Genomic DNA, 223,206 nt, shown 5'->3' with positions numbered 1-223,206 from the left:
ACAGTTGTACCCCTTTAACTACAGCAGCAGAGCAGAAGGGAAACAGCCGCCCCAGCTCTGTCAGAGGAGCAGGAGTCACCTTTCTACTAGCTGAACTGCATCCTGAGTGAGGCTTTTTGACCAGTGTAACTTTCTTTTAAGAGAAAACCACCTTCTGAACCGAAATTGTTATACCTGTAGTGCTTTTAAACGTGGGCCAAGCCTTCGTTAAACATTCACTATGGTTTAAGGAACTGCCTGAGTGGTTATCCAGCCAGTTCCTGGTCCTTTCAACTAACTCCCGTTGTAAATTGTGAGGGAAAGGGCACTGTAACTACACATTAATAGTAAATGCAGCACTGCGGTAAGCCTGCGGTTGGACTTTCACCAGACAGCCAACAGAGGGTAGCTACAACAGACTGTTACCCCACTGATGACATACATTGTAAAATATAAGCCAGTGCCAGTCAGTTAAGGAAATAATTACATGTTAAATGGAAAACAAACAGGATGAAACACTGATAAACTGTGAGTAACTGAGCATAGGAAAATGAGTTGCGGCGAGCATTCAAATTATTTGATGGATAGAAACAAAATCACAGCACGCCCAACTATGCTATCAAGTCAGTGGCTGGGTAATGTGAAAGTTCCACATACTTGTAGGGAGGCATTTCTGCATGGCTTAAAGTGCAAAACCTAAAACATGGAGAGAATGAATACAGCCCGTGCTCTAATTTTACACTATGAGGCTCTGGGGAGACAGAAACATTCTTGTGCCACTGAGTTCAATTTAACTGACCACTACCAGCGGGTACAGTTAAATCCGATTACAGGATTTAATTTGAAAAAGGAGGTTGATGTGAAGATTTTTGATGACACTTATGTAGTCAGCAGAAATATTTCAGAGTGTGAAACAGTCTTTCCTTTTCCTCACAGATGAGCTACACTAAGTTATATGTACATCAGTGTTCTTCATGCAGGATCCTACAGTGCTTTAGACACGTTGCATACTCAATATTTAGTATCCTAAGGAAATGCCCACGGTGGAGCAGTTCACAACACATCTAGAACACAGTATAGGATAAGACAAGAAGAAAAAGATTATAACTAAAACCAGCGGAATCCAAATCCCAAAGCCAGATATGAAGAATAGGTTTGGATCTTTCTCTGGTGGTGCTTACAATGAACTGTCGTGCTTAAAGTGACATTTCACTGAAGACTTATTCCCTACCACTAAAAAGATTTCATACCCCACCCCCACTGCAACCACTTCTGGTGAGCAGAGGGACTACTGTTTAACAGCACACAGCACCTTTACATAAGTTGAAGGCAGGAAATGAAGATACAAGGGTGAATGCTTTTAACTCTTGCAGGAAGGGCCTTAGGATGTGTAGTGGCCACTAGTAGTCAAGATACTGGTTTTACCTCACACCTAAAACACAGCACCAACTGGTATCATACTAGGATTTATGTGTTACATCCTGCAGGAAGAGCACCACCTATGGAAACACTAGCATCATGTCTTACAGCAAAATGATTTTCCCACTGACACCCGCATCCAAGCACTAACCTAGACGCAACTCTGTGTAGTTGGTGAGATCGGAGGAGTTCACAGCTTGCATTGTCACTGATACTGAAGAGAATTAATCAAACAATTGTGACTAAATTGAATTGAACATAAAATAAGTCCAACGTTTAACACAGCAGGAGTGAAATTCTACAGTTTATCCTGCTGTGAGCAGAAACAGTCTTTTACCATTGTGTCAGTTCAGGTGGTTTTTGAAACTCATGGTAAATACATATACACATCATGGCAGCATTAATACCTTCCTGCCTAACAGCTGCATCACACCGGTGAACATTTAATTACCTTTGCCAGCAGAGCAAGTGCACCTGCTGAGAAAGTAAGAACTCCGCTGTCCTAACAGCGCCATTTCAGGCTGAGCCAACGAATTACAAAGAAAACTATCGGGGCTGATCTTTAATGTTGCCAGTCACACACAAAAGCAGGCAAGGAACAGAAGTACCGAAACCACACAGGAATGCAGATATTGTTTGCTGGCTGATACTTCCTCAAAGGGTTGAGCGCTGGAGCACAAAGGTATTTGGCAGAGATTTACATGACATTTGTGTCTATACTTGGATACGGGAAATGGAATGACAATTTAGATGTGGAGAGGTGAGAGAATTGCCCAGAGAAAAGTTTAAATCGTGGTGCTTTTGGCACAAAGGGAAAAGGAGAGAAGGGGTGAGAATGTCCCTGTGCAATGGGAGGATGCAGAAGTCAGTCTGGGAGGAGACAGAATAAAAAATGACAGTGTAAAGTGTGTCTCATGTCCACTGTTGGTGTAAACTGGCCCTATATTATATTTGTGTATATATATATATATATATTCAGCCCTCTATTCATAATATAGAAAGAAAGGCCATTATAAGCAGCTGAACATTTCACCTGGGCAGCTGTACCTCCATCAGAATAGCCAACAGAACTCGCTTCACATTAGTGCCTCTCCAAGAAAACTCTGTCCTCTCCCTTTCTTGGCTGTGTTCTGCAGGACAGCAAGTGCCCTTCTCCAGCACCTGTCATACAGGCTGCTTTATGTTCTATTGACCTCCCCCACCCCATTGCCTCAGGGCTTGGTCCTGTTAGACTTGCAGCAGCAACTGGGCCATCCTTGCTCCTTCACTGTGCATTTAATACAAAAAAACCCAAAGCAGCACTCTGTGCACATTCTCTTTCCCTGGGTACTTGGTCAGGTTTAATTGTGGCCTCTGCTTCTCTCTGGCCCATTCACGTGTCTCGCTCTAGCAACAGAGCACAGACAGCCCAGGGAGAGGCATCCTAACCCCTCCCCATGCTCTTTTCTCTACCGCCCACTCCTTGGCAAGAGGCCCATGAAAGCTGTGCACACAGCTGACTCCAGTGACTGAGTCCTGAGCTTGCTGCTGTTGATTGAGTCCTATATACAGAACCTGGCCTGTGGACTACAATTAAAGGTGGAATTCAGCCCTTTCCACAGAACGAGCATAACATCCTTATGGTACAGGCTGGTTTGATGAACATATTACAGGAGTTGATAGGTGAAGGGGCCTGAAGAGCTCATTCTCATAAGGAAAGCAAGCTTGAGCATAGCAGTGTGAGTAACCTTGCTAGAACACTGCTAGAACTTCCACATTTTGTCATACCAAGCTTAGTTGGGGGTCTAGCAAGCTATTGTTGATATCCGGTTATGACTACAGAGAAGTAGCTTCATAGTGGGGAATAAATCACTGTCAATTCTTCTATACCTATTTATAGCAAACCCATAACTGATGTAACTGAGCACCTTACAGAACAAATAATCCAGGGGAAGGGTATATACGGCAACAATTAAATCTTGTAATTCCTTCTTTCCAGAAAGACAGAATTACTTCTCCTATCTTCCTTATTTTGAGCACAGACAGAATAGTGTCTGTGGTGTTGGCATGAGAGGCATAGGAAAACAAATCAAAGCAGAGTCTTGCATTTTGTCACAGGCAGTCAGGGTCATTCTTTTCAGTTCTGGCCGGGAGCAGTGACGGACTAGGAGGTGCTTATCACTTGCATTAGGCTTACCATCCCCTATGAAGGTCTCATTTTCCACAAGGATAGCCACTGCCTTGAGAAATCATGCATGCATAAGTAAAAACATTTTTTCTTGCTCTGCAATCTCTTGTTAGAATAGAAAAGCCAACTACTCAGACATTAGTCCTATACTTTAATTCCCTGTACATTAGCCTTCTAGAAGTCCACTCAGTTATGTAGCCTATCATGTGAAACAAAAACTGAGGAAACAAAGGAACAGCAACTTTAACCCCCCCCATTTCAGATTTTAATCCTATTACTGTTATTTATAACCTGAACTACTGCAAATGAGATTAGAGAACAGCTCAATACTTAATTTACAGCTTAGTTCTCCCCTTTTCAAAAAACGTTTAGAGATAGAATAAAAATCCCAGACATCTGAAGGGGGATTCCAGAACCCACAAAACAATGGGAACTTTTGCACTCCCCTCCCCCATTGGCTAGATTTCTATTTGATTGGATGCCTGTGGTATGCAAGCACACAAAAACCCCTAGCACCTCACTGAGCATCATACATTTGTCTTGGTCTTAGTTATTTGCCCATAATGCCCTGTAAAGATTTATTTCAGCATCAGAAATTCAAGTCTCTTAAAATGGGTTTCTACAATTAAGGCCCATGTTTGGATGTGGAGAAAATGAAATATTAAAAAACTGAAAGCTTAAAAATATTTATTTGCTTACCAAAGTAATAGCTATTCTCAGTATAAAGAAAATTTAAAGTGAACAAATATAAGTTTGAGTATCCATTAATAGATCCCAGGAACAAGTCATATGTATTGAAACCACTTAGTTCTGTCAATTATAACAAATATTAAATATGAAATTAGTAGTAAAAGTACAGCATGGATGGGGAAACTGTGGCCTGCATACCAGATGATCAACATTGAAGGCAAGCAGGTTTTTCCAGGGTCTTTCTTATTTCAGACACAGAAGACAAAGGTGTTCAGCTGAGAAGTCCTTGGTAAAAATTTCTTGGGATAGTCATCACGATTAGCTTGCAGAGTTCTTCTGCCATCTTGAGGTCTTAAGGATTTTCTCTTGTTTCTAGGCTCTCATCTACAAAGCCCATATTGTCTCATTTACAAGATAGCTCATCTCAACTTAAAAATGGAAGTGCAGTGCAGAGGCAGATACTAAAGGCTAGTCACCTTTGTATTCAGGGGCAGGCCAACTCCAGAGCACATTAGTTTTCCTTCCTTGCACAATAAACAGATGCCTTGTCAATAAAAGAGAAGCCATGGTCCCATCTATGTTGTTGCAAAGGCATTGGCAGAGCTTTCTACACTCCTGCCATCATCTATTCTACTGGGGTATCAGGAGTTTAAAGTAAAGAGAAATTGTAACATTTAATATTAAAAGTGGCAGTTAACAAAACCTTTTATAACCTTTAAGTAATTTGTTCCAAATTCCAAGAGAAGAGTATTTAGCAGTTTGTTAGTGTAATTACCACTGTATTTTACAAAGATCGAGGTATTACCTCCAACTGATATTCAACAGTTTTCAAAATTTGCCCCACCCTTTCCCCAACACATTGCCTCAGACACCAGCGAGTGCACACACTGCCTCAGAACACATCCCTCCCTGATATGAGTCACAAGGCAATGGCGCTGCTTTACCTGCATTCATGGGGACAGCATTGAGCTCGTCAAGTGTTCCAGTAGCATAAAGCTTAGCTGGAACATTTTCAATAGCACAACTGGTTTGTAGACCAGACACCAGGCTATGGATTTGACCAATCCTCTTCAAGAAGGGTCCCCCAATTTTTTTTGTCAAGTTATGGAAAGCTCACTGAGATAAGATATAAGGTTCTTTTTCATCCCAAAGGAACTCTGTAGATTTTGTGTGTGTAATCAGAGGTTGGGGAATAGAGACTATAAAGCCCTTTACCTGACCTTATGGTTAGTTTTTCAGTCCTTGAAAAGTAATCCATGCTACTTCTAACCTCAGCTCCATACCCCCCAAAGCCAACATCCCCGGACATGATGTCATTTTAAAGCCATTAAAAGCGTCTTAAATAAGGTGCTTTCAGCTTGCCAGTGTCACAGAACTTTTGCTTCCTGCTACATAATGGTAAGTGGTCCATTTAAAGCGTACCTGAAAGAATAAGAATACCATGTTAACTGGTTTCCTGATCACCTGTCCAATAGTTGAGAAATGTGGATTGCATTTCTGGCCATAGAAGTAACTTTCAGTCTATAGTACTAGCATGACCAGGGAACACTGCACAGTAAGAACTCAGAAGCCACAATAGGCAAAATCCTTCATTATTTTTCTATTGACCTCAGTGGAGTGATGACCTTTACATCAGCTAAAGATTGCCCCTGCAACCCCCCCCCCCCCCCCGCCAAAAGCTTTGGAATTCCTTTCAGTATATTATCTTGGTTTGTAGAGGAAAAACAAAAGGTTCTCTATCACCTGTTCTGATGCTTCTTGCCTCTCTGCTGGTTATGAGACCTAGGCACTACAAATTCCATCCAGTCAAGGTTTTAGCAGCCTAGACTTCACTGGACATAAGCCAGAAACTGCACTAAAACCTGGGACAGAGCTGGGCTCTCTTGCTTGAAATGTGGAGCGTGGGAATCACAGCCCATCCTTGGTCAAGTTCAGTTCTAAACTTCTGCCTAGTGAGTATTCAGTTTTGTAGCATGAACCTTGAGTAGGTTTGAGACTAGCCTTTGATGCTCAGTTTGACTTACAGTTGCTGGCTGACTCTGGATTCACCTTTCCTCATGGGTGAAATACACTCTTGCACCGAATTGGTAGTCGGTTATAGCAGCAGCTCTGCCATGCTCCTGTTCTCCTGGATAGCCAAGATCTCGCTAGTGTAGAACAAGGTTAACATTAGACCATTGCCTCAGTCATGATGGAAAAACAGATTCTGATGTGTGTAGTATAAACTTTTCTTTTGATAGGTTATCAAGAGCGTCAACCAGGATCTCCTATTTATCCTTTCATAATAGGAGAGTAAGGGGACATTCAATGAATTGAAAGCAACACACATTTATAACAGGAAGATTTCAACGTGTTAAGATCAATGCAGCCAGGACTGAGCTCTGAGCCAGCTGCTAAATGGAAGAATAATGTTTTGTAGATCTATTGAAAGAGAAAAGGAAAAAGACTCACTTCCACAAAACATTGGGACTTCTGGCCATTTTAAATATTTAAAGCAAGATGTGCTGGGTAATACTCCAGAGATTCCCATGTAACTTTGGTGGCAAACAGATCTTCCTTTGGTTCTGACAGAGCAGTAGTTCTGATCAACGTATAATGGTAGAACAAATCTGAACAGTGGTGGAGTAACCGGTCTACCTGACAAAGAAAAACATGCAACAACTGAAAACTTGAGCTGTATGCCTAGGTATAAAAATTCACTTCCTCACTCTAGTTTGCCAGAACCCATATTTGTTGACCTTCAAGAAAAGGCGCAAGACTCACCTATTGCCCATGAGCCATCTCTGTGAAATGAAGAACGGTGGGAAGTGATGATGGAGGGTGTCTTTTGGAATTGAGATGGTTTATATGGTTTGCTTATGTCCTTTTTCGGATGTTGCTCAGGTACCACACTAATGGATGTAGTATTGAAACCTAAATAGAATAGAATTGACTAAGAAGGTGGTATGTTTAATCTCTGCCAAGTTGATAGGAACAACTGGAAACACATCTGAAATAAGATGGTTTGTAATCGAAGTAGACAGACAACTACCACTGAACCCCACTTGCCTTTTGTTTATTCTTTTTCAACTATCAGAGCATCTTTGAGGGGTCAGATACAGAGTATAGGATTTTACAGTTGATTTAGAAATATAGTGGCATTTCTGCAGCATGTGCAAGCTATCAGCTCAATAGGCTTCAGTGAAGCTATGATAATTTATACCAGTTAAGAATCTGTCCCAAAGCAAATTCCTTCTTTTAAACTGTTCTAACCTCTATCGGTGCACTTCGATCTTTAAGGGGTTCAGAACAGTAATCAGTATATTACTTACCTCAGATAGCCCCTGAGGAATTCTTCCTGTATTCTTCACCCTTCATCTTATGTTCACAAAGCCATAAAGGTAGTCCATTGCCAGAAAAAAATACAACTAACATGTTTCGGAGTAAGAGGCAGATCATGTTCTCTCAAGATTTTAGGGCAGTGTTACCACTAATATTTACAAAAATTATACTTGTTAGATCATAGAAATGAATGAAAGTTTGGTATACAATGTGACACTGCAGAAGCTACATCTTAAAACAATCCAGTTTTTCCAACTCACCTGTTGAAGTACCACTTCTTTCTTCTCCTTTTAATTGGACTCTACTTGTCTCTATAGGAAGAGAAAAAAATCATTTGAAGTGTCACATTGTTTTACAAAAGCCCCTCAGTGATATGCGCTGATATTTAGGAAACCGAAGAAACATTGAGTGTCTTTTTAAAAGTTAGCCATGCAACTCAGATTGGAGCTATTTTGTGCCTAGCAATCAATAGTTTCACCTGGTGCAAAAAAGTAGCAGAGGAAGACATCAAACACTGCATTTAGGAGGAAGTCCACTCCAAATACCACTTGTTTAATCTTTTGTTGTACAATTAATGGAAGTAGCTCTAATAAGCTGGAAACCATGGTCACATCTGTAAGTTACTGTTGAGTTATAAGCAAAGTATTCTACACCCCTGGCATTGTGTGTCCCATTGGCAATGTAAGGAGGCAGAGAGCAAGTAATCACTGTAGGAAAATAGAAAGTCATGAATATTATGTTTGCAGTGTTGTAGTTGTATTAGTCCCAGGATGTGAGGGGGACAATGTGGGTGAGATAATGAGAGCTCTGTGTAGCTTGAAAATTCATCTTTCATCAACAGAAATTGGTCCAATAAAAGATTACTTCACCCACCTGGTCTCATTTTAATGAGAGTTTCAGTTAAGAGTGCAAATATTTACTGAATAAAAAGTTTATTTATTTAAGATCCCAGAAGAGGAAAAATATTTAGCCATTTGAAAACGTACTTAGCACTGTATTTTAGCCAAACTTGAGACAGTTTCCTCCTACAGATTCTGAAGCCGCCCTTCTTTGCAGCTTTACTCCACCCTCTTTCAAATGTCATTATGCAAACTGGGTCTGGCCCCCATTAAACAGGACCCTGGCAAGCTATTCCCAAATGACTCAAGAAATGACTTCATGACTTTGGGAAACAGTGCCTAGGTCCTGAAGTATTCCAGAAATAGGAAACTTACATCAGAACATTTCTCATAGCAGCAGCATGGCTAACAGACCTTCTTAAGTGTCCAAAACAAGAGGGGCAAATGAACTATTGAGAGGTTTTAGATCGTGTTCCACTCCAAAGAAACCTCAGGTTTAAGTGTATAGCCAAGGTTGGATTAGTCTTACTTCGGCAAGTTGGAAGTTCACTCCATTCAACTTCATCCCCTTTCAGCCGACATCGGATGGAAGGCTGCCCAATTAATTCGTACCTAAATAAAAAACAAGAAAACTAGAAGAGTATCAAGTTTCCTACCTAGTTCTTTGATTACATGTGTAAGTCTGGAAATTTGGAATATGGATTCTTTCAGCTTATAACTGGTGACTTATGACCTGGGTGAAGATGTGTTCTGGGTTGAGTTAAAACCTCTGATATTGATGGGTTTGAATGTGTTCTTCAATTCATGTAATTGTGAGAAATCAATGGCTATCCCTCCCACCATCAATTTCTACTCCCAGTTGGATCACCACCAGGGCCCTGAACCTTGATTATCCATGTGGTCAAAAAGGGGCAGACATTTAGTAAGATCATTCCTGCTGTGAAAGTACCAGCACAACCACCAGGACCAAGGAATACGGAGTAGTAAAAGGCAATTTAAGCAAGCAAATGGGTGGGGACAACTTGCTATCTGCCAGTTTAACAGGTCTGTACTAAATCAGACACTTGGGAACTGTCCCTAATCCTCCACAAACCAAAACAACGGATTCTCTCTTCTCTAACTCACTCATTTTAGTGATCTTTTACTTCTTCCATTGCTAGAGAGAAGCAAGTCCCTAAACCCATCCCAGTTACTCCATGTCATGAACCCTCCTCCCCTCCCCCCCGTTAGGCTGGTCAGAGCACTTCCACATGCTACCAGTCTAGGTCCACTCTTGCCGTTCCATCCAGGGGAAGAGTTCTGAAGTGAGGACCTGGCCTTCCATCGCATTGATACTCCGTTTATTTGGTGTAGTCAAGTATTGAAAATACTCACCACTCTGCACACACACTTCAGCCATTCTCAAACTCAATGCTTCAGCCTAAGCATCTTTAGCTACTGCCAAGGCCACCAAAAAGGGGAAGAGAGGGAGGCAAAAGGGGCAGGTTCCACATTGAAGAGGGCCCCAAACCAGGCTGCCATGCCACTCGCTAAAATGTGGCCCCATAGTCCCTCCATTTTGACAGAGCCTTATGTGCCTTCCACCTGGGTCTCTAGGCAGTGGCTCCCTTCTGCAGCCAATGGGATGGAGGATCAGTGCTCTCCTCCCTCTGGCTCCAGCCGGGATCCAAGCGCCTATGGACCCAAGCAGAGCACTTTGCCCTTCTCCCTGCTACAGCCAGGGGGAGGGGAGCGCTGATCTCCTGTCCCCTCGGCTGCAGCAAGGAGCCTGCACTGGTCTTTTAGCCCTGTGGGAACACACTCTACACCTAGGTCCTTAGATAGTGGCTCCCTTCGGCAGCCAGCGGGAGGGGAGCCAAGGGCCACTTTTGGCCCCTGGGCCACAGGTTGGGAACCACTTGCTCTAAAAGCTAAGGCCATGTCTACACTGCAGGGACGGTAGTAGCATAACTACAAAATGACACTGATGCCTGCATAACCCCATAGTGTAGATGCAGCCTACTGACAGATTTTTTCCCCAATCTCCGTAGGGACACCACCTCCTAGAGTGGGACAGCCCCAGGTTGACTGAAACCTACCTCTGTGGAGTAGCTGCATTTACACTGGGGCTTATGTCAGTCTAGCTATAATGCACAGGGGTGTGTATTTTTCACACCCAAGTGCTATACCCATGTCAACTTATATTAAGCATAGACCAGGCCAAACCATGTGTTTGGGAAGGTGGGGGAGTTAAAGCTTTTAATAAGAAAGAAGATGACACCAAAGAACAGTTTTCAGTACAGAGTTGCTTTTCTTTTTGCATTTTTACTGTAGTAACTTGTTCACAGACATTAGAACACCTACATCTTCTATGCAATACTTTTTAAAAAACAGGAATGCTTACAGACATTTTATGCTGACATTTGTTGAGACACCTACTGCAATTTGGCTTACTTTCTATTATTTGTAAAAGCGTAATTTGTGCCAATTTTAGTTTGTTATAAAAGTGATACTTCAGACTGAGGGCCCACAATACAAAACTGAGGGCATCCCACAAATATTTCAACCGGGAAGTGTTCTTCCCACCAGAAACCAGGCCAGTGAAGATCTCTTTCACCACCCACTGGCATTTGCATCCCCCACATTTGCATGGCCTGTTGACTATTTTAAGTTGAAGCCCAACTGCATGTAAACTGGAACATACTGGGCCTGAGTTTATACTTGTTACAGGCTCTGGGACACTACCCAACCCATCTAAATAGGATCTGAGTTCACTGAACACCACTGAGTAAGTAGTACAGGCACCAGAGCAAACCCCTATTCTCCCCCTCCCTGCAGCTGGACCTTCTTCCCATTTCAATTTCATCCTTCAAGTGGAGAGGCTGGAATCAGAATCCACACTATCCAACTGTCTGAAGGTTCTACTTCCAACTGAGCACCCACCCAAAGGCTGCAGATTCATAGCACTAGCCCCAATTAGGTTTTTGAAGCTAGACCATGCATAGTTTTGCAGTTGTGCATTCAAGTTCTGTGAATGAGTTACCAAAGGCACTTTGACACTCACCCATCTTCACATAGGAAGTCTACTTTTCCACCAAACAGAAAATCGGTTACAGTAACAGCTCTGCCATGGAGTAGTTCTCCTGGATGACCACATGATTTCCCTAATAGAGACCAAGGCTAACATTAATATGTCATCAGGCTGGAAAAGGAGCTAACATACTTAGAAGGCTAAGTCTGCACACCAACTCATACAACTTTAGTAAAAAGCATCATCGACAAGACCAGGAGGTCCTGTAGTCCAGTACCTTGTCCCACAGTGGCCATGATCAAAGCTTTGGATGCAGGTGTAAAACCCACACAGGGCTCAATTGTATGAATGGCAACTGAAGGTGCTCAACCCCTTGCAGACAGCACCATGAACAAGTGCCCAGATCAAAATGGGAATTGTGCAGTAAAATGCCCATTTAAACCAAGGGTAGAGAGTGGGAAGGACAGTTTTATGGTAACCCCACACAGTTAATGGTTGACTTATTTCCCCAGAGGGCCTATACCCCTTACCCATTTGTATATGCTTATGCATATTAAATGTGACCTTTTTATGAATCCTACAGAATTCTTTGACTCAGTATTTAGTGGCAGTGAATTATACATGTTACCAAGCATTATGAAAAGATACTTCATCCATGTCCATTTTAAAGAGAGATACTAAAGAAATACCCAAGAAACTTCCTATATAGTCCTCAGTGAAGCTCAATAGCAGAAATTCCTTCTTTCCCCTACAAGTCATTTACAATGATTATTCTAGTTGAATGCTCTGCATCAGAATCAGAAGATTAGGAATGGAAGGGATCTCAGGAGATCCTCTAGTCCAACCCTCTGCTCAATTAAGAATAACAAAGTCACAGCAGACATGCTATATTCACACAAGCTGTGCTATCCTGGTATTTTACCTTCACAGGTCAGTTTTAAGACAAGCTTAATATTCCATAGAAATACAGCTATTGAAATTTAGCACAAGAAAAAACCTGGCTTAACAGCCCTTCAGACTAAGTATTAATTAAATTAGGCAGCTGGCTCCCAGTTTGCTAATGGTCCTAATTGTGAAGCAGTCTGCAAATCAACTCAGACAAAAGTAACAGAAAAATACTCACTTCTGCAAAACTGAGGGACTTCCGACCATGTTATGTTTTCAAGACAAGTACTAACACCCGGCACTTCAGTGATGTTCTCATAACCTGGGCGACAAGTATATCTCACAGTGATCCCAACAGGATAGTAACTCTTCATCTCATCTTCCTGATTTAAGGCCGCAACCTTTAACCTCGCCGGGACATCACAACTACCTGGCAGTGAACACAGACATCAGGTCTTAAAGGTTTGGCTAGAAAGACAAGTATAAAACAGTCTGTTGTAACAGACTAATGCTCTCTCTAGAAAACAGAAGTTACTCCCTTAGCAGTACTTTAGGAAAGTTGGTAACCATCATACTTGGATGCCTTTTGTTAAAAATAGACCCTATGCTGGATGGGCCCACAATACAAAACCGCAGAATGCATATGAAGATACACTTAGTTTTCTTACTGGTTATATTCCCCAGGAGAAAATTAGGTTGATTTAATGTTGAGAACACAGAACAGTAATTCAGAATAAATTCCATTATAAAGATGTAATTAGCCTCAAACAAGTCCTATAAACCCAGGAAATTACAAGTTAAGGTTACTCTTCCCACCTCACCAAAAGCATATTCAGGTATGGAAATGCACAGTGAGGCCACCCAAACAATCCTAACATTGTCTGTAGTGACGCCAAGGAATAGCCATAGAATTAGGATTCTTGCCCTTGACTGTTTATAGATTAAAGACCTGAAATTTAAACTTAATTTCAATTTTTTCCTTCGCTCAGGGTATCCTTACAGGGCAGAGCGGATTTTGACTAGACCTACTGGAAAGGGAAAGTCTTACCTCTGCATAAGGGAAAGGCAGACCGAGGAACTTGGTTCCAGAGAAAATAAAACACTTACGGCCACAAAACTCTTCCAGGGGTGACCACTCCGAGTTTGAAAGGCAGACCACAGTGTCGATCTTCCCCGGGATTTTAGTAAAGCCACCAAGGCACCTGTAGGTCACTTCTGTGCCGACAGGGAAGCCCTCGATGCTATTCCTGTCGGGGGGGACGGCGCCGCTCAGCTCGGGCAGGCTCCCACAGTCACCTGCGGACAAGACAAAACCGCTCGTTGTAGCGGAAGGCGTGTATCCCGGCAGCGTCACACCCCGGCTTGCACCCCGCAGGACCCGGCCGCGCATCCCGCTGGGACAGACCTGCGGCGACAGCCCAGGGGAGCCCACCAGGCAGGCTGCCCGGAGATCCCAGCCCCAGCCACCTCCCCCGGGGTAAAACTGGGGGCTGGCGGTGCATGGGCCGGGCCCCCCTCCAGCGACAGCCCCGGCAGGGGCCCACGGCAGGAATTACTGGTCAGGGCCGGGCCAGGCTTCCACTGCCCCCCGCCCAGAACACGGGGCAGCCCGGGCACCCCACGGGGCAGCGGCTCGGGGCACCCAGCGCAGGCGGAGAGACCCCCCCTTGGCATGGAGGGGACCCCCAAGGTCCCCGGGACGGCCGGGGCCCACGCGCAGCCCCCGGGGAGCGGCTCCCCGCGCAGGGTCCGGCCGAGGGGAGCCCCAGGCATCTCCTAGCGCCTGTCCTGGGAGCCCCGGGCTGGGACCCCTCCGCAGCCCCGGGGAGCCCCGCCGCGCCCCGCCTCCCCCCGGCCCCCGCTCACTGCGAGTCCCGGGCAGCAGCAGCAGCGCCAGGAGCCCCAAGGCCAGCGCGGGGCGGGCGAGCCCCAGGGCCATGGCGAGGGGCGGGCAGGGGCCGGCGAGCCGCAGCGCTCATGGTCCGGGGCCGGCGGAGTGAGAAAGGGGGTGGGGGAGGGTCCGCAGCGTTAGGCGCGGGGGCGGGGCCTGAGTGGTTGGAGGCGGGGTCAGGGTAGAAGGGGCGGGGCTTGCCCAGGCTCTGACATCACTGGGGGGTGCAGCGAACGGTCCCTCTCGGGGAGTAGCCTGTCTGCGCGGGCCCTGGGGCAGCCGCTCCATTGCCCCAGCCTCGGGGAGACAAGGCGGGCGGGCGACTCCCAGCCGGGGCCAGGGACGAAGCGGAGGCAAACCTGAGGCTCGGAGCAGCAGAGCGGCTCGTGGGCAGGTCCAGGTCCAGGTCCAGGTCCGGGGCCAAGCCAGGAGGCAAAGTCCAAAGCGAGGCAGGGCCAAGCCAGGCCAGGCAGGCGAGAGGCAGCCACGAAAACGCCCCAGCGGTACCTGGAAGGGCGTGGGAACCACCCCGTAGGTTTATATAGGGTAGGGAGCCAATCAGGAGCCACGGAGCTGCTGTCTGTCCGCCCCTTGAGGCGGAGCTGCCCATGGGCTCTGTAGACGCGGCGTGTCATGGGCAGAATTAAAGCCCCCAGCAGCTATAGGTACCGCTGGCTGGAAGGGTAAGGCGCCCGGCTACGTGCCAAGCCTGGGTTCTCAGCCGCTGCGGGCCTTGAGTTGAAAGGAATATTATATTTTATTTTATTGGACCAGCTGCTGTTGCTGCAAGAGGCAAACATTGCAGCTGCATGGAGCTCTTCTTCAGGTCACCTGTCTCTTTCCCAACAGAAGTCGGTCCAATAAAAGCAGTTACCGCCCCCAGCCTGTCTTTTCTGTGGAGAACATCACTATGTAACTGCAAACATAGCATCTCCCTGCAGCGTTTGCAGGTCAACCCCTCCATCTGAGCAAGGGCAGCAGGGTAACAGCGCAGAGTTCTGGGGTTCGTGGGAAAAGGAACCCCCATGTTCCTTTTCTGAAGCCCTGAAGTGTCCCTAGCCTCTGTTTGCCAGAAGCTGGGAAAGAGGAACAGGGGATGATCACTTGATGGTTATCTGTTCTGTTCATTCGCTCTGAAGCACCTGGCATTGGCCACTGTCAGAGACAGGATACTTGGCTAGATAGACCATTGATCTGACCCATCTGGCCATGCTTATGGTCTAATGTACTACAAAAAATGCATAGGCTGAATCCAGTCAGTTACAGAGAATGCAGGGAGGCGGTTGGTCCTTAATGTCACTGTTAACATAAGCAGCAAAGGAACTGATATACCAAAACACACAGCCTTGGGCTTTATTTTCAAAACTGCTCAGCACAATGAAATTCTTTGTGAAGACTTGAACATCTGTCCTCATGCGTCAGACACTTTTCTTTCCGTTTTGGAGCATGCAATCATTTGGCAGAGATGTGGAAAAAGAAAACTTTATATGACGGGTTTGTTATGTGCTCAGAAACAGGATTATCTAATGGAGCTGGGACTGGGATAGGCAACAAGCTTCCACCCTTTGACGCTATGTTTCCCTTGGCAAAAGTGCAAATTGGCGAAAGAAACTGAGCTCGCTGCAGTCTGCATCCGTGGACACAGAACTGCAGGCTTGGGTGGGGCTGAACTAAAATGACAGCTCAATACGTCTCTTTACAACAGGGGAAGCAGTTGTAGGCTAGGCCACCTCAGATGGGGGTAAGTGGGCAAAACTCAGTTGGAGCATTCGACTCAAAGTGGTGATAGCATGGCAAGCTCCTGGGCTGTCTTTTAGGTGAGGGAAACTCATTTAGCAGTGGCTGCCAGAGCTTACTATTGCCTCCCCCTTTTTTTCATTTGCAGACTCCTAAAAAGTTTCAAAGGGAGGTGTGGACGCCTTTGGAAATCTAGTGTCAGGATATATAATTTAATTCTGATCAGTCCATTTTCAGTCTGTCTATTGCAGACCTTCTAGACATAGTCTGGACCCCCCCGCCCCAAGGGGTCCACGAACCACTGGTTGAAAATCATTGACCTAGAAGCAGCATGCTCCATAAGCACGAGGGGCCTAATTCATTTTTGTGCTTTATAGAACTTTTGTGCCTCGCCTACTCTGGGTTTGGCTGCCCATGGGTCAATCCCAGCATGGGTCAGAGCAGCCTTCTGGCTTGTCTGCCTGCCTATAGATGCAAGAAACAGTTTCAGCAACCGGGAATATGCGCTTAGTGCAGTAGAACTTTAGCCACACAACCATATCCATGGAAATATTCCTAGTGTACATTCTGTGCTGGAAGTTCCTGCTGGCATGGTAGTGGGGGCAGTAGAGCTGTCAGATCCTGGGAATATATGGCTGAGAAGCACAGGGATGAATTGAGGCTATCGATTCCGGTATCTCTTGTGTGTTTCCACCAGCAGTACAGTTCACCATACAGCAAGATGTTTACACAAACAAAACCCACATCGGGCAATCCTAGCAGTGGCCAGGAGGACTGGCAGGGCTATGGAGATGGAATTCCCTGTCACTCCTAAAGATAATCCCTACAGATCAGGTCTGTGACACATTAGCAGAGAGCAGCATGGGGGAAGCTTGCAGTGCTGCTACCCAGGTTGTATTGGTGCTGAGGATAAATGAAGAGCTGCACTCTCCACTGTTGTCTATGTAACGTTTCAATAGCAAGGAACAGATCACCTGACTTTACTCCCTTCTCCACCTCTGCTGTTGGAGCCTGCTTCCTAACCTTGACCCACTGGCTAGATACCACAGTGATGATGAGTGAGTACCCGAGGACAGCTACCTAGGAATCTCTTTTTACATATTGCTCCATGTGGGATGCGCTCTAAAAAATCCACATGGCTGGCATTCAGGGTCCTGCGTTTGGCTAGTGATGTTAACGCTACTAATAAATATTCAACCCAATTGACATAAGCATACACACACATACTTTTAACTTCAGAGCATACACTATGTTACAGTCAACAGAGATGACTTTTAATCCTCCCTTTTCTGACTGATGGTTCCCTGCTGAGGGCAAGCTGCACAATTTTTCGCAGGAGTAAACCCAACTAATCAAACTCAGCTGTGCTACAGGGTAGCGTTTGAATCCCTCTGTTTAACTCATTTACTTTTTAACTTAAAAAGTCTGGAAAATTAGCACAGGGAGGTGCTCCTAGTGTAAGCTATTACTCAGCTTGCGAAATGGTGACTAGCATAGTTCAGACTGATTTCGTACATGGCCACCCAAATGGATTGCTACTGAATGGCCTCTGGTGCACAGAAAAGATCATGGTGCCTTGTATTATGATCTCAGCAAAGATAGGTAATGGAGATAGAGCGGCACTAGACTAATTCAAATTACATTCAGTCCCTTTCCATGAGGACAGTGAGACTGCCCGGCGGGGGGGGGAGGTAGTGCTTCTCCAGACTACAGTGGGGAGATCAGCAGCTACTGTCACCCCAAAAGTTGGTTAGGCAGCCACAGTTACACTGATTCAGCACACCCAAGATACAGCTTCTAAGGTGAACTTCTGTGGAGGCCCTAGAGCAGATTTCAACTGCTTTCTGGCCCTGGCCCCCACCTCACTCTTCCTGGAAATAACTTGCGTTACTCCATGAGGGGAACATGCCCCCTTAAAGCTCAGTAGCCCTCACTGGCCCCAACAGCTACAATGTTAAGGTGAAGGGAACTGCTAGGCCTATGTGTTACATCTCTGCTGCTCTTCTGGATTTACATAGCAAAGCATTCACACTGGAAGGGCATGTAGCATCTGTTTGTCTGGCTTGGGGAGAATTCTGATAGGGAAGCGCTATCCGTTCCTGCTCACCACAGGGTTGGCTTCTAACACACAAGAGGGAGTTACCGAAGGATCCTTTCTACTTTTCCTCTGGGTCAAATTCATTGGTTGTTATTTTGGGGATCTGACTCAGCTATGTCTCTAGCTCCATAAACAGGAGTAAAGATACCACCCTCACAGTGCTGGAGACTGATATTCCCCTGATAGGCCACAGAACAAGTACTGTCAGCAGCAGGAGAAGCTCTCTCCTATGCTACTGCACCAGTATGCTTCAACCCTGATGTCCAGCTGTGAGAGGAAAAGCCAGTCTTCATGGCTCACTCAGTCCTTGCAGTCCCTGCTGAGACTGCTCATGCAGCTGTGAGACATTTTAGTTTTTCCACTCCTCCTAGCGGGAAAAGGAGTCTTTAAACACACTGGGGATCTCTGTGTCATACAGCAAATGGGACAAAGTTATAAAAAACAAATGAACCATCACCAGTTATTATAACTGCATTTTATTGTAGTCCTGGAATGCAGGAATAATGGCTTGATCACACAAGTACAGATCAGTTTATTGAGCAATTGGAAAATGGCTGAGCAGGCTGTTTCTCTATAGTTAAATTTCTAGCATCTACTCTGAAGTGTGATTAGATATAAAAATGCCTCATGTGATATCAACACTGTTATCAAAAGCAACTAAATCAGGTCAGTTTCGGAAGAAAGCCTGCTGTGCTGATTTTACATCGAGAGGACAGGGATGACTGCTCTGCTAACTCTTACAATTTCACAGTGGTGCACGGGGATGTATAAACATCACTGCCTTTAAGGTTAATGTAAGTCTGACTATTCTACTGTCTTTCACACACTTTGAATATAGGAGTTATAATGCGTTAAAGCTAAATGTAAGCAGCAATTATGGGATGTCTGCAAAGCCGCAGGTTGTTGGTGAAAGTTTCCAGCTGCATAGGGTCTGAAGCTTGTCTGAAAATAAGCCTTCAGTTGATACAGTTCATTCTAGTTTCTCACCACTTGCTATCACTTTCCTAACTGAAACAAATAACCTCAATTCAACCCTTTTACTACAACCCCTAAAAGTAGTAAGAGGTCTGAAATCCCTAGTTTATCAAGTGTGGATTCAATCTTGAGAGATTCAAGAGAAGGAGTAAAAAATCCTTAGCCACTGATACCCAGCGTAAGAAAATCTGATTGCTAATTCAATAGATACTCTCTCCCTGGATCACTAAACATACTACCAACTTCCTTATAAACAGTAAAAATCATCATATATACAGTGGAATTATATGAACAGCATCCAAAGAGACAGTTTGTTACAATAATGATCACAAGTTTCAGCTATTCATTGTAATTTTTTAATCTCCTTCTTCAATTTCTGAATCTCTAGAAACAGTTTCTTCAGTTCCAGCAGGGTTTTAAGTTCCGTCAGAGGCACATCACAAAGGAGAATATCTTTACTCTCCCGTACTCCTGCACACACTTCAGAATTGCTTTGCTTTTTCTATGGAACAGAAAAAGAGGTAATGTGATTATGTTGCAGAAGATAAGGACTTGCCCTCTCAAATCTGCTTGCTCCTTTTTGGGTTTGAACCCACATTCAGCCTGTTACCTGTCTGTCTCTCTCAGTTTTTTTCTGACATAGGCCTGGTACTGAAAAAGCCTTCACACCTGCAATTCTTATCAACTTGGACAGGAGCTGGTAGTGCTAAGCAACTCTGAGGAGGTTCTGAACAACTTGCAGCATCAGGCACTTGGACTGTTAAACCCTTGAGCAGGAACCATGCCTCCTTTTACATTTAGACACTGCTGAGTACATGGGCAACTGATCACTAAAATAGTCATATTTGCCTTATACTGTGCCCCAGACCAACAGAAGATATGCAATGTACCAACCTTAGACCGCTTTAGAAGTCTCTCTATATTTTATAATATGGCCAAGTTTTCATCCTGTTACGATTTTTACCCACCACATTTAACTTTTGTTTTTTGCATGGAATAGCTCGTACAAAGGGAGAAAATCTCCTACTTTATTCCTTTACTTTCAGATCAATATATTTCCCCCTCCCCTTATGTTGAATCAATGGCACATCTCCCAGTTGGTCACATAGTCCTCATTGTTTTAATGAAGCAAAGACTTAAGAAATTTGAACATTGTTACCATTTTTTTTTTAAAACACTAGAAATTGGGCAGAGGACATCAAGAAATCCAACTGGATTGTCATACTTACACATTTGGGTACTGCTGTCCAGTTGCCGTTGGCTGAACAAGTGACACTAAAATTTTCCATTGTAGGCAGGTACCAATGGTCTGAAAACTGGTACCCTGGAGAACATTTGAAAGTAATGCTTTCATTGATGTCATACCACATTTTCTCATTTAATGCACTGACCAGTCTTCCATTTTGTACGTCTGGCTTTGGACACTGAACTGAAAATAAAATGCAAAAGAGAAGGCAGTTCAGTGAGAGGAGGAGATGCACTTCGAGTGCTGCTTATTGCCCGTAATGGAAAGAAGCAGCTATGTTTAAGACCCCATGCCCTTTGTTTTCCTCACTGCAGCTGTTTTGGTTTAGCAGAGAAATAAAGGGCTTGTAACACCAAACCCAAACTCACTCACTCTCTCTCTCTCTCTCTGGAGAAACAAACAGTATGAGTTCCACATGAAGAAGGTGCAAGTGAAATCCCATCCAGTACTTTGTATGATGGGCATTTCATGGAGGCATCGCCAGCTGAAAGTCCACACTTGGGCAGCAGAGCACAGGGGCTTTGTGGGTTCATTTAAGAAGGTCTTATTGGCAGCTACAGGACAATTGGGAACGTTCAGTTCATTCCCTTGCACACTTGTGGCCTTTTTCTGAATAACCTCTTTGGTCTATTGCAGAATTAGCCCCCTCTGCAATGAGTGACAAGTGCAAATCGATGGAGTTGCCTTGTGTTTACACTGGTGGAACCAAGAGCAGAACTTCGTCTGTAACAGTGGCTTATGCTTCTATAGTGACTTATCCTGCAGGATGCCAAAGGCTTCGATTAGATACAACGATGACTGGCACTGTAGAAACACCCTAGACCAACAGTTAATTGTACAGGAACCCCTTCCCCAGTGAACAGCCACCTCTGGGGTCAGGGGCAGTAAGCACGAGGGGCTATTTGAGGACTGTCCACAGAAAGCAGACTGGAATGGAGACCCCGCTTCTCAGTTACACTAGGGCCTCTGACAGTAAAGAGGGGTTTAATGTAAATGAGCATCAGTCCCTGAGTCTTTAAAGTCTCATCTGGAAATCAGCCCCTTCCACTCATTCGCCTCATACCTACTCCCCACCGAGCAACCTCTACAGAGCTGGATGTGTCTACTTCAGAAAGATGAAAGTCCAGCTGCCTTGGTGAGCTTCAAACCTGTAACTGTGTGGAGCCAGCCAGGACAAACCCGAGGGTTAGCACACTCATGCATTCCTACCAGGGAAAGGCCTGTCAATATCAAATGATCTAAGGCCAGATGGGCTTGCCTGCAGGCTGGGAAGTCATTGATGCAGCTAAGGAGTATATGACACCACTTTGCAGATTTTGGTACATGCTGCCTGGGGCCCTGGATAAGCACTTCCTATAAACCGGAAAAATCAATGACTAAAGCTGGTCCACTCCCAAAGAAAGCTATTCTGACCTAAATGCTGGTCCTTATCCTATTAAATATATATATTTTTGATAAATATGGGCCTCTTTGAGTTCCCTTCCCTTCCACAGTATAGCTGGGGGAGTTTTAGCAATGCGTGATTAGTCGTAATTAGCATCTCTCTTTGAAGTACTTCCCTAATTAATCCTCATAACACCTCTCCAAGGTTGCTTTGACTCACTATCTCCATTTTACAGAGGGGAAGTGGAGGCGGAGAGATGAAGTACCTTGCACAAGTCACGCAGACTGGGGCAGGGAGAGGGTTAGAGCTCAAGGGTCCTTGGTTTCCAGTGCAGTGGTCAGACCATCCCTCTCTCCCTATAGTGCTGCTTCTAGAGCTCAGCATGCCCGTGCCAGACCCATCGCCATCCCTCGGTTCATCATTTATACTTACTCAGCCGACAACTTGGCACAGGAGGATTCCATGTGTTATCAGCCTGGCACTGACTCTCGTTACTGCCATGGAGCAGGTAGCCTGCCTTACAAGAAAACCCCACAGCGACGCCATGTGTAAATGCTCGTATTTGAGTTGTCATTCTTCCATTTGTAATCTCTGGCTTTGGACAGCGGACCACTGGAGGAAAAACAGAACAGTGAGCGTTACGTCTGAGACAGGGAACAAGCAAAGCCGATACACTTACATAACGGCTGATCTATTTTCCCTGCAACTCTGACACAGGGGAAAATACAGCCACACAAAAACGACATTTTGACCTTTTTGCAGACCTCTGTGTGTAAAGAGAGTTTTTATCTCCATGGGCCAAAGCAGCAAATGATTTCTCCCTGCAGCGGATTGACAAGGACATTGAAACTATCTGCGGAGGGAAATCATTATAGGGCAGGTTGGTATGTGGGTGAATGCTTCAATGCGGTTTCCTGTTCCCTGCCTGCCTATTGCTCAGTCAAGTCACCAGGGTTATTCCCACTTTTGGTGTCAGGCTGTTCCCCGAAATGCTCTCTGGCGTCGCCTCCAGAGGGGACCCATACCTCAAGGGACAATCCCAGGACAGGTGGGTTTGGAACCAGATCCAGGAGATGGGAGTGTAAGTCACGGGGAGTGAGGCTCAAGCATCAACTGGGACACAGGCCCAACGGCTGGTGACACTGAGCAGTGAGGACATTGGCATGGGGTGGGGAGGGGGTAGTTTCTCATGGACATTCTTTCACGTTTGTGGTGGAGAAGGTTCAATGATGGCTCCAGGCCAACATTCTAGGTGGGGCACCCTAACCCTCAGCTGCTTTCCTCCTGCACCTGGGATTAGCATCTCAGAGCCATCCTCAAGTCCCCTGAGGCACCTGCCAGGCTGTGCCTGTAAAGCATCTCCCGAAGGCAGGGGAACCCTGCTGGTGCTAGTGCGCTCACGACGCCGGGTGGCTGTGGAACAGCTGCTCCTGCTTGGATCCTTCATGCGGAAGTTGGAAGATCTGCATTGTTATTTTACCAGCTCTGGGACCCGTTCACCTCCTGCGATTTGCAGCTCCTGCAGCAATGGGGCCCTCTGCACTCCAGGGTGGTGTTTGCCACCAGACCAGAGGCAGAATGCCCCACCCGAAGCTTTCGTTTCCACCCAGCGATACACAGGGATACCTTGGATCTGTGCAGCCTATGAGTGCCATAGCCACCTCCCCTCTTGGCTTTGCACCGCCCACTTCGGATGCTGTCCTGCAGTTCAGAGATGATTATGGGCGGGATTAGGAGCTGCAGACAGCTCTGCTCACTTTCAGCCCCACTTACATAAAGTATTAGGACATTACACCTGGGTCTCTGCAAAGTACCCGTTGGAATTTAGAGTAGTGCAGAAATTACCTTTGCACTGCGGGGCTGGCGTGCTCCAGGTCAGATTAACCCCGTCCGATGTACAATAAATGGAGGACTCTCCAATCAGTGATAAACCCTCTCCGCAGGTATACGTCACTTGTGAGCCATAGGAGAAATATTCCTTCAGCCCACCATTGTGCTTCCCACTGATGATATTTGGAGGCCGGCCACAGGCTACAAATGGATAGAAACAACGTAAGGCCTGATCATCCTCTCACTGGCTCAGGCGACAACCAGGGAATCCTTAATCCTTCCAGAATCACCTCGGCAAACATCCCAACCCTTCTGCAACCTACCAGCCATCCCTGAGGGTCCCAACAAGCCCCTCAGTCCCACTACTCACTGCAAAACCTTCCCACATCTCCCTCGCTGTGTAATCACTATCCCACCACTGCTGCCCAGCCACACCTAATGAAGGGGAGTGATTGTAGAGGGTGTTACAAGGGGGCTGAGCCAGGACTAATGGGAGGAAATTAAGAAAAAGACATTTTAGGCTGAACATAAGGGAAAACGTCCTGAGAATGAGATCTAAGACTCTTGAATAGTCTCCTAAGGGAAGGGGTGGGAGTCCCTTCGGCTACCATATTTAATCTTCATTCAAAAAAAGTACTGGAGATTTGACTGTAGGGAGTACTTAGATATCGATCTCCCTCTCCCGAAACTGGAAGAGGTCATTGGATAGACGACAGATGGAAAAGCCCTTGGACTATTTATTAGTGACCGGTGGGGATCCTTCTCATACAGCTCCTAGACGTCAAGAGGTAGGGTATGCAGCCTTCCCGCTGCCGTTTCTAAGCCTTGTGGTAGTATATTTCTTCTTAATGGTAGGTGTTCTTCTTGTTTATACTTACTCTTATCACAAAATGGTACTGGAGGAAGCCATCCCCCGTCAGTCCGGCACACACTCGCCTCACTGCCTTTGAGGATGTAGCCAGGATCACATTGAAACACAACACGGTTTGCATACGTATATATAGTTTTACTTGCAGAGATCTGTTTTCCATTTTCAATCACTGGGGTTGGACAACGAATCTCTGAGCAATGCCAACAAACAAAGAGTCAGATATTTTTGTTCAGAGTGAGATAAAGAAAAAAGTCTTAGTAGAGACATTTCTATGATGGAGACATTTTACCGGGAGTGTCTGAACCCTTTTAAAGAATCTGAACAGTGACACATTGATGTTTCTATCTTCTTAGCACTTTTTTTTAAATAAAAAAGATCCTAGTTTCTAAAGGAAGTTTTGTTTCATGGGCTGTCACAATACAAGGAAGATGGTTTCTAAGAGTGTGTTCTCCAAAAGGTCTGTATAAAATATATGCTGGAGGAACCCTGCGTGATGATGTAGTATGACAACAAGGTTTTACTGGTCTGAGTTTGGGGTGGTTGTGACACTCATGAGCGGCACAGCCACAAGTGGCTTACACAGGCCATATTCAATGCTAATAGAGCCTTTAAATTCTGGATATGCCACGTGTGTTACTGTTCACATTTAACTGGCGCTATGTTTAACTATCCTCCAGCCGTAAAGCCAGCATCTAGGTTATGTCTACACTGCGGTAGAAGACCATTGGTAGGGCTATGTCTGGCCTGCGTCAGCTGACTCGAGCTTACGGGACACAGGCTGTGGGGCTACAAACTGCAGTGCAGATGTTTGGGCGTGGACTGAAGCCTGGGCTCTCAGAGCCTGTGAGGAAGGAGGGTCTCTGAGCTTGGGCTCCGAGCCGGAACATCTACCCTGCAGTTTTTAATCCCACAGCTCGAGCCCCACGAGTCAGACGACCCAGGCTGAGACTTGGTGCTGTGGCTTTGGTTTTAAAAATAAAATCAGTATAGACATATTCTGTTGCTGAATATCTGGCCCATGATACTAACGGTAAGTAACCTCTCAAAATGATCTAAAATAGCTATTCTGTACATGATGTAACTACATAGATACGTCAGATATCTCAGGACCTACCAGGTCCTAACAGCAAGTGTTGTATTCATCCCACTAGAAAGGGGGACTCTTGGATTTTTAACAGTAGATAGCACCCACCCCTTTCTAGCCCTGGATAGCTTACCGGCCATCCCACTTCAATCCTCTCTATGGTGCAGAACTGAATATTGCCCGTCCTGAGCCTCAAGTCAGTGTAAGGGCAGGAGAGGCTTGGAAATGCCAGATTTGGGGTGGGAAAGGAACATTTGCCACAGTATTTTAAATGATATATGTAATATGCGTGTGTGATTTTTATTTATGTATATATATAAAATCAGCTGTTTGGGGCTGCTCCGAAGATTGGGGGGCTGGAAGTAATCCCACTGGATTAGGGCTATTGGGCAGCGGACAGCTGAGCAGGTGAAAAGTTGTACAATAAATGCAGTTTATTACATCACATCCTGTCACCATGTCTATAGTGCAGAGAGATTCACACAGCCAATCGCTCAACGTGTCCTGGGCCAGATTTGCAGAGGTGCTGAGCACCCACCACTCCAGCTGCGGTCAATGCGATCTGCTAGTACTCAGCACTGCGGGGCCAGCCAGGCCCCAAAGGACCCTCTCTGCCTTAAATAAGCTGTTCAATTGTTCTTAAATTTGTACAGCAACTAAAGCAAAGAAAATGCAGCCAAAAATTGAATGACTTACTCTGACATAACACTGGGATTTTAGACCATGTGAAGTTTTTGAGACAAGTCACGCTGGGAGATACTCCAGGGATGAGAGTGTAACCTGGTCTGCAGGAGTAGGTCACTCTGGTACCAACCAGAAACTCTCTTGGATTGCTTCTCTCAGCATACTCAAGTGTTGGTGGGTAGGAACAGCTCCCTGACAATCCAGAACAAGACAGGGATCAATAAGAGACATTTAACCCTGAAACCTATGGTGAATGAACCGTCCTTATAAACATGTGGCATGTGAGACCCAGCTATGGCAATCAGTGGCCTACATTCTGCTCACCAGTGCCCCGAGTGCAGAATTTGGTTCAGTCACTGCAAAGATATAAAACACAACTAGGGCTGAATTGTGGGCTGGGGTCTGCGACAGTGCTCAGTTATAAGGGGACATAAACTGCCCCTTTATGCCCCTGCAGTGACTACCTGCTTCCTAGGTGGCAGCAATAGTAAGCAAGTAAAAACATGAATAGTAGTAACCCGGAGTGAAGTTGTGTGATGCTAGACCTTGCTGAGCATTAAAAGAATTGCTACATTGTTCAATTAATCACCTTGCTTGAAAACAGTAAGTTTTCCCTTTATGAAGAGATGGAATAAAAAATTAGTCTCTTATAGCAAGTTTCCATTTGTATAGCACCTTTTTCTCTGAGGACCCCAATTGCTTCATAAACAGTGAGTGAATTCTCACAACACCCTTCTAAAGGTAGGGGGCAGCAATGTTACCACCATTTTACAGATGGAAAAACTGAGGGAGAGAGAGATTAAAGCCAAAAACTTCAAATGTGACAGCTAATTGAGGGTAGACAACTTGGGACCCCTAGGGATCATGCTGTAGTCACTCTGTGTCTCCTGTGAAGACGGGGAATTGATATCACCACATCAGTTAACCTCCCAGTTTAGTGCCAGCAGATGATGCTTAACTACTCCAGTAATTGAATTACTCCCTAACGCCAGAGCTGTTTTTATCTGGTGCTGACTGGCCTCAGACTCTGCTTTCCTCAACAAGCCTAACCTGGCCTTTCAATGTTAAACCTGAGCAATTGTTAAAGTATTAAACACAGGCAGCCTCAACAATTGCTTTTCCCGAGTGTGTGAACTTTTTGGTGCTCATTTGATTCCCAAAAGAAAGTGAGAAAGGAACTTCAAGAGAAAAATGCTGCAGCCTAGATAGACAAAGTGGAAGAAAGGAAGCTGGGGGGAGAAAAAGAGCCAGACACTCTCTTATACTCCGTTCATCGCACATTCACTCAGTCATACCACATGCAGCATAATGAGTTTTGTAGACTATAGGAACTTCTCCCGTATAGACACCCCACATCGCATCACCCTACTGTCATTTACTTACCTAGGTCACAAACTGGGAGCTGAGGATACCACTTGCCATCATCTTGGCAGTGAATCGTATCACGGCCCCTGAGGATGTAACCAGGATCACATTCAAACATTACACTGCTTCCCGTTGTATATTTCTGTGGAAGTGGAGATTTCAGGCTTCCGTTTGAAATATCTGGGACCGGACACTGAATTTCTGTAAAACACCGAACAAGGTTTTCCAGATCCTTTTATTACTTCCTACATCTTAGTACATCCTCCCCACACCTCTGCAAGGCAAATAAGGAAGGAACTATTTTACAAACAGAGAAACTGAGGCAGAGAAGCAAGGAGACTTGCCCAAGGCCTGAGAGGAAGACAATGACAGAACCAGGATTAGAACTCAGAGGTCTCCACTGCCCAGTGATGTGCTTGTACCGTACTGCACCACCTCCCCCTAGGTTGTAATTACTCAGGTTCTGAGCAGATGTGCCAGAGAACTGGTCATAGAACAGTCCGTCATTTCTATACATCCCACTCACAGAATTCCATGTACTGTCACCCAGGCGCTGGCTTTCTTTGCTGCCATTGACTACACAGATTTTGTTACAAGAAAACTTAAGAGTGACACTATGTATAAATACAAATATTTCTGTAGTCATCCTTCCATTTTCAACCACTGGCCTCAGACAGGAAACTACTGAGAGAAAACAACAAAGAGGTTGGTGCTAAGTCTAAGACAGGGAACAATGAAAGCCAAGACACTTCGGTTGCTGCTGGATCTGTCTTCCAAGCCATCTGAACTCCCTGAAAACACATGGCCATTTTCTTAATCTTTCGGCCGACCTTTGTGTTTAATGAAAGGTCTTATTTCCATGGGCAGTTGCAACAGATCATTTCTTATCGCACTGGATTTGTGATAAAATATGACTATTGGGAAATTATGGGACAATGCAGGATGTATCAATGTATCAACACTTTCCATGCTGCCAGCTCCATCTTGTGGCTTCCCACTGGTGTGTCAAGCCACCAGAGTTATTCCAATTTTTTGGATTCAGATTGTTCCTGCAAACTTACTGCTATTACACACAGGGAGGATTATAGGCTTAAGGGGGTGCTGCCAGGACAGCAGTAGTGGGAACTAGTAGCCAGAATAAGGGTGAGGTACAGGTGGTGGAGAAATCAGTGGAACAAGCATTAGCTGGGATGCGGGCAAACGGCAGATCACATATAGGTGCTGGGGGGAGAGGAAACCGGCTGTATGCATCTCAGGGAGAAGGTTGTTGGGAACATTTAAGGTGCTGGAAAGGAGTGATGAACAATGAGATGGCAGAGAGTGGATGGGTTAAGAGACCACCAGATCATTCAAAAAAATCTTTTCTACCCTTCTCTAATACCTGTCATTTTAGTGTAATGCAGAACATGTTACCTTCGCACTGAGGGGTAGGCTCACTCCAGGTTGGCATGTCCTCATCACCAGATACACAGTTAATGGAGGCCTTTCCAATAAGTGCGAAGCCTCGCTCACATCTGTAAGTGATTGATGATCCAATAACAAAATCTGTCTTGCTCCAGCCATTGAGCTGGCCATGGGAGATGTTCGGGGGTTGAGCACACACTATAATTGAAGAGAGAAGAATACATGATTTATACAGTAGGTCAAAATCGCTAAAAAAGAAAAGGAAATGACCAATTCCTGGCGTTTCCTGATTTCATCATGACAAAAAAGGAATCTTTCCATAACACATGGAAGAACACCTGAGGGATATCCAATAAGGTGCTAGCTCTTCGTGTTCCTTTCTGGCTGTGCATGGCATCAGGTCAGCCACATGAATGATTAAAAGATTTTTTAAAAGCATCTGTATAGCCCGTAGGCCACTGTAACAGTCATTCACCTGCTCAGTGAACAGCATTGAAAAGCTGACCATGAGACGGAGAGATGCTGAACACCTGCAGCTTCCATTGACTCAGTAAATTGGCCCCGTTACACTTCCTCCTCCTACAAATCCAGAGCTGAACCTCTTCTAACCGCTCAAAATCTCCCTCCCCCGCCCACACCTATCCATCTCCCTCCAAGCTACCAGGCCCTCTGAATCCCTCAACAAATACTCCAGTCCCACACCCACAACTGAACCTTCCCTGTTGATCTAGAGAGCCAGTCTTCGCCCCTTCGCTAGTTTGGCAGGGATGGACAGCTGGGGATATTATTTAGGGTGACACCAGGGGAGAGCAGTAGGTCTAAGGGGTAACAGAGGTTTTGCTAAGGGGTTGGTTTTAGTCATTAGAAGTCACCCATGGATTTCAAACATATTTTCATCGCGTGATGGTAAACTGGTGCCAGGGCTGCTCTGAAAATGCCTTTGAGTGACTAAAATCCTCACAAGGCCTTCTGAAAATAATTGGATGCCTAAAACTCTCTTTTCAGGTGCTAAGCATTTTGAGACCTGATTTATCCCCCTTCCTCCCCCACAGGTGCAACTTGCATTTGCACCACTGTCCTCCCTCAAGAGTTGTATAGGGGGATGGCAGCTTTAATCTGTGCCAGAAGCTCCATACAGCCCCCAGTAACAAAGACTGTTACCAGATGCACTGAATCTATGTATTATCTGAGGGTCCCAGCTTGTAAGGGGCTGGGGCACAGGCAGGCTGGCCTAGCAGTCACAGCTGAGCTTCAGACTGCCTTCCAGAGTTGGAGTACTCACTGTCCTGTAAACAAGAGTCAGAGACCAGAGATCAAAGATTACATTAGGATCCAGGGGCAGGAATCAGGGTCGAAGTCAGAGATCAGGAAACAAGGTGAAGTCTGCCACTGCAACAAACCAAAGTCTGTGAACTTACTCAGAAAACTTCCTGGGCCAAACCCTGGGCTTAAGTAGGGGTGATTGGCCAATCAGAGGGCTGCAAGGTACCATCATTCTGGCAGTCTTGGACCATATTTCCTGCAGAGTGTGCTTTCCATAGTGCTCCTTGGCTGTCTCTATCTTTGCATAGCATCCTAGTAGCCATGCAGGACTATAGCTGCTCTTAGCTCTGCAGATCTGAGTTCTAGTCCTTGAGTGCTTATGTAACCATCCTCTGTCCCAGCCAGCCTCATCCACATTCAGAGCAGTGCTGTGGGTGGAAGGAGAGTCCAGACTGCTTGTCCCAGCTTAGCCTTTTTCCCCTGGGGCAGTCTTTGTAGAAGCCTGGGTAACTCACGCTGATTCTGGCCCTTAAGGCACAGAGCATATTTATGTTCAAGAAATCTGAACTGCAAAAGGCAATGATTTTAATGGACAGGCGTATTCACGGCTCTGACACCACAAGCAGCCCACTCTCTCGTTTAAGGGCTGCCTAACAAAGATAAATTGGAAAGTATCATTAAAGACCAAACATGTCTCGTACAAGCTAAAATCTTATGTGGCATTTCATGTATTGCACTGGGGATTTTAAGAAATAAAACAAACAAAACCAGTCCCCATGTTTACTTTGGAACGAGATGGTTGCTTCTTGCATCACTGTCTTTTCCAAATAAATTCTTCACCAGTGATAATCAGATAATAAAATATTTGGTTTTGCCTAGGAAGCAAATAAACAAAGAGGACTGTGAATGCTGGTAGTACGTAGCTAAGGGGAAACCTGTCCTTCCTCCCTGCTCAGAAATAATTCCTGAGGTGAGAAATCAAACTTAACTTCCCAGAAACTTCAGAAGTATGGATGGCACCTCTCACATCACAGCAACTGCTAATAACACACCTCTATCTTAGCCCCCTTTAGTTGTCTCCTTTCCAAACTCAACAGCCCTAGTCTTTTTAGTCTCTCTTCATATGGAAATCATTCTATACCCGTAACTATCTTTGCTGCCTCCCTGCACCTTTTCTAGATCCACTATATCCTTTTTGAGGTGGGGAAACCAGAACGGGAGCCATTATTAACTATATGGATGAATATAGTGGCATTATATTTCTATCCGCTTCCTAATAGTTCTTAATGTATTGTTAGGGTTTCTGATTGCTGCTGCACACTGAGTGGAAGTTTTCAGAGAACTCTGCAGGGTGACTCCAAGAGCTCTTTCTTTGGTGGTAAGAGCTAATTTAGAATCCATCATTGTGTGTGTGTGTGTGTGTGTGTGTATGCGCTTAACAGTCATGCTGTTTTGTGGCTTTTTTCTTTTATTGTTTTTGTTAAATGTTGAGTTCTATGCATAACTTTTTTACCCAGAAAACAAGGAAGAGGTTTTTAGATTCTTTGAGGCAGGGACCCTCTCTTTGTATGGGTTTGTACAGCACAATGGGCCCCTCAGTCCCAATCAGGGCCTCTATGTGTTACCACAATATAAATATCAGTGTATGCAACAATTACACAGGGTGGGTGTGTCTGAACCTTTAAAATCAGGGATTAAAAGGTCACCAACCATATCACAGTTCTCCACCGTTTATACTGACCTGGTTCACAGACTGGTACAGCAGGATCCCATGTGCCATCAGGTTTGCAGCGAATCTGAACATTGCCATCGACGCTGCCTTTGATACCATACCCGAGATCACATTCAATTGTAACACGGTCCCCAAATGCATAGGTCTCCTCTCCGGAGCTAAGCGCAGGGATCTGCGTTCCATTGCTAACGTCTGGATCTGGGCAACGAACTTCTGAGAAACACCACCAAGAACAACAGTGTTAAATCACAGCACAGACAATTGGGTGGCAGCAGATTCATTTACTTTGCAAGCTCTAGAAAGTCAGTATTTCCTTGGCAGTGCTGAAGAGGCTTGGATTTAGAAGAAGTTTTCTCTCTTGGGCAGTAACAGCATGTGGGTCAAGGGCTAATCATTCTTACAATTCTTATCAGCAGCTGCTCTGGTTGCAACTGGCGGGGTATTTTTGGTCTTCATCACAGGCTCAGCGAGTGGCACCTGCGGTGTTACGACCATAATGTGTGTAAAAATGCAGGTGATATTGTGTAATCTAGCTTGATTGCTGTCTACTTTAGGTGAATCTGGAGATGGCGGCTGGGGGCAACAGATCTGTCCATAAAGCACAGAAATGTAAAGGTGGCAGATTTTAAGAGGCACAGCATGGAATTCACAGCCCAGGGGCAGACACGGCCTTTAAGCTACCATTGCACCTTCGCAGTACTGCACTGCTCCATGGCCTAACATAGACAGCTCTGGGGTCCTGTGCCCAGCTTCCTATAGACTTGGCGTCAGCTTGCCCAGAACCTCGGCTGTGCTATGTGTGTGGCCCATGCCCAACACACCCCTCCCACCTTCAACCCTGTCACTGGCACACCACTTACCCAAGGCTTGCGAGAGGGTCCTGGGAAGACCGTCCTATATCTGTCTTCTACGGTTCCTGCACCAGTGGAGTCCTCTCCTGGCTGGATCCAGGGCATTTAAAGACCTATTTTCCTCACTCTGGACCTTTTACTTGAAGTAAAGGAGCCGGAATAGGCAGGAGGATCGCACCTCCAGTTGCTAACCGTAACCTTGGTATTAACTTAAGCAGGCAAAGAAGACACGGACTATCCCTCATCCTCTCTCAGCCCCCATCCCCACACTTGGAACCACAAAGCAGCTGCCTAAAAGCACAGCCTCCACACCGGTGTTAAATGTGCTTGATTAAAACAAAGATAATTAAGCCAAAGATTAATATACTTACTCTGACAAAAGTTTGGAACAAAAGCCCATGTAAAATTTTGAAGACAAGTAGCACGCCCTTGGGTTAGTCCAGGGATCAACTCATAACCTACCCAGCAACCATATATAACCGCCATTCCAGCTGGAATCACCGCGCCAACCTTGCTCTTTTGAACAGCATTAGGAATGTCAGGTGGCTTGCCACAACTACCTAAGGGTAAAAAGGAAAAGTATAAAGACATACTTAGCCAGGAAAACCTACGGGGGTGAAATCTCCTCTACAAGAATGTGACATCAGAGACATAGTTGGGGAAAGTCAGAGGTCCATATCTGACTTTGCTCTCAGATCCATGCAATCCCACTCCCCACTAGCTAGCTCAGTCATTGCACTGAAATTGCATAGAAAATACAACAGAAACAAATGGGAGCACTTCGGAGGGGAGGGGCAATAACGATACAATTCTAGCCTGAGTTTGGAATTAGAGAGGGCAATACAAGGCTAAACTAAACTTGCTGGCGTTTCGGTTCGTTGTCTGTAACATGCAATGTTGTTGTAGGCATCGTGACCCCAGGCTGTTAGAGAGAACAAGGTGGGTGAGGTAGTAGCTTTTATTGGATCAACTTCTGTTGACGAGGAAGACAAGCTTTTGAGTTTACACAGAGCTCTTCTTCATATTCTAAACACCACAAGCAATCAATTCCAAAATTGCTGGGAGTGTGCTAGGCATCAATAAGCAGCCTCCTATTGGTTCTGGTGAAATTTGGACACTTGGAAGAGAGATGGGGAACAAAGGTAACTTCTTGCATCTGGTAATTGTCAATAGCTCAAAGAACTGGTTGATTGCAGCCATTAACCCCTTCGCGCACAAAACCTGCCATCTCAACTCCGGCTGTTCTACCAGTACCATTTAAAATGCTGACACCTTGAATGACTCATCTCCCAGACAGAAAGAAAAGAAGAAAGAATGGCTGCTAGTTTGGAGTGGAGAGAAAATTGGGACCCCCGCAGAGCTGCAGCATGAGGGAGGAGACTGCAAGGAGTCTGTGAAACAGAGGGGACAGGAGGGTGGCTCCCTGGGGGTTTGCAGGGGAGAATGGAGAAATGAAAGCAGCCCAGTGGGGTGTGCAATGAGCTCAGCCTACAGAAGTAACAAAATGTCCAAACTGCTAGTTAATGACAAACTATAGAATGGTTTAAACCAGAAGCCCTGTTTTCAGCAGACAAGTAATTTAAGGGCAGCATCATGGGGCTGTATCAGCGTAGTGAGATTCAGGCTGGTACTGCAGTGACTATTTCCTCTCTTTTTTAAACAAAACAAAATATCAAACTGGTTGCACAACTGCAGTCTTCAGTTCAGTGCACCTCCACATTGACAAGCCAGAAGCACTCCCATTTTCTGAGCCATCTTTAGTATCTAGCATCAGTCAGGCAGGGCAGACCACGCCTTGCAAATTCTGCATGGATCTTTTCTCAGTAACTGCACAAAGCGAGTTACGCTAAGCGGCAGTTATATTAGCCGTGGTCCTACTCCGGCTGGATTTACGCTGATCAGGCGCCCTTGAAGGGCTGGTCTCTATTAGAAGTTGTGGCAGAAGCAAAAAAAATACAAGACTAGGATCCTTTATATCTTGGGGATGAAATCCTGCCCTATGGAAGTCAATGACTAAACTCTCATTGAATTTAGTAAAGCCAGGATTTTTCTGCAGGTCCACTCCCTGTCTCCTGCTGAAGTCAATGGCAAAACCCTAGCTAACTTCAAAGGGGCAGGGTCTCAGCTGGGGTAAATTGGAGTGGCTCCAGTGATGTCATACACTAGAAAGACACCTGGAAAACAACCACTTGCTGGTATATCATTGGTTAAAAATGGCAAGGTACTCGCATCACACTCACCCAAGGATAAAAGATGAACCCTATTAATAGTGGATATTATCATATAAATACCAATGGGAAAAAAATGGTCATTCTTGTGTGTTAGCTAATGGATTACATTTGTCAGTAACAGTGAAAACTAATATACTTCAAGTCTAGATTTCAAATAAAGATCCTCTGCCAGGGTAAACAGGTAGTGCAGTACAAATTATTTCCCCTCAGTTTTCTTAATCAGGTGTTTGTTTTTAAATACGTAATTTCTAGCTGAACAATTTCTCCTTAAAAATAAAGATGACGATATGTGAGATTCAGTGCATGCGGCTCATTTAAAGAACTAACAACATTCAGAGAAGAGTGGACCTCAAGAAAAAGTGTTTGTGTGAGAAATTCGAGCTGGCCAATCGCTGTGGAGGGTTTTGCTGTCATGGGGTGATACCCCCCCAACCCACTTTTTGAAACAGCCTGGTCAGAGGGTCACAAAGCCAATCCGGCCCTAAAGACAGGCATCTTGTCTGCTATGTGTTTACAGAGTGCTGTGTATGCTTAACACAACGCAAGCAAAGGGACCTGTCATGGTCACTCGTACATCCACTTTCCCTGCTGATCTCTTCAGCGAAAACTCAGCATCCCTACTGCAGACCCAGCCTTCACCAGGTACCTTTTTTCCAAAGAGTGTCTGACACTCTGCTGGGCAAGTCCCATGGCTGCTTTACATGGTAAGATCTGGAATGTATCAAAGTCTTATGAAAAACCACTAGTAAACTCATGCACTAGCATTCACCAACTTTATTCCTTCTGTACAGCTCACAAAGTACTATGAAGCCTTTTGATCTGAGCTACTAACTCTAAATATGGGGTCCTGCAGGGTGGTCTATTTGCAAAGGGAAACTGGTGATGGAGTCGCGTATTTCTTCGACGCAATTCAGTTTATTTACAAAGCATGTATAAAGGTCCTTCACCCCTGAACGCAGGCGAACGCAAACAACAGACAACGATCTCCTTGCTCACAGCCTCCGACCTCTTTCAACAAGCGACCAACTCAAAAGCTTTCTTTCAGGGCCATACTCTGTGCTTGTCCAGGCTGTATCTGCCGCTTCTTACCCAGTCTGTGTTCCCATGTGTGCCTATTCCACCCCTTCCCCCCCCCCCAAACCACCTATTCAAACAACACCTGCCAAAGACTTGTTGTCCACATTGTTCAAATTTGTGAATGACCATTGACGTGCCTTTGTTTTGGGCGGAGACAGCTATTATTTCATAAAGGAGCTTAATTGTTTCTACGGTCTGCCATGAAGGACACGGTTACAGCCACCAGCTTCCAAATGGTTTAACCCAACCTACAGCAGTACATCGAATCCCCCACTCTGTGTCCTGACCTTATGACGGAAGAATTGTGGGGAAAGAGACCAAAAAGGCGATCTGTGAAGTGCCTCTATGCCCGTAGTATTTAGCTGGCCTGTTAATCATGGTAATGATCCTTCACTTTGATAATACTATTATGGTGGACGTTGAATAAGCCTTGTTGAAGCTGGTGGGCATGACGACAGCTGCCTTCCATTCAGGATGGATATAAGACATAGCTAAGCTCCTTTCTTATGTAAGAGGGATGAAATTATAGGAGCCGCTGCCCAAACACAGGCTACATGCAAGGCTGGTCAATTTTGTTTGTGCAGCAGCCAAAAGAAGCCAGAAGCAGACAAAGGAGAAGCAGAAAAGCCAAGAAAAGCACTGATAATGTGGTCTGAGAGAAAGCAGAGAGAGCGAGTTTTTGAACAGTGTGCTGGCAGGAGAGAGGCTTGAAATTGTGTGTAAAAAACAAACAAACCCCGTCTCCTGTTTGATTCCTACTGTTTCAGGGAATCAAAACTTCTGTCTATCTTCTTTGTAAACAAACAGGATTGCATCCAAGGAATACCGAGCATTATCGTCAATTTCTCCTCCTAACAGAAACAGCCTGCAAGACACTGCATATTGGCTAATTGCTCAGGACAAAAGCGATAATAGAGCTTTTCGACCTGTTGTGTCCAAGCACTTACAGGGTGAGCTCACACTAAAACACGGGGGATAGCCCCATGGAAGTCAACACTACCTGTGCGCTTAAAGTTAAGCACATGCTCAAAAACTTTGCAGGATGGGGCCTTAAGAAGAGAAAACCACCACATCCATTTGGAACTGCAGGAGAAATGTAGCTAGGGCGAGTTGGAGTTTGGCCAGGAAACCAGGATCAGGCCTGTAAGAATGGCACAGGATCTTCAGGGACCACAAGCATCCAGGACTTCGCAAGAGGGAGGTGAAGGGAGAGTCAAGAGGGTGAGGGTGAAAGGCAGAGCCTGGAGAAGGGAGAAGGTGGGGATGGGACTGAGGGGAGATGCTCATCCTCCTACTTACTGAGAGCTCCCCCAGGCAGCAGCATGAGTACCAGGGTCCCCAGGAGCTGCAGGGTCCAGCCAGAGGGAAGTGACATCCTGGTGGCAGGTGAGTTCCTGGAGAATGATGGTGACCGTGCAGTTCGGGCAGGGTTGCAGCCGCTCTTTACCCTGCGCTCTGTGAAACACAGACCCCAGCTGTGGCTACCCATAGGTTGAGGGCTGGGCGCACACAGAAAGGGGAAGTGGGAGCCCAGGTTCTGCAGCTGCGGTGGCCCAGGAAGGGGATGGGCAGAGAGACTCAGTGTGCACCTGCTGCCCAGCCCCTCTGCAGTGCTGTGCTCGCAGTGGCATGCAGTGAAGGGGTAGCGCTGGAGACAGCTGTAGTTACTGCCATCACAGAGGCAGGCTGCGGTCACCCTCTCAGCAAAGGAAACATCTGGGGTTGACAGCATTTCCTCCCCCTGCCCCCTTCCAAGGACGGGCTGCCAGCAGAAGAATGAGACACAGAGGGCTATTCTTGTCTAGCACCCACTGCAGGCCACACACACTTGTTTTTGATTTACAGAAGGCGCTGCTGGCTGGAATAAAGTGCAGCTAAGGTTTCTCAGCAGAAGGGAATGCAGCATTGTTATTTTTCTGGCCCGGGGACAATGACAAATAAAGTTATTCTGATATAACAGCTCCATGCTACCCTGTCCTGATCAGCACCCCTCAGACAATGATTTCTGGAACACAAGAGGCAGTTACCAAAGGATCCTTTCTACCTGTTCTGGGGGTCAAATTCATTCCTGCTGTTTCTCCATCCACCTCCGCTCATGTCATCCCACCGGGGATGTATTTGACTCAAAGCTCCCCTGTGAGCTAACCTAACTTTGCTGGAGACTGACATTCCCCTTGCTATTCCACAGAACAGTACAGCGTTGGCAGCAGCAGGGCAAGCTTCCCCCCTCGGCTACCTGGCCAAACTTCAAATCTGACCACCTCTAGGTGGGAAAGGAGGGTTGTGCCATGCCCCTTGCAGTCCTTGCTGTGACTGCTCACTGGGCAGTGAGAGGCATTAGTGCTTCACTCACCAGGAAAAGAAGCCTTTACACACGCTTGGCATCTCCCTGTCTCACAGTCCCAGGGACAAAGATACAAACACGAAGACAATCGGCAGTTTTTACAGTTGCACTTTATTGTAATTGCTTGATCACAAAGGTGTAGGTAGGTCAGAGAAGATGCCTGTCATTTATTGGGCAATGGGAAAATTCCTCAGCTGGTTGCTTCTCTACAGTTACTTTTTCACCATCTATTCTTGGGAGTGTGTGAGGATATAGAAATGCCACAGATGATATCAACACTTCTGTCAATCAAAAATAGATTTGTGCAATTTGGGAAGAAAAACTTTTTGAAGAAGAGGATAAGGCAGAAAATAGGCCTTTTTAAGCCTTACATTTTTCAGTGGTGCAGAGGGATTTGTGAACACAGTTGCCCTTAAGGTTCATGGAAATCAGGCAGTTAAACAGCCATTCACTACTTTAAATATGTATGGGTTATAATGCATTAAGGTTAAATATATGCAACAGTTGGGTGATTTCTGAAAGCTCCAGGTTTTTGGTGTAGGTTTCCCTATGCATAGGGTCTGAAGCTTGCATCAACTGAAGATTTACTTACATACATTTCAATCTAGTTTCTCTCGACTTGCTTTCACTTTCCTAATTGAAATAATCTGTATTTAATCTTTTTACTACAGCCCCACAAACATATAAGAGGATCTGAAATCCCTAGTTTATCAGGTAGGGACTCACATTTGTGAGATTGAAAGGAAAGGGGAGGGGAAAACCCTTCACCATTGGCACCCAGCATGAGAAAATCTGATTCCTGATGTATTGACTAATCTCTTCTTGGATCACTAGACATACTAGCAAGTTCTCTGCAAATATTAACAATCATCATTGTACAAAGTAATGATCTAAACTGCATCCAAAGGAGACACAGTTTGTCCCAGATTTCAGCTATTCATTGTATTTTTTTTAGATCCCGTTTCAGTTTCTGAATCTCCAGGTACAGTTTCTGCACTTCCAGCAGCGTTCTCAGTTCCTCTGGAGGCACACCACAGCGGAGAAACTTTCTACTCTCCCGAACCATCTTGCACACAGGAGCATTGCTCTGCTTTTTCTGTGAAACAAAACAGAGGGAATGTGATTATGCTGAAGAAGGAAAGGACCTATCCTCTCAAGTATACTTGCTGCTTTTTGAGTCTGGATCATTACCCAGGATGTTACGTGGGTCTGTCTCAGACAGCCTATGTCTGGCACATTATATGACCCTGAAGGGTGTTGCACACTCTCCATTAGAGCAGGCCAGATAATGAAAATATCATGTGAAAATATATTGTGATTTTCAAAACAGTTTCATCCTCAACCAGAACAAAACAAAAACAAAACAAAAAAAATGTGGGAATGTTACATGGGAAGGGACTTCAAGAAAAATTCCACTTCAGGAAACCCAAAATAGAAATGTTTTGGCTTCCCGGCTGATCACACTAGCCAAGGTGTCAGAGAAACAGAGAGCCTGGCTGCGCAGACTGCATTCCAAGATCTGGCAGCTAAAGCGGCTGGCCACTCAGACTCCTCTGGGCTCCAGGGGCTAGGGAGGCAGAGCAACTGGGCTCTCTGCCGCTGGAGACAGCAGGAGTGGGTGGCAATGGCTGAGAAGCAGAGAAACAGGGCGCTCAGCTTTGGCAGCCATCTGGGAAGGCTTTTGTCATTTGCAATTTCTGCAAATACACACCTAGTCTATTACATGTGTCAGTCTCACACAGTCTGTGCTGGACTTGGGGTCTGATCCTCATAAATGCTGCCCTCCCTCAATTCTTCTAAGGAACTCTGAGAAAGTTCTGAGGAACTTGCAGAATCAGGCACTGGACTGTGAACTCCTGGGACAGGAACCAGACCTCCATTTACACTTGTACTGTGCTGAACACACTGACAATTGCTCACTAAACTCGTCAGTCATAATATTTGCTTTATACTGTGCCCCAGACCAGCAGAAGATGTATCACATATCACACCATCAACTGCTTCGAAAACATCTCTCCCGCTCTCATATTTTATAATAGGGCATAACATTTTCTTCCTGTTGTGATTTCTACCCACCACATTCTCCCTATTTTATTTTTGGCATGGAGCAGCCACTGCAAAGGAAGAAAACATTCTCCTTTAAAATACAAAAAAAGGATAGGGTGGGGAAGTGATGTGATTTCTTTGCTTTCAGGTCAATTTATTTTTCCCCCTTACACTGTATCAATGTCGCATCTATCTACCTTGTCACACAGGCCTCATTATTTTAATGAAGCAAAGACACGTTCAGTGTTATTTTTTACACTAGAAATTGGGCTGGGTGCATCAAGACACCCAAATAGACTGTGATGCTTACACACTTGGGTAACATTGTCCAGGTGCCACCAGCTGAACATGTAATATTCAAGTTGTCTGTTGCAGACAGATACCAATGCTCTGAAAGTTGATACCCTGGAGAGCATATGAAAGTAAGGCTTTCACTAATGTTGTACCACATTTTTTCATCTGATGCATTGACCATTATTCCATTTTGCACGACTGGCTTTGGACATCGAACTGAAAGGAAAATGCAGAAGAGAAGACAGGTCAGAGAGAGGGGGAGATGCACTGTGCATGCTGCTTATTGCCTGTAAACCATGCTCTTGGTTTACTTCACTGCAGCTGTTTTGGTTTATCAGAGAAATAAACGGCTTGTAACATCAAACCCACAGTGAATCTCTCTCTCTGGAGAAACAAACAGTATGAGTTCCACATGAAGAAGGAGCGAGTGAAATCCCATCCAGTACTTTGTATGATGGGCATTTCATGGAGGCATCGCCAGCTGAAAGTCCACCCTTGGCACAGCAGAGCACAGGGGCTTTGTTGGTTCATTTAAGAAGGTCTTATTGGCAGCTACAGGACAATTGTGAATGTGCAGTTCACTCCCTTGCACACTTTTCCAAAATAGCCTCTTTGGACTATTGCAGAATTAGCCCCCTCTGCAGTGAGGGAGAAGCACACGGAAGTCAGTGGAGTTGCCTTGGATTTACACTGGCGGAACCAAGAGCAGAACTTGGTCTGTAAACAGTGGCTTATGCTTCTATAGTGACTTATCCTGCAGGATGCCAAAGGCTTTGATTAAATACTACAGCGACTGGCACTGTACAAACACCTTAGACCGACAAATGTGAGGCCTGACTGCCCTCTCTCTTACTCCACTGAACCAGGAGCAGCTTCAGGGAAGCCAGTGAAGTTACAGGAGAATCCAGCACTTGGCATTTAAAGTGTAGGTAAATTCTCTTTCAGGGGAGCTGCTGATGGGCATACACGTCAGTATATTGGCCATATCACCCACCAATAGTGCTTAATCCTTCCAGAATCACCTCAAACATCCCAACCCTCCTGTGACCTACCAGCCATCCCTGAGCGCCTCAACAAGCCGCTCAGTCCCACTACTCACTGCCCAACCTTTCCACATCTCCCTCGCTGTGTAATCACTATCCCACCACTGCTGCCCAGCCACACCTAATGAAGACGGGGGGAGAATGGTCGAGGATGTTACAAGGGGCAGAGGCAGGACTAACGGGAGAAACTTAAGAACAGGAAATTTTACGCTGAACACTACGAAGAAGCCTCCGGAGAATGAGATCTAAGAAACTCTTGACTAGTCTCCTAAGAGAACGGATGTGAAGCCCCATTGGTTGGCATATTTAAGCCTTGATTAGAAAAAGCACTGGAGATTAGTCTATAGGGAACAGATCCACCTCCCCAGAGATGGACAAGGTCATTTGATAGAAGACAGAGACAGAAAAGGCCTTTGAATGTGAATCAATGCCCTGTGGGGGTGCTTTTAACACCCTCCACCTAGAAACAGACACGATGACTTTGCAGCCTTTCTGATACAGTTTCTAGGTTTTATAGGAGTACATTTTTTCCTCAGCAAGGTGTTTTAGTTTTGTTTATATTTACCCTTTATACAAGATGGTACTGGAGGATTCCATTTCCCATTTTCCTCGCAATTAATTGATGCATTGCCTTTGAGGATGTAGTCAGAATCACACTTAAACTCAACACTGCTTCCATATGTATATTCACTTTCAGTTGTAGGCACCTGTTTTCCATTTTCAATCTCCGGCTTTTGACAACGAACCTCTGAGAAACACCAATAAACAAAGGGTTCAAAATGTTTTTGTTCAGACAGAGGGCTTGTCTACATGGGAGATTTAGTGTGAAATAGCAAGTGTGCAAATTAAAAATGCAATAGCTAATTCCACATTAACTCATTCCTTGGACACACTTATGTCATGGAAAAGAATCACATTGCTACATTTTAGAGTTGGATCGGGTGCAGCTTTAATTGTGACACACACACAATCACATAACCATAGCTATGGGGAATACTATAGCCATAGGGAAAACCCAGGTGGTTATAGGGAAGTCAAGCAGCATGTCTGGATGCTGGGCAAATGTACTTCACCTGGCTACCAGACACAAAAGACTTATATAGGGGTTGCTTAGGTTCATGTACATGTTGATCGTATAGTGGAATTTGATCAACTGTTTATACTTAACAGGAAAGACAATCACAATGCACAGTGGGGCGCACCAGACGCATTCACAGGAATGCCCAATGAGTCACTTGAGTATACAATGTAGTTTTCATGGACCCTGGCTAACACCGGAAGATGGGTGGTGACACAATACCTGTTCAAATGCTAATTTGTATGGAGTGAGTTTCTCTGGGGCCGGTAAGACAAAGGGGGGCAGGTACCGGTACTTATCGAAACAGGTGAAGTCTGTTCACAGACTTCAAAAGGCTTAAGGCTTATAACAGAGAACTTGCATCTGGGGTGTGGTTCAGAGACATCTTGTGGGGTTTTAGCATCTTTATCATAATTTCAGCTGAGGCATTCTGTTAATGGCTTAGCCTGGGGTTTCTATTTCAGTATCAGGCTACAACTTCAGGCCAGGCCTTCTATGACCAGTTTCAGACCAGGCATTCTATTAATCAATTCTATGATGAATTCTTTGATTCCACACTTATTTCACACCTAGAGTGCTTCTTTGTGGGTTAGGTATATCTTCTTCCAAAATTCTCAGTGAGACACTTTCTGGGATGGAGACTTGTTTACTGGGAGGGTCTGAACCTTTTGAAAGAATCTAAACACTGACATCTAGAAACATCAATCTCCTTAATTATTGATTTTTTTTTTTTTTTTTTTATATAAAGAGGCCCATGTCTCTAAAGGAAGTAGTGTTTCATGGGCTGTCACAGTAAAAATCAGTTCTTCCTGACAAGCCATATAGGTCAAGAGGTATCATTCTGCATTTTCTTGGGGACAAATTTTCTCATTCCACCTGCATTTATTCAGTCTTTTATTAACAAACTGCCAGACCTCTCTAAGAGTAGCCACTGTGATAGTGACCTTGCTGTATGAGATGGACACCATCTCCTCTGGGCAATTATGGAGGCCGAGTGGATAGAAGCCAAAGATCAGCCAGGGGCTGTATAAACTTCAGATTATCCCAGCCATGCTCCTGCTTTCTGCTCCATATGTTTAACTCTGCAGGCTTCTGAAAGACAGCACTAGTATAAGGAAACTAAAAATTATTCTATTCTATACATAATAATGTCACTATATTGACAGGTCTGATATCTCAGCATCTATTAGCAGTGTTGTTTGTCACCCTAGAAAGGGAGATTCCTGGCTTTTTAATGGTAAAGGGCACCCAGCTATTCTTCACCCTGATGGATTATCAGATATTCAACCCTTTCAATGGTGTTGAACTGAAGGTTGTCCATCCTGAATCTGAAGTCAATGTAAATTGGGGACAGAGAGATGGTTGAAGGGGCTCAGAATGTCCACATCTGAAGTGGGGAGAAGTCACATTTAACACAGTATTGCTAAAAATATATATCAGCCATCTGGGGCTGCTTAGAGGTTTGGAATGTGCGAAGTACTCCCTCTGGAGTAGGGTTAGAGGGCAGAGGACAGCTGAGGAGGTGAAAAGTTGCACAATAAATAGAGTTTCTCAAGTGGTTTTATCACCTCACACTAACATTGCCATGTCTATGGTATAGACACACCCACACAAAGCCAATTGCTCAGCTGGCCCTCAGACAGATTTTCAGAGGTACTGTGCAACCACAACTCCAGCTGAAGTCATTAAGAGCTGCAGATGCCCAGCACTTCTGAAAACAAGGCCCAGGTGCCAAAAAGCAAAAAAACCCAAAAATATTAAATTGCTGTTAAATATGTAGATCAATTAAAGGAAAGGAAAGGCAAGGCAGCCTGAAATGGAGTTACTTACTCTGACATAGCTCTGGGACTTTAGACCATGTGAAGTTCTGAAGACAAGTCACGCTGGGAGATACTCCAGGGATGAGAGTGTAACCTGGTTTGCAGGAGTAGGTCACTCTGGTACCAACTAGAAACTTGCTCGGATTGTTTCTCTCAGCATACTCAATCGTTGGTGGATTGGAACAGCTCCCTGACAACCCACAATAAAAAAAACCCAAACCAAACCAAAACAAAACCAACAAAACACAACCTATTAAACACATTAAATCCTGGAACCTATTGAGACCAAAGCCTCTTTTACCAGAATGTGATGTGAGAGAGAACGATACTTAAAAAATCCCGTGGCCTTACCTCTGCCCTTGGTGAAATCCATTTAGCCCCACTGCCATGCGTGCAGAATTTGTCTCAATCATTTCAATTTTAGAGAACACAAACAGGGGTGAACTGTGGCCTGGAGTATGTGGTAATGCAGGGTTATAAGGAGACACCCAGTGCTGCGCCTAACACTCGTGTCACAACCACAAACAAGTCTAAAATAAGCCATGAAAAATATGGGAAGCAATAACCCTGAGCATGGCCACCTGATTCTAGCATAGGATTGTGATTCATTTACAATCAATTTTTTCCTTTTAGGAAGACTATGACTTAGTCAAGAGATAGAAACTAGGATTACTATGGTATTATAGTAGTGACAATAATAATTTCTATGCCACCTTCTGTCAGAAAAATGATTTTTAAACATTAATGAGTGAAGCTGCACAAGACCCATCTGAAGTTGGCTCCTATGACTACTTGCATTATACAGATGGGAAACCGAGGCAGCAAGATTAAGGACAACTGGGTGCTCCAGTTGATACGCTAGGGATTTTGCAGTATTTACTCTGTCTTTGCATGGGGGTGTCTGCCTCTTGTGCAGTCAGGGAATAGATATCACTGCATTGGAATTAATATTATTAAAAATATCTATTGTGTCAGTATTAATTTATAATAATTCAGTGGCAAAACAGAAGCATATTTAGGGATAAACAGGTATCTTAAGAATTTATACTTACCAAGGGAACAACTAGGCAATGGAGGATGCCATTTATCATTTTCAACACAGCTGCTCCTATCATGACCTTTGAGTTTATAGCCAAGATTACATTTAAATGTAACCCACACTCCTAATTTATATTTGCTTGGGTTTGATGTATATCGATCAGTTTTATATGTTCCATTTTCAATATGTGGTCTTGAGCACAGAATCTCTGCAAACACCAGATAATTTTTGCCATTGTTAGTTAGCACACATTTAAAAAAAGAAATTTACTAATGAATCCGCAAGACTCCAGTGAAGTGGGTAAATAAGGAGACTGGGGCCATATTCTGTTTACATGATGGTCCCTTTGCACTGCTCAGGCAATGTAGAGCGACTTTAAAGCATGCATAGATTACATTTACACCCAGGTTACTGCCCCTTCTCATTGCCAGAACTGAAACTGAGGCAGAGAGATGAAGCGACTTGTCCTAACAACAGACAGGATAAGTGGCAGAGCAGGGATTATAAACCAGACGCCCCCAGCTCCTAATCCTATAGATCATACCTCTCTCTACATATAGTGTAATTTACTCAGGCGCTGTGTGGATGTGCCAGAGAAGTCATCATATCACATCTCATTTAAATATACCCCATTCACAAGATGGCAAAGGAGGATTTCATGAAGTACCATCATCCTTACATCTTTCCCTTCAGTGCCATTGAGCAGGTAGCCTTCGTAGTCGTAAAACCGACTAGAGCACATTATTTACAAACACAGATCTATTTCTAACCATTCTTCCATTTCAACCATAGGCCAGTGATAGCAAACTAATGAGGAGAAATGACAATCATCTAAAATTGTGGTGTTACGTCTAAGACAACCGAAGCCACAATATTCATACGGCTGTTGATCCATTTTCCTGGCCATCCCAACACTCTGAGAACACATGGCCATAGCTATAGAACAGCAGCGGATTTTCTCAACCAGGCATTCAAAGGAAGTTCTATTTCCACAGACAGCTGTGGCAAATAATTTCTCCTGCACAGGAGTCATGACGACATAGGGACTACTGGCAGGTCTCCCTGGGGATTATGGGAATACTGCAGATGGGGCAATGGAGTGGGCAGGGCATTAACACCTTCCATGCGGCTAGCTCCACCCAGCTTCCTGCTGCTAAATCAAGCCACTAGGGTCTTTCCAAGTTGGACTCAGGTTGTCCCCACAAATGTACTGACACCACACACAATGGGGATTCCACGTTAAAAGCATCATCATCAGGACAGCTGGATTGGGCAACAAAAACTAAGAGATGGGTCAGATGCGGGGGGTGTCTAAGGGAGGAATTCAGCAAGCTTGAAATAGAAGGATCAAGCCTTAGTTAGGGCATAGGTCAGGGCAGACCAGATGAATGGGTGTCAGGGGAGAGAAGACATTGGCAATGGGCATCACACCTGGGAGTGTGTTTGGTCTGCTGGAAAGGAGGAGTCTGCAGTGGGCTGGCCCATGGCTCTACATATTTTCGGTCTTTAAGAGCTAAGATGTTAAACAGCCCCAGGTCATTCCAGTGTGCCCTCCCTCCTTTTCTAAGTGTAATGAAGAAACGAGTCACCTTTGCATTCAGGGGCAGGTTCTTGCCAGCGCGCAGGTCTCCCATCACCACCTATACACCGAATGGACGGCTCTCCAAAAAGTAACCAACCCTCGTTACAGGAGTAGGTCACGACTGTGCCAACAGGGAAAACTTTTTCCTGGGGGTTGTGCTGTCCACTATTGATGTGTGGAGGTGTCCCACAAACTACAATAAGAGAGAAAAATACAGCATTTATACAGAACGGGAAATCTCCTAAAAGAAAGAAGGCAGCATAAATACTGTGTGGTTTCCTGACACTAGAGGCACCAGTCTCTAATAGCTCTGACCATCAGCCAGCACTTCCTTGGTTTCTGGCGGAGAGTTAGCATCATACCTCTGGCATGGGAAGAGCAACGATAAAAACAGCAACATGCAGAACACTCCTTAAATGGCTCTTTGAGCTGGAGGGCTTCCAGGGATCATTGTTCACATGCTCACTGCACTGAATGACTGAGAATTACAGCCAGACCATGAGAAGTACTGAAGGCCTGCAGCTCCCCTCAGCTTCAACAGCAGGGTCCTCCTGCATGACTCCTCGAGTCATCAAACCGGCCGTGCTACATATGCGCCACCAAATTCCAGACCTGAACCCCCTTCTCTAGCCACTGAGCACTGCCAGATCCTCCTGAACAAGCATGCTAACCGTCCTCCGAGCTATGAAACTCTCCTGGAGACCCCCAAGTGCTGCACCCACTCCAACTAGCTACTGAATTTTCCCACCACACCACCCTCCCAGTAAAAGGATGCACTTTCCCCATATGTCCATCCCTCCCAAACAAGCGAAGAGAAGGATTGTTTTGGGAGAAAGAAGGGGAGAGAGTTGGTTTGAGTAGGCTATATACTTTTTCACAGTGGTTCGTTTTAGTCTTCTGGCACTGTTCCGGGATCGCTACACATTTCCGACGGAAACCAAAGTGACGTGTTAAAGCTATCCCAGTGCTGCCTGTTGAAATGGGCTCTGGAAATGCTCATGTAACTAATCACTCACATGGAAAGCTTGTCTCTTTCACCAGCAGAAGTTGGTCCAATAACAGATATTACCTCACCCCTAGTCGCGCTAATCCCTAACCCAGCTTTTTGAAAATTCATGGGTGCTTAAAATTCTCTCTTCCTGTGCTCAGTGCAGAACTGACCCAACACTGGCCTGGGGGCCAGAAGCATTTGTACCACTGCCCTCCCTCAGTGGTTGCGCAGGGTGATGGCAACTTTAATCTGTGACAGGGTCTTTATAATGGTCATGGTGAAACTGGCTGCTCAGGGAGGCACTGAATCATTGTATCCTCTGGGTGTGTCCCAGCCACCCTCTGCCTCATCCAGCACCATCTACACTGGGGGCAATGTTGTCTGGTCTCAGGATCACTGGTGGAAGGAGGCATTGTGGAGGCCTTCTCCCATCATATCTCCCTCAACCTGGGGCAATCTTTCTGCAGAAGCTTTTTTAGCTCGGGGCTCGTCCTTAAAGGTAGAGAGCACATTTATCTTCAAGCAATCTGAACTGCAAAAGGCATTTATTTTATTAGACATACAATTCAGGCACTAACGTCAATAAAGAGCATTCTTTAAATGCTGGCTAATGAAGAATAGTTGTAAAGTAATGGGAGACTACATGGGAGACTGAAAGTTCTCCAGTCCCAGTTTAATAAATCAATTGCTGACAGGCAGATTCTCCAGATGGGGTAAACACTAACCTGTGGGAAAGACAAATGGATCATCCTCAGCTATGGTTGCCAATCAAAGGATTGGTATGTAACTGTACTAAGGATGATGCAAAGGGAGAGACCCCATACTTCCTATGTTCAGAAGGCACCCCTTGCTATCAACTGATTTGTACTTCGAATCCAACAGCAAGGGCAACCTGAGGTAACCCATCAGCAGTATGTGAAGGACCTGAGATGCAGACTTTGCTATGCATATATTTTAGCTACTAAGAAAACAGAGACAAATCAGTTGGCAAAAAAGTGGTGATGGGATGCCAAAGTAATCATGTCTGCTATAGAACTGGAAAATAGAGACATATTACACCATCTTAGTCCCAGAATAAAGGAGAAAATTGCAGATAGATGGGAGCCAGCCCATTGGAAAGTGAATGACATATCTACAAAGTACAGGCATAGTTGGGAGAAGGTTTTATGCAACCCCTGCACCGGGACATGCTTTGTCCCTGTGGATTCATTTCTGCTCCCGAATCTATGGAGATAGAATTGCAGAAGACACTCCAGTAATCTGGAAACTTTGATTAAAAAGTAGCTCAAGCACATTGAAGAAAGAGGAGAATCTTGATTGCATTCTACAATCAAGCTAAAACCTGTAGCAGGGGCATTTGACCCACATTGGAATACTTCATTCCATGAAGATCTAAGTGAAGAAACACAAACACCGGGAAATTCACCAGCTGAGCTCTCCACCGGAGCGGATGTGAATTTGCCAAGTCCTACCAACAACATGCGTGGGAGGTTTTACAGAGCTACTTGTTAGGTCTAGCAGAACAAGTAAAACTAGAAACCGATTTGTCCAATTTGTTGACTGTATTCTTAATTTTGCTACAGTCATTACAGAGTAAAGATCTACAGGCAATACTCGCTTATTGTGCGTACCTATTGGTACTACCTGAGCATGCAGAGAGACAAAAACCTTCAACTTGCATCTGACGAAGTGGGTTGCAGCCCACGAAAGCTTATGCCTGCAGAAATTGAGTTTGTTAGTCTTTAAGGTGCTAGAGGACTCTCGTTTTTGCTGTATACAGACTAGCACAGCTATCCCTCTGGAGCTCTTTTACCAGAATGCAACAGGAAGAGGTTTCTGGGACTGCAAACTCACTGGGGCAGAGTCTCTTGAGTCTTCATATGTGTTTGTACAGCACCCAGGACAATGGGATCCTGGACTGATTGAGTCCTCTGTGTGCTACCATAATATAAATATATAATTATGTTGCAATTACACTCTGTGAGTGTTAGGTGTTCCTTTCAAAATCAGGGATGAGAAGTCACTGTATGAGAATCCTTCACTATTTATATGGACTGGTTTGCAAACTGTAACAATAGCCCCTTAAAACAGAGATGAACCTATCATGTGAGATTCAGTCAATCAGATTGATTTGAAGAACTAAAATATTCAAAGAGGGATAATGGATGGACATTAAAAAAAAAGTCTATGTATGAAATTGGAGTGGGCTAATAGCAGCGTGAGGTGATGTGTTCATTAGGTAGTAGGAAAATAATGGTACCCTCCAAAACCACTTTCTGCAATGGATTAGACTGAATCAGGGGTCACAAAGCCAATCCAGCTACAAGCACAGAAATGTTGTTTTCTATGTGTTCACAGAGTGCTGTGTATACTTAAAATGCAGCCTGTCACAGTCACTCACACATCTACGCTCCCTGAAGATTTCTTCAGAGGAAACAATCTCTCCACTGCAGACCCCAACCTTCACCTGTTCTCTTTCTCCTCTTTTACCAGATAGCTGCTGACACTCTGCTGGGTGAATATCCTGGAATGAACCGGGAGAGGGGGGAAAAGGAAGGGAGGGAGCTGAAATCAACCATAGTCTTACAATAACAAGAACATCATAAACCCACTAGTAAGCTCATGCACTGCCATTTACCAACTGTGTTTCTTCTGTGCAGCTAACAACATGAACTGTGTGTCCTCTCCTCATGATGGAAGAACAGTAGAGAACGGGACCAGAAAGAATGTTTGTGAAGTGCCTCTATGCCAGTAGTATTTGGCCTGCCTGTAATGATTGTAATGATCCTGCATTTCTAGAATACTTTCAACCTGTTACACCCAGAGCTGCTTCATCCACCAGAGAAACACAGCTACTTCTCCAAGGCCCCAATTCAGCAAAGCACTTAAACACCTTACCTTTAAGCATGGAAGTGGCTCAACACTATGCCTATGCTTAGAGTTAGCATGTGCTTGAGAACTTTGTGGGATGAGGCCCTAAGTGAAGAAAAACATCACATTCTTTTGAAACTGCAGGAGAAGTAGAGGGAGACAGAGTGCAAAAGCAGAGCTGGAATTCGGCCAGGAAACCAGGATCAATGTTCTGAGAAGGACACGGGTCCTCAGGACCTTTCAGGAGAGGGCTGAAGGGAGAGACGGAGGATCAGAGTGACAGAGGCAGAAGAGAGGAAACAAGAAGGCAGAAGGTGGGGGTGGGAGTGAAGAGAAAGGCCCCTCCTTTCCCAATTGGGGCCTCTGTGTGCTACCATCATATAAATATGGAATTCTGCAGCAATTACGTGATTTGGGAGTATGTCTTCCATTCACAGTCAGGGATAGAAGGACACTATATCAGAGTTCTTTACCATTTATACATACCTGGCTCGCAAACTGGTAATGCAGGATGCCATGCACCATTATGTTCACATTTAGTCAATACACTGTTGTACCGTCCATCACTGTTTTTGAAGTTGTAACCACCATTACATTGAATTCTAATTTCGTCTTGGTACACATAGGTCTCTTTCCTAAGTCCATTCCTAAGTGTTTCTTTTCCATTGTCAACGTGTGGATATGGACATTTAATTACTGAAAAACACCACCACCAACAGTGTTAAATCAGAGCAAAAACAATTCTGTAGCAGCAGATTCATTTACAAGGAGCAGCAGAACGTTTTGCTAGCTATAGAAAGTCAGCATTTCCTTCACGTTTCTGAAAAGGCTGGTTTTTGGTGCAAGTTTTAGATCATTGACAGACACAGCAAATCATTTCTTCCTTCCTTGAGTGTTAGTGGGCATGTCTCATGTGGATTGAGGAGTACCATTTTCAGTTTACTTCTGGGCAACTATTTGAATCGCAGCTGGCAGAATACTTTGGTTTTCATCAGGATTCTAAACAACACGGATTGCTGTGTTACAATAAACTTTGTGTATAATCCAGCTTCATAGTAATCTACTTTAGGTAATACGGGGATCACGGGTAGGGGCAACAGATCTGTCCATGAATGTATAAACCAAACTACTAATAATGACCTTGCTTCCTACTGTTAAATTGAGAATTCCCAGAAGATACACTCTCTCTCACACACTCTCACTTTGAGCCACATACCGACTATAAATACAGCCTCCCAAATGTGTATTAATTTTGTAGCTCAATTAAAACCAAGAAAGCTAAACCAAAGATTAATATGCTTACTCTGACAAAAGTCTTTATGTTCAGACCATGTAAAATCTTTTTGACAGGTAACAATCGCAGAGGATATTCCAGGGATTAACTCATAACCACGCTTGCAGTCATATTTCACAACAGTCCCAGCTGGAAACAATTGGCTATTAGAAGAATTTTGGAAAGTATTAGGAATATGAGGCGGGTCATCACAGCTACCTAAGAGTAAAAATAAAAGTTTAAGGACATAGGTAACCAGGAAATCTTATTGAGGCTGATTCTTTTCTACAAGAATGTGACATGAAAGACATGTATATTTTAAAAAAACCAATAAAACCCCCAAAACCCAGTCACAAAACAGGAAATTCCACTGCACTTGCTTCTCCCCTGAGGAGAGGATGAGAGGAAAAAAACAAAACAAAAACAAAAAACACATGATGTGTGCATAGTCACATATTGCATATGTAATGCAATATTGGAAGGCACTCAGATACTATGATGATGAGTGCAGTTTAAGAATTTATACAGTAAATAAATAATACCTGGCTCCTCTTCAGTAGATCTCAAAGCACTTTAGAAAGAAGGTCAGTATCATTATCCCCACTTTACAGGGGAAAGTAAGGCACAGAGCAAGGAAGTGAATTGCCACAGGTCACCCAGCAGGCCAGTGGCAGAGTCAGGGATAGAACCAAGGTCTCCTGAATCCCACTCCAGTGCTCTATCCACTAGGTAACACTGCCTATAATAGAATTTATTCTATAATAGAATAAAACTGGAATTCCTGTTTTCAACATACCAGTCATTTAACCGCAGTATACTGGAGCTATGTCAGCACAGTGAGATGCAGGCTTACACAGCAGTGACTATTTCCTCTCTTAAAACAAAGGGGACATAAAAATGGTTGTACAACTACAATAGGTATTCAGTTCAGTGCAGGTCCTCACTGACAAGCCAGAAGCATTCCTATTCCAAAGCCTACTGGCATGTCTATCTTCTGGCAAGGTAGGTGAGATAATCTTTTACTGGACCAACTTCTGTTGCTGAGAGAAACAAGCTTTTGAGCTCCACTCTCTCCCCAAAAGTTGGTTCAATAAAAGGTATTACCTCAACCACCTTGTCTTACTAATATCCTGGGACCAACAAGGGTACAATACCACTGCATATTTTCTGGCAGGCTAGCTACCCCAGTTCCTGCAGGGAGATTGTCTGAATAGCAGCACAAAGGTAATTAATTACATGAGCAGTAATTCCAGACACATCATGCTAATCAGGCAGCAGTGAAGGGCTGGTCAATATCAGAAGTTAGGGCACCAACAGAAAATAGGAGATCAAGATCCTTTCATATCATGGGGTGAAATCTCATCCCCATTGAAGTCAACAGCAAAACTGCCATGGAAAGAAGTAGACCCAGGATTTCACCCTGGGTCTTAGAATCGTAGAATCAGAGAAGATTAGGGTTGGAAGGGACCTCAGGAGGTCTTTAGTCCAACCTCCTGCTCAAAGCAGGACCAACCCCAACTAAATCATCCCAGCCAGGGCTTTGTCAAGCCACAGCTTAGAAACCTCTAAAGGAGGAGATTCCACCACCTCCCTAGGTAACCCATTCCAGTGCTTCACCACCCTCCTAGTGAAAAACTTTTTCCTAATATCCAACCTAGACCTCCCCCACTGCAACTTGAAACCGTTGCTCCTTGTTCTGTCATCTGCCACCACTGAGAACAGCCTAGCTCCATCCTCCCTGGAACCCCCCTTCAGGTAGTTAAAGGCTGCTATCAAATCCCCCCTCATTCTACAGTTCTTCTATGGTTCCAGTCCCTGCCTCCCACTACAGTCAGTGGCAAAACTTGACTTGAATGGGAAACAACCATGGCTTAATCATGGACCAGCTTCTCAGTTGTGTAAGTCTGCGGAGCTGCACTGATGTAATTTACACAAGGTGAGGACATGACCCCATATGGTTTTTTTATATTATTAAATATATAGGTTTAAGTCCTAGTCCCTTTTGAATTCAACAGCAAAACTCTCACTGGTTTGAATGGGACCAAGCTTTGGCCTATGTTGTTCGTAATTCTGGATTCCTGGAGCTATTTTTCCTCCCAGAGTGCAGCCAGGAACTATTTCTAGGAATAGAATTAAGTGCAAAATGGAGTTGTATATTCACAGTCATGCAAGTAGGTGACTAAAGGCAAGGGGCCCAGATCTGCAGGCCCACCTCAAGCAACCCTGTTCCCCAAAGTCAATGGGAATCTTGGGCGAACAAGAGCTGGAGGGTGAGTCTGAACGAGGTGGTAGTCACCATATGACACTTACTTCGTTCACAAACTGGTAACTGAGGAGCCCATCTATTATTTTCATCGCACTGAAGTATGTTACTGCCTTTGAGGGTGTAGCGTGAGTCACACTCGAACATAACGAAAGCTCTGTAGGTATAGATAGGACTATATCCAGTCACCTGTTTTCCATGGTTAACTGTTGGCTGTTGACAGCGAATAGCTGTGTAAGAAAAACAATGTCAGCTTGGGAGGTTTACGGTTAAATCAAAAATTGGGAAACAAAGTGAAGATTCTTCCGTGGAATCAGATCTATTTATGAGGAAGATATGAACAGGCTTGAAAGCACGTGCATATGGCCCTCAAGAGATATCAGGTTGACGTGACATGTCCGAACACTCCTGCCCATCCTCCATCTCCCAAAGCCACCTATTTATTTATTTGAAACATTATGTTAAGGAAAAGCGAAAAATATCACGAGTATGCCCATGGGTATGATGCTATGTTCCCAAATTCCTTAGGGCATCGGTTCTGATAAAAACTAGCAGACAAGTTTTAGTCTTCATCCGGCCTTTTCTTAAATCAAGCAAAAATATCTAATGACACCTGCTGAATTAGCGACCACGTGCAATGCAACCTTCCATAGCAGTTCTGTCACAAGAGATTGTGGGGATATGGGGAGGGAGAGAGAGAGCAAGCACACATGTACATAATTACAGACTTGGACAAGAGAGGTCTCATTGGGCAGCAGGAGCTGTTGGAATGCCCCGTCTTGCTGCTTATCATTTGTGTGTCTAAAGTGGACATTATAAAATCATTTCTCCAATCAGAGTTCCAGCTGTCCTTATAGCTGATACAAACACTCACATCTGGTCTCCTGTGAAGAAGCCAAGCAGACATGCTCTTGGTTTACCTGCAGAAACCTCAACAGGAATAGTTTCTAGAGTGAGTGAACAATTAGAACCTATTTGTGTGACAACTTCTGAAGTTGTTTTAATTTCAAAGTGTTCAAAATTGATCCATTATTAGTTATTTTTTAATCCCATCTATTTTTTTCAATTTGTTTCTTACGTGCATCTTATCAAAAATATGATCAATTAAAAAAACCCCTCAAACCTTAAAAGAGGGGTTTCACTAAGTTCCATGACCATTTCAATAACGTTTGGCATTATTTTTTGAAGAAAAAAAAAATTAAAAACAATGACAGGAAAAATGAAAAAATTTCAACAGACAATTTTTTACAAAACAATTTTTTTTTAAAGGAAAAAGATTTTTTGACATAAAAACTTTGTTGAAAACATTTCCGTCTGCTCCCATATCCTCCTCCTGAGGACTCTAAGTGAGGACAGAGGCTGAATAAACTCCACTCCTCTATCCTTCTTCTCCTTTCTTTCCCTGCTCAGCTGAAAGCCCTGCTCCAGCCTCTCTGTTCTGACACTGCTTCTCACTCTGAGCAGCAGAAGATCTTGTCCACTCTCTCCTCCATGTGAGTAGTCAGTCTCATATTGCCAGCTTGTCTCCCCACATGGGAGCTTCTCCAGGATTCTGTCACTTCCTCCTCCCATATTGACACCAAACGCCTGTTCCAGTTTCCTGGCTCCTGGAGCACAGAGTATGGGCAGCCCAAGGAAGCAGGCAGTAGCTCTTGGCAGGGCGAGTTGGGAACTGGGGCCAGTCTGGACACAATAAGTGCAGTTCCCTGCACCCCTTAGTTTCTGTGCAAAACTCAAGCTGAGCTCTATTCTCCAATGGGTGTTACCAATAACATGTGGTGTGGGGTGAGACTATGATTAGGCATCCTGGGGACAAGTCAATGGACAATCTGTTAAACAGTGGCACTATGGAGGCGTATGTTGCTAATGTGTACCTGCACATTGCTACCATGTTTTACAGTAATTAGATTCCATCACCTTTGCATTCAGGGGCAGGACCGCTCCACTCTCCATTTACATGGTCCCGGGATGTACAGTGAATGGAGGCTTCTCCAACAAGCGAGAAAGGAATCTGTCCTCTCGCTACAGTGTCACACTGGTAAGTGACAGAGGTTCCATAGTTGAATTCCTCCAGAGTCAGCCCGGTATGCCTCCCATGCTCTACTTCTGGAGGAGGCAGACAAGGTATCACTAAAGAGAAAAAAAGAAGGAAGGGAAAGGAGAGAGAATTTAATTTATGTCATATCCAAAGTCTCACAAGAGAAGAAGAAGCTGAAACACAATGGATCAGAACCTTAGATTGTTTAAAATCAGTGTAGCTCCATTGACAACAAGGGAATACACTGATTCACCAGCAGAGAACCGAGCCTCTATTGACCACAATGGAGCTGTGCCAATTTACACCAGCTGACCCTATGGTTGTGCCATCTAGGGAGACAGGATTTTTAAAAGTAGGAAATGGGGCATCTTTCCTAATGTAGTTATGCAGCCAGGGTATGGTGGGAGTGGATACACGGACTGAAGGGTTATGGAAGCTGAAGGAGGGAGGAGAAATAAAATTGAGATCTTGCCCATTCAAGATTATTAAGGATTCTGTGACACTTTCTACAAAGGCAGGAGTGTTATCTCTGGTGTCCTTACCAAATTCCGATTCTGATAATTGATCCTGCCTCTTAAACTCTGCTTGCATTTTCAGTTGGGTGCAGAATGCTTCACTCCCTGTCCTAAACAGTTACTGCTCTTTACTGTGAAATGCACCTGCCACTTTCCAACCGAGGGATAGCTGCATATGAGTGATAGGCAAAGTTATCCCTAAATATAAAAAAATCTGTAAAGTGCTTGGAGATTGTGCTTTAAGCATGTTAATACTATGGTCCTGTCTACATGTACCTGTGAGATTCAGCGGCAGTTGACGGGAGTTACGCAAAGTATGCAAAAAACTTGCATAACGCCCGTTGACTGCTGAGCTTCTCTTCTGCGCGCCGTCTGCACTGTGCTGCGTCAACGCAGCGCTATGCTACTTGTGTAGCTGGTCTTAGGACGTCGATTTCTGGATCGACTGAGTGGGTCTGCATTGACCGCTTAGTCGATCCAGAGAAATCGATCTGATGGCAGCGACTTTGCTGCCTTCTGGGTAGCCATAGCCTTTATATCTGAAGAGCAAGGGGCTGATTCAATTTACACCAGTTGAGGATCTGGTCCAAACTCTGTTAACTAAGAATCCCGGTCTTGTGTGCTTCTGTTCCACAAACAAACAGATCTGAAAGCTAACAAGATTTCCTAAAGCATGGTGCAAGGGGAAAACAAAACCAGAAGCTTTCAAGAATTTAGTAGGCAGTACCGTGGGCTTTTCATTGTTTAACCCTGATTACACGGTCACCATAAAGCTATTAAGTCTCTACTCACACTGACAGTATGGAATGTCTCTGTCCCATGCAACTTGTGATCCTTCAAGCACACATTTTCTTTCCGGACTTCCAATTAGTCTATACCTGAATAAAAACAGCAGGGAAGGGAATTTACTATACCAACCGAGATATGATGTATTGCCTAGTTTATCATCAATAGGGCTTTGATTCTCTTACATTATCATAAGGAGGTTCGGTCAACCAATTTTCATTCAAACTATTTTTCAACAGTAAATTGGATTTTCAATTAAATTATTTTTCTTTCTTAAAAAGCATCTGCTTTCTGCAGAAAATGTCCTTGTTTCATGGAAAAATGGAATGCCCCCAAACTGAAATATTTTCATCCCCAAATGTTGCCACAGTGCCACACTGGGGTTGTCGCTCGGGTACCTTCCACTCTCGTTCTCCTCTATAGGCTGGGCTCCCTGGTTAGGCTACATTTCCCATGGTTCATTATGGTCTTCACAAGGGGAAGTAGGATCATGGCAATCGGCAACTGGGCTGCTTCTGAGCTCAGGACAAACTATTGCCAGGTTCCAAGTCAGGCATAAGGAAGCAAAAAGGTATTTTATTTGTTACCCCCTTCAGACAGGACACCATCTGTAGCCAACTTACTTAGCACCAGCGGATAGGTCACTGGTGACAAATCAAAGAGGGTCCTGCATCATGCCCATCTTCCCTCTGGGAGGCCCTGGCAGGCAGCAGTCTCTCAAGGCATTCCTGGCCTTAGCCAGGCCTCTCTCCAAGTGAGAGCTGGTGATCTACTCTCCTTCCCACCCAGCCCCCAGCTGAGCTGTGTGCTCTACTTTTAACTCCTCCCTCCAAATCTGACACCTACAGCAGGTGTAGCAGGGTAGGACTGACTGAGCCTACATCAACTCATTAACCTTTTCCTGGGGTTTGTATGTCATAGAGTCCCCAGCTGGTTAGCATGACACTGATCCCAGGCAAAGTCGTGGAATGACTGAAATGGGATGTGGTCAGTAAAAATTAAAAGGCTGCCAGCTGCCAATCAGCATCGTTTTGTGGAAAATAAAACTTATCAAACAAACTTGATCGTGTATTTTTCATTAGATTACAAATTTGGTTGATAAAGATAATTCATTAATACAATGTACTTAGACTTCTGTAAGGCACTGGACTTAATACTGCACTAAAAACTAGCACTATTTAAAAAAAAAAAATCAATGTAGCACATATTAAATAGCCAAATTTAATCTAACTGATATATCTATATAAAAAAAAAAGACATTGTAAATGGGAGTATCCTCCAAAGGGGTCATTTCTACTGGGGTACCCCAGGAATCTGCTCTTGGCCCAGTGATATTCAATATTTTTATCAATTATCTGGAACAAAGTATACAATCATTGCTGTTGAAGTCTGCAGATGGCACAGATTGGTGCAATGGTAAATTACGATAAGACCAGGTTGATTTTATAGAGTTATCTGGATTGCTTGGTAAAACTGGGCTCATCTGAACACCATACATTTTAATACAGCTAAATACAAAGGCACAGGTTTAGGAAAAAAGAATGCAGGCCACACAGAATGGGGAGACTGTATCCTGGAAAGCAGTGTGTCTGACAAGGACTTAGGGGTCATAGTGGATAAACAATGAACATGAGCTCCTAGTGAGATGCTGTGGCTAAGAGGGATAATGGGATATGTGGATACACAAACAGGGGACAATTCAGTATCAGTAGGGAGTGGTATTACCTTTACATACAGCAGTCATGAGACCATTATTAAATAGTGAATCCCATTCTGGTGCTTTCACTCCACAAAAAAAAGATAGTAAATTGGGAAGGGCTCAGAAAAGGACTAGAAGAATGATGATTTGAGGCCTGGAAAAACTGTTTCATCAGGGCTGAGTAAGCTCAATCTACTTAGCTTTTCAGAGAGAAGGTTAAAGAAGTGACTTGATCATGGATGGGCTGTAAGTACCTACATGGGTAGAAGATTTGATAAAAGAGACCTCCTAAATTTAGCAGAAAAAGGCATAAAAAGACCCAATAGCTGGAAACTGAAATGAGATAAAAGTTTGTGCCTTGTCTCTTGCCTGAATTTAACAGTGGGGGAAATTAATTATTGGATCAACCCACCCAGAAATGTGGTGGAGTCTCCAAATGAAAATTGTAAATCTTTCTAAAAAAATATGCTGTAGCTCAAATACAAATATGGGCTTGATGCCGGAGTCAGTGGGTGAAATAGTCTGTGCTGTGTTACACAAGAGGTCACACTAGATAATCATGATGGTCCCTTTGGAAATTAAAAACCTATAAAATCTATCAGTACAAGCTGCCCATCACTCACCCTTCTTCACAGGTGAAATTTACTGTTGCACCAAACGTGAGATCTGTTAAAATAACAAGTCTGCCATTCTCTGGATCTCCAGGGTGAGAGCATGATTTTGCTAGAGGGAAATAAGACTGGAATTAGTTTTTATTCATGTGTCTTGATGACTCAATAAAACGTAACCATAAAAGAACCAAAGATTTTGTCTCTATCAAAACTTTACCCGCATTTTGTCAGCTCAGAATACAGAGTCAGTCTTAACTTGGAATTTTTGTATCTGCTTGTTTCAGCAAACTGTTCCATTAACATGACTTTTGGTGCATGTGAATATTTCACCTCTGACTGTTAAGAGTTTCTTCCAGCCTGGAGTAGTCTATTATTTAAGGTTCAAAATTCACTTTTTTAGCATGGTGTTTTAAAGCTTCAGAGCTGAAGGAAACCTTTGTAGACATCTTTGGAGTTGTCCATAAAGAGCAAGGAGCAGGCACCAATAGATTTTAGTCTCTTCTGACCTGGTTTCAGATGTGAACTGGAAATTTAGTGGTGAAAGCCTTCATATCATATCAGTGATCTTAAGCCATCTCTCCAGGCATACAATCCCTCTCATTATGCTCTTTAGTCTAAAACGGCTGATGAAGATCATTAGTTAAAAAAAAAAGTAAAAAAACAAAATACTCACCCTTGCAAAATTCTTCGTTTCCTAACCATTCAGAATATTTCGTGCACCGAAGAACGGATCTAAGTACTTTGACATAACCTGGGCGACAGTTGTAGTCCACGACGGAGTCAGCAGGAAATATTTTCACATGTCTGTATTCCTCCTTCAGCTCAGCAAAACTAAAACGCGGTGGCACATCACAGTCACCTAGTGACAAAAATATGTAACTAGGAAAATCTCCTAGAGCCCAGAACTCATTCATTAAAGCCTCCTTTCTTGGAATATCAGAAGAGTCTTAAAATACCTCTCTCTCCTAACTGACCCCCTTCTACACCACCTGGTTCTCTCAGAAATTTGGTTAAAAAAAAAAAAGGAAAAAAAAAATTTGGCAAACAAATAGAAGTTCTCCTTAAAGTCGGGGGAATAATTTTCCTGTCTGTAAGGGGAGAATAAGGATGCAAGAATTATTTTGTCTGTATCTTGTCTGGACAGAACATAATCTGTCCTTCTCCATCATCACTGTGATGGTTGCTGGGTCTCCAGCTGTGACCCAAAATACTGCACGCTGAGTCCTAAAAGGTGGATAAGCAGCTGGACGGGAGCTGCTAAGGTAGACACTTTGAAACCAGATGGGGAGGGGGCAAGTTATTGGAGAGGACAAAGCCCTGGGGCTAGTTACACTATTGGCACCAGCTGATGGACAAGGAATGGCCAAAAGGTGTGTGGGAGAAGTGCTAGAATCAACTCAAGAAGAAATTTTTGTTGTCCTGCTTAGATCCTTAAAAGGCAAGGAAAATTTTGTGGCCTATTCTCGCAACCAGTCAGCCACTCTTTTGTAAGCACCTATGATTATCACCCCAAAATACGCACACTTATCCAAACCTCTTACGCCTCACGAACTTGAGCAGCATCTCCAGTTAGCTGTGGCCTTACACCTTATTCAATCATTTACACCAGTGCAAAGAGGTGTAATTCACTACAATCCTAATTTGGAAGCATTTTACGCTCACTTTGCACCGACGTAAATGACTGCACAAGGTATGGGGGGGACTGGAAAAAAAGCAAACCCTAAGGGCACTAGGAAGACAGATTCTTGTCTCTTGTGAGACTGTTGATAAATGTCTAGTGGAATTTTAGAATGTCCAAGACCCAGAAACATAGAGAAACAGCAAGAAAAACAATCAGAGAGAAACATCAAAGTTGTATGAACCTCCACAAAAAGGCCCTTCACACTGAGATTTCTATGGAAGTTCAGGCTGGCTCTTATTTTACGCAGATTGATTTGCCTGATACTCATGTGTACTCACTGTGTATTGCAACAAGGAAGGCAGCAGCAAGTAATAGTTGAAAGGTGGCTATGTCATAATGCTGTTTTCTAGGGTTTAGAGACACCATCTTTCTTTATATCACGTTCTCTTCTTGCAGACCTAACAAGGAAGTTATCACATCTCTTTCCAGGCTAAATATCTGTAAAAATAAGGGGACGGGGGAGCAAAGTGTTCCGTTTACATTTAGAATGAACATACATTCTAAGCTCCTTGGCGCAGGGACCATTTTTTTGTTCTGTGTTTGTACAGTAGCTAGCCCCATTGGGTTTGGGTCCATGACAGGGGCTCTCAAAGTGCTATGGTCGTACAAGTAATAACAAACATAATATAGCACCTAGCTCTTGTATAGCACCGCTTGTCAGTATCTCTCAAAGCATTTTACAATGGAGGTCAGTGAGCCACACCCTCAGCAGGTGTAGATTGCCATCCAAGGCGGTGGAGCCAGCCTGATTTACATCTGCTGAGAGCCTGGTCTAGGCTATTAAAAGCAGAAACAGGATGGGGGAAATGGAGAGCAGGGGCAAAGTCAAACATCTCTGTAATAAGAAAACAAGTGTCTGCCTGCAAGTTTCACATAACTCCCACAGGTTTTAAGCAGACGCATTCCTTTGCCTTTTTTTGAGGTCATGGTTTTTCTTTAAACAAAAAATAAAATCCCAATGAATAGGTAGCTCTGTTATTTAATTCTTCAATCTACTGAAACCTGCCTCAATTCTCACTTTCCCCAGCTACATTCGTAGCACTAAACAAATGCCTGAGTCTTGGCACACTTCAGGGTCCAACAAAACTCCCCGCATCAACCTCGTGAGTTATGTGAATAACAAGGCTCAAGCCGAGCCACAATCCTCAAATCCTAATACGTCTAATAATGGGGGGCAGGGTGCCTTAAAGGAGATAGCAGTGGCCTGGGACTTGGGAGATTTGGGATCTATCCCTTGTTTGTGCTGCTGGCTTGTTGTACAGTCATGGTCAAGTAACTTTGCCTCAGTTTCCCCATCTGTACCCACTGAGAAAAACAGTTATGAATAGATTAAAACAAGTTGTCAAAGCCATTTGTTTCTGTCAGTTGTATTGTGACAGATATTGCAACTGTATGAATTATCTTTGTGTACCATAACATATTCATTTTATCAGTGGTTTTATTTATCCTTGTGGGCCAGGGATTGTGTGCATCTCTGGTGGGAAGGAAGGGAGAAAGGTTAGCTCAGCTCCACATTTTGGAATAAAAAACGGCAGGAGATGATTAAGGTGAATCACTCGGGATGTAAAAACCTTTAGTGAGATATTATGCCTGGGGAAGTTCACATACACTGGTTCAAATTGGATTTCCCACAGACCAACAGAACAAGAAAGTGATTCTGGTATAAAAGGGCTGAGTTTAAAATGGACTCATAGCCTCCTTTTGACTTAGCAAATGGGCAGGACCCTCTGTCCAAGGCGGGACCCTCAATCCTTGTGAAAGTTGGAAGAACTTTAGCTTACTATGGTCCCATAAGATGGATGCACCTCTGGATGCTTTTAGCACATATATTATTATTTTTTATATATAGTTAATCTGTAATGTTTTTACCCAAAGAACAAATGCATTTGGCTGGTAACTGGTATAGACGGTTGTAGCCCCTGGAAAGAGGTTATCTACGGCACTTGACCCCGCTCAGACCTACTGGGGAAATCACAGCAAGATGCAGAGGGACAGCAAGCCTAAACTCCCAATCTGGAGGGAAAGTGAGGCAGGTCTGCAGCCCAGAGAGGTGATAGCAGGGTGCCTGAAGGAAGATGAGGAGGGGGGCGGGGTGGTGTTAAAGGGGCAGTTAACCCTGGAACTGTGACATCACAGTGTCTCACCTCTGGATGGAGCCAATGAAGCACTCAAACTAGATGAGAGAGAACATGAACACTGGTTACGAATTTCATTGGTCTCTTATTGGTGATGAATGGAAAAGCTTATATTAATTTCTACTCCTGAATGAATTAGGTAGCTAGCTACATATAACCGTTGTACTATATGTAGCTGATATTTGTAGTTACAAAATAAGGTAAAACAGCATTGAAAGAAGGATTCAGAGTTAAGAATGATTGCAAATTATGCAATAAGAATGTGATTCGCTCTAACTGTATGAGAGTTTTATTGTCACTCCACAGACCCTTTTGTTCTTTGCCATACAGCTATTTGACTCCTCAGCTAATAATGGAGCTTTCCACATGATAAAAAGGTACGAAATTCACCACCCAAAGCAAAAACCTGTCCTCCAAAGACATGCCAAATACTTATCCGTTTGTCAGGCTCTCTTTAAAAGCTTTATTAATTGCCGGGGCATTGACACTTTCCAGCCAGGCAGCCAAATGAATGCCTACAGGGACTAAGTTTCCAGAGAATGTAGATAGTCCTCTAAGTCCATTAGAATATACTGACAGAAAAAAAATGTGCTCCATTCATAAATCTCTATGGAACACATCCTACCATACACGGGACTCCCACTGGAGTCAGCACAATTGCTTCGCAACATATTATACACATATGTATGTACAAGTGTGTGAAAAATATGTAAACAGTGTCACCAGGATTTTTGTACAAGTAAGTCGTGATTGGGGTAACAATTTCAAAAGTGCCTAAGGCCAACTTTTAAAAAGCGACCCCACTTGAAGTCAGTGACGAAACTCCTATTGATTTTAGTGATTCAGGATCAGACCTTATGAGCTTGAGTTCAGCTGAAGGCTCCTAAGTGCCCGAGTCGCTTTTGAAAATGAACTTTAGTCCCTCGGGAACCTTTGAAAAGAATCTCACCTTGTGACTACAAGACGTGCCCCCTAGAGACAATTGCAAGAGACTCTTGTTGAAGTTATTAGCTTCCAACTAGTGCTTCTTTTTTTAAATCATCGAGACTCACTTTCTCTGCCTCTTTCCCTCCACCCAGTTCCCTTAATCCTAATACTTCTTGCTGTTGTTCTACTTTACTAGCTCCCCCTTCTCTGCTAGAAATGGCTTCTGGTTGGGGTTCATTTACTAATACTTGGGGCACACTGGAATATTTGCTAGAATAGATTATATTGATTTTTAATAAATGGTTCTGGATTTCCTGCTCCCCCCACAACCCATTCCCCCTTGGCTTCTCTCAGAGCAATGTTGCCTTAAATAGCTGGCCAGCAGTCACAGTCAACTTACCTGTAGGTTTGTCAGAAAGGAGGCAGAGCGTGCTCGGGTCTGTTTGGTTACTGAAGGATGAAGTGGTACTGCTGACTTTTCCAGTCTAGCCTGTCCTGCATCCAGGCATCACCATGCTAAACAAGAAGTTAGCACAATACGCATACACATACAGAAGTGCTGAGATACGGTGAAATTGAGACAAGGTTGCAAGCTGGGGCAATGGCGGTGCACCAGCTTTTCTATAAATGATTAACTCCTCCTCTGAAATGACAAGGAAGCAAATTATTCAGCCTGCAGTGAAATGTTTGATAATTCATTTCATCCTAGGCAGATGTTGAAATTGTTTACTTACTGTGCTAATCTGCCAACTCTTTACTGAAAATGATGTGATTAAAAAGTTCCCTGGAATTTGGTTGAATAGTTCATTGTTCGAAGAGCAAATAGAGAATGGTGCACATGCCAGCTGGGACATAACTACTGTACTACAAAGGGCTGTTTACTTTTCATTTATTGATCATTTCAGTGGAAACCCCACAAACGTTTGTGTCTCTGACATGAGTAGATATGCCTCATGACCTGGAGAATATTTTATGATGGAGGTTTCTCTACCCGTCTCTGAACACATTCAAAAATGATGCAGGCTGGAATTTTCAAAGCAACTCCAGAGAAACGGGCCCCCCAAATCTTAGTGAATTTCAGTGGTAGTTGAGCACCTCACTCCTTTTGGCCCCTTTGAGAATACCAGCCACACTGCATCCGCTGTTCTTTGTCTCCTCAATCAACCATGTGACGCTGTGGCAAAAAAGGCAAATGACATTCTGGAGTGAGTGAACAGCTTTCTATGTAGGACAGAGGAGGTAATTGTCCCATTGTACTCGGTGCTGGTGACACCTGAACTGGAGTACCATGTCCGGTTTTGGGCACCACGCTTTAAGGAAGAAGTGAACAAACTGGAAAGAGTCCAGAGGAGAGCAACAACAACTGAAAACGTGAATTACGATGGGACGTTGAAAGAACTGGGCATGCTGAGACTAGAGAAGTGATGGCTTGGAGGGGGGAGGAACATGATAGTCTTCAAACATGTAAAAGGTTGTTGTAAAGAGGACAGTGATCCACGGTTCTCCATGTCCACTGGCGGTAGGACAAGAAGGAAGCAACTTAGTTTGCAGCAACCGAAAATTTAGGTTACATATTAGGAAAAACCATTATTGGAACAGATAACCAAAGGAGGTTGTGGAATCCCTGTCATTGGAGGGTTTTAAGAACTGATTAGCCAAACACCTGTCAGGGATGAAAAGTTCCAGAGAGGTAGCTGTGTTAGTCTGTATACAGCAAAAACGAGAGTCCTGTACAAAAAAACTTCAAAAACAGACTTCAAAGAGAAACTGCAGAGCTAGAAATCATCTGCAAACTTGACACAATCAGACTGGGTCTGAACAGGGACTTGGAATGGTTCTCTCATTACAAGAAGTAATTGTCACTGTTCACACATTCTCACCTCCTAATCGATGGTTGTGAATAGGCCTCAATTACTCTAACTGAATGGACTTTGCTTATATCTACCTTCCCCATTGTTGTTCCTTACCCTTGGAGATTATATATCACACACACACACACACACACACACACACACACACACACACACACACACACACACACACACACACACACACACACACACACACACACACACACACACACACACACACCCTATCTGATTTCTATTCCTTACATCTGATGAAGTGGGTTACAGCCCACAAAAGCTTATGTCTGCAAATATTAAATTTGTTAGTCTTTAAAGTGCCACAGAACTCTCGTTTTTTTTTTTGTTTGTTTTTTTTTTAAAAAGGGATGATTCAGGTATACTTAATTCTGCCTCAGCACAGGATGGACTAAATGGCCTCGAAGTCCCTTCCAGGCCCCACATTTCTATGATTCTGGGTCAAATCCCGGTGTCCTGGCTTTGTTCTCGGTTAATCTGTACTTGGGGTAAATGCTCACTGACATCTGTGGGTGTTTTGACTGAGTGACATCTTTAGCATTTGGCTCTTCTGTGCCTGTTTCTTCCTCCTCAGACTGGTTTCGTTTTGGCTATGGTTGAGTTTTTAAAATGGGCAGCTCATTTTCTTAGCTCTTCAATCCCGGTGTTTTAAGACTACACGAGAATTGTCAAAGCTCAATAACTGATGGCCCTTCTACATCTGGATCCCGTCTCCAGCAAGGAAGCAGTTTATTCAGCCAATGCTAGGTTAACCAAAAAAAGGCATTAGTTCATCCACAGTGCAATGTTACACCACAAGGGCTGAGGATTCACTTTCTAGCTTGTGCTCTTTGCTACTGCTGCTCTGGGGAACCTGTTAAAATGTGCATGTACAATGGTCTAGTTATTACTTAGTCCTGCATTGCGTGCAGGGGGCTGGACTAGATGAAACGTGTGGGACCGGGAAGGACCTATGATTCTATGCTGGTGTCTGCTTGGTCCTTTAACTGCTACTTTGGAAAAGGATTAGAACACCCAAATACCTTCAGCGTTTACCCTGCAGGGCTTGGACTGACCTCTAGCTCACCTGGCTCCACACTGGAACTATGATGAAGAGTTATTACTGTAAGATGGCTGTTTGGAGTTGTGGGTGACATTCCAGTTCCTAATGCACCAGGGTCACCATTATACAAACAACATTTGAACTGGTACTAACTGACTCCCCCTTCTCTCCAACTTGTCAGTCTCAGCCAAGATGCTAAGGACAGACCAGACCATGGAGACTGACCTACATCCCTGCCCTTAGTGGTGGCCCTTGCAAAGAAGAGTTGAGGCTCCTCAGGGCAGCGTTGGGGAAGTTTGCTCTGCAGCTGGTCTGGTCTTACCTAGCGCCTTTCACTGGCACCAAACTCACATGAAAACTTAAAAAGGAGACAAATCAAACAAGTGGGGCAGATGGTTTATTCAGGTCTCTTTTGCATACATCACTCAGTTTCCTTGCCTTCCCTCCTGCTGGAATTTTAGCTTTTCCAAGCGGAGTTTCTCCACTTCCATCATGGATTTGGTTTCAATCGCGTTCATCCCACACGACAGGGACTCTCTCAGCTTACGCACATCCTCACAGAAAGAAGCAGACAGGCTTTGACTTTTCTAAGTGACACACAACAGAAAGTGCATGGCTAAGCTAGAGAGAACCCAAGTTTGTTTGTGTTTTTAAATTTGTTCTGAGTGTCAAAAAGCCCCTAGCAGGGTTTTCACCCATGACCTCGGACTCTTTGAGCAGGAGCCTCCATTGCCAAAGCTGAAAGACCAGATCCATCAATCCAGAGAGTGTCGCAGACTCAGGACCCTCTCCATGATATCTACCCAATGGGGATGGATGGTGGGGACCAGGATCCACACTGTATTAGTGTAGCTACACACCCTCCTTGGCCAGGGAAGTGCCTCCAGAGCATCAGAGGTTCACAGCAGCTCAAATTCCCACATAGGCCACCACATTACAAGCAGTTGTCTGCGTGGGGCGTTGCACTGCTATGAACCTCTGACGCTAAGGATACACGAGCACAGCACCGTACTACATCAACGCATTATGCTGGAGCAAAAATCCTCATAGCCACACAACCACCAGTGAAAAACAAGGCTTGCACAAGTGTAGTTTACCAGGGAGGATTATACTGGTGCAAGTTCCATCTCCTGCTGGTGCAGCACATTTCCACTGGAGGTTTCCATTGGAGTAACTACATGGATACAGACACTTTGGTGCCAATAAAACTAGTATAGACAGGACCTTAGGTCATGCCAATAATGCTGTGGAATTTTCAACCCAAATGGTGATACCAGAGTTAAAAACTTTTCTTTTGTACCCCCCCCGCCCAGGGTGAGGGAAGTGTGGCAGCAGGAGCAACCGAATTTGCTGCTCATCTCCTCCACTCTCTTGTATGTTTACTAAGTGGTTACTAAATCCAGCAGCACAGACACTGATGCTTCTTACCACATCTGCAGAAACAGTCTGGGTTCTTTTCTCCGTTACCGATTCTTCCCTTTCTTCATCTTCTCTGTTTGGTTCTGAAAGCCCGGGACTCCAAGCTGGAAGGACCACGCACAGCGTTGGAAGGAAATTAATGTTTTACAAACACGAATTAAGTCTCCCAACACCTCTGTGGCAAGTATTATCTGACCCTTTCACAGAATGGGGGAAATGAAGCACACGGAAACCAAGTGACTTCCCAAGGGCACCCAGTGGAGTCCACAGCGGAACCGGGAATAGAAGATTTTGAATCCAGTGACTTAAAAGCTATTCTTTATCTTCAACAAACTTATTCTTCCTCCCATCTCACCTACAGACATGGGTACAAAGGAGGCCCATGTGTATACAGTGTTACATGCACAACTCCGGTGCTGTGGTGGATTGGGTGTCTGGACTGTGCCTTATGTACAGATTTGGTCACCTCATCTCAAGAGGCGCTGCAGAAAGAGCGCCGTGGAAGGGCTGTACAATGGAATAAAGGGCAATAGCCAAGACTTCCCAAAGTGACCAGTGACTCTGGATGTCCAGTCTGTGAAACTTTAAAAAGCTTGGTTTGGTTTGCACTGGTTTTTTAAGAGCAAAGGTGCACAATATTTTCTGAAAATTAGATTCCAAGACATCTCCAGCTGGACCTCTAAAAACACCAGTCATTTAAAAAAATCTGGCCTAATAGTTCTGCTGGGGTGGTAAGTGTCATAGGACCAGATCTAGCCCTTCAGAAGGTTAAACAAACCTTGATGCGACTCTCAAAAAACAAAGGGGGGGGGGAACGGAGAGGTGGTGAGTTACCTTTGCAGAAGGGTGCAGGTGGATGCCACTCCTGGGAAGACGTACAATAGAGAGTATTTTCTCCAAAAAGACGGTAACCATCAGAACAAACGTATGTGACTCGTTTCCCCTCATCCGCTCCCTGACTATATGCAATGCTGTTGTCAACCTTAGGAATATCTCCGCAACTTCCAGCTAAAAAACCCACAACACAACAGGAAAACAGTCATGAATTGCAGAGACAGAAGAGACGGCTGGCCAAAAAAAAAAAAAAAAAAATCACCCCCGTCAACCCCTGCAAGAAGGAACATGCCCCTTTACTGTGCAACATTAGTATCGGGTTTGCCTTCAGGATCCTTTGCTATAGAAAAGCAATTCTGCCGTGCTGAGCAGGTTTATCTGGCAAGTGGGAATAACTCTAGGCTTTGCAGAAGCAGCCATGCCAAAGGACAGGCTACCAAGGACTTATTGCTGAGGTCAGAATGGCTGCTCACTACACCATCCATCTTAACACTAACCTCTGCACCACCTTACGTAACCAAGTTACCTCCAATCGCTCTGCAGCGTCTCTCTCGTCTACTCAGTCGGATTACTCAACTCGAATACCTGAGCAGGGAGAGGCTAGATCTCGGAGCGCATGGGTAACTAGCCATGGGAGGGTTCGAGTGAATATCAAAACGATGAGCTTAGCTCTGGTTATAGTGAGCTGCACCTTTTTAAAAGAAAAACAAAATCCTGCCACTGTGGGAGCGGTTCTTTTAGAGTCAGGTAAGGACTTTTGCAAGGGAGTGCGTGCTGGGGACTGAACGCCTCTCTTTATCCAAGGAACAGAAACGGGACACAGCAGCACTGCAGGCTTCCCAGACCCTCACTTCTGAAGTTGCTGCCCCCTAACCTAGAGAGACCCACTCCTATCAGCAACACAGGATCTCACCAGCTTCTTTGCTAGGCTACTTCCAGTAACAAAGCCAATCAGAACTAATTACGGTGGTTACTATGGCATGGTCAAGTGTCCATTGAAAACTAGCCGGGGGTAACCAGTTCGTTTGACTTTGACCATCTATCAGATAGTAATTACTTTGGGTCCCAACCCACCGGAGCTGGATTTCAACCAGCCACCTCTAGATGAAAAAACTCCCTATCCTATTACAAAACCCCCGAGAGCCACATTTACACAATCAATTTTTTTTTAAGCCCTCAAAATAAGATCTAGGTCCTGTTTGATTTGGGGAGAGGGAAGGTGAAGACTGGGGTTCTCGTTTTTTCTCACCCCTTCATTCATCATATCTGATGCGTGGGACCATTTCACAAGCAAGGCAAAAAACGAAGTTTGCAATAGGGTTTGAAATGCCAATAAAAACTTTACTCAGTTTGAACTCCCTGAAGGCTTCTTTACAGAGCCCCTCATTGTCAGTCCCACCTTCTCTGTTACAGTTTTCTTAGGCATTTCTGTATTACTCAGCAAGTAGATTTAATTAATGGACTTACCCCACAGAGTAGGAAGCCAGGTGGCCAGAATGAAATACATTAACCATATCTTCATCTTTTAATTCCCTTCTTGTCCCAAAGGCTGGATTCCCAGTGTATCACACAGCAGAGGAAAAAGATCCTGTAAGACCTGGAAACATGAGACAAAACCAGGAGCAATATTCCACTGAAAGGAGTAAAGTTTAATAAAAGCTTCCTGTCAATGGGGCATAAAACTGAGAAAATGTTCCTACAAATCACAACGCGTAAGCAAGGAGATATTCAGGTATAGAAACAAAGCAAACTAGGAGCAAAAGAGCCCAGCAGCAAGGGTTTAAAGAAATCAGGAGGGAAAGAGTTTTAGAGGGGCACTAATTCATTTTTTACCTGAGGCCAGGTTAAAAAAAATAAAAATAAAAAGCAGCAAGTCAGCATTAGTTTTCACTTTGTAGAATGCCTTTTTGCCTATTGGCTTATTTGGTTTAGCAAGTTTGGGCAAGCTCAGGGACTCTTGTTTTGCACAACAGAGGCGATGACCTCTGTCAATATTTAATTACTAGTCCATTATAGGACTCAGGTTCATGTCAAGCGCAAACCACAGGCCTTCCCCTCCATTTTCAGACAGCACAGAATAGAACAGACCATAGCCTCCATGCACCTACTGCAGTGTCCAGAAATAGGGAATCAGTCAGGTTCCATAAACACCTAGACAAAAACGTGTCCCTACTTTGGCAGGCACAGAGCATCTTGCAGCTTCCTTAACCCACAGCTCTGCATCAGGCATTCATACAGTGGCTGGTGTGCGTGGTGGGAAAGGGCAGAAGGCAGGCAAACTGCCTTCTGTTTCTTAGCCAGGGTTTCTTCCTGGCCCTTTACATATTTGCCTGTAGTTTGGAGTACCTTTTCCTGGATGTTATGATGGACTATTTACTCCCGTCCATAGCTTCAAGACCAGTGCATGGATGCCCCCTTGCCAATTCTCTAGGAATTTCATAAGCAACTTGCTGCAGCTGGGCAGCAACCAGACATCGGGGACTTAACAGGAGTTCCCTACACGTCCCCTCAGGCTGGAGAGTTATTGCGTAACTGACACCCATAAGGAACGAGGTAAAGTACACCTAGGATCTGTGCTCCACTGTGCAGGGAGGTAGCGATATTCCTCAGGGTTATACTGCCAAATCACTCCTTCTACCAAACAAGTTCCCCTGTGCAATGCTGCTTAGCTTTCGTAACCCTTCCAAAATCAAACACAGAATAACATCCACAAACACACTCACACAGGTCTTCCCAGTCTACCCCACTGCTAGAACAGCTCCCTTGAAAGTGTATTTATTTTTAGTTAATTTTTAAAAGGTAAACACACCTTGATATAAACACTCAAGGTCAGATTTAACATTTGAAAGAAACAAATATTTTCAAAACCATTACAAAACAAAAAAAACCATTGACCTTCCTTCCAAGTCAACTATCTACTAGCCCACCAGCACCCTAACTCAAATGCTGGGAGAAAATCTGAGCCTTGGTTTGTGTCTGGAAATTCAATAGACTCAAGTTGTCAAACTGATGGGGAAAGTGAATTTTTGAGTCAATGGATCTTCCACTGAGAGCTCCTGGGCACCAGCTCTATATGTTCAAGTCTTGGGACTCAGAATGTCGTTAATTCTCATGATTTTATCATGAATCACATGATACTGGTTGTTTTTCTTAAAGTTCCCCTTTCTGGAATCATGGGATTATACAAGACACTAGTCTTTCCTTTATAATCCTTATAGTTGCACAGAAAAGCTTGAAAATGTGAACCCTAAATGCTCAAAACACCAGAGTGCAAGTAAAAAACCCACAGTTAATTTTTAAAAATTATATCTTGATTTTAAGTCAATTATCATTTTGGGGGATTACTGCAGCAAGGGTACAAGGTGTGGGTGCATTAACTAGTTAATGTCATTCTCAAACCTTACCAGTAATTGATCCATTATGCATAGACCAGCCTTGTTTCCTTTAGACATTTAAACTGTTCCTCTCAGTGGTTTCCACAGACTCTATATTTTTTATATATATATTTTAATCTCCATAAGCCTTTTTCAACATTCTAATTAGCCCCGACACCTCATAGCTGAGGTTGAAAGGGTTTCACTCAAGTGAACAAACACATTTTTCTTTTTTGAAAAATATTGAAAGAAGACATGAAAAAACCCTGCCACTCACCCAGTGTAAAAGATGACAGCAATTGCCTCTTAATGCAAAGGTTCTGAAGGAGAGACGGTGCTTCTTTAATACTGCAGGATGCAATGCCTTGTCATGTACTAAAAGCTACTGGAAATAAAAGCTAGGAAAAATTAGATGGAAAAATCTAGCCCATGGGACAATACCAGAGAAGTCAATGAACCACTTAGTCCATGGCTGAACTGAATCCTGAAACAACAACAAACTGGTGCAAATGTAGCTTGCACTTATTTTGCAGGCACTGGAGTGAAAAGAGTGTAACTGCTTTGCTGCCTGTAACTGTTTTTTGACAGGCTTATCCCACAAAACGTAACTTTCACCACTAATGAATTTGTTCTTTAGGAGCATAGCAAGGGCTAGATTCGGCTCTGTTACACCCGTGTGGAGTAACTCCACTGACTCAACGTACAATGGACTTACCTCAGATTGACACTGGGGTCACCAAAACCAGAATATTTGCACTTACTCTTTAAGTAGGGCTAAGATTATGCAACCCCCTCCTCACGTTGGATCACTCACACCCATGAAGAGCTCTTAATGAGGATGTGGAACAGACAAAATGACAAATATCATCACTGGGTTCACCTCTCAGTTAACAGAGATAAAACTCAGATCTTGGCCTGCATTATTCTGGCACTAGCCGAATACGTACATCAATAATGGCTTGTGGCAAGAATGAATGTGTAAGTTTAGCTGTGTCAAGGAGTACTCCTACATCTAAAAGCATCTCATGCACATTTTATCACTTATTCTATTATTCACCTATAACTAGGTGCAGTGTATAAGAATTTCTTTGTAGAAGAAAGCTCAATGCAACATTGTCAGTACTAATACATTTATAAAATTATACATCCTTTTTTGCAAGCTGCATTTAAGGTCAAACACTGATATTAACAGTTCCAGAGGGGTAGCCGTGTTAGTCTGTATACAGCAAAGACAACGAGAGTTCTGTGGCACTTTAAAGACTAACAAATTTAATATTTGCAGACATAAGCTTTCGAGAGACTTAGCTCTCTTCTTCAGATGCAGTAATACAGAAAATAGGTAAGAGCTCTCATCAATTCTTTATCACTGCGCAAAGTGGGTATAAATCAGAAGGTTGATATTTTGAACATGGAGCATAAAAAGGTTTATTGGAGCACGTGATGGAAAGAAAAACAATACCGAAGCCATCTAGTGGTTCACGGTTACTTAATTTTATTTATCTGATCGACAAGAAAGTTTACAGTTCCCACACAAATATTCAAAAACATCATTATAATATCTATTTTGCAGACCCATATTTGGAAAAAAAAAACAACCCCAACCACACGAAACACTTCGCTGACTTTACAGCTATGCTCCGTCTGTACAGGAAATGTACTAATGATGTTCTCATGCATTTTATAAAGAAAATGCATTCATGTGAGCAAAACTAGCAGGTAACTTTACAGACATGCAGTTATATAAACTAAAATACAAAGGCCAAGATTTTCAAATGTGACTATTGAATGTAGGTGCTCAGAGTCACCTTAAAGGGGCCTGAATTGCAGAAATTGCTGAGCACCTGCCCTTCAGACATCAGGAGCACTTCTGAAGATTGTGGCCAAACCCTGTAAATGTCTGTGCCATTTTTCTTATGGTATAATCAGTGTTTGCAATAAAGAGAGACACGAGCCAAGTCATTGATTCAATGACGGAAATCAACAATACACATTTACTCTTTTAAAAACAAAATATTCAGAAAAACCAGCAGACAACATTTTTCATATGTGGTTTACAAACATATCACTTTTGATAAAAAACCAAACAAAAAACCCCCCTCCCCTGCCCAAAAAAGTCAAAACAGAAAAACAAGCAACTTTTTTTGAACAAACCAATGCCAAAATAAGATACTAGTACTCTATAAAGAATATGTCTATAGCAACACATTCACACGGAGTTTTAGTGCAAAACAAAACCACTAGGAAAGAAAAGGGGTTGGACTAAATTCCACGCTGTGCTGGACTACTTCCCATCAGGTCATTTGCAGCCCCCTCCATCAGCTTCTTCATACAGATACTTAAAGTGCAATCGTGGTTAGAAAATAACATTGCAAAGATGGCACTGTAGAAGGAAGGCTCCATGTTTATTCCCTCAGGGTACAATTAATTTCTGTGCAAAGAACCAACACAAAGGCAAGGCATCAGTGGCACACAGGCCTTGTTTCTCAGCCCAGGGGTCAATTTCACCCTGGTTGATTAGAAATCTTATTTGCTCATTTTACAAGTGAAAAAGACAATTTACCTAACTGCCAGTGACACAAGTTCCCCCCCAGGAGACCTAGATGGGATCCTTCTGCTTCTTACCTTACCCCCAGCAGTAAAGACTCTGCAACTGTTCTGACTGTTCTATTGGGGCCTGCTTCTGCGGATGTGTCAGGGCAAAACTCTCACGACTTTAGCGGGAACAGGATCAGCCCCATCAGCGAGAGTGGGAGGAGAATAAAATCCATCTCACTCTCCCCTGCATGTGTGTTTGTGTCAGCAATTCAACCGAAGGGACTTAGAGACACACAGGGAGCTAAATAAAAAGGTGCGTATCTGCATCACAACTTTTCTGACAATACCCATAACATTCATCTCAGTGTGCAGCAACATACGAGTTTGACATTTTGTGCTATTGCAGCTTTGATAAAAAACAGTCCCAACATTAATTTATTATTTAAATAAAAACTTTTCGGTATCTATTATTTAAAATCTAGCTTAAGCTAGAGAGAGTAAAAGACAAAACAAGGCACATTACCCTGAAATCCATAACATAGTCATTTATCCTAGGAATGTATGCATATAAAATGCTCATAACAAACAGGGAGGCGATGTAATCACAGTAAAAGTGCTAAAGAGATTCACTTTAGTTAAAAAAGTGCAATTAAATTAAATTAAATTAAAAATCCTATTTTAGAGGATGAGTTACAGACAGCTCCTGGGCAGACCACAGTGTAGTAACTAAGTTCAGATCATGCCTGTAGATGCCTGTTTATAACTTCTCTAGACATTCAGTGGAAGTTGTTTAATTCTGGATGGAAATTTTGCTTGTCATGATTCCACACAAGTGCAGCCCTCCTTGCTTGAAGGAAGTGTTTAAGTGGCATCTAAGAACAGCAAGACCCAAGTCTGACTGAGTGTTCTGTTTTGTTGTTTCTGTTTTTGAGAATGGAGTATGACTGGAATCCCTTTTACGAAACCCTAATTTTCCATTCTTAAGATGTGTGTTAGATGTCTGGAAAATAATTGAACCAGCAACTGTTTTCCTTTCCATTCACAGAACGCAGTTCTACATAAACAGACTTGGCATACAATTCACAAGTACACACTAAGTTAAGGCAGCTCAGCAAGTGGCAATTAAAAAAACCCAGTTTCAATACAGCTCTGCAATGAAGCTGTCAAATAGGACAAGGCATCTAACCTCAGTTCCACAGGAAAAAAAAATCTGCATTTCTCCTTCCCATTTCTTTCTCCCAATGAAATTGAAAGACGAGTGCATTGCCTATAAAATGAAGGCCATTGGATATCCGTTCCTCAGAGCATAACGTTGTCAGCATCAAGAAGGATTTGCAACTCTGATGAATTGCAAACATGGATTCATATAGGCTTAAATTCTGCTTTGGGTACCCTCTGGTGTGCTGGAGGGGGCACATTAAAAATGGTCCATGTAATGACTGGAGCACCCAAGAGGAGTAGTCTGGGAATAGTCGAGACAATTCCTGTGCATCCCTCTATACGAGGTAGTTCCTGGTCACTGGATCCATTAAATGAAAACACTGTGAAGCGTTTTAACAATGTTAAAAAGAGAATAACTGACCATCACTGTCATACTGACATTTTGATGTGCAACACCAGATTGAAAGGATCCCCCATTAGAAAGCAATGGAAACCAGAGGTTTTTAAAAAGCTGTTTCAAGATCAGTTCTCTAATTTAAAATCAATAGTTAAAATGAGCTCCCTCAAGTCCACGACAATGATATTTTGCACTTACATAGTACCTTTCATCAGATGATCTCAAAGCGCTTTATAAACCTGGGTACTATCCCCAGATGGGAAACCAAGGTGTAGGGAGATTGTGACTTGCTCAAAGCCAGAAAATTAGTCAATATGGAACCCATGGAATGGAACCTATAACTTTTGACTCCCAGACCCCAATTCTAAAACATTTCTCTGGCTACCAAGATGGTCAGCAAGGAGACAGCTTTTTGAAGGCCTTGTTCTAATGCAAACATTTTTCAGCTTCTTTTGAGACTATTCCTTTAAAGCAAAGTCACTTCTTCAACATAGCCGCAAAAACGCTGTTGCGTATCAGAAGTGCATTCCAGGCACAGTCAAAAATCTCTGGAGAGAGAGAGATTTTATGGCAAACGGCTGCAACTGGACACAAAACACCTTCTGCTCCATAGCCATATGGCAGCAGGTAGCCACAATGGGTAAAGTTCTCTAGGCAAAAAGCATTCAACAACTGGCAATAAGCAATACCATAGGCATTTAAATGAAGTTGCCACAAATGCATCAGGGAAAAAGATACCACTCCTCAGAGGAGAAAGCAAAAATGCTGTGAGAACATTAGACACAAAACCCAAATAGACACCTACCAAGAACCATCACAAAATTAAACAGAACTAACTAAAATTAAAATTAAATAAAACATTGTACAATCAGTTTCACAAATAAGATACATAAAATGCAACATTCAAGTCGATTTCACAGGCAAGGTATAAACGGAAACATCAAGTACAGCAAGAGATACGTGCGTTAACATTTGCCAGTGACATTCACTCAGGCATTTAAAGCAGGGACACCAAAGAGCCGTGTGGTCAGCAGGGTCATATCTGGTGCAAAGGGAAGCACGGGTAATTTCCTGGCCATTCTGCACAGTGTGATAGTAAAGGCCTCTTGCTCGACTGCCTCATTTGGTAGCTGGGACAGAAACCAAGGACTCACAGGTGATCTTGTTTGTTGGCTCCCTGGAAAGAAGGGATAATAGACTATTTATGTGTCCTCTCTCCCTGGGTATGAGAAAGAGAGAGATGCTACAGTATTCTTCAGCCCCATCCAATTCACCCCTCCTGTAGGATTATGGGATTGGAAAGTTACTGAGGATTAATAACTATACTTAACACGAATACAGCACTCCTCATGGTCTAAGCACTTTACAAACAAAGTTCACAATCCTGTGAGGTACCAACTTTCTCCTGTATGGTGGGAAATTCATTCAACCCCCACCTGAAGTCCATGGATGTTGAGGTCATGCAGCACCATTCAGGACTAGGCTATGATTAAATAACCCTCACAAAAACTCAGCGAGATAGGCACATAGGGGAGACTGAGGTAGATAGGGTAAGAGACTTGCCCAAAGCCTCAGAGATTTGGTGATCCAGCAGGAATTAGAACTCAAGAAGTTCCCGGCTCAGGCTGCTAGCCTTCTGGCAGAACTCCTCCTCCTCCCATTTACTGTAACCTGTAATTCATGTAAACTGTTCTGAAGTCCTGAAGATTAGGGCTGCATCATGACACCCACCTCTCTGTGTCACTCGCCATTTATTCATCTCGGTAGGGAATTCCACGCACTGATCCACAGCAAACTATGGCTACTAGCATCTTGTGTTGGAGACAGACACCTATGCTCAGATTCTCCCCTGGCGTAGCTCCACTGAATGACTTCTATGGGGTTACATCCAGAATGTAACTTGGGCCGGATACACTCTTGGTCTATCCCAGCAATCTTGCTCATCTGGGGTGAAATTCACTCCTTTGCAGATAGCCAACATGACGCTTATGCCCCATTAAATGCCATTGCAACTCTCATACTTGCCTCTGCTGCTGATGAATTTCATGTATGATAAATAGATTCTCCACCAACAATGGCCTCTCTTTAATTTGCTGGACTATTATGTGACCAATGATTTCCTTCTGCCCCAAGCATTCACTGTCCCTCCCACCCCGCAAAGTGATTTCCATGCAATCATCATCAAGAGAATTCCTACTTACTAAACAAACCCAGAGAGAATACATACAAGCTGAGTTCAGTGGTACTCACAAGCAAGCATTTCCCATTTGTAGCTGCAAAGAAAAAAGAAACAACACAGGATAGCTCACACTGCATTTTAACAGACTAAAAAATAATAATATAAAAGCAAAGCAGCAAACAAAGAAAAACTGAAACCACCCCCAGAATCTCATGTTAAGGAGGGACCATTGCAGACTTGTATCAGAAACAACTACCTGATAAAAGCCATGGAAACTGCATCCTAAAGCACCAATGAAGTCCAGCCAGTCAATCAGCTTCCTGGCTGAACGCTCATTTAAATGGCTCTATCCAATCCAGTGCATTACATATTGATAAAATGCATCATTGTTAATGTCACTGCAGGGAGAAATGATTTTTAAATACTAAGTTTAAAGGGATGTTTTCAGGTTTCAAATCATACTCTATGTAGCTCAGATTTTTTTTAAAGTGACTAGGTATTTTGGGTGTCTCCATTTCTCAGTGTGCAATTTGAGACACCTTAAGAGGGCCTAATTTTTGTAAAGTGCTCTCTGGAAAATTAGGCTTCTTTAAAGTGCCTTAAAATTGGGTATCCCAAATCAGTCACTTTTGAAAATGTAGGCTTATGTTTTACTATTATCACCATAGAATTATTAGAACTGAATTGGGGCCCAAATCATCACGTTACGTCTATTTTTTTTTTTTTTTTGCTTGGGGAAATCAGCAGAGCAGCACCAATGTGAAAGCAGAGTTACACTGGTGAAACAGAAGCACAGCTTTAAAAGCGTTACTTACAATTCAGTATTTATGCAGTGCGAAGTGCAAAAACTAAGCATTCAGCTTGGAACAACAAAAACAGACAAATCCATTTCAATTTACAAAGAGGCATAACTATTCCTCCCCCAACCAAGATCATACATGCAAAGCTGCTGCTGATCAATTTCACTGGCATCAGAGGATCACTTTGTTGCATATACCTTATAACATTCGGACAAGCAGAGAGTCCCTTAAAAATCAACCTGTCTGGAAAGGTGTATCATATTTTAAAACAAACCAGGAACTCAGTGTTATTCAATGGCATTCACCCTGCAGGGAATGTCATGATGCACCCTACAGGATTGCAGTTCCACCCCAATTTGGTGACTTTTAAGGGGTTTGTAATCTGAAGTTATTCTAAAGCAAAGGATGGTGATAAGGCATTTAGTCTTGAAGTTTCATTTGTGCATCGCACAGGACCATTGGAAAACCTCAGCAATTGTTTGGTCATTAGGTCTGGGTTTGCCTGGGGGAATGGAGCAAGACAGAGGAGTTACCACTTGGATACTGACTTGTATCTTCTGCTGATCAGCCCCATCTTGAGCCTCTGGGAACAGCCGAGACCCCAGCGGGTTGAAAGGCCTGCTCCCAACACTGTAATTTCGTGAGCGCTTTATTGTGTCTGGACTGGCCAGAGGCGTAAAGCTGTTTCTTCTCATCCTTACAGGGGTTTGGTTCTTTGGAAGGTTGCTCTGATTGAAAACAGAGGATATTACAAGGAATGAAAAGCAGAACCACAATCTGAAATCAAAGCTCATGGCAAGATATTTCCGACGCCAGAGACACTTTCCACCTACCGTAACCAGAAACCTAATCCTGCTTCTGCTCTACAGGCAGACCTCCCATTCAAACCAACTGAGGCCTAATCCAAAGCCCGGGGAAGTCAATGGGAAAATTCCTCCGTGTGGAGGACCAATACAAGATCTATGTGCCACTGAAGTCTTATTTTGAGAATTCACATGGTGCACAGGTGTTGTGCTAGCCCTCTGCATGGGGTAAATTTAAACTTCAGGATGGCTGCAAAATCAGGCCCATCCGCTGTAAAATTTCATCTGTCATCTTCTTTGAAGTTGTCCATTTCTAAACATTCCCTTTAACTTAGACCCATTGCACACTGAACAGTTGAGATGCTGCTTTAGTCCAGTAACCGCTGGTACAGTTCAGTGACAAAAAAGCATTTTAAAAAGCTCTTTCCCTTCTCTGTGTTCAAGTTGTGTTTTTTTAAACAACACAAAGCAGATAAAAATGTGTATTAAATAGTACATTTTTCACAAGCACTTATTTTTAGAGCTGCTGTATCTTGCCAGGAAAGCAAAGAATCAAATACTAACTGCTCTAAGGAGGCAGTGATGAGTCTGACAGAAAAAATGCCACAGTGCTAGCGCAATTTGAGTGCAGATTACAAACATTAAAATTGAACTAACCACTGAAATTCTGCTGAATCGCCTCTAAGTGGTCAGTTCAATGCAGGCGTTGCCTTTGCAAGACACCTTTAAAGCCTTCTGCCCCATCTACAACGTCCAAATTTGTCAATCTATGAGTCTCTTATCATACTGCAGCTCAGTAATAAAACAATTTAGATGCCACAAAGTTCAACAAGATCAAAAATAGATATTCATGACAATCATCTTCAGAGCGCTTTGCAAACACTGAAAGCTATTGATGCTGCGCTGCCGAAAATGGGCAGAGTGCCTGAAATATTCGGCGGAGAGCATTGCATGGCCCCTTCAAAGTAGAGGTTCTGTGAATTCGGCCCGTCAGTTTGAGCGAGTTTGACACCCCTGCACTACATAGTCCTAAGGGGTCATTCCCTACTATCTGTACCAGTTGTATCTGGGTCAGAATGTCCTTATTAGCACAGAATTTAAGAGTATCAGTTTGAAGAGACCAGAGTACAAAAAAACCTCTCTAGTTGCCTCAGATAACTACCTATACCTGAATCATTAGCTAAATCGCCAGCAACAGAACAAATGCACTGATGATGGTGTCTTGAAGGGTTAGCTTTCCAGGCAGACCACAGTTACAGCCGTGACCTTGACCTTTCCACAGCTTATTAGATCTTGTGAAACAGAATGAAAGCCAACAAGGAAGTTTATTTCTGGCTTTTTTTGTCCAATGCTATTTATAACTTTATACATTTGAAAGAGAGCTCACATTAGAGAAGTATAGTCATGAGCACCTTAAAAAGAGACATCATAGCAATGACAATGGAGAAATGCATCATTACAGATTGGGAATATCACCCTAAAGCTTTAAAAGGCACTGTTGATAAACTTTGCATTTAGTTTTCCTAATATGGTTATTGTAACAGTTTTAAAACGAACACTTCACTCATTCATGTTTGGAAACAACAAACTAAAATATCTGGAAAATGTATACTTGCAATAGCTTTGCTTAGAGAAGTTAATTATGCTTACAGGGACAATGCTTCAAAAGCAATTTTTGTGATGGCTGAAATGGATGAAAGATTGCTAACAGACACTCCACAGTGACTGCTCAGATCTGTAACATTATCTTTAGCGCAGGCTCTAGCTTTGTAATTTGTCAAACCTGACTCAAGGGCAGGGATTTTCAGTCAGATTTATGGTACTCACAGAAGGCTTGTCTCGGTGGGTATTCACTGCTTCGACATTCAAGGTGATCGTTTCCACTTTACACCCTTCACCAAATGAAAAGAGAAACTTCAAAGGAGAAACTACAATTTCTTTTAAAATCAATTATTTTCAGTTAAATTACTGGCAACTTGACAAGTTGTTTGCACAGAAGAAATTACTCAGTTTCTTCTTTTGTAAAGAACCTGTACATATACAGTACTTTAAATGTAATATTAATGATTCTACATGAATGTGTGATATGCAAAGTTTTAATTGCTTTCTCCTGTAGTTTTTCCTTCTAAAGTGCAGCTACTAAGACCTGGTCTACACTGGAGAGTGTTGTTGATAAAAGTCACTTTTTGTTGACAAAACAATCCTGGCACACACACTGCAATGACCCTTTTGTCCAGGAAACTGCCCTGTTTGTCGACAAAATAAAACCACTTAGACCAGAGGCGTAGAGCCTTTTTCAGCAGAAAAACCACATGTGTAGACGCTGCCCTTTATATCGCTAAAAATAGCCTCCCAATTATCCCAGCATGCCATTGTGGGTGCTGCTCTGGTAAACAGTTTAAGCTCGGCTGCCCTGCAGCTGTCTGCCTCCACCCCTCCCCTTTCCTGCCTGCTCTAAGCTACAGGGGAGGGTGTAACTCCTGATGTGCCATGCAGAGCCAGGGAGGGAGGTGGGGGCCGAGTCCCTCTCCCCTCCCCCCACGGGTGCACCAGACCTTCTCTCTGAAGAGGGTGGGGGGACAGGGGTGGGGGGCCGCCAGCTATGAGCTGTCTGTGTAGCAGCTTCTGCCTTGGGATTGGTTGCCTCCAGATGCTGCTGTCTGGAGTTAAAGAGACAGGACAAGTGCAGACACACACTATTCCCTGTCCCCAACACAGGCTGTCTGTCTGTCTCCCTCACACAGACACACACACTCACTCACTCTCCCCTCTTCCCCGGCTTCTGTGGGCTTCTTGTGCTCGTGTTCACCAGTGTCAGCGTGGCTGACGGGGCAGTTTAAAAGCGGCTGTCAAACTAGTCGGATGCCCGTGGAACTTTGGGATTCAGAAACCTTTGTCATGCGACGCTGTGCTTGCCCCGTGAGACACTGCAAACCCTGCCCAAAGCACCCGGCGTGCAGTTGCACAGTGGGATAGCTACTCACAGTGCACTGCTCACTTCCTCGACAAAAGAGCTGATCGTGTGAATGCACTCCACTGACAGGAGACGGGGAGACATGCAACAGCAATTTAAGTACAGCCATGGCTGTATGCCAGCAAAACTTTTGTCGACAAAACTTTCTAGTGCAGACAAGGCTTAAATAAGGGCGGCCTTCACACATAGAGATACATGCTATGTGGGTTATACTTATTGACACGACAACTAATTTTAGTTCATTTCATTCCTGAGTACAAGTTCAAGTCTGGAGAGAAAAACTGTTTTCCCGGTTGATAAACATAATCCATAGATAATAGGCCTCTTTTAGAAGAAACTGGTTGTTGCGCATAAGAGCTGCCTCATTTTCTAAAAATGTAATACTTTCTCTCATTTTGTCCCCCCTTATTTTTTTAGCAGCTTTTACAATAAATCTAACATCTACATAGTTAACAGGACATAATTTTGCATGTGTATTTTGATATCAAATTGCCCAGCAAATTCATAAACATTCAGCTAAATGAGAAAAAGGGAAATATTTACCGTAAGCAACTGGTGTGAGTTTGAATATGGTGTGAAGGGGGCACTTCAGATACGGCAATTCATCTAAAACCAGACAAGAAGAAGTTAAACATTGCATGTAGTGGGCACAGCTTGGAACTTTGCAGGAATTCTGTGGATCCTCAGTTTGGCCTTGATCTTACAAGGACTTACCCACATGCTTAACTTTAGGATCAGTTATGAATATGTTGAAGAGTTCCGGTCCCAGTACAGAGCCCTGAGGGACACCACTATTTACCTATCTCCATTCTGAAAACTGACCATTTATTCCTATCCTTCGTTTCCTATCTTTTAACCAGTTACTAGTCTAGGAGAAGATCTTCCCTCTTACTCAGTGACAGCTTACTTTGCTTAAGAGTCTTTGATGACGGCCCTTGTCAAAGGCTCTCTGAAAATCAAGGTACACTATATCCACTGGATCACCCTTGTGCACATGCTTGTTGACCCCTCAAAGAATTCTAGTAGACTGGTGAGGCATGATTTCCCTTTAGAAAAACCATGTTGATTCTTTCCCAACAAATCATGTTCATCTATGTGTCTGATAATTCTGTTCTTTACTAAAGTTACAACCAATTTGCCTGGTTCTGAAGCTAGGCTTACCAGCCTGTAATTGCCTGGATCACCTCTGCATCTTTTTGAAAAATTGGCATCACATTAGCTATCCTCTGGTCATCTGGTACAGAAGCTGATTTAAGTCCTAGTGACTTATTACTGTTTAACTTATCCGTTTGTCCCAAAACCTCCTCTAACACCTTAATCTGGGACAGTTCCTCAGATTTGTCACCTAAAAAGAATGGCTCAGGTTTGGGAATCTCCCTCACATCCTCAGCCATGCAGACCGATACAAAGAATTCATATAGTTTCTCCACAATAACCCTATCTTCCTTGAGTGTTCCTTAGCATCTCGATCATCCAGTGGCCCCAGTGGTTGCTTAGCAGGCTTCCTGCTTCTGATGTGCTTAAACATTTTTTGCTGTTACTTTTTGAGTCTTTGGCTAGCTGTTCTTCAAATTCTTTTTTGGCCTTCCTAATTATATTTTTACAGTTCACTTGTCAGAGTTTATGCTCCCTTTCTATTTTCCTCAATAGGATTTAACTTCCACTTTTTAAAGGATACCCTTTTTAATCCAACTGCTTCTTTTACTTGGTTGTTTAGCCCCGGTGGCCCTTTTTTGGTCCTCGTACGATGTTTTTAAATTTTGGATATACATTTAAGTTGAGCCACAATCACGGTGTCTTTAAAAAGTTTCCATGTAGCTTGCAGGGATTTCATTTTTGGCACCATACCTTTTAATTTCTGTTTAACTAACTCTCTCATTTTTGCATTGTTCCTCTTTCTGAAAGTAAATGCTACTGTGGTGGGCTGCTTTGGTGTTCCCCTCCACTCCACAAGGATGTTAAATTTTATTATGTTATGGTCATATTACCAAGTGGTCCTCTATATTCCCCTGTTGGTCCAGATCCTGTGCTCCACTTAAGACTAAATCAAGAATTGCCTCTCTTCCTGTAGGTTCCAGGACTAGCTGCTCCAAGAACCAATCACTTAAGGTCTCAAGAAACTTTATCTCTGCATCCCGTCTTGACGTGACATGTACCCAGCCAATATGGGGATAGCTGAAACCCCCCATTATTGCTGAATTTTTTATATTTATAGCCTCTCTAATCTGCCTGTACATTTCATAGTCACTATCACCATCCTGGTCAGGTGGTTGGTAGTGTATCCCTACTGCTATATTCTTATAGAATATCTAAGAAGATAATAGAAGGTAATTACCTAATAATTGGTTTGACATCCCCTTATCCCTCCTGGAATCTACTGCTGCAGTCCTGAGGGACCCCACTAGAATCAGCTTTGTGTGCTTCCTTCCTGCATTCATTCTCCCCCATCCCTCAGCCACCAACTCATTGCTCCAACTGTTCCATCTAAGGGCACATCAGCCTGCCAGGAGAGCTGCTATGGAGAACAGTCCTCCCATATTCTGATCACACGGCCTTCACAAGTGTCCGTCCTTGCCAGCTTTAGGAAGGAGAGACCAGGAGCTGAACCCAAGGGCTGAAATCCTGTCCCTACTGAAATCATTGGTTGCTTTACCTCTGATTTCAGTGGTGCCAGGATTCCTCCCAAGGTCTCCCCCTCATGGCCAGCAACACAGTCCCAGCAGACAGGCTTTGTACTTAGATAGGGATTTTTTTTCTTTTGTTCCTAACCTGCCACCCAGTGGAAATAGCTTTCAATAGCAGATACAGACATCCCTGAAAAACTGAGGCTTACAGCAAATATCCTCAAAGACCCAGCCACTTAGGGTCTGTCTACACTGCAATTAAAAATGCGCAGTGAAGGGTGAAGGGGCTGTTTAATTGCAGTGTAGACGTTCGGGCACAGGCTGCAATTACAATTAAACAGCCCCTTCACCCAAGCCCCGCAAGCCAAAGTCAGCTGGCTCGGGCCAGCCGTGGGTGTCTAACTGCCATGGCTTCTTGCAGCCACATGAGTCTAAGGGTATCTGCCCTGAAGAGACTTAAAGATTGTGGAGGACTCTTCAGAAGTTAAGGAATGCATCTCTGTGTCCCTTCTCTGTGTCATCTAGCCCTGCTGCTGTCCAGAAATTGGCTGGGTGATGCTCTCTCTCTAAGTACTTACCTGGCGCTCATTGCCATTGTATGTAAGCACCTCACAACCATTCATGGATTTGGTCCTCCTCTCACCCGGTCGGGTAAGGTGATATCATCCCTGGTTTCCAGATAGGAAACTGAAGCATGGGGCTGATTAAGTGTCTGTGGCAGAGAGGGGAACTGAACCCCCGTCTCTCAAGTCCAGTACAGGGACCTATCCATAGACTAAATTGACACACCTGAAGTGGCTGTGTTTCAGTGGCACTGCAAGGTGCGCTGTTTGTGAAGCACTTACAGATACTCTGGGGGTAAAATATGCTAGAGAAGTGTAAAGTATTATATTCCTGAGAAATGTTTTTCAGAAGCTCTGTTTTCGTAACAATTAAATAAACAACATGAACCTGCCTTCTGGAAGCTCTGTGATATAGCCAGCAACATCCACTGAACATAGTGACCTTTATTTTCATACCTGCGCTCTTGTCAAGGAAGTAGGCCAAGAGGCACCGCATAACAGCCTGGTGAGCAATAACCAGGACGTTGCCCTGGCGCTCCAACTCCATAATTACAGGCTCCAAACGCTGCACCAAGTCTTGGTACGACTAGAAAAACAAGGAAAAGATTCAACAGCACAAGGAGGTTTAGGGGTTTCACAAGTGTGCAGAGATGCCGCAACCAAGAGCAGGGCTTAAAATTGCTTCACATTAATCAAAACACAGATTAAAAATCGTAAAATATGGACGTTATAGAAGAACCGATAGCACTGGGGGTGGGGAGAAAGCTAGATATATTTTCAGATTAGTAACTGGCCCCTAACTTTATGAGGATAGTCAGCTATCGATACGTTATTACTGTAAACTCTTTACCTCTCCTCCAGGATAGCGATACAGATATTTCTCTTGATCCCTCAGTGCAAACTCCTCTGGGTACTGAGTTTCAATTTCTTCATAGGTCATCTCTTCACATATTCCCTGGGGGAAGAGGAATTGGTTACAAGGCAATTCATTTCAATAGATTTAAGCGTGAGGGTGAGGTGGAAGGATTGAAGACAGATGTTTCTGTGTTTATGTGGTAAGTGTTTTACATTTCATAACAGACAGGAGTAATTCTAACAGTGCTTCTACAGCACGTTTCATCTGAGAACCATGGACTGGGTCTACAAACTTTAATGACTTCAGCCTCTCACGCCTCCTGAAAGGCAGACAACCATTAACAACCTCATTATACAGATGCAGCCAGGCTAGCTCAGCTGAACTCAAGCGTCTTAACCTCTGCCCTCTGGGATGCAGCCCCCTGTTCAAAAACTGTTACAAACTAGTTTCTTGGGGAAGGTTTTCTGGCCCATGTTATGTGGGACATCAGACCAGAACAATGGTCCCTTCTGGCTTTGGAAGCTATGAATACAACAGAAATGACCTCGGCAAAGGAGAAAAAGTTCTCCCACAAATAAATACAGTGTGTTTTCTAGTTTGAATTTTAGACCCAAACCTTTACGTTCCATGGCTGCGGTTTTAGTTTTTTAAAAATCTGCATTGAAAAACAAGTATTTATTTCCATGTTAATATCTCCACAGATTATTTGCATGCAAGAATTATAGTGGGAATCACTGAAACATATTCTCGTTGTGGGTTGTTTCAGGTACCTCGGACCTTGAATGTTGAGCATTTTATGGTATCTGCTGTAAAGAGCATGGAGATACTTAGTTGGTTAAAAGCCTGCAGCCATTTTCAATTCTACGCCATGCAGTCTTATAGCTCACAGAGGTGAAGGGTGCAATATAAATACACAGTGTTGTGAAACATAATTAATGCCCAGAAAATGTTTAGACATTTTTGGATGGAAGAGGAAGACATTATTTCACGTTCACTATTCTTATTTATAAATCCCTAACAGTTCAATTTATCATTTTGGACCATTTCCCCACCCTACTCACAGCATCAATCTCATTCAGAATCTTCCATTGCTCATAGGGGACCCCCAAAGACTCAGCTGTCTGGATCGTTCTCTTCAGCTGGCTGGTCCAAACCTTCAAATCCACAATCTCTTGCTCGGCAATGAATTTTTTAAGTGCTTGAGCGAACTAAGAGAAATTGAAGCAAGTTGGGAGATGGTAAAAGTAACCACTGTGTTCAAAAAGGATTCATTCTTCATTGTGAAAATACGCTGAATCTCAAACCAGAGGGGCCTTAACAGAGAGCCATCCAGAGCCAATTAATGCCACTCTGGGTCTGGAGTGAATATGTTCACAGTTGTGAGATGTACAGATATCAAATATCCCTTGAATACATATTGGATAATAAGTTGCCATAGTTCCCTCTCACACTGTTAATCAGGAAGCTAAACATAGCAAACTAGGACTGCATCTAATCCCCTCTATATATATTCTCAACTTTAGCGTCTCCTCAGGACTAAATATAATGAGAATCAATATGCACGTCCCAGTATTTGGGACATCTTGTCTAGGAAGCATCAGTTAAGTTAAAGCTGAAGTACACATTCCCCATGAAAGGAAAGCTCCAATGCTTGTTAAGGTGCCTTCTGGCTACTGTTAGATTCTGAAACCAAAGACTCCCATAATTTGCTTGTGGATTAGACTTCCATCTCTCCTGGTCTAGCTAGACAGAGCCCGTACCAGATGACAGACAAGAATAACTGTTTGTTTTCCTGTGCAAAGTACTCTACCGTTTCCTACCAAGAACCCGAACTGTGTGCAGAAACGGAGTTAAACCAGTTAAGAATGCTTGCGAGGTGACCTACAGAAAGGTGAAGGACACATATAGGTCAAGCTTCATGATACCCCAAGAAATCCAAACCAACTATCGCTATCCCAAATTAGAAAATGTACGTTTATCTGCTTTATGAATCAAAGGCACCCTCTCTCTATATCAGGGTAACCTATCTTTTTTCTTTTCAAAATAATGTTTCTTGTTCCACTGTAAGCCCTGAAAGATGTGAAATCAAAAGTATTAACTATAATCAAAGAATGTATGGACTAGGTCCACTAAATTTAGAGGACCTGTAAAGGGATTTTGTTTGCTTTCTTTCTAAATAATTGCTGCATTAAGTGGTATGAACTGTATGGCACAAAAAGGAAAATGAACACTAAAAGATCTATGCAGTGTTGTAGCTGTGTTGGTCCAGAGTATTAGAGAGACAAGGTGGGTGAGGTAATATCTTTTACTGGACCAACTTCTGTTAGTGAGAAAGAGAAGCTTCTGAGCTTACACAGAGCTCTTTTTCAGGTCCTGTCCTGCAGCTGAATAGCTTCTCTCTTTCACCAACAAAAAGTTGGTCCAATAAAAGATATTACTTCGCCCACCTTGTCTCGCTGAAAGATATAAGTAGCTAACAATGCTTACCTTTGAAACGTCAAAAAAATGGCTTAAAAAGCAGAGATTCCAATTCACAGTACAAATAATACAGAAAAAAACCACCCCAGAAATAAGATCTTTGAAATGAATGAAACATCAAACCCTGCTAAGGATAGGAGAAATGTGTTATACACCAGCACCATCTGCTGGATATCAACGGAGAAACGGAGAGCTGAAAGCCAAAAGCCGTTCCGGAAGTGTTTAAACTAGAGCGTGTCTACCCCTCAAAAGGACCTGAAACAAGGGTACATAAAACTGAGGTCATCATGTGGTAGTGGGACCCCAGAGTCAGTTGGGCCCATGTGGACAAACTCTCTCCTCCTCCAGGATTATGAAGAGTTTGCCGAACCCACAAAAGGAACTGCAAGTCTGAGAAGTGCTGCTTGATGCTAGACCAGTCCTGCATCCTGACTCACCCACTCCTAGGGTTACCAGGCCTGAGATGGCCTTATCGGTGGTGAGACTCATTCCAGAGAGACTATTTCCCTTTGTGTTCTTTAATGTAAGTAACTGAGAGCTCCCCTACTGAATACGCACTCTCTCTAGTGAAAGTCCCTTAACGGGGTTCCACTCACCAAAAAAAGCACCTCCTCCTGGACCAGGCACGGTGGAGCGGCATTCTTCCCATTTGGCACCCCCTGCTACGGTCCCTCCACCACCACTGTGGTAGTCTCTCCTGTAATTTACAGTGCTCTCCCTTTGCAACCCAGCCTTCCTTCTGGGGTATCCAAGCCTCACCAGATAGTTCTGCACCCCTTTCCAGTGGCTGGTTGGGGAACTGAGGCCCTCTCTCTATACTGGGTTCCAGCCCAGGGACTCTATGACCAGCAGCCAAGGTCTACATGGTCTCTCTCTCCTTGATGCTGTTTTCCTGGGCTTTTTCCTACCAGGCCTGCTCAGACTCTCTTTCTTCACAGTTCCTCTTGGCTTGACCCTTCTTCCAGGGCTAGCATCCCAGGGCTCATAGTCCCCCCGGGTTTCCTACTTCTCTGCTCCCAGCAAGTGACTGTACACTCCTTCCTACAACTTCAAACTTCCTCTCAAGATTTCATACCCTGCTTCTCCTCCAGCTGGGCTTCATCAGCCATTAGGCCTTACCAGGCCCTGGCCCTCCTCCACGTGTAGTCTATAGGGTTAATTGGCCTATTTACCTAGTCAGACCTTGTGTGGGGTGGACACTCTGTCAACCATACTGTGGATTGTAACTAAATAATGCTATACACACATTTCTCCCATATAAATCCAAGCACACTGGCCTCAGAACTTCAAAGAAGAAATGTAAGCAGTTGCTTTTGATGTTTTCATCTAATCCCAAACCAAGCAAGAAACAACAAGGACCAAATTCAGAAGAGTGAGAGTACCCTAAGACAAATGCATCCTTATTGTCTGGAAGAACTGCATGAAGAGTGACAAATGCATTACATATACTAGAGAACTGATAACCGATGGCAACAGGTAAATGTAATAAGATATTGGGTGATGAATTTTGTTCCCTGGAATCGTTGCTGGATCCCAACACTCGTCTATGTTAATCACACAGAAGAAGGCACATGTATTTTGCACTCAGCGTATGCCTAGAAGATTTGTTCCATCTACACTTGATCAATAAACTGTGTTTATATACCAATGAGGTTTTAGGTGAATTAATAAACTGTCCATCAGTTAAGAAAAACAAAATGTCCTGATCTCAGAAATACTGTCTAAGATAAAAGTAGACCTGGAAAGAACTTACTATTAGTAATCTAAAGCTCCCTGGAGTCAATAAAGAGGTTTATTTGCTCGCGCAGTAAAGAATGAATCCTTTGCAGAATGAGCACCCTCACCGGCAGGGACCACAATGGAGTAGGGGGAGTGACTGCGGAAGATGCATGTGGGGATTTCAGTCCCAGGCTAAAGAGAAATCACACACCCCTGGGAGTCAGATTCAGGGCAGTTTTTCTGCTGGCATAAATGAGCACAACTCTGTTCAAGTCCATGGAATGGAGCCCATTTACACCAGCACACAATCTGACCCACATCCAGACTCCTTTTATATTGAGACAATGACGACAATCCTGACACTGTCAAGAACATACCTGCTTCCCACGTGGCGACAGGCCAGAATCCCCACCGATCTTGCCAACAAGGTTATAGTCGCTCTCACCATGACGGCAAAGGTAGATGGTGCGTGGCTGGACGTGAATATTCATTAGGTAATAGACGATTTTACTCTGGATGTAATCCCGGACACGGTTTACCAGGAACCGCTGTCCCACATTAATCACTTTGATGAAGGAAAGGTCTCTACAGTCAACAGAGAACAAGCACATGCGTCAGCATCTCTAAAGCAAAGTGGGTTTTGTGTATCTGTGTATTCCTGTAATACTGATATTGCTGCTAGCACTGGGCACTGAGATATCTCAGTGATGAGTAACTTAGAAAACCCTTAGAGAGAGAGGACAGACTATTATGATGTAATACAGCTAGCTACTTAAATATTACTATTTTATACACTAGAGAGAAATCCTTGCAAATAATTTTGGACACAATCCCGCTCTCCTCACACAAGCAAATCTCCCGCTGACGACATTGCAAAGTCAATGAGAGTTTTGCCAGCATAGGGACTGCAGCATGTCAGCTTAGGGAACAAAACCGGCAGAAGAAAGCAGCCCAGGTGTCTATTTCCACGGCCTGTCCAGCAAGTGACATGCTGCTAAATCTCGCCTCTTACTTGTCATGATTTGCTGGATCAAGGGGCTGGTACGTGACTTGATAGCACTCTATCCTCTTCAGGAAATCGCCCATCACGTTCTCTCTGTTCCTCTCTGGGTAGTCAGGGCTGGAGACCTTCACTTCCTGATCAACAGACAGACAGTCAGACTTAGTCAACGTTAAGCAAACTTCACGTAAAGCAGAAGAATTGAATTATTAAGTCACATTCTTCTTCGATTTTCAAACAAGCAAACACTGTTCACGTTTCCTCTTCCCCATGCCCGCCTGCCCTGCGGGGAAAAAACCTGCTCCTGGCAAGAAAACAAAGAACAATTTCAAAGGGCACATGGGAGCATTTGGCCTAGGGGCAGATACAGCTGCCTTGACTTTTTCCTTTCCACACGAACCATTTACTGCATGTCTTCCCATGGAAATAAAACCAAGCTCCAAGATAAAATGCTTCACAGCTCTACTTTGGGTTCCAAGTTCGCACATAAATAACCCATCCGTCTTGACGGTCACGTGCCTACAAATATTAACCACTTATCTCAGATGTGAAACGTAAGAATAAGGCTATCAGAACCGCATACAGTATTGCAAAGGGCTCCCCATCCCAGGCAGTTTATACAGGGCTAGGACAGCACCAGAATAAGAACAGCAAAGTTACACTTCTTAGAAGCAGTTCAGTTTCTACCTTTCTCTGCCTGTGGAGATAAGAAAGTCCAGTTTTTGTGATCCTGGCATAAACTTCACCGAAGCAGGGTAAGAGCATATTGGATGGGTTTAACCTAGGATGCCCTCCGTGATTCCACAAAGGAAATTCAGATTGAAGGTTAGAACTCATTCTTTGGGCCAGATAGTGATCTCTCTTATGACAGCATGAATCCAGAGTCACTCAGCTGATTCTAACTGCTTATTCTGAATTTACACTGGTGTAACTGAGATTAACACCTGGCCCAGTCGTCTCCGTGGAGAACATTCAGTATGACTTCACAGAATCACCTGCCAACATGCATGGACAATAGAATGAGGTAGAGTAAAAGCCTTCAGACCCAGAATCGTCTCAGTTTTGTGGATTAGCTTTAACTGTACTGCAGGGCTCAGCAATTTAATATTTGTTTTACATGAATGAAAAAGAAAAGTAGTATTTTAAGAGACCTGAAAGCATGAGAACCTGTTGTATTTTATTCCCCTTCTCCTCACACATTCTGACATTATATCATAACCAGTCTCAGTGGGACTAGAATATAGAAAAGTGCATTCACCTTCACCGAGTATTCTAACAATCAAGATACACATTTAGGGCCTGATACTCTGACACCCTACATCCTGTGCAGTCATTTACACCAATGCAAAGCAGACGTGCACTGCTACCATTTTGATTTGGTAGCAGTTTACATCCACTCTGCACTCATTCAGTCCTGGTGTAAACGGCTGTGGAATGTTCAGGGCAACAGAGAATCAGTGCTCTTGAGGTTCTACCACATTAATATGCACATATGTGCATGTTTATTGATCGGACTACATGGAACCTGTATAGCCTAACTGAGGGCTCCATTCTCAGTTTATTCTCCAATTCTACTAGATTGTACTAGATTATCTGGTGGTCCCGTCTGGCCTTAAACTCTAGGATTAATGATCTACTGTGCCCAAGGCACTTCTTAGTGTGCAGAATTCTGATACACTAATCACTTCTTAAAAGGGCATGCGGGCACTACAATGACCCGAGCACTTTAGGTTCACTATTGTGTACTCATCTTGGCCTTATTGTTTTGACATGATTTAATGTTCCTGGTCTGTAATATCCCCTCCTAGTACCCTGTGCAGCTACTGTTTACAGTTCAGATTCTAATGAGACTGGGATATTGACAAAGAACACTTATAAAAGGGGGCGGTGGGAAATTTGACTGAAGGTTATGCTCAATTTCAGGTCACCTTTCCTTGCTCTACACAGATATGCTACTGGGCCACTATTTTTGGTATGGCTCTTACGTAATAGGTGCATTACTCTGCATGGCTTTTAGAGAGCTCAGTAAAGATCTTATTTTTTTTAAAAAGCACATTGACTTGATCCCAAACATGACCTAGTAGTTCTGTGTTGCTCAGTGCGTGCGTTGCTGTGTCACCTTGGACCAGACTTTCAGAAAAGCTCAGTAGGCTGGGTTCTGAGCTCTTGAAAAGCCTGCTATAAAATGTCACAACGGGAACTGCTAGGTTCCCTTGTGCACAGAATACCGATCTGTTGGCTGGCTCCACCCTTGCGCATCAACAGGATGTTCGAGCAGACCAGAGCCCACAAAAAGTGGTGTAAATTCATAGCCTGGCCTCGTCCCAGGCACAGCAAAGCAGAGGGATCTACACACTCGGCTCAAAGATCACAGAGAAACCCACTGTGCTGAGATATTACACAGAGCTTGCTGCCACCGGCACTGGAAATAAGGGTCACTCATGGAAGGGATGGCGCAGTCTAGCAGCACACTGTAAACATATCAGAGACAGCCCTGAATGGCAAAGCACAGATCTGGATCCAAACCTCCCCAAAATTCAGGCCCATCTCTAATCACGGTGAATCGCAGCTGTTACCGTGAGCCATTATAATGATCTGTGATCTTCCATGACAAACATCAAGTCTTTTACAGCAGATGCTACAGGCTGAGCCTGTGAACATTCAACACCCACCAGGATATTGGCAGCAATGACTTCTGGATCATCACAGACAGACTCCACAAAAAACACCTAGAGAAGAGGCAATGAAGCACGTTTAGTGGAATTAAGAGCCTCTAGATTAACGTAAATAGGCCATGTTAATTTCCAGCATAGCCCCAAATGAGAGTTACCCAATGGGCAGATGTACCCAGATATGCTTTGTGAGAAACTAACCTTGCTCCTAACTTTAAAAACAGTGGGTTCCTGTTATCTGTCTAACTAGGAATGTGTGCCACACTCATCCTCATGCTCTCTGGGCACCTGAGAGATAAGGGCTGATCAGGGCAGAGTATTTTGTTTGGGATAACCCAACAGCCAACCCACTAAAACAGGGGCAATCCCCAAATCAGACATATGCATAGCAGAGTGCTGATTCTCCCCTACCTTGCACTTTTAATATTCATTTACACCTGTGCAGAGTGGGTGAAAAACAACACCAGAACAGCATTTCAAACAAGCTTTGCAGAGGTGGAAATGATGACACAAGCCATGAAACTGCAGCTGCACTGTACAAAGATAAGGGCCCAAATCTGCCCTCCGGTGCACAGACGCTCATGGCAGTAGTATACATCCGAGGTAGGCATTCAGTCCTACAGTTCTTATGCCAAATAAATAAAAGTCACCTTATAAGCATTCTCTTTAGCAAAATTTAAGATCAAGTCCCTCCTCTCTCGAGTCGTGTTGGTCGCATCAAACACCTTTTAAAAAAAAAAAAAAATCCCAGCCAACATTAGCTATTATTTTTAAAGCTGCCAGAAGGGTTTGGATGAAAAACTCAGGCACTGATTTAATAACGTTTTGATTAAAACTCTGCTTAATAAGGTGTTATCTTACAGCTATCTGGCCGCACTCCTCCATGACATAGGTTTTCACATCTTCCAGGGCCACCAAGGCACACTGTCTGTAAGGGGAGAAATTGGCAGCATTGCATATGGTGTAACGTGTTCAGATTCCAAACCTCATGAACCACAGCTCCGAAGTTCACAGTGGGATAAGTTTTAAATATGATATTTCTCTCTCCTGAACTGCATCCTCTGCACGCTTCACAGAGCCTTGGAGGTTCTGCCAACTCTCTGTAAATCCCTTTTCCCACCTCCATGCCTGTTCTGAGGACACTATCCTTCCAGCCAAGGAGTCTGTTGCCATCTCTCCTTAAAGGAACAAATGGGTCACTGTGGAGTCATATTCTTTGAGATCAAGTGCACTGTCAGCTAGGGAAGATAGATTCGGAGAGCAGAAGCTGAACCAAGATTTCCCAAGCCGGTTACTCAATGGGACAATAAGGATTTGTTAATCCATTTTCTTTTTATTTGTATTCCATGCCCCTCTTAGCAACTGAATTTTATCCTCTGGGCCCCAATTCTGCTTCCCTGGAAGTAAACAACAAAATCCCCACCAACTTCAATGGGAGCATGCTCAGACCCTTTATTAGATTTATTGTTTTAGCATCATTTGACATCTCTCTTTCCCCAGGGCCTCTTCTGTCGTTAAACAGTCTCTACTGTACAGCTGAGGTGAAATCCTGCCTCCCACCAGCTGAAAGTCAAGGGGAGTTTTGGCACGGACTGCAGCGGAGTGAGGATTTCACCCTTGGCATTCATCTATCAGGATAAACTTTCCTTAGAAGAACACCCAGTCAAGAGGGTGAAAAAGCGTGGCAGCTTGTAAACATGCCCGTGCAAGGAGCAAAGTTCACAGTCTTGGGGGGATAGTTACACCTCTGCTAACCTGCTAAAGAGGATCTGAAGTTTGTAACCCGCTCATGAGCAGGAGGCCTCAGGCCAACCCTGAAGACCCAGCTTCTAGGGCAGCTGTTTTAATGGCATGCACTCAATAACCCACAAAGCACCCAGAGCCCCCCAGCTGCGTGAATTTTGTGGGAGAAGCCTATTGAAGTCACCTTGAATTCGTACTACAGTGTTGGTATCTGGCTGCATGCAAATAAACAGTAAGAAAATAGATCTGGAGCTGGGAATTGTTTATTCCGGCAGACACGTATGAAGTCAAAGCAGAACCCTGGAACGGCTGACTTTTAGACTGACATAGCGGTAACTTGAGTTCAGAAGCAAACTCCTGAGCAATGCAGAATCCATAAGTCATTAAGCTTTGATTTCAATAGCTATGGGAAAAGCATAGTTTTGCTGCCATTATAATCAATGGGAGTTTTGTCACAAATACTGATGGGAGGATGAAACCCTAAATATTTCATTCTATTGGATGGTACACATAAGGTACACAGAAACACATAGAGATTATAGGGGCTATAAAATCGTAGGTTCTCGTATGCCTGTGACCTACAAAAGTCCAAATTACTAGAGCGTTTAACAACATCCCGCTCCGTTGTAAGAACCACAAGCAAGTTCACGTGCTTGGAAATTTCCCCATGCACTCACTGCAAAATTAAGTTACCAGGTGGGGTTAATTTACTTTTCTCCCTATATAGTTACAGGAATCCATTTAAAAGATGTTCTTGGAGTTTCTAATAGCCCTAAACCTGTGTAGTTACAGCTATACCATCAACTGGGCCTTTTTAATTTCATCTCAAAGTGCCAGCAATCAGAGGGAGAATGGAGGTGGGAAAAGGAGGATTTAAATGAAAAAATGTGTATTTTTGAAGAGCACCGGTTTACACACAATTAAATTGTCACATTGGGCCACACTGCACCCCATGATCACTCTTACAGTGTAATTATAGCACGTCATGTAAGAGGTTTCTGGAATGCTCATGACGTACTGAACATTACTGTTATAGTAATATGTTTGTTGCAATGTCATGTGTATGGTCATGAGGCTTCGTTATGTAATAGGCCCAAAGATGTGTCTCATGGCTTAAAACATTTCCAAGCAAGCCTCTGAGCAGAGGGGCATTTCACACCTCATTAAGGCTTGTATGGAACAACCCAGCTCAACATTCTAGGAACAAAGGACTGGTCCAGACGTCAACAAACGAATCCACGAAGGACCTCAGTGACTCAGGCCATGGAGGGAACCTTACTCGGAGAGTGTTTGTCACCTGACCCAGAAGGGGGGGGAAGGGGGAGCGACGCCCCAGAGGGGAGAAGGAACATTTTTAAAAGGGGAGACATTTTGCTGTTGGCTCTCTCTTCCACCTCCATCTACAAACACCACCAAGCAACTGAAGGGCTGATCACAGGTGCGGAGGCTGAGAATCATCTGAGACCCTTGTAAGGTTAGTCACCTGATGCTGAAGGTTACTGAAAGTGTTAAGCTTAGTTTAGAATGTGTTTTGTTTGTTGTTTTCTCTTGACCAAATCTGACTTGCTTTCCTCTGATTTATAATCACTTAAAGTCTTTCTGTAATTAATAGATTATTTGTTTTATCTAAAACTTGATTTAAGGTGCGTTAGAGACTCCATTTGAAGTGACAAGGCTGGTGCATATCAATTTCTTTGTTAAACTGATGCACTGATTATGAGCTTGCAGTCTCCAGTGGGCAGCACGGAACATTAGAAGATGGAAGTTCCTAGGGTTGCATCTAGGACTGGGGGATATTAGCTGTGGTCATTCTGTTGCCTGATCTAAAGAGTGGCTTGCCAGAAGCACTCGGTCACTCAGTTGGGAGCAACCTGCTTGCTGGAGGCTGGGCGTATACTGCCCAGGAGTGGGAGTTCACACAGCAAAGCAGAGTAAGACGGGCTCCAAGAGTGGTGGATTGGGGTGACACTGATTCATCAGTCCAGAATGCAGAGGGGAACATCAGACAGATGCCACCAAAGCATATTGTAAAATAATATGGAATATCCTCAGGTAGAACAAATTATTAATCCACTCCACAAAACATTCACGGCAGGCCCAAATCTGCTATCTTTACCCACCCAGTGTAATACTTTACTCTGTGAGCAGTCTCCATTGAAATTAGTGGGACCACTGATGCAGTAAGGTCCTTCTTAACCTAAGCAATGGTGGCAGAATTAAGTTCCATATTAGTCTATAGACATTAAATGTAAATTCCCACGATCATAGGTAAAGTCTGAAACTAGCTGCACAGACTTTACAATGAGATGAACTTTTTCCCCTACTATTCACGTTGGGTTGGACTCTCTGACACAGACTTACTTCCGAATCTTCATGGCTTCTTTGTTATCATGTCTGAAAAAATCGTAGGATTTGTATGACTGCACTGCTTCACGACGATATACTCCTAGATTAAACACTTCACAAAAACAAATGAAGACATGTGATTTGCATTATTTCACAAATACATTTTACCTGGTCGTGAATGAAGAGGAGACTCGCATCCTTAACTTGATTAATACAGCAATTTATGCGCCCTCACGCCAAATACAATCTTCCAACGATTTTACTTCATATTAACTTTTGCAAACATCATGACAATTCCTTATGATTGAAATCTAAAAAACTTAAACCACATCACAGAATTTGAGGAAATATATTTCAGAAACTCTGATTTTCCTTGTATACTTTCTCCCAGATCTCCTCAAGCTAATTCACATTTTGCTATCAGCATATTCATGTACAATTCCTGTTCCCATTAAGCAGTATTACATGCACTCGCTAAAGAGAGAAGAGACCCAAGTCAAGCAGATGGGAGTTTATAATATCTCATGCACTTTGCTAAACAAGAATTTAGTTCTCATAAAAGATACCAGACTGGCAGCCCAGGAAACCAAAGGCCTCTGTCTGAGTGAAATTCACCCCTGTGCAGAGAGCCTGCGCAAGGGTCTATGAAACACTTAAGACCTACTCTGAGGACGTAAGTAATGCATAGATTTTGTGTTGGCCCTCTGCACAGGGGTGATGTTCCCTCTCTGAGCACAGAATACATACAGCTTGAGTAGCACAAGTGCAAGCTTCCCCCACATCCTGACTCTTGCCAATTTGCCTGGAGAAAGCACCTCTAGAGAATTCAGTTGCTATGGATCAAACTGAATCTTTGGGCTTTGTGGTGGCGCTGCCCGTAAGGCTTTATGCTGTAGAATCTTGTTCACAGGGGACAATGCTGAGGCGAGCACCCCATGACATTGTTGTCAAGTTATGACAACTTTTAGTGACTTTAAACGTGGGCTGGATTAAAAAAAATGTCTCATTGCCAGCTCTGTGACCCATCCATCACTTTATGCTACCACATACAAAAAATACGTACATACCCTTGGTAGGCACGCCAATCCAGTTGAGGTAGCGGGTTAACTTCTTGGACATATAAGTCTTGCCCCGGGCAGGAAGGCCAATCATTACAATCAAAGTCGGGGAGTTGGTCATATAGGAAGCCCATGCTGCAAAGAGGAGGAGGCAAAATCAGTACATTAATTAAAACAGCTTAGAACAAAAACCAAGCAAGAAGCGAATTTCATCTCTGGAGTAACTCACTGCCTCTGTCCATCTACCAGCCACACAAAAGGTTATTGTATGTTTCAGACAATTGAGTCATTATCATGTACTTCCATCCAATTAATGTTAATAGCGATCACTGGACCACAGCATGGCTCTCACAGGGCGTTAGATAATGAAGCAGGTTAGTGACTGATCAGCCCCTGGGAACAGGGAAAATAACGTGTGACTAATGTGTCAGCCAAAATACGTCATTCAGAGTTAAAAATATTTACCAATTAAGCAGGAACTGTCAAGGACATAGGAAAAAATTCTTTAATAAAAGAGATCATATTTCTGCACTAAGAGCAGACAGGAAGCTAATTTATTCCTTAACATACTGAACAATGATCTGAGAAGCTAAATGGGTCATGTTTAGCCTGTTACTGAGAAACAGGATGATAGATATGGCAACACGTGCTCACATATTAAACTGGTCAAAGCAAGTGAATATAAATCGAATGGAATACAGAACAGACAAGATAGGACTTAAAGTATTTTCCATATTTAAATGGCCTGATGAGATGATTTGGCCACACATGATAAAATTCAAATGTAATGTCAGATGTAAATCTAGTCAAAGACTCTGTTACAGGTAGATCTGTGCACAACACCTGTCCCCAAATCCTCTTGCCAATTTTTTGTAGTTTTACAGCCATATTTGTCTGTTATTAAGACCGTTCTTCTCTCACCTGTTGCTGTGCACGAAAACCCACAGAAACAACAGGGGAACTGACTTTGGGGAAGCTAGCTGTATCATGTGCTGTCAAATGCACAAAGTAAACAAATGGGAAAAATAAATACTTTTTCCCCCCCGGCCTCTTTCAGTCATAGTCATTTTAAGGATTACTTGCAACCATCATAGGTAAAACATTGTCAGACACAAACATAACCTTTAAATTGATGATATCCCTTTAAATAGCTTTATAAAGGATCTGGAGGAAGAGGCAAACAAGATTTCAATTTAATCCTCAGAGTGACCTCGATTGGGAGGTTTTGAAAAAAAATCAGTAAAGACATGGAGTTATGGGATTCAGAAAAGTTAGATACATGAGCAGGAAATAACAAAATGAGTGTAATCTGTGTAAGTGCAACTAGTACATGTGGAGAAAAAGTAATTCCTAATAAAGACATTCAATGGGAATGAAAATCAATGGGGGAGAGATGCTTGGAAAGCAGTAAAAATCAAAACAGACTTCTGGTGATTATGCAGCCCTAAATCATACCATCATGTATGTGCATCCTTTCTACTGAACAAATACCTTTGGGATTCTTTGCAGAATTAGTTCCTGGCCTATGAAAACAGAAGACTGGAAGGGCTAGGTTAAAAGATTTCAATAGAGATTGGTAGACACTAGGTTTGGCACCAACTCCCCATATCACAGATGTACCATGCCCAGATCACTGCCTGATGAAGCACATTAGACAGAAATATGGAACAACGTTCCATGGTGAGCTATTTTAAACCACTGTTCAGTACAGTTGTGCTACTTGTTGCCTAGTAGGCGTGGGTGACTTTCAAGAACAGAGGTTACATTAAAACTCCAATCTACATTAAAATAGATTTCCTTTTTAAACAGCTGAATTACAAAGCATTATTAACTTGAAAGGTAAACGTGTCCAGAAGAGCAAAACATTTCAAATATAACTGGACAGAAGGGATACAAACAAGAACTGTAAACTTATAAAGGTGAAGTAATATTTTAGGAGCCTACATGAAATGATTTCTGGGGATCTCAATTCCAAGTGGACATCATAAAAAACCATCACAGTCGTTCCTCTTGTTAGCAGCCTCAGCAAAGAACTGAATGGGACATAGATAATGAACAGCCCCTCTGGGTCAGAGCTGAAGCCATTTGGGGAGGCAGCAAGTGGGAAGCCGGCACAGCCACTGTTGTACTTGTGCTGAGGGTTGCATGGGGGATACAATTCAGTGGTCAAGTTATAACAAGTAAAATAATTCATTTAAGATGTTTATGTTAGGGCCTTAAAAACAAAAATTGTGCATGACAGGTTGACCCAAAAAAACCCCAATGCACTATAGTCATGATTCTGCAAAAGCTCTGCATAGACAGATCCTGCACTCATCTACAGCTCATTTCATGATTCTGGATAGGCCTAAATTCATTTTTGGTGTAATGCCACTGACGTTCAACAGAGTTGCACTAGGATGGATGAAATTGTATTTATCTTAAGTGCTGCCCTGAGCTAGAAGGACCAAAGCATGACTGACTACCTCTTTTTATAAACAAGTGAAAGAGAAATTCATTGCAAGACACAAGATCTATTTTTCTCAAGACCATCAAAAATACTCACAGCACTTTTTTTCCGAGACTCGCAGATGTGAAGTTTTGTTTTCCTGGTTGCTGTTGTTGTTGTTCTGCTCCGGGACTGGTGCTGTATGTCCTGACATTGCTGCTGATCACACCCTTGTTCGGCGTTGGACCTTCAGACTCCTGGAGACGAAAAGAAGAACCAAGAAACAAATCCTTCTGAAATCTGGTAGAGGAGGCATGGCAATGTCTCTGTGCTGTTAACACCTGGCGGCAGGGAAAGGCAGCCATACCACAGTCTCAGAGCTGCAGCCCAAGGTCAAAAGCAGGTCGGGACATTCCCAGTTGCTACAAGATAAGGCAAAGCACAGAAAAAGGAAGCAGAGGAGGAGAGAAATGCACCCCGGCTCAGCTGGGAGGTGAAGGGAGCATCTCAGCCAGGGAAGAGAAGGGTTAGAGGGGAGGGCACCTACTTCTCCACCTTGGGTGTGCCTCACAACCATGTAGGTTACAGCCTTTCCCCAACCTCCCCGCCTTTAAACCCTGGCCCTGTCTGGGGGCCGAGCCCGGCATGCCAAGGCTGGGACGATTGCCCAGGTGGTGTGCAAGCTGCCTTTCGGGGGAAGCAGGTCCCTCCGCCAGGCAGGCGCTCGCAATCCCCGCTCCAGCCTGCACTGCCCTTCGTCGGCTCCCGCCCTGCAGCCTCCTCACCCCCAGCCCCGCCGCTTGCCACGCCGAACCGCAAGCCGGAGCCTTCATCCGGCACGAGCCCGGGGGTGAGGGAGGGAGGGACGGAGCACCTGGCGGGGCGGGGCGCTCTGCACCTGCTAGGAGGCTCCCGCTGCAGGCCGGGCATGGACGCGCAGGCAGGCAGGCGAGCGCAGCCCCGCACTGCAGCAAGGCGGGCTGCGCCGAGCCCCGCGCGCCGCCCAGGTGCCCGCTCTAGCTCCGGCAGAGGGGGGCGGGGCAAGGAAGGCGATGCAAAAAGAGTATGCAAATGAGGAGGCGGCGGCGCCCCCGTGACTAAAACACACCGCCAGCTGCGCGGGGCAAGGGAGCGCGGCGCGAGACCTGCGGCACCGCGCGCGCGGGACCAAGCGCTGTGCAGATATGTGCCCGGCCGCGGGGCGCGCGGAAAGACAAGCGTAGACATGCAAATGAGGCAGAAAAATCGCGCCCATATGCAAATTACAAGCGAGAGTCAAATATATCCATCCGTCAATGACATGTAAATGAGTTGGGTTTTTTTCCAGTGCACTGCGAATGAGCAAAAGAACAGGTGCGCCTGCTATGCAAATAAGATGCAAATAGGCAAACGGAATTATAATACGGTCCCGCCCCCCACCACGCCACCTTGAGCACGGAGACGCAGCACTCCGTGACGTGTCCCACTCGCCTGTGACTGTACTGCACGTGACTGACGGTGACGTCACCAAGGGCGTCTCGCGCTCCCCGCTGCGGATTGGCTGTGCCCGCGGACACGCGAGAGAGGCACGCGGGTTCCACCAGGGGGCCGGGCCTGGGGCGCGCAGCCAATGGCGAGCCATGGTGGAAGCCTCGCGAGATTCGGCGGCGCGAGTGCCCAGAGCCGGCTGGCGGGGCCTAGGCCTGCCCCGGCCATTTTGCTCGGGGAGCGGCTTGGGGACCGGCCCGGCGGAGGATGCTGCGGCTGCGCTGCAAGGCCCGGAGCGGCTCCCACCCGCTGCCCGGCCTCACGGCCCATTCCCGTCTCCGCGAGCTGCAGGCTGCCCTGGCCGCCCTCACCGGGGTCCCCGCCCCGGCTCAGCGCCTCCTGCTCGGCTTCCCTCCGCGGAGCCTGGACCTGAGCGATGGGGAGCGGCGGCTGGGGGAGCTCGGCATCCACTCGGGTGAGGAGGCGCCTGAGGACACAGCCCTCCCCCCCCCTTTTTCCTGGCGGGCGGGGCCCGAGCTCAGCGGCCAGGCCTGAGCCCGGGGGCTCCCGGCAGCTCCCCCTGAGGGGACCGGGCTGCGGGGCAGCCTCTCCTCCCCTCAGGCGGGGGCGAGTGGCGGAGCATCTCTGCCTTGGGACAGCCCCGCGCGGCGCTTAGCGAGCCAGCGCCGGGGCTCGGCCCCTACAGGCCGAACCCAGCACAGCACGCACCCCCTGTGGGTGGGAGCAGCCCCGGGGCGCACGCCGAGCGTGACCCGACCTGCCGGCAGGCTGCTGTGGGCCCAGCTGGCTCCGAGGAGGAGATCTTGTCCTCCAGCGCTCAGCGGGAAGCGAGCAGGCAGGGGGTGTATAGCGATGTAACGCTTTGTAATTCTAGAAGAGACGGGGTAGAGACCGCCGGGTTAAGGGGATGTTGAGGGTGTCCCCTATAAACGCCTCTGATTGTGCGCCGGGCTCACTGAAATTGGGGCTTAGGATCTCTGCAACTAGTCAGCCTTCTGAGCATGCTTCATCCCCCGTGCAGAGAACTAGCAGAAGCCATAGCTACCTGTGGAGTAGAAGGCAGTCGCTGTGTAAGGGTACAATATCAATGTTCTACAGCACAGAATGTTATTCCACTGTTAAAGACAGGAAAAGCAAAACAATGCCTTCTGTACTGGAAACTGCATTTCAGCAGCTTGTAATTACCTGAACTGAAACTTGGTTGGGATATTGGGGCTAACACCCTTTAACAAAAACTTGATTGCAAAATAGTGGTGTCAGTGACTGTCAAACTTGTTTAGCAGCTTCTGTAATTGTAAACACCTTCTCTTGTCACAAGCTGTGCCTCTTTCCCTGTCTCTAAAATGGGGCGAAGTATTCTGTAGTTTTCAAGAAAGGGAAATTAAAAAGGACTGAGTATTACTCCTCTGTCCTTTCATGGCCCAGATTTGGATAGTCAGTCATTTTAAAACATGAGTTACTGTGCTAATTTGGAGACTTCAGTACAAATCATTTGTCCTTATCTGAATCAGCTAGGTACAGGGAGATCTCTGCTAAAATTATGTTCTGCATCTTGTGGCTTTTTATGTAACTTATTTAATGGGTAATACTTTCTCTTGTGCTGGTCTTATTCTGTCAGAAAACTGAGGAATGGTACACTAGCAACTTCAAACTATTTGTTTCTCTTCGTAATGCACTCTAGTGAATTAACCCTGAATTTTATCCACTCCTCACACTTCTTGATTCTTTATTTTTGACAGGTGATACTTTAATAGTTGAAGAGGACACAACCAAACCGAAGACTGAGTCACCAGTAGTTGCAAAAAGGAGCATTCCTAATTTGGTCAGGGAAGCAATGCCTGTACTTGCAAGGAGGGTTGTTCCAGCTGATAACTCCTGTCTGTTCACAAGCATATTCTATGTAGTAGAGGGAGGCATTTATGATCCAGCATGTGCTCCAGAGATGCGCAGTCTTATAGCCCAGATAGTGGCAAGTGATCCGGAGTCCTATTGTGAGGCAGTATTAGGGAAAACCAATCAAGAGTATTGTGAGTGGATCAGAAGAGAAGATACATGGGGAGGAGCCATCGAAGTATCCATTCTGTCTAAATTTTATCAGTGTGAAATCTGTGTAGTGGACACTCAAACAGTCAGAATTGACCGTTTTGGGGAAGATGCTGGTTATGCTAGGCGGGTCCTTCTGATTTATGATGGGATTCACTACGATCCACTTGAGCGTAAAATCCCTGACTCAGACATCCCTCCCCTGACCATTTTTTCAACAAATGATGATGTTGTTCTTGCACAAGCATTGGAATTAGCAGATGAAGCCAGACGAAAGCGGCAGTTTACTGATGTAAACCGCTTTACACTGAGATGCATGGTGTGCCAGAAGGGGTTAACTGGACAAGTGGAAGCCAGAGAACATGCTAAGGAGACTGGACACGCCAACTTTGGAGAAGTGACATCTACATGAGGATGGTTACATCTACTACCTCACTAATCCAGAATAAAATTCTGGATTTTTAGATAAGATGTATGTAAGCATTAAACTCCATTCAAAGCTTGAAAAGTCCTATTAACTTAATGATGGCTGAGACGCACAGGTTTATGGTTAGTGTGCAGGTTTACAGATAGGTATACAATAGTGACACTCTTCCCAACTAGTTTGAAATAGGTAAGTTCTTGCCTGCTGCATTGCATGCTGATTTTTAAAGTAACTGGCAGCTTTTTGTTGTATGGTAGCAGCTAAAGGTCCTGACTCCTGAAGAACGTTATTTTCTGATGGAGAAGCTGCTGTGTGACGTGGCTGGACCTACCCACAATAGTGTACCTAGAGTTAAATAAAAACTTACTGAACAACACTGAATTAAAATATAAACTCTGAATTATTGGATTTAGTTACAATTTTTCAAGACTTCTAAATTGGTCTTAACAATTTGGCACATTCATGTGCATATCAGCATTTTGTACTAAGTTATATAATAACTCTGCTGCAAAAATTGCTTGAATGTATAAGATGCCTATAATGCACACTTTGTATGGAAATAACACCAAAGTTAGCCAGTATTAGATCACAGTAAACAAAATAGCATGCACAGTCTGAAAGTGAAGTTCTGGCTGTAGTGAGAGAGCCTTCTTGAAACTAATGAGTAGACTGTTAAATACCCAATAAACTTAATATTTTCCCATAGATACTACTTGAAATGTAGTTTAGTTGCTTGAAATTTAACTAACAACTCCTCTGTTTACACTGAATCAGGATGTTGGCATGTTTCTTGAAATACTTGGAAGCTTGATAACTCATCTCAATGCCATCAAAAAGGAATTACAGTAGTTAAAATACAATCTGTAATTTGGATCCGTTAACCACCACTTAACTTTGCTTAGATGTGGCTGATCTTGTGGCCACTGAAAGTGTTAATAAGCTGTACTAGGCTCCAGATAGTGTTAGCACTTCTTAATCTTTGGTTCTCATTCTTTTACAGGTCAAAGGCTTGTTCTTATTTCAGAAAGTCAGAGCATTTATCCAAAAGGGAAAAAACTTGAAGTTTTTGTCTGCATTCTGCCAGATGCCCTTTAACTTGGTTGATTTCTCCCCAGTGCCTAAGTAGCAAGACCTCTTTTCCAATAAGGAATGGAGCAGTTTCTTTAACAAAATAAGCTAGGTAAATGCTCTACTTCTGAAATGACAAAAAAAAAAAAAAAAAAAAGCAGTGATGTTGAAAATACAGTAAAGAAATCTCGCCTTAGAGGGGGATTGTGAGGCTTAATGTCAAGCACTTTGAAGTCATCTAAAAGGTGATGTAGATGTGCATGTTACTGATATTTTCTTTTGGAAAGCCTCACATTTGTTTAAATGTCTTAACTCAGCCATGTTTTTCTGTTACTGTGTTTTGGGTCTGAAACCTTCTGAGCACTTGTGCAAATGGGGAACGAAGATATAAATCTTCATAAGGAATTAGAAATGTCAGCTTCAGGAATAGAAGATTTTCTAGTTATTGAAACACACACAGTTTACTAAGGATATCTTAGCAAAAGCCCTGATCAGGAAAGCCTCCATTAAGCACCTGTTTCAGTCATTTCCTGAATTGGGGCCCTCATACCTATGTACTGGGATAGTTCTATGGACATCCGTGGAACTAGGAATGTGGTTGAAGTTACATGTGCATAGACGTTTTGGTGGATTAAGGCCTAAACAATAAAGTACATAAATAGTTAAGTCATCAAGAGTTTAATGGACCAGAATTCTTTTTGACTCAGTATTAAGTGACACTACAGTCATGAGTTTGTTATAGAAATCAAGTTAGCTGTCAGTGTTAGGCCCATTTAGCTTTTACACTTTTTAATGCTTAGCTTTAAGCATCTGCTTGAGTCAATGTAATGACAGTAGTTCAAAGGAATGTGAAAGATACTATGTTATAAATACTTGAGATGAAATGTGGGTTATTGACTAGACAGGGGGACTGTCAGACTACTACATTTTATTCCCAACTTTGTCAGTGAATGGGTGACACACTGGACAAATTGCTACTCCTCAGTCTGTATATTCATATATAAAATGGGTATAGTATCTACCTCACAGAGGTATGGTGAGATTGATTGATTGTAAAGTACTTGGATGAAAGGTGCTACATAAGTGCACAGTACTATTATTGTGTGCCCTGTTTCCAAACTTATTTTTAGCTTTTGGGGAACAGCTTCTATACTGCAAAATTCTTTAGTTTTGGGGACTGCAATCTACAAGATAAGACTTGATAAATCTTTGCATACATTGTAACAGAGTTAGTCTAAACTTTATCTGCAGGGAATCTTTAAAAGTAGATAGCATGGTCAAATGTTCATTTGCCTTGTTCTAAATGCTAAAAAAAGCTTATTTAATTGAGTATTGTTACTATATTGTTTATGCTAAATGTCATTCTCATTGTGTGAACCTGTTTGTTTCCTAGAAAAATCAGATTGATGTGGATCTGAAATCACAACTCAACTACTGTAATACCTGTTCAGATTTTAGTGAAACTATTAACTTTGTTAAAATTCAATCTTAATTTTTCAAAGAGCAGAGTAACTTACAGAATATAAATTAAAGCTGGAAAATGTCAATTACCTTCCTCCCAAGCAGAAGGTCTAAATTATCTGGGGAGACATGTTATAAAGTTGCTTTTTCAACAAATTTAATGTCACTTGTTTTTTTGTTATGGTAAGGTTACGGTGACCAGATAGCACATGTGAAAAATGGTGACAGATGGTGGGGGGTATGAGGTGTCTATATAAGAAAAAGCCCCAAATAGTGACTGTCCGTATAGCTTCATTATATCTGATTACTATGAGCATCTCTGTGCCCTTTCTTACAGTACAGACTTGGATTTCCTTCTCAGTGGGATCAACCTGTGTCTTAACTGCTGTATTAATTCACTTGTCCTGAAGCATTACTGCTTGTAGCTCCAAGATACTAATTGTGGACACTTTCTAAAATTAGTTGTTCAAGGCAGTGTGGAACTTAAGCTCAGGTAACTGGCATTTGGCCATGAAGCTTGTCATCTGTGCCTCGTGACCCAAAAATACCATCAGATGTGGATTCATGTCCCTACAACTCCCCGACAACAACATTAGCCTTAATTTCCATACTGAATGTTTCAGCAGAGGCCTGAGATTGAGTGGGCCCATGGAGACTGAACTTCCTCCCTGTAGAGGTGGATTCCTTGGTTCATGGTTGAGGCACATTAGTATCATTTCAAAGCTGGCCCATGCAGGACTAGTTCTGATTAAATAGAGGACTTCAGCTGCCACTCTGCCTTTCACCAGCACTCAAATTCATCTATACCACCTGCAAGAGGAGGTTGGATGACGGTGCTCTGCGATTGTGGGGCCTATTTCCGTTCCTTTTTCCATTTACCATCCAGGCAGAGTTCCTCTGGGCTGCATCCACTGACTCCTTAGGCATACTCTAATCATGTGGTTTTTCACAAACATTTTATATTGCATGAAGAAATACACATCTCATGATTAACAGCACTTTAAAAGCTTGTCAAAGTTTACATGTTTTGCAGGGACCTAGATTGATGTAAGTGTGGTGTTGCAATAAAATAACTGACTGAACAATTTCTAAAAATCTTGGTACTACAAACTTACCAGTGTATTCCACTGACATAATATCCTGTTTTTATCACGAGCCCAGGTTATTTTTAAGTATATTTCTTTAAACGTGCCCTATATTGCAAAACATTAATATACCAATAAAAAGGCGATTTATGCATGCAGTCTTTTGGTTTAGTGTTCATTTGTGGCTCAGTCGTGGGTTTTCGTTAGTGGTGGAAATACCTGAATAAGTGAATGGAACATGAATCCGTCTTCACAAGCACTAGCCCCTTGGAGTGAGCTAGTTTCAAAGGCAGATAACTGCTTGTAATAAAGCTATCCACGTTTTTTCCTATTGAACTGAAGGACAAATTGAGTTCTTATACAAAGTTTATGGGAACACTATAGCATTCTTTTAACATGCATTAATTTAAAAAGTGTAAATGACAATGTAAAATTGTTTTCAGTGAACGAAAAAGAATCACTTTTGAAAGGAAGTACCTTTAATATGGTCTCAGCCAGGGGTTTGGAAGTGCAATTAAATCAACTTTGAAACTTGGCCTCTATAAATACTGCATTATGTTTTTGTAACAGCTGGAAAAGGCATCTAATTCACTAAGGAACACTTTCTATGAAGCATTTCTGAACAGTGCCAGAATTGTATGCAAATTCTGAAAAATTTCTTTCCAAGCCTCCACTTTCAGATCTCTTCGTTATAGTACTAGATTTGCAAAATCATTCAAGAAATGTGACAGACCTAAGATGCAACTCCCTCTATGCGACTCAGATTAGCTAGACCAGCAGTTCCCAGCCTGTGGTCCGCAGAAAAGAAAAATAACATCCTCACCAAAGAAATGTACAATTTCAAATAAAACTAGTAGCATGTGGCAGGGTCTGTGAAATGTTGGGAGGTTGAAAAGGGATCTGCACACTTGAGAAGGTTGGGAACCGCTGAACTAGACACTAGGTATAGGGCTATTCTTAACTGTTTCAGTACATAATTGCTGACTAGAGACCTGCTGCGTAGAATTAAAAGCCATTAAAAAAAAAAAAAAAAAAAAAAAAAACTAGTAGCCTTTTATCCTGCTTCTGAGGCACTCCATCTAAGAAGTGGGACAGCATGTCTTCCCTGCTAGCACCTTATCCTCTGCCTTGGTTTAAGAGATGGATGATTCAAATTTGTGTGGACAAAATAAAAGGTGCAGAAGTTGTCAGCAGTGTAGCTTAGTTAGTAACCACCTCTGTCAAAAAAAAAAACATGGTTTTTTTTAAGCACTTGGGTTCAAAAACCACCTTATGACTGAATCTAGTAACTTCACACAACCTTTAGTGTGCTAGTTACAGACTGCTAAGTTTGATACTTCAAAACAGTTTGTTTTGGACAAGCAGCAGCAAAAGACACGCACAAGTGAAGCTTCTTTCAACAGGCTGAAAAACTGATCTCTACAGTGCGAAAAACATGGGGTGATGTCATACCTTCATTGGAGGCAATGGGAGTTTTGCCTTGGAGTTCAGTGGAAGTAGAATTTCCCCCAGGGTGTGATACTGTGCCATGGTAAAAGCTGCGGACAGAATATTCTGAAGCATACTGTACATGTGTAAGAGCATGAAGCACTACATAACACTGGAACTTGTGTAATATACAACTTTGTCCTTTTTAGAATTGTTCCCCCCCAAAGAGCTTTAATATACAGTAGTTAAATTTAAAAACTTTCTAGAAAACTGCTTGCCAGGCTGATTAGATAAGGTAACCTTTAGCAAATACATTCAGTTCAAAATGCACTCCGCACACTATTCTGAAAGGAGCATGGGATGTAGTTAAGGGAGAAAGGCAAGGTTGTCAGAGGCTGAAGAGACGAAAGCTGTCTAAGATAGCAAGAGACAAAGGAGGCAGCTTTTGCTGTGCTGAAATATAGGGTTAGTAACTTGAGTTTATCTTTTATACACAGAAGTTCACATAAGCATGGTCATTACCTGTGGCATATTATTATCCAATCCTATTTTTCAGAGTTCTCATTCAATGTGTCATTGCTTTGATAACTACAAAAAGCCACCTATACATCTTCCGAGGCCTTTTAAATTCACCATTTTGAACATTGCATTAATTTTAGGGCTGTCAATCAGTGAATACTTGTGATTAACTCAAAAACCAATTAACTAGATAAAAATAAGTTGTGATTAATTGCACTGTAAAAAAAATGAACAAAGTAATATTTTTCACTTCACCTCATAAAAGTCCATTCAGTTCTACTTCTTCAGTCCTACAGCCAATCACTAAGAGAAAGGTTTGTGTACGTTTACAGGAGACAATGCTGCCTGCTTCTTATTTATGTCACTTGAAAGTGAGAACAGACCTTTGTAGGGTGCTGGTGTTGCAAGGTATTTACATGCCAGATATGCTAAACATTCGTATGCCCCTTCCTGCTTCGACTTGTAGGCTCTGAAGTTTTACATTTTGTTTTTGAGTGGTTACGTAAAAAAAAAAATCATAATTCTACAATGTAAGTTGCACTTTCACGATAGAGATTGCACTACAGTACTTCAGAGGTGAACTGAAAATACTATTTCTTTTATCTTTTTTACAGTGCAAATTTTTAATAAATAAGTAGTGAGCACTGTACACTGTGTTGTAATTGAAATCAATATTTGAAAATGTAGAAAAACATCTAAAAATACAATACATTTAAACTGGTATTCTATTTTGGCTAGCAATGCAATTAAAACTGCAATTAACTGCAATTTTTAAAAATAGTTTGACAGCCCTATTTAATTTTCCTTATTATAAAGCTGTGTGATTAAGTGATGCTGTGTATTTACTTTTATAGTGGAAAAATAAAGTGAAGAAAAAGCATCTGGTAAATCACTTCTGCATAAGTTTTCTTCCGCAAAAACCTATTTAATGGTTAAACAGTAGTCTTAATTTGAGGTCTATTTTGTAAAGTATCAGCATACTACCTAAATCTAAAGGACTGGATGTATTGCTCATTTCTTAACACCAGAGGGGGGTGTTAACATCTTCCTATTCAATTTGTAAATTTCATGCATATGAATGACTTAGCATCTTTGTGTTCAGTAGATCTAAAGGAATACACATTTGCAAGATTGTTTATCCCAGCTGAGTAACTTTTGATGAATAAAAATCTCCCTCTTCCCATAGCAGGATCTGAATGACTGGATGCTGAGCCTTGTCTGGTTAATTTTCATGATCATTTTGCAAGGCTAGACAAGTACGATGAAGGTCTTAAATCTTGAATTGCATCTATATTAGGGCACCTGTTCTTCACTTGGGGCCCAGATGATTTAAAATTAATGAGCTTCCAAAACTACATGAGTTCTTATAGGACCTTGTGTTGAGTAGGAAAAAAAGGAATTTAACCCATGTTAACTAACCACACATTACAAAGCATGTGAAGATAAGACAGTTGCATTATAACTCGTTTCAGCTGGCTTTGGTAAACCCTATGGGGGAAGCTCTCCATTGCCATGGGGTTTTGTAAGCAGCCCTGTCTTTCTTGCAACAGGAATCAGTAGGTGAAGTGCTGTCTTTCATGTGTTGAAAGTGAAATTTGCACTAAAACCCTTTATCTAGTCAAAAGTCTGGTACTATATTTCTCTAGTGGATTGCCCACATTGTCCTGAAAACAAAGTACATAGAAGAAATGGGGGGAACGGGTGTAGGAGGGGGTGATATACTAGTAAGGGTCAAAACATTTCCTCACGTGCTATTTTACTATCTTTTTGCAGCAAGGATTGTGTTGCCTACCAAAATTAAGTCTCCATTTTGATTGAACATGTTGAGCAGTTAACTGCCCCGCAAAATGCTGGGAACTAACTGCTATTTCTAGCAGAACTGTTATTCTGTGACTTGGATACATTTTTGTGTTTTCATAAATATCCTTTTATTTTTGTACAATGTATTAATGAAAGCTGTGCTGCCCTTCTTAACAGGACATAACTTGAAAATTGTAGCTGTGCCTTGAATGTAATCAAGCCATCTTTCATACTTAGTTTTAAATGAGGTTGGGCCTACAGTTTTCACCATTACCTTCCTGTTTTGGCTTGGACTGAGTGGAGCAAAACTACAGGGGAGAAGTTGGGGAAATCACTGCTTCTCTATTGTTGACTCCAAGCACCAAGAAGCAATTTGTAATGAATGACTGACAATCAGGCAGTTAATAAACCTGTATCTTCCCAGGCTGAGAATCTCTGCAGTATCCTTTAATCTATGGGAAAATAAGAGGGAGAGAGACTGTACTCTAAACACATACTGGAGTCAGGGCCCCACATGGGGGGAAAAGGATCCCTTTACCAGGGCCCGGAGACCCAGCCCAGGCTGCAACCCCCATTACCAGCAGGAGAAAAATTTTCATGGCTGATAAGATTGCATGTATGGGATGAGGGATTGTGTTATGTGTGTGGGAGGGGACTCGTGTTACAAGTTTGTACTGGGCCTGAAAAAATTATGCTGGGGCCCTGGCTGGAGTCAACTCCCGAGTTCTAATTGTATCTCTAATGCTGATGTCTTCTGTGAACTGAGGCAAATCACTTAAGGTCTCTGCCTCACTTTATCCCTTATGTAAAATGGCATAATTGATAATAAATGGGGGAACTTAACGAGCTGACGGCCAGGTTAAGGTTTAGTGTTGTAAAATATTTTGAAAATGTAAAGTGCTGTATAAATGCTATTAGCATTTTGCCTAATGAATTAGTTTGTTGGTACTAAACTGTACATAGCTGGCAGGAGGAAAGTGTCTGACAGTCCTACAGAGCCAAGTGGAAATAGCACTACAGGTAGGTGACTAGCCCAGCCTGATAAGATATTGACAAGGGCATTTTAATTCCCCTGCCCCACCCACACTCAGTGCCTATACTGAATTACTTGTGTTTATGAATAGGGTGAGGCACATTGCACCAGTTAACATGTCCAAAGTCCTTCTGTGTTAGGAAAGGGGTGTTTGCCTATATTCTTGTGTGTGTCATACTGCATATACAAAATCATGCACAGCTTTACATTGCCCCTGCCTACATTTGTTGGAGGAAGGACAAACAACCCCGGTTCTCTCTAATGCATTATCCCATGAATAAGGTCTCTAGTGTCTGTGCAGCCAAAGAGGGTCTTTTTCTGGGTCTACTCTTTAGGGGTGCTGAACACCTGTGAATTTAATGGCAGGTAAAAGTGCGAGGCCCCTTGCAGATCAGGACCTAACTTAATAGATACTAGGATGTGTTTAATTCACAGGTAGGCTGCGAGGGTCCTATTTTCAAGTAGTCAGAACTATTTTGAGTCCTTATGCTATCAGCAGTGCTACTGATTTACTAGAGCACATGGTTCAGAATATCTACACACCAAAATTCTGTTTGCACTTGCAATGGGTAAACACACTTTTCTGGATTACTTAACTTGCCTGCTTAAAGAGGAAAAAATGGGCAAGAACCAGCCAGAGGCTAGTCAAAGAGCAAATCACCACAACGGAATGTACTATCACTTGTCAAGCCACATACTTTTGGCTATATTTTGGGAATGCACATCATGTTAAAATAGCTCACATTTTTATTCAAAAGGTAACAAATATCAAAGAGTTAAGTTATTTATAGATTTAGTAAGGTCACTGGTTCTGCCTTTTCCCAAAAAGGAACCTTTCTGTTAATTATTAAGCAAACAGAATAAGCACTTTGTGGAAAGCTGTTGTGTATTCTGTTTTATTGCCAAACCCACAGTAATACTTCAGTAATGGGAAGAAAAATATCAAGTAGAAGATGAACAGGGACTGTAAGCAGTTTGTTTTCCCAAACGCTGTTTTGCTCACAAGGAAACTGCCAAACTACAGAAAACTAAAGTATTTCAAAAACAAAAAAGCTTTCCCAAAATTTAAGAAAATTTCCATAAGCCACTTTCTCATTAAGAGGGTTAGGAAGAAACTTTGCCTATGGACAGGTTATGCCATGATTGTCCATTACAGAGTTTCTTGCTTTAGACTAGAGTTTAAAGGCAGATGCATCTGGTGCTGGACATTCCTGGAGACAGGAAACTGCACTAAAGGGGCCACTCAACCAGTCTAGCAATCCCTAACTAGAAAGTGACTCTAAACAAGAGTGACATGATGCATCTCATTCATTTATGAATGAAATGCAAATAATGAAGACTGACAACTGTAAATGTAATTTGCTATCTGACAGAACTAGAGTGAAGGGATTTTTTTTTTTTTAAATAAGTGACTTGAAAGCAATCATGACGTTACAGGTAAAACGCCTGTAGACTTCAGTGAAAGTTTCATGACCTAAGCACAACTGGACTGGACCACAATTAGTATCCTTTGGCTGTAGGCATATATGGAACAGTGTGGCCTTCATGTGCCTTTGTATAGGACAACACTGTTGCAACATGAATCTTGAATGTGCCTAATTTGTATTTACAGTTGTTTTGGATACCACCAAGCATCAGCCTAAATTTACAACAAGAATGTTTATGCACCAACATTAAGTGTTACATGGTTTAAAAAAAAAATTCTATTAAAATTCTTCTGCACTGAGCTAGAAAATCTAAGCAGCTAAACCACATGAGAGAATAAACCTGCTGTGAACTAATATATTCACTGACATACACCAACACCCCATGAAAGAACTAATTATTACATACAAATGCATTTTGGTCATGGCTATGAGTCTGACTCCTCCAAACATCATGAGCTATGCAGAACAGGTATCTCCCGTGAGACCTATTTAAACTGTTTAAGACAGAGCCAGGAAGTTACAGAGATGGGGAAATGAATGGGCTGCTCAGTGACCTGTTGGAAGTAACTAGATTATCTCAGTCTAGTTGATAGAGCACAGGTGATCTAATAATAAAAAACTCCAGGGTAACTAGCATGTCTGTTCAACCTCAGCAAAAGTTGGAAGACAAAGGGTCATTGACTGGAGCAAAGGTCAGGGACTCAAGACTTCCAAGTTTTCTTCCTAGTTTGACCACTGAATCACTTTGCCTCTCTGTGCCTTAGTTTTCCCAGCTGTAAGAGAGTGATTGTAGTGCCTCTCTCACAGGTGTAATCAGGGAATGTTCATAAAGCACTTACCCTCAGATGAAAGTTGCTATAGCCATGCAGAGTAGCAGCATTCTGAAAGGATTACATCACCCTACACCTGACCTCCTTAAGTCAAAGCAAGAGGCATTTTAGTAGCATATGGAGATGGGGAGCTTGCCCAGCTGTACCTGTTCTGGGGATGGAGAACGAGCAGCCTACACACCTCAGCTGCCCTAAGCAATTGACAAAGAACAAGGGAGAGAAAATAGCCGTACTTAGGGGCAGTGACAAAGCTTCTGACTGCAGTTGTGAAATGAGTTTAACTTACATTTCTTCCTCTCTTTTTAAGTGAAGGTAAACTAGGAAGGAAAAACATTCCCTTAACTGCCTATAAGAGCCTTTTTGTTGCATACTCAGCCCCTCTCCAGCTGCCACAGCGTCTACCCCACCCTCTGATCTCATTGGCTGTCATGGTGTGGGGCTGAGAGCTTTGGTTGGGGAAAAAGACTTTGATCCCTCCCCAACCTCAAACCCCTCCCTCCTTACTTTTGAGAACAGCTGGAGTGAAGTTGGGAGGAGAGTTTGTGATTGGGTGGTAGTCAACAGCAGGGTGGGTGAGGTATATACCTGTCTAGGTAAGTAAGTCGGTGATCTGTCATAAACACAAGAGAAGGGAGGTATCTGTTTGGGGTTTCAGTTCTTTGCTTAGGAAAGGAGAGACCTTTGATCTCTAACTCTCTCTCTCTTTCCTAGTTAAGGTGAGTTAATCTCTAACTGCTTTATTTATTTATTTATTTAACATAAAGTGGAAAGATTTTGGGACTAAGTACAGCTGGAGAGGAATGGGGGTGAATTAGATGAGTTTCAGAAAAAAGCCTTTGAGTTTTACTCTGATTTTCTCACTGCCATTTCAATATCATCTGCTGTTGTCGCCTGTCTGCTCTGAAAGGAAAAATCTCCTGGGGCAGAATTACTGGTATCTGTAAAGCTTTCTAGACTTTTCACTGCTTCCTTATTAGTGTGCGGGGGAAGTTCCTCTGCAACTAGCTTTGGTGACAGATGTTAATCTTCTAATGAGTGACCAGTAATAGTTTATTTTGCCTTGTCTCTATGGAAATGGTGGGAGAGAGTGGGAGATAAAACTCCCAAAGGGGGAATGGAAATCCCATTAACAATGTTATTAGGATTTTACTCTTGATCTTTAGCTTTTAGACCCTAAAAACTAAGTGTCTCTATGATCAGTAGTTTGGGGGGGGAGAAATCTTTAATTTCTTCTAATTTGGGTTTTAGCTAAGATGGGAAATTAACAAGAAGATCTAATTGATATAAATTTTATTTACAAAATCAAGAGGACTTATGTAACAGTAGATTTAATCTTTTTCAGCCTGAGCCTTGATACCTCTGACCCTGCTATTATAGAACTAAAGGAGTTGCAATTTTAGCTGCCAAGAATTTTAGTTAAACTTTTGTGCGTGTGGAAGTGTTCTGTTGAGCAGGATCGTGCTCTTTGCACCTGTATGTAAAGTGCATGTTCTGTACTTGCTCTGTTCTAGCCAAAAGAAGTTTCAGGAGTGTGTTGGTCAAACAGCTGTGGCACGAACACTTGTGTTAGTAGCTGCATTAAAAGCAGCTTCGATATACAGAACTAACTGTTGCTATCACATCAGTGACTGAAGGTCATAAAGCTTTGAAGAGCTGTTGAAGCAATGCAGCTAGGTGTATTTTTTTTTTTTTTTTAATTTTCAGCTTGTTACGTGTTGGAAAAGTGACTCACTCTCAAAAAGAAGTTGCAGAAAAGCTTGGTATTATTGAAACTTAGTTTCTCATAGTTTTTAAAAATCGGAATGGTTACTGAAATATGTATTTTACTGGCATCTGTTTTTTGACAAATGGGAAAGCTTTTGATAATTAGGGGGAAAACTTTATTTTTCTTGTCACTTTTTGACCAGATCTAGTGGGTTAAAGTTCATGAGGTGAGATTGTGAGTAGAATTGGGAGAGTGCGGGGGGGAAAAGGGGGAAATTCATTCTTGCTATTTTTTTATTTTTGGCACTTTTTATCTGCCCCATAAGCATGTGGGTATGTCTTGGTAGTCTAGAATGCTTTTTCCCCCCCAACTTTGCCCTAGAGAACAAACAAGACTGTGTGGTAATCATGCAACTCGATCTGGTGGGTAGTTGTGTATTTTTGTAAATGCTATATTTACAAAAGATCTTGGTGAACTTTTTGTTCCTAATAACTATTGAATTTAAGTCTCTTCACAGTTTAATTTATACCTCTTATTTAGAAGGTAAAGCCCTTGTGCTCAAATATGGAGATTCTGTGTTTCATTCTTTGACGTTTAACGGGTCACAGGGCATTGTTTCTGTGTGGATGACAAACTTTTGTAAAGAGGAAGCTGGCTTGAACTAACCTCTTCACTTTCAGCCCTCGCACAGGTCTGTGTAAGATTCTGACTTCCCACAAACACCAATTCACTCTGAAATGTTTATGGGTGGGCAACTGATGACAAGGTTACAAATACCACTGAAGCAGACTTGTGGGTCTCATTCAAACTAATGTTAACATGTGGCTTCTTGCATTGCTAGCATTCCTCAGTCACAAGGTCCTAGGGTCCCTTACACTCAGCCTGGTCCTCATGCTACCAAACTGGTGGATAGCTGGTTATAAAAACTTCCTGCTATCATAGACCAAAAGCTGTTTATATAAAGTAATACTTTATCAAAAATTAAATTGAGACTTCTGTATGCACTGAGGGAATCATGTCTCCCCTGGTTGGTACTGGAATTTCTTTGTTTATTCAGGGAACACTTACAAAAAATTCTTAGACTGACTAATCTGTTACTAGCTGTGGCTTCCTGGTGCTGTTACAAAAGCCAGCTACCACACTGCTGAAAGCCACACTACGTTCTCCCACACAGAGTCGCTTTGCCTTTCCTTCTGCTGGCTGTTTTTAGTGGATTAAGTGGTTGGAGCCCAGTCCACCTCTCCTCTCTCTGTCCTCTGAAGAACGGGTAATCTGTACCTCAAATATTTATCACTGTTCTTTGTAAATATGCATCATCACTGACGTGTCTGTTTCAGAATGTTAATACTTAATGTCTCAGATTTTATGGCTATAAATAACTTCACCTTTTGTAAACTAAACTTTTAGCCTTTGTTAACTTGAGTTAATCCCACACCCTAATGCCTTAGCAGTCCATTCTAGGGTTAAGCCTAGAGAAGGCCAGCTCATTCTCATTCAACAGTTGATCTGCATTTCAAATTTCATATCTCCACTTTTGCTGAAGTACGTGGTGCTTTTTAGGACTCGGCCTCCATAAAACGTTGTCACTGGATACTGTGCATAGAAACTTGTCTACAAGCAAGATTTTTAAAACACAATCCTTTTGTCTTAATTTGCCTCCAGGCGTGAGGAGCTGGAATTCTCTTGGGAGCAAATTACTGATAACAATACATGTGGATTTAGCCTTTGTATCCTGAACATATTAGCCTAGAAACAGTTTAATACCTGTTTGGTATATCCGGGGAAGAAGTGACATCTAGATAAGTAGCCACTGCATATGGGCTGTGCATCCCTTCGTTACAAGTTCTTAGCTCTTTCTAATGCTTGGGACAGTGTCTCTGCAGCAGTCATTTTGACATGTTGGTCTTAAAGGGCTTGTGACAATAATTTGTAAATAGGCAATGGTTGTATCCCCTATATTGACTGTAATAGTCCCAACAAATGTGGGTTAGAGATCTGATTTCAGTCTAAATACCAGTTGCCCATGATGGGAGGGAATGACATTGAGCAGCTGCTGGATGGCTTCTAGAATGTGTCAAAGGTAGAGGGTGGGGTTGGTAACAATGAGCTGCTTTGCCATGCAGGGTTGGTCAGATTTAATTACTGAGCTTGTGACAGCGTGGACACAAGGCAGCATGATCTAGGGGCTAGAATAGGGAGAGAAACCAGGGTTCTAGTCTCAGCTCTGTTACTGACCTGCTGTGTGACTTTGGGCAAGTTGCTTAGCTTCTGATCCCTCGTGTGGAAAAGGGGGATAATGCACTTCCACTCCTGCACACTGCTTTAAATCCTAGGGTGAAAGAGGAGATCAATGTTTCCTATGTAACTGGAACCTCACTGATCCAAGGTGAAGGTAAATCTGCATGTGTGTCTGAACTCAAAAGTTTCATTTAAAAAAAAAAAACAAACAAACAAACCCACACACTACACCCCCCGTCTCCTTAAATGAGTTATTACAGTTTATCCGGGCCTCTGAGTCCAGTTTCATAGAGACCCTTAGCAAATCTGGGGCCTTCTGAAGCAAGATCCATTCCTTGTGGCATTCCTGGCACGTGTTTTTCTTCAGTGAGCAAGGAATCTCTGTGGGGTGCTCTTCTTCACACCGGCTATGGCACATATGACCCATGAACACACCCAGCCAAACTCATGACTTAGGTAAACAAGCACCTCTCCCTATGGCAGCTGACAAACTTGCATCATTTAGAGGTGTGGGGTGGAAGAAAACTAGCACCTTGCAAAGAGGAAGCTCATGGTAAAGCAATGTGCTAGCCAGTTCTTAGGTGTTAGACTGGTCAAGGTTAGCCCCACCTGTTAAACTCTCAAATACCTTGGCTGTGGCTTATTTTTTTTTCCCTTCAGCCTTGCCTATGCTAGGAATTTTACCCTCTTCTGGCAACGGGTGCAGTTGACCCAGTGCTAAGAATGGTTTAAACAGCAAGTGGGGACAAGGACAACGTGGCCAGTTCAATTTCAGAAATTGCTTCATCCCAGCATGTAAACTGAGCCTCGCTGAGAACTAACCACTGCAGTGCTTTTGCTCTCTGGCTTTCTTTAATCACTACCTAACCCACATTGCAGAGACCCCCTAAGCAGGCCAAAACAGAAGGCACTGATTTTTAGAGTCCTGTCCCTCCTCAAGCATGCTGGGTCCTGACTGCTCTGCCAGCAGCCCCTGCCCTGCCCCTCCCCAACCCCCACTGCAGCCAGGCAGAAGGAGTTCAACCAGGAGGCTGCCTCCTTGCTGATTTCCCGTCCCCTTGGCTGCAGAAAGGAGCCCGCCCCAGTCTTGTAGCCCTGCGGCAACGTGCTCCACCTGGGTCCTTAGGCAGAGGCTCCTTTCTGCAGCCCGTGCGAGGGGAGCGGTGGGCCACTTTTAGCCTGCAGGCTGCGGGTTGGGAACCACTGCTCTAGACTGTCATTGGATGGGGACCGCTTGTGATCACTACCAAGATGGGTTCAATTTGAATTGGGGGCCTAGCGTTTGCCCCATTACTGGTCTATCAATCCATGGAGTCTTCCAGGTGACTCTCCTCCATTTTTAAAAAAGACAAAAACGACAGCCACGAACTCGGGAACAGGCTTTCAGAAGAGAAGGCTGGCTGAATCAAACCGATCTGAAGTCCTCCTGGCTTTCTTCGAGTTGAATGTTGATGTAACTGATGTGTCTGTGTGGGCTCCAGTGTGTTCCAAACCGAACTTATGCAATGCTTAATACATCATGCTCTCTCTCCAGCTGGAGTTGGGACTACTCTACACCTGCTCTCGGAAGTTCTTACTCCGGTGATCTGTGATATGCCTAAAGAGGATTTGTGGCTAGGGACAGCTGGGCACGGTTCTGGCAGTTGTGACAGCATGGTCAGCACTAACTCCAGCCGCTCTGAATTTGTAAGTAAACATTTTATGCAACTTTGTATTTTCCAGGGCCAGCGGGTGGGTTCTAGGTTGGCAGAAAGTGCTTTGTTCTGTTTGAAAATCAATACATGTTTGTTGTGAGGTAGCATGAAGAAGCCTCTATCCTGGATCAGGACCCCATTGTACTAGGTGCTGTATAAACATGGAACAAAAAGATGGTTCCTGCCCCCAGGCGTTTGCAATTCTTTTCACTCAGAGTCTCTCTGTTATATTCAAGCCACCGTGCAGCACAAACCCAGGACATCACTTAGCCGAAGCAGACAGAATGAAGGACAGTCCTATAAAAGACTAAGCATCACAGCTGTGAATCAGTATAGCTCAATTGTGATGCCAAGCTCCTGCCGTGGCTCTACAGCAATCTTAGCACTGCTGGCTCTCAGCCTGGTACACCGAGCAGTTATGTGATGGTGTTGCTAAAGACCCAGGCCTTCTGGCGCTCCCACGTGGTGGTACAGTGGAGGGGGACAGTGAGACCTATTCAGTGGTCAACTAAGTTTCCAAAACAAGCACCTTACCTGCCCCCAACTTTTCACAGGTTGCCTATGTCTGTTTGCCATTGTGCTGAGCTTGGCCAGTGGGAACTCTCCTATCATTTGTCTCTTCTGAGTGGCTAGAACCCCGAGTCCAGCTTGGGTGGTGTCCGGGTGCCGGACACATGCACTCTGCTCATTGGATAGGAAGAGTCTAGCTGGCTAGATCTCCTGCGAGGGACCAAAGGGTGATTAACTAGAACAAAGTTGACCCCAAGTTAATCTAAATGAGACGTATTAAGTCACACTCAACTCTGATTTAATTCCAGCTAAGTCAGTTATTTATTAAACCAGTGATGAATCTGGCCCTTTAGATGGTGAAAATCATGCATTTGCACCCACCCATTAATGTTAGTTTGTATCAAATGTATTCCAGAACTACGGAGACTAATTACTCCTCACTGATTTGGAGCATATAGCAATGAACTCACTGCAACTCCTTGTTCTGAACAGGACCTCCATCCTATTGCAGAAACAGACCTGTGTATAACTAATAGAGATGGGCAAACTAGTTGCTTTATTACAAGATACCAGAACAGCTTCATGCCTCTCTCCAAAATAAACCTCCACCTTGGAAAACCTCTCTCCCTTGTGTGTCAAGCCTAATGCATATTTTCTGTTTAGTTTCAGCGGCATCTAAAGATGCATTGCACAATTGAATAGCATCTTCCGTTGGCCTGGACACTGGGGCTTAACATGGCACACCAGAAAGTTGTTTATGGGCCAGTGAAAATTGAACAGGATCCTATAGTGCTTCTTTAAAAGAGGGAGGGTTACAGATAGCACAGAGAGAAGCCACCATCCTCAGACAAGCTTCAATTTCTGGATGCTTAGCTATTTCCAAAACTCAATATGGCTGATCCACATAAATGCGGATTGTCTATGGTACAACGAGCCAGCCAAATGCATTACGGGATTACTGATGCTTCAAAGGAAAGGTAGTGGCTGCTGCTGGGGGCAGTATTCTAACTGCTTGATCAGGAATGACAAATCCTCAGAGGCGGTTTGATTCTACTGCCCAATGAGGTTACCCTTAAGTAATGCTTCTGGTGGTGAGGGGTTAAGTTGCCACTAGGTAGAAGTGGCAGTTTCTGGGTATTCAATAGTTAGGCCCTGCAGGTGAGAACCTGGAAGAGAGAGCTGTCCTTGCCTTCATTTAAATTATAAATGATGTTTTAAGTAGTATCATGCCTAGTTTCCCACTTGTGGGTTCTGTTTTGTTTTTTAGAGTGATAACAGCTATGACTTCTTGTCTGTCGAGGAAAAGGAATGTTTGATGTTCCTAGAAGAAACAATTGATTCTCTGGATACAGAAGCAGACAGCGGGGTTTCTGCTGATGAGACGGACTATGCTGAACACTCTAATCTCCCAGGAACATGGCCAAAGAGAGATGTTGTTCCAAAGAGTAAGATTAAAACTTGCGTTCTGAACCCCAGAGAACTCATTGCCCTATGTGGCCAGGACTGGAAACCCTGGGACAAAGTAAATCTTAGAAGGGGGGGACAGAAAGTTTCTCTGCTTTCCTCATGGAGTAAAACCTGGTAGTAGTGCACAGGTGACTAGAAAAATCTGTGTTGGGGTGCGGAGAAGGGACTAGAGGTTTGTCTTTCTCCAGTGCATCTAGTGTAGGTTAGCCTTGGAGAAGAGACGGCAAGAGAAGTTGCCCTGGTAAAGGTCAACAGCTAATCTGCAAAACTGCACGACAAAACCCCTGTATGCAGTTTACACTTGACAAGATTTAATGTTAATCTTTAGGATTCAGACAATCTGTGTATCATGAACTGCAAGCTTAGATATCTTTGCAATAAAAAATATGTATATAATATAAAAAATGCCGTACTACTAACATCCCTTGAGTAAATATTTTAATTTGGGTATCTTGGTGCTGTTCCATGGACAGCCCCACTGAAATAGTGGGGTGGTGTTAGTGGACTGCTCTGCATATAGCTGCCTACTTAGCAAATATCTTTTTGTCTAGATTTGGACAATGGGTCTCCCATGGAAAGATTTGGTCCACGGCATGAAGTAGAACAAAAGGGTGACCAACGTGCATCTCTTCTCTCAAGTTCTGCGCCAAGTTCAGGCTACTGCAGCCTTCCGAGGTGTGTCAATGCAGTAAGTGCACAAACCACCACCAAGGTTGCTGTCAAAGCAACTGACCGTGGTGATAGTCCAACTTCAACAGCTCAAAGGACAGGGAAGTCTTCATGCAAGATGCCCATGGAAAAGGGGATTAAAGACCAGTCATATAACCTGCCCCGCGTGAGTACTCAAATGCAACCATCAGATTTGGAGTCTGTAATTATCCAGCCCCCTGAACCTTTCCAGGATCCTAGAATGGTGAGCAACCTGCTATTACCAGATTCCTTGCTGAGAAATGGCAGTGAAGAGGAGCTGCTTCCCAATGATTTGGAAGCCAAGGAAAAAACTGAGGTGGCATCACAGCGTTCTGCTTCAGAGAATGCAAGGCTGCCATTGAAAGAGGAAACTAAACGTGGTGAGAAGGGGAGAGAGCGAGCCCCCAGTCTCAAACGCAACCAAGAGAAATCGGCCTCAGAAGAAGCTTCTTTGGATTCAAACTTCAAGCCAGGGCCTCCCATAGCTCCAAAGCCAAGGAAACTGCCACCATACATTATCCTTAAAGCCAGCAATAACCACCCAGTGCCACTCAACATAGATCCCAGTCACAAGAGAAAAGTGCCTTCTCCATCTTCACCCAACTGCAAATCCGGCACTAGTGACTCTTCCATGGATAAGGCAAAGCTGGGCCATCCTGTCCCCGAAGAGCAGGAAAGATCCAGGCAGGAGGCTTTGGAGAAGTTGGGACTCTTACAAGATAAAGGAAGGGAATCTAAAATCCATGTGGTCAGACCTCCTACTGCTCCCAAACCAAAGGAGGTCCCTGTCCCGATTCCTAGGGCTGGTAGCAGGGATCACTTAAACAGTAATGGTGAAACTTATGTTACTGCTAATGAGAAACCTGTCCAGCAACGTGCTCCAAGTTACAATGCAGCAGAAAGTGCTGCTCCTGGCCTGAGACAGATGATCAAATCCAACTCCTTGGGGCGTTCAGGCACAGGTCTGAGCAGTGAGAATCCGAACATGGACAGCAGTTTGCCTGGCAAAACATCGGTCCCTGACCAGATGGCTCCCAGCTTTATCAGGAATAACCGGACACGCCCAGCTTCCCTCGGCACAGGGAAAGACTTTGTCAATCTCCAAGCGCCCAAAACTGATCGTGACGAGTTGGAGAAAAGTGACCAGCGCAAATCTTTCCCATCGCAGAACTTCAAGTTTCCCCGGCCTACTTGTGTCAGTGTAAAAATCACCCCTAAAGGAGCGACAGATGAACACAGGCGGGAGGCTCTGAAGAAGCTTGGCCTACTGAAGGAGTAAACCGTCTACCACTTAGGTGTCATTTCACTAGGTTATGTTATGAACACAGGAACTTCTGTCCTTCCTCTTAAGCAAAATGGGACAAACTGTGTGGGTGAATACAGCAAAGTCTTGTAACAGGGTTCCGGCCACACTTGGATTAATTCTGCACACTCTGAGCTGGCAGAATGAAAATGAACGTCTGCAGCATTTGATTTTTACCCCTGCAAGGCCTCAGACAGGCCTGAATTAATACTGCCTTTAGAATGATTCAATGCTTCATGCTAAATAGACATCACATGTACAAAATGTTATGTAAATAGTGTATATAATCTATTTATGTGTAATGGGAACGAGTATATGGATGGGAACATTCCCCTAAATCATTACTCCCCTAAATGTTATTGCATTTACTCCCCCTAAATATTCACTGTTGGAAACCATGAACTCTTGGTGTGTGGAGGGATCAAGCCAATCTGAGAAAGATAGCACAGTAGGATTTGGCTGGTGTATGTGTGTGGTTTTTTACATTTATTAAAGTTTCTGGGGCCTGATCATCCCGTTGGGCACATGCCTGTATCTCCTGAAGCCAATGGGAGTGACACATATGGAACTGCTAGTGTGACTAGGACCTGGATATTTTAGGCAGGATAGCAGTGAGTGGAAAGTGGGCTTGATGCTGCTTTGCCTGAAAGGTGACTGGCAACAGAAGTTGTGTAGGTATCCGATTCAGAACTGCAGCCCAAAATGAGACTACAGATCTGAGTAGAAGTAGTTTTGTTTTTGTTTGCTTTCATGAACTTTTATCTGACATCTGGTTTAGTACATCCAGCTGTATGAGCAAACTACTTCTGGTGCCTTTATCAACTTTTATGTTCTGCACCTTTTATCTTACAAATTTTTTATTTTGGTAATAAACTCTTTTAAATGGCCAAATGACTATATTCTGGATATCCTCTTTTGAAAAGACGGCATGTTTCAACAGTAAAGTGTTGGGAGGGTGGGAAGAACAAGTTTTTATTCTTAAATGTAATTTCAACCTCGAGCAGTGAACCAGTAAGGAGATGCTTACCTCCGCACTTCAGTGGTAGAATGTGAAAAGTTAGCACTATAATGTGACTGCATTGGCGCTCTTGCTGTGATACTAAGCACAACCCATTAAAGCAGTGGTTCTCAACCAGGGTACTCAGGTTTTCGAGGGGGTACATCAACTCATCTAGATATTTGCCTACTTTTACAACAGGCTACATAAAAAGCACTAGCAAAGACAGCACAAACTAAAATTTCATACAGACAGTGACTTTATACTGCTCTCTATACTGTACAATAGTTCTATTCCAATTGATTTAGAATATGGTAAAAATGAGACCGTAAGCAATGTTTCAGTAACAGCAGGCTGAGACACCTTTTTGTATTCTTATGGTTGACTTTGTAAGCAAGTAGCTTTTAAGTGAGGTGAAACTTGAGGTACACAAGACAAATCAGACTCCTGAAAAGGGTACAGTAGTCTGAAAAGTTTGAGAGCCACTGCACTAAAGCAAGTAGGGTTGCACTGGATGGCTGTCAGAGCAAAACTTGAATCAACTTCTGAACTGGCTTCCCTGATCTGTATTGGAGCTATATGGTCAGTTAGTTATTCTAGCAAGTTAGACTATAGAGAAGCTGCGGCTAATGCTAAATCTTCCTCAGCTATAGGCTTGGCCTCCTCTCCAGACCCATTGCACACATTAACCTTTTCAAATTTATAGCTTAATTGGATCTATTTATGGGCAATGAGTCTGGGCAATGAAGCTTTGCCCTGACTTGGCAAAACGTGTAATGATGCATGCATGTATCCAGTAGCAACATAATCAACTCTTTAATCATAGGGCACAGCCTTCTGCCAGCAACGTCCCATGTAGTTATGCATGTTACTAGGGGAGACGGTATTTTCCCTTTACGGGATGTGGCTGCCTGAGGCTCTGGGAAGAGTTGCTCATACTTCTAGGTGATCACATCAGAGCGACACAAGATAGGGGGAGGCCTGAGCAGATGAGCATGACAGCTCCAGGTTAGGACTTTCAGAACTCATCAGTGCTACAGCACACACTTGCGTACAACCAGAACAGCGTGTTTGTGTTACACTCAGGTGAGCTTTGTGCTGAAGCGAGATAAACGTGTTACACACTGTTACAGCAGAGCCAAGGGCAAAGCCTGCCCCTGCTGTCCACAGGCAGGCTGCTGTGCCACCCCTTCCTGAAGTTTCCTGCTCCTAGAAAGTGGAGGTGGCTGCAAACAGATTTCTCTCCACCAGCTATGTTGATCAGTTACTCTCCCTTCATTCCACACAACCAAGGCACTAGAATTCCCTGGTTTTATATTGCGTCACCATTTTAACTCTGATTAACTTCTGCATTCACCCCTTCAGTGCAGACACTGTACAAACAAAAAAAGCACAATCTGGAGAACAGGACCTTAGTCAGTTTTGAGCCAAGACCCCAGTCGTGCATAGCCCATGTTATTAGAATAGCAAGATCCAGGTACTGGGGCATAGAGAGGAGACCCTGAAAAAGCTGATGGAGTCCTGCCTGCTGCAGCTCCCTTCCCGGGTCAGGATTGTACGCTACTCTATACACTTATTTTTATTTAAAATTACCAACCTGGACTGCGTGAGCAGGTTGCCTGCACTCGCTAAACTCCGACCCAAGAGCTCCCTTCCAGTCCTCTATAATTCAGTACTGCCAACCCACTCCTTGGAAGAGTATTCAACATTCTAATCGAGGGTCGTGTGGGAGGATTTTCTCCATTGGTCAGCCTCAAGTTGAGTTTATGTATTTGCTTTCCCTGGAGGGTTTTCTCTGGTATCTTGCAAACCACAGGAACATACTGACATGGGATACTGAGTCTATTATTGTATGCTCCTCAAGGTGGTGTCCCCTGGCTTTTTGTACAGAACACGGCAACTCACTCTAAAGAAGAGCTGAACAGAAACATTGGTAGTAGCAATAAAAAAATTGCTTCAGATGATGAAAGCGGGATAGGGCCCCAAACGACCACCATTCCTCATAAGCAAATGTGCTATGTTGAGGCCATGTAGCCCAGTAGTGTCCAAGTGACATTTTCTGCACACAAATTTATAGTTTGCTCACCGGGCAGTCCTGAAGCCGCCTTCTCAAGTTTTTACATTTTTAAGATTCAACTGGGTGAATAAAGCAAGTATCCTTATTCGCAGCAGGCAATTTAACAGCTAAAAGTAGGATGGGCTCCCAAGCCCATGGAGAAATAGAAATGCTGTGCTTTGGAGGGAAAGGCTTTAAAACATCCTCGGTGTCAACTGTTTGCAATAATTTACATCAAGTCACAAGCCAAAGATAAGACCGCTAACCTGGCAGTCAAATTATGCAATCAACATTCCTTTAAAGGCAAATAGGATACAAATAGGTCCGGATTTTTCAAAGGCATGTAGGCATTGTCACTTTTGCAAATGATATTTAGGTCCTTCAGTCACTTAGACCATAAACTGCTGGTAGGAACATGCCTTATATTGTTAAACAGCTGGGCCATGGGGTTTTAAAAACCTAGAGAAGGGTGCAGGCTACAATATTTGGAGCAAGCTTTCTAATCAAGTCCAAGTTTGGGGGGGAAGGGCGATTAGGAGCTAGAATGTGGGGTTGGGGCCATCTTTCTTTTTAAAAGAGTTTTCCTGCAACCCCCATCAATGGGTCCAGCTCCCCAACCCTTTAAAAACCCTCAACAAAATAGAACAGAAAAAGGAAGCAAACCCTAATATAAATGAATGAAAAGTACCAACCCTTGGAAAAAATCCAAAGAATGAGAGAAAGATGTCTGATACACTACTGCTTCTGAAAACAAAATTTGTTTGCAGGTAAGTAGTTATCTTACCTAGCTGTGGGTTGGTCAGCTTTAACCTACAGCCACACATTTTAGAGACAAAATGAAGTGGGTGAGTTCTACCTATCCGTGCCTGGCTGGAAACCCTTCTTGCTTGCCCAGTATGAAATATCCTGCAGATACAGTGGATCCCACGGGAGAGGCTTGTGAGTGTTCCTAGAGCAGTTGTGCCAGTGTGAAAATCCTGCTACTGAATTTAGGTCCTGGAGTCAGACCTGTTGTGGGCCCATTCCCGGCCTAGCAAGTCTCAGGGTCCAAATGGCTCTTGCCTTGTCATATGCAGGTCCAAAGAGGCTGCTGCAGCCAATAACCCTGGCACAGGAGGCCCTCTGTGTCAGATGCAGTCTGCTTTGCCTTTCCCCTGTACAGCCTCCTTGTGGGGCCATACTGGAGGCAGGGAGGGATTCCAAGTGGTAGGGCTGGGGCGGCTAGTCTCCACCTGTTACAAGGCCCACAGGCGACTTGGGCAGCTGGGTACAAATTATGGCTGCTTTAACCTCTGAACTGGCCCCAAGTAAATAGGGAAGCACGACCCTTTCTCAGTCCCTGCACCAATATAAGGTGGAGGTTAGCCCTAGGATTCCATTTCCCTACTACAAGGGGGTCATGTTACAAATTACTTGTGTGTTGGAGACCCATGGTGCAACCTCCTGGACTAGCTGGAGATCTTGGCTTGGGGACCTGCGTCTGGGCTGATCCAGATCAGGGAACAAGGGAGGATGTGGTCTGTGTTTCTAAACCCTATATTCATATCAGTCCCACCCCATCCCAGTCCTTCTCCTACTTCTAGGAACAGATTGCACCCAGCCATGCTGGTCTGAAGGCACGCATTCAGTGCTGGAGTCACCCTGGGTCAAACTAGAAGTAGGGAGGGCAGATTGGCCTTCCTGGCTGTTGAAATAATATCACTGTGGCTTGGCTGTACCCTCCCTGCTATAGAAGAATTCACTTATCAATACTGATTACACATGAGGGCTTGGCTCCATGTGGCATTATGCCAGAATAGGTGCCTGTTGTTCTGTCATGTCCCAGCTCTGGAAGCACAGACCCGGTGGGAGTAGGAGAACTTGTGGGGACAAATAGTAGACAAGTGTCTAGTGACTCTGTAAAATGAATTGGCCTCTAAGTTGCCATATTTTGTTTGAAGGACAGAGGTAGGAGCTGCTGCTAGGCTAGAGATAACTAACACACAGGATAAGAATTAGGATCTAATTTACAACACTGAAGGCACAGACATTCGAGTTAGTTCAGAGGAGAAGCTGTGACACCCCTTATGTTGATGTTAAGCGTCATGCTTTTCCTTTGTTCAGGTCTTTTTCAGCTTACATCCCAGGGCCAGATCCATAGCTGGTATAAATGTGCATCTCTCCACTAATGTGTCAGCCCAGTAGTGAAATCTCTATCTAGAAACTTAACCGATACTTGGCTACAGTGCATGGCACATATGATACTATAATATCACCCTGAACTTCGATTAGACAGACTGTTTTGCAGCTTAGCGATTTCCTTTATCCAAGATCATGTTGGAATGGCGCCTACATTTCAAAAATCAAGCCGATAACCAACCTAAGGTTTTGTTTCAGATACAAAAGCTCTTTGAGGAATACTGGCAGAGTCCACATTTTTGCTTAGATAAACAAGATCAAGTTACCTTTAAGTTAAAGCTGGCCTGGTATCTATATTAAACAAAGTATGTGCACTAAAATAACACTCTCTTTTTAAGATGCATGACATACGAGTCATGGATGGGTACCAGTTCCTTTACAGAACCCCAAACAATACTCGACTGTTTCACAGTTCTGGAGGAAGAGTGCAGATGAACTGGACTAACCAGAAAAAAGTTTAGGTCAACCTCTTAATATGAAGTGGGAGCAGTATGACACTCAAAGCCTGAATCTTCATTGCCCTGCCCCTTGTGTGATCATTTACACCCCTGCAGAAGGTAAAATGCTACTTTTCTGAGTGAAGGGTGTTTTACACCCTCTTTGCAACAACTAGAGAGGGAGCAAGGCAGTGGAGAAGTCAGCCCAGAGTGATTTTAAAGGGAAGGGTGAGGTGTGTATCTTCTGAGCCCCCCTTAGAGCCATGAGAATTCTTTGTCCCTTTAGTAAGTGTTATCAAGTGGTTAGGGCAGGGGACTAGTATTGCTGCCCTAAATTTTCTCCTCTTTCACTCATGCACTATGCGATTTTCATCAAGCCATGTGACCTCTATGCATCTTAGTTTATCCCTCTGTAAAGTACATATCTTACTGGTTCTCTGGTGTGGGGCTGAACTAATTAATGTTAGCAGAAGATTTGACCCCTGTGGAAGAAGGATGTGGGAGAAGTGCTGAGTTTTGTCACTCCACAGGGGAGGTATTAAAAACATTTCTGCTGGAACCCATCAGCGCTCTTGCACAAATCTGCTGCCGTGTGTCACCAGAGGGTGGAGAAAAGCACCATTGGGCTGGGTCTTACTTTAAGTGCCTTTGCCAGTTTATGTGCATTGGGCAGACCCACAGCTTGTGTAAATGGTCATAGCTCCACTGAAGCATCAACCCAATAGTTCAACCTTTGGAAGTGAGATCTCTCTCAGCCCACTGGTAGCCAAGGGAACAACCTGCTGCTAAGACATCAAACCTGCCTGATTTTCCTTATTTACTGGGGTTTAAAAAGCAAATGAAAAGAACCATCTTGGTAAAGTGCTCCTGTGTGATCAACCCTGCAGGGTGGACTCAGCTATGGGAGAAAGAGCTTAATTCCATTCTGCTTTACATTTCCATCAGCAAAGATGCCAGCTAAATTCTGCCTGCAGGATGTTTATCACCGGTGCTAATGTAAGAGACAGGAAGAACCAATCTTGATTTTTCAGATCCCAAGTGAGGAGGGAGCAGATAACATCTTCTGACTTGTAAAGTCAGGAAATTTGTTTTGGAAACATGGGGAGTCAGTAAAGATGAGGCCACCTGATATTACCTTGGAAGAGAGTGAGTCATGTTTCAGAGCATAACTGTGTGTTAATACAGACTGAAACTCAATCCGCGCTATCTTGAAATTTCTTCTCCCCTCTCTTGATTACCTTGCTGCCTTTCCATTTAAAGCAGTCATTTGTACTTTAAAGTATATGGTGTAGAGTTCACAACTGGGTGGAAACATTTTATGCTGCTGTTTGTGCCTCAGACTAGTTTGAACCTGCTGGTTCAGAAGACAGTTTACACACAAAGCAACAGATATTCTTTCAGTGATGTTGACTGTAGGGGCTGGGAAATTTAGCATCAGTCATGACTTTCTTTCGCTTACATTCATTGATGTAATTGTTCCATAAAGATTGGCAGGATGAGTTGCTGGGAGCCAAAACAGTGTTTTCTTTAAACTCCTTATGTAACTCATAATCCTTAGATGCATAGAATTAATTTGCCTTCACTCTAACCTATGTATTTGCCTCTCTGGGACACTCTTATTAACAAACTCTTCATAAATTAATTGTTTTAACTATTCTGATCAAATATTCATTCAAACCTTGTTTTGTTGCAAAAGGGGAAAATAAATTGCTCGTTTATAAATGATGAGGAGCCACAGGAATGAAAACTACACTGTACCAGAGAGATTTTTATACCCATCTATTTATTACAGATTAGATCAGATAATGAGCTGACATTGCTGCCTCAAAGTATTTTACAAACTCCAATGGTTCTAGAAGCTACAGAATAACTTCTGTTGTCACTGAAATGCAGCCACCTCTGGGCTGAAATGCAGCAACACTGCACAGCAGCTTAAGAAAGAAAGTAAAAAGGGATACTGCTTCCTACTAAGAAGAACAGAACTTTACATTTCTACAGAACTTTTAGAGATCTCAAAACCTTTACAGACATTATGAATGTAGCTTCCTACCACCTCTGCGAGGTAGATAAATATTAGCCCCTTTTTACAGATGGGGAAACGGAGCTACAGAGAAGTTAATGGAGTTGCTCAGGGGCATTCATGAAATGGGTAGCAGAGGCAGGAATAGAAACTAAGGCTACGGCTACACTGACGGCGGCAAAGTCGCCGCTGTCAGATCGATGGCTCTGGATCGACTGAGCGGTCAGTGAAGACCCACTCAGTCGATCCATAAATTGACTTACTAAAACCACCTTCGCAAGTGGCGCAGTGAAGTGAAGACAGTGCGTAGAAGAGGAGCCCAGAAGTTGATGGGAGTTACGCAAGTTTTTTGCGTAGCTTGCGTAACTTCCGTCGACTGCTGCTGAACCGCCTGGGTAAGTGTAGACCAAGTCTTAGCTAATAGTTAGGAACTCAGGCCCTGATGCAGGAAACACAGGTGGAACTCTAAGCACCTGAGTAGTCTCATTGACTTCAGCGTAGGTAACTTCAGTGGGACTATTCACATGCTTTGAGCACCTTGCCGAATTATGGTCCTAAGCTGCAGAACCTCCTGGAATTGGTTTCCCAGCCCAGCTCATTATACAACTCTAGGCAAGTCACTTTTTGTGCCTTAGCCTCCCCCTCTGTAAAATAGGGATAATTACACCTTCCTCCCAGGAGTATTGAGAGGCTTAATTAACGCCTTTAAAGAGCTTTGAGATCCTCTGCTGCAAGAAGCTACACAATTAGAGAAGTATTATTATTATTCATCATCATTTCCCACTGTGATTGGAGCTCAGGATAGTCCATGACTTCTATGGATTTAGCCAATATGGCACACAGGTACCAGTCATATAAAATTCTTTGAGTAGCTACCATATGAACACGGTTTTGAACCAACTTAGGCCTTTCCCTCTCACTTAGAGAGCAGAAGGGTCTCACCTTTGATTCTAATAAGCCAGTTGTGTTGGATCTGAGCAAGGTAATACAAGACCTCGGTGAGTTTGTTTTGTTGGTTGATAAGTCCTAATAAACTCACACCGACACAGAAATTTCCCGTCTAAGCTAGTATAGTCCTGATGGGGCAGTGGGTAGCTCCTGCCAGGCACAGAGATTACATTTCCTTGATTCAAACACACAAGAGGACCTTGCTGGCCAGAGTGAGATGACCCCTGTAGCAATTTGTCCAAGTGTAATGTGATGTTGGGGTTACATTCACCAGTTCTTTGGGTGATTGACAACGGTCTGATGTTAGTTTAACAGCAGACAGCAGGTTAGGGGAGAGGGTGTCGTGTTTGCACAGTGTCTAGCAGAATGAGGCCCCCATGTCACCTGAGACATCTGAGTGATACAGTTATACAAATGATTAATGATCATTATAAGCATATAGTTGTTGTTGTTACAGCCTGCAATCCTCTTGTCGGTTTCCTTACACTAACTAGGTTTTGCTGGGTCTGCCCTTGGATGAAAGATCGCCCAGGAAAACCCAAGTATTGTAGGAAATGTCACTGATGATTCACAATGCGTGACCCTGTTCCCCTGGGTCCGTGCTAGACCAATGCCTTTTCACAGTGCGAAAGCAGAGGTACCATCTTTTAGATTCAGTATAAACCAAGGCTGTGACCACTTGTGGTTATGAGGGATTTTGTGGCATTTTTCAGAGGAAGAGGCAGCAAACTCTAAAGTGGGCAAGTATGGAATGACCTCAAAAACTTTCTTCCTAACCCTCTTCAGTCAGCCCTAAAGCATGAACTTTTAGATCTCTTCCATCCTTTTAAAAAATGTCATGTAATCAAGGATGTTCTATCCACACCTCTTCTGAATCCTGCCATGTTCCTTGTCCTGATGTTGGCAGAGAGTTCCATATGCTAACTAAGCACAGTGCATTGTGGAACTCCACAAATGTTTGCCATTTCTCTCCAACTCCTTTTTCTTGTTCTTTGTTCTAAGTGAGATTCAAAGGCGCTAAAGAAAAGCAGTCTCTCTGAAATTCCCTTTCTGTTAGCATTGGGGCACTTGGAAAATGCAGCTGTAGTTAGGCAAGATTGTAAATGACAAGCTCCACGAAGGACTTTGTGGGTCTCATTACAGGCTGTTCCTGATCAAAGGCAATCAAGGTTACAAGTCAAGCCATGGTTCATCAGCCTGAAATCTTAAAACCAAACTGGATTCCTTTGCCCTCATTTCTGGTAATAGAATCCATGTTCCAAGCTGGCCCAACCCTGTTATATTACAGGGTTCCCTTGGATGATGACATAAATTGTGAGTCAGCTCTGGCAAGCAGAGCGTGCACATATATGCCCGTTTATATTAAATAAATGCAGCTGCATTCTGCTTGTAAGTGCCTTAAAACTTTGCCGTTCAATACAGACAGGAGGGGTAGCCTTTATGTGGGTGCTTTATGCAGGAGAGTGTAGACCGATAACTTATCTGGATTGTTTCGCAAGAGCGCCTCTCTGGCTAGGATTTAATTTTTAACTCCTACTAGTTTGCTCCGTATCATTAGCAAGTAAGTGTTGGCTATAGATTCAGTGCAATATACAATTAGGATATTATGGGCCCTGCATATTGTACTTTATGCCTTGTTGTTTTATTTCTGGTATAAGGAGAACAGACTCACTTGTCACCAGCTGCTCGTTATGTGAAAGAAGGTAATTTCCATAATGAGGAAGGCCTGTTTGCACAAATTCTGTTACTCACCTGTAACATAAACTTTTCTATGATGCACACAGCAAGTTGCAATCAAATAGTGATTACACCTTCTCACTCTCTAGGCATTGCACACATCTCATTATCATTATTAGCCCACCCCAACCCCACCCTGCTTGATTGTCTCTGATCATAGACTTTAAGGCCAGACGGGACCATCATGATCATCTAGTCTGACATCCTGCACATTGCAGGCCACAGAACCTCATCCACCCACTCCTGTAATAGACCCATAACCTCAGGGTGAGTTCCTGAAGTCCTCAAGTTATGATACAGAGCCTTCAAATGACAGAGAATCCAACATTTACACTCTTAAATCTGCAAGCGACCCATGCCCCCAGCTGCAGAGGAAGGTCTCTACCAATTTGACTTGGTGGAAAATTCTTTTCCGACCCCATATATGGCAAGCAGCTAGACCCTGAGCATGTGGGCAAGACCCACCAGCCAGACACTTGGGAAAGAATTCTCTGTAGTAATTCAGAGCCATCCCCATTTAGTGTCGCAGATTGGTGACATGGCATTATCTCATCTTCCTGTTATGTCTTACTGAACTCTTTGAGTCAGCGACTGTCATTTACTATGCATATTTATCTAGCATCTGGTGCAGTGAGGCCCCAATTTGGTTGACCTCTAGGCTCTCTCTCCCTCTGTAAATAAATACAGATTCATGGAGTTGAAGGCCAGAAGGGACCAGAGATCATCTAGTATGACCTCCTCCTGTTAAATAATAATGGTCATCTTCAAGAAACATCAGTTTTTCTAAGGTGTATGTTGCACCATCCTCTGCAGAGAGCTGAAAGTTCCGTGGGCAGTTTGTGGAGTCTCAGCCAGTTAGTGTATTAATAGCCCTGGTGGTAAATATTCTGTGACTGAATCTGCATATTGCTTTCTTTGCCCTGACCATTCTAAATACAACCTGCCTGCTTTCACCAGGCCACTGGATGCTGGAGCGGACAACAAAAGGATTCATGATGTAATATTACACATGCCCCGCTGCTCTTGAGAACGTAGGAACTGCCATACTGCGAGCCTAATATCCTGTCTGCAATGGGGTCAATCCCATATTCTTCAGAGTGACGTGTAACCCTGCCACATGGTATCTGATTGTACTGTATTATGTCATGGGGGCAGGAAAAGCGGGGTGCAGAAGACCAGTACGGTTGAGGGCAGAATCTGTCTGTATTATTTACAGGAATATGCTGCCAAATGATCAAAACATACAAACAAGGAAGGGGAACAAAGAGAGAGCTGTTCTCTTTTTACTAGGGATGGGGTGAACCAACAATCCAGCACCAGATGTCCAAAGGAAACCAGATCCCATTGTGAATTTTCCAATTTGGGACCCCATCTTGAATCTTAAAGGCTAAGGGAAGAGCCCGTGGAACCAATGCTAATTTTAGGGGCAACATTTGGCCACCAGTAAGTGTGCTCAAATCTGTTTATGCCGCATTCCTGTTAGAGCTGGTGTAGCTTTACAAACATCACTGGGACAATCTCTCATGTTCCTCCCACTATTGCTACTACTGTTGGTTTTTAAAGTGAAGTATTTTAAATATTTGATCAGCTTAATTTCTACTCCCAAAGCAATCTGATCCCCACCCTCCGGGCCTTGCCATATCTGCTCATGTTGTTCTTTTTATTATTTGGCCCGACTGACTTTTGCTAGTCAAGCCAGTTTGACAGCAATCCTTAATGGCCATCTGTCAGCACCTGTGATCCTCTCCCACTTCAAAAGGAAGTCCTGTTGCAAAACACTCATTTCAACTGATTCTGCTTTCAATGGATTCTGCTTCCAAAGGGTTGTGCAGCTAGGAGATGTGCTGTGAGGTCTGCATGGTACACACTTTGCATAGAAATGAACCTAGATCCCAACACCAGGAACTTATGGGAAGTTTGACTCTAGATCCCCACCCATCCCTCTGTCTGCTTTATTTTTTCCATTGTTATTACAGGGCTTTGGGTAGCACGAGCTGCTCTTCTTCGTATCCCAGAGGCTACCATCTTTCTGGGTTTCCCCTCATTTTCCAGGGATGCTCCTTTTCTCCCCAGGTGCTGACTATGTGGGGAAAGAGGCACTGCTGAGATTCAAGCCAACCAGCATGGGAAGGCAAGGTACTTGACAGCAGACATAGCACCTCAAACTGTGCTCTCAGCATATGTCATAAGCTAGTCAGAGTTGGGCTGGGTCCCTATCTGAATGGGCAGTGTTTTGAAAAACCTCAGGAGTTGGTGGGCCTGATCCTCCATCACCTTGCACCCAGTATGTATCATTTACACCTGCAAAATCAAAATGCAGTCACTGTGGGCTGGCAGTGTACAGGTGTAAACAGTGACTCAGTATCCGAGGCTGCGGAGAGTCAGGCCCAGATGGCACACTTTCTTCTGAATCAGTATCTCGCCAGTGCTCCAGCAGGGTGTTAGTGCCACCTCTAGGCTGAGATGTAAAACCACATGTCATTGACCTCCTGGCATGATTTGCAGAAATAAAGAGTATTAACCTCCCGGGTCCAGGGGAAATTTCAGTTCTGCTTCTCTAAATCCCCCCCCTGCAGTTTGAGACAGGTATATTATTCCTCACTTCTCCTCTCAAACACGGTCGGTCGCTGATTGAGGATGGTGAAGAAAGAGCGCCGAGTTCCACCCCAGGAGTGAGTGTGTTTCAGTGTTGACGTGTTCAGTTTGTATGGCATGCTAAGATTCTTTGAGACAGAAGGCTCTGCTTCTCCGTCCTGTGATTCGGGACCCATGCTGCAGTGGAAACTCAGCGCTCTGTCTGATGCACAGAAAACGTTATCATTAATTTTGATCTACCTCACCCAGTACCTTTACACACCATGAAAGAAGCAGTGTCTTGTGAGGGCAATTGAAATAAATGACTGTAACCACTTATTTATTGCATTCCTGATAAGGCAGATGGTACTTTGCCTGCCAGCTTTCCTCAAAGTACCAGCATGAACCTTCCATCAAGCCCACTAGGGACTTTGCTACTGTTATTGATTTTACACAGAAGGCCCCCAGAGCCTACAGTGATGAGAGGCAGTATAAAACCATAGGGTTTTATAGATAGAACTTTCAGCAGCACAGCAGCTGTATCCTACCTGATACAGTCAAGAGATTAAATACCTTGGATGTTTGATCATTCTTGCCTCCCCCGCTATCACAATCTAAAGCACTCCATGGTAAATGTGCAGGAGATAGAGCGACAGAGCAAAGTCCAGCCCCCCCAGATCTGAACATTCCTGGATTGGAGTGGTTTGGAATCTGAATTTTACACTTCAACCCCCCGTCTAAATAAAAATCAAGGAAATAACATTCTAGAAAGCAGCACTGAAGCTCAAAAACCTGATTCCTGAACAATGCACATGTTGCTGTAGCCGTGTCAGCCACCAAACACTAAAAATACAAGGTGAGGAAGAGAATAGCTTTTATTGGACCAACTTCTGTTGGTGAGCGAGACAAGCCTTCGAGTCTTGGCAGTCTGCATCAGACCCAAGGCGCAAGCATAATATTTTCGGGCCCAGTACAAACTTGTAACACAGGCTCCCACCCACACACATACCACAATCCCTCATCCCATATGTACAATCTCATGAGCCATGACAATTTTTTTCTCATGATAATGGGGGTTGCAGCCTGGGCCAGCCCCTCCCAGGGCCTCTGGGCCCTGGTAAAGTGTACCCTGCTCCCCCCCCCCAAATGTGGGGGCCCCTGATCAGACCTGAGGTCCATGTAGAGCCTCATCTGAGTATGGCCACTACCACATGCTTCAGAGAAAGGTACAATAAACTACACGATAGGCAATCCTGGGACAACCAGTCCATATGGGAAGGTTCTTCCAATCCTGCATTTGTTACTGTTTGGTGTATGCGCTGATGCATGAGGGTTTATATTCCATGCAACATGGTTCATTTTTTAAAATTTGTCAGCACAAATTCATTTCCCTTTGAGGCGCTGGCAAGTCAGTCTGCATGCACGTGGCTGGAATGCCAGGTGCAGCATCTCTGTGAAGAGTTCTCTTAATAAATAGTCACTTTAGTCTTAGGAACATGGAACCCTTTTGTGTTATCATCTGAACGCAGGACCCACCAGCATGTGTTTGGTACAACAGTTTAATCCTTTGTCATACAGGACTTCTCTACTCTAATATTAGTTTCTGAGTTACAGGAATACCAACTGACCTCTTGGGCTGGAAAGTTCCCTTGAAATTTTAATCTCATTAATTTTAAAAATACTTATAATAAAAACCTGCAAAATCTCAAGCCAATCAAGTCCCTTGCCAGGCTGACACGTGTCAGAGGTCCACCTTGGAAATTTTACAAATCTGAAAACAACAGAGATGCAGCTGGAAGTGCTGAGGTCAGCTTTTACTGCAGTAGCATTGTGGAGTGCTAATATGATACTGTTTCCTGAAGTGCCTCAGGGAAGGGTAGGGATGGGTGTTTTGAATGCTTTAGGAAATCAGTCAAATTGCAAAATAGGTTGGGGGGCTGATTCTGCTCTCACTAAGACCAATGAGAATCAGGAGTAACCCCACTCAAGCTCCTGAGATGACAGTGATCTAACAAGAGAGGATGCTCTGGGCTCTGTGGGCAGAAGTTTGAGAAGGATTCAATACCCGTAATTGGCACCAGATTTTCCAGAAGAGCTCAGCACATTCGGTGCTCAGCTCCTTCAAAATCTGCTCCCCATTTTGGGCGTTGTACCCTTGAAAAAAATCTAGCTCCAGGTGTACTTATCCACTGCAAACAACTCCGTCTTAGCCTCTTTTTCTCCATGCTGCATAGGCCGGAATTAACACTTCAAGATGGAGCCAAGTTAAAATTTGGCTCCAGACCCAGAGTTTAGCAATGGTGTCCCCATCCCCTCCATACGCACACAACTCCAGTCCAGTCCACCTTAGTTAATATTTATTTCTTATCTTACTCTGCAGGGCTTTACAATCGGTTATTAGTCACTGAGCTCCTGCACGGTGTGGACTCCACCGTTCATAAAAGAACATGGCCTCTGCCCCCCAAAGGTTTGCACTGCAGCACCCCAGGAGTGAACCCGTTCTTATTCAAAGACAGTCCTCAAGCAGCCAGGAGGGATTTTCGAGGGCCAGGACGCTAGCTGTTCTGAAGTCAGTCAGAGCATTGACGCAGCCTCTCTCTGCAGTTTTCACAGCTCTGTTCTGCCAGCTTTGGAGGTGTGCCTGCAGGTGCAGATGAACCCTTGCTGCGCTGGGCAGAATATGGTCAGGTGGCCCGTCAGCTCATTTCCATCGCTGACCTAACAAGCCCCTCCTGGAAGAGTCAAGCTCTGCCCCTAGAATACATTACTGTGCACCAGGTCATTACCCCGAGGGTGCTCCGAGCGTCTCACATAGATCAGGAGCGTATTTAGTGTGCATGCCCAGGAGTAAGCAGCTGCATGAATTGCCCTTTGCCTTGCTGCTGCTCCCTCCAGCTGCATTTACAGCTCGTTAGGAATGAAATGCAGCAATACTGGGTTCAGTCCCACTTTTTCTTAGCCTAACGAGTTTGCAAGGAAAATTAGATCCTTGCAACTGTTGGATACTTGGTGCTTAGAAACCCAGATGATAGGTTCCTTACATCGACCGATGGACAAATACTCTATGTGATGGAGGGACCTCACAAGAGGCGAAATGCAGAAATATCATAAATGGTGATGTAATGTACACACAGGTGGTGGAAGGGGATCACAAGAAAAGCAGCCATGAAGGGGTGACTCAAAACAGGGAGGGACTCTGCTTCACCTGTGAGGTGAAGCCAATTTCACCACCACTTCTGTCACCTCTGTGTTGGCTCCAGGGTTGGTGGTTTGGCTTTGATGCAGACTGAGCCCAAGTGTATTGAATTTGCAAAACAAGGGTGGAGATTTCCCCAGGCCAGGTTTGCTTGTGAAATTCCCAGTGCTTCTACCTGCTTCCTTTGAAACTAGCCTTGTGGTGGCTGGATGGCGGGGGGGGGCGGCGGGCAGTAATGGGCTGTATAGACCATTTCGTCTCCATGAAGCTGCTTCAAATCCAGCCCATGTGGCAAATATTTGTCATCACCTGGCGTCTGTTTTGCTGGTCTATGTGTCATGAGTTTGGTCAGTCTCAGTCCACCGCAGCAGCCAGGGGCCCACATCTCAGAAGTGACTGTTGCTGTGGGGGGGACCCTGGCTGGCAGCCGGACACAGAGCTAGGTCTGAAGGAGACCAGCCTGCTTTTCCTCCCCATGGTGCCGAGGATTCACACTGGTGGAGCCGCATGGGAGGAAGCTTGCCCTGCCTTTGCCTAAGACATGCCTGTTGGGCGGCTAAACGCGGGAACTTCAGTCCCCAAGTTGTCTCTGCAGAACCTCTTCACTCGCCTAAAGCTTTCATGTGAATGTAGGTGTGTCTGGGCAGCTCCCCCCCATCCTGACGAGTTCTGCGCAGCGCCTGCACACCGCTCTTGGCGTGCTGCAGCGCTGGGCCGAGCCCCCTTTGTTGCAGGACATGCATGACGGTGCCGATCAAGGGTAACAGCATCCCCGCTCTTTTGTCCCTACTCGGCATGCACAGCTTCCCGTTGGTTGGCGGATGGTTTGCTTGCACCCGTCGGAGGCTTTTGGGCGCAGTGGAAAGCTATGGAGAGAGGGGTCTCTTCTGGCTGTGTCTATAGATCGATCTTTCTGGATCGATTGAACGGTCAGTGTAGACTAGGAAGTTGACGCTGGTAAACCACCCCCTCAGGCTGTGTCTACAATGACGGTGGCAAAGTCGCCGCCATCAGATCGACCTATCTGGATCGACTGAGCGGTCAGTGAAGACCTGCTCAGTCGATCCAGAAGTCGACGCTATTAATCCGCCCCTGCAAGCAGCGTAGCGCTGCATCGGCAGGAACATGGTTCCCGTCGGCGCAGTGCAGTGAAGACGGCGTGCAGAAGGGAAGCACAGCAGCTGACGGGAGTTACACAAGCTACTCTGCGTACTTTGCGTAACTCCTCTTGACTGCCGCCGAATCTCCAGGTAGGTGCAGACCAGGGATCTTCCTTGGGCCAGAGGGTGGCAGTGTTGTTCCACAAATGAAACCGGGTCTGAAGGACAAGGCTACATGGCAGAGCAGGCCTGGCACATACGCAACCCTTTGCAGCTCCACAGATCTGTGCGGAACTAGCTTACACGGGTGGGCCCCTACATGTGCCTGCAGACCTGTCCAGGTGTGCTGCACGTGGCTTGCTGGATTAGGGGTTCCTTGTGGAAAGAGGAAGGGAAGGCAAGTGGCCTTCAAGCATCCAGTTCTGGGGTCCTATCACTTCCTTTGGGAGATTATTCTGCAGTGTAACAGATCGTTGTTCCCGCCCAGGACCATTCAGCCTTCCTTTGTCTTTGATCCCTCTATGTCTGCATTTATCGGCTACATGGACCACCTGGACGGATCCTTCATTTCAAAGTTCCTGGCTTTGGTCTGTCTCATACAGACCCAAAGTTACTTCTATGAATTTTTTGGTGTTGGTTAAAGATAGTTTAAGGTTTACTGAGTGATTCAAAGCTTAGCTGGGAATGTCCTCTAAGCCACTTGTTCAGCTTCTTACTGGATGTTGGCAGCTAAACCTTCCATTAAAGCTCATCACAGCTGGAGGGGCAAGCGCAGCGAAAGCGCATAGACAGAGGACACAAGTCTGCTTTCACCCCCTCTTGCTTAGAAACTGCTACTTGATTAAACAAAATGGTGTTGTCTAGTCTGAAAACTTTTAGACACAAAGTTGCAGAGGGGTAGCCGTGTTAGTCTGTTCCTAGCAAGACAGCGAGAGTTCTGGGGCACCTTCAAGACTAACCAATTTATTTGGGCAAATTTGTTGGTCTTTAAGGTGCCATAGGATTCTCGCTGTTAGACATAAAAGCTGATGAAACAGATGTTTTAAAAGCCGAGGCCCCCGCCCTTCTGTTGATCTGTTGATCCAAACGGCTGGCGTCCTAAACTATTTCTCAGGTCAGTACAAATGAAGTATACCTGTTGGTGGAGGCCATGAAGGTCCCTAGAACTGTATCCTATATGAATGTAATAAAGCCCTGGTTGGAATGCAGCTGGGTCTGGGTCTATTTAGGGAGCACATCCCAAATGGAGTGTGTAAAGAGCTTTAATGACTTGCCAGCAGGGACTGGAAACAGCAACACTGATGCTTGAAGCTACAGAATCAGCAAGGGGCAGAATCTGATAGAAAAAAAGAGAAATTCTGTGCTATACGTTTTTAAACATTCTTTGCCATGACTTGTGCGGTGCCAGCCACTCAGGAGGCTTGTTTAAGCAAATGGAAACCCTCGCTGCGAAGAGATCAATTCTGCCAGTGGTGTTGCGAACAGGCTATTTCCAGTTAATGTGAGAGTGGCCTGGGATAAAAGGAAGGGGCCGTTTGTGAGCAGCACACTCTCTGCCTGTGCTAAAGCCAGCTGTTCAGATGCCGTGAACAGAAACATCACCAAAAACAACCCAATTACTCACAAGGCCAAAACAGTCAAAAAGCTAATACCAGCCCTATCGTCACGTTGTGGAGGGCATTTCCTCTGTAGCTACACCGCCAATGAGAACAACAGACCATGAAGTGCAGGGATGGTGTGAGGCGACGGCACCTTTTGAACAGAACTTCCTCCTTCCTTTCACACAGCTGCAACGAAAACCTTGCGCTCATGTGATAAAGAGTTATGTGGGGGCAGTCTGCTTTCCCCTTGCCCAGGCTGTGCAGTTCAATGGGTGACTAAAGGACTTCACCCTCCAGGGCGGTCAGCCCAGCACCCTTCCAGCCCTAAATTCACTCAATTTAAGAACGGAGGAGCTAGACCGGGAGGCCTGACTCTTAGATTGGCATCACAATTAAAGTGAACTATTAACAGTGCTGAAGAAATCATTAGACTTTGCCTTATCAGAGTCAATAAGGTAATTCTAATAGCAACCTTTAAGCATATTAATACTCCAAGAGTAAATAAATTAGGGGGGAAAAAGGAGTCTGAAAGGAGTCCAGTTTGCCAAAAGGTCTGTGTGTGTCATCGGGGCAGAAGGCTGTTAACTGTAGCTCTGTATCCATCTGTGATACTTACACGCCCTCCATTACTGTAAGAGCTGAGCACCTCACCATCGTTCATCCTCACAACACCTCTGCGAGGTAGGGAAATGCTACTAATGATCTCCGTTTGCACAAGAGGAATGAGGCACAGAGACGTGCCCAAGGTCACGCAGGCAATCGGTGACAGCAGGGACTTGAACCCAGGTCCCAGGCTAACACACAAATCACTGCACCGTCCTCCCTAGTGCTACTGGTGGGGACTCTGGGGAGAATAATGAATTGGTCACATGTTAAAGTCTGTTACTTAAGGGAGTAAAATCCCATGTGCTCTGCAGGACAGGCTGGAAACAATAGGGTGGACAAGGAAATCGGAAAGATTTCACACCTGGCTTAGTGCCATGAGGGCAATCACTGGGAGGCTGGAAATGGGAGAAGCAACAATGGGCGTCACAACAGAACATTTCTTAGCAACACCAAAAAGCAGCTTTCAGCTGACAGCCTTTGGGCACCCTAGCTCCCGTCTCACCACGGGAGCCCGTCTCCTCCAAGGCCAAGGTTGAGAGGCACATGGGCAGACACGAGGTACGCTCCCGCAGTGGCACCCCTTTGGTGGAGAAAGGCCACAACTCCTCTCCACACCGGCGCAGGCACAGACATGGGGAGGAGATGGTAGTCCCGCTATGCTTGGCCCACACTCTGCTGCAAGACAGAGCGCGCTTGAGGACTGCACCCTGGCTGCAATGGCTTCTGCGGGCTACCATGATCATTACTACTTAGCATTGGTATTATCATAGCTCTCAGGCATCCCAGCTATGGAACAGGGCCCCATTATGGTCAGCGCTGTACAAACAGCGAACAAAAAGACAGAATAGCCCAGGCACAGGAACGACCCCCCTCTGCCGCTAATCCCACCTCACCCACTCCCCAGAGCTGTGGGTCCATTCTTTGGGATAAGAACTGCTAGGTGCACAATGCCCAACTATACTCCATACCTCTCCCTGACTGGAAGGCCACATTGTTCATTGTAGGCCCAAATTCCCCTCCGTACCCACACAGGACTGGTATTATCTAACTGCTTCTTACGGTAAATTATTGACACCAGAAATGCTAAGTCACAAAACTGAAGTGAAAAGGAATCGTTGTGCATGTTAAAGAAAGGGACCACACATCATCCCCAGCTTCCTCTTCTGCACTCTGCTCCGGGGTGTCTCTCGCTGGGGGATTTAATTAAATATTTCAGGCGTGGCACTATGACTTCCAACAGCAAAATGCAGAACACACCCTCAGAAAAAAAAAAAAAAGAATTCTTTGTATCAGTCTTCACTGCAGAAGATGTGAGGGGAGATTCCCACACCTGACCCATTCTTTTTAGGTGACAAATTTAAGTAACTGTTCCACCTTGAGGTGTCAATAGGCGAGATTTTGGAACAAACTGAGAAATTTAACAGTAATAAGTGACCAGGACCGGATGGTATCTGTCCAAGAGTTCTGAAGGAACTCAGATATGAAATTGCAGAACTACTAATGGTGGTATGGAACCTATCACTTAAATCAGGCTCTTTATCAGATGAGTGGTGGATAGCTAATGTAATGCTGATTTTTAAAAAAGGCTCCAAAGGCAGTCATGGCAATTACAGGCCAGTAAACCTAATTTCACTATCAGGCAAATTAGTTGACACTATGGTGAAGAACAGAATTATCAAATACAGATGAACACCAAATGTTGGGGAAGAGTCAACACAGCTTTTATAAAGGGAAATCATGCCTCACCAATCTATTAGAATTCTTTGAGCGTCGACAAATATGTGCACAAGGGTGATCCAGTGGATATATACTGTGCTTGGATTTTCAGTAAGCCTGTGATAAGGTTCCTCACCAAAGGCCCTTAAGCAAAGTAGACATGGGATAAGAGAGAAGGGTCTCTCATGGATCAGTAACTGGTTAAAAGATGGGAAACCAAGGGTAAGAATAAATTATCCGTTTCTAGAATGGAGAGAGGTAAAAAGGGGTAAACAGTGAGATGGCAAAGTTTGAAGATGATACAAAATTACTCAAACTAGTTAAGGCCAAAGCAGACTGCAAAGAGTTACAAAGGGATCTCACAAAATTGGGTGACTGGGCAACAAAATGGCAGATGAAGAACAGTGTTGATAAATGCAAAGTAATGCTCATTGGAAAACATAATCCCAACTATGTATACAAAATGATAGGGTCTAAATTAGCTGTCCCCAAGAAAGATTTTGGAGTCATAGGGGATAGTTTTCTGAAAACATCCACCCAGTGTGCAGTTGCAGTCAAAAAAGCTAACAAAATGTTAGGAACCATTAGGAAAGAGCCAGATAATGACACAGAAAATATCATAACGCCACAGGATAAATCCATGGTACACCCACACCTGAATATTGCATGCAGTTCTGGTCACGGCTTCTAAAATATATATATATTAGAATAGGATAAAGTACAGAGAAGGGCAGCAAAAATTATTAGGTGTGTGGAACAGCTTCCATATGAGGAGAGATTAAAAAGACTAGAACTGGTCATCTTAAAAAAAAAAGAGGTGATTAAGAGGGGCTATGATAGAGGGCTATAAAATCATGTCAACTCACCGCTGTGTTGCTTGCTTGTGGCCCGTCTGGGGATTGGTTTACCACTGGATTGACGCCTCTTCTTGCGGTTTCTCAGTCTCTTGTCCAAATCCCTCATTCAGCAGCCTCTCACACACACCAAAAGTTGCAGCACTTCCCCTTTGGACAGGTCACTATAGTTTCCTCCATTTTGGGGTATCAAGTGTCTCTAAACAAACCACCTCAGGCAGTCTTCAAAGACCACTGCCCTGTATGTGCCACTCCCCCAGTGCCTGGTAGGGAAACCCATGTCCCCCCTCCACACTGGGTTCCAGCCTATTCAACAGCTAAAGTTCATGTGGTCTCACCCTTGCTGTTGGTTTCCCTAGGTTTCTTCCTACTCCTTTCTCTCAGCTCTGAGAGTAACTGCAGACTGTCTCTCCAAACAACCAACCCCTTTTTGTGCTTCTCTCCCTGGCTTTATATAAGCTCTTTCTCCTCCTGCCCAGCTGGGCTTCAGGTTCAATTAGGGCTGTATATCTAGCCTACCCCTCACCCAGGTGCAGCCTATCCTACCAAGTAGCCCTTTCTGAGCCATTTTAACCCCTTCAGGGATGGTGTGGGGGGAACAGCCCATCACAAATCATGAACGGTGAGAGGAAAGTTAATAAGGAAGTATAATTTACCCTTTCACATAACACAAGAACTGGGGTCACCCTATGAAATTAATAGGCAGCAGGTTTATAACAAACTTGAGAAAGTACCTCTTCCCAGAATGCACAATCAACCTGTGGAGCTCATTGCCAGGGGATGTTATGAAGGCCAAAAGCATAACTGGGTTCAGAAAAGAATTAGATAAATTCATGGAGGATAGGTCCATCAATGGCTATTAGTCAAGATGGTCAGGGACGCAACCCCATGCTCTGGTTACCCCTAAACCTCTGACTGCCAGAAGCTGGGACTGGACAACAGGGAATGGATCATGTGATAAATTGCTCTATTCTGTTCATTCCCTCTGAAGCATCTGACATCAGCCACTGTCAGAAGACAGGGTACTGGGATAGATGGACCATTGGTCTGACCCAATATGGCCATTTTTATGTTAATCTCCCAGCTGCTCTCTGTGTCTGCTTCAGGGCATTGATAGTCCCTGGAAAGCCATCCAGATATTATTGGCTAGTTCATCAATAGGATGTATTTATATCTCATGTGACTGGTCAGAGCCCAAGAATGCCAAATTTTAGAAGTGATGAGTGATTTTGAGACTTGAGACTTTAAAGGAGCTTCATTTACAGAGGGTGGGTGCTTAACACTGGGGGAAAAGCAAGCCCCTTTAAAGTGGGTGCCAGAAACAGAGACTCTCAAAATCACTAGCCCCATTTGAAAATTTAGGCCTGTATATAGGATGAGAGTTTACACAGGAAGTTGTAAACCCCAAAGTGAGAGGGGCACTCTTTATCATCCCAGAGGCAGAGCTAAGAGTAACAGAGTGAAATTAAGAAAAAGAAAAAGAAAAAGAAAATTCAAGATGAATATTGGGACATAATCCCTAGAATTTGGGGAAGTTCACCAGCATGCAGAGAACTAGCACAAAGGCCAGGCCCCACTTAAACCCTTAAAATAGGGCCTAAATGTTACTGGTTCTTCTGCATAGGGGTGATTCTCACTCTGAGAGATCTAGTAGACAGTGGAAAAGATTCCAAAAGGAAGTGGTAGAAGCCCCAACTCTACAGCAATTTAAAACCAGATTGAGTAAGAATAAAAATATCTATTACAAGGAGCATTCTGCACTGACCAGAACGTGGGCTAGAAGTGAACTGAGCCGTCATTTGCATCTCTAATTTCACTGGCGCAAACTCCTCGGCTGCTTATGCGTGCTGTCAAGGCTTCCACTGAAGATTCAGGAGTTTGCCTGAATCAGGACCAAGGGAAAACTGAGAAAATGGCCTGAGGCTCTGGCCCTTTGGTTCAATGTTTTGAATATCCATTGAGCAAATCCCCTCCACTCACAGATGCCTTTCCCTCCTTTCTGGGTTACCTGACTGCACTGCACCAGCTACAGGGAAAGATAGAGAACTTCACCCCCCCAGAGTTGTCAACTCAGCACAAATTTAAGAAGGGAATAGCCTGAGCTTGATTCTCTTCTCAGATATACTGGTTTAACTCCACTAGCTTCCAGAGACCTCAGTGGGTTACTCCTTATTTGCATTAGGGAAAGGCACCACATGTGCATAGTGAAATGCTATGACTGAAAAGTATCACTGTAGAAAGTGAGCTTTTGGCCTGCATGTTTCCCCCTCCAGCCACCATGTTGTGTTTCCTATGGGCACGTTAAACATTCCCAGTATGGATACCATGGCCAGGTGGGTCCAACAGAGCCCTGTCAGACTCCTGGGGTTTGTTCTGTGTGTATGCCGCACTAAGGGCTGTGCACAGAACTTGATGAGGATCGACGGGGCAATCTCTATTGTCTCAGTTGATCCACATTTAATGGAGCAATAAATTGTTTCTGAGAGTGAATTATTGCTGAGCTGTTTAATCTATTTCAAAAGCTGTTTATTGTGCAAATCCAGAGCAATAGAGATTATCGCAGCTATACAACTAATCATAACATGATAAAGAATGCAAATCTGCTTAACGAGGATTTGCCTTCAGCTCTCAGGATTCCAAAGAACTTCATAGACGCACTTGCAAACAATGGGGACTCTGTTTTCAAAGGGCTTCAAAAATAAGGAATGAAAGATCAGGATCTTTAAAACTCCTTTACCACTAAAAAGAAGACTGAAAACAGGCATAGCCAGAACGGCTTTTTTGGCAGGGCCTGTGGTTGACACGGGTGGGCACAACCCTTGTGCCACAAGCGAAACAGAGGCTGATAAAAATACGGGATGAATTGATTAAAATCTGATTGGGTGGGCCTGCTTTCAAAGTGGGTTGGCCACGGCCCACCCAAGCACACCCGTAGCTACAGCACTGGAACAAATCCTTTAAGAGATAGATCATATTAACTCTTCCATGTGTCTCATGAATTCTGGGCCATTTCTCATATCACAGTTGCAACAAACCTCATGAAAATATGAAGGTCAGGACCACATTTTACTCGGGAGCAGTCTCAGCAATATGTCTGATTGACTTTTTCTATTCCCACATTTTCCCTTGAAGAAATCAGATAAAAATCTCCAGGGAAAGAAGCTCCTGTGCACATGCATTTTAGCTACTTTTCCCTTCTTAATTAAGGCAATTTATTTAGAGCTAATCTGAAATCGTGTGTGTATGAATGACTCATTTGTAATTACATTTTCAATTCCCAGTAGGAAATGAGTATTATCATTACTATAGCTGCAACCATACATTGAAATTTACCTATTACAATCAAATTGCAGTAGTAACCATATTGATCCCAGCATTATAAATGTCAGGGCTCTGTCCTCATCAGCGCAGACCAGTAGCAGCCTTCTTGGTTTTATTTTTTAATTCAAAATAACAAAATACATTTTTTTTTTTGCTTGACACCTCTTTGCCATGTGAACCCATCCCACAAAACAATGCTAAAGCCATCAAACATGCAACATATAAAATGCACTCTGATAAAAAATCACATAAATAATTCAAACTAATTTACTGATCCAGGCAAAAGATATTTTCAAATAAAGTCCATGGCATGTCGGGATTATTCTCTTTGCCGCTCTTATTTCTTAACCTTGTCATCTGGCAATTTAGTTCAGTCACGCTATGTTGCAATGCTCTGATCTGATTTTCTTTCATTAGCACGTCCGCCACTGAATAGCCTGGAATGCACAAGTCCTCCCCACCTGCCATAGCATAGCTGCAGGCAATTATCTCATACTGTTGAGGTTGTGGGGCTTGTGCTTTCCATATTACGTGGAAGTGATTGAAGAAAATTGATTGTCTCATATGATTCACCATCAGTCTTTGTCCATTGCCAAACACTCCTAGGGGTTTCTGTAGGTGACTGGCTGAGTTAAATGAATATTTGAATGCTGCTGGGATTTTATTGTATTATTAATGATAGGACAGGACACCTAGAGCCTTGGATAGGTGTCTTTTTAAATTATTACTTAAATCTGTACAAATACATGGTTAGAGGTGGATTAGCTTCTCCCTGGGGATGCCCTTGAACTGCTGATTAAAATAATAGAAAGGAGAGATGGAAAAGACCTGTTACATCATCTTTTTCATCCCTCCAGCATTGCTGGATTATCCTTACAGCATTTGGTCAGTTATTTTATTTTAAATTACTCAAAGACTGGGGCTTCTTTGAGATTATTCTACAGTCTAACAGATCTCACTGCTAGAAAATGTTTGGCGACATAGTGACTGAATTTTACTTTGCTTAATTTCATCCCGCAATAAATAATAATAATTAATAAAAAAATAATACCTAGCTCTTATATTGTGCTTTTCATCAGTAGCTCTCAAAGCACCTGACAGTCTTTAATGTATTGATCTTCACCACACCCTGGGGAGGTAAGATTAGTATCCCCATTTTTACAGATGGGGAGCTGTAAGTCCTAGGGACTTCATCCTATGATTCCCCTGGACCTCTCTAAAACATTTCTCGGTCTCCTTGGTATTAAGACAATGCTCTTGCTCACTCCCTGTGAGCCGATGGCATCTCTGATGACTAGCAGTATTGGGGGGTGAGGGGGGAAAAGGTTTTTACCAATTGTATAAGCATTGGTTGTACATAAATCAAATCGTAAAGATTGATACTACTGCACGGATTACTATGTCAAGGGGATGTCCTCTCGTTGGATAAGACTGACATGCTTTAAAATGCAAAGGAATTTGTAACAGAAAGTGGGGGGAGAAACCCCAACAAAACCCTAATTTCTCATTGGTTTCAGTTTAAGGATTTCACTCAATATTCTTCTGTGTGTACATTAAAACTCCTTTAAGATTACTCACCATGAAATCACATAGCTCATGAATTTACCAGGAGTTTCAGGTTTGATCTGTTAGGTGTTTGCATTTGGTTTAGATTGGAAACCTGCACTTGGATGCTAGACATGCTTAAAAATAGATTCTAATTGCTCAATAAAAAGGATTGTTTCCAGTTACTTTTGTTTGTTATGCAGCAGCTGTGAGATCAAGAGGCAATGTTTATGCTATGCTCTCAGTGTAGGAGTCAGTCTACTTAGATGGTGAGCTCTTTGGGACAGAGACCATCTTTTTGTTCTGTATTTGTACAGCACCTAGCACAATAGGGTTCTGGTCCATGACAAGGGCTCCTAAGTGCTACCACAATAATTAATAATGGTGCACTTTAGGAAGTTAGAATGTTCTCTTTCATTTGAGCTGCAAATTTGGGGCAGGAAGGGGGGCGAAAGGATGCAGAAAATTTCCATTAAAAGAGGTTAATAAAGCATTCACATTAGAATCTTCGTTAGTAACATATTATCAGATCAATGCTTAACAGGGAATTAGACTTACTTTAACTCTTGCTATGGAGCAGAATAGGCTGCTTTGTGTTAAAACGTTTGCAAGTTGCCCGAAAAGCAGGGGAATTCCTCTCCTTCATCCTAGCAGTTTTTGATCATAACCTCTTCTCTTCTCTTTTTTTTTTTAATTTTTAAAATTTATTACCTCATTAACACTTGTAATCAAAGCAGCAGGATACATAAAGAGGCAGCTTTGGGTTCTATATTCAATGTGCTGGTGGCACTTCTCGCTTTCCTGTGAAGGTCTTCGACCACTTCTGGTATCTTCTTGGTGCGAATCTGTGACAGCAGCCTGGAGAGGAAACTATTAAAGGGAACTGCATGTGAGAAGAATAAAAGCTTAGAGTTGGTATATGTAAGTTTTGGACATTTATAAAAAAATCAGAACAAACATCAAGATCTACATACTAACTGGGCTGCAAGGTGGGAGATCCCTCATCCATCTAAATCCCGCTTGGAACGTGGCATGGGAGAAACTCTACAGTAAAGGTAGGTAAAAGTCAGTGTGCCCGTGGAGCTGCGTTTCCTTAGGGTAGAATGGTAGGTGCTGTCTACTGTATTTTGAGTTCAATGCACTATTATTTCTAGCTGCCACTATCCAGTGCCACTCCACATGTCACTTTCAGGTCTTTACCAGCCATCGTTAACTATACTTATACCACACGGAACGGTGATACTGCAGTGATGTGTGCAATACAGAGCGAGTTATAAATAGACACTATAAATGGCACTGTAGTGATTTTAATGCAGTTTGCTCCATCTTGCTAAAGATTAGCCTGATACTGTCAGTTCTTGTGCAAAGCACCATATAGATATAGAATTACTGAATGTCGCTGGTATTGTGCAATAAAAAGATTAAAATGGTTTATTTTGGATGGTAACATGAACTCCATTTTGTCAGGAAGAATAAGTACGGTGTTTCTCTCTACCTGTAAACTCATCCCTCTTCTTCCTCTCTTTTTTCTTTTCTTTCTGCTTCTTACTTTACCTGTAACAAAAAACCTGCAGTCGGAATTGAGCTGACAATTCTGATAAGGATGCATGAGGCAGAGTAGAATCCAGCTTACTCTCCCATAAGTGCATTAGCTTTACAAGGCTTACGGGAGAGTTTACTAAAGTCATCCTATAAGACACAAAGATACTCCAGGATGCATTGAGTAACAAAGGGCTACTTTTACATTGTTATTGTTTCCGTGCTACTTCAGCCATTTAAGCCACCAAATAGGGTTGCCAGTTTGCCTGCTGACTCAGCTACCTGGCTGATGATCTGTGTGTGTAAGGCAGCTAATCTATTTTTCAAATCTGGAATACGGTTTGCTGGTCCGATATGATTCCAGTGGTTCATTTTTGGGAAATGGAGTTGGATTAAGGAGTGAAAATGGATCACTAGCGCAGCTGAGGTTTATAGACCTATAGCAAACTAAAATTTTCTAACTCTCAGGACAGCTAAGCACTGGAACAGATTACCTAAGGAGGTGGTGAAATCCCTGTCATTGGAGGTTTTGAAGAACATGTTAGATGAACATCTATCCCCCCTCAGTGAGGGGAATGACCTAGATGACATTTTGAGGTCTTTTCCAGAATTACATTTCTATGATTGTTTTCATGAATCCTGAGACACAGAGAGCTACAGATTTTTTAAAAATATATATTTCGCATTCTTAGAATGTGTTTGCTAAGTGCCTGCCATTGGTTTGGTGGTGAGAAAGAAGGATGATCTTTGAACTCGATGGTCCACAGCAGCATAAAAATATGCAGTACTTGAATAACACATTTAGAAGATATCAAATGACCATAGCGATATACCTGTCTAGGCAGGGCAAACAGCTCCTAGTGATAGACAAAAGGCAATCATGAGCTTACACAAACATTTTACATTTACATTTATTCACTTTATTGGACTGATACCAGGGGACAGTTGAACTCAGTAGGAAGATCTTGTAGTGTTAATTTTAATGCAGAACAATATTTATATTTAAGGAAAAACATCACCCCACTGCTTAGAGCCTGAATGCCAGGCTTCAGAGCAGCATGAGACAATGGGTGATGTTTTGGGCCTGTTAAAGTCAATGACAAAACTCCCACTGACTTCAGTAAGCCCAGAATTTCACTCAAAACTACTATCCCCATAAGGAGGAATAGACTGGAACTGCTATCCCTAACAGTGCATGTCACGGCAGCTAGGAATGGCTGATGGTCTTGCTTCTGAAAGGAAACTGAACTAGAACAGAGTATTCTTGGTAAAGGCCCCTCACCACTTCCAGACCCCAAGGTCGGTGATCATCATGGCATGGGATAAAATTCATGCTTTTAATTAATTAACCGGCCATTGCAGTAGCAAAGGGTTTGCGTCTGATGATGATGATGATTTTTTCCTTAGTCACCCATTTTGCTGACCCAAAGTGGTTTAAACTTGTTTATTTGTAAGCCAACTGGGAGGTGCTCAGGTGTAATGGCAATAGCACCATATCAGATCTTTCATACAAAGGACGATGCCAGCATGGATCGCTTCATCGAGATGAACAAAATGCTGGTGCTACTCTTCGGAGATTTGCTGCAAAATCTCAACAGATCTTCAGCTGGGCCCAGACTAGAACCACGCATCTGAACCTGCGGAACTTTGGGTGCCTTTGAAATCTGCATCCAGATCTCAGTATGAATTTTGTGTCCTGGGTCTCGCTCTATTTTCAATACACTTTACACTAACTAGCAAGTTACCACTGCAGTGATTCTGTCCGAACAGCTTTGCAACGTCATGCTTTAGGGAGCCGGGGCTAAAGCCTGGTCCCACTGAAGTCAATGTGAGTTGACAATGTTTGGCCCAGTGAGGTTTATAAATGTCGCTGGCTTACTCACGAAACAGCTTTTTGATGCTGGTTGGTATCGTAGATTTCAACATCAGAAGGGACCATTATCATCATCCACTTTGACTTCCTGCATAGGACAGGCCAAACAAGCTCACCCAGTCAGATTCATTGTTATATACATCAGTGCGCCCTTCCCCATGCTCCCTCCTAGGCTGCTATGAAGTTGGACTTTGAGGCTGTTGAGTAACACGGCAGCTCGGAAAACCTCTTTGGCAGCAGTTTCAAGAGTCATTTGCTTTGGATGAAAATGAGGTTGATTTTGCCCCATCTTTTGAAAGCTCCCTGGAACTATTTATTTTTGTACGGAAGGCAGCCTTGGCCCAGGGTAGAAATAGAAAGTAAATGAAATAAAGAATTGGGTGGCTGGGGGAGCTGTCTTTAGTGTTCCATGCACTACAAACAAGGGGTTAAGTGAGGATGATTTCTAATCCCTGTTCCAGCTGGCTCATCACAACCAGTTCAGCATGTGGCCAGAAAAGAGAAGTGTGCATTTCCATAGCCCCATTGCACATGGCTCATTAGTTTATTACAGTGCAGCAAGAGCTAAACACACATGACTGAGCTGGCACAACATGCACACCAAGCAGGCTCTTATTGCTGATGGCAGTATATGAGCTGCTTGGCTTCGTGGGGAAATGTATCCTACTCTGCAGACCATGCAGCCTAGAATATGGTAACTGGTGCTTCTGGTTGGCCCAGCCCCTTGCATTCTCCTATAGACTAAGGACCTTGCTCTGCTGCTTTTTTATGGGGTCAGACTCCCTATGGTATGTCTCCTCCCACTCCTTGTTGCCATTAAAGTCAGCAGGAGTTGGATTGGGCCCTAGCATATCAGAGGGCAGGATTGAGCCCACACTGTAATAAGAGAAGAGAACAAGACACAAAAATCTCCTCTGGGTTTTGAAAGTTCCGTGGTGTTTAGACCCAGGGTTCTGGCTGAGTTTCATCTTTAGCTGTAATATCCCTTTATCATCATCACCAACCATGCTGCTCTTTTTCTGAACCTGCCTAAGGAGCTTAGGGGAGGAAGAAGTGATTTTTGCTGCTGTATTTTACCTGAATTTAGCTAAGCAAAGCTAACTGATGAATATTTTTAATCTGCCTGCATTTTAACATCTTGCACACTTCCTAACATCGGTTGCTGAAGGAAACTGCATGTGCAAAGAGGCAGCAAAGTCTAATGGTTAGAACATAGACGTAGGAATCAGAATTCTATTCTCCGTTCTGCAACACGCTCTAGGCAAGTCATTTTACTTCTCTGTGCCTCAGTTTCCCCCTCTCTGAAGGGGCATCATAATACTTAGCCACTTCTATAGAGCAGTTGCCATGAAAAATTATATATAAAGGGTCATTGATCTTCCTATTGTTCACGGCAGGTTTTATGGGCATGTGTCTTTGAAACATCAGTGCCATTAAGGAACTCCCCCACATGTTCAAGTACAGGACTGGCATGGAATATAACAGTGAAGGGGTTAAGCCGTTTTGCATGCCAAACCCATGGTTGAAACCAACCATAGATTTCTTCACTCTTTCATTGCCCTTTTCTTGCCTCCAGAAATACTTTGAGATGACCCAACTAACCTCACAACCACGAATGTTCACCTCCATCGTGGGCCTGTAGGGAGCGGTGATTTTAATCGCACTGATTGAGCAACTCCTGAGCCAAGAATTGTAACAAAGCCTGTTTAGAAGAAAAGACCAATGTGACCAAAAGTTATTTTTTAACTCCAATGGGGAAGTCACTCCCAGACGCTGTCTGCCCCAAAGCACGGGGTTGGACTCATGAACACGGTCTGGATTCAGATCTGAAATTGGCAGCAAAGCTGTCTGAAAAGTTCCAACAAGAAGTGGAGGGTGGAAGAGAGTTATTTCTCAAAGATCAGAAATAATAGACAGTCTCCCCTTTGTAGGGAACTTCTGGGGAATCCCAAAGCACCACCTGCAGTTTCTGCTGGCGTTTGCTGAAATGATAAAAATCTTTAAATTTCTTCTCTACAGCTTTGGCTGCTTGAAGACTCAGAAAAGTTAGTTAGAGGCCATATTTAGCAGATGTGTGTGCTTCCCTGATCAACTGAACATCCCTCAATGTCAGGATCATGCAAGTTCAGTCCCTATGCTTTTCATTGTGCTCTCTTCTTGTCCTAGAACAGCCTCCCATCCCAATGCTGCCTAGTGGTTAGAGCACTGGACTGAGACTGATGAGACCTGGGGGTAGTCCTGGCTCTACCATTGACCTACTATCCCCTTGCTGTGCCTTAGTTTCCCCATCTGGAAAATGGGGATAATGATACCCACCTCCTTTGTCACTCTCTGGATGAAAAGCTCTACATAAGAGCTAGGTATTATTACTGTTCAGCATTCACCAGGCCCCATCTCTCTCTTTCAGAACGATACTGAAAACCTACTGATTCCGTACCACCATGCTGCATTTGTTCTGTATGTGTCGTACTGTGCAATGGAGAACCAGCTCTCACCCTCACGTTGTAAATTCTCTGCAGTGTGTTATTTAATTCTTGGTTGGTATAGTTTGCATATTGTACACTTACAGCGCGGTACAAATAACAAAGGTTATTTGTTTTCTGAAGTGCTCAGACATAAAGAGTTACAATCGGGTATAGTTATTACAGCACTGGACTCTGTCAAGATCCCAGCTACGGGGACGCAGGTAAAAGCCAGGGCCTGAGCTGGAGGGGAGGGTCACAATTCAGGAGAGGATCAAGGTCAGAGGAGGCAATGCTTACCGGTTTCATGCCATAACGTCAGGTCGGAGTTGAGGTCAATAAGCTGGGTCGGAGCCATATGAACCTGCCAAAGCTGGGTTAGTGGAAGAGAGAGAGGGCAAGGGCTCAGGTGCAGAGCAAGGGACCAGGGACTGAGGCTAGGCATCAGCAACCAGGAGCAAGGCAAGGGATCAGGAGCATACAGCAGGGTCTGTTGCAGCTGCAAGCCAGGGATCCCATTAGCTGCACAAACAGCCTCCGGGTGTTTTCCCTAAGCCTAAAATAATGTGCTTGGGCCAATCAGGGAACATGGTTGGCTCCCCCAGTCAGGACAGCCATGGGTGGGCCAGCTGGTGGTGCAGGAATCGGCAGGGCTCATAGGCTTCTTTTCCCTACTTCATTAGAGGTGGCAGGGTGGACGTGCAGCTGTCCAGGAGCTAGCAGACCTGTGTGCTAGAGCCTCCGCAAATGGTAGGCAGGACACTTAGGTACTAGTCCCAGGTCTGCAATTGACTCACTGAGTGACTTTGGACAAGGTGCTTCTCTGTACAAAAGGTCCCGAGACCCTTGCCTGAAAGGGCAAAGCATTATCTTCTAAAACATCCCTGTCATCCCACAGGGTCTGGGACCTTTTGTGCTGACGGGGATTCTCGAAGCATTGTAAGGGAGTTAGAGGTCTGGCTCCCATTGAAATTTCAGTGTGGTTTGGGTGCCTCGCTCCCACACAGTCCCAGGAAAATCCCAGGTTCACCTTTGTTTTATTTTTTTTCTTATGTTTGAGGACAGGTAAAAGGAAAAAGTCAGTACTTCAGATTTCCACCTGAATCTGAAAGGGCAGCTTGAGTTCAACATCCGAAGTCAAACTGTGAACAATTTTGAAGGTTGAACATGGCTGTCTTCATTGTTTTATTAACTTTTCTACAAGGTGAGTTGCTAGGAACCACATGCCTGATGCAAATCACCATCATAAAAGTGAGAGAATGCCACCCTTGAGGGGGACAAAGGTAAATAAAATCTGGCTTTAAAGTGTGGGGATATCCTTCTGTACACAGAGCAGCTGGAGGGATATGTCCCCATCTGCACAAGGGATAGAGGACACACATACCCGTCTAAAGGGTGTTGTATGCCATGTTGGTCCCAGGATATTACAGAAACAAAGTCAGGAAGGTGATATATTTTATTGAACCAATTTCTGTTGGTGAGAGAGACAAGCTTTCGAGCTACACAGAGCTCTGAAGAAGTTGGTCCGATAAAAGATATTACGTCACCCACTTTGTCTCTCTAACAGGGGTGTTGTGAAAATTAGTTAATTGTAAAGGGCTTTCAGGATTAAGAGCCTGATTCTCCGTTGCCCTGCACCCTGTGCAGCCCTTACCATCAGTGCAGAGTGAGTGCAGAGGGGCACAAAAAGCTTTCACATCAGAAGGATAGTGTTTTACACCCATGTTACACAGGTGTAAATGACTACACAAGATGTGGGGTAACAGGGTAACACACCGTGTGTCTCCATTTGAGGCTTGACCAAAAGGCCACTGAAGCCAATGGAAAGACACATTTGCAAAGTAGGTGTGAAATGCTACTCCTGCTGCGAGTGGAGAATTCAGATTTGGAGGCATTTTATACAGAGGAAAATGACAGCCTGGGCTGCAAGACGGGGACAACAGGCCCTGTGCGTACTAAATAGTTGTGATTATTTTGAGATTTGCTTGTCACTAAGTAAAGCCCATAAACCTGTATGGCCAAAATACTGCATTCATCATTCAGCTTTTAACTCGGGCAAAATTCCTGTTCGCATTAAGAGGAGTTTTATCTGGCTAAGGACTGGGCAATATCTGAGTAGGAGCTCAGAGCTGATACACAGTGCAAACAAAGGGCTTTATCCAATCTATTATCCTCAGTCTAACACATAGTGTAATAAAGAGGAGATCTGAGAGTCCTGGATCTGATCTATAGTAATTTACACATTACCCAGAAAAAGTATTTACATTTTCTGCACCAGATCTTCAGCTGGTGAAAATCAGGAAGACTCCACTAACTTTAATGGAGCTATGCTGTCTTTCACCAGCAGAGGATCTGGCCCTCTATTTGGCTAATGCATGGTCTACCTTTTTTAAAAAAAAAACAGTTTCAAGTGCCTTAAATGGACCAAGACTGTTGGCAGGTGAGGTTGGAGGATCAGTCACTATCAAATGCTTCTATCCAGCCACTAAAGCCAACAGATATGACAGAAAATATTGGTGTAAAATATCAGGAGCCAGAAGACTTTGCAACACCATCATTTCTACCAGCTATTTCATCTCCGAAGATTACAAAGGCAGAGCATCAATCACCGACTCCTCTAAGAATGGCACGTTCACAGTGCAAATGACACAGCTGAAGCGGAGTGACACCGGGGCTTACAGATGTGGCATCGGAAACAGCAACAAAGCTTTATTCGTCAGCATGAATCTAACAGTTTTGGAAGGTACAATAGCTGGGGATCTTCACAAGTTAATTGCACAATGTACAGACCCAAACGTCCCTTATGAGTCTGCAAAACCAGACTTGTAATATTCGTATGCCCCTTTTACAGTGAGTAGTTTGGAACTACTGTTCTACTGTTGACTTTTGAGCATTTCAACCTAAGACAGTGGTTGTTGCACCACCTTTGACTTCTTATTCATACCTCCCCATCCCCTTGCTAAAAACCTGTTATTTACCTGTAGGGTTAGAACTGTTTTTCTCTACAAAGCAAAGCACTCAGATTTTACTGAAATAGCTATTAGGAAATGTAAAATGAAGAAAAAGGGAAATTGTTCCAAGTGAAATAAGAGCTGCATTAAGATGTTTTGGTATGTTCTATTCAAACAGATTCTAATGTACCTAAATCACCAGAATTTGTGCTTGGGGAACTCAGAGGCTCAGTGACAATACAATGCCAATCTGAAAATGCCAACGGTGGTGGAAGGAAATTCTGGTGCAAATTGGGAAAAACTGGCTGCTCTGTCATAGCTGACTCTGATGGTTACGTGGACAGGAATTACGAGGGAAGGATCCTTATTACACCTGAAGAAAGCTCTGGCACTTTCAAAATCTTGATAAACAGACTAAAAAAGGAGGACTCTGGACTGTATAAGTGTGGGATAGGGATGCTCAGTGACTTGGGAAGTGCAAGATCCATAGATCTACAGGTGACGGACGGTAAGTCTAGAAAGAAAGACCAGTCAATTTTTAGAAGGTGCTGTAGATAGAGATTTGCTCAAAGCAATGTATTTGTATTCATGTTCCCAAAAACCAACAGGTGTGTATTGGGAACTCAGAGCAGTATCAGTTAAAGAGTCTGTAAGGCTAACTCAATGTATTCTCAAATTTTAGAGTCAACCATCCCCAGGGAACTCACGTTCCTGAGTGGAACTGTAGGAGGCAAGGTGTCTGCCAAATGCCACTACAATCCACAACAGACTTATGAGATGAAATACTGGTGCAGGTGGAAGGAAGCTGGGTGCTCCCTTGTGGCGGATACCAGTGGATTTGTACAGGATGCATTTGAAGGAAGAATTTGGATAATCAGTGATAACCAGGAAAATGGGACTTTCACAGTAGTAATAAGCCAGCTGAAAGAAAAAGATGTAGGATGGTACTGGTGTGGGGCTAAAGATAGAGACACAGAGCAAACATCCTCCATGAAGTTACACATTAAAAACGGTATGTGGTGTGGGCAGGTTTGCCCACTGGGACTAATACTCTGTTCTTTCTCGTTTATTCTGCTCTGTCATAGCCCATGTGTCAGGAAAAGTAGTCCCACTGACCAGTAAGCTCTGGTTTGAACTCTGCTTAAGTCTTATCCTATTGCTAATCATAGAATAGCAGCCTAACTATAAACAATTAATGGACAGAAATGAAGATGTTTGGTAAAGTCAGGACTAAGGGGGAGATTTTCAAATGCACAGGCTGAAGTTTAGTGTTCCCATCGACTTTCATATATATCTACACTTTATGCCTTTAAAAATCTCTCCCTAAAGACGGATCATATTAATTATTGTTATTATTTACTTCTTGTATTAGCGTAGTGCCCAGTCAGGATCAGGGTTCCATTGTGCTAGGTGCTGTACAAAAACAGAGGTAGACACAGTTCTTGCCCTGAAGATCACCTGACAAACTTATTTCTCAACCTCAATTTTTTAATAATTCCCCTATCAGGGTCAGTGAGTTAGTTTTTTTCACTTCAACACCCCAATTTAAGGCACAAATAATACAAGTTTTGCCAGAAAAATACCTTTCACTCTTTTGACTTTCAATATGGAAATAGATAGACATGTTCCCCAGCATTTGAATGTTGGACCCTACAGTAAAAAAAAACCCAAAACCACCAATAACTGGCGGATGGTTTGGTGGTCGCTATTTCAGCAGCGGGGCTGCTGTGTCTATTTTACATTTATAAACAGCAGATTATGTCTTTATTCACGCTCCAGATTTTACAAGGTGGAAATAGTGACTTTTAGCAAAAGTGTCTGACTTGCCAAAAGCGATGGTGGATTTCATTCACACATACGTGTAATATTCTGTACAGACAAAGGCCACAATGAAAAAGAAGGGGTCCCTTCTGTGCTGCATGTTTGTTCATGACACAGATTGCAAGGTGAAATGAAAGAGGTGGGAGAATGTTACCAGGAAGGATGCACTGTGCATTTCACAGCTAAAAATGTCATACCTGCAAAGGGCAAATATTCAAGCCCCGAAATAATTTATTGTCTTTGTTACAATCATGCTTTTCACTAGGGCCAACACTATCTGCATCGGTGAGCCCCGTATCACCAAAGTCTGCTCTCCACAGCATCACCACTCATGTCAAGGTCATACATCAGACATATCCCACGAGCAGAGTCACAGAGCAAATATTGGATAAAACTGGCCCTGAAGAGAGATTTCTAACCGTTAGCAATGCAGTCTATGACAGGTAAGCTAATGAACATGTTTCCTACTCTAATCACCGCTGACAGTGTCAATTTACACTAAGTCTATTCAGATTCTTTGGATTCACTTCATTTAAAATACTTTATATGCAGAAAAGAGAAAAATATCTGATTCTACAGCCATGCCACCTTGTACTCTTGTCCCATCTGATCCCATAAACAAAGCGCGGTTGGACTAGAAAGGAAACGACTAAGAACGGATATGAAAAAAGTCTATAAAATAATGAATGGTCAGAGGAGGGAGATGGGAAGCTTCTGTTCTCCCTGTCTCAGAACACAAGAACAAGGGGACCGTCAATGAAATTAAAAAATGGCAAATTCTAAACTGATAAAAGGAAATACTTTTTCACACAACTTGTAATTAGACTGCGGAACTCCCCAAGTCCCCTACCCATAGGAACACTAACCCTAAGCTGGGGACCCCTAGCCATAGGAACCCTAACCCTGGGTCAGGGACCCCTACCCTTAGGAACCCTAACTCTGGCCCCAAGTCCCCTACCCATGGGAACCCTAAGCCTAGGTCAGGGACCCCTACCGAAAGGAACCCGAACCCTAGCCTGAAGTCCCCTAACGCTAACCCTAGGTTGAGGACCCTTACCCTAGGAACCCCTACCGTAGGAACCCTAAGCCGAGCCCCACATCCCCTACCATAGAATACCTAATCCTAGCCCCACGTCTCCTACTCATAGGAACCTGAACCATAGCCCACGGATGCATACCGATAGTAACTGTAACCCTATGGCTTTCATCCCTACCAAGAGGAACCCTAACCCTACCCTGAAGGCCCCTCACCATAGGCACCCTAACCCAAACCTCAAATCCCCTACTCTTAGGAACCGAAAACCTAGGTGGGGAACCTTAGCCCAAAGTCCGCTACCCATAGGAAGCCTTACCGGCTTAGGAACTCTAAGCCTAGGGTGGGGACCTCTACTCATAGGATCCCTCACTCTGGACCCATGTCTCCCATCCACAGGAATCTTAACCTTATCCCAAGTCATTTACACATGGGAACTCTAACCCTAGTGCCTTACCCACAGGAACCGCAACCCTAGGGCAAGGACCCCTACCCAGAGGAACCCTCACCCTAGCCCCAAATCCACTACCACTAGGAACTCTAACCCTAGGTTGAGGATCCCTACCCAATGGAACCTTAACCCTAGTCCCAAGATCCTTACCCCTAGGGCAGATTGTAGGATGGGAACAGTTAGCTTTCTTTCTGAAGGGAGTAATTCAGCAAGCGCTATAAATTCCTTAGAATCAAACTATAGATCTAATGATTAATATCCCATTTCACCTTGTTGACTGTTCTCCTTTGATTCAGAGAGACAATTTACCACTTTTTTGTTTTTCTCTTCAGCCTGCAGCAAGAAGATTTGCTTCATGCAAACCCAGCCTTCGTTAAGGCATTTTATGGGTAGAATCCGTCACTTAATCTCATTTAATCTTAATGCTTTATCTTTCCAGCTCATCAATACGTGAACAGCATCTGCTTCCAGTTGTGATGCCAGCCCTCATGTTGTTCCTACTTCTCGTTGCTATTATCATTCTTATTAAAGTAAAGCTTCGAAAGAAGAAGGGTAAGTCAGACCAGCAACAGTCTGCTGGTGGTTTCTGTGTTGTGTTTAGCCGTGTCTCTTTGTTTTCTGTGTGCATCTCTGCAAACTGCACCCTGCAGCGACAGATGGACATTTTGTATTCAGGTCGGTGTAGCCGGTCAGAGCTGACACATACACAGTAAGTTCTCCCTAGGAGACTTCACTTTTGTTCTTTCTTGTTTTTAATCCAAAGTAAAGATCATTCAAACAGAAAGCAAACCCTGCTCTTTGTGTATAGAAAAAACAAACATAACAGCTTTATAGTTCCATTGTCATTTGTGAAACTAGAAACTTCGCTTATTGGAGTCAGTGACAAAAGCTCCCATTGATTTTAGTGGTGTAGGATCACCATGCTTGCTGTTTGATACAAATCCACAGCGCAGCAGCTCCTTTCCAAACGGAACTAATATTTACTAGAATACTCATTAACTACTCATGTTCTGTGTTGGTATTCATCACCAGACCTGAAAATGCTGTTAAACCTCATTGAAGAATGTATTGTCTTACAAAAGATGAATTTAGAAACTGAAAGAACTTTAATGAATGCACAACATCTGCCAGATATATCTTATTCACTACCAAAGAACACAACCAGGAACTATAAGCCTGAACAAATGCCTATGGAAATTAATGGGAGTATTTGTATCTTTTTTAGTGAGGAACAGAACTTCTCTGAGAAACCTTGAAGCAACAGTAACCTTGACTGATTTAAAGTGCTTAGAAGAGCAAATGATGGAGGAAAACATGGACCCAGCAAAGCAGTTGGAACTTGAGCTGGACCATGACAAAGGTAGACACATATTCTGGATTCTGTGCTACAAATATCATCTCCCTGGTTAGAGGACAGTTAAAAACAAAGCTAAAGTCTGCCCAACAAGCACTGTCAGGGAAAGCCAGTGAGAGCGGGTCAAAAAGTGCTGCAACATTTTCACACACATATGCACACAAACCAAAAACCCACCTACCAAACTTTTCATGAAATTTTTCATTGAAATTTCAGACTTTTGAAAAATGTTGACCACTCCATAAATGGGTTGGGGGGAAAAAAAACCCTAAAACTTTTTTTTTTTGCAAAAAGTTTTCATTGAAATATCAAAAACTTGAAATTTTTCAACCACCTTGAGTATCTGGGACTTGATTCCATTTTTTGCCTGATTCCATTTCTGAGCACGTTTACCGGTTAGGCTGAGATTTTTAAAGGACCCTACAGGCATTCAAATCCCATTAATTTCAGTGGGAGCCACATTAACTCGCTTGAACTTTCTCCCAACCTTAGTATCTGTCTAGCTATTTTAGGATTTTCTATAGCGCCCATCACTGTAGTATGTATGTGGTATTCCATACTAAATTGTGGGTGTTTTTCCCAATTTATAGACAAGAAATTTATCTATGGGTAAAATTCTCCTGGAAGAATAGGAGTAATGGGAGTTCCATGCTGAGGAGTTGCTGAATTAGACCTTAATTGAATATCCTATATTTGTAATCATACAGAATAGGCAGTAGGTGTCTGCACACAGCAGATATCAGAGTGCTGGTCAAGGAATGTAATTTTGTATCCTGAATGGAACAAAAAGACTACCTCATATCTTTGCCTACTTACGTGGCGCTAAGCCACTGGTTTTAACAGGCTTTGGATCAGGCTCCTTGTTAAGTTTATGAATTTATTGTTGGATTGCTTACTCAAAGTTTGCGAGTGCTCTCTTTTCCTGTTTGCAGTCATTTTGTATGTTGCAAAATCCTCCACTCTGACAAAAATGGTTAGGGCTACACAAACTTTTTTTGTTCATTATGTTGCAATCATGCCATTCTCTTCTGTTCCGTATGTGCAGAACCTTCTTCACGTCTGTTGAAAGACCCCGGTGCCCCAGATGTAAATCTCTAAGTTTTTCCAAGAAGGTAACAAACAGGGGATTTCTCAGAATATTAGTGGCCCTGAGTGAGGAATTCCTGTAGGAAGCAGCTAGGAAAACTTTAAGAGATCTCCAGGTTGTAGCACTTGATACCAGTAAAATTTACTCCTCTGCGTTGACAAATGGCCAAAAATAGTGATCTGATGACATTTTGTGAAAATATATAGGGCCAAATTCCCTGCTAGTGTAAATGGGTGAAACACCAGAAGAGTTGTACCATTCATACCAGTGGAGAATTTTATTCAACGTAATATTTGAGGTGTCTAATTATAGGAAAGAAAGTATTTATTTAATCATATCTAGGGCTTTGGGGGGAGGGGAGAGAAATCAATCAATAGCAAAAGTGACGAGGACATTTTAGAGTTTTTTGAGAGTCCAAAAAAATAAGAACAGAGGCCAAGAATTTCAAGGGTTCACATTGATTTTGGGTGCTCACCTTGAAATAATTTAACAGGGCCTGCTTTTTTAGAGGGTGGGTGCTTAGCACTTTCTGAAAAATCAGGCCCCATTAATAATGATAATACCTAGCTCTTGTATAGTGCTTTTTTAAAGGTGTCTTGAGTTGGGCACCCACAAATGGGAACACCCAAAATCTCTTCTGAAAATGTTAGCCAGAGACAACAGCAGCTCATATGAGGTTCTCTCTGTTTTTGCAGGGATCCTATGGACACAATTGCTCTCCCAAACTGTCTACTACACACAATGAAGTACCAGTTGCTGAAGTCTCAAGGGAAATAGGGCAGGATTTCCTGCCTTCCAAATCAGTGTGCACACAAGCTCAGTAGATGATTTACAAGATAGACAGCATAAATTAATAACAATAACTTGCATATGGTACAGCTGAACTCTTCGCTTATTCCCATCCTCAAAGGGATGTATTTCATTTAGTAGGTAATGGTAATTGCATGTATATAAAATGCTGAAGAACTACACACTGCAGATTTAGTTGAACTGTTTGCTGAAACGAGAATAAAATATCTATTTTATGGTCAAGATATTTCTGTATGTAACTCAAATTGCGCAACACATCTCATATGTATACTAAAGGCAGAACATTAATGATTGAAGGCTATCATTATGGACTTCAAGGGGAACATGCAAGCATCCCTGTGGCATGTTAGCCTTAATTAATGTGTCTAGATAGCAAGCCTGAATGCACTAGAGCCTGAAATGCTACTTATTTATCTTAGAGCTGGGCCAAAACTGAGGAGTGGTTTTGACTTTTGAAAATCTCTTATCTGTCAAGTTTTGTTTTGCAAAACTAAAACCAGGGGTGGTTCAGGTGCATGGGGACGTGGATAACTGGCCCTGGTTTTAACCCATCTCTATCTCAGAGCTATCCAGAATTTACCAGACCCTTTCAGTCTGATTTTAGCTCAGACTAAGATGATGTTCTTGGTTCTAATGGGTGAACTATGTTACATGCCAGACTTGGGACTGAGAAGTAAGTTAAGGTTTGTTGTTTGAGAAACCAGAACTCTTTGGTAGCGTGCAGCTTGGCAGGACGATTCTTCCTTGTCAGCTAAAGCCATGTAAATACACTTGTGTAATTCCAGCTTGTTTAGCGTCACCAGGTCAGATTTACTGGTGATTTTAATGGAGGGGCAAGTAGTTCAGTAAACAAGGTGCCAAATAATGTTGCTTGAACCCACTTGTATTCAATGGATGTGCATGATATTGCAGACTCCATGTGCTTTAACTTACAGCCTCCAGTGGGCTTGTTTTCCAGCACCATCCTCGTCAGACACCCGCATTGTGTACATTGCATTCATTTTGCACCCCCTTCCAATGCCACACCGGGGCCACTTACAAACTATTCAATCACAACTGCTCTTAAAAACGCTATTTCTCAGTGCAAAGAACCATTGGAAAGACGGACAGCACGGGACAGAGATATGCGGACATCCAAAAGGAGAGACTGATTGGAAATGGAAGGTGCTAATGAGTAGTTTGTGGCCACAGAGGAAATAATCAGCCCAGATTTTGGTAAGACTGAAACCGAACAAGACAGCCTAGATGTGTTTTTAAAAATTAAACAGCACTCCCATTGTGTGGTGACAATTACTCTGCTACATCTGGGCAACTTTCTGCTAATAACTTTCCGGAAATGAATAGTCAAGGTTCAGCGTTGCTTTTCAGCTTAAATGAAATCATTGTTTTTAATGATTTATTGTTTCCAAAGGGATACTTTATCATTTTAATCTGCCATATGTGGTTGGGTTTCTCATGGCACCTTACTCAACAAGAGATCTTTGCCTAATCCCTCCCTCTTATGGAGGAGAAGTAGAGATTCCATGGTTAAGGTAGCAGCAGAGCTATTTATTTATTTCTTTTCATTTGTTAAGAGCTCACACAGTGCTCTGCGCTGTACACAATGTAAACAAGGAACATTCCTGCCGGCTTACATGGTATGGCCCCATTAAGTCTGTGCGGGTAGGTAGATCCTTGAACACTTGCAAAGCCTGGCTGATTTGGAAAGGCCGGTCTGTGTAGATCAACTTGGAAGAGACCAAATGACATTATTTTCTGAAGAGTTAAAAAGCTTGATCCCAAGCAAATTTAAATCTCCTAATTTTCTCAGCACTGAGCAGTGGGGCAATATTACACTGGAAATTACCAAACGTGACTATGCAGCATGAGCCTCCATCAAGTGCACTTCACACAAACTATAACTCGTCCTCATGAAAAAATTACCTGCTGGCCCAGGTTAGCTGCCCCCCTCCTTACTCTTCAGCCCTTTTTTTCTCCTTTGTTTCCATCTCATCTTGTTGATCTTTGGTGCTGCGCTATGAACAGCTCCACTCACGGCTGAATGACAGCATCATGACATCAGTGGTGAGTCATGAAGATCTCAGCTATACGAGCTTCTGCATGAGGGCGGAGATGTGAGGGTACAAGGTATTTTGATGCAGAGTGGATGATTTCTTTCACTGAACAGCTAGCACTGCAGTGGGTCAAGATGGCACCTCCCCTGCCACCAGATTGGTCTGTGTTGTATGGGGGTGGTCCTGCTTTGAGCAGGGGGTTGGACTAGACTACTGCCTGCGGTCCCTTCCATCCCTAATATTCTATGTGTGACACTGCAAATATCAAGGACCAGCGGGGAGGAAGGAACTGGCTGCTTTCCTGGAGTTGGAATAAGAGCACCGTACCATTGATTTGATCCACCTCACAGAGAGATGTCTGGGAATCTTTGTAACTAGGACTTTGATTGAACCTTTTAGGAACCCACCATGTTTAGACCCAGGAACTCTCAGACTTCGTTCACAAGGTGGGCCACTATGGGGAGACTGATGCATGGACACATCCCATCCCAGTCATGAGGAGAAATCCATTTCCCTTCCCATGGCTGATCAATTAACAGCCCTCTGGGAACTTCAGCAGTTGCTTATATGTGACTGTAACGTTAGGAAAGTACTTAAGTACTTTTTTAGAAGGCTCCAGAGGCGATCCTGGCAATTACAGGCTGGTAAGCCTATTTCAGTACCAGGCAAATTGGTTGAAACGATAGTATATAGAACAGAATTAATCGACGCAAAGATGAACACAATTTGTGTGGGAAGAATCAACATGGCTTTTGTAAATGCAAATCATGTCTCACCAACCTACTAGAATTCTCTGAGGGGGCCCAACAAGCATGATCCAGTGGATATAGCGTACTTAGATTTTCAGAAAGTCCTTGACAAAATCCCTCTTCAAAGGCTGGTAAGCAAAGTTAGCAGTCATGGGATAAGAGGGAAGGTCCTTTCATGGATCAATAACTGATTAAAAGACAGAAAAAGAGTAGTAATAAATGGTCAGTTTTCAGAATGGAGAGAGGTAAAGAGCGGTGTCTCCCAATGTCTTCTGTGGGTTTAAGGGCACTGGTCAGGTCTTGGAAAGGTAAGATGCTCAGGTTTTGAATATGGAAGGAGGATGGAAGGATAGGTCCATCAATGGCTATTAGCCAAGATGGTCAGGGATGCAACGCCATGCTCCAAGTGTCCCTAGCTTGACTTCCAGAAGCTGAGAATGGACAACAGGTGATGGATCACTCAGTGATTGCCTGTTCTGTTCAGTCCCTCTGAAGCACCTGGCATTGGCCACTATCAGTAGACAGGACACTGGGTTAGATGGCCCATTGGTCTGACTCAGTCTGGCTGTACATAGTGTATTTTTAGCTTCTTTTAATCCAGTTTTGCAGCTTGAAATGAGGAAGAGAAACCCACACCATGCGGTCAGCCATCTCTCTGCAGACCATCAGCATGTGCTCCATGGCCCGCCACGCGGGAACTCCAGTGGCAGATGAAAGGAGAAGGCAAGTCACTTTCCTGCTGCTCGCCCAGAAAAGCCTGCATTGTGGAAACCTATGGGGGGAAAGAAGGAGGCTGGACATTGCTGTGTGGGTGGCCCAGTTAAGTCCATGCTTTGAGACCCCATCCAGCAAGCAGCCAGCAACAGGAAAGGCCTAGGAATTTCCTTAAGTCTGGCTCAAAATCACCCCGAGGTTCCTTCCCCTGCTCATGGGAGTCAAGAGAGGGCTGGTCACAAACGTCCTCTCCCAGCCACAGAGTTAGCCCATAGGCCAACAGTAACTGATTGTCACTGCTGTACTATTGCAACATTTACTCAAAAAGTAAACAACAATGTACACAAACAAAACCACAGCAAACCTAAAATGTGGCTTGGTTGGACAAACAGTCACATGGGATATTCCTACCTGCCTGCATTTTTGGATGATATTCCTTTAAGACGACTCAACAGGTAGAAGTTCAGGGCTAGAGTTGAGAGGAGTATTTAAATCACTTTCAATTCTTACAGAATTCAGTGTCCTGTTGGCTGCCCAGAGGGAGGCAGGACACATACACACGCTCCCACGGAGACCCTCAGAGGCCAGGTTCCTGAGATGGAAGCAGAATTAAAGTGACCAGACTAACAGAGAAAAGAAGTCACCCAAATAGTCTGCAGAACCAACTGTGAGCGTGAGTAATGCTTATTATTTGTTTCCCTAAATATGAAATCCCTTGTAAACTACATGTGGGGGGTGGAGAAGCAGAAGAATTTAAAGGAAGATTTCCAGCCTGAATAAACTCAGGGAGCCTCATTCATATGTGAACCTAGGTAGACAGACAGATACTCTATGGATTTCAATGGGTTTTTTTGGTGGTTTTTTCCCACAGAAGTCAGGACTGTAGGATTGGCCACAGGCTCTTTTATTGTTTCTTGTCTGCAGCAGGTGTTTTGTACATTTCCCTTGTTTTAAAAGTGCTACTGTATTCTACAGTAATGATCTAACATACTGTAGATCGGCATCAGATTATTATAGCATTTTGGATCATTAGTGTAGAGAGTTGTAGTATGTTCTTGTAAGGGCTGAGATTTTCAAAGCCAAATAGGGAATTTAGTCACACAACTCCTGCTAATTTCAGAGGGAGTTGTGTGGCTAAATTCTCTTAGGGGGATCTAAAAATCCCAATCATGTTTGTACAATTGACAGAGACTTGGGAAGTGGTGGAATCATAATCAATTAATGGGTTATACATGATTATCCCTGATACATGAAAGTAGAATGTTTACTGCACCCTGTACCATCATATATCCCAGTTATATATCACAGCAGCGAAGGGCTTTTTCCTGCACCACAACATTTTTCCTTTGCCCAACAAACATGCTAATAAAGTTATTAGTCCATGTTATCATTTAGCATACATAGAAATAACAAACATATACCTGTATTTGATCCTAAAAATATATGCACTGGTGCAGCATCTACTTTTATCAAGCTTTATATTGAACAATCAGCAGCAACACAACAAGTATTTTTGGATTAAAACAACTTCCTGCGTGACATTTTAAGGCATTCAACTATAAATCTATTCCCTTTGCAAGTAAGGGAGCTCAAAGACAACAAACAGAAAACTAGAGGCATGTGAACTGTAAGAATCCCAAATATCTGAGACATGACAAAATGGTATATTGTAGTGTGTGACATTTTAAGTTAAATATGAGACCAGATCATCTGAGAGCGCTCCTCACGGTACTGTAAATTTCAGTCTTATGTCTGACATTAGTCCTTGGCATTCTATGCTGAAAACTGTCTTCTGAGTGTAATTCCTAAAACATGCTATTATGGTTATACATGCTACGATACCAAATGTGAGGATATGGATTTTAGCACATAAGTGTGTAGATACCAAGGTCATAGCTGGTGTAGAAAACCCTCAGACGGATAGGCAAATAATAGATTTTATCGTAAATCCTAGGACACGTTCTGTTCAACACATCACAATTTAATGATGTTTATTTATTCTCTACTCATTCAACACCATAAAAGAGACGGTGGTTCAGAACCTGAAGTATTTCCTCATTTCTGTAGGTGCTCAGGTTGGCCTGGATTGCATAGGATTTGAAATGAACAACTTGCTCACTCTCAGCCCCATAGAATGCTTTGGAAATGTTCTATTCATCTGGACTTGCTGCATTTCCCTCTGCAGCCAATAAAAGTCCATCATTCTAAATGCACATGTGGTGGTCCCATTGAAACATCCAATATTCTGCTACATTAATATCTGAATACTCGCAATGCAGCCTATTGGCTGAATTCTCACGACCTAAGAATGTAACAACATGGAGGGGGATGTAGTCTAGTAATTATAGCCAAGAATGGTGAGTCAGGCTTCTTGGGTACTCTACCAGTGACTTCCAATGCAACCATAAGAAAGTTACTACTGCTCTGTGCTTCAGTTTTCCCATCTGTAAAATGGCTGTAATAATACTGACCTTCAGAGGGTTGCTGAAATTCTTAATGGGTGCATAAGAAGCCCGCTGAAATCCTTCGAAAAAAAGACACTACCAAATACAGAAGTGCTAGATGTTAGTACCATCAGAAAAGGAGACAATTAAATGCATCTGTTGTTTTACCCAGTTCCCATTTTCTCGTTTCTGCTTACGGCTCTCGCTTCTCACCATCAGCAAACTGAACCTCCTTCCCTCTTCATGTCACTGATGGCCCTGACCCTGAGGTCCTTTCTTATTTATTCTTTTTTTTTTCATTATCCCTTTTGTGAAATGGTTCTGCTGGAATGCTCCAATTCTTAGTAAATTCAAGGGAACCACTAAACCTTGCATTCATTACTAAGGCAAAACTCCCATTGACTTCAACGAGCATTTGAAGTACGTAAACTCTGCTAAGGTGTGACTAAGGCATTCAGGATTTGGGTCTCAGTTTTTAGCCTCTATTCTTCTGTACAGTTGACAAACACAAGTCTTAGATAGTCAGTTATTTGTTATAAATCCATTGTTAGGGCAAAGTTTGTTTTGCTAAATATAAAATTAAACTAGCAGTGAAATCAGAGCCTCTCTCCGAGGATGATTTGGGTCAAGAATGTTTCCTTACCATACTTCAAATCTAGGTTTGCTTGCAAACAGATCAGTTGTATCCACTGAATTTAGCTACTCAGCTGTGTAAAACCTATTTGTGCTAGTAAAGATTTGCAGGATCAGGCTTTGGGCTTGGGTTTTCTTCTTTAGTTATCATCCTGCTTCTTTCTTTCTTTTGCAGCAAAAGGACTCAGCAAGGCACCTAAATAATCAAAATCCTTCTGTACAGAAGAGAGGTCTGTTTGTGCCCACTTCTGGTGGTTTTGCATGGGGAAAGTGAGTGTGTAGCACCTTTCAACAACAAAAAAAAAAAAGGGTACGGAATAGCCCCGGATTCCTACTCAACATTCCTACTCATGACATAACAGGTTCTAACTGATGAGGATGCATATAGGCTACGGCTCCGCAAAAAATGGTCACTACATGTGTCTGTAACAGGCACTGCTTTGCTTTGCCTAACTTAGTGGTCCCCAAACTGTGGGGCATGCCCCAAATGTCCAGGGTAGTGCCAGGGGCCTGAGACAGCCCTGCTCTGTCCCAAGTTTTGTCTCCGGATGCAGCTGTGGCCTTGGCTCTGCTCCTGCCTCAGCTGTGGCCCCCGCTAGTGGTCAAAGCTCAGCTGCTGGCCCCAGCTCCCATCCCCAGTTCCTGACCACCGCACCCATTCTCGGTGGCCCACTGGCCCCACCTCTTGGCTCCCAGCCAGGAGGGAAGGTGGACACAGACACATTCTATTACTGGTAAAGGTGGGTGCAAGAGAAAAAGTTTGGGGACCATTGGTCTAACTCATTGCTTGAGTGTACATTAGTTTAAAAGGCAGATGACAAAAACGTTCTTATTCTATTGTCTCTCTTAAACATTTGGAGTTATGATCTAGGAGCCTGCAACCTCAAGAATGTCTAGAAATAGCATCATCTATTACACTTCTAAAATCACATTAGACTGGTTTTGGCTGGAATAGGTCTTTCATTGGAAAAATGAGTGAAAGATAGAGGGATGCTCATGTTTTGTGATGCACTCAAAATTTCATTTTTCTTCCCATACTCTTTCAACGTGCAATAAAACACAATTTCCCATTTCGCCTGAGGCAGAAGTGAGAGAAGGGGAACTCAGACTGATTTAGAAAACTTTCATTACATTTTGCACTTGGTGAGCTTGCCCAGTAATCATTTTTAAAAACTCAGGAAAGTTGTCATCAGCATCATTAGCTACTTTTTGGCTGGGAAGTTTTTCTGCAGCCATTTATGCCTCTTCCCAACTCACGCTACTCAATACTTTAGACCAGATACAAAAACTCCATTCTAAATGAATAATAAAGACAATCCCCTCTCTACAAAGAGGTGACCAGCTCTGCTCACATTCCTTGTGAATGTGACCAGTTTCGCAGCAGCAATATTTTTAAAGTGCTTTCTGGTAAAATTACAAACCATGCACTGTATTTTTAGTGCTCTAATGACCAAGTAATTTTCCCTTGACATTGGCCAGTTAAGAGCAATAGTTAATGACTAATGGATTAGACTGCGTTGGTCCCAGGCAATCAGTACTGCAGCATATACCAATTCCTTAGGGTTCATTGAGAGAGCTGACGAAGTGAAATTTGGGAAGGGAGCTCTGGGGCTTTCCTCCACAGTAAAAGCACCTGATTGCCAGTTCTTATGTAAACCTGGGACTAGATCTTAATCTCAGTTGCACCATGCAAATCTGGATTATCTCCAGTCGAGTCAATGGAGTTTAATGGTATAACTGAGATCAGGAAATCAGCCCCCTGGAGTGGCTTTTTTAAAGGTTTCTTCCTGTTTTACTTGAGCAAGAAGAAAAGTATAAAGACAGAAAGGACTACAAAGATAAAATCAAAGAAAGATTCCTATTAACACTTCCCACTTCTATAGTATTTTTAAGCTGAGAATCTCAAAGCATTTTACAAATATTAGTGAATTCAGACTTGCACCATGCTGGTAGTAAAGGCAGTCTATTCTTAGCCGCTTAAGATTCTTATATTACCCACATCATGTATGCATTACTCTTCCCATGTTACAGACAGGAAACTGAGGGGGACAGATGTATCCACTGTTGCACACAAAGGCAGTGGCAGAGTTGAGGAAAAACAGGAGTCCTGACACCCAGGCCTGTGCTCTCACCACAGAAACAGTCCCTAATCAGATCTAGAGTGCAGGGCTACCTCCCATGCAGCTCTTCTTCCCAGTTAAGAGCTGTTATGCAGCAGTCCATGAGCTGCCCTCAAATGTTTTTAAATCTCATTGTCCCCCACCAGCTACATTTATTTTATTGTGCAATGGAAGAGGTGACACATTTGTATTTTTTGTGTCTGTGGCCCAGCAATCTGCCACATAGGGGAATTGGGGCTAAAGCATTGGCTCTCAGACTGGGGGGGTCACGAGCCCTCGGGGGCCATGATGCAGTTATTTGGGGTTCGCAAGTTGTGGGCAGCCCTGAGCCCTGCCACCCGCCTGCCGTGAGCCCAGCCAGGTGTGGAGCTGTGAGCCTCCCTGCTTCCTTCCAGCGGAGAGGAAGGGGGGGCGTGAGCGGTGACACACAGATATTGCTCACACGCACCCCCAGTGTTCCTCTGTGCCCCCCCCCAGGGGGCTGTGGGGAGGCGGGGGAAGAACAAGGAGCAATGCCAGGGCTCCTTGCATCCCGGTCACTTACCTCACCTGGGCTGGGTTGTGAGGCCTGCATCAGGAACTGCTGCTCTCTGCCCTTCCCGTATGTAGCTCAGGTGCAGAAAGTGACCTGGATGCAGGAATCCCTGGTGTTGCTTTTCACTCCCCCGACCCCCCAGTCCCCTCGGGATGCATGAAGGAGCAGAGTTCGAGGAGGGGAGCGAGCAGCAACACCAGCCGTGCCGTGCATGCAGGTCAGTTTCCCCAGGTGGATGCGGGGGGGAGGGGAGTGCAGGGGTTAGGGGTAAAGGAGGAATGGGGAGCTGCCTGAGGGCCAGGGGCAATGGGGTGGGGGGGCGCCAATGGAGGCTAGGGGTTTGCTGTGTGAAAGGGGTCACTAATACAGAAAGTTTGAGAACCACTGGTCTAAAGCAACTGTAGCATTCCTGGGACCATGGAGACCTCATTCCTGGAATCTTTGCAGTGTAAGGTGCAGCTGGACTGTGGGCAGTGGACCATCTTCAATGGCACGAAACACACCTGCAATTCAAGATACAGACTGGGGTTTTTGTCTGAGAAGTTGCGTATCGCACTCCGAGACCTTGAGTCACATATCAGGTTTCAGTCCCCAGTAAATATTGACGTCCCACTGATCCTAAAAAGCCTTGAAGACAGGTACTTCTAATAGCACTGCTGATAGAACCTATAACTGGAGTGGCACCTGTGGAGGGGCCGTTCATGTTTTAATGAGGGAGCTAGGCTTTTCTTTTTCTAATAGATTAATGAGAGGTCTTAACGCAAACACAAATCTAGAAGCTGTTCTCACAAGCGTTCGGCAACTACAGTGACGGATACCCCATAAGAGCCTAGCTACATTAATTCTTTGGTGCAGGGACGGTCTTTTTGTGCTGTCTGTAGAGGGTCTGGCATGATGTGGGAGCTGGTCCATATGCACTAATGCAATATAAATAATAATTTAACCACCACAACATGGACAATCACTGGGAACAATGATTTTCGGATGATTAAGGAACGATGTTTCATGCAAACGTAAATTTCATTTGGGCTAAGGGGGATTCAATAACAGATTCTCCCAGGTGAATAGTCATTGGAAGGCAGACCTACCCAGTGTGCAGGTACAAATGTACAATGTGAAAGCCCAGTTGGAGGTAGCAAGACCCTTCACAAGAAGTGTACTTGTACCTCCACTTATATGGATAATGCATTTTTTGATGTTATGCAAATGTCTGAACTGGAGTCCAAATTCTAGCCCTTAACCAGGAAGAGATCAGAATGTTTCATATGCAAATGTCTAACTGGCTTTTTGCCTTCTTTTAGAGTAGCATAAACTTCAATTTAATCCAAGGAAAACAGGTATATTATAGGCTATTATAACTCAGGATCACATCAATGGCCTGCTCTGTTTAACAAGAATGACTCATATCCTCCTCGTGATAGCATTTATGCATCCTTTGTGATGTCTGTATTGGCTGGCCATGGGGGTGAAGCTGTTTGCCTTTTTGCTTGGTTTCCTCTGGAGATCCTAGGATGGTGACACAATTGGGAATCATCCCAGAGCACTAAGAAAAGGAAAATTGAGGATGAATATCAGAATAAATCTATTAGCTCATGGCATAGAGGCCTATTAGGGGCCCTTGCCAAGGGAGGTGGTGGAAATGTCATTGCTTGGCATGTTTAAAACTAGACTGGTCAAAGAAATAGAAAATACATTCTCAGGAACAACCCTGCACTGACCAGGAGGGTGAGCTGGGTGGATTAGATGACCCAACAGTTAGGTTTTTGTCATTAATATTATAGTAGTGTCCAAAGATCTCAATCAGGATCAGAGCCTCATTGGATTGGGTGCTTTACATACACATATAAAGAAATAATGACTGCCTCCTTCCATGGCATGAATCTAGAGCTTTGGTGTTGTGGGCTTAGAAAATGCACAATTCTGGTGGGCGGCCATGGTTGCAATGCGATTAACTAGTTAAAATAAAAGCACAATCAGACTCCTGCATCCATATTGAGAGCAAGACCGCAGCCACATTCTTTAATAAAATCTATGGGCCGCATCGTTAGCTGATGTAAATCAGAATAGCTGATTCACTTCAATGAAAGCTTTGTCAGTTTAGATCAGCTAAGGATCTGGCCCTTTGAATTCTGCAGAGGGGAATGTCTGAATTCGGCCAGCACACATGTGCGCAGTGCCAAATAAAACACTCTACCCTTATGTTTTTTCCCATGCCAATTATTTGCTGTGACGTAAAGAGTATCAGTGAAAACTAGCACAGCTTGTTTTTCTTCAAACATTTTGCTCTTTTTGTTTATATATCTATAAAAAGAAAGCAGCTCTAATCACCTGTGCATCCAGGCAGTCAGACCAGCTGCAAACATGAGAGAATACAGATAGATCTGCAGGAGAGCAGCCTCGGAACTGACACTTTCTACACCACAGCTTCCTCCTGCTGAATTGTGCACAGATTGGTCACATTTCCCTGCACGCTAGCAGTCCTGTCGTCTCCCACCACAGTGGGGCTACTAGATCGTGTCATTCCATCCCTCCCTTCCCTACCTCTTCCACTTCCTCCATGCAGATTATCCCCGTGATTTTAAGTGCATTTTTGGCAAGCAATTTTAATGCTGGTGAAAGAGGCTGGGGTTGGCAGTCCTGGAGACTGACGCCCTCCGTCTGTACTCAGAGATGCAGCACAAGCAGGGGCAATCCAAGCTTCCCCTCAACACAGCATCCCCCTGACATGTCTCACACCTGGCCTAGAGTGAGCCCATCAATGGGGGACAGAACCGTGCAGCCTCCAGGGCCCATTCAATCCTATGCCCCTTCACTGAGACAGTCAACAAAGGAGGCAGCTATGGATGGTGGACTGCATGCTTGTCTCCACCAATAACTGGACTGAGCTCTCCTTCCCCCCGCCCGCAGCTCACTGAACACAGGCCAAGTCCAGCCTAAGATGGATATGGCCTGGTGATCCTGGGTGAAGGGGTCTCTAACTCATTACCCATTCCTTGAGCCACCCTAGCCTGCCAAGCTGTGCCCGTCCTTACCTGAAAAGGATCAGAATCACTTTTGAGAAGTGGTATGTCTGGACAGGTGTGTTATCTCTAGGGAGGAACGTGGGGTCAGAATGAGACAAATCAAGCGATATATCCCACGTAATTACACAGCACCGCTGGCAACCGTCAGCCTATCGCAACGAAACTCGCATTAAACTTCAATAGAAATAATTAACGTTTGCAGAGTTTGCCTTGAGACCTTCGGATGAAAGTGCAAAGTAGAGTTATTAATTATAATGCAGAATTGTTTTCAAATCTCAAGGCAATCAAAGTAATCTTTCACTAGAAATGTTAGGAAGGGATCCAAGCGGTCAGGATTCAGGGTATAAGCCAACCTCTAATGAGGGGTTAAACAGAAACTTCCCATGTGGCAGGTTACCCCATCATTGCCTGCCGTAAGGTTTCTTGCACCTACCTGTGATGCAGCTAGTGCTGGCCAGTGTCACAGATAGGATATTAGACTGGATGGGCCCCTGGTCTGATCCATTCCTATGTCTGGCAATTCCTATGTTCACAACTGCAGAACAGATGCCACTAATTTGGGGATTTGGGATGAAATCCTGGCTCTAATGAAGTCAGTAGAAGTTCTATATTGACCTTAGTGGGGCTAAGATGTCACCCAGATGTGTAGTAACAAGGAAAGGCTATTTTCCCCTCTCGTGCTCCTGAAAACCCATGATAAAAATTGTAATGAGGTACCTATGCAAATGGGCTGTCGTGCACAGACTGGGCACAAAGACACCTCGTTAGACAGAGACCAGTCTCAACACTCTACCACGATCTTCATTAGGCTTAGCCAAGTGTTCAAGCTGGCGCACTCCTCAGGAGAAGTCAAACGTACGTAAGTGCTGCACCAGCCACAAGAACAAGAAATGAGAATGTTCTCATGGTTCTAAAACAAACATGCACCCTGGATGTTATCAACCCTCTTCATCACTGGTCAGAATGCAACATGTATGGCATCTCACTTTGCTCTTAGTCCTCTTAGGTCCCTTTGGCAGTGCCCTGCACACAGTCACTGCCTCATCTTCTCACCCTATCCCCCCTTCAAGGGCCTCTTGTCTGCACAAGCAGAAAAGTTTAGTCAATTTCAATGCTACTTACTCACGCTCTCCTTTACACCAGTACTGTCTTAATTTCCCTTCTGCGAGAGGTCTGATGTTCAGTCTCCCACTGTACCTGCACATCCAGCAGCAAATGGTCTTTGGAAATAACATGAAGCAAGAACCCTGTCAGCCACGGAGGTTTGATAAAATTCTCTTCCAGCATCTTGGATTGTGCCTGGGTCTTGCATACCTAGAAGCAAAGCTCGTTTGTGCCATTTGCCTGGATTTGGGAAATGGCATTCTTCCTGGGCGCAGTGCATAATATGCAGCAGGAGAAAAGGTGGTTTCCAGTGATTGAGGTGTGAGGCTCAATCTCCACTCTTGCTATGGGAGTTCCAGACAAAGAGCAATTTACGCAACGGCTGATTGTACTTGCTTGGGCTTGTTACTTGGGGAAATTTCTCCATAAATGCCATGTTTGCAGTGAAGGACTTGAACAAAGTCTGATAGTATTTGACTGCAAGTAACCCAGCGGATGGTTTCAATGGTCACAAAATGTGCTTGCAGACACACATGAATGCAGTTGTGCTCTCACACGCACAAACGCACACGCTTGCGCTTGCATTGATATGGATTGCGTGACCGTATGCACACACATGCAATTAAACACGCACATGTACCCACAGCAGAACATGCTCCCACATTCTCTCTCTCCTTGAACAAGGCTACAGCTGTGTTCCAAGAAGTTCCCAGACATCTGCTGATGTTCTTTGGTTACCTAACAACAAATATCTACCATAAAGAACCGCCGCATGAGTGACTGTTTGCAATGGGGCTAGCCTAACTGCAGACTCCACCGAGCTTTTTCATGTCTCCCACTACCTCCCCCTAGGCTTGTTTAATCTTCTTATCAAAGGAGAAGGAGGAAGGGCCTGGGGTCCTGGCCTTTCTCCACTTCTCCAAGGCTGGCAAGACCGAGACAGAACTGGCCCTTGGGCAACGAGGCCTCTTAGGCAATAAAACACTGTAACTATTGTCAACAGCAGAGCCCATTTTTGTGTTGATTGGTTTTTTGCACCTGAGTGGGTCATGTTTATCTTACTGGCTTCTTCTGGAGGTGGATAGTTAAGTTAATTATTAGGCACAGACAAGTAGCCATTGAGCAGTAAGATCACAGCATGAGGAAGAAAGTTCAGCAGAACACCTTTTATCTAAAGGAGGAAATAAAACTCTCTCTTTGTTGGGAAATACCCTTTATAAAATAAAGCCTGTCACCTGATGCCCAGAAAATAAACTAGCCTGGCTATTGGCACAAACTTTTCTTGGCACTCATCATATTCTCTGTAACTGAACAATCAAAGCCACCGCTCCCTGGATTAGTCGATGGCTCATTCATCGTGCACTGCATGCACACGCACACCCCATCCAGTGTGCCCAATAATCCAGGGATAGGCAAGCAGGTTGAAATATTAAGAACCCCAGTTCCCTCCAAACCATCGCTCCAAACCTCATCCAAACCATTAAAGTTTTGGGACATGTGAAGGTTTGAGAAACACGTGAATTACGGACACACTCAGATCAAACCATGCACGGTTTGATTAGGAGAGTTTTGATGCCTCGGTTGTTTGGAATTTTGATCCTAGACATTTTATTTTTGGTGCCCTGGTCTGTCTTCCCCAGGCTGAATCCTGTGCAGCAAGGGACAGTTTGGCAGATGGGGTATGACAAGCACCTGCACAGTTTAAGCCTAATTCTCAGAAGTGTTGAGTACCTGCATCTCACATTGACTTTAACAGAGGTTAAGGAAGGGGAAAATAAAAAAGGAAAAACACTTTCTTTTGCCTGCACCTGTGACTGAAAAGGGCAGAGGAGCAGTGATCAGAAATCAAATACAGTCTTAGAAGAATCTACAGGAGCTATGGAAGCAGGGTTTTAAGGTGTGGGTTTGGCAACCAATGTGATGCCAAGTGAACAGTTTTTCTTCCTGCTGGGTGAATAATGTTAAAATGCAGAAGGGAGAAACTGAGTCACCAAACTCTGGAAAATGAGCTTTATTCCAAAATGAGCCTAAGTTGAACAGTTTGGATCCAGATCCCAGTCCGGCTTTCACACTCACTCTCCCTCCCGCCTCAAAGTTCAGAGATGTTTGGATCTAGGTTTGGGGTCAGTCCATAATAAGGGGAGGTGCCATCAGATAAGTGTGGGTCCAGACTTAGAAAACCTAAAACTTAGGGGAGAGGGGAGGATCAGGCCCATTTCTCATTTGGATGAGACTGAGCCTTGGACTACGCTACAAATATATGTTGGTATATACGTTGCTCAGAAGGGTTGAAAATCCACCGCCAAGTGATGCAGTTATACTGACTGAACTGCAGGTGCAGAAAACGCTGTGTCGACAGGAGGGCTTCTCCCGTCGACACAGCTACCACATCTTGAGGAGGTGGACTGACCATGCCGACGGGAGAAGCTGTCGCATCAGCATAGGCAGCGTCTTCAGTCAGAACTACAGCAGCACTGTACGTTTAGACAGCCCTAAATCTTGCTCTGAGCAGTGGTTTAGCACAATGGTGTCTACACCCGCAGTAGCACTGAGGTGATCTTCATAACAAAAAGCAAGGGAGGCAGAAGGGAACATGGAGCGAGGTAATTCTGTACTGCAGGCTACCATCGTACACGGAAGACTATGCCTTACAAATATTGAACTGTTGTAGAAAAGTGCTGGCTTTTAGTGATTGTTTGGGGTAACAAAATCCAGGTGTCTCGCTCATTCTGGAGACACTGACTGTACAGAGAACAGAAAATGCCATTATACCATAGATAGGAATATGTAGTACATGGTACTTTCTGTATGACAACACTGCCCTCTCATGGATGGAAAGCAATCTCATGTAAACAATCTTTCTTGCTTGCAAACTATAGTGACTTTTATGCAAAGATAATAAAGAATTTTACAGACATTAATTAAGGTAGTAGAACAATACCGCCTGGGAAATGGGTAAATATGATTATCCTCATGATAATCCCTAAAGCATCCTGATGCCAGAGGGCTAGAGGCCTCAGGGTATCAAGTAATGAGTTCTAGCTAGCCTGACCAATTCAGTGAACCCCAGCTCACTGCGGTTACAATAGGTATCTAAAAGGTGTCATGTAAGAGATCACTGGCAAACTAATAACTCGCTGATCTTTAATATTCTTGCATGATATATGCACAGCGTGTGTACAAAATGTTATGAATGTGGGCTAGAATTATAGTCTTAAAATGTGTTTGGCGAGCAATATATAAGCACAGTTTGCCTCAGTCAAAGGAATGCTTGATTCTCTGACCAGTTTGGTCTTCAGGCAGAGACATTGAAGGTCCATTTTTACATATCAGGCAAGCAATGCTATCAAGCTGATAAGTGGAGGAGGAGACAGCAAAGCGTCCATGACCCAGCAGGAAAGAGAAGGTTGGTCTGGGTTCTTACTTTTCAGAGACTACATTGTGAAGGTTCATTGGTTTATAAAGACAGGGAGTTGAACCTCAAGTGATAAACAACCAAATCAATTGACTGTATACAATATAGTAGAAACCCATTTATCTGAGCCTCCATATTAACCAAACCACCAGCGCACACACAGGAATATGGGAAATTGACATCACCTCTATGGCAACACCACTGTAACCATCCCCTCTGTTCAGCCTTGTAAAATGACCATGACTACTGAGCAATAATGTGTACTATTGTCATTGAGTTCTAAAAGAGAGAGATTATAAATGCAATAAAAAAGGAGAGTTACCAGCAAAGATAGCCCAAGATTATAACATTGGAAAAAATATTAGTATTAGACATCAAACACAAGGCCAAGCAAATTCTTAAATACAGAACCAATAACTCTGCATCCTGAAAGACCATGAAGCAACTGGTCTAGATGAAGCCCTTAATCGGTAGTTTATATAGGTGAGAGAGGAAGGCTATGTTTTAATGCTATGTAATGATAATCATACTTGCATTTAAAAAATGGTACTGTTTGTGATGTTATGTATAAACAAGCTACGTAGAGATGGTGTCTTGTGTAACAGTAAACAGACTCTGTAGACGGTCCTTATAATGTTCAGAGTTAAACAGTAAAAAGAGTGTAAAAATGACCAATACCACTTGTTTAAAACTCACATAGATTTTTCGGTTAATAAATGAACAAAACATTGTTTGCAAGTACTAATGGTTTATATGGTCGGTTAAGTAGATAAGAAAGAGGATATGTTTTAATGCTTTTCCGGGAGTGTTTAGCTAGTTTAAAAGCAACTCTGCATCTTAAAACAACAACTAGAAAGCTCTTTGCCCATTCTCCTGATTATTCGAATTTTTGTTTATCCCAATTGGTTTGGATAAACAGGGTTCCACCGTATTACTGTATTATAAAGGTGTATCAAGTAAGGTGTTTTATAAAACTAATGACACACTAGTAATTAATGTCATCATAAAATGTATGTATTAACACTACATAAGGAATTATGGATTCCCATCAACGTTAGGCTTTATAGTCTGTGTCCAAACAAAAGGAGAAACAGGTCTTTTCCAGTCAGGGAGGAACATCACAGCTATTTATCTGTCTCCTACGTAAATTAATCATAGTGAGAATCAAAACAATGAGGCCCATTTTACTTACGGGGTATGGGAAGTCCACACCCGAAGGGAAGAATGCCATGCAATCATCCTGCCTCTTGAAGTAAGGTCATTGAATTTTGGGAGATATAAGCAGAGACAGAAGCTCTCCTTCCCATCTATCTCTAGACAGACACAAGGGAACAGAGCTCTCGTGAGCAGAGAAAGATGTGTCCTTCAACCAGGGGTGTTGAAGTCTCTAGGAAATGAATGTAGATGAGAAACCTACTTAGGCAAAGATCTTGCACCTAGGAAGACAAGGGAAGCCAGCATCTTGTACTTCTGTGGAAGGTCCTAACAGAGAAAGTCAGCCATGTCTGAGGAGGAGAATGATTGGTGAGAGAAAACTTCTTAAACAAAGCCTGCACCTTGTTAGATTAAGTTTTAGACGTGCGCTTTCACTTTTATTTGATGGTAACCGTTTCTACATTTATCCCTTTTACTTGGCATCACTTAACCTATGTCCTGTTGTTAATACACCTGTTTTATTTTTACTATAAACCAACTCAGTGCTGTGTTTAAATGGCAGGGTGTATTTACCTCCAGTTCAGTTAATAAGCTGTGAAGTGCTTTTGTGTCTTTAGAGGAAAAAACAAATCTTATTCTTTCTCCAGACTGCCCAGGAGAGGGCTGGACATTGCAGAGCATATGATTTTGGGAAAATTCAGGACTGAGAATGTGCTGGGGTCACCCTGCACCTAGTAACCCAGGCTGATAGAGACCAGGAGCATGGCTGGTGTGTTGCTGGCAGACTGCTAGGGCCAGAGTTGCTGGATCAGAGCTGCCATTATACACTGACACTCAGGGTGTGACTTGCATGCTTCTGCTGACTGTGAATGTCCCAGGCAAGAAGTTACAGCAGCAAAGCATTTGAGGCACCCAGGGTTACAGGGCAAGCTACGACTCAACCCCTCCCTGGTCTGCGTTGCACCCCACACAACCTGACACCCCATTTTACTAAGAAGAAAACTAGAGTCCAGGGATGTTAGGTGACTTATTTGCAGTCACATAACGAGTCAACAGTAGAGCCGAGAACATAAGTACTCTGATTTCCAGTTGCCTGCTCTGAACCCTACATCACACTGTTTTTCCTTTAGCACAATAGCTAGAAGCCTGTGTTTCAGGTAACACTCCACACACTCCAGGTGTGTGGCTTACCTCATGAATCAAGGCTTTTGTATCATGGATCAGTTCAACAGGTGGCTTTAAAAATATCCAACTAAATAAATAATATGACCTTCTGAATGTGCTTATTTACAGATTTCAGGAGAGGCCGAGGAACCAGGCATTTGAAAGGAAAATGACTTTCTTGGTGTTCATCTTCTTGCTCTCCTTCCTCCAAGCGGAGTCTGCGAGAAGTAAGTATCTAACCAGTGACACAGTTAAGGGCGCGAGAGACATGGCGATGCTTAGCACAAACTGTCAGTGTAAGGCTGATCTTATATAGTAGCTATTAGTGTAGCACACTGAAGACATAGTTATGACCAAACAGGTGAATGTCCTTTATAGCCCTGGCTGATCTCTTGGGGTGAGCTATGAAAACAATTCAGATTAGAGATAATTCAGCTGATAACAGGTTTTCTGGCTTTCCCATTCCCTTGTCTCTCTCTCTTTGGTGCGGTATTTAGTCTGAAATCTCCAGGGAACTAGATCTGTGTGATGCTCTGCAGTTTTTGTCCATGGAGGCTCATAGAAACTCTTCTACAATTTTGTTGTTTGGGTTCCACACTCCGAGTTTCATTTTGCGTTTTGGGTTCAAGTGGGCCTAAAATTTCAATGTAAAGCTTTGTCCAATCAATTTGCCTGGGTTTGGCCCAAAATAGTATTATACCCATCACATTTAGCATTGTTGCCATTAAAAGGTAAAATTATCCCAGGGCTCCCTCCAGATTCAGGCCCCCCGACCCTTCAAAGGTTCTTGAACCTCAGTGAAGCTCTGGGCAAAACCTGAGTTTTGGGTTTGCAAGAGATGGAACCATCATTACGGAAGTGTTGTGTAGCTCTGCAAGGTTCCAGATATATCCTGGTTTGAGCCAGGATGGAATAATCAGAGCAGGAGCTAATTTTCACAACTATTTAGTATTTCTGCCTCTGATTGAAATCCAAGGTTGTAAGAAAATTAAAATAATTTTAAAAAGCGAAGTGACCTAAAGCAATGGGGTTCACTTCAAGTGTGGAGTGAAGGTCTGAATTGGTTCTTACTTCATCCAAACCAGTTCGGTCATTACAAGTAAATGTCACTCTATATAGCCACAGAAATTTCACAGAAAATCTCTCCTATTTTGACTGTAAACTCTTTGGGGGCAGGGACTGTCTCTTACTATGTGTGTGTAGCTATCTGCTTAGCTCAATGAAGCCCTGATCCCAGTCGGGGCCTGAAGGTGCTAGTATAACAACAACTTGACTTGTGGTAAATAACGTTAGACACATTTCCTCTTGCCAGTTTCACGTTCAAGTCCCATATTCGGACCAAGCCAGGTGACCGGTTTGCTGGGAGGATCGGTTACTGTGAAATGCTTCTACCCTCGTACCAACGTAAACAGACATGACAGAAAGTACTGGTGCAAGGAATCAACACGGCAATGTGTGACTGTCATTTCTTCCAATGGCTATACTGCTCAAGGCTTCGCTGACAGAGCGACAATCACAGACTTCCCAGAACACGGCATATTCATCATGGAGATCTCAAAGCTAGTGGAAAAGGACATTGGCTTTTATAAATGTGGCATTGGTCTCAATGATAAGGGACTTTCATTTAAAGTCAAGCTGGATGTTTCCCAGGGTAACTACAGCCTTCGGGCTTCTTATATTATTATTATATATATATATATATATATTTTTTTTTTGGTAATAATTGTGTTTGGAAAATCTATCCATCGGGAATATCCAAGAGATCAAGGTGATTGGCACCTTTCAACACAACCAAGATCTCTCTGTATTTCTAGTGCCCCCATCGCTGTAGTGTAAAGGTGCCAAAAAAGGGAGATGTATGCTAATTCTATGCAAGGTGGCCAAAATTCTCCACCGTTCCTTGATTTATCTACTCTCCTGAATGGAAAATGGCAACTTGCCAAAAATAAAGGTTGTCTGTAGTTTACAACACCATATGCGATCACGTGGTGCAGCATAGCATAGTATGGAGCCGTACAGCATAGCCTACAGTAGTATGGGAGAATGAAGAGTGCCATATGGCATCGTGTAGAAGCGTATGATATGGTGTGCATTGGCACGGTGCAATAAGATATCCTGCACTGCAGTGCACACAGGGTAGCATGGTACAAAATGATGCAAGGTTGAAGAGTGTGGTAGTGCGTATAGCAGTCTGGTACTAAACTAGTATAAGCTATGATATAGTCTGGGGTAGTCTAGAGATGTGCAGAAGAGTATGATTACTGCAGCACAATAGAGCATGGTAGAGAAGAGTGTGGTAAACTGCAATACAGTCTGGGTTCTGGTTACTGATTTGGACTCTCATTCACACAGGTCCAAAAGTGCCTGAAGAAGCTGAACTCTACTACGTTGAGCTGGGAGGTTCTGTGACCATGAACTGCATGTTTGGCGCACAACATGCTAGTGACAGGAAGTACTTGTGCAGAATGGGGAAAACTGGCTGCTCTACGATCATCGACACCTACGGGAACGTTAACTCAACTTACAAAGGGAGAGTTTTGCTGAGCAATCAGAAGGAACCTGGGTCATTCAGCATCTATATGACCCAGCTGAGGAAACAGGATTCAGGCTTATATTTGTGCGGGGTTGGGCAGTACGGGGAGAAAGGAGAATCCAAGGAACTGGATGTACATGTCTATGAAGGTGAGCCCTGGGCAGGGAGTGTAGATTTCAGCCATTCTAACAGTCTGAAAAGAGTAACATTTTATTTCCTAAAGATCTGAGCTCCCTGTGGAAATGTCACTGATACTCAACTTTACCTGAGAGAATAAGAATTGTATTTGTTATTCTCTTATGTTTTCATCTATATAGATATCAAAGGCGTCCCTTGTGCTTCACAGGCAAATAGAAAGACGAAGTCCCTTTCCCAAAGACTCCATGTTGCAATCTCCAATGTGTATTGACAGCAGGGGTTTAAACCTCAGTCTTTATCAGAAAAGCACATACTTCTATCACTTGAGTTGAAGCAGTAACTCCACTGGTAGGCAGCAGTGATAGGCTGCAATCCTCTCTGTGAACCAGCCTTTAGAAAGGCTCATCACACACAAAGAGCAAATTCTTTTTACAAATCTGGGATGAGCAAACTCCTGCTTGACCCATTTAACTGCTTATCATAAATCTGGACTATAGAAGGAAAAAAACCAGACATTTTCCTGACCACTAGAAATGCTGCCTGCTTAAACAATTTTTAGGAATACTGATCCAATATGAAGAGAAAGAGCTACAGAATTTAGAACAGGGAAAGATCTGTTAGAGCCCATACATGTTAGCCCTTCAGCCATCCCAGGATAGCGCCTTAGAGTCTATTCTCCAGTCGAGTTTTAGATGTCTCCCACAACGGGGCTTCCACCACTTCCTGTGGGAGACTACTACATACTCGAATAGACCTCCATGTGCATCATCTGCCTCATCGCTTCATTCGGGATTAGTTTCCGAAGTACGAGTGTGAAGAGCAGATGCTATAGGCAATAAGCCAAAGGTATTTCTATCCTCAGTTGGATGCACTAATGGTCTTAGTGGCTGCTGTTCCTCTTGAGGTCTGTGCGGCTATTTTTGTTCCACGTGTGTTTGGATTTCCTGACGTTTGGAGAAGAGGTTGTCTGGCCTGAGGCCAGGCTGTTGTGCCCATGTTTCAAAGGAAGAGGGCACCAAGACTTCTCATGAACCATTTGTGTTCAACCTTAAGCAATAGAGAAATGCCCATTATTGTTCGTTTCCTTGCTGGCTCTCTTGACAGAGAACGACAGGTCTGTGGAGGACTGAACTACCCTCTGGCTTCTAGAGGGAGTTCCTCCAGTTCAGGATTGAGGCATTAGGGCCAGATCCAAAATCCACAGAAGCCACGGGAAAGACTCCCATGATTCCAGTAGGAGCTGGCAGTGTGTGAGGGAAGCGTGAGCCTCTCGCTGGCCATATTGTGACTGTTCTGCAGTCACCAGCGTTGTCAGTCTGTTACGTTTCATCCCTGCAATTAACTTTAATTTAAAATGTTTTTACGAGGAATAGACACAACCAAACCACCACCTGAGGCACTCATTGCACGCATGTTAGCACAGCATGAAATGTGTGAGAGAAGCTTAACAGCACCTTTTCCATTTTGTATCTCCAGAGACAGCTGTCCCCCAGGGACGACACATAATAAATGGAGTCATAGGAGGTTCAGTATCTGCCGAATGCCACTATGATCCACGAGGGAATTACACTCTCAAGTACTGGTGCAAATGGAGGAAGAATGGGTGCACTCAGTTAATAAACAATCATTGGACTATGCTAGATTCGTATGAAGGAAGAATAGTCATGCATGACGACCCAAAAAACGGAACATTCACTATAATAATGAACCAGCTGACAGCAGACGATGCAGGATATTACTGGTGTATGACGGATGGAGATATGGAAAGGAAATCTACGAAGGAGCTGAAGATCATAGATGGTATGTGAGTGCGTGTAGTGATTAGTCTTTCTGCCAGCACAAGTGATAGGAGCACTTCATCTTTGTTCATCCCAAAGCAGCAAAGGCCAAAGCCTCATTTTCCTGAGGAGAACTATTTTGTAATTCTTAGCTTCATAATCTCAGTGGGTAAAGCTTGACATTTCAAAATACACATTAGGGCTGGTGGAAATTTTTCAAAAGTGCAAGATTTCAACAGAAACCTTTTTTGGACAACGTTTGAATTCTTTTTTTTTTTTTTTTATATATACAAAGTTTTCTTTAAGTTTCCACCTAACACTTTCACTATTTTTCAAGCTTTTCTGACACAAATGTCAGATAGACACTATAAGTAGATATATATTGATACACACGCACACACACACACACACACACACACACACACACACACTTAAGTGTTATGGTAGCAACAGAAGATGGGTCTACCCTCTTAGATACATTCTAGACCATGTAGTTACATAGTAATTATATATTCCGATTAACACCTTGTTCATAATGGTACTTCCGTATATTAATTATTCAAGTCATTAACATTAGCCTCACTGTTTTGTTTCTTTTCTAACAGGGCAACCTGCTTTAACAGGACAGAAAGAGATTGATGCAATCATTGGTACACAGGTCACCGTATCATGCTCTTATCCATGCAAATATTATTCTTACCAGAAATATTGGTGCAAGTGGAATAATACTGGCTGCCAATCTCTCGTCTCCTATGAGCAAAACCAAACTGGCCGGGTTGTCAACTGCGACAAGGATAATAGAACTCTTTACCTAACTTTTGACCAAGTAACACAGAAAGACCAAGGATGGTACTGGTGTGGAGTGAGCCATTCTGGTCACTATGGGGAAACCATGGCAGTTAACCTAAGAGTAAAAGGAGGTGAGCCACAGGATTTATTGCAGGGTAAAACAAGCAAGGTTTTCTTTGCAGCCATCCATAATGGTGTCATTCCATTGAGACACACTATTTCTAAACAACAACTAAGTAGTGGCATTTCAGACCATAAACTCCTCTGTCTTGGATAGACAACACTTTCTGTTTCACTAAGGATCCCACAGTATTCACAAAATGTATCACTCATTCATGTCCACATTATGGCATTCTTCCATTTTCCAGTCACTGTAACTAGACTGTAAAAAAGAATTGTGCCTGCACCACTTCTGTATTTCAGCCCCCTATTTATTATTTTTAAAATTATTATTATTACAGCAGCACTAAGAAGTCTTGGCCAAGATCAGGGTCCCATTGTACTAGGTGCTCTACATACTCATAATAAGAGATACACACTGCCTCAAAAAGCTTACACTCTAAATAGAGAAGAAAAACACAGAGAACAAGAAAGGAAGGACTATTGTGCTATTTTACAGATGCAGAACTCTGTTGCTCAACTACATCTCGGTACCTTTAAAATAAAGGTCGTTTTTTCTTGGGATAGGGGGTTGGACGAAGTTGGGGGCAAAACACAACCATGTGGTGTTGGAAACCCAAACCCAATATCCTTGTGCTAACTAACGCATGAGAACCAGGGAAGAGAAACTGGCTAGATATGAAAGGGAAGAAGTGTCCTTGCTGAGTGAAATGCAAAAAGCAATATAAATGGTGATAAGCAAATGAAATATTTGAGATGTATTCTGGAATGTTACTAGTAACACAGTTAGGGATTTTAAACAATATTTTTAGTACATAGTTAGGAAGACTACAAGATTTTCTTATAAGGTCATAGGGTAAAAGCGACTCCCATATTATAAAAAGTCGCTTTGGAGCCAAAGTCCCATTGAAAATCAACGGGAACATTTTGAAAAAAAGACTTAGGTGCTTTTGAAAATTGTCTTATTTATGAATCAAGTATTGACAATATATTGGTTTCTTTCTCTCTCTCTCTCTCTGTCTCTCTGCTATGATGCTGGATACAAATAACTCATCACTCCCATCGACTAATGTTTGAAGCTAAAGATGTGGTCTCTCCCATTGAAGAATCTGTAGATGATGCTATTCCCAGCACAAATCCTAATCTGCAAAACAGAGCTGTCAACCCTGTACCAAGGTCAGTTCCTCAAAGACTTGGTTCCAAAGTGGTTTGGAAAAAGTAAGAAATCCCAAGCCCCATCCAACCTGTGTCCATTTTCACAACCAAACATTTAAAAAACAAAATAGTTCTCACATATTCTGATATGTTCAAGTCCAGTGAGTACCATATACTATCAGAGACTGTCTGTTCATGTTTACCTGCAAAATTTTGCCCATATCAAAGTTTTGGGTCAGCTTTGGGTAATCATCTGAACTTCGAATGGTTATCCACTCTGCACTCCAATTTTTTTCTTAATTTGACCTTCATTCCTCATAATGTCATTTGGCAAATACGGATTCTTCTAAGGCTTCTGTTGGTACAAGGGATGCTACACATTCTAGTAGGGGGGCCAAGAACCAGGGGTCCTATTCTTAGCTGTGAAGCCCATTCTCTTTGAGACTGAGAGAAACCAATTCGCCTATTGGTGTCTCAATTACCCCATCTGCAAAATGGGGATGAAGATATTTACCTGCCTCACTGGGCTGTTGAGATACTCATCTGCAGATGTCAGAGCTATTAATAAACAATTAGTAGAGTATCACTGTGAATACAGTGATGATTATTTTTAAAAATCCCACTTGATTCTGAATTTTGAGTGGCTATCCATGATTTTTCCATTGTTAAGCATCTCTGTATATTTAACTCTGCACAACCTTTCTATATAGGTCTTCTAAGCTATGCTGGTTCATCTATGTTATTCAGTCTTGTATAGATCAATATAAAGTCACATAGATCACACATGCGTATTACTCAATTGCTCCCTTTTCAGCTCTCAGGAAAGTGACAGCTCTAAGGTGATTCTCTCAGTCCTGCTCCCCATTGCCGTGGTGTGTCTCCTCCTTGCTACAGTCTTTGTTGTTGTTAAATTTAGGCTCCTGAAGCGCACAGGTGAGTCCTCACTTTCTTTAATAGCCTCCCAGAGAGCTCTGGGAATACTGGAGATTTGGGAGTAAAGGATATGTGACACGTACAACAGTCTTTGTACCAGGGTTAGGTGTCCCTGAGAGTGTCCCCTTCCACCCCCCCCCCCCCCCCCGCCCCCAGTCAGAGCACTCGCATAGGGATGGTGGGGAGGAGGAGATTCCAGCCTTTTGCCCCAAAACAAACAACTCCATAGAAAGACTTGTTTGGCAAGATATAATATTTATGACCTGGCCTAAATAATAATGTTGTACTTCAGCGTGCTTTACGTTTAGCTAATTGACCCTCCCACCATCCATGAGAGGGAAGTCAAGTGAGGATTTTCACCCCCATTTCACAGATAGGGAAAATGAGGCTATAATGGAAGCTGTGCCATTCATGGTATTAGAACTTCTGCTCCCCGCAGCCCTGTGCTCAGATCCACGGGCTTCTCTCTAGAAATCAAGCAGTAGCAGAAAGCTGGAAGGAAGCCTGTTCTCCTGAGACATCTAGCCTGGTTTCCAAACCAAAGAGACTCAGATAAACATCTCAGTGCTTCAGTCTTAGCATTGGAATCTTTTGCAGGTCATTCGGTGCTAGAAGATGTGGGTGGGGGCAGAGAGGGGATATGGCTACGAGTGAGGCATTTACCTTGAAATTATAAAACAAAGGAACTCATTGTCCTAAATAATGTTGTGTGCATGTGTCTGCTCCCCACCTCCTTTTTAACAGAGTTGGTCTCGGTTGGAAGCTACAGAACCAACATTAGCTTGTCAGAATTTGAGAATTCCAGAGCGTTTGGAGCAAAGGATAATGCAGTCATAAATGAAGCTCAGGAGACCCAGATAGGGGGAGTGGATGGTAAGTTCCATATTAAAACTCTACCTGGCCTCAGGGAGAGTGTATATAAAGAGGATTCTGTATTGAGGCTGCTGGCTACAGAAGAGACACTGTGATCTTTTCTTACTCCGTTGTGCAAAAGCAAATCATTAAAAAAAAGTATCTAGCACAGCAAGTGCAAACTGGATAGTCTACTACAATGGGTTCAATGTGCTACATATAAAACAGATTCTTCCAGAAGCGCTTACAATGTTAAGTGCAAAGTAATGTACATTGGAAAAAATAATTTCTGCTACACATGCAAAATGATGAGGTTTAAATTAGCTGTTACTACTCAGAAAGAGATCTTGGAGTCATCATGGAAAATTATCTGAAATCTGCTCACTGTGCAGTGGCAGGCAAAAAAGCTAACAGAATACTAGGAACCATTAGAAAAGGAACAGATAATAAAAAAAAGAAGAAAATATCATATTGCTACCATACAAATGATTGGTATGCCCACACCTTGATTACTGTGGGCAGTTTGGTTGCCCCATCTCAAAAAGACGTATTAGAATTGGAAAAGGTGCAGAGAAGGGCAACAAAAATTCTTAGGGGTATGAAGTGGCTTCCCTAGGAGGATATATAAAAAAAAAAAAAAAAGAAAAAGAAAAAGAAAAAGAATGGGACTGTTCAGCTTACAAAGAAAGATCCACTTGATCGATCCCATTGACTGCCGCCGAATTTGAAGGTAAGTGTAGACCAGGCCTAAGGGAGGATTTGATCGAGGCCTATAAAATCATGAATGGTATGGGAAAAGTGAATAAGGATGTGTTATTTACCTCTTCACATAACACACTAGAACTAGGGATCACCCAATGAAATTAATATCAGGTTTAAAAAAAAAGGAAGAACTTCTTCACACAATATACAGTCATCTGCGGAACTTGTCGACATGGTCTGCGGTGAATGTCAAAAGTATAATTAGGTTAAAAAAAGAATTAGATAAATTCTAGGAGGATAGGGCCATCAATGGCTATTAGCCAAGATGGTCAGGGCTGCAACCTCATGCTCCAGGTATCCCTAAACCTTCAACTGCCGGAAGCTGGGACTGGATGATGAGGGTAATTTCAAGGAATGCATCCTTTCTGTTCATTCCCTCTGAAGCATCTGGCCCCAGCCACTGTCAGAGACAGGATATTGGACTAAATGAACCATTGGTCTGACCCACTATAGCCATTATTGTGTAAAAGCACAAACAGGAACATTGAGACCAAGTCTCTAGGTCTGTGACCTCAGCATCTTTCACAAGCGCTACATTCACAAGGAATAGTTAAAAAAAAACAAACAAAAAAAAAAACAACCTCTCTTTTTTGGTAGTTGGGATTAATGTTTGAAGGATAAGCATAAAGTTTCCAGTACCTAAACGGTCAAACTGAGCGTATGAGCAATGGAGTTGAAGGTGATTATCACCTTTGTAAACAGAAAATAAAACTTTTTAAAAAGGAACAACTCCACGTTTCTACCCTAGGAATCTAGAGGCTTCCCTAGCTCCATGTGCAGGGATGCTTAGCACGTAATGCAGGTGCAGCACAATTGGTTAGTGGGAAAGCGGGTGCAGTGGCTGCATTTGCAAAAGCTTTACTGAGCTAGTGCTGCCGCCTGACATCTGGCCCAGCCCAGAGAAGAGGTTGTACCCTGAACATCCGCAGCAGTTTAGTACATGTAGGAGCTACGGAATAAGTGGAGTTTGGCCATGATCTCGCATGCCTAGTACCCTAACATCTCCTATTCTTTTCAGAATATATAACTACCGCTGGCAACACTGAAGTAGGTGCAGACGAACCACCAAAGATGAAAAGGGTAAGAACAGCTAGAACATAGCCTTGGGTGCAGCAGCCTATTCTTTCTTTCAGGCTGCAGAGCTTCAGCAGCAAAAGTTCCTCCTTCCCCCTCTTTGCCCTATTTATGGTTAACTACTTCTCAATTAGCAGCCTATTCAGCATCACACCTGCAGCCTCTCCACTGGAATCTCTAACCCTTTACTGCACCTACATCATTATAGCCTGGAACTCACTTTGCTTGGATTCACGATTTCAGTTCCTCTGGAAGTATTCACGGGATGTTATTGTCCTGGAAGTCTGAGTCTAGGTGAGGAGACTTTTAAATCCCAAACTACTAAGTTTACTGGAAGACTAGAAGCTGTGGTGTCTGCCGCAGTGATCCAGCCACTTTCAGGTTCTTCCCTGTTAAACCAAGTAGCTCTCGAACACCGAGTGTTGTGTGGTGCTTTGAGCGGGAGAACTAGAAGTCTGGATTCCTGTGTTGTATTGCAAAGTCTACCGCTGACTGTGTGTGAGATCCCAGACAAGTCACTTGCCTCATTTTGACCAACAGTAAAATGAGAGAATGATTCTCACGCACCCCACAGGAGTGCTGCAAGACTTAGTTATGTATTAGTATTCCACTGGCTGGCAAGAGCGATTAAAGAAGTGCATAACAAATAGTTCTAAGTGCCCGAACAATTCATGGTGCCAGCAGCCCCACCAGTAAATCAAAGCAACAGAAAATTCTCTTACACTTCTAGGAACTTCCCCCTCCAAAACCTTACAAAATAAATAGGCTTTTGCAGCATTCCCAGAAGGTCAAGGGTGGGCTATTTTGGACCAAGAAGGTAAGAATAGGGAAAAAATTCCAAAGTCCTCATAAAGCACGCACATCTAGTATCTTTGAAGTACCTATGGTTTGTAAGTGTCTTTGTGATCCTTAGCTGAAAGTCACTAAAGAAGTGCAAAGTGTATTTTCAAAATTTTCTCATAGCATAAAGACAGCAGCTTGTGACACTTCCTTTAGAACAGGCAAATCTAATGCCAGTTTTAACAGAACTAAAACAGGGATCCAGTGAAGGGCACACCAGGTTTCCAAAACTTTGGATCAACTTCAGAGAAGTGTCCAAAGGACCCGAACCTTTTGAGAAGGCAAGAGTATGACAAAAGGATTCTCTCAGTGGGAGCTGTGCTGGGCAGGCCGAGGGGAGCATGGCCTACCTCTTTTACATTGGATACATTAATCTCTCAACTTTACGCACTGGCTCTGCATGGCGCTTTTGTGTGTCAGCTTCCTTTCAGCTACCTCCTTGGTTCGTCTGGGGAAGTCTGAATAGTGATGTGATTCCTCTCCTTTTACTTAGGGTTCCAAGGAGGAAGCTGATATTGCTTACACCACATTCCTGCTTCAAACGAACAAACTAGCCCAGGACAATGCTTAGCAAGTTCCTCAACCGTCCCCGTGCAATTGCTTCTGAAGATGGTACAAGCAAAAAGCAATAATGATTGAAAACAATACCACGTTTGGAATCAATGAACAGCAGATCTGCAAGCTGCACTGTTTCTTACTTGTCACAAACATTTGCTGTACCTTGATTTTTTTAGTTCCTCAAAGATTTTTAATCAAATTCTGAGTGGTGATATAATAAGAATCTTCTGGGTCAAAAATAAGTTGCTTTGGGGAAGGTGAACCCTCAGAAGTCTGATTTTTTTTGATTTTTTTTTTAAAAGGGCAAAGGGTCTCATTTCAAGCATATTGGACCTGAACTGTCAATAAAGATCTAATGCCTTTGCTCACACCTTTTGGAGTTCACCAGATCCCAGTGATAGCAATGACCTAAGAATGCAGTTAAGATTTGAATCTCATTTGATTTTAAAGCACCAAGTAATGTTTTAGAACAATGCAATTCTCTCTTTTGATTCCTGTGAGCTTTTTAATCCATAAGGCACTACTTATAGGCCATACAAATAGCCTGAACATTTTTGTATTCACAACCAATAAAGAATATGATTGTCTTCTAGCAGGTCAGTTATTCTGTTCCATTTCTGATACCGCATGGGGGTGAATGCCATGGGGGGAGGCACATTTTTCAAGGGGCTGGCAAGAGTTAAAAAAGTACTTGGGATTATCTCCTGGTTTTTGTCACACAAAACCAGAACCCTCTGGAGACACTGGGTACCTTTCTACCATACTGTAACATAGACATTAAGGGCCAGATTCTTTCCTGTGCTGAGATCTGCTCATTAGAGTGGAGTGAGGATGGGAGTTGTCTGGGCACAGACTGGCTCCAGCCAAATCTCAGTTTAAATTACAGCAGCCCAGTGGGATTAGAAAGATTGGCACCTAACTTTTACCTCTTGGTGTCCTGGCTTCTAGGTACGAAACACACTTGGGTCAAGCCCTCCTGTATCCCTCCCAAGGGATGCACTAACGTAACTCAACACCAGCTGGCTCTGGTCTCAAGGAACCATACACCAACTAAGAACTGGTAAAGACCATTTGTGCTCACCTGCCCATCCTCTCCTATTCCCAGCACTTCCCTCACACCAGGGACAGGAGGTGACGGGCACAGGGAATGGAAGAGAACCCCCTTGGCTTTTCATCAAGGGGGTTCTCATCTGCCCAGGTTCTTGCTTCTTTATGCCCCTTGCATGATGCAAAGGAGCTGGGTTGAGAAAGAAAATCTGACCCAGATTAAACCCTTATCTCTTGACTTCTAGGTGCCAGGATCCCCTGAGGTCAGGCCTTCCTGTCTCCCTTCTGAGATCATTAGTGTAACAGACCATCTGCACTGACTCTCCGCTGAACTCCAGTGGTTGTCTCAGAGATGGAGGTGGGCTAAAACAGAGGGAACAAACAGCTGCACACCTGCTCTCAATAGAATCCCTCATCCAGACAACCAAAAGATCTGGTTCGGATCTTGAGACAGGGAGACTTATTCCCTTCCTTATTTCCCAGTGTTTGGTACAAAAAAAATCATCTGACCAGCCAACAATCTATTGACAGGCTCCCATCACATCTCAGTGAAGGACGGCTCAGGGCGGCAGCAAGTTTAGGGCAAAAAGATTTTGTGTTTGAGACATTTCGAGTTATTCCATGCTTGCTGCAGCCTCTGGGGCTATGTCTGCTGGTATCTGTGCTATTTCTGACACTTCAAAGAGACATGGGAGCAATTAATTGAAAATAGCACAACACACAAACAAGTCTGAGTCCTTTGGTTAGTGCCCAGAACCCTGTATTTCTATAACCTCCCTGTTCTCTTGCTTCCTTATTTGTAAACTGGTAAAATTTTTATAAAATAACTATTATTTCTGTTACTGTACTCCCAGATACCACAGCATGGGTCAGGTCCCATTGCGCTAGATGCTATACAAAGAGACACAAACAACAGTCCTTTTCCTCCGAGCTTACAGTCTGAGTATAAGGTGAGACCCAACTGATGGGGACAGACAGGGGAACAAAGTAACAATGAGACAAAACTGGTCAGCATAAAAAGCAGCAGTGCCCAACAAACAGCTGCCTAAGCACTGTCATTATACAGAGCAATGAATAAACATACTGCACTTGGCTGAAGACATTAGACAGGATCCTGGCGCTCCAGAGGTTCCAACCAAACACAGACAAATACAAACCATGGGACAGTGGTTCACAGGTGGAAAGGTACAAGGGGAAATGCTGGAAAGTTTCATGGAGGGTTTTAAGAAGGGCGGTGGTTGACACATGGAAAGCGAGAGGCCGTGTCAGAGAGAGGAGGCGTGATGCTGAGATTGGAGAAAAAAAGGAGAAGTGAAGAGTTTTAAACCCCACTCAAAGCTTAGAACATGGGGCCTGATCCAAAGTCCACTGGAGCCAAGGGAGTCTTTCCAATGACTTTGATGGGCTTTGATTCAGGTCTATTGGTCAGTAGTTGGTCTTCGGTCAGTAACACCTGTGTAAACGAGGAGCTGTCACTGCCTTGAAGTCAGTGGCATCACCATGGTGTGAAAATGGTATAAACTGGAAGAAAACCAGGCCCATAGTCTTCATGCTCAAGCAAACGTTCTGACTAGTTTGCAGCTCCAGAGGGTTCCTTGACAACATCCGCAGTGCCGGCAGTGTTATTTCCTGACCTTGCCATCTGTCTGCTTAAAAGAAGGCCGTTGTGGTTTGCCATCAGAGCAGTGGGGAAGCGTGAGAGCTGTGCTCAGCTCCTGGGAGGGGATGATGCTAGCAACAACACTGAAGCAAGCAAAAGGGGCAGACCCTGCCTCACACCACCTGCTCTGCTTCCTGTAGTGCTGTACCAGACCATACAAGCACAAATAGCTTGGGTTTTTTTAAGTAACACCGACTGGGTTCTGAAACCCCACAAAAGGGATATAAATACCTCTTGGCAGGAGGAAGGGCGTGCCTGCTAGGGTCTTATCACCCTGCTAATTCCTTCAGTGAAAGCACGATTGATCAGAGATCAGTGATGCTGTATGTCTTTGTTTTCATAACATGCTGCCGAGCGGCACCCGTCTCACAGCTCTGGAACTGGGGGAAAGTTCCCCTAAGTGCAGCAGGAGAGCGAAGCTCCCTCCCTTCACCACCCCATGCACCTCACCCCTAAGGGCAGAGGGAGAGAGAGAGTTTGCTCTCTGTATCCTTCCAGCCTCCTTCCCTTGGTCTTTTTCACCCTCCCTCACTGTCTTCCTCCAGCTTTATTCAGCATTTTTCCCCATGGGATCTCTCTCTTCTCCCCTCGGCGCTCCTTTCCCCTCCATCTCTCTCTCAAGCAGGACACGAAAGCAGGAACACGCCCGGTCAGCCTGAGCTCTGGGACTCCTGGAGTTCCAGTAGGCTTGCAATAAGCTCATGCCATCTTGGTGACTCTCAGCATGATGGGCCTGACTCCAGGGGAAAGTCGACCCCGCAGCGGTGTCACTGCAGCATGTGCAGACATACCCCAACCAGGGATCTAGCTAGCCCCAATAACAGCAGCACTGAAGCCATGGCAGGACAGGGTGCAGCCTGGGCTAGTCACTCAAGTGTTCATGCGGTGTCCCGGCTGGGTTTTGGGAGGCCAGGCTGTCCCGGGTGCTCTTGTGAGTGTTACTGAAGCTAGCTAGATCCAAGTTAGCTCAGGTACGTCTCCATGTGCTGCAGCCACCTTTGGCCCCGAGTGCCTGTGTGTGCATTAGCTTCAAGTGCGGAGCGCAGGAAGCTGGACTGCCTGAGGGCGCTGTTGGCGAGCAGTCAGAGCGTCCGCGCAGGGAGTAGCACCGAGGAGCTAGTGAAGACTAGCTAACGCGCAGCAGGCTGCTGGGGGCTTCGCCCCCTCGTTGACCAGCGCAGAGTGTAATGGAAGGTTTAAGCTGATGATCAGATGACGTATGCAGATGAAGTGCTGCTGCTTGGGGTGGGTTTTTACTTTGCATCTCCTGTGTTTTTAACTGCGTGTCTAAAGCACCCCGAGCTTTGGATGATGTGTGGGTGGGGAGGGAGGGGACAGGGCCCTTTGATGTGCAGTTCACGTAAGGCAGAAATCTAAATAAAGAAAGAAGATAGTTCAGCCGGGGTGCAACCTCACACTGGGATTACTCCTGGGGTGAATTTGGTCCACTATGTTTTGAAACCTCCTATAAAACTTCCTCTGTGGTTTGCATACCATTTGTAGGGCGAGAAAGGGTTTGATACGGACCCTCAACCCTAGCGAGTTCTTTTTGTTGCTTTACTTCTTTCTTTTACTGGAAATACATGCCACAAAGAAGCAAGCAGCCATCACGGAGTGTGCTCTAACTATCGTGGTAGTGACAAAGGGAGGAAATGGACTTCATCAGTATGTTACTTGTCTTGCTGCAAGGTAAGAGTGGTATAGATTAGCAAGTGACGTCTGACATGTCAGGAATTGTTTGACACGGACACTGAATAGCCGGAGAGGCTGTAATTTTGCAGAACAAAAGAAGAGTTTCATTTTAGAGATGTTTATCAGGTGAGCCTTGTTTCGAACGCAGAGTAACGGTGATTTAAGTGTCAACTTAAAGTTAGCTAAAATGGGATACCGGGCCCTAAAAGCTTTCAGATGAACTCATCTTTGCGAATTGGATTCAGTGTGTTAAAGATACAAGGGTGAAATCCTGACCCCATTGAAGCCAATGAGAGTTTTGCTGTTGACTTCAACGGAGACAGGATTTTACCCATAGGGTCAATCCAGCTCTCCTTACTCAAGCAAAGCTCCTATTGCAATCAAGATTTCCATCTGGAAGCAGCTCTTTCCCATACTTCATCAGTGATTGCCAGATTTTGTGCAGAATCATAATCACTCCTAGAGCATGTTATTTTGTGGTTAGCAAGCCATTGGCTTCCTCCCTTTAGTAGCGCATGGAATTTATCCTGCCATTTTTACCAAGGTAAACCCAGGAAAACAGACCACAGCAAGGGATTACCCCAGAAATAGATGGTTGAGGAGCCCTGCCCATATCCAGATGCTTTACTTATTGAATTATTGATTTACAAACTGTGCCTACCCTTACTTAGCTCAGGGCACACGAATGATATACAATAAAAACATGGGACCCGGTTTACTCTCAGCTGGCATGCACTTCTGTTGGAGTTGTTGGTACTTGGTGCCCCAGAAAATCAGTCTGTACTCCCAAAACACCAAGAGAAGACAGCATTACCAAATCACAAAACAATTCCCACCCATTCAGATCCACCCTCCCTCAGGCAAACGTCTACCAGAAGGACACTACGTTATATGCTGAAAGTCAACAGACCTGGGCACTGTTACACCACTGGGGTAGTGAATTCCAGAGCTGGGAACCTTCATGTTTAAATACAAGGAGAGTTCAAACAAGTGCCACAGCAGAACTCAGATGCTGCAGTGACACCCAGGGTGGAAGGATCAGGAACTTAGCCATTCAGAGACCTATAATGTTGATCAAGCGAATGCTGTATTTATGTAGGGTCTCCGTAGTTGCGCTAGTGAGAAGACTGATATACTCTGTTTTTTTAATCTCGTTTCTTCAGTAGTTAGGGTCTGAAAGAGTTTTCAAAGAATCTCTGCTTTTAGGAGTCGTGGGTGAGATTTCAAAAGCACCTGAGTGACGTGGGACAATTAGCTGCCAATGGGACTTGCACTCCTAAGCCACAGAAGCATTTTTGAAAATCCCAGCACTCCCAATGGTTAAAATTCAGGCACTCATGCTTGTTCCCTGTAAGAGACCATGGGCCTGATCCTCGTTTGCAATAGATGTGCAAAAGGCCGTCACTGTGAATGTAGATGTAATTTACCTGGAGTCTGAGGCTGCTTTATACTTCAGTACATACACGGTTATTACAAGGAGGAGGGAGGAAAATGGTTCTCATTAACCTCTCAGGATAGGACAAGATGCAACAGGCTTAAATTGCAGCCAGGGAGGTTTAGGCTGGACGTTAGGAAAAACTGCCTGAATGTAAGGCTAGCTAAGCACTGGAATAAATTGCCTAGGGAGGCTGTGGAGTCTGTCACTGAAGGTTTTTAAGAACAGGCATTAGACAAACACCTGTCAGGAATGGTCTAGTTATGATGTAGTCCTGCCGTGAGCACAGGGGATTGGACTAGCTGACCTCCTGAGGTCCCCTCCAGTCGTACACTTCCATGATTCTATACAGGGATCTCAGGCTTGTCTTCACTCAGATTTTACCTTGTATGAATCATCACATGGTGAGGACCCACCTTTTTTCCTAGTGAAGACAGGGCCTTGGTGTGATGCATCTTGAGCATAAATTTGAGTTAGGCCCTGTGAGTTTTTTCTCTATGTCACCAGTTTCAAGTGCAGCAAGACGACCCATTCAAGTGACTGGTGAGGTTGGAGGATCAATCACCATAAAGTGTCCCATTACGGGCACTTTCGTGCGAAAATTCTGGTGCAGGGAGCTCAGTACAGGGACCTGTGTCACCATCATCTCCACCACTCCATACATCGCTGAGAGTTACGAGAATAGAATATCCATCACTGACCACCCTGAGGAAGGAATATTTCAAATTGCAATGAGAAGTCTGGAAGAGAGGGACGCTGGGCTGTACGGCTGTGGGACAGGATTTCAAAACGACAGAGGCAGTGGAAGGACCCTCCAAGTGGAGCTGAAGGTTTCTAATGGTACGGTGTCACTCTGTACAGCACCTCTCTACCTGCAGTGTGGTATCATGCAGGGGTACCGTGTCACTGATGCTACAGTCTCACTTTGATGGTACGGTGTCAGTGATCATACAATATCACATCACTGCTGAAGCAGTCCCATTGAGACTATGACTACTCTGTACGCTATCACTGTGGCGATACAGCATCACAGGTGATACTGCACAGAGTGCTTGTGTATCTCTTGAATGCTAGCTTTAGTAATGGAAATCAGATCATGACTTTTCGCATGTGCTGTAGGAACACATCTAGTTTCTGTTTCATGCAGGGAACGTTGCATCCCCAAGGGGCATGTTGTCTCCTGAATCCCTGCCACGTGACAGATCTGCTGTGACTTCTCTTCCGTGGCTGGTACCAGCAGAGTCTGGCAATAAAGGCGCTGATGCTCAAGGTGACGTTTACTGCATCCCCTCTCTCTAGCCCATTGGGGACAAGGGAAAGGAATTGGCACTAACTGCTCCCCCTCTCTCCTCTAGGGTGTGGGAGGTCTCTCACATTCACACTGATGAGGTGATGCATCTGGGAATCTTATGCCACAGCTGCCTGTGCTGTGGCTGCTTGGTAGATTTCAGAGCACCACCTTTCACCAGCACTGGATTCAGTAATGTATAATTATCTGTCTAATCTAGGAATTAATCTGCTTCCCCCCATCACTGTGGTATCTGAGCACCTGACAATTGTTAATGGTTTTTATCCTCACAGCCTCCCTGTGAGGTAGGGGAAGTATCATCCCAACTTGACAGATGGGAACCGAGACCCAGGATAGTCTAAGTGACTTGCCTAAGGTCACACAGGAAGTCTGTGGCAGATTAAAATCTCCTGACCCCGCTCCACTGTTTTATCTGTGAGGGTGTCTTTTCTCTCTAAAAGAAAATCATCAACAAATCCTAAATGCTGAGACCTTTATTTTTGAATGTTCCCAAAAAGATTAAGCCTCTTAGGAATCAACAAGTTGTTGTAGTTTTTTGTTACTGTCTCTGACTAAATTCATCAACACATGGCAGTTGCCACTGCTAATATATTCAGAATGCCAGGCTCCTGCCTCTCAGTTTATAGGGCTTTATATCTTCCCTTGGGTGCTGTACACAGGCACAAAGGCCAGACAATGTTGTACAACACATCCCTTCTTCTTGTTCTTTGTGCCTTTCCTTTAAGGACTCAGGCTGGTTTCCTACATTTCTTCCCCTGGGGCTGAGGGCTTGCATTTTCAGAACCAGGACAATATGGACCTGGCTATGGTTATACTCAGTGTGAGTTTTCATATGGGTCTCGGTCAGACTGAGTATGGACTAAATGCATTAACATCGAGGGCGTCATATTTGTGTACAACGGGTGTAAGGGAGAGGCAGTCTGGCCTAGTGAGGGGGGCATTGGATTTGGACTCTGAAAACTTGAGGCAGGTCTTCAGATGGTGAGTGATAATTTATGCCAGCTATGGATATGCCCCTCTGGGTCTCTTCCCAGCTCCACCACTGGCTTGCTGGGTGACTCTGGACAAGTTGCTTCATCTGTGCCTCAACTTCCCCAGCTGCAAAATGGGGATCGTAATACTGACTTCTTTTGCAACATGTTCTCAAATCTAAGAACGTACATTTTTAAGGAGAGGTAGGTATATAATTATTAATTATCCCTCAGTATAAACAATGGATTTTTTTAATTAAGTAGTCTTCAGCTTAAAAGGGGAAAGCTACTGTCTAAAATTTATCCCCATGAGTCACAATAAATCCTGACGATGAACTGACTCCGTCAGTTTGAGCAGTCAGGAGTTTTGTTAAACCCTCTGCAGAACTCCTGCATTTTAGGTGATCAAAGGCACTGTTCTCCTATGACTTTCCTTAAAATCCTTAGTGCCTAAAAGCACTGCCTTTAGAGGTCACTGATCATGATGCATTAAACTCCTAACGTATTCTTGAGTGGCTCATTCATACCCTTAGGAATTGCTCCAAGTGTTTCAATAACCACTGGGATCATTTATATTTTTGTGCTGGTATGACAATATCAATTCACCTGGCCTTATTTGTCTTCTTTTCTACAACAGCTACGTCTCGCCCGTTTGCTTGCCCTGTTCTGTCTGCGACAATGGCCCAAGTCCATAAAATCTTAGCCTCTTCGTTCTTTAGAGCATTTTCAATGTGGTGGTCATAATACCGCCTGGTGCATTTAAATCCAAACTTGCCACAGAGTCTCCACTGCAGACATTTGGCAATGTCATTGTGTCTGTCCGTTTATTCTTTCCCAGCCAGGCTCCTGCCTATTTGTATTAATTATTATTATTGTGAGAGCAGAACCATGTCCGCTCTGTTCTAGAATCTGTAAATGTCTATTTATCATGGATCATCAGTAATGTCCTTTCAAAGATAGTGACTGACTCTAGTCTTACAATTAGTGGCTTTGATCCTCAAGGCCAAACAAAGGTTAAATCTTAACATCAGTCACGCCTACGTAGCAGCCCTACTGAATCCAGGATGAGGAAACGACAACAGAATGTTGCTCAAGAGATTTGCAGTTTAAAAACCATCAAGCCCACGCCAAATTTTGGTCTCACTCATATTGGCGTAAATCCACGTAACTCCAGTGAAGTGCTGGAGCATCTCCAGATTTTATATGTCCAAGATCAGCTTTTGCCCCTCACACCTATCCCTCGTTTTGACTCTGAAACTTGCTTTATTGGAAAAGAAACATGTATTCAAGAATAGGAAATGTAGCAGTGGTTCATTTTAATGTATTTTCCCACAGCAGTCACACAACCACAAATGATGAACAGAGCCAGGACAAAATATGCCTCCTATGCTGCACCTGGCATCGAATTCCCTGAAGTCATGACAATTATGCCTAAAGAAGTAATTGGCAGCACTGTTACCTATGCAACGACTGGAAGCATGACTAAGGGGATGCCAAAGAATTCCAGGACAACTAGCTACGCACATCACATCCATACAAAGAGGTGAGTTCCACAAACTTCCCCCATCAGTGATTTTCCAGCATTGACTCTCCCCTAGATCACTTCATTTCCTCTCAATCTTACAAATACTGCCTGGTCCGCCACGCTGTTTGTATGAGGAGTGCATCTGCATGTCAGAACTGGCAGTGAAACCACTTCCCCTTTGACTCAATATTTTCCAGCCTCTTGAGAAGCCGTGGGAAGGATGTCTTTCAAATCCTGATACCAGTTCTCCTGGTAATTATGCTACTTGTGGCTTCCATGATAATTGTTAGAAAACAGCTACGAGGGAAGAAAGGTAAGAGAAAGGTCACACCACAGACTGAGATAAGAAGTACCTGCCACTCGGGTAAAAAACAAAGGACAAAATAGTTTTCAAAGAGAAATTATCATTCTCCAACTGTGTAAAGGGTGGATTTCTGTTTTGGATAAATTCACATTGTTTTCCCCAACAGGCAAGGAATTATGTTTTGATTTTTCACTATGAAAACTGCAGGCAGTTGCAAAAGCAAAATTATAATGTGGATCATATTCAAATATACTCATGAAAATAGAATAATATAGCTGTGCAAAAATTAGCTCTTCTATTCTGGTTCTTGTACCAAACCCATCACACTTGCACCTGTCACATCAAGGGGAAGATTGCCAGTCAGCTGGCATTTCTAGAAAAAACACCCCAGCTAGACAGGCAATAAAACAATTTCAGATGACCCACAAAATTTACATCCTGATCCTCCATATATTATGTCTGAGTGTTAGTTGCCATGTAATGGCCAAATTCCAGTCTGACTAATTACATTCTGCCTGTATAAAATTGCCCTACAGTTTCAATTCACGCTTTTTCATTTACTTAATCTACTTAATTTGCTCACCTGAATTTTGTTGTGTTATGTTGCTATACACCTGCCTTCCTCCCAAGAGGGGGCTGAATTTCAGTGAAGACAGCGTAAGCAGTTTGTTATCCATTTTGTATAGTCTGGCGAACAGAAACTTTGGCTGAAAGCTGCTACAGAAGCACCATTATTCTAACTGCTTAGATTAGACTACAGCCTGATTTACAAAGGTGCCAAACAAGCACATCTCCACTGATGGGAGATGCATATGCTCAGCACTTCTCAAAATCCAGCCATTAACTTATTTCAGTCTGACTAAGAAATCATGACTGCTTACTGCATTCAGCCTGTAGGCCTGTTTATAGGCATTACAATCTATATGTTTGGATGTTTTGGAGAAGCAGCTTCCAGTGAAACCTATGGAATAAACCTGAGGTTGAGTGCGCTCCAACATGTTCAAGAGCACATTCCAGCGGAAAATATCTACAGCATCTGTCCCCGCAGGCTTCAGGGAGCTGAAAGGAACAGTAAGTTCATGCACAACTATTCAACCTCTAATTAATTATTCTTCACCTATGGGCTTTCCAATCTACAGCAGATGCTCACTGATGTCAGAGGGCAAGATTCTACTCCAATTTACACCAGTATAATATTGGAGTAATCCCACTGAAGTCCCAGGATTTATTTTGGATTTTCACCCGTGCAACTATTCAGGTTCTTATACTGGGCTAATGTATCTGAGTGCCTCCCAGTGGTGCATTAAGTATCATGCCCAACACCTGTCACATTAAGTATCATGCCCAACATGTCATTTGTTCTCTCATGCTCTCTCCAGGGGGAGAAGCATATGCAGTAGTGTGTCTTGTTTTGGTGGTTTTTAAAGGTTTTGTTTTTAACTATACATGTTGCTATGAATTTATGTTAGAGACAGCAAAGTCAAAGAAACGCACTTAGCATTTGGAGTGGAAAGTTATGAGGTTTGTGATGGCCCTTAGTTTGCAGAGCAGTTCATTGCACAGTATTGGAGCAGCCCCCAAGAACGTTCTGTCTCCCACACAGCCCAGCTTCACCCTTATTGTACGGAGAGCAGAATTTGCCTCACTGGCTAATGTTATTCATGTTACATGCGCTGCCGACTGACGTGCATGTGGACTGCAAGCTTTCAGGATATGGTTACAGAACTGTCCTCAGACACTCTTGACAATCCCATTCCCTCTGACTTACACAGCCCACACCTCTGTTGTGCTAGTAATGCACTTGGCTGCAGTGCAAGATGCTCCCAGGGTTAACATGAGTCTTGTGAAACCTGTCTTGCTCCTTTCTTGGGAGGGATGAGAGAGGAATGGGGTTTGATTTACAAAAACTGCTGAAGCAAAGTTGTGCAGCTGCACAAACAAGCATTGATGCAGAGCTAAAGAAAAGGAAAGTGGCAGATCTGGTGATACCGATGCGCTTATAGAGACTGCAGGAACATCCAGATGGGCTATAAAGGGCTCGATTCCATACCCAGCTTACCCATGTAATGGAACAGCACAGAGCACAAAGCATTAGCATACTCTAATACCAGCCTCTGCAACAGACTCAAATCCAAACAGCCTATATGGGGTAATCCTGAGAAATGAAGCCAGGTCTCCTGCATGTTATGGCAGAGTACAAACCAACAGCTACTGTAGCGCAGGATTTATTGAGGGGGGTGGGGACACAGCCGTCCCTAGAGTAGGGCAAATCGGGGCCACCACCCCAGGCCCTGCACTTTGGGGGGCCCCGCTCTTAACCAGGCAGGAGGCTGAAGCCCGCCTCCCAGCTGCACACCGGACCTGGGGGAGCCAGGCGGGGGGCCCACACAGTGTGGTTTACCCAGGTCCCACACCCCTCTAGGGACGGCCCGGGGGTGACATGTATACACTATTTAGCTAGCAATGCACATGCTAACAAATATAGACCCAGACTGACTTCTGCTCCTACTTCCATTACCGAATCCCTTCCTTAGGCAAAGGCCTATGCAAACAGATAAGACTTGCATCAGGCTCTGAAGATCAGCAAACTCAGGCTCTGTCTGATGAACAGAGGGACTAAATCCCAGCACACAACACTGAGAATTTCAGCTCTGGGGACTGACAGTAAAGGCTCCCCAGCTAACATCACAGTCTGAATGTCACACAGGCAGGAAGGCTGTTACTCAGGTATGCACACCATCTTTGTAGATCAGCGAGCAGCTGGAAACACAACCTGAAGACCTCGCAGAGCTGGGATAACGTGCTCCAAATGGCACACTACTGTGAACTGGGCAGATTTGTTCTGCACCAGCTGTGGCTTGGTACACAGGCTAGACATCTGTGGGGAAGAGACCACCCATGGCCGGCCTTGGGGAAAATGAACTTGTATTTTGGTCCCCTTGCCCCCCAACCCCGGGCCTGCACTGCCTTCCTAGCTCCCCCCACATTGCCCTGACCTCCCTTTTGCAGCCTCACCCCCTCGGCCAGCCCCACTCCTGGCCTCTTGATCATAGTGGTGGCCCCCGGCCCTCCCCAGCGTCCTGGGCAGTCAGCCGCATCACCCACCCATAACACCGGCCCTGAGACCATCAAATACTGAAAACATTCCTGATACGACCCTACTGCAGCAGCAGCCTAGATGAGACAACCTTGTGCCGCTAGCCCAAACTGAAAACCTTAGGTGTGCATGTTGATTTAAAGAGCTGCTGCTGGCGAAAAGGGAGAGAGAGTGGAATGTGCTAGCAGCCACTGTTTGGACTCCCCACCCTGAGCAAGTATAGCAAGTTACTGCTTACTACATGGTTGTTCTGTTCAGCAGGACTTCAGTGCTGAGCCTCTTACGTTAGCGGAGAGCTAGCATAGAACGACCGTGGATGTGGGGTGCTAGAAAATCCAGTTATTACATAGCTGACCAAACCACTTCCCATGACCCACTCACCCACGCCAGAAAGGAATAACAGTGCACACGGTAAGCGTAGGAAGTGTGTAAACAGATAAGGAGTCTATTTTAAGTCCTCGCTCTCTCTCTCCCACTCCCTTTCCTCTCATTTCAGCAGGAATTTCTCTCTGAAGTATAATTAGGCTGAGGACAGAGTCATCCACAATTACCTGAGCTGTCAGGAGCAGATGCCTGATGATATCCAGATGTTTTGGCCCCTCATCAAAGCCATCCTCTTGTCTGCAGCTTTTCCAAGCAGGCCTGTAGCGGTTTCTGCATTGCATCACCCACACTGTTCCTTTAGATGCAAATGGAATTTCATTATGAAGCTCAGAAGCTGGAGAGATGCCAGAAACCTGGCAATCCTTTCCACTCATAAAAGAGGTTGAAACACAGGATACCGTAATCTGTCTAGATTGCAGCAGCTATTTCATTCCACACAGGAAGATGGAAATCAGAGCTGCAGGAGTTGCCATGCGTTATGGGACTTTGCGTGATAAATCAGACAGCAAATTCACAGAGTCCTGGCTTACTCAAGTGAAACTCCATTGATTTTAATGAAATTGTAGCCACTTATATTGGCTCAGGATTTGACCCCAGATCTCCTATTAACTTAACAAACCACTCACTGGGCTAAAAATACAGCCCATCCCATTGATTATGTCCAGCCTCATTAGCCAAAATATATATTACATTTTTTATACATTGGGCCAAATCCATCCCGGATGTAACTCCATTGAAGTTACACTAGAGGTGAGTTTGATCCAACAATGCAAAATGAACAATAGGTTGAAAAAGTTTGGTTAATTCCCCCTTGCCCCCCATGCCTTTTATCTTCATGTCCTCTGCTGCTTCTGCACTGATTCCAACTAAAAGCAGAAATGGAAGAGCTGAAATGCATCATGAAATTCTTGTGAGATTTCTAGCCATATTTTTCAGACCCAAAAGGTTTAAAAACTTATCCAAATGGAAGCTGCAAACCTTCTGAGGTTCACCCCCTGCTACATGCAGCTTAAAAACCACACCTGTTAAACCCACCCTCTAATATCACTGTCAAGATTGCTTCCACCTGCTGCAGGCAATGATTAACTGCTGAGGCTGCCTTCTGAGGGCATGTTTGTGTAATAGAGGAGATAAACAATGACACTCTGCAGTCATATATTCAGGGAGCCAGTGCTTTATAAATACCAGTTTAATAAGATTCCCCTCTAGGTGGGTGTAATTAGCCCTTTTTTACAGTTGGAGAAATAGACCCACAGAGAAGCTAAATGATCACATTGTGCCCAAGATCACACAGTGATCAATGGCTGTGCACTCAGAATAGAATCTAGCGGCCAGGTTTGGTGCTGGACCCACAGGCCTAAGGGAAGGGGGGTTAAGGTAGCTTGTGGCAGCTTTAGTACATTCCCAGGCTGCTCTGAGAGCTAGAGAGGCCTGCCTAGGTCACAGCAACCTCCCTGGGCTGCCCAGGGTCTCCCACCACAATAAGCCTTCTGCCCCCAGTATGTTCCCTACAATGCTGACAAGGGGGTCCTCAGAAGACAGCCTTTACGGGTGTGTTCTGCTGTGCCAGTTCTGGGGCAATCATATTTCTGCCAGTATCACGGCTTTTAGAATGTCTTTACATTACACTGGCTCTCCTACCTAGCATGCAGGGGCTGGAGAGAGCATTAGGATTTCATTCCAGTTCTTTTGTTCCAGTCTCTAACTACCTCATACATTCCCTCTTGTTGACTCCAGGGTTAATCTGTATTTCAGGCCAGTGGAGAGGCTTCAAGAGAGGGAGAAATAGAGAGACCAAAAATACTCAAGGACAGTTTCTTTCCTTTATTACTGCAAACTACTCATTAGTAATTCCACCGGCACCGTCCCCTAACCAGGCATCTAGGAGCAACCAGCCCCACGTAGCTAACAAGACCTAACAAAAGCTCATCTCTCACAGATGGAAAGACAGTGTCATGCTTACACCTCCTTCCTCTCTATTTCCATTCTCTTCTTCTAGAGCAAAGTTCACGAGTCACCATTTCAAGAGACAGAGATTACTTTGACATGATATATGGCTGCCCAGTGCTGAGTTAAGCTTATGCAATGAACTACAACACTCGGCAGTGACAGTTTATTTTTGTGCGTCAGGTTTAACCTTGATAATGCTGCCATTTTTCAGGCTGCTGTCCAGATCAATGTCTGAGTTAGTATAGATAACAACAATAATAAATAATAATAATACCAAGCCCTTATATAGGGCTTTACATCTGTAGGTCTCAAAGCACTTTACAAAGGAAGTCAATGGGGAAACTGAGGCACAGCTCTGTATAATGGAAATTAGGGACAGCTTGCTTGTCTAATCCTGGATTGTCCAGTCTAGTTTAAATAGCCCCAGTAATAAGAATATTATTTTATAAAGCTATGCCACTGCTTAACAGATCTCACAATGAGGCCATTTTCCAGATAGATTCAATTTCTCAATTTCATCTTCTTCATATAGCCTCTTGGAATACTCTGAGTGGTTATTGTCCATTCCTAAGGTGAATTCCTAACCCTATTGACATCAATAGAAAAACTCTCATAGACTTCAATAGGGCCAGGATTTAAGGTAGGTGTTTATACGCTTCAAATGTTTTAGATAGTAGAACTGATTAATTTTTTATTATTTTCAAAAAATTTGTCATAAATGTTTGTTTGAAAAAAACCAGATAATTTTATTATTTGCATCAGCTTTCACCTGTCCTCCAGTGCTCTAGCATGTTAGTTGTTTTTCCTTACATTCTCTCTAATTTGTCAATATTTTCTTGATATAATGTGCGTCAAATTGAATCCAATATCCCAGATGTGGTCTCACCGGGTTTGTACATACAGGGAGTTTTCTCTTCTTGTTCCATATAGCACTCTGAACCCAGTCTGATCTGAACACAGATTCTGCCATCAGCTGACCTGTTTCCTTGTGTTACTAAACAAAAATAAGGCCTCTGTGTGTGTGGTAAACTATTAAATAGCAAAGCTCGAAAATTGTAATAAAATAATGAACTCAATCACTAAATTAATAACAGACCCATAAATATATTAGTGCTACGTTAGCTCTGGCAGCCATAGAGGCACAGCTAGCTAGTGATCAGCATAAAGAGTGTGACCATGGTATTTCCAGAATTACTTTACAGGAAGAGGTATAATAGTCCCTACTCAACAGGGCAGGTTCTGCATTACACACCCTATTGTTTTGTCCCAGTCAAGCTGGATACATGTCCAGGTAGTGATGCTATGCAGAGACAGCAGGAAATGCTTTCATTTGGGAAATGCAAAGAACTTGCATAATGTTCAAGACTCAGCATTTTGTTGCTGGCAATGCCTGAAAGAAAGTACCAGATAACTGGCTGATCAAAGAGCCTTTTAGGCCTTGATGAGCCAGGAGAGGCCTGCCTTTTCAGCAAATTGTGAGGCGAGCTGGAAAAGTGCAGTTAAATTTGCTTAGGGAGTTATAATTTGTGTCGTCGTCTTTTTATCTTTGCAGTCTTGTCTGTTCAAACATTCAGTGGAGTTTGCAAAACCCTGTAATAGTTACATCATCTTGTAAGCAGGTTATTAGGGAGGCACTGTGTACTAGTGGCTGGAGTCCTAGCCTGGGATACAGGAGGCCTGTGTTCTATTTCCAGTGCTGTCGGTAGTCTGCTGGGATACCCTAGCCAGTCACTTCCCTTCAGTGTGCAGTGGTCTCCCTAGCCCTAAAACAGCGATAATTTATAGCGGCCTCTTTTGTAAAGTGCTTTGAGATCTACTGTTGAAAAATGCTGTATAAAAATTAGCTATTAAGATGCTCCCGCTGATGGTGATAACATATTTTTGACAGCCATGCCAGCAATCTTTATCGAGAGCCAAGCGTTGCTTCAATTTGACTTAGCTTACTGTGTTCCCACAACAATAGACAGTTGCCCTGGCTCTCTTAGCCGGCTTTAAAAAAAACCCAGGGAATAAGCCTCACGTTCAGTTGACCCTAAGTCTGGGATTTTCAGAAGTGCCTCGGTCACTTCGGCACACTGGTCCTGCTGGAAGTCAGTGGGATTTGCGGGGACGATTTTTCAAAGTCACAAATGGCAGCAAGGTGCTGCGCTCCCAGGGAATGCCTTTTAAAATGTGTCAGTGACGAGCTCAGTCTATGTTTCTACGGCACTTACATGTAGGCCCATGGTACACATAAATGTTTTCAGAGGTGTCAAACAACCAATCTTTTTGGTCCGGCCCCTGGCAGCAACGTGCGCGGCCGCCGGAGAGTACGCTGCCACGAGATCTGTGCACTCTGGCAACAGCGCGTGGAGCTAACTAACTAACTAGAGGTGTGTTTTTTTGTGGCCAAGATAGTTTTACCTGTGTAACCCCTGGCAGGGGCCGTGGAACCTGGCAGGGACCCAGCCCCGTGTAAACTCACGCTCAGATTTGGGCACAGCGGTCACAGCAGGCCCCAGAGTGTCTGGAGCAGGTGTCTTGGGGCCCGAGAATACGCTAGGGAGCAGAGAATGGGATCAGGAGGGGCTGGAGCAGTCACCAGAGGCTTTGGGCTGAGAAGATGGAGGTGGGAGCCAAGCCTCTGAAGCACGTCCCTTGGCACCTGGGATCAGGCAAGAGAGCTGCGAACGGGGCTGAAAGCAGGTTGGAACCCCCAGGTCAGGATCCTCCTTCCCAGCCTGGAGTGTCACCCCCCACCGCTGAATCTCAGTATCTCCCTTTAGCCCTGCAACCTCTCCCCAGACCCCTTTTGTGAGCAGAGCTATTTCTTCATAGAGGTGACATTACCGGTATAGCCCTTCCCTGCTTATAGGAATCTGCAGAGAAAAAGCTGCGAATCTATTCCACTGCATCTCGTCATAACTGAGCAGACTAGATAGTCATAGTACTCTTCCCTGCCTCAGCCCATTGCATTACCTTAGACCCATTGCGAGAGCTAAAGTTTTATAAAAAGATACTATTTTATGTACCTCCTACCGTCTATGATTTTTCCCAGGTTCTCATGTACCTCACGAATCATATCACTGCAGAGTTGACGTACAAGAGCCACTGTGACTGCACATTGGTCCCCAAGCACAGATGGTTAAGGACTTGCTGCACATACAAAGCAGCCGCCAATCAGCACCTGACCCCAACATATCAAAGCCTTGCTTTGATGCTCGGTGACCACACTGCTCTGCAGAAGCTGGTATCCATGCTTGCTTCACACGGTGTGCTAGTGCTACGTTTACAAAGGTACAATGGATATGCTGTTGTTCTTTAAATGTGATTTTTCTAGTTTGTTCTGCAGATCTCGTTGATTGTTTCTGTACAGATGGTTACCAAAACACGCAGGTTCAGCTAAACAATTATAAGCAGAGGCAAGCTTTCCCCCTCAATATTTATTCACTATGGATGAAGATTTCCTCAAATCAGGTTAATAGACTGACGTGATGCCTAGGTTTTGTGTTTTGCACAGGAATAGGTTTCACCCTATAAGCTCATTCAAATTTTGACTATAGTTTTAAAGTTAATCTCAGTCTCAACTTGAACTGGGTGAATACAGTGGGTAAGCCAGTCCCCAGAGAAGGGGAATTGTTTTGCAGAAAAGTTTATCATGTTTTATTTTTGGTGCTCAGTTTCTGATCAGCTACGCAACTGTCTGGAAAACAAAGCTTTCTTTTTTTTTTTCCCCCTCCTTTCCAAACACTTTGTACATGTTTTCATTAAAATAAATAAAAATGTTTTACAGAAAATTTTAGGCAAGTGCTTATTGTTATTGAGACTGTGGGCCTGATCCCAGTTTAACATTGATGTAAATCCATCGACTCTGGTGAAGTTACGTTTAATTCCAATGTGTTACAATCTGTCCCAATTTATATTCAGTTCCTACACTCTACTTCCTTCCCCCGACCTGAAGAGGAGCTCTGTGTAGCTTGTACCGTCTCCCAACACAAGTTGGTCTAATAGAAGATATAACCTCACTCAGTTTGCCTCACGTTTAATTTATAGCAATATAAGTGAAATTAGATTCAGGCTCTAAACTACTATCACTTCCCTAGAGTAGGTCTGTCCATGTATAGCCATACTAATGTGGTGTGGGGAGCATATACTGCCATGGTCCAGGCAGAAGGTATCATCCCCGGCTACTTCACAGTGGTTCTGGATCCTGTTGTATAGTCAGTACTCCCATCTATAACTTCAGATTCCAGACCAGGACTTAGTACGACCCCCATGTGGGTACACTGGACAGAATGGGCTGTGTTCCTTTGGGAGCGAAAGACAACCACAGGGCCCATCTGTGTCCAGTAGGTTCAGTTAGAGTCCTCTTTATATTCCTCATGGCTGAGTCCTGTCTCTTCTGCAGACAAGAGGACAACACAGACCCTTTCCCCCTTCTCAGATGCTATTCTTCCCCTAACGTTTTGTAAGAAAGAAATGATCTACATCTGTTTTTAAATGAACTATTAAATTTTTATTAGCTGAGAAAAAGCAAAGAACTTTGCACATCCATCTTAAATACAGTTAGACATTAAAAAATTGCAAGAACAAACTGTCATTACGCCTGATGTCAGTTTCTCAGTGACATTATGACTGCTAGTAGCTTGTACAATATATGCATACTGAGTAACAGATAATACGATCATGCCATATTAGTTATATAAAAACCGATACACATTAAATATGATTTACTATAAATACATTTTAAATAAAACAGATTATTTAAATACAGCTTATTTACAATAAATAACATTTAGAATTTGCATAGCACCTTCAATTAGAGATCTCAAGGATGAGTGTTATGATGGCAATGAAATTTTAGCTGTAAGATATTTTTACCAGCAAACAAGTTCATGTCTGATAAGCTCTGGTCATTTATACCTGTGCCTAATGTGATGTGGGAAACTTAAGAGGTTCCGCTTTGGGTGAACATTTATCTAAGCTGATCTAAACCTCTTGGGACGGATTCTCATCTCACTGACACCAGAAATTAAGGCCTGGCCCCTTTCAAAGCCAATGGCAAAATTCCCATTTGACTTCAGTAGAACCAGGATTTCACCCCAGTTATAGAGCGACATTACTCCATCTATTGCAGTGGGGTTACTCCTGACCTATGTGGGTGTAAGTGAAAGGAGAATCAGGCCACTTGAGCTGGGAAGTGTGGTGCCCGATCTTGTACAACCTTACTCAGGGAAACAGTCTCATTAACAGGACTATTCAGGGGAGTAAGGATTAGAGTACTGAGGACAACCTTTGGCTGGAAAGAAAACAGGCTCTTGTGACTTTTCTGGTACTTCCTCCTTCCAGACAGGTGGAAATGCTTTTGGGAACGTGTTTCTCACAGTATTCAGGTGCTTCCATTCCTAGCCCTGTTTGGGACCAAGCCGTACAGAGGCAAAGAACAATTTAAAAAATTATCTATTGACGCTGTGGGTGAAGATTCTGTCTTCTTACTGTAACTGGTGCAACATATGCCTGAAAGAGATACTCCTAGGCTGATTTAGATCCAGCATTTGGTTCAGGCCCATAGTTAGTCGTAAGTAAGAGAAAAGCAGAGATGTAATGTTATTGGGCCTTGTGAAATGGAAACAACATCAGTTTGTTCCTGATGCGACATCTCCACTCCCGTGACGTGGGGCTGAGAAGCAGTGAGTGCTCCCAAGTTCAGGATCAGGCTCTCTGTTTTAGCTGTTCAGCTTCGTCAAATGAAAGCAGCTCTCAGCCTACGTTACCAGATCCTTTGGGATTGTAAAGGGCAGGGTCAGGGGGGATTTCTCCCTGAGCCATGCAGACATCTGCCTCTTTCAGTAACAAACAATTAACATACACAGGGCCATCCTCAGCTGATGTAAACGGTCATACCTCCCTGGGCTTCCATGGAACTACATTCAGTTTACACTACCTGAGGCTTCGCTCCACAGTATCACAGAAAGCAAAAAGGACAAGACGACTGATAAATAATTGAAAAATAAATAAGTAATTGAAAAAATAATAGACTGTGTTCTAGATTATCTCCATGTTCTTAGTTCGTAATCCCTTCCATCCAGACAAAGAGAATGTCCATTTCACTCAGTGCTTTGTTTGCTGCAGTGTTTCTATCCAGCTAAAGAAATGAAGAAATGGTGTTAGTGCCTTCATAAAAAGCTGTAGAAACAACTGAAAGTTGATCATATTGATTTGGTTTTGCATGTACAGGTTTTACTTATGTAATAAATTTTATCTCTCAGCAGGGGCATAACCAAAAGTGATTTTTTGGCAGGACCTGTGGCTGACACTGGTGGGCCGGCTGAAAAACAAGTGTTTCCTGAACTTCCTCCAAAGGAAGTTCAGGAAGCCACTGGCCGAGAACTCCAGTTGCCAAGATAGCTAAAGCGGAGCATCGGGTTAAGCTGCTGTCAATGCTCCTCTTCAGCTACCTTGGCAACTGGAGGTCGGGCAGCTTAGTGATTCTTGGCCAGTCGTTTCCTGAACTTCCTGCTGAAGCAGGAAGTTCGGAAAGCCACCAATCAAGAAAGCTCCAGTTGCCAAGGTAGCTTAAGCAGAGCTTGGGTAGGCCAGCTTTCAAAGTGGGTGGGCCATGGCCCACCCGTAGCTACGTCCCTGTCTCTCAGGACTTTACTAAAGGACCTCATTTTACCTTTTTCTAACTGATTTTCTCTTAATCTTATAAATTGAAGCATGGTGACTGAAATGGTAGCCACCATAAAAATTCAGGATTTGCCAACAGGTACA

The 223,206-nt window shown here is 43.8% G+C and overlaps 8 protein-coding genes and 2 long non-coding RNA genes across 28 annotated transcripts; 4 read left to right on the top strand and 6 right to left on the bottom strand.

Annotated features, from left to right (window-relative positions):
* Nucleotides 1-4,235: 4,235 nt before the first annotated feature.
* LOC137142489 (complement decay-accelerating factor-like) lies at nt 4,236-14,301 on the bottom strand. 3 transcript variants are annotated; one of them, XM_067531892.1, is made up of 10 exons: nt 14,177-14,301; nt 13,418-13,606; nt 12,549-12,740; nt 11,459-11,558; nt 8,945-9,027; nt 7,837-7,887; nt 7,019-7,168; nt 6,707-6,892; nt 6,280-6,402; nt 4,236-5,677 (listed from the first exon to the last, which is right to left on the bottom strand). In XM_067531892.1, the coding sequence occupies exons 1-9, from the start codon at nt 14,247-14,249 to the stop codon at nt 6,311-6,313; spliced, it is 1,116 nt and encodes a 371-aa protein (XP_067387993.1). In that variant the 5' UTR covers nt 14,250-14,301; the 3' UTR covers nt 4,236-5,677; nt 6,280-6,310. The 3 variants fall into 3 exon arrangements, with proteins under 3 accessions (XP_067387993.1, XP_067387994.1, XP_067387995.1); XM_067531893.1 differs by lacking the exon at nt 4,236-5,677 and having other exon boundaries at nt 6,707-6,888; XM_067531894.1 differs by lacking the exons at nt 4,236-5,677; nt 6,280-6,402 and having other exon boundaries at nt 6,568-6,888.
* A 4,210-nt stretch (nt 14,302-18,511) lies between these two features.
* LOC137142209 (complement receptor type 1-like) lies at nt 18,512-65,634 on the bottom strand. Its single transcript, XM_067531447.1, has 26 exons — nt 65,470-65,634; nt 62,286-62,445; nt 61,000-61,185; nt 60,339-60,438; nt 58,023-58,108; nt 56,595-56,807; nt 54,725-54,907; nt 52,445-52,633; nt 51,628-51,837; nt 47,287-47,472; nt 45,711-45,905; nt 44,669-44,848; nt 42,326-42,508; nt 40,734-40,933; nt 39,329-39,473; nt 37,333-37,488; nt 33,097-33,285; nt 31,884-32,087; nt 28,889-29,077; nt 27,494-27,676; nt 26,123-26,302; nt 24,350-24,532; nt 23,487-23,672; nt 22,074-22,253; nt 20,241-20,440; nt 18,512-19,513 (listed from the first exon to the last, which is right to left on the bottom strand). Exons 2-26 carry the CDS (start codon nt 62,371-62,373, stop codon nt 19,355-19,357), a joined length of 4,353 nt encoding a protein of 1,450 aa, XP_067387548.1. The 5' UTR covers nt 62,374-62,445; nt 65,470-65,634; the 3' UTR covers nt 18,512-19,354.
* Nucleotides 65,635-68,383: 2,749 nt separating this feature from the next.
* C4BPB (complement component 4 binding protein beta) lies at nt 68,384-73,917 on the bottom strand. 4 transcript variants are annotated; one of them, XM_067531897.1, is made up of 5 exons: nt 73,899-73,917; nt 71,715-71,844; nt 70,248-70,421; nt 69,423-69,517; nt 68,384-68,581 (listed from the first exon to the last, which is right to left on the bottom strand). In XM_067531897.1, the coding sequence occupies exons 2-5, from the start codon at nt 71,767-71,769 to the stop codon at nt 68,420-68,422; spliced, it is 486 nt and encodes a 161-aa protein (XP_067387998.1). In that variant the 5' UTR covers nt 71,770-71,844; nt 73,899-73,917; the 3' UTR covers nt 68,384-68,419. The 4 variants fall into 4 exon arrangements, with proteins under 4 accessions (XP_067387998.1, XP_067387996.1, XP_067387999.1 ...); XM_067531895.1 differs by lacking the exon at nt 73,899-73,917 and adding an exon at nt 72,081-72,210; XM_067531898.1 differs by lacking the exon at nt 73,899-73,917 and adding an exon at nt 72,081-72,210 and having other exon boundaries at nt 68,384-68,548.
* Nucleotides 73,918-77,831: 3,914 nt separating this feature from the next.
* Nucleotides 77,832-104,869, bottom strand: PFKFB2 (6-phosphofructo-2-kinase/fructose-2,6-biphosphatase 2). 6 transcript variants are annotated; one of them, XM_067531733.1, is made up of 17 exons: nt 104,832-104,869; nt 104,075-104,214; nt 101,539-101,664; nt 100,487-100,583; nt 97,244-97,310; nt 97,033-97,107; nt 96,383-96,439; nt 93,723-93,847; nt 93,088-93,295; nt 89,575-89,721; nt 88,508-88,612; nt 88,114-88,243; nt 85,014-85,076; nt 83,324-83,388; nt 81,242-81,421; nt 79,965-79,987; nt 77,832-78,891 (listed from the first exon to the last, which is right to left on the bottom strand). In XM_067531733.1, exons 2-17 carry the CDS (start codon nt 104,169-104,171, stop codon nt 78,834-78,836), a joined length of 1,623 nt encoding a protein of 540 aa, XP_067387834.1. In that variant the 5' UTR covers nt 104,172-104,214; nt 104,832-104,869; the 3' UTR covers nt 77,832-78,833. The 6 variants fall into 6 exon arrangements, with proteins under 6 accessions (XP_067387834.1, XP_067387832.1, XP_067387833.1 ...); XM_067531731.1 differs by lacking the exon at nt 104,832-104,869 and adding an exon at nt 104,743-104,816; XM_067531732.1 differs by lacking the exon at nt 104,832-104,869 and adding an exon at nt 104,505-104,679.
* A 422-nt stretch (nt 104,870-105,291) lies between these two features.
* On the top strand, nt 105,292-110,144 carry YOD1 (YOD1 deubiquitinase). The gene is made up of 2 exons (XM_067531737.1): nt 105,292-105,899; nt 107,185-110,144. The coding sequence occupies exons 1-2, from the start codon at nt 105,692-105,694 to the stop codon at nt 107,898-107,900; spliced, it is 924 nt and encodes a 307-aa protein (XP_067387838.1). The 5' UTR covers nt 105,292-105,691; the 3' UTR covers nt 107,901-110,144.
* On the bottom strand, nt 106,356-150,520 carry LOC137142392 (uncharacterized). Its single transcript, XR_010916909.1, has 3 exons — nt 150,203-150,520; nt 122,504-122,597; nt 106,356-106,490 (listed from the first exon to the last, which is right to left on the bottom strand). It is a non-coding gene; the product is annotated as an uncharacterized lncRNA (long non-coding RNA).
* Nucleotides 118,754-129,190, top strand: CUNH1orf116 (chromosome unknown C1orf116 homolog). Of its 6 annotated transcripts, none has more exons than XM_067531727.1 (4): nt 118,754-118,875; nt 124,041-124,192; nt 125,978-126,155; nt 126,729-129,190. In XM_067531727.1, exons 2-4 carry the CDS (start codon nt 124,100-124,102, stop codon nt 128,144-128,146), a joined length of 1,689 nt encoding a protein of 562 aa, XP_067387828.1. In that variant the 5' UTR covers nt 118,754-118,875; nt 124,041-124,099; the 3' UTR covers nt 128,147-129,190. The 6 variants fall into 6 exon arrangements, with proteins under 6 accessions (XP_067387828.1, XP_067387827.1, XP_067387830.1 ...); XM_067531726.1 differs by lacking the exon at nt 118,754-118,875 and adding an exon at nt 119,148-119,279; XM_067531729.1 differs by lacking the exon at nt 118,754-118,875 and adding an exon at nt 119,324-119,497.
* Nucleotides 150,521-155,770: 5,250 nt separating the features above from the next.
* LOC137142242 (uncharacterized) lies at nt 155,771-215,500 on the bottom strand. 4 transcript variants are annotated; one of them, XR_010916868.1, is made up of 5 exons: nt 215,328-215,500; nt 214,671-214,798; nt 160,071-160,170; nt 156,552-156,610; nt 155,771-155,926 (listed from the first exon to the last, which is right to left on the bottom strand). It is a non-coding gene; the product is annotated as an uncharacterized lncRNA (long non-coding RNA). The 4 variants fall into 4 exon arrangements; XR_010916870.1 differs by lacking the exon at nt 215,328-215,500 and adding an exon at nt 157,429-157,452 and having other exon boundaries at nt 214,671-215,042; XR_010916867.1 differs by lacking the exon at nt 215,328-215,500 and having other exon boundaries at nt 214,671-215,042.
* PIGR (polymeric immunoglobulin receptor) lies at nt 162,053-201,152 on the top strand. The gene is made up of 18 exons (XM_067531803.1): nt 162,053-162,134; nt 163,335-163,673; nt 164,060-164,389; nt 164,564-164,893; nt 165,968-166,145; nt 167,626-167,738; nt 168,412-168,546; nt 169,131-169,149; nt 189,677-189,774; nt 190,860-191,198; nt 191,900-192,229; nt 193,695-194,018; nt 194,602-194,916; nt 195,985-196,081; nt 196,875-196,993; nt 197,738-197,866; nt 199,626-199,687; nt 201,015-201,152. The coding sequence occupies exons 1-18, from the start codon at nt 162,098-162,100 to the stop codon at nt 201,090-201,092; spliced, it is 3,372 nt and encodes a 1,123-aa protein (XP_067387904.1). The 5' UTR covers nt 162,053-162,097; the 3' UTR covers nt 201,093-201,152.
* Nucleotides 205,439-219,807, top strand: FCMR (Fc mu receptor). Its single transcript, XM_067531497.1, has 7 exons — nt 205,439-205,475; nt 207,421-207,753; nt 208,061-208,183; nt 210,529-210,736; nt 210,916-211,031; nt 211,932-212,093; nt 219,491-219,807. The coding sequence occupies exons 1-7, from the start codon at nt 205,439-205,441 to the stop codon at nt 219,547-219,549; spliced, it is 1,038 nt and encodes a 345-aa protein (XP_067387598.1). The 3' UTR covers nt 219,550-219,807.
* Nucleotides 219,808-223,206: the final 3,399 nt, after the last annotated feature.

This window comes from Emydura macquarii, unplaced genomic scaffold (genome assembly GCF_026122565.2).
Source record: "Emydura macquarii macquarii isolate MOO-44397 ecotype Brisbane River unplaced genomic scaffold, CSIRO-AGI_Emac_v2 contig_3220, whole genome shotgun sequence".
Lineage (NCBI taxonomy): Eukaryota > Metazoa > Chordata > Testudines > Chelidae > Emydura > Emydura macquarii.
The sequence above is the reverse complement of the archived record's forward strand: the minus strand, read 5'-3'. Positions and strand labels throughout refer to the sequence as shown.

What these genes read in the sequence shown, in the direction of transcription:
- LOC137142489 (XM_067531892.1), bottom strand. Translation starts at nt 14,249, where the DNA reads ATGGCCCTGGGGCTCGCCCGCCCCGCGCTGGCCTTGGGGCTCCTGGCG. An exon ending in GACTTCCTATGTGAAGATGG is followed by an intron (nt 9,028 to 11,458) that starts GTGAGTGTCAAA and finishes TTTTTTATTTAG; the next exon opens with GTACGAATTAATTGGGCAGC. An exon ending in AGATGGCTCATGGGCAATAG is followed by an intron (nt 6,893 to 7,018) that starts GTGAGTCTTGCG and finishes TTTCTTTGTCAG; the next exon opens with GTAGACCGGTTACTCCACCA.
- LOC137142209 (XM_067531447.1), bottom strand. Translation starts at nt 62,373, where the DNA reads ATGGTGTCTCTAAACCCTAGAAAACAGCATTATGACATAGCCACCTTT. An exon ending in AATTTCACCTGTGAAGAAGG is followed by an intron (nt 58,109 to 60,338) that starts GTGAGTGATGGG and finishes GTTTTTATTCAG; the next exon opens with GTATAGACTAATTGGAAGTC. An exon ending in GGACAATGTTACCCAAGTGT is followed by an intron (nt 39,474 to 40,733) that starts GTAAGCATCACA and finishes TTTGTTTCACAG; the next exon opens with AAAAAGCAGAGCAATGCTCC.
- C4BPB (XM_067531897.1), bottom strand. Translation starts at nt 71,769, where the DNA reads ATGAAGATATGGTTAATGTATTTCATTCTGGCCACCTGGCTTCCTACT. An exon ending in CTGGCTTCCTACTCTGTGGG is followed by an intron (nt 70,422 to 71,714) that starts GTAAGTCCATTA and finishes TGGGTTTTTTAG; the next exon opens with CTGGAAGTTGCGGAGATATT. An exon ending in ACCTGCACCCTTCTGCAAAG is followed by an intron (nt 69,518 to 70,247) that starts GTAACTCACCAC and finishes TGGTCCTTCCAG; the next exon opens with CTTGGAGTCCCGGGCTTTCA.
- PFKFB2 (XM_067531733.1), bottom strand. Translation starts at nt 104,171, where the DNA reads ATGTCAGGACATACAGCACCAGTCCCGGAGCAGAACAACAACAACAGC. An exon ending in AGGAGTGCGGCCAGATAGCT is followed by an intron (nt 97,108 to 97,243) that starts GTAAGATAACAC and finishes TTTTTTTAAAAG; the next exon opens with GTGTTTGATGCGACCAACAC. An exon ending in CAAATGGGAAATGCTTGCTT is followed by an intron (nt 78,892 to 79,964) that starts GTGAGTACCACT and finishes CCTTCTTTCCAG; the next exon opens with GGAGCCAACAAACAAGATCA.
- YOD1 (XM_067531737.1), top strand. Translation starts at nt 105,692, where the DNA reads ATGCTGCGGCTGCGCTGCAAGGCCCGGAGCGGCTCCCACCCGCTGCCC. An exon ending in GGAGCTCGGCATCCACTCGG is followed by an intron (nt 105,900 to 107,184) that starts GTGAGGAGGCGC and finishes TATTTTTGACAG; the next exon opens with GTGATACTTTAATAGTTGAA.
- CUNH1orf116 (XM_067531724.1), top strand. Translation starts at nt 124,007, where the DNA reads ATGCAATGCTTAATACATCATGCTCTCTCTCCAGCTGGAGTTGGGACT. An exon ending in ACTCCAGCCGCTCTGAATTT is followed by an intron (nt 124,193 to 125,977) that starts GTAAGTAAACAT and finishes TTTGTTTTTTAG; the next exon opens with AGTGATAACAGCTATGACTT. An exon ending in GAGAGATGTTGTTCCAAAGA is followed by an intron (nt 126,156 to 126,728) that starts GTAAGATTAAAA and finishes CTTTTTGTCTAG; the next exon opens with ATTTGGACAATGGGTCTCCC.
- PIGR (XM_067531803.1), top strand. Translation starts at nt 162,098, where the DNA reads ATGGCTGTCTTCATTGTTTTATTAACTTTTCTACAAG. An exon ending in CCAGATAGGGGGAGTGGATG is followed by an intron (nt 197,867 to 199,625) that starts GTAAGTTCCATA and finishes TATTCTTTTCAG; the next exon opens with AATATATAACTACCGCTGGC. An exon ending in AACCACCAAAGATGAAAAGG is followed by an intron (nt 199,688 to 201,014) that starts GTAAGAACAGCT and finishes CCTTTTACTTAG; the next exon opens with GGTTCCAAGGAGGAAGCTGA.
- FCMR (XM_067531497.1), top strand. Translation starts at nt 205,439, where the DNA reads ATGGACTTCATCAGTATGTTACTTGTCTTGCTGCAAG. An exon ending in TAAAGGCGCTGATGCTCAAG is followed by an intron (nt 208,184 to 210,528) that starts GTGACGTTTACT and finishes ATTTTCCCACAG; the next exon opens with CAGTCACACAACCACAAATG. An exon ending in ACAGCTACGAGGGAAGAAAG is followed by an intron (nt 211,032 to 211,931) that starts GTAAGAGAAAGG and finishes GCCTGTTTATAG; the next exon opens with GCATTACAATCTATATGTTT.